Genomic DNA, 288,358 nt, shown 5'->3' with positions numbered 1-288,358 from the left:
GTCAAGCGTCTTTATATTTGTTCTGACCTGGAAATCACTTTAACAGGTGATGATAAACAAGAGAAATGGGCAAAAATGCAGATTAGAAAATAGCTGTAAACAGGGCCCACTACAATGAATCCATTTTACTTACTAGTCTTCCTGATTTGGGATGACAAAGTAGTTGCACCAGTAAGTGTTTCACCGGGAGATCAAAATTCCATTCCCAGGATGGATAGATGGATAGATCACATTAACTCTCAACATTTCCCATTGGGAGCAGGAGAATTTGTTTGATCAGACTGAGAAATCAGGCATGTCACCTATCTTAATGCCTCAAGTTTAAAATCCTTGTCTTAATTTTTAAAACCCTCCAACTCTATCTCCACAGTCTCCTCCAGCCCTACATCCTCCTCCAAACAACCCATTCCTCTGACTCTGACCTCTTATGCCTCCCCCTCTCCCTTAACCCCATCAGCTGCCTAGGTTTTACTCTCTGGAACTCCCTCTCTAAACCCCTCTTCCTCCCCATCTCTTAATTCTCCTTTAAAAAAAACTCCTCAAAACCCATCTCTTCAACCAAGCTTTTAGTCAACCCTTATAACCTCTCCTTCTCTAGCTACCATCTGTATTCCATATACCTATCTGTGAAGCACATTGGGGAGTTCTTTTTGTTAAATGCAAGTTGTTGTTGTGGTCTAGTTTAGGGAAAAAAAATTGATTCATGAAAGAGCCATTTTTAATCCTACCCATCCTTTTGGAAAACTGAATTATGGACTAAGTTGCTATTACTAAAAATACTGTGCATTAAGCAACAGATTCTCAAACATCAATGTGGGTGCTGAAGGATATGTCCAGTGGTGTTTATTCTGTTGATAGTACTAAATGTTACACGTTGAAAGAGCCACAGGCAAATAGTAGATTTGGAAATCTAAACGTTCTCATTAATATGCTCTCCTCAGTTAATCTTAAATAAAACCAATTACATGGGTTTGAGGGGCGAGTTGGCTAAGGTAGATTGGGAAATTAGATTAAAAGATATGACAGTAGATAAGCAATGGCAAACATGCAAAGAAATATTTCAATATTCTCAATGAATACACATTCCATTGAGAAATAAAAACTCCACGGGAAAAGTGATCCATCCGTGTTTAACTAACGAAGTTGAGGATTGTATTAGATTAAAAGAAGAGGCCTACAATGTTGCAAAGAAGACTAGTAAGCCTGAAGATTGGGAGAGTTTTAGAAACCAGCAAGTGATGACCAAAAAATTGATAAAAAGGGAGAAAATAGAATATGAAAGTAAACTAGCAAGAAATATAAAAATGGATTGTAAGAGCTTCTACAAGTAAGTAACATGGAAGAGAGTAGCAAAAGTAAACATTGGTTCCTTAGAGGCTGAGACAGGAGAAATTATAATGGGAAATAAAGAAATGGAAGAGATGGTAAACAAATATTTTGTATCTGTCTTCACAGTAGATGACACAAAAAGCATACCAGAAATAGTGGGGAACCAAGGGGCTAATGAAAGTGAGGAACTTAAAGTAATTAATATCAGTACAGAAAAAGTACTGGAGAAACGAATGGGACTAAAAGCCAATAAATCCCCTGGACCTGATGGCCTACATCCTAGGGTTCTAAAAGAGGTGGCTGCAGAAATAGTGAATGCATTGGTTATGATCTTCCAAAATTCCCTAGATTCTAAAATGGTCCCAGCGGATTGGAAGGTAGCAAATGTAACCCTGCTATTCAAGAAAGGAGAGAGAAAACAGGGAACTACAGGCCAATTAGCCTGACATCAGTCATCGGGAAAATGCTGGAATCCATTATTAAGGAAGTGTAAACAGGGCACTTAGAAAATCATAGTATGATTAGGTAGAGTCAACATGGTTTTATGAAAGGGAAATCGTGTTTGACAAATTTATTGGAATTTTTTGAGGATGTAACTAGCAGGGTAGATAAAGGGGAACCAGTGGATGTAGTATATTTGGATTTTCAAAAGGCATTCAATAAGGTTACCACATAAAAGGTTGTTACGCAAGGTAAAGGCTCATGGGGTTGGGGGTAATATATTAGCATGGATAGAGGATTGGTTAACGGACAGAAAAGAGAGTAGGGATAAACGGGTCATTTTCAGGTTGGCAGGCTGTAACTAGTGGGGTGCTGCAATGATCAGTGCTTGGGCCTCAGCTATTTACAATCTATACTACTGACTTAGGTGAAGGGACCAAGTGTAATGTATCCAAGTTTGCGGACGATACAAAGCTAGGTGGGAAAGTAAGCCATGAGGAGGACATAAAGAGTCTGCAAAGGGATATAGACAGGTTAGGTGAGTGGGCAAGAAGGTGGCAGATGAAGTATAATGTGGGGAAATGTGAGGTTATTCACTTTGGTAGGAAGAATAGAAAAGCAGAATATTTTTTAAATGGTGAGAACTATTAAATGATAGTGTTCAGAGGGATTTGGATGTCCTCGTACAAGAATCACAAAAAGTTAGCATGCAGATACAGTAAGCAATTAGGAAGGTAAATGACACGATGGCCTTTATTGCAAGGGGGTTGGAGTAGAAAAATAATTAAGTCTTACTACAATTGTACAGGGCTTTGGTGAGACCTCACCTGGAGTACTGTGGACAGTTTTGGTCTCCTTATCTAAGGAAGGATATATTTGCCTTAAAGGCGGTGCAACAAAGGTTCACTAGATTGAGTCCTGGGATGAGAGGGTTGTCCTATAAGGAGAGGTTGAGTAGAATGGTCTATACTCTCTGGAGTTTAGAAGAATGAGAGGTGATCTCATTGAAACATACAAGATTCTGAGGAGACTTGACAGGGTAGATGCTGAGCGGTTGTTTCCCCTGGCTGGAGAGTTTAGAAGTAGGGGGCATAGTCCCAGGATGAGGGGTCGGCCATTTAATACTGAGATGAGGAGGAATTTCTTCACTCAGAGGGTTGTGAATCTTTGTAATTCTCTACCCCAGAGGGTTGTGGATGCTGAGTCGTTGAATATGTTCAAGGCTGAGATCGATAGATTTTTGGACTCTAGAGCAATCAAGGGTTATGGGGATTGGGCGGGAAAGTAGAGTTGAGGTCGAAGATCAACCACGATCTTTTTGAATGGCAGAGCAGGCTCGAGGAGCTGTATGGCCTACTTCTGCTCCTATTTCTTATCTTCTCATGTAGTAAGCTGGTAGCCAGTGTAGATCCTCCTCCATCCAGGATGGCAGGGCTTTCTGGCATCTCCATTGTCAATGGTCAGTTTTTCCCTTCCCTCCTCCTAATTCCCCAAGTAGGTAACTGCACTGCATGGCATGATATTAACCATTGCAGGCCTGAAGCTCCCTCTCTCAAAATCTGTATTCAATGAGCTGATGTCATCTGGGGCAGGAGGTAATACAACTGGCCTCAGCGCCCCGAATCAGGAAAAGGAAAATCAGCCAGAATTCACACTTCTAATCACTGTCCAGTGATTCCTGTTGGAAAGTGTACATGTAGGTGACAGATGAGTGTATGATCAGGGTCAGTGGTGATGCCTTCTATGGTTGAGTAGCCTGCTAACACTCACTTTGTAGGTTCACATTTGAAGGACGGCCACTTGGTCGAGGTGCCAAATGGCTGCCAACGCCTGTGGAATGGTATGCCAGCAGAAGTCAGCAACTTCAGGAAAGAAGGAAAACAAAACTAGATGGAACATCTCATCTTTGCACTCGAAGCTCCACAAAGACCACCAACAAAATTCACCCTAAACCAAAGGTGAGCAGGTTTGACTGAGAGCCAGCCCTGGAACTTGGCCTCATGACCTTCAAGATCCGAGTCAAGTTCTCAGTGTGCCGCCTATATCCCAGAGACTGAAAAAAAAACCTAACTGGTTGAGATGGGGGTTACTCCGGGATAATTGCTTGACCTGTAAGACCGAGCTTAAACTACGATCAAGCCAGCAATCTAGCAAGAGTGCTGATCTCATAGAGACAGAGAGAAAAAGCTGGAATTTTTTTATTCCCCGTGCTTGCTGTTGCTTGCATTCTTCAGGGTTATTAAGTATGAAAATGTTAGTATTATTTGACATTGTTGTGACAGTGTGTGCTGAACACTCTGGGTTTCCAGGTGGGTGAAAGAATTTCAGCAATTTTACAATTTGTAGAATTAACAGCTTTCAGCAGCTATTTACTACAAGTACTTGTTGACAAGTGATACTCGCGAATAATACAGCGTGTCAGGATCTGCATGGGGGTTAGGTATTCTGCTACAGTCTCCAGTCAACTAGACACAAAACTGACAAAGTGATGCCAGAACTGCATAGTATCTCATAAACAAACTGTAAATCAAACCTACTTGGTCTACTGGATAAAGCACTGCCTAATGTAGTGATAAGCTATATAAGACTAGATAGTCCCGAGTTCCATTCCCAGTCTGTGCTGAGTTACCTGATTTCAGTCTTGGGAGGGGGGAGGGGAGCAATCGAGGTGTTACAGTTGGTATAAGCACCCCAGGGCTCAGGGGGTGGAAAAAAGGCAGACAGAATTCCAATCCTGATTGTTATCTGGTCATCCTTGCTATAAAATGCATGTCTGTGGACACTGGGTCAGAACAGGATCAGCCTTCTGTCTTGACTCACATAAGAATGGCCACTTGGTTCCCAAGGAGTTGTACTGCAGCTGGCTCAGTGCCTTCAGGAGGAGCAATTATGGGGGGGGGGGGGCTGTAAATTATCAGGGATCTATCACTAGCATTCGCAGGACTAAATAACTGCTGTAATTCTGCACTTGCATCATTGGCAGTAATAACCACCCGAGGTGGGGGGGGGAATGTCACAGCCTTACCTTCCTAATATTACATTTTCCATCAGTCTTTCTCCCTTAAGTACTTTGTTAAGTACCTTGGGATATTTTTCACGTTAAACGTGCTATCAATGCAAGTTGATTTTATTGTCGTATACTGTTCCGTCAATGTGAGCAGCCCTCCAGTATTTCACCCAAATGACCGATGTTCATGCTTAATTGTAGAAAAAATGCACATGAAGGGCATCACCCACACATGCACACCTTTCGGCTGGGCCTATTTAACTGCAATCAAGAGCAGGGACTCTGACTGAGATTACCCCTCCCGAGCCAAAGGGAACTGAGGCCATTTGTAGTTCCCTGGCTGAGATCAGCAAACACAGCACAGCTGGTGATAATTCCTGGTCTGTATAGCCTAGTACCACACTGTGCAGTACATTCACCCCACCAGGCCATTGGAGAAACTATATTTTGTTGAAAGTTTTCCATATTTCATCATCCAAAATAGTCCAGCATCCCGCCAGCTCCAAATCACAATCCATTATGCTTGAGAAGTCTTGTCATGATATTTTTTAAAACTCCAACTTGGTCATAAAATAAGGTGTGAACTAATTAACAGAAAGTATAAGCCATGGAATAATATTATAAAGAATGTGAATGCTGGCAAACAGATACTGGCCAGGAATCAAACTAAAGGGTTTTGATGGCATTGTAAACCTTGAGAGAGCCCCTTGATTCAATTGTATTTTACTGCTAGCTATTGAGGATACTCCAAGACTTATAATCATAACAAGTGAACCTGGCATTTTCATTGCAGTGTTTAGACAGCATGTGGTAACTGTAGAAATTTGTGAGATTTGTCGTGTGACTTCGCTCTACTTATAATACTCATAAAGTCACGGAGTGGAATCGAAAGCAGATTCAGATGATTTTCTTGTGTTGAAAAAACTCACTAACTTTTTTTCTTAAAACAAGGTTTTGCTGAGTTGTGCAATGTTTGTTGAGACATGGTACTGTACAGATCACATAGCACTTGGTCTTAGGGGAGACGAGAAGGGAAAACTGCAAATACTGGAAGTCTGAAATCATTCTCATTTTTCAGTTTTGACAGTCTCTATCTGAATTGTTAACCTGTCTTTTCCGATGCTCACAAACCTGCTGTGTATTTTGAAAGTTTTAAAAACAATTGTGTACATTTGAATAGCACTGTACATAGGGTCCAGTAGGCCTAAACTGAGTGGAGACAATGGGTGTTGGTGGGATTTGAGTGGTATCTGGTGAGTGGAAATGTTGGGGCAGGCAGTGAGTTTATTGATGCCTCAATGTTCTTCTCTTAATTCTGGCCCCTCAGCTGTGGAGTTGAGAGAGGGATTTGGATGCAATGGAGCTTTTTTTTATTCATTCATGGGATGTGGGCGTCGCTGGCAAGGCCAGCATTTATTGCCCATCCCTAATTGCCCTTGAGAAGGTGGTGGTGAGCCGCCTTCTTGAATCGCTGCAGTCCGTGTGGTGACGGTTCTCCTACAGTGTTGTTAGGAAGGGAGTTCCAGGATTTTGACCCAGCGACGATGAAGGAATGGCGATATATTTCCAAGTCGGGATGGTGTGTGACTTGGAGGGGAACGTGCAGGTGGTGTTGTTCCCATGTGCCTGCTGCTCTTGTCCTTCCAGGTGGTAGAGGTCGCGGGTTTGGGAGGTGCTGTCGAAGAAGCCTTGGCGAGTTGCTGCAGTGCATCCTGTGTATGGTACACACTGCAGCCACCGTGCGCCAGTGGTGAAGGGAGTGAATGTTTAGGGTGGTGGATGGCGTGCCAACACGCTTTGGATCTTCTCCAGCTGCAGGCGCATTCCATGCTTTACTCACTCAGACTGGCTTATGCCCCATAGGTGTGTAGTCCATGTTTGCCATGGGGGGAGGTGGGTTGTGCCACAATAGTGGGATGCACCTTCTCATGTGCAGAAGCAGAAACTGTGCCAGCTTCAAGCAGCAGGAATCACTTACCGTCATAGTAGAAGACCAAGCTTAGGGCTAGGACTACGGAGGTAGTAAAGCCATCCACAGTTCTTGTGACCTCTATAACAACAACTGGCATTTATACAGCACCTTTTATGTAGATAAATGTCCCAAGATGCTTCACAGAGGCTAATTAGACACAGTCTCTTTCCAGAAGGATTTTATTTGAGAACTATTATAAATAGGATATGTCCTAGGGTAGCAAGATGTTGTTCTGACTGTTCTAGGGTTTCCACATTTTGCCCAGTCCAAAACCAGAAAGGGGTCCAACCCACATGCATGCTCATCCCTGTTGTTATTTTACATACAGTGATCATAAAACAGCTTTTTACCAACTGGTTTTCAGATCCAAAAAATACTTGATGGCCACCCCCAAAAAGATTTTTTATTCCAAAGGTTTGCAGAAAATTGGTCCAAAAATCTGCAGGGGTTTAGGGTTGCCACCCTCCAGGATTGTCCTGGAGTCTCCAGGAATGAAAGATTAATTGCCACAAGCAACCTGGGAGAAAAAATCATGCGGGCATTGAAAAAATGTATTTTTTTTCACGTTCTTTGAACACTTTAATTTATTCGTTATAAAAGTATTGGCGGGGGGTGGGGGGGGGGAAAGGCTGTTTGACTGGGTGGGGAGGTTGGAGATGGGAAGTCATGTGATGAAACCTCCAAGAATACATCCAACCAGAGCTGGCAACCCTACGGGGTTCCCCAGGTCTCCCACCATTACTCCAACAGGAGACTGGCAGAACCAACTGGAAAATGGCACAGACTTGGTTGCGTTGAGTCTACCCCGTTTCTCAGAGTCTCCGGTGGGCCTCGGCAAAACCTTCTCCTGCCCCTTAGAAGGCAAATGTAAGTGCCAGGGGAGGGGACTCCGTATATCTGGAGCTTCCAGTAGCCTGGCACAGTAGGGACGTGGCATATCTCTGGAGCTCAGTATGCCAAGTGAATTCAAGCGTACTGGCCTTCAGATGGGTGAAAATGGGCCCCACTGGTGGGGTCCAGGCCAGGGAATTTACCTTGAAGATAGGCCTCAATTTTTTTGAAAACAATAGATGCCCCCCTTACGTAGGGTGCCAAGGGGGATATAGCCAGGGTTGGCGGGAAGGCACTGGATTTTCCGGCCACATGCAGAGGTGTGCCTGTAGTGACACTTGTGCCTGCCTGCCCTGTGCAAATTAGCAGCTCTCCCACTGACCCCACAAACCCCAGCAACTGGCTGCCCAGGGTAACACTGGGATGACGTCCCAAGGAATTTCTGCCCCAATATGTTTTGTACTTAGTATGTATTAAGGCAGGGCGAACAAGAAACTTTTATTCCTTTTTAAATCTGTGTAAGAATGGGGCCTATAACTGTGCCAAACTGTATCACAACTGGTTCATGGCACAACACTGCCACATGCTGTACCAAAGCAGTATTGCAACAACAAAATGCATCAGCTGAAAAAATATCAAGGTGAAATTCCATTGTCAATAAATTTAGCAAATAGGTCTTCGTGAGTATAAAGTTGTATTTTTTACCAACAGAAGAAATTTCACCCCCAAGAAATTAAAGATGAGTGGATAATTCAAGCTTTTTCTCACTCTTTCCCAACATGCTTGTATATAACAAAATCAAAATACTGGATGCTGGAAATCTGAAATAAAAACAGAAAATGCTGCAAACACTCAGCAGATCAGGCAGCATCTGTGGAGAGAAAAACAGAGTTAATGGGCATCATTAGCACCCGCTATCGGGTGCGTTCCTGGCGGGGGGGCTCCGAAAATCAGAGAATACCGGAATGGGTCGGGAGCCCGACTCCAACCCGGCCACTGACGCGCCGGCGTGAACGCGCAGCCCCCGCTGGTGGGAATCCCGCAGGCAATTAAAGCCAGCAGGATGCCACTTGAAGCTGTTTACTTTGCTTGTTCAGGTCATTAACTGACCTGATTAAGGGATTATGTGAGGAGGGGTGGGATTTTAAAGCAAACTGGGACTATTTCCCACACTGGGGGAAACACTCCCAGTTCAAATGGACGTGTTGCAGCTGTCAGCCTGTGGCAGCTGCAAAGGTCCATTTGACAGGTGGGGCTGGGAGACCCCCACTCATTGCAGGAGGCCACTCTGTCACTTGGGACAAAGTTTGGCCTCCACCACCCTCCTCCTGACAATCAAAGTCACCAACTTGCACACTTACCCCGGGGTCCAGAGACATGTACCTACTTTGTGGACCCCCTCAGATGTACATCTTCCGGATGGGGGCCGCCGTAGCTGCAGTCATGACCTCCTCGGAGGGCGAACAGCATCACCAGCCTCACCAGCCTCGCCAGCCTCGCCATCCACGCCGTCCACCTCTGACATGTGAAGCTCCACAACAGAGTGCTGTGACACATCCACCTGTACAGCAGGAGGGAGGGTTACCGCAGAGAGAGATGCATCGCAGAGGGCACTACCCTTGCCACAGGGTCCACAGACCGAGGCTCAGCTTCCTGGACCTCTCTGAGCAGCAGTGCACACGGAGGCTCAGAGTCACTCGACATGTAGTCATGGACATCTGCAGCCTCCTTCATGCCAAGCTGCTCCTGGCTGGCCCGAGCACCATCTTCTTACCTGTCGCTGTCAAAGTCACCAGTGCCCTCAACAACTTCTCCTCCGCATCCTTCCAGGATGCAACCGGGGACATCGCCGATATCTCTCAGCCGTCTGCACAAAAGAGCCCTGCAAATACACCTACACCCACTCTGCAGTGACACAATGGGTGGCATCAGTTGTGGGTCTTCATAGTGATCCTCAGGAAAGGGCATTATTGCACAAACCAGACAAGATTCGCGAAGACGTGGCAGTAATGGTGCCAATATAATATGTAATGTGAGTTGGTCAGAAATTCAATATAAGTAACAACCATGACAAACCCTCAAACACCCTTGTGCATCCCCTTCATGCTCACGACACGTTTGCCTTACGCTGCCTACTGCACATATGTGATGCATGCCCTGTGGCTGCAGCACAGGTAGTGGCAGGTTGAGTGAGGCTGACCGTGAAAGAGATGCACGAGAGGGTAAGTATGAGATACAGCCATGAGATTGTATGAGGATTGGGTTGAGTGGTAGTGGCGGGATGAGTACTGGCGAGGTGAGTAGGTGCAGGTAAGATGAGGATGAGGTTTGAGTGGGTATGAGGGGTGATGTGACAGAGTAGTGTTGGCAGTGCAGAAGGAGATGTGGGGTAGGGGCGGTGATGTGGCAGACGGAGTGCAGGGGAAAGAGTAAGTGTACTCACTTCGGCTGACCTACTGAGGTCATTGGGGCGCCTCCTGCATTGTATGCAGGTGGGCGATATGTTGGTGGTGCAGGTGACCTCCTCTGCCACCTCGAGCCAGGCCTTCCTGGTGGCAGAGGCAGGCCGCTTCCTCCCGCCCGCCGGGGGGAAGATCTCTGTCCTCCCCCTCCTCTTCACCCCGTGTATTGATACCTGGAATGAGGCATCATTAAACTGGGAGCAGCCTTCCCCCTGGGCTGCTCCATGCTGTAATTTTTTCTATTTGTTGCAGCATCTGTCAGTGGAGGACTGCCCCTTTAAATGGAGCTCCTCCAGCTGACAGATCTTACTGCGCATGCGCAGCCCGCCCGACACGCAGATCAGCAGTGGGGAACCCGGAGGACAAGGTAAGTGGATCCAATTGGGCTACGATCGCGCGGGTGGCTGACTGATTTTGCCGGGAGCGTTACCCATGCGCCCGATAGCCCCCCCGCCGAGAACCCGCAGCCCTGGTAACATCGGGCCCAATGTTTCAGGTTGATGCTCTTTCAACAGAAGTGGAAGATGTTCGAGATGAACAACTTTTAAGCAAGTACAGATCCAGGAAAAAGGGGGCAGGAAAAAACAAAAGGGAGAGATCAATGATAGGATGGAGGGCAGGAGTGACTACATGACAAAAATGATGATGGTGCAAGGCAAAAGGAGGTGATAATGAGACAGGTGTATCAGCGAGAGCAGTGGTTAGAGGAACGCTGAATATTATGGAGATATTTGTGATCATGGGTGGAACATGAAGGGTAGTCTGAAGCAATTGAACTTAGGTGTACCTAATAACAGCCCAGTTTTACCCTATGCATTACTGAAGAACATTCTACCCTGTATAGTTTTAGGAATTAAAAGCATTGCATAATTCAGGAAGATTTTGATGCAGTATTTACTACACAGCCATGTTTCAATATCTGCCAGCTTTACAACCAAGTAGCTCTAACTGTCTCTCGGTCTAGTTTGGAACCAGTTGGGACTGAAAATGTGAACAGTCTAATAGGGACTGGCAACATTTGAACTCCAGCAACGATCAATAATAATTACATACCTTGCACAGTACACTGCAGGTAGTGACAATACTGGATGTATATAGCTTTGTACAAACAGCAGTTATACAGTGAAATACAGCTGTGGTAAGCCCAGCAAATGCAACTTATAACCTGCTCATTTGTTCCCATAAAATACTTATTTTCAAAAGCCAACCAAACAAATCTTAATATGATTACATGGCCATTTTTATAAAAATTGCTATGGTTCCTAAATGTGAATAAAAATATTTTCCCAGCTTCCTTAATGATTTAGTTGGTAAATCCACCACCCCATATAAAACTGAGCCTTTCAGACAAGGAGGGTCTCACGTGCAATCCCCAATAGGTGATTATATAGAATTTATAGCACAGAAACAGGCCATTCGGCCCAAATGATCCATGCAGGTGTTTATGCTCCACACGAGCCTCCTTTCACCCTACTAACCTTATCAACATATCCTTCTATTCATTTTTCCCTCATGTACTTATCTAGCTTTCCCTTAAATGCATTTATGCTATTTGCCTCATCTGCTCCTTGTGGTAGCAAGTTCCGCATTCTAACCACTCTCTGGGCAAAGAAGTTTCTCCTGAATTCCATATTAGATTTATTAGTGACTATCTTATATTCATGACCCCAATTTTGGAATCCTCCACCTACAGAAACAGCTTCTCTTTCTACCCTATCAAACCCCTTCATAATTTTGAAGATCTCTAAAGATCTCACTGCTCAGCCTTCTCTTTTCTAGTGAAAAGAGCCCCAGCCTGTTCTGTTGGTGTTAACAACTCAAGATTTATACAGATTAATGTGAAAGTGTATTTATATGTTACATGTGGCCCCAAAGCTCCATAACACCTGTGCAGTTTAGGAGAATCAAGGATTCTGTGGTTCATCTCATATGATTCCAGTGTTCTTGCCTCCACTGTCTTTATCGGGAAATCAATTCCACATGTTGAAGAGTCCTGACGACACTCAGACATGAACTAGAGTTCATTTTATACAAGATGTGCAATCTGGCAACTGAGACAAATAAATCGTCACACACACACACACTTCACAGTGAGTGGTAGAATTAGAGCATTATAGTGTGCAGTGGGATGGCAAATACCTGCACATTCACTCAGCAGATCCCCCAAAACCCATTTGTGACTTACTCATGAGTGTCTGGTCAGCCTCACTAGACATTGCCTTTCCCTCTCATACTAGTAGAAGTGTTGCATCCTGTGGTTAGCTCCCAAGAGACAGAGACATGGGCTCAAGTTCCAGGCCAGTCTGTCACTTCCTGAGAATGAGTGCCATTGTCCCTCAGCCAGGACTATAGTTTATAAATATATATATTTTTTAAAGTAACAAAAAGTATGAACTTACTTCAATCCTGATTTAGTTGATCTCAGTCTGAGTAGTGGTAAGGGAGATAAATGTGCCTCAATGCCCTGGACTAAGGAAGGGAAAAGTCTGATTGACATGGTGTCCCAACATAAGTTAGCACTTTCAAGAAAGGAGGGGGAAATTGGATGGAAAGTATTTTCTTTTTAGATCTAAACTTACCTTCTACCAGTTTGAACCTATAGTTCCTGGTGATGCTTTCACAATTTAAAGTAATTTTTCAGATTTACATTTTCCATACTGTTTCCTTTCATTTCTTTGAAATGAAACCTCGATCAATCCCTATGTCACCTTAAAAGAGAATCTCACAGGATTACACCCTCCCTCCTGCAGTTACTGATGTGCAATCTCTTTCCCATTAACCTGAGCACTCATTGCCCGCCTGTCATTGTGCTGTGGCTCCGTCTCCATGGAAACCAGGCCGCCCGGAGCGGTTTGAGGGCCGGACCTGGAACCGTCCGTGCAGCAATTAGTTCCCGTGGCTGCAGACTGAAGAAAGCGGCGGCAACGGGTTCCGCTGGAATAATCGCTGCGGTTTAACTTGGCCTGTGGTGAGTAAAAGCGGTCACAGCTCCCTTTGAGGAAGCATCAGTAACGATATATTTTAGTACCAAAGCCCGTTAGCCGCCTAGCGGGCGATTTGATTCAGTTGCAAGCTGTGACTTTTCATTGCAGCTTCTGTCAATGTTAAATGGCCCCCGCCGTGACTTGAGTGAAGAAGATATACCTCCCAGTCTGGGTAGGTGGGCCAGATAGAGGAGAAGGGCCCGGCTTCCGTTCTTGATTCCTGACGAGTTCAGCAGTTCTCAGCCAGAGTGGCCTTACGATTGACCTCAGTGGCCCTGGGTTAGTGAGAGGAAAAATCAGCCAGGGTTCCCACTCCTCTTCACTATCCATTGAAATTGCCTATGTGTGGTCTTCGGAGCAGGGCAGGGTCAGGTTTGGCTACAATGCCAACAGTCAAATAACATTGTCTAGGCTCGCACATCAACAGAGGCTACTTGTGCGACGTTCACACAGGATGACAATCGCCCATGAAATTGTATCCCTGTAAGAAGCCATTGCCGTCAGGAGAGGAGTAGAACAATTTGGCATTTTATAAATGATTTGTAGTCCACTTGGGCCTCATACCCAAGTTTTATTGTATTTTTGGAGTGAAATACCTCTGAATGAGAACCAGATCTGTTTAAAAAGTGCACCTTAACCATGTGGTTGTAAAGCCTTCAGCTGCCTTGGCATCATTCAATGGAACTCCCTACCTAACTATCTCTGCCTTTTCACTTCTCAATCCTCTTTTAAAAGCTAATCAAAACCCAAATTTTGATCAGTCTTTCAGTTGCCACTCCTTATCTCTTCCTCCAAAGCTTGGTGTTCATTTCCCTGCCTATTTCCAGTTGGGAAGCACCTTACGATGATTTTTTTTATGTTAAAGGTGCTATCTAAATGCAAGTTGTTATTATATACGTTTAGCCCAATGATAAGCCATTTCAAACAGCGTTCAGACCAACTCGGTCTTTACCTTCAAATTGTTCATTTTGCAGAAGATGGAACCATCTTGTCGTAAGGAGAAACCAAAGCCAAAGGAGCCAGCCTACCGAGGGGACAAAGCCAAACAGAAATCTGCTTTACAAGAACTCAAACAGAGGCAGCGAGCTGAGGTATATGGTACAAGGACGATATGCTGATTAAGCGCTCTGTGAATTACAAATCAAGAGGCCAACTGAAGAGGATCTGGTGATGTCCAAACCAATGAGAGTAGAGATCAAGCAGTTTATGTTTGTCATCTGAACCCAAGATTGAATTAGTCTTTGACGGTGGTTATCCTGTATTATTGGTCCGCAACTGGTAGCTACTGTGTACCTGATTTATGCTGCCTGATTGAAATCATACTCTTCTCCCAGTCAGTAAATTTTGATGGGCTTGCCAGTGTGGGCAGGAGCATCTGCTTTCTCAGAATATTAAAGAAAAACTAACTGTTAGATTGCAAAGTTTACAGGTGGTCCAACAGACCACATAAACACCTCTTAAACCTGGATCGACACCACAGTGAATTCATATGCGATATCAAGCCCACGTGGAGTAAGACAACCTCTCTAAGGAGGAGTGTCTCAGACCCATTGCGCTTCAGATCCTGATCAGCGTTATATTGTGGTTTTTGTGTTGCTTTGGAAATCGCTTCACAACAACACATAAGCGTCAGTATAAATGCACAATTAAATCTGCTGAGAGGTGTAATAAATGATCATCTTGGAAAATTGCATTTTCTTACCCTTTTGAAGTGTGTGTGGTTTTTTTCCCATTGCCATTAATGAAGCTCCAAGCAATATTAGTTTTACCTCAGTCAAAATGAATCAAGCGAGCTCTTAAGGAATATCAGTGCTCGGACTAATGGGATGAAAGTCTCTCTTGTCTGCTGGCTGTAAGGGTCTTAATGTGAAATGAGTTTGGGAAGTCTCCATCCAATTCTTCCTAGTGATTAATAACTCCAGTTTGAAAACCTCTATTCATAAATCTACAAAAGATTTGTTTCTTCAGCAACCCTTTGCTCCCAATGGAGAGCCTTACGTGACAGGCGTGCAGGTCAAAGAATTGGCGCTGCAGTGGCCCTATCTCTGGTCTGAATTCCTGCCGAATTAAGATATTCACTAGGAGTGCAGGATTCCTGAATTTACTGTTATCTGTCCATGATTACATTGTTTACATCTTTTCATTGGTACGATGCTAATCTTTGTGCTGTCTCCGCCTCCCCCAACAGATCTACGCTTTGAACAAAGTGATGACGGAGCTGGAACAACAACAATTTGAGGCATTCTGCAAGCAGATGCAGTCGCAGAGCGAATGAGGACAGCACTGCCTACCTGACACTCCACGGCCCAGATCAGGCAGCCATTTTTAACACTAAATGCATACGAAGAATGACGCATTAAAAACAAAACGATCCTGTTCTTTGTTCATAAACATACCTCAGAGTTAGGCAAAAAAAACCTCGTCTCAGATTACAACCTTTTCGTCAGCAGAATAGGACCACATTGAATTATTTTGTTTCCCTCGAGTTAAAACATTTCTGGTTACTGTAAAGCAGGGACTGCAATCAGCCAGGGTTGCCGCTCCTGATTGAAGTCCAATGTCTCTTGCTGAAAAGTATGCACGTGTCGATGTTGGGTGAAGACCAGGAAAGCTTTGGCTGTAATGTCCTGCCTGCTGGAATAGCCTACTAGTGCTTACTGTCCAAGCAAAATGAAGAATGGTCAATGGAGTGAGGCACTGGGGGGCTGTCCATCCTCTCCTGAATCTAGATTTCAAACAGAGATTCATACTGGTCCAGCTTCTCTTGCTGTATGCAAAGGATGCCAATCGTCGACCATTTTATGAAGTGAGCTTACAAGAATATCCCTCACGCAATTCTTGTATTTAAATTTGGTCTTGTATAAGAAAGTCTGGAGCGAGTAAAGGCCATTTGAACCATCAAGCCTGCTGCACCCAGAATCCATGTTTTATTTTATCATCGACTCCACCCTAAACCACCAGCACCATTTCCGATGGATCCGCTCCAATAAGGAAGACTAAATTCCTTCTCCGACCTCCCCTGAAAAGTATCAAGCAGTGCTAATAATATCTCTGTAACCCACAAACCCTCTCCTCCTCCTCAACAGATATCAATCCAGTTCCCTCTTAAAGTTGACTCTTGAATCTGCTCCATTCTCCAGGAATCTGTTCTAAATGTGCACCACCTTATGGGGGAAAAATGGCTTTTCTGACCTTTGACCTTGCTCGAATCTTATGAAGTTTGTAGTTGTGTCCTCTTATTTTTCTACTTCTTTTAAATAAGCTTAACTTTCTTTCAAGCCACTATCGACTTGCTTTGCTTTGCTTTGCTTTCAGCCAGAGGAGTTAAGAAGCTTCCTAGCATTGAGTGCAAAGTGAATCTGCAGCTCAATTCTGGAGTCAGTACCTGATCAGACTCCAGACCGAAGCAGAGTGAGACTCCTTTCTCCAGCTTGACAATGCCGATACATTTGCAGTGTAAATGCACCTTATGGGTCATTGGTATCTTGGGTCAACTTCATTAAGTTTTAAAGAGCCCTTGGGACAATCTTACTTTCCCAAACATCACTGTTTGGCTATTTCCTTTTTTAGTAGATCTGTTTTGAAAATAGGAGTTTCTATCTAGCCTGAAATACCTATACGTAACAGGTCTCCAGGGATGATGTAAGATCATTCACTCTAGCTTAACCCCCAATTGAGAAGGCCAAATATGTCCTCCTTCCACCTCCCAACTGTTGCTGTAGACAGAGTATTGGAGCAATGCAGTCAGGAGACCCGTCTGTAATGTTAAGGGTTGGGGCCGGCATAGATGGTCCAGAATTTTCCTGGACAGATCAGGAGAAACGTAAGCTGTAAAGGTTCAGAATCCTCCTCCGAGAGTGCCGTTCAGAATTGGAGTGCAAAATGGAGCACAGCAATGAAAAAAGTTAGATTACCTAATTTGTGGAGTCTTCATCCTTCAAATGGAAGTACTTTCCCATCGAGTCTCCAGAGAAAATGTGTATCTATATACTTGTGTTTATATGTTTCAGTATTTATTGTCATTAAATACTGTAATTTGTACATTGTGTTATGTCAGCTTCCCTGGAGAAAGTCCAGGTAATGACCCAAGAGAGGCAAGATGGCTGCCATTGTAAATGACCATAAGGGTGGAATGTTAAAGCGGCATGAAAGTCTTTGGGAGAACTTTTTGTTCGAAATACTGCCCAATCTCAATGTAAAAATAAAGTTATGAAGATATTTTATATTTAAACCAGTCATATTTCTTGCTCCAATGGAGACCGGCCGCATCAGGCCTCCTTCATTCTGGAGCCATGCCAGTGATGTCACTGATGGGAAGGAGCCGTTTGTATCCCAGAGCAGCTTCATTCATTTTAATGGGAACTGAGACGCCCGACCCTGGGGAAACACATGACTGGCAAAGTCAACAGAGAAGTCGGGCAGCTGTGCATTGGCTCTCAAACTGAACTACTGCAGGGTGCCGCATGCTCTGCCTTGTCAGTGAGCATCAGCAGAGCTGTCCTAGTGCGGAGGAGGCTCGAAATGGTGATTGCCATCTTGTGCAGGAAGTCTGACTTTTTAAATATTGCAATTTTCATATTTTTTTAATAAATATGGGGAGAGGGATACTCTGAACAAAAATTACCCTCCCCCCCCCCATCTCTCCTTTTCCCCTTTAATTATTCCCTACATTATCAACAGTTCAAAAGTACTTTGTTGCTCTGTAAAGTGTTTTGGGACATCCTGAGGATGTGAAACGCACTATATAAATGCAAGTCCTTTCCTTTTGATGTCAGCACAAACGGGGTGAAGTTTGTGATGGTTACAAATTGAAATGTTTTGCCCTTATTTCAAAGAGCAAAAACAAATAAAGCAATGTGCCACTTTCAATCTTTAGCTTTAACTGAGGCAATGATGGCTTGAATTTTATTTTGTTGCCTAATGTTATAAAAAGATTTTTTTTTTAACATATGAAAATTTTGTAGAGGATCGACCTCTACTCTTCCTAGAGCCATGGCAGCCAATTTACGCACAGCAAGCTCCCACAAACAGCAGTGAAATAAATGACTAGATAATCTGTTTTTGTGATGTTGGTTGAGGGATAAATATTGGCCAGGAGACTGGGAAGAATTCGCCTGCTCGTTCAATAGTGCCATGGCATCTTTTACATCCACCTGAGGGGGCAGACGGGGCCTCGGTTTAACGTCTCATCTGATCACCTCCAACAGTGCAGTATTCCTTCATTACTGCACTGAAGTGTCAGCCTGGATTATGCGCTCAAGTCTCTGGAGTGGGACTTGAGCCCACAAGCCTCTGACCCAGAGGCGAGAGTACTACCACTGAGCCGAGGCTGACACCCATGCCTAGTCCAAGAAGCATTGAGTTCGATGTAACTTTTCTGAACATTTCTTTCCTCTAAAATGTCAGTCTTTTTGTTTTTTGTGTAATTCTGACTTCCATTTTTTCTGTTCCTTTCCCTCTTTTTTTAATGTTTCTTCAACACAAATCTCTGGTCTTGCCAGTGCAAAACCCTCAAGTTATTGCATCCACCCAAGGTACTGTGCAGGATCACAGAGCAGGAGCTGCACTACAGCAAAAACCTCACTGAGGCCACAGAGAGATTGGTTTCTCATTTTTGTATGAAACAAAACTGGTGTTTGTTGTATTTATGAATTAATTCACTGAAGAAGAAGTCTGACTGTTTACACATACTGATGGTGGGTACCCAGCTTGAACCTGGTATAATTCAATAACTTTTATAATAACCACATTAAGTAGCTTCACACAAAGCTCTGTAGCAGGTGTTGTCACGGATCTTTGTGGACCTCTACTAAATAAAAATTGCCTGGGAGTGTTCTTACAAAGTGTTTTGAGTTATTGGGCTCGAATTTGCCAGGCCTGCGGGTTTCCGGCGGGTTGGGTTTCGGGAGCATGGTCAACACGCTCGGCGAAATTAGTGGGTTGTCCGCGCGATCGTAGCAGGCAACCCACTAATAGGAATCAATTACCTGCTCCTCCGGGGTCCGCGGCGCTGGCCTGCGCGTCGGGCGGGCTGCGCATGCGCAGTACGATCTGTCAGCTGGAGGCTCTCTAGTTAAAGGGGCAGTCCTCCACTGACAGATGCTGCAACCAATGGAACACATTACAGCATGGAGCAGCCCAGGGGGAAGGCTGCTCCCAGTTTAATGATGCCTCACCCCAGGTATCACCAGATGGGGTGAGGAGGAGGGGGAGGACACAGATCTTCCCCCCGGCGGGCGGGAGTAAGCGGCCTGCCTCTGCCACCAAGAAGGCCTGGCTCGAGGTGGCAGAGGGGGTCACCTGCGCCACCAACATATCGCCCACCTGCATACAGTGCAGGAGGCGCTGCAATGACCGCAGTAGGTCAGCCACAGTGAGAACACGAAGTCTTTCCCCTACACTCCGTCTGCCACAACACTGCCCCCACCCCATATCTCCTTCGGCACCGCCAACACTACTCTGTCACATCACCCTTCATACCCACTCAAACCCCATCCTCATCTTACCTCCACCTACTCACCTCGCCAGTACTCATCCTGCCACTAACACGCAACCCAATCCTCATAGAATCTCATTGCTCCATCCCATACTCACCCTCTCGTGCATCTCCCTCACGGCCAGCCTCACTCAACCTGCCACCACCTGTGCTGCAGCCACAGGGCATGCATCACATATGTGCAGTAGGCAGCGTAAGGCAAACGTGTCATGAGCATGAAGGGGGTGCACAAGGGTGTCTGAGGGTTTGTCCTGGGTGTTACCTATATTGAATTTCAGAGCAACAAACAGCACACATTATATTGACACCACCACTGCCATGTCTCCGCGAATCCTGTCCGTTGTGTCCAATAATGCCCGCTCCTGGGTATCACTATGAGGACCCACCACTGATGCCACCCATCGTGTTACTGCAGAGTAGGTGCAGGTGTATTTGCAGGGCTCTTCCGCGCAGACGACTGAGAGACATCGGCGGTGTAGCCGGCTGCACCCTGGAAGGATGCAGAGGAGAAGTTGTGGAGGGCAGTGGTGACTTTGACAGCGACAGGTAAGCAGTTGGTGCTGGGGCCAGCCAGGAGCAGCTCGGCTTGAAAGAGCCTGCAGATCTCCACGACTACATGTCGAGCGAATCTGCGCCTCCCTGTGCACTGCTGCTCGGAGAGGTCCGGGGAGCTGCGCCTCGGTCTGTGGACCCTGTGGCAAGGGTAGTGCCCTCTGCGATGCGTCTCTCTCTGCGGTAGCCCTCCCTCCTGCTGTGCAGGTGGGCGTGCAACAACACCGTGTTGGGGGGCTCCACGTCTCTGCGGCAGACGGCGTGGACTGCGAGGCTGCTGGGGCTGGTCATGCTGTTCGTCCTCCGAGGGTGTCCACGCACCACCCATCTGGCAGGTGTTGGTCTGAGGGGTTGTGCAGGGTAGGTGGGTGGTTCCTCGGACTGGGGCTGCGGTTTCGTGTCGGTCTGTCCTCTGGCTTGGCGGGGGGTGGTGGAGGGCAGGGGTTGCCCTATGTGACGCGGTGGCCTCCTGCGTGGGTGAGGGCTCTCCCCCGTGGAGTGCACCTTGGCACCTGCCACAGGCTGCTGGCTGCAACACGCCTGGTTGGAGAGGGACTGTTTCCCCCAGTGTGTGAAACTCACTGCCTTGAACCTAAAATCCCACACTTCCTCTTTTGACAGCTGCTTCAGCTCATTAAATGACCTCAACAAGCAAGGTAAGTACACTCAAGTGGAACCCCGCTGGCTTTAATTGCCTGCGGGATTCCCACCAGCGGGGCTTGTGCACGCAGCCCCGCACATCAGCACGGTACCCGGAAGTGGCCGGGATTTCGGCGCGATCCGGTCACGTGACCGGATATCGGGATTTTTCGGGGCGCCCCCGCTGGAAACCCGCAGGAAACCCGACGCGAAAATCGAGCCCATTGTCTCTGCTAAACAGCCGCTAACATGCTGATGCCATTGTCTTTGGCTCCCGCCACAAACTCTGTTCCCTAGCCACTAACTCCATCCGCCTCCATGGTCACTGTCTGAGGCTGAACCAGAGTGTTTGCAACCTCGACATCCTTTTTGATCCTGAGCTGGGCTTCTGACCCCATACCCGCTCCACCACCAAGACTGCATACTTCCACCTCCGTAATATCATCCATCTCCACCCCTGCCTCTGCTCATCTGCTGCTGAAATCCTCATCCATGTCTTTGTTACCTCCAGACTCAACTATTCCAAAGCTCTCCTGGCTAGCATCCCACCTTCCACCCTCCATAAACTTGAGCTCATCCAAAACTCTGCTGCCCGTATCCTCGCAGCAAGTCCCGGTCGCCCATCACCTCTGTGCTCACTGACCTACACTGGCTCCTGGTCCACCAACACCTCGATTTTAAAATTCTCATCCTTGTGTTCAAATCCCTCCATGGCCTCGTCCCTCCCTATCTCTGTAACCTTGTCCAGCCCTACAACCCTCCGAGATCTCTGCACTCCTCCAATTCTGGCCTCTTGTGCATCCCCGATTTTCATTGCTTTATCGTTAACGGCCGTGCCTTCAGCTGCCTAGGCCCTAAACTCTGGGATTCCCTCTCTAAACCTTTCTGCCTCTCTACCTCTCTCTGCACCTTTAAGTCACTCCTTAAAACCTACCTCTTTGACCAAGCTTGTGGTCACCTGTCTTACTATCTCGTCATATGGCTCGGTGTCAAATTTTGTCTGATAACGATTCTGTGAAACGCCTTGGGATATTGTTACTACGTTAAAGGTGCTATATAAATGCAATTTGTTGTTATTCTTGATAGGGATTTAGTAGTGCTATCAGGCATTTTACTTGGTTTGCCTGAATCTTGTGATTATTCTATTGCCTATTAACACCCTCCTTGTTGGTTTATATGCCACTGTACTATGAACAAGTGCATTTGTAGCATTCACATTTGCATGCTTCAATGCGGGGCACTGGGATGTATAGCTTAATGGAACTTTAGGTCCTGTCAAGTTTTTTTCCCCTTTCTGCAGAGGATTTACTGGCATCCATTCAATAACTGCCCAAGGTAGCACAATTCAAATCCACAGCTTGCTGCGAGAGAAATTGGAGGCACAGACCTCATCGCTGGGTGGTGTAACTCTGGTCTTGTGAATGGGTTGTCAAATATGAGAAGGATGGGGGGAGGGGGGCAGGGGGAGTGGCAAAGGGAGGAACTACTAGGGAGAGAATTATCTATACGAAAGGTTACAGCACGGAAGGAGGCCATTCGGCCTATCAAGTCGAACCGGCTCTATGCAAGAGCACTCCAGCTAGTCCCACTCCCCCGCCCTATCCCCGTAGCCCTGCAAATTTTTTCGTTTCAAGTACTTATCCAGTTCCCTTTTGAAGGCCATGATTGAATCTGCCTCCACCACCCCATTACATTTCTGTTTACTTTTATTTAAAATGAAATACGTGTGCTTCAAGAGGGGGATTTTAGTGTTGAGGAATGGAGCACTTTCCATTTCAGGCATCCAGTACCATTATTAAACACTCCCAGGTCAGTTAAAACAGGGTTGAATCGCAGTGTAAAGCTCTCTCTACTTTGCTCTAAGGTGTCTCAGCACTCTCCTTAGAAGAGTGACCCTTCTGTGGAAATCTGATAGTTTACCATTTCCCACACAAACCATTCTGTGACTTCAATAAGTGATATTGCCAATGAATATTAGATTATGGGAGAGTTTTGCACGATGGACCCATGCACCCTAGGGACAGGGTTGAGACTGGCCAAACTCATTACAGGTAGGACCTTTACAACCAACAGATAGAAGGGTCATCCCATCAGACTAGGCTGAATTTAATCCTAGGTCCCTGAGGTGAAAGATTAGTATCTAACTCATCCCAGTACACAGACACCCCACAAAAGTTCTACCCCTTCACCCCATCTTTCTCACTGATTTGATAGTATCATTTGTACACTACGTCATTTGTAATACTGCAATTTTAGAAAGAGAGTGATCATATTACAATTATTAATACTGACGTGTTGATTTCAGCTGAAAGACAATGAATATTGGTGAAGCAATTTGTGGAAACAGATATACAGTAATCCACTTTACATCAAAGGGTTCTTTGAAGGCAAGAACCAACATCTTTCCTATTATTTTAGCTGTATTGGTATTTGTTTTTCTTCCCTTCTCTTCCAAATGTGCTGAATTGTGCTGGGAGTACAGTCCCACAGGTGCAGGTTACCCTCTTGGTATCTTGCCAAGTGGCCATTCTATGCGTGTGCCTAGACAGCTGAGTGTCAGCAAGCTATGTGACACTGGAGGGTATCATTGCCAAGCCTGTTCCTGCCCTCACCAGGCATTCACACACATTTTCCAGTAGAGGTCACTAGATAGCAATCTGCCTGATTTTTTTTATCCATTTCTGGGACCAGAGGCACAGAGACCAATTATTGCCCCATCTGAGGTCAGCTAACTCAGCAGAGACTGAACCTAGTCCTTCTGCTATTGGAGGCGGCGGGGGGGCGGGCAGGCGGGGGTTCGGTTACAAAAAATCTTAGTCAACAGAGCCTTGTCCTTTTATATGAATAGCTCCATGGCCTTGCTCCACCCTATCTCTGCAGCCATCTTCTCTAACCAGATATCCCCTCCTGAATCCCCTCTGAATCTGGCCTCTCTTTGCCCCACCATCGGTAAGAGTCTTCAGCTGCCTCAGTGCTACTCTCTGGAACTCCATCCTTGAAGCTCGCTGCCTCTTTCTCTCTCCACCTTTAAAAACCTTCCCAAAAGCCATCTCTTTGACAAATCTTTTGGTCATCCTTCCCAATCTCTCCCTTCCTGGCTCAGGATCTGTTTTCCTGTGAAGTGCCTTGGGACATTTCTTAATGTTAAAGGCAATATATGAATACAAGTTGTTGATGAGTCATTGGAGAAGCTGAATACTGGAACCTTAAGATCATGTTGCACTGTCAAAGTCATGAATATTAAAGTGCTGGTTTCAGCTCACCAGGTATTCAACTGTTACTAATTGGTGTCAGTGAAGCAATTTGTGGCAAACATACAGACAGTGCAATACACTTTGGGGCCTTGGGTTTTTTTTGAAGACAAGAACCGATCTCTGACCTTTCCAGAATTAATTTGAAATCCATCCTATTTCATTCTTTAGACTGTCTGTGTCCACTCCTTTTCTACCCTATCCAGAATGCACTGAATCACGCTGGGTATGGTTTCACAAGCGCCAGCAAACTCTCTTGGATTTCACCACTGTGAACATTCTTCACCAGATCATAAGTATTCAACTGTAAGGGGCATCACAGTTGAAGGCAAATGGTTGTCACCCTGTATCGATAAATACAAACATTCCCACAAGAGACTTCGGACAATGATCAGCAGCAATATATTGGCTGATTTATCTGGTCCTTTGGATAAGGGCACTGAGGCCAATTATAGCACTCCATAGAAATGTTATGGTCCTGTTGAGATCATGGCCAACATCATCTTTAGAATTTAACTTCTCAGAGTTGAATGATAGAGACTGGAGTGGTCTCTGGTGTTTTTACTTCATCACCAACAGAACTTAAGGAGAAATTGAGTTTTCTCAGTACATTTTTAATCGGCGGGGAGAGTTTGCAAAAGCAAGTTGGAAATATTAGGCAATTAAATGTACTTCACAATGTGGAACTGAGCTATACAGGGCAGAAAGATCCCAGGTTCGATCCTCATTTTATGCAGAGTTTGCAAGGCTGATGCTACGGGTGCAACATTTCACCTTGGCTCCCCTGGACTAGGCAGGGGTAGGGGAAATCCAGAGCTGCTATTCATCGTGTGTGTGTGTGTGTGTGTGTTTGAGAGACATGAACCAAGGTTAGCTGTGATGCCTCATGTGGCTGAATAAACAGACAGCATTCAGTTTAAACCCACACATTTTTGCTGAGGTACCAAAGCATTAGTAGCGCTCATGAACCTGCACCCCAGCAACAGTCAGCACCGTCAGTATAGGAAGAACATTGAAGAAGGAAAATAAAAGCAAGCTTGATCGGCTTAATGGTCTTTTCTCCTCCTATACAGACATTTTAAACCCAAACAGGCTCAGGTTTCATCAAAATAAAACATCTTTGACACGTCTCAAAAAAATAACATGTCAAAATGTAAGCAGCATCCCATAATTTTATTAAGGACATAATCAAGGAGGAAACAAACTATGAGTGTTACATTCTGGAGGTCTGAGACCAACATGGTTGGAATCCCATCATGCATCTCCCACCACCCAATAATCCCACCGGAACCAAATCAAACACCTTCGAAAAGGTACTACGGATGGTCCTTAACATTCTGTGGGCTTAATGAATATTCCAACCTTAAAGGAAATCTCTTACATAGGCTGGTTTTATAGGTTGAATTGATGGGAGGTAGTTTTCACCTTCATATCAATGTGAACCATATACCTTTAGGACGTACTCTCACACTGTGTGGGTTTCACAGGAGCTGCAGCCAGGCGCAAAACCACAGTTTTAAAAGTCCTTTGGACAGTCTGGGAATTTTTTAAAATGTTCACTTTTTAAAAAAAATGTCAGCAGAGAGCCCATCAGCTCGCGAATGACATTGAAATTTCCCCGGCATTAGAAGGGCGCACTCAGCTCTGTCCCTGGGCAGGAAGCGATGCAGCAGCCAGCAACATAGCCCAGGGCTGCCTGCCCCATGCCACTTATTACAGTTGACTAGCTGGGACCAGTACATACAGTTCAGCAACATCCATTAAGTCAAGATGCAACCTTCACAAACCAGTCAGGGCTAAAAAGGTAGAACACAGCAGAGAAGGCTCCAGTTGACAAAAGAAATATTAATTTTAGAAAAACTTGCATTCTAATTAAAAAGGAGCTTTTAAAAGGTGGCATAACCATCCAAGCAGCCATTTTGTTCAACATTGTATTACTTCAAATGGCTTCTGCTTGTGAAGGTCAATGAGAATGAATTTGCAGTGTACTCATCAATCTTTGATTGAATAACTCTCGGGCTTCAGCAGTCAGTATATTTTTACACTTTGATGAATGTAGATTGTTCCACTAATTAGTTTGGGGAGCTGCTCTGCTCAGATGAAGGACTAGAACATGAACTGTTTACCAGTGGTCCACTAAGCAAAGGCACCACCCATTGTAGCACTAAGCCATACAGATTAGAAGGTTCTGGATTCAATGCCTCGTCTGTGCCTAGCCCACTGTTAAGAGACTAAAACTCGCCTCAGCAACCTGAGGGGGAAAGAGAGCGGGGAGCTGAGAGAAATCACTCAGTCAGGGTTCCTAGTCCCGATCAGTAGACATCGTATTGTTTTGGAACATGTGCATATATGGATTTTGGGTGAGGACAGGACCAAGTTCAGTTGCGATGCCTCCTCCAGTCAAATAGCCTCCCAACACTCAGTCTAGGTTCAGACAACCAATGGTCACTTGGCTGAGGTACTGAGTTGTGGCAGGCACCCATGGGATCAGCAAGGAGTCAAAGCCGACAGGGGACGAGGAAACCAGTAAGAAAAGTATTGATAGACATTGCATACAAATGTGGCCAATTTTCCAGCGGACGTAAAGGTGAATTATAGGCAAGGGTCAAAATCAACAATAAAGAGGCTCTCAGATTCTATTTTTTCCCCTGAACTGCAGTCCAAACAAAGAGAATCAGGTGAAATCAGCGGAGAGTCATGCTTCGTCAGCTTGAAATTAGCAAACGTCCATCAGCAGAAAACTTCCCCTTGCATCAGCGGAAAAGCTTTGCAGGGAACAAATAAAATGCTTTAAATTAACGGTCCCGAACCGTCCTCAGAGTGTAATGCTCAAAGGAGCTGACACATCATTAGATGTACCTCCAGCTGTTCCTCTTCCACTGAACTTGGTTCTGCTGTCTTTATGTGGCACGGGTGACTGAAGGCAGGCTCTACATCGACACAGAGAACATGAATCACTGCCTGTGCCAAACAGGTGACTTGCATCACTGCAGAATGCCGAAACTGTCATTTCCAGGTCTTGGCCTCATTTTGGAAATCATCTTTGTGGGGGGAGGGGGGGGGGAAGGAGGGAAAGAGCAATTATCAAACGCAACCACAACAAGGATTAACAATGGAGTATTTAAATTGATTTTAACATCCAGAAAAATCAATTCAATGCCAAATAGCAGCCGTTGTTTAAGCTTTGGCTTAGTTTGAGCCAGTACGTACAAGTCAAAAGAAATAAAATGAAGAATTTTGCCTTCTAAAAATAAATACTCGAGAGGAAAAGGAAAGAAGGTGAACGATGGGCCCAATAACTCACAGTAGCCCCTGGCTACTATAACAAGTCAAACCGTTATATCGGAGAACCTCGGGAACAAGCTTCCTGCAGTGGTTCAGTCAGTTTATCCAATAAGTGGCTAAGCCACACAAGCCAGAAAGGTCTCGGATCTAATCTCTCATTGTGTTGAGCAGGGGGTTTACTATAATGGGTCTCAATGTCCCTGGGATAGTGAAGGAAACCCCAAAAAAAAAAATCAGCCAGGGTCCTCACATCGTGTTACTATCCAACAACCTCTGCTGCAAGTACTACATATGGGGATGTTGGGTGAGGACAGGATCGGGGATGGCTGTGATGGCTTCCACAGTCAAATGGTCTGATTCTCACTGCCAAAGCTCGTGCGTGAAGAATATGTCAGCTGGGACGAGAGTGGGCCCCGAGTCTGTGGAACTGCACCCCCACTCGGAGTCAGCCCCTTCAGGAGAGAAAGAATTGACAAGAAAAAGGGGAGTGGAGATATGGCTCCTTACTTTGAATATAAAGTGGGAAGAACTTCTCCAAGGCAGAAAATGTCCATTTTAGACCCTTTACATTGGAGGGATACATGCAGAAATATGGCTTGTCCTAAAAAGCACTATAGCAGGACTGAAAGGAGTCACTTGGATCGCAGATGTTTTGTGTGGGGAGCTACCTAATGAGCCTTGTTCTGTCCTAACCCAACTATACAGAGTTTGCCAAACCAACAGAAACGCATCCACTACTTTTTTTTTAATGCTCAAGGTGAGTGGTGGCAGTGCTGGGGGTCAAAGCCCTTTCTGTACCAAAGCATCAAGCACGCCCAGATCAGAGACTGCACACATTAGACAGTGATGTTACCTCTGCTCTGCCCCAACTTCAGACGAGCACCCCCTATTATATTTGTGTGACTGCTCATTTCCCCTTCCTGTAAGCTCTCCCCACCAAGGATGCCAATTTAGTGCCATTTCAGAACGGTTCTGTGTTTCTGACCACACCCACTTGAATGCGGGTTGAGACCGCCCCAAACTGTTCGCACAGAGAGGAGAGTGTCATCCCATCAAAGTCCGGGTTGAATTTAAACCCTGGTCTCGGGGTGCATGTACGCTACAACTTTAGCGTTGATGTGCAGCGGAAACTTCACATTGACACGATGGCTGTAGTGTAAATCCAGAGTCAGGGCCCAACCTGACCCCAAAGCAAAGCTGAGCAAGTCTTCCTCCCCAGGGAAGACCGCCTTGCATCAGGGCTAAAATTGTAGTGTAAATGTATCTTGACAGATAAAAGCAGTCTACATTCGCCACCCAATCCCTAACCATTCATAAATAATTTGAGTTTCATTAAAGACACACCGACAGAAGTAAAGCAGAGTCCCAAGGCCGATACGCGCACATGTGCCCGGCATCCACGCATGTACGCAAGTCACTTTCCTCCACTGCAACAACTCCACATAAAAAAAATCTTAAAGCAACATGAACGAAAAGGAGTTCCCAAATCATCGATCGATATAGGTCCAGCCCTAATACCAAAGCGCGCTGGTTATTGTGAAAGGGTCTTTAAGACATCTCAGGTTGTCAGTTGCTAACAACTATTTTGCAGTTCGGCTAAAAATTCTCAACTGGTTTGGAGTCAGTTTTCGCGTCAAATCTCATTCACGTCAATTTGTGTCAGTTTCAATCGCTTACTTACCCACCCTGACGGGTGGGAATTACAGACGACTGACCTGGAAAGAAGCACAAAGGCACACAGACAGGCATGCAAACAAAATTCTGGGCAAAAGCCATCTGCTGCGATTTCTGTTTAAACCTCCGACGTTTAACCTCATGCTGGTGATGGGTTGTAAGTCGGAATGTGTCAAGTTTCAGGCATTGGGCCAAATGGGAATGGGGGAGGGAAAGAGAGAGGGGGGAGAGAGAGAGAAAACATAAAACTACTAAAACATAAAACCAATGAGGTGGCAGAATGCAGCGGAGGGAGAAGGGCACGTCTGCCCATACCACTAAGTTCCTGATTGCCACCTTGTCATTGAGGGGAAACAAAGAGAGATAGGACTTGGTACTCCCAAATGAGGTGGAAGGAAAAGGGAAAATAAAATGGAGGAAGAGGCACCAGAAATCTATTTTGATGCACTTCCCAGGGGGCCAGTTTGGATTGGCACAGACAGAGACAGCAACCTGGCAGCAGGATACCCACCTGTGCCCTCTTAGCAATTAATGCCATGACCAGAGGGCCGGGAAGAAAAATAGATGAGCTTAATCTTAAATTAAAATAAGGGGGAGGGGGAGAAACAGAATCAAAAAGGGAACTTTGCCCCTACAGCTCTGATTTTATCCCAGCAGATTTTCCCATTTCTGTTTAGATCCGGACGGTGTTGATTCGCAGCGGCTGAACGTTTTTCCCATTAGCGTGGCTCTGACCGGGGCTAAAGTATGGAAAAAACTTCCCGTTGAACTTCTCCCGGAAGGTGTAAAGCCAAGACATGTCGTCAGCATTGTAGAAGGTCAGGAGGCCTTTCTCGTAGTCAAAATACACGCCGACCTTCTCCAGCTTAGACTTGACATTCAGCCGGGTCCAGGGCTCAGTGCAGGCGCTGTACTGGTTCCCATCATGCATTACAATGCAATGGAAGCCTCTAGAAGGTTGGATCTGGATGCTTCCTTTCCGGCTGACGGACTCCAGTGCCACGCCAATCATCCACTGCGTTTTCTCGGACACCATCACCTCCCAGTAATGGACGCCATTGTCAAAGCCGTCCGACCCCAAGACAGACACCTCCACGTCGAAGCGCTTAGGAGAGTCTTGCAAAGGCTGTGGGTGGAGGTTACCGTAAGCCACAATGGTGCAGTCGTCGGAGAGGATGAGGCGTTGGTGGGCTGTTATAGGGTCCAATGTCAGCGCTGCTGGGACTGTGGGAAACAAGAATTTAAAAATTGTGATCGTGCTTTCAAAATGACACGCACTAACTACAAAATCAATGGATTATGGGTGAAAACATTCATGACCTCAGGATGTCCCAAATCACTTTACAGCCAATAAAGTACTTTTGAACTGTTGTAATGTAGGCAGCCAATTTGCACACAGCAAAGTCCCACAAACAGCAACGTGATAATGACCAGATCATTTTTTTTTGTTAAGTGATGTTGGTTGAGGGATAAATATTGGACAGGACACTGGGGAGAATTCCCCTGCTCTTCTTCCAATAGTGTCATGGGATTTTTTACATCCACCTGAGAGGGCAGATGGGGGCTCGGTTTAACGTCTGAAAGATGGCACCTCCGACAGTGCAGCACTCCCTCTGTACTGCGCAGAAGTGTCAGCCAGGATTATGTTTCAAGTCTCTGGAGTGGAACTTGAACCCACAATCTTCTGACTCAGAGGCGAGAGTGCTATCAATGAGCCACAGTTAACAAGTCGCTAGCTTGTTGGGATTCAACATTACAGCTGCTAGCCTCCCTCCCGTGACCATTCTCCACTTGTGGGACGACAGACTGTTACTAGGCTGTGATGCCTCCCATGTTTTAACAGCCAAGTGCAATCCTGCCCTCATCCAACATCCAACATATGAGCACTTTCCAGCAGAGGTCACTGGACTGTGATCAGTCCACACCTCGTGGCACATTTACCCTTGAAGAGTTTTCCTCTCCCTAGGCCAGGGACGGTAATACTAACTATAAGACACCGTCCTGCCACCACCCCAGTATGGAGATCAATCCTGGGCACCCCCATCCGTTAGGCTGAGTTCACACTGGACAGTGTATTTACCTTCTGAACCATTGAGAGCGCTAATTAATATTCCCTTTTTTCACAAGATCACAAGATATTGTAGAGAGAAGCCATTTAGCTCATCCATCCCAACAAAAGACCTCATCACATTCCCTCATCATATCATCCAACCGACTCTTGAATGAGTTTAATGTTTCACCTCCAGTACTATGCCAGGAAGACCACCCCAAGTACTAATCACTCTGCGTGACGATGTTCTTCCTGACATCTGTCCTAAATTCTACTTTTAATTGATTGTAACCTTTGTCTCTTTGATCTTTTAAAATAACTTTAAAAAAATATTTTCTCCTGTTTTCCCTCGGTTGGATCTCCCCAGGCAAGCACCATTCACACCTGAAGGTCGCCAATATTCTGCCAATGCAATTCTGAGGTGCCAGTGGGTGGCCCATGGCGACTCTCCCTCCCTGTCTGTGGCTAAGTCCTGGCCCGGCAGGAAGTGCTTATTCACAGTGATGGAATGGAAATAGGGATCATTCCACAATACCATCATGATCAGTAGTTTAACCATCTTGAAAATCGCAATGAAGCACGTTCTGCTTGAAAAAAACGCGCGCGCACACACACACACACACACACACACACACACACACATAAATCTATCACCAGAGGGAGCTGCAAAGAGGCATTCATGTGGGCATCTGACCATCTGAACAGCAATGTCATCACTAGACAGTACTTCACCATAACTTCCATTACATCTATTATATATAAAGCCACATGAAACTACTGAGCCCCGTCAATCTGGCCCTTGGAACCCAGGTTACTCAGTCTTATTTGGACCAAGAGCTCTCATTCACTGATTTGTCTTGTTTGTATCTTGTAGTCCGGGAGGTTTGAAAAGGGCTGCGTTTAGTGATGGGTAAATCCTAAATCAAAACACCAAAATCTGTCAGTATCAGCAAACTTGAAACATACACACACCAAAAAAAAAAAAAATGGGAATGTGATTTTAAGCTTCATACATGGCCCTGAGACCTCATGGTGTACATACCTATGCACAAAGACAAATGATTGGACATCCCTATTATAGGTCACCTCAAATGGAGCTGTGATAAAAACAGAAAATGCTGGAGAAGCTCAGCAAATCAGGCAGCATCTGTGGAGAAAGAAACAGAGTTAACGTTTCAGATCGATGACCTTTCATCAGAAAGTTCTGACGAAAGCTCTTTGACCTAAAACATCAACTCTGTTTCTTTCTCTGCAGATGCTGCCTGACTTGCTGAGCTTCTCCAGCATTTTCTGTTTTCATTTCAGATTTCCAGCATCTGCAGTATTTTGCTTTTGAGTGAGTTTGGCTGGTTGTCCATTCCATTCAATTTAACCCCTGTGTATGTATACAGACGTACCACCAATACTTAGAATGGCTCCCCGGTGATTCGGTGGGTAAATGTACCACCTGGTATGGTACTGAGCCACACAGACCAGGAAGGCCCTAGGGTTGATCTGCCTTGAAGTGGCAGAACCTCAGCTGGGGAGGTCTCAATGAGCCTGTGTTTGGGGAGGGGGCGGGGGGTGTTACGGATGAGGCCTCAAAGGCCTATCCATGGATCCCAGCTTAAAAATGAACCATGGATAATACAGAACGTACTGAAGCTTTTTCAAGGTCTGCCATTGCCTGAAGTGATTTTAATGTTTCCAGAATCGCTCCCCACCCTCCCCTGCCCCTCTGTTTCTCATCAAATTCTTCAATCAGCCCCAGGCTACAGCACTGCCACGTCTAGGGACCCAGAGTTATTGACAGATTTTGTATTAATACTTATTAGGAATGACGGAAAGGGGGAGAAGGAGAAAAAAAACCTTGTATTCATATTAACGTAATAAATCTTGCAAATTAAAACTCAGAGTCCCACAGCAGCTGTGCGTTGCGATATTTTAGTCAGTTTAAAAAAAATTAAGTATAGTGATTTTTTTTTTAGTAAATTAGATTCAGCCACCAGCCAGTGAATTGACTAAACTATTATGAAGTAGAGTTGGTTAGACAGGTCATTGGCTGGTTAGTAATTAACTGCTCACTACTGGGAAAAGATTGGATGTGGAGTGTGTTTATTCAGTTCTGCCAGTATTTGAATGGAATCCACACAGGATGGCCTGAATTTACCTCCCTCCCCCCTCCAAACCCCACCACCAGCTAGGGACATCTCAAGAGCTTGACCTTCACCCGGCCCCCCCACTCAGCGGACAATCCTGGTTCAATTCACCTTAAAAGGTACTCAAACACAAGGGCCTTCATTAAATTAGCTTCAGTGCTCAAAATAACCCCAAACCCACCTATCCCATCAATGACTCAAATACGGAGAAACCAGGCAGACTTTTAAAGCATTAACCAAAGGTAAATAAAATATTGGCACAACTTTTTATCTACACAACATGATGTTTAACTTTGTTTATACAAGCTGCGTGCTGACTACTCGAATCCAGCAGTCACTGCACCATAGCCCTAGTTCTATCCTGCTCCCCAGCTACTCATTTATGCTGAACTAGACAATGTACACTCTTGGTATTCTGTTTGACCCTGAGCTGAGCTGATCACCCCATATGTTATCCACCTCCTTCACATCACCCACCTCCAGGCTTGACTTCTCCTGAGCTCTCCACCCTGTTTTTTTTAAACTGCACCCATCATAAACCCTAACTCATCCAAGACTCCACTGCACGCATCCTATCCAATACTAAGTCCTGCCCACCTATCGTCCCTATCCTCACTGACCTTCCCAATCTGCAGCACATTGATTTCTAAGACCTTCCATGGCCTCACCCAACCCTAACTCTGCAACTTCCACCAGCTCTACGTCTCAGCTCACACTGTCCACCCGTAACTCTGAGCTTCTCATCTTCTCTCTGTTCCATCATCAGCGACAGAGCCTTCAAACATCACTCCCCTGCTCCTAGAACTCTCTCCCTAAACCCCTCTGCTCTGCTACCTCTCTGTCAACCTTCAAAAACCTTCTCTTCAACCATGTCTCGGTCAACTCATTTAACTCTTCCAAGTCCTGCTTGGTATCTGTTCTCCCTTCCCCCTGTAAAACAGTGCGGGACATTTTGCTGCATTAAAAGGAACTATATAGCGGTGTGTTGTGGTTGCAGTTGATTAATGAACGTTGGTCGTGGTTGGTGACGCCTTAAGAGTATAGGCGATAGTGATTGTGGGTGGTTTGAGGTTGCTTAGTAGAGAAGTATAGAAACTAAACTCATGGTGGAATTTAGTTTGTGCAAAGCTGCATTAAAATATTTCCCAGTGGCTCAATTGGTGAATGCACTGCCGTACAGACCAAGAAAGTCTTTGGTGCAATCCTCGGTCTGTGCTGAATTAGCTGATCCCTGCCAGGGTAGCAGTAGGGATGTCACAATTGACCTCAGTACCACCGGGTGGTAAAAAAGGGGGTAAAAATCAGGAGGGGCTCCTGCTTCTAATTGCTGTCAAGTGGCCCTGGCTGGAAAGTTCATTTATGAGGAAGTTGGATGAGGACTGTGCCAGGCCGAGATAGTTCCCCTCCTTTGTTGACATTCATTTAGTTCATCTCCCTTTATTTAGAATGCTCTTGGTTAGCAGTACACTGTATTAATGTTAGAGTAAAAGAGCCATTAAGGCTGGAACATTGCATTACCGTTAATGTGGGTTTGTTTTGAGCTGAGGGTGCTCCATCAGGACAGGTCCCATCCCCATGGAGTTGAAGTGCTAATTTAAAAGGGCTCCAGATAACAGGCCCTGGATCCAGGCCAGTGGAGTTATCCCATAGACTCAGACCAGCAGTTGGCGAGGGATATGCTGAGTTGCAGAGATCTTTGCAGAAGTGGGGCAGAGGGATATAAAAAAACCTTCCCCAGGGTTTTTAGTTGGGAAATCAGCCTGCTTTGCTTGACCTACACACAGATAACTAGGCCACATGCCACAGGAGAAACTTTTCCCTCTCCCTCAGTGCTGCAGGATAAGTTACATTCGTGTCTTTACCTGCACTGATGTAAGGGACAAAGTTACCCAAGTTATTGTTATCAATAAACTTTAATCAGTTGTTTTTAAAAACATAATCTACTTCTAACTGCTGCTATTTGCCTTGGACTATTTTAATTCAGAACCCTGGGTGAAACTGGCCCTAACTGTATCCCTCTCTTCCTTTACAACAGCTCTGGGCACAGGTGCGCTATCCCCACATGGTCAAATAGCCTTGCTTTCCCGGGTGATGGATGAAGATTGGCCATTCGGGGAAGGTGCAAGCGGCTCCCATGGAATTCTCCCTCACAGATCATCTCCTTCAGAGGGAAAAGGCAAGAAACTTTTGCCTTAAAAGGATGTCCCAGTTCCTGCAAAAATGTCCAGCACAATGCAGACACAATAAACAAGACCCAGCAACTTTGGAGATTGGCTCTTGACAATTATTAATTGACTGGAGAAAAATCATCTTGTTTCCAGCAATTATTCCAAAGTCTGTCAGACAGGGTTGGTTACACTGCAGAAGATAGATAGCACAAGTATGTCTGCTATGTTGATAGGGTGAGATGAAGTAAGGTGAGATGAAGTAAGGTGAGAAGAGGCTCGTGTGGAGCATAAACACCAGCATAGGCTTGTTGGGCCGAATGGCCTATTCCTGTGCTGTAAAGTCAGGGCAGTAGCAGGGGAGCTACAGTCACCCTCAGTGCTCTGGGAGCTGAGGACCAAAAAAAGTCAACCAGAGTTCCTGCTCCTGATCACTACCCCCCCAGCCTGGAAAGTGGGTATTGGTGGATGTTGGGTAAGAACAAGATTGGACATGGCATTATAACACCCTGTCCCCAGTAAAAGAGCCCATGTAACATTCCATTGGCTTACACATGAAGAATGGACACTTGGCGAGAGGTACTGGACGACAGTCAGTACCCATCGAACTGTATCCATCCAAGGAGCTGGTGTCTTCACGAGAGCAGGAGAGAAAACAAGAGAAGAGGGTTCCACTCAGAGTCCCTCTAGCTGACCTGCCAGCAGCCAACAGTAGCATTGCCAATGGCTGGCAGTAGGCCTCCCTCTCAGACCTGGGAAACCCTATTTATCGGTGGCTCACCTGGCTGGATGTCCTGGAACAAGGATTTCCAGATGGTGTACTGCAGGGGGCCCATATACTTTGAGGTTGGAAAGTCTTCATACGTTAGATTGGTTTCGTGGATCTTTCCCTTTAACCTGGAAAAGAAAGTGCGTTTTAACATACAGAAAAATAATGCTATGACCCTCATTGGACCCAAGTTGCGCATAACCCAACAACGGTCAAAGAATTGCTTCTCAGCATCACTCTGTATCCATCAAACTGAGTGATGAACATTAGATGAGCACAGTACTGGGCTGTGAGGTCCTCCACAGTTGAATAGCTTGCCAAAATTCACTGTCCAAAACTCACATGAAAAATAGCTCACTTGAGCAAGGTATTGAAAGTTGAATCAGCACCTTGAGGGGAGGAGTGAGGGGAAGAGAATGGATGAAAGGAAAATTAATAAACTGAACTGGACAACGTCAAATCAGGTCACTTCAGACACTAGTTAACACCAATCAGAATAAACTCAGACCTCTGGCCGATGCTCCTGATGGGTATGAGAGGGTTCAATGAGGATCTAATGGAATACTGTCCCAGTGTCACCCAGCAGTCACAATCCCCTCCCTCGCCCTTAAAAAAAAACACACAAATGAAGGTACTAACCTTGCAGTATGCAACTCGAGAAAGCTGTGGATAAAACAGGGCAACTTAAGTACAATCGACTCCACCAAGAAGAAAAATCCTATCAACTAATACTTACTGAATCACAGCTCCCAAATTTAGTAAATAGTGGAGGGGCCAGTCCTGTTAAAAGAAACACCTAACTTTTCCGGCCCATACACATAGCAGAAGGGAATGAGACAGCCAAGATGAACGAATTTCAAATCACTCACTTCAAGGTAAGGGAAATGGTATCAGTACTGATCTGCACTTCTATTGCCACCAGCCAGGAGTGTCAGAAGACAATTCTTGAGATAGTGTAGAAAGCACTATGCACAGTCCCTCTGGTCTCCTGCTCCCCCAAGCCCCACTGGCTATAGTCTACTCCTTACAATCCAGTCTTTTTTTTTGCGCTAAAAAACAATTGAATCAACCAATAATTTGAATTAAGCAATGTACATAACACAGCAAAGTGGGAAATGTTCTACTACAATTTTTAATCAAGTGACTTTGAATTAAGAGTAGACTGCATTGGGTTTGAAAACCCACAACTGCTGACAGGGTTCAAAAAGGACTCAGCACAAGCCAATATGAACTGAGACAATTGGAGGAGTGTCTCTGTTAAAGATTAAGGAGTTAGATGGGGTACAGCGCCTCTGTGAACTGTGTCTGAAGGGGGGAGATTGCCTCTGAACTGGGATGGCGGGGTGAAAGTGGGTAAGTGACTTTTGGATAACTTTTGGGGAAGTGATGGTCTGTTGAAAATCAAAATATCACTGTTATCTTAAAAAAAGATTTAAAATCTTCCAGCGAAAGTGCTTAAAATTAACCAAGATGCACAATTTTTCATGGAAAATGTCAATATTTTCCAGGGAAGCAGGTCTTTGGATTCCCTTAGAAATGAACCACCAATTTTGTGTCTGGAACATTTGGATTTCTCCCTACAGGCTTTCATGTACTTATGTTTTTTTCCCTCAGGTACAAGTGAAGCTTAAGTCACAAAAACTCATGTAACTATTTCATGTCATAGGTTTATAATCAGGGCATTCTTCAGTTGTCAGTTTTTAGGGGACATTTTTGAAGCTGTTGGTCGACTTTTGCTCGTTTTCTGCGTTGGCCTGTATGGGATTTTCCCAGCATCCATAGGGGCTCTATTAAAATAGAACTACTTCAGAAAACTATTGGCCCTATAGTTGCTCTTCTGGTAGGGAAATTTGTGGCCTTCATTTAGCAACTGTCCACAGTAAAATTAGGAAGACACTGCATGGGGAATCACTGGCACAGGCCTGTGTCTGGAGGGCCGTGATTTCAAGTCCCACTCCAGAGACTTAAGCACAAAATCTTGGCAGACGCTCCAGTGCAGTACTGAGGGAGTTCTGCACTGTCGGTGGTGCCGTCTTTCGGATGAGATGTTAAACCGAGGCCCCTTCTGCCCTCTCAGGTGGATGTAAAAGATGCCACGGCACTATACGAAGAAGAGCAGGGAAATTCTCCCCGGTGTCCTGGCTAATATTTAACCCAAATTGGTAAGGATTGTGGTCCCCAACAAAAAGTTAGTGTAGCATCGAGATAAAGGAAATGGAAGGTTAAGACAAGAACAACATGCAAACTCTTTGATGGGCCAATTTAACAAATGACCCATGGAATGGGTGGTTAATGTATGCTCTACCTCTCCAAAGTAGTGTTGATTCCTTCTAGAAAGAGCAGCTTGTCCGCCTCGACGAGCTTCTCCTGCAGGATCTGCATCCCCTCCTGCACCTCACGCAGTTGGTGGCTGTAGCGTTGGATCTTCTGCTCAATGTCATTCAGGGTCCGGGCTGTATCAGTCTCCAACTCTTCCAGCATCGACTTCTGCTTCTCCTTCAGGAACCGGTGCAGGCGGTCAAAGGCTTCAGCGATGGTTGCTCGAAGACTCTTTGCCGAAGACTGAGCAAGATAACAAGCAGAAGAAAAATCTAAATCATAAGTCAACAAAGCTGCAGTCAAACTCTTTTGCAAAGGGCAGTCACCAGCCAAGAATACTCAGGCATAATTGGAATTGTCTGTTGTGGGGGAGGAGCCTCTGATTATCATTTCTGTTGACCGATTATTCCAAATGTTACCCCTCTAAAGCGTCCATCACATTGTGTGCCGCTGTAATCTAGCACAGTTAAAGATAAAGATGGATGCAACAATGAGATTAAAAGTGAATTCAAATGGCCCAAATTGCTAGTTCACTAACATTGTCATGAAATGGGGGCAAGTGCAGGTATGAGTCCTGCTCCGCACAGTTGCCAATCTGAACTGCAGGGAGACACAGAGTAGAGCCTGTCATTTCTCCCAGCTGGGGTGAGGGGAGGGAAACAAATCAGAAGGGGGTCCCTAGAATCTCCTAGCAACAGGTGGCAGGAGGCACCTGCAACAGCCTTGTGTAGGCCTCTCACTGTGTGGAGCCAGGAGAGTCAGGCAAAGAAACAATCATTTTGGGGCTACCCACGGTGAAGATATTGCACACACGCTGTGAACTGGAATAAGAACAGGCCCTGAAGATATTAAGCTGAGAGCACAATATATAGGAATCCAGCCTTCTGCTCCAAGTCACTGCCACCACACACACAGATCCACCCAGATAGAGGCAGACAGCAATGATGCAAACAACAGCTCAAATTTCATTTGGCTCATGTAAGAATCTGATACCTTGTTCCCCTGACGGTTCAGTAGTAAAGTCAGTGTATAAGTGAGTCATACACACCTGGAAGGACCCAACTATCACCCCTGCTCTGTACTGAGTTAGCTGATTTCAATTGGGGCACTATATCTGGCCTCGGTACCCCTAGGCTGGGGTTGGTGAAATCACACAGGGACCCTGCTTCTGATCACTAGGCGGTGATTCTTACTGGAAAGTATGTGTTGTGGACTTTGGTTGAGGATATGATTGGGCTCGGCTGCGATTAGCCTGCTGACAATCACTAATGAAGATTGGCCACTAGGGTGAGGTAACGGAGGGCATTGAGCACTCACGGAACTGTGTCCCAGCACCTTCAGGAGGGCAGCAAATTGGAAGGTCAAGAAAACACACAGAAAATTCGATTCTAGAATAATTAACCTGTTCCCACTACCCCACCTCTCCAGTGGAAACCATTAAATAAGTACACTGTATACTGACCCATGCTCTTCCAAATATTTACAGACCAACTCAACCCCTTCACTGACATAAATATTTAGAATTAAACATACTGCACTCTAGGTGGCACTACCTCAGATTTCTGTCTGTACGGTAACCATTACCCCATCCCTACCGTTTCTCTGCTCTTTTCATGAAAGCATAAAATCGTAAAAACATAGGAACATGGCAACAGGAGTGGGCCATTCAATCCCTCATTCTATTAAATCATGGCTGATCTGTAGCTCAATTCCATTTACCTGCCTTTGTCCATATCCCTTGATGCCCTTATCCAACAAAAATCTTAGCGAAACATGTTGGGGTGCAGTTCCATGGACTGTAGCAGCCTGATAGTACTTTATTCTTCATGTGAAAGATTGGTCACTGAATGTAGGCAGGCCCTTTTGACTATGTGGAGGGATTACATCCAAACCCATTGCTGTTTTCATCCAACATCCGCACATACATACTTTCCAGCCCTTCCACAGTTGGACAGCCTTTCTAAAAGTTGCTTGGGTGAGCAGCTTGCATCCTTTGGACCCAGAGTTGCCCACCCTCCAGGATTGTCCTGGAGTCTCCAGGAATTAAAGATTAATCTCCTGGACACTGCTGCGAGCAAACCCAGGAGAAAAATCATAGGACATTAAAATAAAATGGTGCATTTTCTCCCCCAATTTTCTTTGAACACTATTGTTTATTAGTTATAGAAAAAATAATGGAGATGGGAAACAAGTCTGTTTGACTGGATGGGGCGATTGGAGGTGGGAGGTCATGCGATGAATCTTCCAGAAATATGTCCAACCAGAATTAGCAACCCTATTTGGACTAGAACTCAAAATGAATCATTGCTTTCAGGGGACTACTGAGCAATACAGGCCAGGAGGCCCGGCTTCAATACCTGGTCTGAGCTGGTTAGCTGAGCGCTGTCAGGGCAGCAACTGACCTCAGTCCCCCCAAGATGAAGGGGGGGGGGGGGGGGGGAAGGGCGAAAAGACAGGGAATCAGCCAAAGGCGTCTGCTCCTGATAGTTATCCAAAGCACTTGAACATTTTTTTTGCTTGATTTTTTTTCCATTTTTTTTTTCTTTTGTGTTTTAGGCCCCCCTTTTATAAGAAGATGGGGTTAGGGTGTGTTCGTGTGCAGTAAACCAATAAACCCAAAATAAGTGTTCAAATTATAATTTTATTATCTCGGTCCAGGATGCACTCCAGCCGCTGCGGTGCCCACCCGGTTGCGGAAAGCCTCAAGCGTACCGGCAGACACCGCGTGCTCCCTCTCCAGGGCCACCCGGGCACCGAGAATTAGGCGGAAGAGAGGCAGACAGTCGGAGCGACCGCCCCCATGGGCCAAGTCTAACCTGGACCTGTGGATAGCCACCTTGGACAGGTCCAGGAGCAGGCCCACGAGGACGTCCACCGATCTGCCCGCCCCCCACCCCCTCACCGGGCGGCCAAAGGTCAGGAGCGTGGGACTGAAGTGCAGCCAGAACTTGAGGAGCAGCCCCCTTAAATAGTCAAACAGGGGCTGCAGCCTCCCACACCCTGTGAATAAATGAAACACAGACTCAGCACTTGAACATTGGTTTGTGAACACATCAGGTAATGTCATGTTGAGTGTGATTAACTAACGGTTAAGCAGCTCTCTGAATCCTACTATCATAAGGAATGGTGAGGTACTTAAAGGTAGCCAGCACCTGTAAAACCATATCCAACAAGAATCTGTACTTTCAGAGGAGGGGAGAAGAAATTAGAGGAGGGAAAATGTTTTATGCATGGGGCCAGAAATCGCGCAGAATGGCGAGGCAACACTCACAGCTGTTCCTACGAATTAAATTAACAAAAATACTTACTGCGGGCTCCGTGGCGTCGAATTGCTTGAATTTGAACTTTAAACAAAATGTGCGCTATCAACCCAGCCTCTGAGCAGCGGGAGTTGCTCAGAAAGTGTGTGAGGAGAAGTCATGCCCACAGATTCAGGCTGCATTGCTCAAGCAGACTGAATTCAATTAAAGTTTGTATTCTGTACGCCATTGCAAATAAAAATTATTTTTTTATATAAAAAGTAAAAGAAATTTTTTTTAAAATTAAAGCAAGCATGAGACGCCACATTTTTAAAAGTTAATGACTGCCAAACAACTAAAAATTAAGACTAACCGCACTGTTAAAACTTAGTATTTTTAAGCATATCTGTTTGGTGGCGTAATTAGTTACTTTCCAGATGGGCAGATAAGCAAGTTGACGCTTTTTCAATGATTTCTCTGATTGCAGCGTGCGATGGCCCTTTAATTCAAAGCTGTCATATCGCCGGCGAACCACTAGGAGCAAGTTCTGGTTTTCCTCGTTTCACTGAGCATGTGCGAACGCGGGAACTTGCTCCCTCAATTCACCATTAAAAAACCGAGCGCGCTGTTGAGCTCCTCCGTTACTTCGGGAGTGATTTCTGGCCCACGGCGTATTATTCAGCCTGATCCTGGAGCATTCCTTCAACTATCTTACCTCACAAGCCTCCTATAAACCTGGCTTCCAAGAGCTAAATATAGCCACCACTCAACAACCAGGATGCACCTTCACTTGGATGTCACCATGCAGGTTTGGACAGGTTTGCAGAAACTATGGTGCAATCAGTCTACATCAAACACACATCAGCTGTTTGCTGATGTTAAGGATTTATGCACAACAGCTGTTACTCATCAGGGCTTAAAGCCGCAGCGGCCTAGAAATACTTACAGGTTAGGATGAAAACCATAGCAGCTCAGTTGCCATGCAGATTAAGAAGATCCCAGATTTGCAAATGGCCTGTGCTGAGTTAGCTGATCTCAACAGGGGTGCCTGTAGGGGGCAGTACAGTCAGCTTCAGCATGCCTTGAGCTAACAAGGGAGCACGAGCCAAAGTTCCCACTCCTGATCGCTATCCAGTGACCCCTGCTGGACATGTTCAGACATTGAGTGACGAGGGGAGAGGATCGGGCTGGGTTGTGATCCTACTCCCCACAGTTGGGTGACCTGCCAACGCTCATTGTCTGGGCCCAGACATAAAGAATGGCCACTTGGGTGAGGTACCAGATGGGAGCCAGCATCTGTGGAACGGTACCCAAAGAAGAGGAGACAAGATAGCTTGCAGGAAGGTGCAGCTTATGTAGCACATTTTACAGAACGCACACAGTACAGTCCAGCACATACTGGCAGCATTTTGATTTGCACATAAAATACAGTGCAGGCACCAATCTGGCCCAAAGTCCAAACGTAGAGTTTTATATAAGAGATAAGGATAATTAAAATCCTGGCTCAAATAATTACTCTTTCACTGGAGTAACATTTACTGAAGAACCTTCTCAGTGTTTAAATATTTTTCTGAATGGTTTTATTCACCCATCCTTCCAATTTTCTCCCTGCTTCTCTAGAAGGCTCTGCCTCTTTCTGGTTTTTGGCTCTACAGACGCTGGTAGCTATCTGGTACCTCACCCAACTAAGCATTTGTCACGTGTGAGCCTAAAAAAGGGAGTTTTGGCAGGTTACTCGACTACATGAGGAATCACAGTGAAATTGTATTCTGTCCTCACCCAAAGTCCACACACATGAACTTTCCAGCAAGGGTCATTGGACCACAATCAAGTGCAGGAAGCCTGGTCGAATTTCTCCTCTTTAGTCCAGAATGCAAAGGTCATTTGTAGAACTGCAGCCATCATTCCAGGAACATAAGAACAGGAGTAGGCCATTCAGCCCCTCGTGCCTGCTCCGCCATTTGATAAGATCATGGCTGATCTGTGATCTAACCCCATATACCTGCCTTTGGCCCATATCCCTTAATACCTTTGGTTGCCAAAAAGCTATCTATTTCAGATTTAAATTTAGCAATTGAGCTAGTATCAATTGCCGTTTGCGGAAGAGAGTTCCAAACTTCTACCACCCTTTGTGTGTAGAAATGTTTTCTAATCTTGCTTCTGAAAGGTCTGGCTCTAATTTTTAAGACTGTGGCCCCTACTCCTAGAATCCCCAACCAGCGGAAATAGTTTCCCTCTATCCACCCTATCTGTTCCCCTTAATATCTTATAAGCTTCGAAACTCTAGAGAATACAACCCCAATTTGTGTAATCTCTCCTCGTAACTTAACCCTTGAAGTTCGGGTATCATTCTAGTAAACCTACGCTGCACTCCCTCCAAGGCCAATATGTCCTTCCGAAGGTGCGGTGCCCAGAACTGCTCACAGTACTCCAGGTGCGGTCTAACCAGGGTTTTGTATAGCTGCAGCATAACCTCTGCCCCCTTGTACTCTAGTCCTCTAGATATAAAAGCCAATATTCCATTAGCCTTATTGATTATTTTCTGCACCTGTTCATGACACTTCAATGATCTATGTACCTGTACCCTTAGGTCTCTTTGGACATCCACTGTTTTTAACTTTTTACCATTTTGAAAGTACCCTGTTCTATCCTTTTTTGATCCAAAATGGATGACCTCACATTTGTCTACATTGAATTCCATTTGCCACAGTTTTGCCCATTCACCTAATCTATCAATATCGCTTTGTAATTTTATGTTTTCATCTACACTGCTTACAATGCCACCAATCTTTGTGTCATCGGCAAACTTAGATATGAGACTTTCTATGCCTTCATCTAAGTCGTTAATAAATAGTGAATAATTGAGGCCCCAAGACAGATCTCTGCGGGACTCCACTAGTCACATCCTGCCAATGTGAGTAACTACCCATTATCCCTACTCTCTGTCACTTTTCGCTCAGCCAACTTCCCAACCAAGTCCGTACTTTTCCCTTGATTCCATGGGCTTCTATTTTAGCTAACAGTCTCTTTTGTGGGACCTTATCAAATGCCTTCTAGAAGTCCATATAAATAACATCCATTGACATTCCCCTGTCCACTACTTTAGTCACCTCTTCAAAAAATTCAATCAGGTTGGTCAGGCACGACCTACCTTTCACAAATCCATGCTGGCTCTCTCTGATTAACTGAAAATTCTCGAGGTGTTCAGTCACCCTATCCTTAATTATAGACGCCAGCATTTTCCCCACATTCTGACAGAGATAAACTAACCTAGCGTGGACCAGGAGTTGAATCCAGGATCTTCTCCTGGTCAGCTCCAAATTCATCAACTGAGCCATTGAGGAGCTGTGAATACTCTTTCAATTTAGAACTTTCTTTAAAGTGTAACTTAAAAAAAAAGCACAAGGGTAGTAAACTCTTGCAGTAGCCATTTTTGTTATCAATTTTGAAAATAGTTATGGCAGAATGCCAAAGCCACTTGATCCCTACTTCTTCCACCTGTCTCTGTATTTGGTATAAGAGTCTCTTGTGCCCATCCCCTAGCCCAGCCGCCGTGGTCCTGATAAGTAGAAGAGACCATTCATTATTTTTTTTAGCCATGATGTGGAGATGCCGGTGATGGACTGGGGTTGACAATTGTAAACAACTTGGTGTTGTAAAATTGTTTACAATTATTTTTTTTAAACAGTGGTTTAGACACTGTGTTTTCACCTCAGAGGTCCTAGGTTTCGCTCCAGCCCAGGCTGATGAGATGGAAGGCTCCTCCAAAAGATGTCTGCAAGTTCTACTGCCGGACTTGAGCACGTAATCTAGGTTAGCGCTCCAGTGCAATACTGAGGGATTGTTACATTGTCTTCCAGATGAGAAGTTAAACCAGATGGATGTTGAAAATACCATGATAATATTCAAAGAAGAACAAGAAGTTCTCCTGGTGTCCTGGCCAACATTCATCCAGCAATACAATAAAACAGATCAACTGGTCTGATCGATAGATTTTTGTTAGGTAAGGGTATCAAGGGATATGGGTCAAAGGTGGGTAAATGGAGTTGAGGTCCAGATCAGCCATGATCTAACTGAATGGTGGAACAGTGAGGGGCTGAATAGTCATCTCCTGGTCCTATCTCATTTGCTATTTGTGCGCACAATTTGACTGCCACGTTTGCCTACAAAACAACAATGACTATCCATCAAAAAGTAATTCATTGGGTGTAAAATGTCCTGAGTGCATAATAAGATGCTGTATAAATACAAGTTCTTTCTTTACATGAAGTGAATTTATGAGGTGGTTCATACTGAACTCTGTACTAAATTGGCAGCCATATTTAGAGAAGTTAGGATGGCTGTGGTTAGAATTGCCACGCTGGTTCAGTTGAGGCTTGGACCCTCGGGAGAGAGCAGGAGGAAATTGGAAGGGAAAATGCATTTCTTTAAGGTTTACCTTTGTCTCGGAGAGCTGACGTTTCAGTAGCTGTAGGGCCTTCTTATGTCCATGCTCACTGTCCTGCAAAGCTTCATATTGATCCTTCAACTCCCTCTGCAATTAAAAGGTAAATGAGTTTGATTGACAGGCAGACAATATAATCAGGGGAAGCTGGTTTGGGAGTATCTGATCCTGACATGTTATGATGCTAATTAATACAAACACAGTTAAAACAAACACAGCTGAAGTGACATGAGTCTATCCTCTCCCCACCACCTCCCCAAGTGAAACTTCAACCCTTAAGACTAAGAAACTGCTCTGGGTCTCCTATTCAGCAGTTAACTAACTTGTTAGACCTCAATTTTAACTCGGGGCGGGTTCGGTGTGTGCAGAGGGCCTGGGCGAGTGACAAACCCGCAGGCTGAGGCCTAGAGAGATTTTGACTCCCGGGCCTCGTTTAAATATTCAGGCTCGGACTTCCGCCAGAACTCAGCAGGAATCACTGCCTGGTCAGTGGGCGGGAGCGGGAATTCGAGAGTTGGGGGGAACGGGGTGGAGGTCCAGAGCTGATCGTGACTGGGGGCCGGGGGGTAGGGGAAAAAGAAAAATAAGATGCCCGGGAAAAGGGAGGCCCAAGATTTCCTTGTAGGGCCTGGAGGAGCACTCCTGCTGTTCCTGGCCCACAAGGAAACTTTAAAACTTACCTTACTTGGCCTTTTCTGGCCCTCGATCCAGCTGTCAACAGGTTTGACCAGGCGGGGAAGCCACCACTGCTCCCTTACTCAGGCCTCAGGTTAAAAAAAAAAAATCGCAGATCGGGCTGAGATGGCGTCATTGGAGCCCGATTGGTAAATTTAAAGGAGGGCCCCGTCAGCTTGGGACTGGTGTCCTTTCCAACTGCAATTTTAAGTGCCCCGCTCCATTTTAACTGCTCCCCCACCACCCTGTTGGCAGGAGGAGTTAAAAACGACCCCTTCATTTTGAAGGTCATAGAGAAAGATTTTTAACACAGAAATTCCTGATTTTAGTAGTTGTGCTGGAACCTCTGCTCTATCACATGCACAACGGGCCATCAAATGAAGCGGCAAAGTCAATAACCCAGGCAACCAGCTGTGAAATACAATTAGAAGCTATTTAAACAGCTGCAATTGCACTGGGGAGGACGGGACAGATGTTGACTAACCAAAAGCACTGAGGAATGGTGGGCAGCAGATTAAGGAATGCCAGGTTTACTGGCCGGATGTTGGATGCCTTGCTGGAAAGGGTCAGGCAGAGGAGGGGCACCAATATGAGCCTCCCTCTCCCAAAGTACCCTGCAAAGCAGAAATGGAAGGAGGTGCTGAAAGGTTGAACGCAGTGTCCTGCACCCAAAAGAGTGGCAAAGACATCAGGAAAAAGATGCCAGTCCTCAAGAAATCGGTTATGGTAAACCAACTTCACCTCTACATGACAAGCATCCGGCCTAAATCCAAATTCCAAAAACATCCTCTGTGCTAACAGTTTAACCATTTAATTCTGGATGATACTAACAATGAGATCAGGTTACCTAGATGCAGTTCTGCCACGGCAAGATACACTTTGTTTGACTGGGGATATGCAAATGTGTGCTTACAATTATAAAGTGCATATTGGCAACCTATGGACACAGCAACAATTCTTAAAAGCGCTTCACACAAAAGAAGAAGAAAGAACTTGCCTTTATATAGCGCCTTTCACAACCTCAATGTCCCAAAGTGCTTTACAGCCACTTAAGTACTTTTGAAGTCTAGTCACTGTTGTAATGTAGGAAAAGCAGCAGCCAATTTGCATTCGGCAAGGTCCCACAAACAGCATAGGAACATAGGAATAGGAGTAGGCCATTTAGCCCCTTGAGTCTGTTCCACCATTCAATGAGATCATGGCTGAACTCCATATACCCACCTTAACCAAAGGTATTAAGGGATATGGGGCTAACAAAAATCTATCAATCTCAGATTTAAAATTAACAATTAAAATTAACAGCATCAACTGCTGTTTGCGGGAGAGAGTTCCAAATTTCTACCACCCTTTGCGTGTAGAAGTGTTTCCTAACTTCACTCCTGAAAGTCCTGACTCTAATTTTTAGGCTATGTCCCCTAGTCCTAGACTCCCCAACCAGCGGAAATAGTTTCTCTCTATCTACCCTATCAGTTCCCCTTAATATCTTGAAAACTTCAATCAAATCACTCCTTAATCTTCTAAATTCCAGGGAATACAACCCAAGTTTGTGTAATCTCTCCTCATAATTTAACCCTTGGAGTCCAGGTATCATTCTAGTAAATGTACGCTGCACTCCCTCCAAGGCCAATATATCCTTCCCAAGGTGCTGTGCCCAGAACTGAACACAGTACTCCAGGTGTGGTCTAACCAGGGTTTTGTACAGCTGTAGCTGTAGAATGCGAATGACCAGATAATCTGTTTTAGTGATATTGGCTGAGGGATAAACATTGGCCAAGACACGAGAGAGAACTCCCCTGCTCGTCTTCAAAATAGCGGTGATGACTGCTCAAGGTTCCTGCCTTGGCTTCAGCCCCTGGGGGATTTCGACCTCACAGGGCCTGCTTAAAAATAGACTCTGCTCGCTGGAAAAAAAAAATCAGACATGAGTCACTCGTGTCTATGCAAAATACGCTGCAAGATCTGGCCAGGAGCATTGAGGAGTCCACTACCCAGATGTGCACAGTCATGGATAAACAGTTGTCTGCCCTGCAGTCTTCCATGGACCACATGGCAATTTCAGTCAGATCTGATTAAGAGCCCTCAGTTGTGTAGGTCATGGGCACAGTGTAAACATCTCTCATGAATGGTCACAGTGCTGCTATAGTAGCCTAGGGCTCCAATATTACTAATGCATTCTCAGTTGGCTTTAACATGCTGAAAAATCAGATAGAGACAAACTTGAGGTAGGAATTCACAGATCTCATATCTGCCCAAACTTCTGCTGTTAGACAGATCAATGGACTATTGGTGCCCAGGGACAGATCAGCACCCAGCAGCAAAGACATGCCTGGAGTAGGAACGGTTCGGGAGCTGCCTCTCAAGGTGATCCCACATCCAACCCCTTAAGCAAACCTCTGCACAAGTGGCACTAAGTGTGCCAGGTCACAAGACCTGACATGGCTGATTCAGGCACAGGGATATCGCAGTGCGCACCACACCGAGGTGGCGGTTACCAAAATCCCAGGAGACGGTCAACAAAACCGTGCAGCTATCCAGCGGACTTCCTCTTTCCAAAGCGGGATCACTTAGAAGGAGCAATAGGTTAGACGCCACATGTCAAGCACAAGCCACAAGCACAAAAGAGAAAGTGCTGTGACAAATTGCGCTAACAGAATTCACACACTACACAAAAGGTGCTGAAATTGGTTTGAACTTCATGCTGAGTATTTATTTATAGTTGTTTAGAATAAAGGCAGGTGCTCAAAAGATAGGAACAGATGGTATTTAGGCAATTGTACAGAAAACATAGAAAAAAATAGGAGCAGGAGTAAGCCATTCGGCCCTTCGAGCCTGCTCCGCCATTCAATATGATCATGGCTGGTCCTCTATCTCAAAGCCATATTCCCACGCTCTCTCCCCATACCCTTTGATGCCTTTTGTGTCTAGAAATCTATTTAGCTCTTTCTTAAATATATTCAGTGACTTGGCCTCCACAACCTTCTGTGGTAGAGAATTCCACAGGTTCACCAGCCTCTGAGTGAAGAATGAAAGGGGAGATGATGATGGGTTGGACGCTTACTTTGTAGATGTGATTCGTCAGGCTTCAGAAATGGTGTCGCTGTGGCACTTATTGGACTACATTTCGAGTCTGTGCCTGGTGCACCAGCCTTTCCGGTTGTATTGCTGGTTTGGTCACTCACTCTTCACCCTCACCCTCTTGCTCTGCCATGGCTTTGCCATCCCGTTCTTTGGGCCTGCCTGCTGAGATGTTAAGGAGCACACAGGTGCTGACAATTATTCATGAAGCCTTGGGGTGGGGGTGGTGTGTGTTGAACTCCAAGTCGCCCCCTAATCGGTCAAGACATAAGGAGCGTTGCTTTAAGATGTCTATATGGTTGCACCTGTACTTGCATTGTGAATGGAGCACTGAATCCAAACCCCATAACATGCAATAGAGTGTAGGTTTCAGCTGGAGTGCACAGCAGCTCACCTTTCAGTCCACAGTCAAGTTAACAACTGCAGTCTTTGCAGCAACACCAGCTGTATGAGGCCCAGAGATATCGGCCTTGGAACTCAGCATGCTTTCCACTTAACTTTCTAGTATCCCAGCAACAACAAGGAGAGTGCAAAGTTAACTAAACGGTAATGGGCAAGGGGGGGGGGGGAGGAAGAGCACTGGGGGGACTGGGAGGAGAGAGAAAGAAGAACGTTGTTTACTAGCAGATAGGCACAGCCCACAGTGCTACAGTGCGTGTTACATACTTTCCCTCCAGAGCGGTTTGGCAGCATGTGAGCAATGGGCAGGATGGGTGCTGTAGACACCAGTCCTAAAATTACTGCTCAGTGCAGGCGGTAGGACCTGTGTCTCTGTTCTTTTTCGTTAACAATTACAATAGATTTTTAACACATTCTTCTTTAACCCTTAAGCATATAGGGAAAAGACAAAGTTTTTTCCCTATCATGGCTCGTGTGGTAAATGCACCGCCCAGTGTGATATTGAACTATACAGACCACCGACACCAACAATGACCCTATACATTTGTATGGTACCTTTAATGCAATAAAACATCTCAAGGTGCTTCACATAGGGGAGACGGACTAAACGGTAAAGGACTTAGGATAGAGATGGACCAAGTGGTTGATGGTTTCGGAGAATTGGGTGAAGGCACAGTTAAAAAGGTAGGTTTTTAAAGAGGGGGTGGGGGAAGTAGCTCGAAGCAGAGGTTTAGGGAGGGAATGAGTCAGAGTATTGGTAAGGTTGCTACAATTTTGTCCCTGTGATATGGAGAGGACAAAAATAAAAACAGGATCTCTCCTGCTTTTCGTTAGCCAGCATCCCCTGCTGGAAAGTGCACGTGTGGATGTCAATAAGGACAGATTTGAATGTGATGCCTCCATCGATTGAATAGTCTGCTGCGACTCACTGTCTAGACTCGCACATGTAGAGTGGCTACTTAAGTAAAGAACTAGTGAGCAAAAACAATTGCACTGAAGATCATGGTGTTCAGGCATCTTGAAGACAGCCCTCTCTTTCCTCCCTTCGATAGTTCAGCCGGTAAATGTACTGTCAAGTGTGGGATTAAGCCATACAGACCTTGAATAGCCAAGGTTCAATCCTCAGTTTTCCCCCAGTTAAAGGCAGATCGGCAACCTTTTAGAAAAAAAACACAAGGGCCCCGCAGGTAATGCAGTGACATATTCTGAGATGAATCATGCGACTGGTGTCTCTCTCTGTTGCCGAACAGGTTCAATGCAATGTGCCCAGGATCTTTCGAACAGCAACAATCAGCAGGGCAGGTTAAAAAAATTATGAAAACAAGGCCTCGGCAGAGACAAAACGACACCTAAAAAAATAAAGTTACTATCCAATTCTTGGAATCTGGCACGCCCTTCCCCTGAACACTTTTTTTTAAAAAAAGTCACAGCTGAATGCCCACCCTGCTCATTGCTTATTTAAACAGTACATCACCACAAACAAACAAACAAACAAACAATGAGAAAATTATTCCAGCCCAACAAACACCTGCTTGTAGCATGCAAGTTGGGTTTAAGAGGAGGAATTTCAGTCACTCAGTACGGGGTAGGACATTTAGGACTGAGATGAGGAGAAATTTCTTCACTCAGAGGGTGGTGAACCTGTGGAATTCTCTACCACAGAAGGCCAAGTCACTAAATATATTTAAGAAGGAGCTAGATAGATTTCTAGACACAAATGGCATCAAGAGGAATGGGGAGAGAGCGGGAATATGGTATTGAGATAGAGGATCAGCCATGATCATATTGAATGGCGGAGCAGGCTCGAAGGGCCAAATGGCCTACTCCTGCTCCTAGTTTCTATATTTCAGTCATTTTCTCTGGGTCGGGAGTAAGGCACGACTGGAATTGCTTTCAATTAATTTTTTTTTTAAAAAAGCTTTCTTCCAATATTCTTCCCTCCACTTCCCGTGGTTTTCACTAATGCTCAGGTACAGTTGTGTAGGGCACCATCTGGTACTTCATCCAAGAGCTCATTCTTCACGTGAGCCTAGATAGTGTCAGCCGGCTGTTCGATTATGGGTTGGCCCAGATCTGATCCTCAACTGACATTTACAAATGCGCACATTCTAGCAGGGGACACTGGATAGCGGTCAGGAGCAGGAACAATAGTTGATTTTTCCTATTTCTAGCCTAGAAAAGTGCCAGAACCAATTTTAGCAGGCCAACTACCACCCAGTTGAGACCAATTATCAGCAATTGAACCTGGCGTCTTCCTTCCCGGTCTGTATGATTCAGCTGTTTTTGTTCCTTTCAAGTTCCAAATGCAGCTTCCCACTCATTTTTCCTCCTCCTGCCATCCCCACTCACTGTGGTGAAATAAAGATTGATTGTACCTCATTCTTTTCCAGCAACTCGAAACTGTGGAATTCCTTACCTCCCTCAGTCTTCCCTTCCTCCCACAGTCTACAGACTTTTAAACCCATGTACGGTGCCAAGAAGGGCAAACTTTGCCCTATCCACAGTACTAACTCGAGACTCCTACAATCTACCACAATCCTCTTCAAGTCAACTTTCTGGGAGTGTCTCAAGGCATGAACGTGAAAGCTTAGGCCAATTTTTTGCTGAATGTTTTTAAAATTTTCTTCTCTCTTGATGATTTCCTTACTGCAGTACGGTCCATAGACACAGTGGTGTCTCACCTAAACAGTCATCATTCATGTGTGTGTCATGATAGTAAGTGTCAGCATAGTATGGACCATGGGAAGATATCACAGCCAAACCCCATCCAGTCCTCCCCAAATGTTCACATCCGCAATTGCAGCATAGGGTCACTGTGTAACAATCAGGAACACAAAACATGTTTATGGTCCATGGTCCCCAACTCCCTCATTTGCTATAATGTAGTATATACCACTGTGAATGCACGGATTTACACGTTAAACACAAATGAAGGAGGGGAAAAAGGAGTTCTACAGGTACCTTTTTATTAATACTGGCAGATTTCCCATGGCGGTAAGCACAGTAAACCAGATGTTCCTTCTAAAAGATTGTAACGCAATGTATTATTCTGCTGCTGAGGTGGAGCGGTGTCTTTTTAAGGCTACAAAGTCAAACTGATGCTAAATAAACACTGGGTGAGTTTGATTGTGGGGACTTCAGTTAAGGGGCTGCAGATATTGTGGCTCTAGTATTTTCTGTTCCTGGAGAGCTATTCTGTACATCCAAAGTGACTGCTAGAAGCATTGCCTAGAATAGGTTAATCTGCATATAGTTAGACAGTGTCATGTATCAGTGTGTTGCCAGGGTGTGACATAAGTAGTTTGAAGTTCACATGACAGGAAGTCCACGTAGACACACTTTATAAATTACGAGATAGATGGATGGTCAGAGATAATATCCCCCCGTCCTGGTACATCAATTCAGTAATATGTCTGAGCGCACGTCAATATTTTGGTCTTACAAAGCATGATAAAATAACAACATCACAAGCTCTGTATTAATATAACTTACTGATGATTTTCAAATCGTAGATCTTTCTTCAATGCTAATATAACTGTTCCCAAATTCCACGGTGTTTCTATAGGCATCCTGCTGTAATACTGGCGGGAGGCTGAAGGGACTCCGCCATTTCTGCCAGTTTCTGATTTGACTTGCAAGGCAAGGAACTTCTGTCCGTCCCTCACGAATCAAAATGATGGACCAGAACCTGGAATGGGGTGGGGGGAGGGACTCCTAAACTGGAGTTCCTGCTACTATGCTTCAGTCAGGACCTGGTGTTTCAGTGATGACTAGTATGTTGAAACATGAGGTATACCAGCCTCCACAAGGGCAATTGTGAGCTCCGTCGATGAGCTCCATACCTAGTAAGGGGCCCGGACTCCCCAACAAGACGCTTTTTCAAGAGAATTACTTCCTGGATCAGCATTCACACTTGGGAGCCAATCAGAGCTGTGGTTGGGGTCAGGGGAGGGGCTTGGGCTTGGGCTTGGGCAACCACCCCCCCCCCCCCCCCCCCCCCACCAAAGTTTGGGCAACTGTCCTAGTTTCCTGGTGCATGGAGCAGGCGGGTGCCAAAGAAATGTCTCGAGTGGCACTTCCACCCGCTGACCCCAAGCAAATGAGGTGCCTTTCCACTGACCCTGCAAATTCACCACCTGTAGAATGTCAGGGCCAACATTACTAGGATCTGCCATTTCCTGTAAGATTATTTAAATTTTGGACCAGTTTCATACCTTTCTAAAAACAAGCACTGGAACGGAAAGCCCTGCACATACCTGAATCATACTTCTATAACCATAATCTATCTCCGAGCATATTGCAAATCCCATTGGGAGAATGGGAGTGGAAGCCAGGGCATGGGGCAGAGAGAAAGGAATGGGCCAGGCCTCTGTCACTCACTCTGCACCCACAACATCTGGCGATTTGGATTCACATAATGTCAATTTTGCACGAGTTTCTGTTTGCAAGTGTTGCACTTGGGGTCGATTAGGCTATCCTTCCTGTCCTGCCCTCGGCATATGGGCACGTCACCCATGAGTCCATTCAGTCATGTAACCATTACTTTGATGATCTACCTCATCTTCTCGCCTACTACCTTGCTGATGTCGTGCACAGTGAACCTTGACCTGTCACTTTGGTTTCTCAATAAAAGAGAAGCAGAAAGACTCAATTTATGTAAACACACAGCAGCTTGGTGTTATTTTAACACTCTGGGCTCAGTTTTAGGGGGCAATTGCGGGTGTGTTGGGGCCGGGGTGGGGGGGGTGGGGGGCTCCGAAAATCGTGGAAATCCTGTTTGGGTTCGGAAGCCGGCTCCAACCCGCTGACTTCCGAGTTTCCTAGGGACCCACGTGCGTGCGAGCGGGCGACCCGAAAACGGAAGTCCCACCGGCAATTAAAGCAGACAGGATGACAGTTAAAGAGCCAAATGTACCTCATTGAGGTACTTAAGGCACTTTACCTGTGACAGATGAAGTGATTAAAACGAGTTTTAAAAACTTACCTGGGCAGCTTGCCCACCGCTTCTGATTCACGTCTGGTGAAACCAGGCATGAAGGGCCGGATCAGGGAAAAAGGAACTAAATAAATCAAATAACAAAAAAACCATAGAAGGAAGTTAAAACACAAAATGAACCTACCTTTGCACCTTGCTCCGATGTCTAACGTCACCCTCTCCGATCTCCCCCTCTTCACCCCCCAAAGTCCTTCCGATTTTCTCCCTATCTTCCACTCTCCCCCCCCCGCCACCCCCGATCTTCCATTCCCGCGCCGGATGCATCTCGCTCTCTCTCTTTCTCGCGCCCCCCCCCCCCCCCGCGTTGCCACTCCTGACGGCAGCCAACCTGTCAATCAGGTTGGTTGCCAGGCGCGAAACCCGGAGAGGACATTAATCATCAGCAATCAACATCCGATCGCGTCGGAAACGGTAAATTTTGTTCATGCGGGTTTGCCACGCACACCTTCACCCCCCCCCGCTGCCAACCCGCCACCATTGCAAAATCGACCCCTCTGTATTCCTAGCAAAAGACATAACACGTACAAGATTAGACGCCAAAAGTCTGCAGCAAGAGTTACTTTGTCCCAGGCTGCCTTGCATATGCATTGCCTCCTCCCAGTGCCAGAACCCAACTTGGAATGAGTTCATGATCAAAATGGCATTAAAGTTGTTTGGAGACACAGATGCCCTCAAACACTTGCTGTGCACCAGAACTAAGACTTTTGGAATTAATTACAGGTCCTTTGAGCTTTTTCCCCCAATTTTAAATTGAAGGCCAGGAACAGCAGGATTTTAGAATGCATAAATCATTACGCTGCTCTCCAATAATAGCGAGAGAAATAACAAGAGAGAAAAAGAGCAGAAAGGTTAAAAAGGACAAAGGAGAGTAGGAATACATTAATAGACCAGAGTCTTTTAGACATGTGTGTGATCTTGGAGAGAATGGGATGAATTTGCTCAGAGCCTCCCCCCTTCCTCTGCCATAACTTCACTGAAAGTGCGATGGAAGCTCACCCAACAAAGGAGGCTTGCACGGATTCAAGGGAGGGAGCTGAGGGATTGTAACGAAATATAAATGTGTTAAATATTTACATCTGTGAACGAGTGGTGAGATTCATTTAAAATGAAGAGGAATGGCGTCCTCGATGGCTCAGTGAGTAACTGCACTGCCCAGTGTAAAGCCGAGCCACGCAGACCTGGGGAAGGGCCCAGGTTCAGTCTCGAAGCTATGGTGAACTAGCGGACCTTGACTAGGGTGGTAGCAGGACCACTACATTTGCCCATTGGGCCCCTGGGCAAGAAGAAAGAACAAAGTAGCAAGAGCCTTATTCCATATTGCTATCCAATGACCTCCCTGCACCCTGTCCCGCTGGAAAAGTGCATATATGTGGAAGTTTGGTGAGGGTAGAATTGGGCTTGACTGTGCTCAGTCAATGCTTGTAAAGTGTTAGGGGCTCACCATCTAGGCTCACACATGGAAGGTGCTGCAGGACATCCTCACCCATGGAACATTACTCCAGAAAGATTCAGTGGCCTTGGGAGAGGAAGAAAGAGGACAAAACAAACTGAAGAGCAATTTGCAAATGGCCTCAGAGACATAAGCAATGAGTTACCAGGTCATAGGGTTGGCACCGACTCCTTTTGTTCAATTGCTCTCAAAGCAAATCCTCAGGCCCGGTACACCACGTGCGTTTGGTTTTTTTTTATTCCTCCGATTTTCTCCCTTTCTCTCCTGAAGGCCTGACTCCTGCTGGGATAGGATTCAATTGACATTGGCACTGCTCTAGTACCTTGCCCAAGTGACCATTCTTCATGTGTCAGCAGACTATTCCACCATGGCAAATATGATAAGTGATCCTGCTTCTGTCATCACCAATCACTCGTACACATCCACTTTCCAGGATAGGTCGCTGAGCAGTGGGAATCCAGGCTGCTTTTTGTGACCTCCCTCCTTGGCCCAGAGGGTGCTGGATCCAAATGTAGACTGCTTAGCACCATCCTAGCCGAGATCAGCTAAGTCAGCACTGACTGGATTTGTATACATTTAACATACACCACAAGCATTGGGCCTAGAGTGACACACTTAATCCATGCCACACCCAGCATGGTCAGTGGGTGGCAATCTTGCAGTACACCACCTAAAGCCATACATTCTGGGCAGGTAAAAGGGCGAGCAACACAATGGCTGCACTTACATGACCAAAGTATTGATCAACATTTAGATAATTAGGTGGGTTTAATGATAGTGGTCTATTTCCTCAAAAACGTAAAGGATACAGAACCAATTATCTTTAAACGGCAATGTTTGTTTTGGGCTAGTGCTGCCTTCAGATCTTCAGATCAATATCCAAATGCCTCTGGCAAAAATCAGGTCCAAGACATGGCATAGGGAATGGGAGGGAAGAATGGGGCGGTGAGGGGGTTGAAAGGAAAGCAAAAAATTATTTCTTTGGCTTTGTATGTTTAGAGACTAAATTTTATTTGCCTCACATCTTTAGGAGCTATACCTTCAGTACTTAGTTAGTTCTGGTTTTTGTGGCTGCTTTGCTTGGGTTTCAAGCTCAGATTTATGACAGTCAATTACTCAAGGCTGGACAGATATTCTATGTTGCAGCAAGTCTCAAAGGCTCTTACATGATTAACTCTCCCTGGTTTCCAGAACAGAAGGCAAGCTCAGTGCAGCTCGATTGCTGCTAGTACCTGCCACAGTGAATGCATGGTCGAGGTCAATTCTTTCCCAGCAATAACACAGCTGTACTTTAACTATATACCAGAGCTGCCAACACTGGACAAGTCCTGTGGGTGAGATTTTCAGCTGCAAGCTGTATTCCTCACACCAAGCATGTATATACGGTTAAAAACAGCAAACTGTCTCTGTTACATGGGCTGCAGGGGACAGCAAAGTGGCCCTCTCTTTCACCTTGACTTTGTTTCTCTTTCCAACACGAGTAACTGGATAGAATCACAGGCCCCGATATTTCCGGGAAGGCGGGGAGGGTGCGGGGGGAAACCAGGCAAGGCCGGGGACGCTGAATTCAACAGCAAGGCCTCATTATAACTTTTTTCTTCTGTTTCCCGCCCGGCAACCTGGGACCCTTGGAGACGATCCCCGGCAATCGGGAGGGAGGGAGGGAGGGATCAGGGCTTGGGTGGGGGGGGGGGGGGGGGGGTGGTCGGCCTTCGCGGGAGGGAGGGAGCAGAGGAGGCCAAAGGCTTCCTTGAGGGTCCAGGGGGAGCACTCCTGCTCCTCTTAGCCCACAAGGAGTGCTGTAAAAGGCACATCTTCCTGATCCGGCAACTCCCACCTCAATTTCACTGCCAGGTTTTCCCGAGTCCTGGAAAACCCACGTGGCAACTGTTTGGGGACGTGTTCCCCATTTTTCAATTTTTATTCCCCCCACCCCCAAGACGCTCTCCTGCCCATCGGGGTGGGGGGGGGGGGGGGGGGGTGTTAATATTGAGGCCACAGAATCATACAGCATAGAAGGAGGCCATTCAGCCCATCGTGACTGTGCCGGCTCTTTGAAAGAGTTATCCAATTCGTCCCACTCCCCTGCTCTTTCCCCATAGCTCTGTGGGCTAAGAGGAGCAGGAGTGCTCCTCCCGGACCCTCAAGGAAGCCTTCGGCCTCCTCTCTGCCGATCGTGGCCTCTGGCTCGCTCCCCCCCCACCCCAAGCCCCAATCCCCAATCCCTCTCACCCCTCCCTCCGGATTGTTTCCTTTTCAAGCATATATCCAATTCCCTTTTGAAAGTTATTATTGAATCTGCTTCCACCACCCTTTCAGGCAGTGCATTCCAGATCATAACAACTCACTGCGTTAAAAAAAAAGTCTCATCTCCCCTCTGGTTCTTTTGCAAATTATCTTAATAGTAATCAGGAGTAGGAATCCTGGTTGATTTTGCCCTCTGTAGCCCAGGGACACTGAAGCTAACTGTACTGACCCAACCACTGCTCTAGCCGAGATCAGCTAACCTAGCAAATTTCGGACCTTATGTGGGACCTTCCAATCTGTGTGGCTCAGTGCTGCACCAGGCCGATCGGTGGAGCTCTCAATATACCTCTATTATCTCCTATTATTGAGGGGAGCGTGGCGGGGGAGCCTCCCATCCCCCCCCACTGAAGCCAAGACCAGCAAATTTTGGTATTGCAGGTACAGTACAGCAATACCCAGGGCACAGGACCAAAAAGAAACAGTACAAATAACATGATGCAGTTTTATTCACCAGAAAAAGGAATTTAAGTAACAAAAGAAGCCATGCAACGAAGTGATGTTTCTCACAAAGCTTCAACCTGTGAAAATTCTGCTGCATAATCAGAACATCCAATAATTGGAGTGCAGATGATGGAGGTGCCAATATATTATAAATCACTGAGCCAAGCAATTGTGCAATCACAGATTTTACTAATAACTGCCCTGAGATAGCTTTGAACTACAGAATAGTCTAGTTAATTATTGTCCCAGATTCTAAGAAAAAGCTCTTCATTATTTATATTCACTGAGCACATTCTCTGCCAACCCCTCCCCCACCTCAACCCTCATTTTGAGGATATCAACTGGCAGAGTAGCAAAGACAGTGCTGGAAGTGTGGGTTACTATTGATCTGAATTGATGCTTATGGGACAGCTTACTCTGAACTCTCCAGGACAGAGCTTGATTTACCTTGGCAGTCCCCCTCAGCCAATAACAACGACAAGGAAAAGGGAGGGGCGGGGTGAAAAATCACTAGTTTGCGATCAGCAGCAGGAACCCTGTCTGATACTCTCTCTCTCTGTCCAGTGGTCCTGAGCGCAACTGTAGCATCCCAACCACAAGGGGCCATTGACTGAGAATTATCACCAGCAGAGCAAAGGGGTCATAAAGAAGATTTTTTTTTGCACAGTTATTAGAATGTGGACTGGTTCACCACCAGTGGCTATTGAGGTAGAGAGTCTAATGTCATTTAAGCATGGACAAGTATTTGAAAAGGAAAAATATAAAAGGATTCAGGGAAAGAGCAGAGAAATGTGATTAGAGTAGATAGTGCCAGCTGAAGTATAAAATCATGGAAATTACAGCATAGAAGAAGGCCCTTCAACACATCATACCCATGCTCAGATGTTGTACTTTTGTCATTGAGTCTTATTTTTAAGCCCCCACTCCAGGGCTCGAGCACATAAACTAGGCCAACACTGCAGTGCAGCACTGACAAATAGCTATGTTGTTGGAGGTGCCGTCTTTTGGATAAGATGTCAAATTGGGGCCTCAACTGCCTGCACAGATGGACGTAAAAGATCTAATGGCACTATTCAAAGAAGAGCAGAGAGTTTTCCCAGTGTCCTGGCCAAAATTCTTCCCTGAACCAACATCGCCAAAACAGATTAACTGGTCATTTGCTTCAATTTGCTTATCTGAGGATCTTGCTGTGCAGAATTGGCAGCCACATTTGTCTATATAAAACAGTGGCTCCAGTTCCAAAATAATTCATTGGCTGCGAAGCGCTTTGGGACATCCTGCGGATGTGAAAGATGGTATATAAATGTAAATTCTTTCTCTGCTAACTAGCACTGGCACAATTTCCTCTTCCCATGCTGTAATTTCAATGAACTGCTACCCTTGCTTAGACGAACTAACTCAACACAGCCGGCAGCTGAGCCCGACACCATCCTGTTTGGCTCACAGCCAAGTGCACATGATACCCTTAAATATTCAAACAGTAGAAAGCTGATTAGACTTGGTAATTTTTTCTTTTGTAATGGAAGTTTTTCCTAAGGATGAAATCATGCGGCAGAAAGTTCCTACTAACCTTTCCACCGTGAATCGTTATTAGCTGATTGCCACATTGCCCCAGATGGGTTATTCATTTAACAGGGCTGGAATAATCTGGCTCCAAGAGAGGTTCACAGTTCCAACACAAACTTCTGACATTAACAAGAGAAAGTTAATTAACAAAAGTGATCCTTTATTCATTAATCCCATCAGATTATACATTTTCCTTAAAAGGGGTCATTCTAGTTCAGTGGGTTAATCTAGGTTGGAACTGAGCAGTAGAAAGGGCCCGGGTTCAATCCTGGCCTGTGCTGATTTGGCTGATCTCAGCCTGAGGACATTAAGAAGATAAGAACATAAGAAATAGGAGCAGGAGTAGGTCATACGGTCCCTCGAGCCTGCTCTACCATTCAATAAGATCACGGCTGATCTTTGGCCTCAACTCCACTTTCCCGTCGAATGCTTCGGCTGGCTTTAGCACCATTTGGCGAGGGAAGGAAAAAGTAAAATCAGCCAGGCTCCCACTCCCGCTCCCAATTTACTATCCAATGACTCCTGCTGGTAAGTCCATGTGTGTGGGCGATGGGAGAGGATGGATTCGTTCTCAGCTCTAAGCCTCTCCCCCATGATTGTCCTGACGGGCAATAATCCATGTCTAGACATAGGTGTGAAGAATAGCCACCCTCATTCAGGTACCTGACAGTGCTGGGATATGTGAAACCATTATCCCAATTGTGTCTCAGGGGAGGAGGAAAGAAAATTGAGGGAAAAAATTACAAACTCCAGACTCATGACTGCATTCCCACTTTAAAAAAAATTGCTTTGGTTCTGTAATGAAGTTTAACTTTAGTTTAAGGCATTTAGACTTTGGCAGATGCAAGACCTTCTTATATATTATATACTAACAAACCTCCTGTGGGGTTGCTCATGGCAAGACAGAAGATACGCTGCTTTATAAGGACAGGAATGTTATACCACATAACATACAATGTAGTAGTCTCCTGCTAAGATAAAGGTGCATCCCTTTAAAGTCACAAAGTTGAGCTGCTGTTAAGTAAACACAGGATGAAGTCAATCAGGATGAAAAGTTTGGTTCCCTTTTTTTTAAAAAAAGCTAAGGTCAATCAGTGGCTGCAGATATTCTGGGGCTAGCTTTCCTGTCCCTAAAGCCTCACATGTGCCAGTTCCTATGGCATTAAACCAAAAAAATGGGAGGAGACTTTTTATGCCAGTTCTCTGCCCCTATTGCGCATTTCCGGGGCCCAAACTAGCAGGCTTGGAAAGCTCCCATCTGAAACATGTAAATAATGCTGAAGTGATATCATAATGTCTTCCATGCCATTTTATGGCTCTAATGCCTGGATCAAGGAACACCCACAAAAACTGGGCATTAGGCATTGTTAGACAGTGCCTTAAAGGGGCGGCCAGCAACTTTGATTTAGCTTAGGCAGACCAATCCTACAAACTCGTTAGTGCAGCTGCACTGCACAGGTGAAGGTAATTTTGCTGCTGACCATCACCTGGGACAAATTCCATTTAGACTTTATAGTCTGCAACAGAACACAACTTTTTATGAAGGAGTGCCGAATCCAAGGCAGGTGCACTTCAGTACAATACTGAGCGAGTGCTGCACTGTCAGAGGTGCCGTCTTTCAGATGAGATGTTAAACCATGGCCCTGTCTACCCTCTCAGGTGGGCATAAAAGATCCCAAGGCACTATTTGAAGAACAGCAGGGGAGTTCATCCTGATGTCCTAGCCATTTTTAATCCCTCAACCAACATTGCTAAAACAGATTATCTGGTCATGATCTCATTACAGTTTGTGGGACCTTGCTGGGCGTAAGTTGACTGCCATGTTTCGTTGCATTACAACAGTGACTACACTTGAAAAGTACTTCATTGGTTGTAAAGTGCTTTGGGATGTCCTGAGATCATGAAAGGCGCTATATAAATGCAAGTCTTTCTTTCTAGGTGTGGTGCCTGGCACTTGCCCACCACATGTAAATTAGCTGAATGCAGGAAAAACTGGTTTTGAGCAGTGGTCAAGTCAGGCACATGCAAAACGCACACCACCTGCCTTACAGTAGGATTATCAAAGGGAGAAGAAAATTGTCCCCTCTGACTCTCGGTGCTGTTTCTCTGTACTTTACAAAATGACTGACTCTCTTTCACTTTAATACATTTTTTGAAGTGCAACAGAAATTTGAGTATGGACAAACATGTGCCAGACACTAACTTATATTTATATAGAACTGCACCTTTAACACAGAAAAATGTCTCAACATTTCACAGAAGCGCAAGTAAAAAATGGACACTGAGCCAAAGAAGATTGACAGAGGTAATTAAAAGCTTGGTCAAGGCGGCAGACTTTAAAGGAGGGTCTTGAAGGAGTAGAGGAACATGGAGAGGTGGAGGGAATTCCAGAGCATGGGATCAAGACATTTGAAGGCAGGCCGCCAATGGAAGGGCAAAGCGAAGAGGGGGATGCATAAGAGGCCAGTGTCAGAGAAACAGAGAAACAAAGAGTTGTAGCATTGGAGGAGGTTACAGAAATAGGGAGATCGCAAGGTCATAGAGGGATTTAAATACAAGGATGATCATTTTAAATTTGAGGCACTGGGGGACCAGGACCCAATGTAGGTCAGTGAGGACAGGTATGATAGGAGAGTGGTACTTGGTGCAGGATAGGACATGGCAGCTGAATTGTGAATGAGCTGAAGTTTACAGAAGGTGGAGGATAGGAGGCCGTCCAGGGGAGCATTTGGAATAGTCAAATCTGGCATGGATTAGGGTTTCAGTGGCAGGTGGGCTGAGGCATAGGTGGCGGCAGGTAATGTTGCCCTTTGCCACTCTCCTCCCCTCCTCTGCTGAAGGTGCTTACTTCATGCTGGGGTACAATTACACGGGCACCAAGGATCTCCAGTGCTTCATTCAAATCGCCGTGACAGTGAGGTCGGCAAATCGTTTGGCCGTGGATACGATCACAGCTGGGTCCAATTCTGTCCTCACCTGACATCCACACAAATGGAGGAGTCACTGGATAATGATCAGGAGCAGGAACTCTGGCCAATTTTACCCTTCCCAATCCAGGGGCACTGAGGCGAACTGTAGCATTCCTAACACCTCCCCTACTGAGATCAACTAACTCGGCACAGACTAGAAGGGAAACTTTGGACCTTCCTGGTCTGTATGGCTTAGCTACTCACCGAACCTATTAAGCCACTGGACGAGCTTTGAAATCAACAGAGAGCTGACTGTCCCGTCTTCTCTCTCATAAATTTTGAATGTTACCTGTACTGGGCAAGGTTCTACACATGTATTAAGCTCTATTGTCCCTGCATTGAGAGTGACAGGAGCCAACAGTGTAATTCCAGTCTGCCTGCCTCCTGCTCCTTTACACACAGTACGACTGGCCCCTTAATTTCCTTCCAACTGGACATAAAGAACACAAGTGTCTTTTCAGTACTGACTCTCGTCAGGAACACATTAGGGACTTGGCAATGAAAAATAATGGCCCTTGAAGCAGGAATGTGCTTATCTGATTTACAAATAGTTTGAGTTGGAAAGGACTGCAGTACTGTAGGTGATGTCTGCCTCTCTTCATCTCAGCTCGTCTGCAGTAAACTGTATTTCAGGTTATCTAAGTGGAGGGTGCTATACTCTATCAACCTGTGGCCACACTCATGAACACAAGGCACATTTCATCACATCATCTACAAAACACTTCCCTCAAGGCAAGAAGCACCACGCCTTCTTGTTTTGGTTCTGCTGGTCTTCAAAACAGAACAAACAGCTCAGGCTTCCCCTTTGATGACAAAGTCATGGGATCTTCTCAAATCAACACTGCTGTTTGGGGCCTGCAGGGATCTTGTGGTAGTAATCATGGATTACTACAAGAGGGGGTAGGGTTTGCCAGCTCTGGTTGGATGTATTCCTGGAGGTTTCATCACATGACCTCTGCCTTCCACATCGTTCACCTGAGGAAGGAGGTAGCCTCCGAAAGCTTGTGAATTTAAAATAAAATTGCTGGACTATAACTTGGTGTTGTAAAATTGTTTACAATCCATAAAGAACATAAGAAATAGGAGCAGGAGTAGGCCATACGGCCCCTCGAGCCTGCTCCGCCATTCAATAAGATTATGGCCGATCTTCAACCTCAACTCCACTTTCCCGCCTGATCCCCATATCCCTTAATTCACCTAGAGTCCAAAAATCTACCTATCTCAGTCTTGAATATATTCAACGACTCAGCATCCACAGCCCTCTGGGGTAGAGAATTCCAAAGATTCACAGAGTGAAGAAATTCCTCCTCATCTCAGTCTTAAATGGCTGACCCCTTATCCTGAGACTATGCCCCCTAGTTCTAGACTCTCCTGCCAGGGGAAACATCCTCTCAGCATCTACCCTGTCAAGCCCCCTCCACCGCCTCGCCCCCACACTCCCACATTGGTCGCCCGTAACATCCAACTCCGCGGGGGCTATGCCTTCCCACCAACTGGAAGGCGAACAGGCTCATAATTACCAGATTGGATGATGCTTGACTGTCAGTCAAACAGCCTTTTTATCCCGTCTTCAATATTTTTTATAACTAATAAATGTGCAAAGAAAATGTTTTTAAAAAAAAATCAAACAATTTTTCTTATTGCTGCTATGATTTTTCTCCTGGGTTTGCTCTTGGCCGCGTTCTGGACAATCCTGGAGAGTTGGCAACCCCAGGTTGGGGGAAGGGGAAGTCAAAAGTATTAATAATTTACTTCTAGTGGTGTAGAGATACATACTGCAACACAGATTACCAAACTAGGATCCATAGTAATCCTGGAGGAACCCGAGGAGATCTTAGGGGGTCCATGAGGTTATCAGATTTTGCTCTACCCGAGATTGGCACATTGCATGCCGGGATCACAATGTCTCAAAACAAAATTGGTATTTTATATTTTTTGTACTTGTTGGGTTAACTTGCATGTTATTTCTGTTGCTGTAAAACAATAAACCGCAATGACATCAGTGCAGGGTAAATATTCTGCTTGTACACTCCAGGTATGTAGCTTCACATATTAGGCAACCTCACGCATGCAGATCATGAACAGAAAATCACGGGCCGCGCCTGCACACTTTCCTGATACGCACTCCCGGCGAGTAAAGACCCGTGCTGGAAAACTTACCTTTATTTTCCTTTGAGTAGTTGAGACCAATATTTGCTGGGAGTTCCCCGGGAGGATGCAGATATCTGCATGGGGCCCTCGGAGTGCACTATTGATTGCATAAGGTCACCTGGCAATGTGTTAATACTTGCAGGGGGTTTCTAGGATTATGCCAATGGCTACAGGGGGACCCCCCCCCACACACATAAAATTTGAAAACCACTGTTCTGCAGTGTTCTGTAAAGCTGCTTCAAGGTTTAGGCATTACTGCTGTCTAAAATAACAGTAGTGAACACAAACTATCAGAGTTTTGGTGAGTGAAGATCAGAGATCCCACTTCAGACAGTCCCAGTGTGTGCAGACCAGAACTCTGAATTCTGGTTTGAAATCCAGAGGGATACTCATGTACGGTGGGTGTAGGTGCCCCCTCCTCATCTTATGGATTGTTGGAGCCCATAAAGCCCTCCTGCCATATAGGACTAACCACCCTATTAGCTGGTATAATGATGGTTACGGCCATGGAAGAAGCAGCCTGTCTGGCTGTTAATCAGCCTGCGAATCCTTCCACTACTTCACACTATACTCTAAGGGAAGAGTGCGAAGATGCGAAAACAACAATATCTAAAGAGCTGGGAACCTGGCACACAGACAGAGATAAAGAAACACACACACACACACACACACACACACACACAAAGGGACAGACAGATCGCGAGAAATACATGCATACAGATGCAGAGAGGGCGAGACAGTGACAGGCAGAGAAACAAAGTGAGAGAGAGAGAGACATGCACACAGAGACGGAGAAATGGAGACAAAGAGAAAATGAAAGAGAGAGAGCATTGAAATAAATGTGCCCCTACACCAGTTGAATGTTGCCCTACACCAGTTCAATAATTTAACTTAAGAAAACATTTTTAAAAATTGTATTAATCTATTCCCCTAGCACCTCCTTCTGTCAGGTTTTGTGCTTGGCAGAAGGTTGTGACCATGTAATTCCAATCCAGTTTACAACACTTCATCATTTTGTAAGAAAAAGGCTTGCCCCATTTTTTCTGACATGGTGTTCCTTTAAGTAACTGCAAGATAGAAGTAGTAGAAGTGATAGTATCTGGTTTCTTCCCAGCTACAGCCAAGGACAAAAAGAAATTGAGCAAAATAATTGGTTTCAATGGATGGTTAAAGATAGTGGGCGGGGAAGAATGCTGCGAGAGCTCAGGTATAACAGGTCAGTTTCGGAGCTGAAAGGGGTGGTTCAGAAAGGGCAAACGTTATTCAAAATAAACAAGGCTTGGATACCGGGCCACAATACCTTTAAATATTTGCAAAGAGCAGCAGGCTGGTTTGGGATGGATCGGAAGAGAAACAGAGGAACTGGAGCAAGTCAATACATGAAGGTAAAGGAAGATCAGTCAGAGATGACAAGTAATGATCACCAACATTAACAACAAGCACTTACATCATAAAATTACAAGATAAACACAGCTGAGGAAGGCCATTTAGCCCATCTTAACTCATCCATCTGGAATGAAAAACCTCCTCCCTCCATTACATAGCATTCCTCATCTAAAAAAAGTCACAGAATGTGGGAAAAAAGCTGGGACAGAGGAAAAAAAAGTTAAGTACAATCAAAGAAGATGGTTTTTAGCAGGCTTTTGAATGCAGGGAGGGAGCTATGAAGGCAAAATTGTTTGGGAAAGAGTTCTAGAGGCCAGGAGAGTAAGATTTTCCCTGCCCTCTATTTGTAGTGAAATTGTAAACGCAATCTTTATAAACTGCAAGCCAGTTTAGGAAACTAGCAAAACCTGACGAACAGTATCAAAAAGACTGACACAACCCCACCTCCCTAAAATAAGACAACCAAACAGACCTGAATGTGATCCTGTTGACACATAAAAAAGATTGTTAAAAATAAAGTCCAGTGGGTCACAGACTGGTAACTTAAGCAGTAGGTATTCCCAATCTTCCAATCTTCTATTAATTGTATTATGGGGGAAAAGTGCACAAAGTCACAGTCCAACTACAGTAGCAAAATTAGAAATTTCTTAAAGGGGGCTAAATGCTCAACATTCTGGGGTCTGGGAGGGCCTGCTCTGGCCCCCTAAAACTTTTGATTTTTGGCAAATTATTTGGCACATTTTCCAGCGATTTCGAATCTGGTGTAATTCCGCTTTTGAAGTAAAAAAAAATATTCACCCTGGAAGGATCTCCACCAGTTCGCCAATCCTATCCCGCCAAACACAGAAGCCACATGATGCAGCAGTGAACCACATTAGAGCTGAAATGCAGTGAGCAACAGGGTGGCTTTAGTGCAGTGCGGGCAACTTGAATGGGAAGTTGGTAGCTCTGCAAATGCGGGCAAGCGGACACCGACTCTAAAGCGTAGACTCTGTAAAACGCAAGTGTTGCAGACATGAGCTTTTGTAGGACAGGTGGGATAGAAAGAGACTATAGCCCAGGAGACAGGGTGGAGAGTAGGTATGAAATTAGCATTTTAGCAGCAAACTATCTGGAATTTTATATTAGAGAATCTGTAAGCCTGCAGCTGCGTAGCTTGTGAGGTGATGTGTGTTTCCTGGTTAGTACCTTCAAGACCTGCCAGCTTCTCCAGTTAACACTTTATTCACTCGCTCAGCCGTGCTCAGGCTCTTCCTTGCCCTTACTTTTCCATTAGGGTCTGTTGCTCTCAGCTTGCACTCCTCCCTTCCCTTCCCTCCATCCACCACAGCTCAAACGGCCTGCACTTCGCTGCAGCTCTTCTGTGGGGACTGCACCCATTGCCTCGAAAAGATGCCGCTGAAAATTGAACAGGCCTTCCTCCCCCCATTTGAGGCGGGGAAGCAGCGCCTCTCCCACAGGCCAAGGACAGGCCTTAGAAAAAGAAACAGCATCTCTCAGGTGCCTGAGGAAAATGTGTAAAAGGTGAATTTCCAATACATTTCTACTTGGGAAAGTTTATTTTTCCGTCTCTATGCAAAAAAAAATTGATCTGTCGGGCAGCCCTGACACTTTGGCTTGATCTTGACTTTGTGTGATAGTGAGTCTGCAGTCCGTTTCACTCTATCGCCCTTTTTACACTATCGCTCAAAGTCAAGGTCTACCCTTTTACCCGAGAATGAGATTGGGGCAGTTTTTTTTTAAGTGTCATTATCCTCAGGAAAGCAAGGTGTTATTCTAACAGCAGTAGCCGACTGACATCATCTTTCTTCCAGAGAAAATGGAACCACCATGTAGAGCCCAAGAAACAGCAAAGGAGATGCTGGTTTGGAACTCAAAAAGCTGCCTGAGACTTTGGAGCACCACTTGTTAGAGTCAGTCACCATCCATCAGCTCATATACAGTTTTCATAAGCACAGGAGGCCTGCAGGGCAGCAGCAAATGCACAGAACTGACTCACTGAGTCATGGGGAGACGTCCATGGAGTGCAGAAGGATGTTCCTTTGATGAGGAATTTAAGTATTTCACATTGAAAAGTAGTCAGTAAGCAGCAGTGTAGGGAGGGGCATACTGTAATCCCAGGTGGTTTACACTAAAGTCGTCTGTTACTGTACCAGCACTTTACAATGATTCAGCCTGTAAAAAGGACTGCTTTGCACGTTGTAACATGTCAGGATTTCAGACTATGCCAAAAACGAAGGGACCTTTGTGTAATATATGCTAAAAATACCGCTACTGAGCTAAACTTAACTTTCAAGGGGTTAAATTCACACGACAGCAAGGCTGGCAAGGGGAGATTAGGTTTCAAACAGGGCAAATGAACCAGCATGCTGTAGACAATGAAAGATAGCTTGACATTGCGGTGATCATTCACACATTTTGCTGCTGAACTCAGCAGGGATCATTGCCAAGTTAGGCTAATGGCTTCCATTCTGGGGAGGGGGGTTGGGTAGTCAGCTTCAGTAAAAGCCGACATTGCAAAGATATTTTGGAATGTGGGAAAACCTACTGACTGGCGTGTTGTTTGTTTGTAAGCACAGGAGGCTGGTGGGATGGCAGCACCTATACAGAAGAGGTGAGTCATTCTGGCTCATGGAAGAGCGCAGGGAGACTAAATCCTGCGGACTTTTAGTTACAAACACACAAGGAAACACTCTGAAATGTTAACCGTCCGTGTAAAACATATTTACAATTTTATTACTAACAGCAAAGAGAGGAAATCATCCCTCAGGAAAGCGATGGCTGAGTGGGTAAAGGCAGAAGGCCAAGCGAATCTCGAGGGTGGCAATCTGCGAAATACCAGAATGAGCTGGTAACGGAGTGAGCTGGGAACTTCTAAAACGGGTATTTGGAGAGAGTGGGAATTTGGTGCAGAGGAGGAAGGAGGCGCTGAGTGAATTAGTCGAGGAACAAAAGCTCAGTTATTTATTCACACTTTAATAATTAACTAAATAGTAGATTAAGGGGCTACTAAACTTAACAAAATAGGAATTAATAAATAAGAGGCTAGGGAAAAAACCCAACTAGCAGCTTTAAATAAGTAATAAAAATTAAATAAATACAAACTGACGTCAACAAGAGATGACATAGGGTAAATAAACTGAGCAATAAAAGTAACTAAAAGAAATCAAATTAAATCCATCTGATGATCATAATTTAGTATTAAAGGCGAATCAGTCATACATACATGGGCAGTGTGCCAGGACTGCCGAATGTGGGAATTTGCAGACAGTGAGACTGTCCTGGATGACCACACCTGTGGAAAACGTCTATATCTTGAATCACTCCGGCTCAGAGTGGTTGAGCTGGATCTCGAGTTAGAGACACTCCAGCACCATAAGGGAGAGGGTTGAATAGCTGGGAATTTTACTCCAGAACGCAGTCAGACCACACAGAGCGATACAGGTACAGGAAGAGGCATGTGTGGCTGACACTCAACAAGGTAGAGGGAATATAATGGAGGCAGGGAAAGGAGGAACCGCAGAAGCTGGCCCTGTCCAACAGGTACGATGTACTTACTATCTGTGGGGATAAGGAAGGCGGCTGCAGGCAGAATGGCCAGAATGCCAATCAAGGCACAATACAGCAGAAGGCAGTCCAAGGATAGGATCAGCAGAATAGAAATGTTTTAGTTATAGGGGATTTGATAAGTAGGGGGATAGAGTGCATCCTCAGCAGTCGGGGTAGGGAGTCCAGGAGGTTGTGTTGCTTACCCGTTGCCAGAGTAAGGGATATCTCAATGCAGCTAAAAAGGAACTTGGAAAGGGAGGAGAATGAACCAGTTGTCATGATCCATGTCAGAACCAACAACATAGGAAAGAACAGGGAGGAGGTCCTGCTGAGGGAGCATCAGCCGCTGGGGGGTAAATTAAAAAGCAGAACCTCGAGGGTGGCAATCTCCAAAATACCAAATGAGTCACATGCTAATTGGCCTTGGGATAAACAGGTCAGGAAAGTAAATGCGCGACTGAACAACTGGAGTGGAAAGGAGGGGTTCCGTTTTATGAGACGCTGACACCAGTGCTGGGACAGGAAGAACCTGTACCGCAGGGACTGGCTGCACCAAGGTCCTAGCAGAAGCGATAAATAGGTTTGTAGAAAGGACTTTAAACCAATAAAGTTGGGGGGTGGGGGGAAACCAAGTGGAAATCATAACCTAAAGATAAGAAAAATAGGGGATAAGAGCAAAGGTCAGAGTACTAAAAGTGATAAAGATAATGTAAATACTCGGGGTACAGAAAAGGCTATAGGAAGTAATAATAAAATAACTGTTAAAAATAAAGCAGAAGTGATGAAAACTAAGAACATTTTAAATTGCCTGTATTGCAATGTGCAAAGCATCAGCAACAAAAAGTGCGATAGGTCAAAAAGTGCGAGAGAAACACAGTCAGGGCAAATGGGCAGGGTGGGGACAGTTACCCAAATAAGAGTTCTGTACACGAATGCACGTAGCATAAGAAATAAAACAAATGAGTTAAAAGCATAAATACAGCTTAAAGGGTATGATGTAGTAGCCATTACAGAGTCCTGGCTACAAGCTGGGCATGACCGGGAGCTAAATGTTCCAGGCTATAGGATCTTCAGAAAGGACAGTGAAATTGGGAAAGAAGGATAAGTAGCAATATTGATAAAAAACACAATCACAGAATTGGAGGTAACCTTGTGACATGGGTTGGTAATTGGTTGGGAATGATCTTTGATTGGTGGGAATTGACAAGTGGTGTACCCCAGGGATCTGTACGGGGGCCTCAGCTTATCATCAATAACTTGGATGAAGGAATAGAGTTGTGTATTTAAGTTTGCAGATGGCATTAAGTTAGGAGGCACAGTAAATGGCGTAGCTGGGGGCAGGAAGTTACAAAGGGACATGGATAGATTAAGTGTGTAGGCAGAACTGTGGCAGATGGAGTTCAATGTGGGGAAGTGTGAGGTCATCCACTTTGGATCCAAGAAAGACATATTGAAATAATTTCTTAATGGCAAGAGACTAGGAACTGTGGAGGAGCAAAGAGATTTGGGTGTCCACGTACACAAATCACTAAAAGTTAGTGCACAGGTACAAAAAGTAATCAAAAAGGCTAATGGAATGTTTGCCTTTATCTCAAGGGAGCTAGAATACAAAAGGGAGGAAGTTATGCTTCAGTTGTACTGATCTTTCATCATCTGGAATACTGCAATCAGTTTTGGGCCCCACATCTCAGGATGGATAGATTGGCCTTGGAGGGGGAGCAGATTTGCCAGAATGATACTGAGGTTTAAAGGGTTAAATCATGAGGCCAGGTTGCATAAACTTGGCTTGTATTCCCTTGATCTTAGAACGTTGAGGGGTAATCTAATTGAGATATTTAAAATGATAAAAGATAGATAGAGAGAAACTATTTCCTCTGGTGGGGGAGTCCAGAACAAGGGGCCACAATCTTAAAATAAGAGCTCGGCCATTCAAGAGAGAAAATAGGAAGCATTTTTTCCACACAAAGGGTGGTGGAAATCTGGAACTCCCTCCTGAAAAGTTTGTAGATGCTGGGTCAATTGAAGCTTTCAAGTCTGAGATTGATGGATTTTTGTTAGGTAAGGGCATCAAGGGATATGGAGCAAACACAGATAAATGGAGTTGAGGTACAGATCAGCCACGATCAGGCTTCAGGAGCTGAATGGCCTACTCCTGTTCCGTTGTACTAACCAGTGTAGTCCTGAACCATGTAGGTCAGGAAAGTTCCTGGTTCTACATTTGGTCTGTACTATGTTACCTGATCTTAGTGATGGGGACATTGCAGTTGGCTTCAATGACCTGGGTGAGAAAGGAGGGGGCGGGAGGGTGGGGGTGGAAAGAGGGAAATAAATTAGTTATGGATCCTAAACCTGATCACTATATAATGACCCCCACCCTCAGAAAATACATGTATTGTAGATGTCAGCTAGGGACAGGTTTGGGCTCACCCTCAAACACAAATTGGGGATCAAAAAGAGGGTGACTTTTCATCAGAAACCCCACCCACAGCCATAAGTTTCAGTCCCCAAAAATAGAATAAGCCAAGGAGGGACTGCTCCAATTTCCTCATTTTATTCATTCCCCTCTTCAATACACTGAAGCAGCCTGCATTCCTGCCATCCATTATAAAATTATATGTTTATTTATTTATACATTGTGGCAAACAATGCCTTTCAGTTCTGGAATGTTTGTCATACATTAACTTGCAGCACCAAACACCAACATAATTGGCATTTTCTCCCGAATAGAGAAATATTTTAAAAACCACATAAATGAACCATCTGAACAACACACCCTTTCCGTACTCTAAAATGCAAATAGACAACAAACCCTGGACCAGGCCCAAAATTGTGATGGGATTGGTTTCATCCACTTTACAAACCCCCACTTTCTCCATTTAAAAAAAAACTTTTGGAAAAGTATATGTAAATAATTGTCCTTTATTTTGGTTTTCTATTTCCTTCTATGATGACAGCCAGCTAATCAGATCGAAGGCCTCTGCCAACGGTGTTGCTGATCCAATTTTCTACCCTCCTGTAATGAAGGTGCTGACCCTTGCTGGAATGTGGTGCTATAGTCAATGGCAGCATGCAGTACCTCCCCCAAGTCCCCATTCTTCATGTGTGCGCCTAGGCAGTGAGCGTTGGCAATCCACTTCAATCACGGGGTGGGGGTGGGGGTGGGGGTGGGGGTGGCCTTCATGACTGAGCCAGATCATGTCTGTGGCAGGGTCGAGTGGGGAGGGCGAATAGAACAGGAAACGTCTAACTGAGACATGCTGGGAGAGTGCAGCCTTCGGTGAAGATGAGGAAGAGCTCAGCAATTACAGCATTGAGTGACAGAAACCAGAATGAGAGCACAGGGTGGAATGTGAAACCTCCCCCAAGGCACTATTTGTGTTACAGAGATTGGCTCTTAGACAGAACACCATCACAGAAATGAAGCAGTGCTCCACAGACACAGGAACTGCAACAGCTTTATTCCTCACAAGCAGTGATCTTCATTGCAATAAGGCTTCTGGACGGTTTACTGCACCAGATGGTGACTTGATGCAGCTGATTAAAGGCGTATGGCCTCTGTGGAAGAGAAAGCATTTAGGCAAACACTTCTTTTCCCTCCTCAGTGGATAAGGCCCTTGTATCATTTTTGCCATGGCCATGCACACAAGTGATGCAGTGATGTATTCTGGTACGATTTACAGTGTTACACTGTTTATTGGCACATCTTTATTTATAGAAACAAATTCTCATTAAGGTAATGGCCTATTTAGCAAAAGGTATAACATTGAATATACAACTGATGCAGCCATACTTGGTACTTCTTAAGTACATACAACATCAGGGGGGACATGTGGCAAGGGAGAAGGCAGTAAACAATACTATATTGTCCAACACTATAGATAGACAATACTTCAATATGATTCTAGGTTTTTTTTTCCTGGTTCCCACCTTTCCCGAAAGCTCTAATTCATGCTTGGGTACCTTGGGCAGCTCTCTTATAACTCACACAAGTGGCCGTTCTTCATCTGCAAATCTGTTCAACGATGGGGAGCTCTGCAGCCAAACCTGTCCACATGTGCGTACTTTCCAGCAAGGAATCACTGGATGACAATCAGGAGTAGGAATGGCTGATTCTCTCCCCCTTCCCCCTTCCCCGTCTCCTTTGCCCAGGCACACAAAAGCTAGTTGTAGCATCTCTGCTGTTGCCCTGAAATTAGTTCATCCAACACAGACTGGGGATTGAATGCAGGACCGACCTGCTCTGTATGGCTCAGCTGCATGCTGGAAACTGTTTTGAATGGATTGTGTTTCAATTTTTTTTTAAATTCGTTCATGGGATGTGGGAGTCACTGGCGTGGCCAGCATTTATTGCCCATCCCTAATTGCCCTCGAGAAGGTGGTAGTGAGCCGCCTTCTTGAACCACTGCAGTCCGTGTGGTGAAGGTTCACCCACAGTGCTGTTAGGAAGGGAGTTCCAGGATTTTGACCCAACGCCAATGAAGGAACGGTGATATATTTCCAAGTCGGGATGGTGTGTGACTTGGAGGGGGAACATGCAAGTGGTGTTGTTCCCATGTGCCTGCTGCTCTTGTCCTCCTAGGTGGTAGAGGTCGCGGGTTCGGGAGGTGCTGTCGAAGAAGTCTTGGTGAGTTGCTGCAGTGCATCCTGTGGATGGTACACACTGCATCCATTGTGCGCCGGTGGTGAAGGGAGTGAATGTTTAGGGTAGTGGATGGGGTGCCAATCAAGCGGGCTGCTTTGTCCTGGATGGTGTCGAGCTTCTTGAGTGTTGTTGGAGCTGCACTCATCCAGGCAAGTGGAGAGTATTCCATCACACTCCTGACTTGTGCCTTGTAGATGGTGGAAAGGCTTTGGGGAGTCAGGAAGTGAGTCACTCGCTGCAGAATACCCAGCCTCTGACCTGCTCTTGTAGCCACAGTATTTATATGGCTGGTCCAGTTAAGTTTCTGGTCAATGGTGACCCCCAGGATGTTGATGGTGGGGGATTCGGCGATGGTAATGCCATTGAATGTCAAGGGGAGGTGGTTAGACTCTCTCTCTTGTTGGAGATGGTCATTGTCTGGCGTGAATGTTACTTGCCACTTATCAGCCCAAGCCTGGATGTTGTCCAGGTCTTGCTGCATGCGGGCTCGGACTGCTTCATTATTTGAGGGGCTGCGAATGGAACTGAACACCATGCAATCATCAGCGAACATCCCCATTTCTGACCTTATGATGGAGGGAAGGTCATTGATGAAGTAGCTGAAGATGGTTGGGCCGAGGACACTTCCCTGAGGAACTCCTGCAGCAATGCCCTGGGGCTGAGATGATTGGCCTCCAACAACCACTACCATCTTCCTTTGTGCTAGGTATGACTCCAGCCACTGGAGAGTTTTCCCCGATTCCCATTGACTTCAATTTTATTAGGGCTCCTTGGTGCCACATTCGGTCAAATGCTGCCTTAATGTCAAGGGCAGTCACTCTCACCTCACCTCTGGAATTCAGCTCTTTTGTCCATGTTTGGGCCATGGCTGTAATGAGGTCTGGAGCTGAGTGGTCCTGGCGGAACCCAAACTGAGCATCGGTGAGCAGGTTATTGGTGAGTAAGTGCCGCTTGATAGCACTGTCGACGACACCTTCCATCATTTTGCTGATGATTGAGAGTAGACTGATGGGGCAGTAATTGGCCGGATTGGATTTGTCCTGCTTTTTGTGAACAGGACATACCTGAGCAATTTTCCACATTGTCGGGTAGATGCCAGTGTTGTAGCTGTACTGGAACAGCTTGGCTAGAGGCGCAGCTAGTTCTGGAGCACAAGTCTCCAGCATTACAGCCGGGATGTTGTCGGGGTCCATAGCCTTTGCTGTATCCAGTGCACTCAGCCATTTCTTGATCTCACATGGAGTGAATCGAATTGGCTGAAGACTGGCTTCTGTGTTGGTGGGGATATCGGGAGGAGGCCGAGATGGATCATCCACTCGGCACTTCTGGCTGAAGTTGGTTGCAAACGCTTCAGCCTTGTCTTTTGCACCCAGGTGCTAGACTCCGCCATCATTGAGGATGGGGATGTTTACAGAGCCTCCTCCTCCCGTTAGTTGTTTAATTGTCCACCGCCATTCACGACTGGATGTAGGAGGACTGCAGAGCTTTGATCTGATCCGTTGGTTGCGGAATCGCTTAGCTCTGCCTACAGCATGTTGCTTCCGCTGTTTAGCATGCATGTAGTCCTGAGTTGTAGCTTCACCATTTTTAGGTACGCCTGGTGCTTCTCCAAGCATGCTCTTCTACACTCCTCATTGAACCAGGGTTGATCCCCTGGCTTGTTGGTAATGGTAGAGTGAGGAATATGCTGGGCCATGAGGTTACAGATTGTGCTGGAATACAATTCTGCTGCTGCTGATGGCCCACAGCACCTCATGGATGCCTAGTTTTGAGCTGCTAGATCTGTTCTGAATCTATCCCATTTAGCATGGGATAGATTCATAAATACATAAAGGGCAAAAGGGTAACTAGGGAGAGAGTAGGGCCTCTTAAGGATCAACAAGGTCATCTATGTGCGGAACCACAAGAGATGGGTGAGATCCTGAATGAATATTTCACATCGGTATTTACGGTTGAGAAAGGCATGGATGTTAGGGAACTTGGGGAAATAAATAGTGATGTCTTGAGGAGTGTACATATTACAGAGAGGGAGGTGTTGGAAGTCTTAACGCGCATCAAGGTAGATAAATCTCCGGGACCTGATGAAATGTATCCCAGGACGTTATGGGAGGTTAGGGAGGAAATTGCGGGTCCCCTAGCAGAGATATTTGAATCATCCACCGCTACAGGTGAGGTGCCTGAAGATTGGAGGGTAGCAAATGTTGTGCCTTTGTTTAAGAAGGGCGGCAGGGAAAAGCCTGGGAACTACAGACCAGTGAGCCTGACATCTGTAGTGGGAAAGTTGTTAGAGGGTATTCTGAGGGACAGGATCTACAGGCATTTGGAGAGGCAGGGACTAATTAGGAACAGTCAGCATGGTTTTGTGAGAGGAAAATCATGTCTCACGAATTTGATTGAGTTTTTTGAAGGGGTAAGCAAGAAGATAGATGAGGGCTGTGCAGTAGACGTGGTCGACATGGACTTCAGCAAAGCATTTGACAAGGTACCGCATGGTAGGTTGTTACATAAGGTTAAATCTCATGGGATCCAAGGTGAGGTAGCCAATTGGATACAAAATTGGCTTGACGACAGAAGACAGAGGGTGGTTGTAGAGGGTTGTTTTTCAAACTGGATGCCTGTGTCCAGCGGTGTGCCTCAGGGATCGGTGCTGGGTCCGCTGTTATTTGTTATTTATATTAATGATTTGGATGAGAATTTAGGAGGCATGGTTAGTAAGTTTGCAGATGACACCAAGATTGGTGGCATTGTGGACAGTGAAGAAGGTTATCTGGGATTGCAACGGGATCTTGATAAATTGGGCCAGTGGGCCAATGGAGTTTAATTTAGATAAATGTGAGGTGATGCATTTTGGTAGATCGAATCGGGCCAGGACCTACTCCGTTAATGGTAGGGCGTTGGGGAGAGTTATAGAACAAAGAGATCTGGGAGTACAGATTCATAGCTCCTTGAAAGTGGAGTCACAGGTGGATAGGGTGGTGAAGAAGGCATTCAGCATGCTTGGTTTCATTGGTCAGAACATTGAATGCAGGAGTTGGGATGTCTTGTTGAAGTTGTACAGGGCATTGGTGAGGCCACACTTGGAGTACTGTGTACAGTTCTGGTCACCCTATTATAGAAAGGATATTATTAAACTAGAAAGAGTGCAGAAAAGATTTACTAGGATGCTACCGGGACTTGATGGTTTGACTTACAGGGAGAGGTTAGACAGACTGGGACTTTTTTCCCTGGAGAGTAGGAGGTTAAGGGGTGATCTTATAGAAGTCTATAAAATAATGAGGGGCATAGATAAGGTCGATAGTCAAAATCTTTTCCCAAAGGTAGGGGAGTCTATAACGAGGGGGCACAGATTTAAGGTGAGAGGGGAGAGATACAAAAGGGTCCAGAGGGGCAATTTTTTCACTCAAAGGGTGGTGAGTGTCTGGAACGAGCTGCCAGAGGCAGTAGTAGAGGCGGGTACAATTTTGTCTTTTAAAAAGCATTTGGACAGTTACATGGGTAAGATGGGTATAGAGGGATATGGGCCAAGTGCAGGCAATTGGGACTAGCTTAGTGGTATAAACTGGGCGACATGGACATGTTGAGCCGAAGGGCCTGTTTCCATGTTGTAACTTCTATGATTCTATGATTCTATGGTGATAGTGCCACACAACACATTGGATGGTATCCTCAATGCGAAGACGAGACTTTGTCTCCACGAGGACTATGCGGTGGTCACTCCTACCAATACTGTCATGGACAGATGCATTTGCGACAGGTAGATTGGTGAGGACGAGGTCAAGTAAGTTTTTCCCTCGTGTTGGTTCGCTCACCACCTGCCGCAGGCCCAGTCTGGCAGTTATGTCCTTCAGGACTCGGCCAGCTCGGTCAGTAGTGGTGCTACCGAGCCACTCTTGGTGATAGACATTGAAGTCCCCCACCCAGGGTACATTCTGTGCCCTTGCTACCCTCAGTGCTTCCTCCAAGTGGTGTTCAACATGGAGGAGGACTGATTCATCAGCTGAGGGAGGGCGGTAGGTGGTAATCAGCAGGAGGTTTCCTTGCCCATGTTTGACCTGATGCCATGAGATTTCATGGGGTCCAGAGTCAATGTTAAGGACTCCCAGGGCCACTTCCTCCTGACTGTATATCACTGTACCGCCACCTCTGGTCGGTCTGTCCTGCCGGTGGGACAGGACACCTAGGGACGGTGATGGAAGAGTCTGGGACGTTGGCTGAAAGGTATGATTCTGTGAGTATGGCTATGTCAGGCTGTTGCTTGACTAATCTGTGGGACAGCTCTCCCAATTTTGGCACAAGTCCCCAGATGTTAGTGAGGAGGACTTTGAAGGGTCGACTGGGCTTGGTTTACCTTTGTTGTGTCCGGTGCCTAGTGGTCCGATGCCGGGTGCTCCGTCCAGTTTTATTCTTATGATGACATTTTTTAAGGGAGATTTTACAACTGAGTGGCTTGCTAGGCCATTTCAGAGGTTTCCTTCCCTAAAAGGACATTAGTGAATTAGATGGGTTTTTACAACAATCTGGTAGTTTCATGGCCACCATTACTGATACTAGTATTTTAATTCCAGATTTTTAAAAACATTTTAATGCAGAAGTGGGATTTGAATGCAGCTGTACTGCTTGTGTTTTGTCAAGTTGAGAAAGCAGAAATGTAGGAGAGGACGATCCTAAGCTTTAGGTTGTAAAATGCGAGTTGTTGTGAGGAATGGGTGTATAAATATTGGTTTCACTGTAGGGCTGGTGAACTTCATGACTGGCACTGCCTGATAAGCCACGCAAGAAGAGTGAATGGTGTGTGTTTTGTGTTTGCGTAGGAGGAATCAGTGCGAGGCAGCTAAGTAAATGTACAGATGTGGGAGGTCACTTTTGGAGCGTTGCGCGGCCTGGTTGTCAGGATGGTGGAGTGGTCTAAGGCGCCAGACTCGAGGACAGCTAATCCTTACCTTACCAAAGGTAGGTCAATTCTGGTCCCTTTCTAGGGGCGGCGGTCTGAATCCCGCTTCTGACATCAGCTTTTTAATCCACCAAAATGCCGTCAGCATCAAAGAGCCTGCTCAACTCTGCTTCAATTTACGTGTGGCCGTTTGAAGTACCTCAGCGGTATTGCCGTTTGCCGACAAAAGCGAATTAGATCGATACTTGAAGGGAAAAAATTTGCAGGGCTATGTGGAAAGAGCAAGGGAATGGGATTAATTGGACAGCTCTTTCAAAGAGCCGGCACAGGCACGATGGGCTGAATGGCCTCCTCTTGTACAGTACCTACTATGATACAGTGCAAAAGAAAATACTGTTGATTAATGCAACAGCCCTGAAGCAATTAAGGGTCTTCATTTTTGATTGTAGATTGTGGTTGGCCCACTTGATTTGCCAAAAAAAATAGCACACGATGGCAATTGGGATAAATCTTCCTTTCTGTGTGCTTTCAGCAGAAGAAAATTTAATTAAGCCATTCAACTTAAAGCTGATAAAGGATGAATTCCCCCCTCCCCCTACTTCAAACACCGTCCAATAAAAGCAGCGTGCTCTTCACGCCAAACTGATCAACTTAATGAGCAGGAAAATGGCACAGGGAAGATAGCTGATGCAACATCAAAACTTCTTCCCTGATGCACAGAAGTGACTAAAAGTTTATAGCTGGAGTTGGCAATATTCATAGAGGCCAGGCTATTGATCATCTGAATCCATTATAATGACTACAAACCAAGGGATTTGATTGATTACTGCAGGCCAAGGCCAGGGAGAAAGTTACAAGAAGCTCAACACAAGCAAGGTTATAACTAACTCTTCCAAAACTTACTGGTTAAAGGCACTGCCCAATGTGCTCCTACAGATCTGAAGGTCTCAGGTCTGATTCTCAGTCTGTACAGGATTATCTGATCTCAGCCAAGAGAATGGTTGAGCATTATAATTGGCCTCAGCCCTCTGAACTAAGGAGGGAACAAATCAGCCGGGGTTTTTTTATTGCTGGAAAGCGCACAGATGTGGACACTGGGTGAGAACAGGATTGGGCTCGGCTGTGATACTCTTTATGACAGAATAGCCTGCTGACGTTCACTATCTAGGATCAGACATGAAGAATAGCCTTTTCATGCAGCATGAGCTGGAGGAGGAGCATGTCTGTAAACTGGAGTGAGGGGGTTCAATGTGGGGGAGTGACAGAGAGATAACTTTTGGGGAAGTGATGCTGTACTGAAAATCCAAATGCCACTCAGATTTTTATAATTGTTTTTTTGTTTTCAAGATTAAAGTATAACCAGAATGCACCATTTTTAAAGTAAAAATTGAACATTTTCTGGGCGGTCAGAGAGAAAGACAAAAAAAAATCAAAGCTCATTGTCCTATTAAGAGCAGTTTCATGTTGAACCTTTCAACACCTGATTAACTATACATGCTGAACATGATTGTACGCATTATGTACTTAGGCATTTCCTTTATGTAGTATGTAGGCTTCTACATGTGTTTTAATGTATTTTAAAATTAATGATTGATTGCATGCTGATCAGGCCAACCACACTTCAAAAATAAAGACACACACCGGAGTTATTTTGGGGTTTCTAGCAGGATGGGTTTCGTAAGGTCACAATGACGGAATCCTAATTTATAATTGGTACCTTGATTCTTTTCTCACCATACAATCTACCCGCACCACCATGACTTACAATTAATGATGAATCAATCTCATCACTGGAGCTATTTATTATGTTGGTACCAATATTCTATAGGAAAACATCACACTTCAGCCACTTGTATAATATTCTTAATTCATCACCTCAAGTTGTTCCTGCCACCAGTATCAGACCCATATTCACCAGTACTACACCCTAGTACTATACAGCTCAAAATGCTCTCTCCAGATACAACCACGATTTGAAAGGACAAGAGTTATAATCTACCTGCCTTTTCCTTCTGCCATGACTCCTGGACCAATGAAACCTTCTCCGCTGTAAAATGTGCTGAAAATATTGGATGAGCACGTGATCAGGCTGGGCCGCAATTCCTCACACTACCAATAGCCTGCCAACACCCACCGTCTAGACTCATGCATGAAGAATGGCCACGTGGGCAAGGTACCAGAGAGCGCTTCTCACCCATGAACCTGTACCCCCATCACGAGCATGCGCCATCAGGAAAGGAAGGGGAGGGAAAAAAAACCAACAGAACCAAACACTCCCTTCACAAAATAATATTTTAACAGCAATTCGTTTAGTCATTCTTCCATACTGGTGAATGCTTCTCATTTAGTAATTTAATACTAGGAGCACTGTGTCTGACACAGAACACACTGGGGAATGTCTGCCTGAGTGCTGGAGACAAGGCCCTAATTTAATCGCTGGGTCGCAAAGAAGCCATTATATCATTCAAGCTGCACTCTCGTAGTTTATGGATGGCAGCTGGCTCGCTCAATTTTAATTACTGTTTTTTTCTAAAGCACATTCTTTAGAAAATATGATAACAGACAGTGGCAGTTGTTCTCAGCATCGCAGCTGGGTTTTGCAATTCAATTTTAATTTATATAACAAAGACGTTACATTAAAAAAAGCCATTTTCACCAGAAAAAACATAAGAATGTTCCAGAGTAGAAATAGGGCATTAGGCTTAACACACTGCTCCCATTTTCAGAGATCAACTCCTGCTACGGACTTGAACGCATGGCTTAGGCTGACACTTCAGTACTGAGGGAGTGTTGCATCGTCAGACGTCCCATCTTTCGGATGAGACATTAAACTGAGGTCCAATCTGCCTGTTCGGGTGGATGTAAAAGACTCTTATGAACCAGATCAGGGAGTTCTCCCAATGTCCTGGCCAACATTCGTCCCTCAACCACCACCAAAACACAGGTTAACTAATCATTTGTTCATCTCTTGTTTTGGGTAGTTTGTGAACAAATTGGCTGCTACATTTGCCTACATAACAAAAGTGACTGTACTTCAAAAGTAGCCCATCGACGAAGTGTGTGACAAGGTGCTATGCAAGTTCTTTCTTTACTCATGTCCCCCCATATCCCTCAATCTCATCGCTGTGCAGAGAAGCAACACATTCATGTTGGCAGCCAGGGCTCTCACTGCTAGAAAATAAGACTATGTGGTCTTTTGGTGAGAACAGGATCGTGCTTGGCTGTGGTGCCCTACACAGTTGAATAGTCAACATTCATTGCCACGGTTCACATATGGCCATCTGGCTGAGGTAACAAAGGGCTGTGGGTGCCTGTGGAACAGTACCCAAGCAAGAGTCAGTACCTTCAGGAGAGGAGCAGAGAAAATTGGAAATAAATAATTAGAGGCAAAGTTGCTGAGCAAACAAGTGTACACACGCACACACCTACCTCTGCTTCATCCAGATCCTGTTGCCTCCCTGCAGAGTTTTGGCAGGGCAGCCTCAGCATATTCTGCATCAAAACCTCCACCATTAAGCATCAGCACAAAAAGCCTTTTTTCATTACTTTCAGCCATTTTAATTAAATAAGTTGCTCCATGTCGTCATGAGCCATGCAGTCTCCATTATCCTTCCTGTACAGCCCAGCAGTGCACAGCAAGATTCCACTAACAGCAATGAAAATAAATGATTAGTTAACCTGTTTTCAGTGATGTTGGTTGAGGGAGGAATGTTGGCCAGGGCATCAGGAAAATCTCCCTGCTCTTCAAATAGTGCTAGTGGATCTTTAACATTCACTTTAACAAACAGACATGGCCTCAGTTTAACGTCTCATGCGAAGGACCGGATCGCCAACAATCTAACACTCCCTCAGTTTGGCACAGTAAGCCAGACTATGTGCTCAAGTCCTGGAGTGGAGCTGGAGCCCACAATCTTCCAACTATGTGTTGCCTACAAAACAGTCAACTGAGCTGCACAGTACTTCATATGTAAAGCATTTTGAGCTGTTCGAGAGTCATGATAAGGCAGCAAGTCTTTCTTTTCTTATCTATAGATGGGCAAGCCACAATTGTTTTTGTGTTGCACTTTTTTTGCAAGTGTTGAGCAATTAAAAAAGAACAAATAGAAGTGTCAGTTTATGGCTCTCTCAGAGAAATTATGAATCTTCAACCTCCATCCCAAATAAATGTAGCAGAAGACATTAAACTAGCAGTGAAGTACTGACAGTAAAAGTACATCTAGAATTTTTTTTTTTTAAAAAGGGTGACTTGAAGGAGAGAGGACTGAGTTATCAGGAAGGTCACACAGGAGCACCTTCCAGTACTACTGACAGCAGGAATCAATCCACACACAGACCGACAGGTACAACAAAATGCCAACACTATTCTGCCCTCAAAACATGCAGTTCTTCTGGAATGTAATAAACCCAAAACTGTTCCTGTAGACCTTTATTTAAAGAAAATGTATGAAACAACCTGCTAAACCAGAGAAAGTGTCTTAATTTGTAGTGTTCTGGAACACATGGATCTAAGTAGAGTTCTAGTTTTTTTGTACTAATTTTCTCTCCTTTTATCCCCGTTCTCCTCTCCTAGAGGTGTTGAAACTTGCTGGGTTACTGTTCCACCAGCACTGAGCTGGTACTTTGCCCAAACGATATTGTCCACATGACTCTAGACAGTGAATGGTGATCACTGGGGGGTGGGGGGGGGGGCAGGATGGGGGCATCACAGCCAGTGCCCTGGCCCAACATCCACATAGGCAAACTGTCCAACAGAGGTTACTGGACAGTGATCTGGAGCTGGAGCTGCTACCCCCTTACTGTTGCTCCAGCTGAGATCAGCTAAATGAGCACAGACCGAACTTCGGTCCTTCCTGGTCTGTATGGCTCAGCTGCACTTTGGTGTTCCCAACTGAACTAGTATCCACATTTCCTGACACTTGTACTCAGCCTTTCTGCAGTGTGCAAGTAGGCCGGTCTCATCATATCACAAACTTTAGATATCATACAGAACAAGAAGGAAGCTCATCCACCTAAACTGGGGAGGAATGGTGCCAAAGGTTACACTGTGTAATGGTAGGGTAAGCATCGATGAGCCTGATGGTCTTTTCTTCCCTAGTATGAAGGGTTTTTGTAGAGCAGATAGCGAGAAACGGTTTCCATTGGCAGGAAGGTTGGTAACCAGAGGACACAGATTTAAGATAATTGGCAAAAGAACCAGGGGGGAGACGAGTAGAATTTTTTTTAATGCAGCGAGTTGTTATGATCTGGAATGCACTGCCTGAAAGGGTGGTGGAAGCAAATTCACTTGTAACTTTCAAAAAAGGGAATTGGATAAATACTTGAAAAGGAAAAAAATTGCAGGGCTATGGGGAAAGAGCAGGGGAGTGGGACTAATTCGATAGCTCTTTCAAAGTGCCAACACAAGCAGAATGGCCTCCTTCTGTGCTGTACGATTCTATTCTTTGTTTGATTATCTTGTAAATCCAAGGTATCTGATAATGCTTTGCTCATATTTGCAATGAAATATGATGGGGGAGTGAAATTCTACATTGGATTTTTTTTGGTGCCATCCAGTTCAGGTACTGACAGGCAGTACATTCCACCTCGCTGACACACAATGGCATCTACAGAGAATTAACAACTTCGATGGAATCAGTGCAAATATATTAGCTGATAATATTGGCAGCTGATAACCAATCCATCAGCTCATTAATTAAACTGGAAAAAAAATAAAGGATCAGGAACTGGGAGTGAATGGGGAAAGAGGCAGTGTGTAACGGAGCCAGAAAGCTCAGAACTTTCCAGGCTTCATCCATCCCCAGTCTATGCTCAGTTAGCTGATGTGTCAGTCGTGGCTTAGTGTCCTCTGAGTCAGAAGGTTGTGAGTTCAAGTCCCACTCCGGAGACTTGAGCAAAAATCTTGGCTGACACTGAGGGAGTGCTGCACTGTCGGAGGTGCCGTCTTTCGGATGAGACGTTGAACCGAGGCCCCGTCTGCCTACTCAGGTAGAAGATCCTGTGGCACTAGTTCGAAGAACAGCAGGGTAGTTCTCCCCAGTGTCCTGGCCAATATTTATCCCTCAACCAACAACTAAAAACAGATTATCTGGTCATTATCACATTGCTGTTAGTGGGACCTTGCTATGCACAAATTGGCTTCCACATTTCCTACATTACAACAGTGACTAAACTTCAAAATAAAAAGCACTTAATTGGCTGTAAAGCGCTCTGGGACGTCCTAATGTCGTGAAAGGCACTATATACACAAACAAGTCTTTCTTTCTTTTCAGCCGGGTGGCAGCAGAGGTGCCACAATTAGCTCAGCATCCCTCGAATAGGGAAAGAAAAATCATTCAAAGTCAGAATCCAGTGATCCCTGCTGGAAATACGTGAATACGGATGTGAGACGAGAACAAGTATAGGCTCAGTTGTGATGCCCCCCACCCCACCTCTTCAAATAGCTTCCTGATACTCACAATCTAGATACAGTCATAAAGATGGCCACCAGGCCAACGTACCAGAAGATGATTCCACCTCCCCTCACAACCAGCACCCCAGCACGTTACCAGCGCCTTCTGGAGAGCAGGGAGAATTTTTTTTAAATGTAAAGATCCTAATTCTGAAAAATGTGGTCAGGAATTCTACAGAAAACAAACCAGAAACTGTTCCTAACATTTAAAAGGAACACACTTCATGAAAAAAAAATGTCTCAAAGTTGGTTTAGTGTGGCTTAATGTCAACTGATCATGGTGCTACTGACATTTCATATTTTAACTGGCCTGATTCACACCTCTTCTCCCTCCCCCCCCCCCCCCCCAAAAGGGAAGGAAGGTTTGACAAATACTTTTCATGAAGACATTGCCTCTTTAAATATGGAGTTAGCTGGATTCTATGATGCTCAGTTAGACTTTTTTTTAAAAACCTAGTTGTAAAACATTTGCCTCACAAGATATCTTTGGATTATGGTCGAGTTCTTTTTGCCCCCAATTCAGTGCATCACATTACCAGGGATGACTGGGCAAAGACTCCCACTTTCACCCACCAAACTCAGACTTTTAAAAAAGTACCCCTACAGTTTGGTTGGCCGGGATTTCTGATTAATAAACATTGTACAATGAGGTGATATTTTTTTACCATGTAATTTGTATCACTCGCATGTAACATATTGGCCTTCCTTAAGAAGAATGTCCCTTTAAGGCAGTGCTCTTTTAATTTTAAGAAAAACACGGAGTCAGTATCGAGATTTACCTGGATTTCTTCAAAGGACTCCTCTATGTTGGTGACATGGTGCTGTTCGTGCAGCGCAGGCTCATCGCAAAAGAAACACACCAGGCATTTGTCGTTCAGGCAGAACAGCTTGACTTTGTCATGGTCTTTGCAGGGGAAGGAGTTCCTTTGGGCTTGTAGAATGGCGTCCAAGGGGAAAGCGCTGTACCTCTCCACGATATTAGACAGCTTGAGGCTGGGGGAGAGCAGAGGGTCCCTGAAGGTCCTCCTGCACTCGGGACAGTCCCTGGTGCTGTGATCCTGCCTGATCCAATGTTCAGTGATGCACTTCCTACAGAAATAATGTTCGCAGCCAAAGCTCACGGGATCCTGGTAGATACTCAGGCAGATAGAGCACAGCAGCTCGTCTTTAAGGCTGCAAGCCATAAGAGCTAAGGGGTGGTGGGTCGTCGTGTTGATCAGATCCGCCTGCAAATGATGATCTCCTCTCCCTCTGTCCCGGTCTTATGTCAATTTCTCTCTGCGATCGCCCTTATTGCTGATCAATTTCATTCCAGGAAGTGTTCCTGCGGAAAGCACCAAACTGACACCTGAGACAGAGAGAGGGGAAGCTAACATAGACCTCTTGAGTCTTAGCACCATCGGAACATCCTCTTGCAACATCTGTTGCTCATATTGTAAATTCTGTCCGGCCAAATAAAATTATCCTTTCCAGCCGATTAAAATCTGCTTAAAGGTGAAACTGTGAATATTTTTTTTTGGTGGGGTTCCCCTTCCCGAGGAAGTGGTTGCGCCTCGATTGTGTTATTGTGTTACATTCATGTTGCGATCGGATTCGCTACTTCAAAAAGAAAAATAGACATTTTTAAACGGGGTCCGCGTAAAGGCTGTGAATATGTGGGAGACTCGACCCCACATTACTAGAGTCCTCTCCCCATTGGAAGCCCTAAGAACAACACACAGGGTTTCCTTTAAAAAAAACTCTTCCCCAATTTTCTCCCCGTGTCTCTTGGGACCGTTGACTCTTATTGGAGTATAGCTCCACAGGGGCCGGCCAGCCTCTGCTTCCTAGCCCAAAGGGCTATTCTTCCTGATGATCCTAGATAGTGCGTAGGGGCTTGCTATACAACAACTTGCATTTATATAGCACCTTTAACGTAGTACAACATCCCAATGCCCTTCACAGGAGCGTGATCAAACAAAATTTGACACGGAGCCACATAAGGAGAAATTAGTGCAGGTGACCAAAAGCTTGGCCAAAGAGGTAGGTTTTAAGAAGCATCTTAAAAGGAGGAGGTAGAGAGGTGGTGAGGTTTAGGGAGGGAATTCCAGAGCTTAGGAACTAGGCAGCTGAATGCGCGGCCGCCAATGGTGGAATGATTAAAATCAGGGATGCGCAAGAAGCCAGAATTGGAGGAGCGCAGAGATCTTGGAGGGTTGTAGGAGGTCACAGAGATAAGGAGGGGCGAGGCAACAGATGGATTTGAAAACAAGGATGAAAATTACAACTGTGAGGGCATCATAGCTCAGCACAACCGTGCTCTAGTTTGATATGCACGTTCCAGTCTGTGTCCCTGAGGCCAATTATAGCACCCAACTTCTGACCTGACTTTTATTTAAAGATTTTTATACCATCAAAATAGATTTAAAAACATACAGCTGGAAACAATCGAGTAAGGTAAGGAAGGGGAAGGGGGAACAACAGATTGTTCGTTCTTTGTTTGAAGAAGAATTTCCTGATACCAGTTCTAAATGTATCTTTTACTAGTTTGAACCTGTGTCCCCTTATTCTACTCTGGCAATTTAATTTTAGATAATAGTCTGGATTTATTTTTTCCATTCCCTTAACAATCTACAATATATCCTCTCAGGAGTTTCCTTTCTAGGCTGAACAGCCCAAGTTTTTTCAGTCTTTCATTATAACTCAGAGCCTGGCTGTAGAGATCAACTTCGTAGTACTTGAATATCTCCCTTGTTCCTTGATGATCAGAACTGGTCACAGTATTCAACATGCAGTCTGACCAGAGCACTATAAAGTTTGATCACTAACTCACCTGACTTGTATTCTCTTTAAATTGGCTCGTCCTAAATTTCTGGGTGGAGACGCTGCTGATAATCCACAAGAGGAGAACAAGTTTAGACAACGGGATTTTGTTATGGGACTGCATGATCCTTCTTATTTAAAAGTCACATTTTACAAACTGTATACCTTAATTAGTTTGCCTAACAGAATTTCCTGCCTTATAAAGTGATTAATGTTTTTCTATATATAAAAGCAGATAATAAGCTGTACCTTGGTGTCAGCCATGGCTCAATGGTAGCACCCCTGCCTCTGTGTCAGAAAGTTGTGAGTTCATAGTCCCACTCCACAGAGTGAGCACAAAATCTAGGCTGATACTCCAGTGCAGTACTGAGGGAGTGCTGCACTGTCAGAGGTGTCGTCTTTCAGGTGAGATGTTAAACCGAGGCCCCGTCTGCCCTCTCAGGGGGACATAAAAGATCCCATGGCACTATTTCAAAGAGAGCACGGGAGTTCTTCCTGGTATCCTGGACAATAATTATCCCTCAACCAATATCACTAAAACAAATTATCTGGTCATTAACTCATTGCTGTTTGTGGGACCTTGCTGTGTGCAAATTGGCTGCCACGTTTCCTACATTACAACAGTGACTACTCTTCGAAAGTACTCCATTGGCTGTAAAGCACTTTGGGATGTCCTGAGGTTGTGAAAGGTGCTATATAAATGCAAGTTATATCTTTAAAGGCAATTAGTAGCTGAGGCATAGAAACAATGAAGGTCCTTGGTTCAATTCCTAGCCTGTGCTGCGTTAACTGGTTTCAGCCAGAGTGGCAGAAAATGTGCTGTGATTGGCCTCAGTGTCCTTGGACGAGGGATTGGAAAGGTTGACCAGGGTTCCCATTCCTGTCAACTAATGACTGACTCTAGAGGGAATTGTTTGAGTAGAGGATAGAGCTCAGCTGTGATGTACCCCTATAATTGTAAAGGATGCTTTCTACGCTCAGGGGTAGTTATATAGTTAATATTAATCAGTGGTCACTAGTCATTGAAAGCTTCCAGTGGTCCAGTAGCCACCATATACTGGCACTTCAATGTTACCCAGACACTCACCAGAGACAAATGGGCAAATTGTTGGAGAGACCCTGCTCCCCAAACCTTTTTTTTTGATGCTGAGGAAAATGAAGGAACAAGGTTGGAACAACTAGATGAGAAAACAAGATAAATCGGCAAATAATGGTTAGGTATCGGCCTTGGCCCGGTGCTAACACGCTCATCTCTGACTCAGAAGATTGTGGGTTCAAGACCCACTCTAGAGATTTGAGTATATAATCCAGGCTGGCACTTCTGTACAATACTGAGGGAATGCTGCACTGTCGGAGGTGCCGTCTTTTGGATGAGATGTTAAACTATCTGCCTTTTAGGTGGACGTAAAACATCCCACGGCACTATTCGAGGAAGAGGAATCCTCCGTGTACTGGCCAATATTTATCCCTCAACCAATATCACTAAAACAGATTATCTGGTCATTTATCGCGTTGCCATTTGTGGGAGCTTGCTGTGCGCAAATTGGTTGGTGCATTTCCTACATTACAACAGCGGTAACACTTCAAAAATATTTAATTGGCTGTGAAGTTCTTTGGGACATCCTGAGGTCATGAAAGATGCTACATAAATGCAAGTTTTCTCTTTCTTTAACATCCTGGCCACTGTGGTACTGCACCCCAGCAATAGTCAGTGCCTTCAAGGAAAGATGAGCAAGAAAATTGGAGCAGATAAAATATTACAGGATCTGCCTCTGATGCTGACTGATCTGCTATACATTACTACTATTTTCTGGTTTTATTTCAGATTTTGAGCATATGCATTTTCCTTTTTACCAGTGTGTTCCTTTTTGTGCCCAGTAATGTTTGTCCAGGGGACATGGAAACTCTTCTGATTGTGCATGCAATGCTGGTACCCTTTGGGCTAGACGCAGAAATACATTTACGGGATCTTTAGCTGCAAATGCATTGTCCAACTCAAATTCTCTTCACTCTGCAACCTCACCATGTTGAAATTAAGGGGGAGAATTTCCACGCCAGCGCTCCCGATGCATATTAGGACACCGCACATCTCCAGACTATTAATTTTAATAGATGGAAAATCACAGGCTGTGGTGTGCAGTTTCTTGACATGCACTCCTGGCATGTGCCAGTAGCGCCAATGTGGAAAAATCTACAACTAAGACTCTTGCAGTATCTCTTACTCATTCTTTCCCTGGACCCAGAAACTATAGAACACCTCACGTCCCTCAGTCTTTCCTTCCTCCTGAAAGCTTAAGGCTTAACCTAACAATTGTAATTTCATTGATTGATATATGGTGATTCCAAATTTCAGTTTGGATGAACTCTTCCCCCTTCCTAAAAAAACTCCTCATTGTCCTCCTTGTAAAGTGTGAGGTGGGTGGGGGAGCACTTCTTGACTTTTCTGCCCAATCCTACCTATTGCTGTATTATTCAAAATAGAACATCGTCCCATCAAGCACACTTAGAGCAGATATAGCGTAGGTTGGATGCAGAATAAAGCTCCCCCCAATACCATTCCATCAAACAATCAAGACAGGTATAGCACAGGGTAAAACTCCTTCTAAAGTGTCTCATCAAGCATTTCCAACGTGCAACGTGAGTTCGATGCAGAGTAATGTTCCCTCTACTCTTCTCTCATCAAGCATTTTCAAGCTAATACAGTTTAGAAGCAAAGAAATGCTCCTTCACAGTACCCATCAAACATGATTGGGGGAGTGTGGGGTGGGGAGTGTATTTATTGGGAGGCACAAGACATCACAGTTGTATGAGACAGGTTGAATGGATCAATAGGTCTTTTCCTGTTTGTCATTTTTCGTATATTCATATGTAACATTCCCAAGTCAAATACTGCATAATCTGGAAGTAAAATTAAGCCCCCTCAGGTCTGCCTCAACAATCTTCCGAAACCCCCTACCCCACTGCACCAATTTCCACACTAATCATTCTTGCAATGTTGCTGAATAAGAACTTGAGTTTAGCATCAATTTTTGCCAAATTATGGCCTTTTTTTTGCTGTAGACCTGTAGCCACTAGAAACTGGACTGAGATGCTCAAAGTGCACCCTGTATGGGTCCCTGCTGGTTTATGTAGGGAATAATGGATACCCCTTGCTCTTCCAAATATCTCTTATTTTTTACATAAACCATCACAACTCCTCAATTAGATTTCAGACATATTCACTCCTGAGTATCCATTATTTTATAAATAAACCATCTGAAACCTCCCCCCCCCCACCCCGTGCCCCCTCCCCAATTAGATTCTGGTCTCTAACTCACTCCTAGGTATCCATTATTCTACATATAAACCATTGAAATGCCTAGTTTAGATTACAGTCTGTAACTCTCTCCTAGGTGCCATTATTTGATATATCTAAACTCCTCAATTAGATTCCAACCTGTCACTCATTGCTGGAGTTTAAACAAAGAGTTCAGATTCAATTATTAGGTCCGAGATTAAATGGCAAACATTCTAAGATAAATTCATTACATGATCAGATCCTGTAGAATACCTTTAAGGATTTATGGCTTATAAATAAAACACATTTTTTGTAATGAGCTGATGGATGAGGCCTATTCTCGAGACACATGAGATAACATATCTGTCCATGTAGTGCATAGATAAGAGTGCTGATTGAGTAACCCCAGGGCTTGTGTGTTCTACAATCTCACTTTAGTGTTAATACTTTGTCCCTTTGTGAATATCCTTCATCCAGGCAATCCTGTTTCAGTGCCATGGGGGCTAGAAAATTTCACACAAGTAACTTAGCAATTTGATTAAACCAGTAAATTGGCGTTCCGCTGATTGCTCAGTTGGCAAATACACTGTCCAATGTTGAACTGAGCCATACACACCACAAAGGACGCCTGCTTCACTCTCCCAGGCCTGGGGCACTGCTTGGGCGATATAGTTGGTCTCAATATCGCAGCACTAGGGAGGATAAATATCAACCAGCGCTCTTGCTCCTGGTCATCGTCCAGTGATTCCTGCTGAAAAGTGCAAATGTGTAGACATTGGCGAGGGCAACAGTGAGTTTGGCTGTGGTGCCTCCTGATCCACAACGGTTGAACAACCTGCCAGCACTCACCATCATAGGCTGAAACATAAAGAATGGAAACTTGGGTGAGGTAGAAATTGGTGCTTATCAGGAGAAAAGGGGAGGCAACTGGGGCAAAAAGAGTGTGCAGTCTACAACTCCATTGAAAATGCTTCAGGTTCCCCGCCCCTGTCCCAGATCACAGTTTTTAAAGTACAAATTCAAAAGTACAAATTCTGTGATCACACATTTTTCATTTATCTTTTATATCCAATTGCCATGCAGTTTCCCGTGGCAACACCAGTGCCATTCTATAACCGGGTACTGGGAGCTACGTTACTCTGAGGTAGTGAGGGTCAGGACTGGGCTGTACATCATTTCGTGCCCTCCTGATGAATAACTCCGTGACAGTGGAGTGTGCCCTCCAGTGGTCCAGTTAAACACTACTGGACTTTTCCCAATTGAGAGGAATGCAGATGTGATGCGATCCACTAATACATGGCATTTATGGCATTGTGAGACACAGGGCCGATTGGCCACATCACTGAGTTCCATCCCCTGGAACCACCAAGTCAAAGCCAGGAGCCTGGCTTGGGAGTGAAAGGAATGTGGCAAAGTCCCTAAGCCACTGTTACACACCACTGAACAAACAACTCAGACCACCACTGGAGGTGGCCTGGGAGCCAGCATCTCGGCTGGTCCTCTCAGCTGCATGACTTTGCCCAGGGAGGCTGGGGGACAAAGGGTAAAACAAGAATGTTCTAGCATTATTGATACCCCACCACCACCTGCCTCACAAAGGAAAAAACATCCCTAGCCATAGCTCAAGTTCAGAAAGGAAGGCTGAGCGGTGTAATTAGTTTACACAGAGGGTGTTGAACTTATAGAATGAACTCCCTCAAGAGCAGCGGAGACGGATTATGGGAAAATGAGAAGTAGCATGGCATATGATATTTTCTGGACTTTAGGAATGGCCTGATGGATCTCAAAAGCCTTATCCAGTTCTATACATTCCTATATTCCTGTGTTCACTGTTTGTTATTCGGCAGTGCGGCAAATTCACCACCAGTTTTATAATTCAGGAGTCAGCAGTTCAACTGCTAGCTAATTCTGTACAGACAGGCTCTATCCAGAAAGTTCCAGCTTCAAACCCTGAGTTAGCGAATCTCTGCCAGAATAGCAGTAATGATGCTACAATTTACCTCAGTGCCCCTGTGCTAGCGAGAGGGGAAATCAGCCATTGTTGCTGCTTCTGATCAATATTCAGTGACTCGTGCTGGAAAGAGCAATTGTGAGCACCAGGTAAGATCAGAATCAGGCTAGGCTGTGATGCCCTCCATGCTGTAATGGGCTGACGACGCTAATTAGGTTCACACATGACGAAAGGCTAATTGGATGTGGTACGAGAGAGCTTCCAGTGCCAATTAAGCTGTACACGAGCAAAAGTCATTGCCTTCAGGAAAGGAGGGGAAAATTGGGGGAGAAAGGGCAGGCACTATAAAATTAATGGCCTAAAAAGGAGTTTTGAATATCTCAAAGGCAAAGTGCTGTGAAAGGACTTAATGGGGAGTGATTTAACTGAACAGGCTATTGTGAATTGGATGCCACATTTGCACTGGGATTAATGGCCTTTCAGTTCTTTGCAAGGACTTACATCGAAACTACGGCACAGGAACAGGCCATTCGGTCCAACTGGTCTATACCGTCGTTTACGTTCCACAAGAGCCTCCCCCTTCACTACTTCATCGAACCCTATCAGGATACCCTTCTATTCCTTTCTCCCTCTTGTGCTTATCTAGCTTCCCCTTAAATGCATTTAAGCGATTTGCCTTGACTGCTCCTTGTGATAGCGCGTTCCACATTCTTACCACTCTTTGGGTAAAGAAGATTTTCTTGAATTCCCTATTGGATTTATTAGCGATTATTTTATATTTATGATCTCTAGTTTTGGACTCCCCCACAAGTGGAAGTATTTTCTGTTGCACTTTCGATTAATTCGATTGCTTCATTAATTCATAAATGCTTGTGGATCGAGCAACAAATCACTCACCAGCCTCAGTATACAGTAATAGGAGAGATGTTATGTGCTGTACAAAGATCCCAACACAAAATAAAACTATAAAAGAACTGGACATCCTGTTGTTGTCATATCTTCACACTCTTCTCTTGGAAGGATTCGCTGGCTGATTAACAGTCTGATAGGCCGCAACGTGAACACTCCTTCCATGTCAGTAACCATCTTTATACCAGCCGATAGGGTAGTTAGTCCTATACGGCGGGAGGGTTTTATGGGCCTGGTGAGACTACAGTACAGGTGTGAAAAATAATTAACCTACAGGAAAAGACTGGCGAAGGCAAATGTGGGTCCCTTACAGACAGAGACGGGAGAATTTAAAATGGGGAATAAGGAAATGGCAGAGAAATTAAACAAATACTTTGTGTCTGTCTTCATGGAAGAAGACACAAAAGACTTCCCAGAAATACTACAGAACCAAGGGTCTGGCGAGAATGAGGAACTGAAAGAAATTAGTATTAGTAAAAAAATAGTACTAGAGAAATTAATGGAACTGAAAGTTGATAAATCCCAAGGACCACATCCCAGGGTTTTGAAAGAGGTGACTATAGCATTGATTGTCATCTTCCAAAATTCATTAGATTCTGGAATGGTTCCTGCAGATTGGAGGGTAGCAAATGTAACCCCACTATTTAAAAAAGGAGGGAGAGAGAAAACAGGGAACTACAAACCTGTTAGCCTGACATCAGTAGTAGGGAAAATGCTAGAATCTATTATAAAGGATGTGATAACAGGACACTTAGAAAATAATAATGGGATTTGGCAGAGTCAACATGGATTTATGAAATGGAAATCACGTTTGACAATCTATTGGAGTTCTTTGAGGATGTAAGTAATAGAATAAATAAGGGGAACCAGTGGATGTGGTGTATTTGGATTTTCAGAAGGCTTTCGATAAGGTCCCACACAGGAGGTAGGTGAACAAAGTTAGAGTACATGGAATTGGGGGTAATGTACTAGCCTGGATTGAGAATTGGTTAACAGACAGAAAACAGAGATTTGGAATAAACGGGTCTTTTTCAGGTTGGCAGACTGTAACTTGTGGGGTACCGCAGGGATCGGTGCTTGGGCCCCAGCTATTCACAATCTATATTAATGATTGGGATGAGGGGACCAAATGTAATATTTCCAAGTTTGCTGATGACACAAAACTAGGTGGGAATGTGAGTTGTGAGGAGGATGCAAAGAGGCTTCAAAGAGATATAGACAGGCTAAGTGAGTGGGCAAGAACATGGCAGATGGAATATAATGTCGAAAAATGTGAAGTTATCTACTTTGGTAGGAAAAACAGAAATGCAGAGTATTTTTTGAATGGTGAGAGATTGGGAAATGTTGATGTTCAAAGGGACCTGGGTACCCTTGCACATGAGTCACTGAAAGCTAACATGCAGGTGCAGCAAGCAATTAGGAAGGCAAATGGTATGTTGGCCTTTATTATAAGAGAATTTGAGTAAAGCTGTCTTACTGCAATTATAAAGGGCCTTGGTGAGACCGCACCTGGAGTATTGTGTACAATTTTGGTCTCCTTACCTAAGAAAGGATCTACTTACCATAAAGGGAGTGCAACAAAGGTTCACCAGACTGATTCCTGGGATGGCGGGATTGTCGTATGAGGAGAGATTGAGTAGACTAGCCCTGTATTCTCTAGAGTTTAGAAGAATGAGAGGTGATCTCATTGAAACATACAAAATTCTTACAGGGCTCGACAGGGTAGATGTAAAGAGGATGTTTCCCCTGGCTGGAGAGTCTAGAACCAGGAGTCACAGTCTCAGAATAAGGGGTAGGCCATATAGGACTGAGATGAGGAGAAATTTCTTCATTCACAGGGTGGTGAATCTTTGGAGTTCTTTACCCCAGGGGGCTGTGGAGGCTCAGTCATTGAGTTCATTCAAAACAGAGATCGATAGATTTCTAGATATTAAAGGCATCAATGGATATGGGGATAGTGCAGGAAAATGGTGTTGAGGTAGAAGATCAGCCATGATCTTGTTGAATGGCAGAGCAGGCTCGAGGGGCCGGATGGCCTACTCCTGCTCCTATTTCTTATGTTCTTATGTTCTAATACTTAGAATATCATTGTAGTTGGTCATGGGATGTCACCATCTACTGAAGGTGCAGAAGCATTGCTTTCATCAACTGTGTGTTTATTTGGAGCAGTAAATTCACGTTTACAAAAGCAACTTATAACACATTTGCAAGATTGCTCCACAAGCAATAACAATCCTATGCACTACATCTAGTAGGTCAATATGCCCATAATCTAGTGCAGTAAATGTGTCATCATAATCAATGCATTCAATCATTTTGCTTCTTAAGAGAGTATTTCTTCAATAGTTATGGAACCTCCTGATCCAAATATCCAGCACTTCTCTTATGCATTTGGGGCTTTTTATCGTTCTTATTGTAGACATATTTTTGGCTTCTGTGTCTCTGACTATGTGTACAAGTGTGTTCTTGCTCCTTACATCCTGAAGAGTGTTCACACTTGTCCCAGTATTTAGGTAAGTTTGATAATGAATCCAGGATAATGAACAGTAAACCCTCTTTAGATTTGCTTCAGGTCCTGGCTCTGCCACATGCCTCCACAGGATCCTCCTTGTGTCTTCAAGAAGCAGCAGAAAGACACAACACGAGACCTTGTTTTTTTGGTTTTAATTGCCAACCAAATTTATTGACCATAACTGAATAAGCAAGTAAATAATATAACACATATTTACAGCAGTAAACTACGCTAACTCCTCGTATAAAAATAATAAGTGGTTCAAACTCTATACTGAACTATTTTTTACACTTAATTTTTAAATATGTAGCTTTGTTTTATATTCTCACAAACTATGGAAGTGTATGATTAGCTGATTCTCATCAGAGGTGCTATATTGCTTTCCTCTGTTCACAGACTTCAGATCAAAACTAAAGATTGTGAACAGCTTCAGGCTAATAATTAACTCCCAAACCGTTATTGGAGCTTTATGCAATTTGCATATCTATTACCTAAATTCAAAGGAGCTGCCAACCAGAGACATAGGCCATGATATTTACGGGGAGGCGGGGAGGGAGCGGGGGCGACTGTCAGCGGCCGAATTTAACGGCAGGACCTCATTAGGATTTTTTTACTTAGTTTGCCGCACGGCAGCCGGCCAGATTGAGAGGCTGGCTGGCTGGCTGGCTGCCGTGCGGGAAAGCCTGCTGTACAAGGCCGCAGACGGGGAATGGAGAGGAGGGAGGGAGGGAGAGATAGCGGGGGGTGAAGAGATTGAGGAGGGGAGGAGGTCGCGGGGAGGGAGAGATCGTGGGGGAGAGATCGCGTGGGGGAGATTGGATCGCGGGGTTCTAGAGATCACGGGGAGGGTGTCGGCTGATCGTGGGGAGGGGGAGAGAATGTGACAGGTTTGCTTTGGGGCTAGGGGTAACACTCCTGCTCCTCCTGGCCCACAAGCAGAGCTGGAAAAGCATTTACTTGCTGGGGATCCAGCAGTTCCCGCCTCACTTTAGCCACCGGGTTTCCTGAGCCCTGGGAAACCCAATCTGCAGATGTTAAATCCAAATGGCTGATAAAATCTAAGGCACGGAGTCTTACTAACATATTACAATTACCGACCCGCCTCTTAAGAGCAGGTTACTCACCCAACCCCCAACCCGCCGCGGTTAAACCAGAAGTAGGTGCGTTCACGGCGGGTTGGGATCGGGTTTCCCATTTTTAACAATTTAACCCTCCACACTCCCAACCCTTTCCTGCCCATCCTGAGGGGGTTAAAATTCCCCCCAAAATCTGAAATCATCAGACAGCATGTTTATGCTTGAATTGTGTAGCTTGGTTCCTTTCTCAAGCATGCTGCCAAGAGATACTTGGATCCAAACAAAACATTGTATCAATTTATGCTGGGCATACTTTCTGGTTTTTAAATCCTTATGTGCTGAATTAAAGGAGCCAATACCAATGTCTCATTTTTGTCATAGCTGCCACATTGGCAGCAACCATCTCTCTTAAGAATCTTCTTTAACACTATATTATTCTGTGGTTTCCAATACCTAAGCCAGGCTTCTATTAAAGTGAGATCGGATTCACTTCAATAGTTGTTGCCAAATTGTTTGCTTTCTGTAGAAGCTGTGGGGTATCTGGAAGCATACCAAGTCACAGGGCATGCTGTGTCTACTGTAAGACTGTGTTCTCAACATTTGGGTATTTATCATGACATCTGCATTAGCGATCTGGGTTCTGGTTTGTCAACTAATCATTCACGATTTTATCCTTGCGCGTTATCAGATTAGACAGTGTGGACTATAGGATTTTAAGGTGTTTCCCCAGATCTCTTTGTCTAGTTTCGGGCACTGTCTCAATACCCGACAAAACCTCCTCAAGAGCAGCACATACTGAGCTCTTCCAGGCTTTTCAAATCGCCAAAGGCTGGCATTTAGAGAGAAGACCAATAAAGCAGAGGCTGCTTTTATATGCGAGGCAGGTCAATTTAGTTCCTATTGCCTTTAATAGGCACTCCCTCCGAGCTGTAAAATTCACTCCTGGCTGTGAAACGTCAAAGGAAATCATTTCAAAATTTATCTGTACAGCTGAACACCCATTTATCAATACAACTGAGCCCAAACACACTAGCATAAATGGGAAATGGTTTTGGAAAGTAAGATTTGATGCGTAAAAGCCCACCTGATTAATATAACCAGTTGTTAAAAGGAGATTCCACTGTACCTTAATTAATATTTTTATATTAATTTTTTGTCACAGTTTAGAAAGAAAAAAAATTGCATTTATATACCACCTTTCATGTCCTCAGGATTCCCAAAGCTCTTCACGACTAATTAAATACTTTTGACGTGTAGTCACTGTTGTAGTGTAAGCAAAAACGGCAGCCAATTTGCAAAAGAGCAAGTTCCCACAAAAAGCAATGAGATAAATGACCAGAAAATCTGTTTAATGGTGATGTTGGTTGAGGAATAAATGTTGGCCAGGACACCTCACATACTCTTTCTAGATTGTCCTATAGGATCTTTTACATCCACATGAGAGGGCAGACAGCCTTGGTTTTGAGATCTCATCCAAAAGACAGCACCCCCTCAGTATTGCACTCAAGTGTTAGCCTAAATTATGTGCTCAAGTCTCTGAAATGGGGCTAGAATCCATAACCTTATGATTTAGAGGTAAGAGTGCTACCACTGAGCCAAGGCTGAACTGAAACAATCCAACAGACGTTTTAGTTCCTCTGTTTTGTACAAGTTGGAAGATCTTAACCTCTGTAGTATATCCAGTTGTGGTCACCAGGACACAAGAAAACATTTAGGGTATGAAGACAGTACAGAGAAGAATCAAAAGGCTGCCCCTGTATCAGACAACTGAGTTCTGTGGACCGATTTGAGAAACTAGGCTATTTTGCCTTGACAGGAGGTTGCTGAGAAGAGAACTTAAAAAGAACACATAAGATATTAAGTGATATGGATAAGCTGATTTTGGAGCAGTATTTGAAGGTAAGCCAAGATGGTCAGATGCCTATACGCATTGACAATGGGTGTACAGTTTAGGGCTGATGTCAAGAAATTCTTCATACAGAGAGTGATCAACATTTGCAATGGTCATTATGATAGGTTAGTGGAAGTTAAAATTTTAGATTTGTTCAAGATCCAGTTTTTCCTGGACGGATGAACTATGATGGGCCAAATAGCCTCCATCATCTGTATTTACCTTGTGAACTCTAACCTTTCCTGTTTGTATGGGAAGATAAAAGAAAAGCTCCCCTGATGGATCAGTTGGTAAGGCCAGTGTCAGGAGTTGCAGTGCTTTTACCTACCAAGCTTTCAGGGAAATCTCGGAAAATAATATGTCTAATATGAAGAGAAAAACGGAATTTTACCGGGAATAAAATACTGTAGTACTCCCTGTTTGAGTTAGAATACTGAGCTATGCATTATGCAAGATTCATAGGTTGGCTGGTTTCAAACTAATGGAACTGACCTGAAATTGACAAGCACATCATTGGTGAAAGGAACGATGCAGCTTTCACTTAAGCTGTTGTCACCCAGCTCTTATACACAGATGTTGACATGCAGTAGTGTGTTGAGGGGGAAGATGACAAACTCGCTCTGCCTCTTAGTATTAGTAGGGCCAGCAGCTATGCTTGGATCACTGGATGTTGACTGAACTGAGGAAAGATTTCTACATTGAATCTGAAGGAATCCTTTGACAACAGAATTTCATATAAAGCTTTCAAAGTCACTTGCCTTTTATCACTGCATATCAACTGTGAAAGGAACTTTGGTGTAGAATAATATTAAAGTAATTCCCAAACTAACACTATATTTTTTTATATTCTGGAAACCAATAGCATACTTTTTGTTTTATTTTGGCCTGCATTTTGTTTTCTCTCCCCCCCACTCCCCCCCCCCCCCCACCCCAGTCTTATTCCTTTATCTCCTGAAGGCTTGAACTCTTTGCTGGGGAATGGTTCCAACGTTCTCCCCAGTACCATACCCAAGAAGCCATTCTTCATGTGTGAGCCTAGAATGAATGTCAGCAGGCTATTCCTGCAGGTAAGGCATTACATCATTTTCTCACCTGACCTCCACACAGCGCAAGGGCCACTGGATAGCAAGTGGAAGTGGGGACCCTAATTGATTTTTCTCCCCTCTGTTCCTGGGGGTGCTAAGGCCAATTATAGAACCTCAGCTTCTGCTGCAACAGAGATTAGCTAATTCCGCACAAGACAAGAATCAAACCTGCAACCTTCTGATCTGTAAGTCTCAGTAGTACCTTTTATATCATAACAGTTAAAGGAACCATTAATAAAAATCCAATGTTCAAAGTTAATAATCTTAACCTAAGTTTTATATTTTCTTGTTAAAATTATGTGTTAAATAATATTTTTTCTCCACCTCTTTTGGGTGTGTCATTGTCTAGGTTGGAGTACAGCACTGCTACTTCCCAACTGTACGCCTAAGGTCACAAAGCCAGCTAATGTCTTGCTGGAGACCCACTCCCAGAAATGCTACAACATGGGGTGCTAGGATGCCTGCCCACATCTGAGAGTCCCCACGCAGCAAGCTGTTGATCTCAATCATACCACTGTGGAAACCAGGCACATCTGCAAAGTAAGAAAAAAGAAACAGTGGGACTATTAAACAGTTCAATTTTAATAGGACCCTACCACATGCTGTATGGAAACTGGGATAACCCTGCTTCCTAATATCATTCATTTGTCTTCTTTTGTTAGAGAGCAAGAAAAGGGGAGGGAACAGCATTGAATTCCAGTTCAGGCAGCATCCCACAGTAAGGTAGGCTGGAGACTCAGAGGTACATGGAACAGCAGGTTTGCAGAGGACTACAGACAAAGGTTATTGGGCTGCAAATGGCCTGAGGCCACAATATGAGTATTGCTGTCACCACGTATGTATGTTTGGCAATCACCTGTGGTTGGTAAATAGACAGAATTGAATTCTGATGACATATGCAGTACTACAAAGGGGCAGAATTGGGGGGTCCTCGGAGTACAATCCAATGGCAAAATGTCTGGCAGCAGGAAAAGTGGGAGTGTGGGTTTTGGCAGGAGAAAGGCTTCCTCTTTGCTCATCACTGAAGAAAAATGTTTTGATGCTGCTGGCAAGAGATAGGGGGAAAAAACTCAACATGCTCGTAATGTGATGCTGAGGCAAACTGACCATAATGACCACAATGTCCCAGATTTGATCCCCAGTCTGTCCTGAGTTACCTGATCTCAGGGAGAGGGTTGAGGCTCTCCAATTGCCAATTGTGTCACTGGGTTAGAGGAGGGAAAAATTGCTAAGGGTTCTTGATCCTGATCAATTCTCACTGACTCCTCCTGGAAGGTGGACATCAGATCAGAGCTGAATCAGGCTCACTTGTGATGCCCTGTAAATTGAACATAGGAACAGGAGTAGGCCATTCAGCCCCTCGAGCCTGTTCTGCCATTCAACTAGATCATGGCTGATTTGTACCTCAACCCCATCTACCCACCTTTGCTCCATATCCCTTCATACCCTTACCTAATAAAAATCTATCAATCTCAGTCTTGAAAGCTTGAATTGACCCAACATCCACATCCTTTTGGGGGAGAGAGTTCCAGATTTCCACTACCCTTTGTCTGAAGAAGTGCTTCCTGACTTTACTCCTGGCTCTAATTTTCAGATTATGTCTTCTTGTTCTAGATTCCCCCACCAGAGGAAATAGATTCTCTTTATCTACCCTGTCGAACCCTTTAATCATTTTAAAAGCCTGCTGAACCTCCCTATCTTTGGTGAAGCACCGCTCATAAAGAGTGGCTACTTGGGTGAAGATTCGGAGGACTGCCTGTAACCATGGATATATACCCAGCACGACTCAGTACTTTCAGCAAAGGATAAGAAGGGGGAAAATTGGCAAAATTACTTGAGGGTACATTCTCCATGAAAGAAAAAGAGATATCTATTCTAGTTCTGGAACAGATAAAAATAAATGAGTGCTGCAAGAATAAAAAAATGAAGAAGGACTTGTTTCTATTCAAAACATCTTCAATTATCATACTGTTGATTACAACAGCTGCCTTAGCCATGTGCTCCAAGTTAATCAATTTATGTGTGTATATCACAAAATGTGGCGTGGATCTATCTCGAACCATGGAATGGAATGCATCCAACAACACTACAATGGCTTTGACATTCTGCAGAGGCAGAGAACGCCATCTCAATTATTGCCACTCCACCTCCAACCCTGCTGCTCCAGCCAAGACACTGTTAGCCAATGTGACAGCCATGGCAAGGCAGGGGAATGTAGCACGGAATCCTAGAATGCCCAACACCAAGGCCTGTCCCACCTCTGATAAATGGGAGAAGATGGATTTAGGTGGATACATATTTTTGCTTTTCTGTACTTTTGCTAATATAGTAATCAACAGTAATATACAGTATGGTCAAGTTGTGCCAAATGCAACAGGCAAAATAGAATTTGTAGATATTCTTATAGTTGTGATCTAATCTGCCCTCTGTGACTGAAGATTTTGAATCTAATTTTTTTCCCTCCCAATTTCCTTCATCGTCGCTGGGTCAAAATCCTGGAATTCCCTATTCAACAGCATTGTGGGAATACCTTCACCACACGGACTGCAGCGGTTCAAGAAGGCGGCTCACCACCACCTTCTCAAGGGCAACTAGGGATGGGCAATAAATGCTGGCTTTGCCAGTGACGTCCACATCCCGAAAATTCATTATATAAAAAATGGCATTTCTAACTAAGATTGCCATCTTTTGCCAAGCTGATGCCAGATAGGAATGGAAGCAGAGAGATCAGGTCATGGCTTGAAAACTGATGTTTGCTTCACTGCTGATGAAAGTTCATTGTAAACTGTAATGCTTCAACATCATAAGGCATCGAGTTAAGGTAAAATAGACTTTTGATGTCCAGTTTGTATTTAAATAAATTTCAGGCTGCTTGGTCAAAAGTTGAGCTGACTGATCCAAAACTGGACAGACAGCAACCAAATTACTTCCTGTTAGAAACTAAGCTTGCTTGAAACAGTCCTAATCAAAATCACAATGACATCCTATGTGACTGTGACCATGGTGCACTATCCCTCCTCATCCTTCTCGATCTGTCTGCAGTCTCTGGCACAAATGACCACACCATCCTCCTCCAATGCCTCATCTTCATCGTAGCCAGAGAATCTCCCGCAGTGGCTTCTCTTCCTGCCCCCCCCACTGTTATCTCTGGAGTCCCCCAAGGATCTATCCTTGGGCCCCCTCCTATTTCTCATCTACATGCCGCCCCTCGGCGAAATCATCCGAAAACACGACATCAGATTCCGCAGGTATGCTGTCAATACCCAGCTCTACCTCACCACCACCTCCTCTCTCGACCCCCCCACTGCCTCTGTGTTGTCAGACTGCTAGTCCGACATCCAATCCTGGGTGAGCCGGAATTTCCAATTAGATATCGGGAAGATCGACATTGTCTTCGGCCCCCACCACAAACTCCGTTCCCTAGCCACGCTGTCTCAGGCTGAATCAGAGTGTTCGCAATCTCTGTGTCCCATTTGACCTGAGCTGAGCTTCTGACCCCATATCCTCCCCATTACCTAGACCGCCGCCAACAACAACAACAACAACTTGCATTTATATTGCATCTTTAATGTAGTAAAACATCCCAAGCCTTTTTCCACCTCTGTAATATTGGCCTTCTCCCCTCCGCCTCAGCCCCGCTGCTGCGGAAATCCTCATCCCTGCTTTTGTTACCTCCAGACTCAACTATTCCAGTGCTTCCTTCACTGGCCTCCCTTCTTCCAACTCCATAAACTTCAGCTCATTCAAAACTCTGCAGCCCGTATCCTAACTCGCACCAAGTCCCGTTCACCCATCACCCCTGTGCTCACTGACCTACAGTGGCTCCTGATCCGGCAATGCCTCGATTTTAAAATTCTCATCCTTGTGTTCAAATCCCTCTATGGTCTTGCCCCCTCCCTATCCGTGAAATCCCCTCCGGCCCTCTGAGAGCTTTGTGTTCCTCCAACTCTGGCTTCTTGTCCACCCCTCACTTCCTTCACCCCACCATTGGCGGCCGTGCCTTCAGTTGCCTGGGCCCTAAGCTCTGGAACCCCCCCTAAACCACTCAGCTTCTCTCTCCTACATTAAGACCCTCCTTAAAACCTACCTCTTTGACCAAGCTTTTGGTCACCTATTCTAGTGTCTCCTTCTTTGGCTTGGTATCAATTTCTGTCTGATTACACTCCTGTCAAGTGCCTTGGGACATTTTACTACGTTAAAGGTGCAAGTTGTTGTTAAAAGCTTCCCCTGACCCAGCACACTGTAAACTTAATTACTGCAGAGCATATTTTTGATGGCATATTTGTCTTGAAGTCTTGAGATGAAAGGTGTTAATAACCAAGGAATGAGTTTAGATGGGAAGTGCTGCACTAAATAAAATCATGGTTTATGAAACAAAACTAGTTTTAAAGAGAAACACTGGAAGATGATATTTCAAAAGGTATGGAGTCACTTTGTAGGTTACAGCCCAGTGCACTTATTTAAGTTCTATCTCTCTATATATAAGATCAATGTAATGTTCAAATAATAGTAACAATTATATAGTAAGGAATGTTGCTTTGAATGTGAGTGATTAAAATTTGGTGATACAAAGCTACTTTTCGTGTGCTGATTTCCCAGCCCCAGACCCCCTCACTGCCTGCAGTAACCAGAAGTGAATAGCAGGCGACCCGGAAGATGAGATCTGCCTGAAACAAGCCCGAAGATCATCGCAACCCTTTTATTTTTTTTAAAAAAAAGACCCTTTGCAAGCAAGGTCTGTATGCAATGCTCTGATTTCAAAACTTCGTTTGCTGCATTCATTGCAAACGACGCTTGTCGTGCAATGGCGAGATTAAAGGGGAGACGAAGCTTTGCTCTATGCAAAGTGTTACAGTATTTTCAGATCTTTGGCTTTTGCATTCAAATGCAATGCAAGGCATGCGTGTTCTAGGAAGTGTTCAAGCGTCTGAATTTTTTTTTGTGTGTGTGCCGGGCGATTCAAACCCTTGGCAATTCTTAAATCGCACGTAAACAATGAATCATCAGACATGCAAATGTTGTAGCAGATCTCGGCAGATCGCTTTTTTTTTGTTTCATTACTTTGGGACCTGCAAAATATGGCGACTCTATGTCCTTTTTTAAACACTGGCTGCCATTTTTGTTTTTTCTTTTGTCGCTTTTTTTATTAAAAACTCCAGACAGTCTGAGAATGTGGGAGAGGCAGAACAGGAGGGCAGCTGGGGCAATCTGTGGAATATAATAATAATGGTAGATTTTTTTGTTGCAAAGTTGCTAACAATTTCAAAACATTTAATTTTTTTTTTGTTAATTGCAAATGTTTTTGGAGGGTGAAACTGACTTACTGCATTTTAGCGCCTTTACATAATTAAAGGATAATCCTTTAGAATGGTGATTAAGAACTGTTACTAATAGGTTTTGCGTTAAGTTTTTTTCAGTTTTGAATTTTAAATCGTAGCTTTGGTTTGAAAGATTTAAGTTTCTTGATTTTTTTTTGTTTAAATATATGTTCAAAAGTTTTGCATTAATTGAATGAAAAAATATTTTTATTTGATTCAACTCTTGTAAATGCATCTGTTTTATAAAGAGAAAATATAACTTTTAAATCCACTATGTTCATCCTAATTGAATAATTAATGTCAAGCGAAAAAGCGAGGATTAATTTGCATAAAATAACAAGTCATTGGGAATATGCAAAATGCACCTCCAGATGGGAATACTGCCTTAAGTTATTTTGAGGGGGTGAGGAGAACAGCGTATGTCAGAAATTTTTTAAAAAGAAAATTGTGTTTTTTTTTGCTGATTCTGAAACGCCACTGGCAGAGAGTGGCGGTAGTTGTGTTGATGTTGGCTGCTGCGGTGATTGATTGATTGATGGATTGATGGAAGGGCTCTGCCTGAGCTGGACCAGGCGCTCCCAGGTTGTCCTCCTGCTGCGTCCCCACTCACTGTGAGAGAATAGCGGGGAACAGCGCAGGGGAGGAGGGCGGCTGAAAGAGCCCACACTATATGAGCTGTCTGGCTGAGGAGGCTGTCTCTGTACAGGTGCTCACTCCTGATTGATGGTCATTCTGAATAGATGATCTGCAGGACGGTAGTCAGTTTGGACAGGTGGTCAGTTTCTAGTCCGGACAGATGACCTCTCAGGGCAGGTGTCTAGTCTGGACAGGTGATGGTTGTGCAGGTGGTCAATTTCTTGTCTAGACAGGTGATGGTTGTGCAGGTGGTCAATTTCTTGTCTAGACAGGTGATGGTTGTGCAGGTGGTCAATTTCTTGTCTGGACAGGTGATGGAGGTGCAGGTGGTCAGTGTCTAGTCTGGACAGGTGATCTGGTTAGACAGATGAGGTGACCTATCAGAATACCCAGTTTTGTTGGCCCTAATTCCTCTTTTCTGGAGACATCCTGTGCAGTGTGGTGTAGTTGGGCCAATAATGTGGAACTTTTCACAGCAAGTGCTGTAGATTTTCAGCATTGTCAGATTATCAGCTCCTCAGAGAGGGAGAAATACTCTTAGATTTCTTGAGTGTTTGCAGTCATTCTGTATAGAACTGTCAAAATTCACTGCTGGCCTGTGATCAGACTAAATTGGAGATTTCAGCAAATATTTAAATATTTTCCATAACAATTAGTATAATATATGGAATTAAAAATGTTTGCCTTATTTCCTGCTTTTTTTTATCTTTTATGTTTTATCCATCCCCCCTCCAATTTTCTCGTCTCCTGACCTGAAGGTCCAGCTCGCACTGGTTCACGGTTTCATGGATGCTAACTCCGGTAATTAACACAATTGGTCATTCTTTGTGTGTGAACCTTTATAGTCTGTTACGTGCACAGTTGAATCAGTTATTTTAAACAATTAATGAGTGCATTAAAATAATGCACGATGGAATTTTACAAAAACATATTAACCAGTGTACTACCAGCAGAAATGTGATCTCTGGGTGTTAGCAGGATATTCCACCTCGGGGGGTATCACTGCCGAGCCTGATCCTCTCCCCACCCAACATCCGACCCTGCACATTTTTCCAGCAGTATTCACTGGGTAGCAATCAGAAGACAGGAATTCTCAACGGCTGTCTTTCCACCCCCCCCCCAACCCCCATATGCACTTTTAAGCTCAGTTGAATGGCTTGCCAATACTCACTGCCGAGGCTCACACATGAGGAATGGCTTCTTGGGTGAGCTGCCAGGGACTGGTGATGCCAGTAGAACTGTACCCCAGCAAAGACGGGCACTTTCAGACGAGGAGGGGGGGAGAAAAAGGGAAATTAAAAAAAAAAATTCAAAAAATATTCCCAAGTATTTTTTTTGTAAAAACAGTTCTCTTTATGAAATGTTATTGGGTGAAGGTGAAGGATGTTTGCACTGGGAAAAGGAACACGCTTACCAATTTCATCATCTAGTGTCGGCTGCTCAGCTGTATCTCAGTCAGCTGCACAGTAAAGCTTCCTATACTCTGTGCCAACAACATCCCTCAGCCTCAACCGTAGAAAGGAATCCCTGACTGGACCCATGTGACATTTTTCCATTTCCTGCATCAGCTGTCCATGTGACCTTTCTCAGTGTGTATGCCAGTTCAGTGTCAAATTTAGGGGCAGTATTGTGCCCACTAGGCAACACGGTTGACACAATCCACTCATTTCACGCAGCACTGTTAACAATCAACAGAGAGGTGACTTGCATCCCATTCATCTGGGCTGGATTTGAATGTAGGCCTCAGGTGAGCATGCTAAACCTTTGCACCAACCCGGCTTCGTTTTGGTGAAACCTTGTTTAAGTTTGGGGGGGGTGGTGGGGGAAGAATGAAAGTTTCACCTTGGATCGTCTCAAACACACCTACCTTGTCTCCGAGCTCCTTATCTCCTGTGCTAAAACCACTGATGTTGTATTGCTTTAAACAGAGCAACTAGGTAGTGAGTGGGGGGCTGCGGGAGAACCCAAGGCTGAGCACTGAGCCACCAGGCATCAATGATCAAACATTGAGTCAGCAGGAAAATGGCCTTAATTGGGAGGCTAACCATAGTGAGGCAAAAGCTTTTAATTATTAAGTATTGAAAAACATCGGGGGATTTATTTTTTCAACACGTAGTCAAGTCTTGTCCTGGAATTTTTTTTAATGCTTCAACTGCAACAGTAGGAGAGCAGACATGGATTAGGAGAAACAAAAGATAAATTTAGAACTGATGTCTGTCAGTTCTTCTTCAGAAAAAGAATGATCAACATGTGAACTAGACTTCCAGGTTGGGTAGTGGCGGCAAAGACCCTGTAATCATTTAAGAAAGAGTCGGCTGCTGTGATGTGGACTATAGGTTCCGTCTGGATGGATGAGCTGAATGGCCGTCCTCATTTGCATAAGCCTTGTTCTACTGGATTAAAATTTATGGACCGGTACTAAGAGGTTGATTGGTTGAGCATCTTTCTTACTTTTAGCTCTGAGGTAAATGTTCCAGGACTTCATTTTGAAGGATGACAATATTCCTTCCGTTCAATTTTCTTCTCCAACTTATTCCTTGGCGTTGAGGCCAGCAGATGACCACCTGTTTTTTCTGCTTTTCAGACAGCTAATAGAAAATGCACATGACCAACATGGGTGGCATCGCTGAATTTTCCCTACCTTGCTTTTCAACATTTCAAAATCAGGAACTTGTCAACCAGGGAATAAACTTTGTGTTCTTTCATTTTCTGTGAGATGTTGCATTGGGGCCTGAACCTGTCTGTTATGCCACTGTTGAAATGCTTTGGCACTGCACTTTCAAAGCACTTTCCTCATTCAACATGCTAACCAGACAGTCTTCCTATTTGGTCACGGGGGCGAGACTTAACCTGGCTTTTCTGTCTCAGTGTAATTCAGATAAGATTATATCTGTGAGGTCCACAGCCTGTGACACTTAAAGGCCATTTAAAAAATATATATATTTAAGTTTCTCCCTTCTTCTCACTTATGCTGGGTTATGGTTTCCCAAAATGTGATTACAATTCTATACCTCACCCTAGGGGCCGTTCTTCAGGTGTAAGTCTAGGTGTTGATTGGCTGAGTATTCAATAATGCGGTAGTGGGGAAATCACAACCTAGCCCAGTGCTGGGCTCACCCGACACCCACACGTTCTAAACCCCCCGTCCCCGTCCCCGTCCCCATTTCCATTATTCCTTTATTTCTGTTTTTATGATTAGTTATTAAAACCTTACAAATACCCAACAGGGCCTGAAATAATTGAAACTCATCCTGCAGCCTACTGAGTGAGCCAACCAACAATTGTATTCTAGAGCAGCCTTTCTTTGGGGCAAATTGAGAATCCCCTCTCCCTAATATCACCCAGGACATCTTCTCTACCTCTCCACAATCCAACCAGCTACCACGGCAAAGGTGCCCAAATTGGATAATCCATGAAGTCTTGAGTCAAGCAAAGACCTGCCCCACAGCAAACATCACCAGATGTTATATTTTGACAGACGCAAACCAATTTTTAAAAAGAGTAAGCCAGCCATCGACCGAGAACCTGAAAGTTACAAGCAATTTCTTGACTTCTAATTGACCTGATCAATTTACAAACCACGAGTATTTGAGTAGTGATCTTTATAGGGACAGGTCAGGTTGACAGCGAAATATCACAATCTTGCTGCAGATCACAGACTCCCTTGAGCAGCATCTCAGCCAATGTGCTATTGATAAAAAGACTGGCTTGTATGGTATTACCTCTTGCCACTAGGTGCCAGTAGTACATTTAGTAAGTACTGTCATATTTTCAAAGTTCTTTAAAGACACCTAGGGAGGAATGCACCAACTATTTCTCTATTTTGACTCGTTAGCTCTGAACTTGAACTCTGAATTTGAGTCTGAATGGACTTCTAGTTAATCTTAAATGTAACAGCAGGCTCACGTTATTTGTGGAAATGTTTTTGATTTCGGATGAGTTTTTCCACTTCTCTACATTTTGTGAATTGTTAAGAAAATCTAGAAAATTAGATTGGGACGATGATGAGAGTCTTGACTAGGTAGAAGTTGGACTGTAGCAGGTTGTGATGATTTGTGTAGCGGTATGTTGCATTGTGTTGAAGGAAATGAAGAGTTTGTGTGAGTTAAATTTGAATGTGATGCTGTGTATTTGATGGAATAGCACATCACAACATAAGAATGTACAGGGCCAGAGTTTACCACTGCGGTCCATGCGGTCAGTCAAAAAGTTTGACACAGATAGAAGCTTCTAATATAAAATTTATCTGATTATACATCATGAATAGTAAATAGTTCAATCTTCCAGCATATATTACATCCAACTAATATGCTGACACTTCATTGCAGTACTGAAGGAGTGCTGTATTGTTGGAGGGTCCATCTTTTGGCTGAAATGTTAAACTGAGGCCTTGTCTGCCTGCTCAGGTGGGCGTAAATGCTCCAGTTGCCTCTCTTAAAGAAGAACGAGGTTTTACTCTGGTGTCCTGACCAACGTTCCTCCCTCAAACAATACCACCAAAAACAGATCAACTGGTCATCCATCGCACCTTGCTGTGCACAGATTGGCTGCTGCATTTGCCTACATAGCACTTCATAACTAATTCATTGGATGTGAAGTGATTCGGGACATCCTGAGTATGACGCTATATAAATGCAAGATTTTTTTTTCCTTTCTTTCTGCTTTGCTACCTTGCTGCTTTATTTTTCTGGAAAAATTCAGCTGAGAAGGTGAGGCTCTTGGATGAGCAGAATTAATAAATGGCTTGAGCCCTAAGTTTTCGGGGTTGTTTTTTGCTCTTAGAGGTGACGGGTCTTAGAGCTGGGCAATGGAACACTTTACCTTTCCAGTCATTGTCCAAGGTTCTGCTGCCAGTGTGAAGCCTTGCTAGATGGGAGAGCAAGTTGCAGATTTGGCCCAATTGAGTCATAGCCTTTTCTCCAATACGTGCCCTTGTCTAGCAATGCTTCACGCTGGGAGCAGAGTGTCGCACAATTAACCCTCGAAGCCCTCTTAGGTTTGACGCAGAGTAAAGTTTCTTCTGTTTTGCTGCATTGATGCGTCTCAGTCCCAACGTCAGAAGAGCAACTGACTGTGTTGGTGTGACACTTCCCACACCCGCCATTCATCTGGCCTCAGAGTGAGATTGCACATTTGTGTTGGGGTCCCACTAGGAACTGGGTTGAGGTTGCCCAAACTCATTTAATGTAGGACCCTTAAAACCAGCTTTGGCAGGGGTGGGGAGGTGTTGAGGGGACTTGTATCCCATCAATCTGTGCTGGGTTTGAACCCCAGTCCCAGTAATTGAAGGTCAGTATCAACCACTGTGCCACCCGGACCCTCCCTCCACCCTTGAATTGACAAACTTTCTGTTAGTGGGCCATTTTATTTGGGAAACCCAACTGAGACGACAACAGTACTCCAGCCTTAAAGCACCTGAGAGCTTTCAAGTACCGTCAAGCAGTGGCAGGGAGAAGTGGAACTGATATATATTTTCTGAATTTGTGCCAGGTTAGCTGATTGTGATTTGCTGGTGGAAATGGATATTTTAACAATGTCTAAAAGAGCCCACTGTCGTGAGCAGGAGGCTTGAGCTCACGTGAAGAAGATGACAATTAAAATAACTACCGTATTAATTCAAGTCCAAAATAAAAGGAGAGTTTACCCTTCTGGTTATAATGTAACCCTCCCAATATTGGTGATCATTAAAATTCACACAAGCTCCCCAGCAATGGCTCAGTGAGTAAATCTGATCTGCAACTGAGCCTTTCAGACCATGAAATTCCGAGGTAGAATCCCTGCTCTATACTGGATTAGCCAATCTCAGCCAGTGTAGCAGTAAAGTGTCTGCAATTGGTGCCTGTCTAGCCCCTGGGATAGGGAAGGGAAATGTCGCTATCCAGAGATTCCTGCCTGAACATAAGAAATAGGAGCAGGAGTAGTCCTTATGGCCCCTTGAGCCTGCTCCACCATTCAATCAGATCATGGCTGATCTTCGACCTCAACTCCATTTTCCCACCCAATCCCCATATCACTTGATTCCACTAGAGTCCTAAAATCAGCCTTGAATGTGTTCAATGACTCAGCATCCACAGCCCTCCGGGATAGAGAATTCCAAAGATTCACAACCCTCTAAGTGAAGAAATTCCTCCTTATCTCAGTCTTGAATAGCCGACCCCTTATCCTGCGACTACTAGTTCTAGACTCTAGCCAGGGGAAACAATCTCTCAGCATCTACCCTGTCAACCCCCCTCATAATCTTATATGTTTCAATGAGATCATTTCTCATTCTTCTAAACTCCAGAGAGTATAGGCCTATTCTACTCAATCTCTCTTCATAGGACAACCCTCTCATCCCAGGAATTAATCTAGTGAACCTTCACTGCAACGCCTCCAAGGCAAGTATATCCTTCCTTAGGTAAGGAGGACAAAACTGTACACAGTACTCCAGGTGAGGTCTCACTAAAGCCCTGTACAACTATAGTAAGACTTCCTTACTCTTGTACTCCAACCCCCTTGCAATAAAGGCCAACATGCCATTTGCTTTCCTAATTGCCTGCTGTATCTGCATATTATTTGTGTTTCTTGTATGAGGACACCCAAGTCTCCCTGAATACCAACATTTAATAGTTTCTCACCATTTAAAAAATATTCTGTTTTTCTATTCTTCCTACCAATGTGAATAACTTCACATTTCCCCACATTATACTCCATCTGCCACCTTCTTGCCCACTCACTTAATCTGTCTATATCCCTTTGCAGACTCATTGTATCCTTCTCACAGCTTACTTTCCCACCTAGCTTTGTATCATCAGCAAGCTTGGATACATTACACTCGATCCCTTTATCTAAGTCATTAATATAGATTGCAAATAGCTGAGGCCCAAGCACTGATCTCTGCGGCACCCCACTAGTTACAGCCTAAGAATGACCCATTTATCCCTACTCTGTGCTTTCTGTCCTTTAACCAATCCTCTATCCATGCTAATATATTACCCCCAACCCCATGAGTCCTTACCTTGTGTAACAACCTTTTACGTGGCACCTTATCAAATGCCTTTTGAAAATCTAAATATACTACATCCACTGGTTCCCCTTTATCTACCCTTCTAGTTACATCCTCAAAAAACTCTAATAAATTTCTCAAACACAATCCCCCTTTCATAAAACCATGTTGACTCTGCCTAATCATATTATGATTTTCTAAGTGCCCTGTTACCACTTCCTTAATAATGGATTCCAGCATTTTCCCGACGATCGATGTCAGGCTAACTGGCCTATGGTTCCCTGTTTTCTCTCTCCCTCCCTTCTTGAATAGCAATGTTACATTTGCTACCTTCCAGTCCACTGGGACCGTTCCAGAATCTAGAGAATTTTGGAAGATCATAACCAATGCATCCACTATCTCTGCAGCCACCTCTTTTAGAACCCTAGGATGTAGGCCATCAGGTCCAGGGGATTTGTCGGCTTTTAGTCCCATTAGTTTGTCCAGTACTTTTTCTCTAGTGATATTAATTGTTTTAAGTTCCTCACTCTCATTTGCCCCTTGGTTCCCCGCTATTGCTGGTATGCTTTTTGTGTCTTCTACTGTGAAGACAGATAAACAAATATTTGTTTAACACATCTGTCATTTCCCCATTATAATTTCTTCTGTCTCAACCTCTAAGGGACCAACGTTTACTTTTGCTGCTCTCTTCCTTTTTACATACTTGCAGAAGCTCTTACAATCCGTTTTTATAGTGCATGTGTGCAGATGTCGGGTGGAGGTAGGATTAGGCTCAGTGATGAAGTCCTCACAATCCTTTAGCCTACAACACTTGCTGTTTAAATTCACACATAACACCAACAACACTTGTATTTATATAGTGCCTTTAATGTAGAAAAATGTCCCAAGGTGCTTCACAGTGTAGTGAGGAACAATAGACACCGAGTCAAAAAGGGAGAGATTAGGAGGGGTGACCAAAAGCAGGTCAGTGGTGGGTTTTAAGGAGGTTTTTGAAGAAGAGGGAGGTGGAAGGGTTTAGGGAATAGTGGGTGCTTTTAGTCACTGCTTTTAAGGAGACAGCGATGGGTTCCATAAAAGGCCCATCGGAGGATGCTGAGAGGGACACGGAGGATAGCCATTGAGTTGTTCATGGGAGATTCAAGCTTAGGACAATGGCAGTAAAGAAAGAAGGCTGAGGAGTAGTGATGGGTTGGGGTAGGGATGGGCGGGGGTTGGGGGAATATCTGAGAGGAGAGTGTGAAGCAGTGGGTGTGAATCTCAAGAGCAATGAAGACCAGATAGAAAATGGGATAAAGGAAAGGCTAAGATGGTGATAGTCTGCCAGAGACAATGGAACTGTGCCCCAGTGATAGTCAATGCCTTTTGTGCCAGGGGTTTCTATCTTATGGAGGAGGATAAATCATTTGAACACTGTTATATTGGTCTCATGGACTGTAAAGGAGATACCAAGTGAAAATGACTGGTACATTCCCTCATCTCCAACTTCTCCCACCATCACAATCTTTTTTGTCTTTATTTTATCAACACCAGAGTACTGGGGGATTGCAAATATTACACCCATATTCAAAAAAAAGGGAGAGGGATAAACCTGGTAACTACAGGCCAATCATTCTAATGCAGTGGTGGGAAAATTACTAGAGACCTTTGTCAAGGTCAAAATTAATTCTCACTTGAAGAAGCATGGGTTAATGAGGGACAGCCAGCACGGATTTGTTAAAGGCAGGTCATGCCTGACTAACCTGATTGAGTTCTTTGATGAAGTATTAGAGAGGGTTGATGAAGGTAATGCAGTAGATGTATATATGAACTTTCAAAAGGCACTTGATAAAGTAACACGTAACAGACTTATTCGGAAAATAGAAGCACATGGGATTAAAGGACCAGTGGTAACTTGGGTCGTAATTGGCTAAGGGATAGGAGGCGGAGAGTAGTGGTGAACGGATGTTTTTCTGACTGGAGAGAAGTATGCAGTGGGATCCCCCAGGGCTCAGTGTTAGGACTATTGCTTTTCTTTATATATACATTTATTTATATATATATATATATATATATATATGAACTGGACTTGGGTATAGAGAGTACAATTTTGAAGTTTGCGGATGATACAAAACTTGGCAACGTAGTAAATAGTGAGGAGGGTAGTAACAGACTTCAGGAGGACATAGACAGACTGGTGAAATGGGCAGACACATGGCAGATGCAATTTAATGTGGATAAATGTGAAGTGATACACTTTGGGAGGAACAACATGGAGAGGCAGAATAATTTAAATGGTACTATTTTGAGGGCAGAGCAGGAGCAGAGGGACCTGAGAGTGGATATTCACAAATCTTTGAAGGTGGCAAGGAAAGTTGATGAGGCTGTTAGGAAAGCATATAGGATACTTGGCTTTGTAAATAGGGGCATTGAATACAAAAACAATTCCAATCCTCACTAGATACAGGAGAGGTACCAGAGGACTGGAAAACTGCAAACGTAGTACCATTGTTTAAAAAGGGTATGAGGGAAAGGCCAAACAATTATAGGCCGGTCAGTCTTACCTCGGTGGTGGGCAAACTATTAGAATCAATACTGAGAGATAGAATAAACTGTCACTTGGAAAGGCATGGTTTAATCAGGGATAGTCAGCATGAATTTGTTCAGGGAAGGTCATGCCTTACAAATCTGATTGAATTCTTTGAGGAACTGACAAGGAGGATTGATGAGGGTAGTGCAGTGGATGTTGTCTACATGGATTTTAGTAAGGCATTTGACAAGATCCCACATGGCAGACTGGTCAGAAAGGTAAAAGCCCATGGGATACAGGGAAATGTGGCGAATTGGATCCAAAATTGGCTCAGTAACAGGAAACAAAGGGTAAAAGTCGATGGATGTCTTTGCAAATGGAAATCCATTTCCAATGGTGTGCCACAGGGCTCAGTGTTGTGTCCCTTGCTGTTTGTGGTATATATTAATGATTTGGACTTGAATGTAGAGGACATGTTTGGCAAATTTGCAGACAGTGCAAAAATTGGCCGTGTAGTTGATAGTGAAGAGGATAGCTGTAGACTCCAAGAAGATATCAATGGGTTGGTGGAGTGGGCGGAAAAGTGGCAAATGGAGTTCAACCCGGAGAAGTGTGAGGTAATGCACTTAGGGAGGGCAAACAGTAAAAAGGAATATGCAGTAAACGGGAATATATTGAGAGGGATAGAGGAAGTGAGAGACCTTGGAGTGCATGTGTACAGGTCCCTGAAGGTGGCAGTACAGGTAGATAAGGTTGTGAAGAAGGCATACGGAATGCTCTCCGTTATTAGCCGAGGTATAGAATACAAAAGGAGGGATGTAGTGATGGAACTGTATAAAACGCTGGTAAGGCCACAGCTGGAGTATTGTGCGCAGTTCTGGTCACCACATTACAGGAAGGACGTAATTGCTCTGGAGAGAGTGCAGAGAAGATTTACAAGAATGTTGCCAGGGCTTGAAAATTGCAGCTACGAGGAGAGATTGGATCGGCTGGGGTTGTTTTCCTTGGAGCAGAGGAGGCTGAGGGGAGACTTGATTGAGGTGTACAAAATTATGAGGGGCCTAGATAGAGTAGACAGGAAGTACCTGTTTCCCCTAGCGGAGAGTTCAAGAACTGGAGGACATAGATTTAAGCTGATTGGAGGAAGGATTAGAGGGGACATGGGGAAAAACTTTTTTACCCAGAGGGTGGTGGGTGTATGGAATTTGCTGCCCGAATTGGTGGTAGAGGCAGGGACCCTCAACTCTTTAAAAAAGTACCTGGACCTGCACCTAAAGTGCTGTAAGATGCAGGGCTACGGACCGGATGCTGGAAGGTGGGATTAGAATGGGCACCTGGTTGTTCTTCGAGCCGGCATGGACACGACGGGCCAAATGGCCCCCTTCTGTGCTGTATCTTTTCTATGGTTCTATGGTTCTTAGGAAGCCGTGCAAAACATCTATAAATCACTGGTTAGGCCTCAGCTGGAGTACTGTGTACAGTTCTGGGCACCACACTTAAGGAAGGATGTCAAGGCCTGCGAGAGGGTACAGAGGAGGTTTACCAGAATGATACCAGGGATGAGAGACTTCAGTTATTTGGAGAGTTTGGAGAAGCTGGGATTGTTCTCCTTCGAGCAGAGAAGGTTAAGGGGAGACCTGATAGAGATATTCAAAATAATGAGAGGTTTTGATGGAGCAAATTGGGAGAAACTTTCCTCTGGCAAGTGGGTCGATAACCAGAGGTCATAGATTTAAAATAGTTGGCAAAAGAATTGGCGGGGAAATGAGGAGAAATTTTTACACACAGAGGATTGTTAAAATCTGGAATGGACTACCTGAAAGGGTGATGGAAGCAGATTCCATAGGAATTTTCAAAAGGCAATTGGACATGTACTGGAAGAGAACTAATTTGCAGGGTTATGGGGAGAAAGCTGGGGTGTGGGACTAAATTGGACAGCTCTTTCAAAGAGCTGGCACGGGCGCGACAGGCCGAATGGCCTTCTCCTGTGCTGTAAGATTCTATGGCTCTATGATTCTATGACTATTTTGATCTTTGCTCCTCTGAGTTTTAATCTCTTGTCCTTCCAGTGCCCCATTGTCCTACACTCTATCCCAGAACCGTGCATCTTTGCTGTGTTGAAATCAAATCTCATTGCACCTTCTCTTGCCCTAACACATCCCTTCCTAGGACCTCAAATCTCCTTACCTCCACCAATCTTCCCTTCCTCCGACAATCTACAGGGTTTTTTTTTTAAACTGGAGCTTGGTGTCACTAAATCTTTGCATCTTATCTTGCTTTCTCTCCTTGATGGTGTGCTGCACAATGGCCCTGCCCTTCACCTTGCTCTCTCAATAGATACAAGCTCTACCATCTTCATTCCTGACAGGCCTGTGTTCGGATTACAATGATTTTATCCCAGTAGAATGTCAGGCAGGTCAGTGCTATCCCCGTGACACCTCGGTGATCTTTCCTGGCACTTAAAGTGCTTGTTTCTAACATTTGAGAACTCATTGAAGGTTTACTGATCTGTTGTGCTGACACTTCAGCAGGGGTCACATTATAGTAATGTGGACTGTGTTGAGCCTGTGGGGTTTCCCTGCAATCTCCTCCATCATGTTATATAGATTTGTTTTCTTAAAAAAAAAATCACTGTGAGGAATCGCAGATGGTTCAGACCGAGTCGAAAACTCAGCCGCTCGGAGCAGGAAGGTGCCAGGTTCGATTCCCGGCCTATACTGAAATAGGTGTTCTCAGGCAGAGCGTGATAGAAGGCCACAGTTGGCCCTAGAGAAGAGAGGCGGGAGATCGTCCAGGGTTCCTGCTCATGATCGCTGCGCAGTGACTCCTTTGGAAAGTGTTTGTGTGTCTACGGAGGGTTCAGGCTCGTTTGTGATTCAACCTTCCCCCCCCCACTCACACACAGCCATATACCCTGCCCACTCTTACTGTCACATACTTGATGTACGGCTGCTGGTGATAGTGTACAGCAGGAGGAGGTGGGAAAATTGGATGGATGCCAAAAACCCAGTAACTTTTCAGTGTCCTTGACTGTGGCTCCAATCAGTGTGAAATTGAATTCCTTGAAGGCCTTGAAATAAAACTGACTTTAACCGAGGAATACCAGAGTAATAAATATAATGGGAATGCAATCTAAATGTATCACTCTCACTTGGCTGTGATTTAAAAAAGGCTTTTCGAGTGTATGTTTTCCCCCTGTTTTCTTCCTCTCTGCTCTATTTCTGAGCCTCTGCAGGCAAAGAGAAGGGCGAGCAACCCGCTCTCAGGTCTCTTCTGAGCTAGGCATCGAGAGGTACTTGGAGAATTTCTCCTGACGATCCTCCCCTCTGATTTTTCTTCCGCTGTGTCTGTTGTCCTTTCAGTGCCTCCCCAGAGCAGCACAGCTGAGATTGGGAACTCAGATGAGTTGTGGGGAGACAATGAGAAGCTGAGCTGTACAAACAAGGAAGGCCACTGGTTCAATTTCCCCATTCTGTACCGAGCTAGCTGATCTCAGCTGGGAAGCCTCACTCACCATAATGGGGACTTGAGTTTTGTATCGAATGCCAACACAGGAGGCACAACAACTTGCATTTATATAGCACCTTTAACATACTAAAACGTCCCAAGGCACTTTACAGGAGCATTATCAGACAAAATTTGACACCGAGTCACATAAGGAGATATTAGGACAGGTGACCAAAAGCTTGGTCAGAGTGGTGGGTTTTAAGGAATGTCTTAAAGGAGGAGAGAGCGATAGAGAGGTGGAGAGGATAAGGGAGAGAATTCCAGAGCTTAGGGTCTAGACAGCTGAAGGCACGGCCGCCAGTGTTTTTTTTATTCGTTCATGGGATGTGGGCATCGCTGGCGAGGCCAGCATTTATTGCCCATCCCTAATTGCCCTTGAGAAGGTGGTGGTGAGCCGCCTTCTTGAACCGCTGCAGTCCGTGTGGTGAAGGTTCTCCCACGGTGCTGTTAGGTAGGGAGTTCCAGGATTTTGACCCAGCGACGATGAAGGAACGGCGATATATTTCCAAATCGGGATGGTGTGTGACTTGGAGGGGAACGTGCAGGTGGTGTTGTTCCCATGTGCCTGCTGCCCTTATCCTTCTAGGTGGTAGAGGTCGTGGGTTTGGGAGATGCTGTCGAAGAAGCCTTGGCGAGTTGTTGCAGTGCATCCTGTAGATGGTACACACTGCAGCCACGGTGCGCCGGTGGTGAAGGGAGTGAATGTTTAGGGTGGTGGATGGGGTGCCAATCAAGCGGGATGCTTTGTCCTGGATGGTGTCGAGCTTCTTGAGTGTTGTTGGAGCTGCACTCATCCAGGCAAGTGGAGAGTATTCCATCACACTCCTGACTTGTGCCTTGTAGATAGTGGAAAGGCCTTGGGGAGTGGTGGGGCGAAGGAAATCGGGGATTGAGAAGAGGCCAGAATTGGAGGAACGCAGATTTCCCAAAGGGTTGTAGGACTGGAGGAGGTCACAGAGATATACCGGAAGGCACCATTTGTGGATGGGATATGAAAGATCACATAGGAACTGATAAAACCATGGTCCTCCCCTCTGATTTTTCCTCCCACAGTGCCTGTTCTCCATTCAATGCCTCCCCAGAGCAGTACAGCTGAGATTGGGAACTCAGGAGAGTTGTGATCAGGTTCACCCAATGATTCAGCTGGTTGTAAGACAGTGAGTAGTTGAAGTGCTTTAGTTGCTCGCACTCTTTATTGGCATGAAGGCCTGAGGCATACCATGCACTCTGTGTGTCCCAATGTGGGCCTGAAGGACCATCATCGCTCAGAGCACGCCAGGCTCATTTAGGCCCTAAAGATTATGCAAATGAGGGGCACTCTACATCGAGTGCCTGAGCAGCAGGGCAGTCCCACAGTGCCCATTGGGAACAAGCAAGCCCGCCCCCTCTCCTTCCTATAGAGCCACCCCTTCTTATCTGCCCCTTTTTTTTGGTGTTCAGCAGCTAAATACCTGCACGGGGATCGAAGTCAACAAAAAGATGTCAGTGCTTCACAGGCAGCCAGTAGCCCTTCACCAACATTCCAGCCCCCTACGCCTGTGCCCTCCCAGTGCATCGTACTACACGCACCGAGCTTTATGGCGTGAGCTGAACCCATTTGGATGCAAGTGCGAGCAGCACCTGATCAGTGGCAATCTTCATCGGCCCAACAGATTAAAGGCAACCATGTTTCTCTGGCTCGAAGAGTCACTCTGCTCAAAAGAGGCAATGACATGAGCTGAGGGGAGGTTCTTATCTCCTCTTTATGTTTCTCTAGGCCATGGTTATTAATTAACCCCTAAAGCTCCTAAGCATTGTCTAGTAGCTGTTTACATAGCAGCATCATTAGAGGACATGGAATTGAGGGAGAGAGACAAAGAGAGAGGCTTGCATTTATATAGCGTCTTTCATGACCTCAGGATGTCCCAAAGCGCATAATAGTTAATTAAGCTTTTTTAAGTCACTGTTGTAATGTAGGAAACCCGGCAGCCAATTTGCACACAGCAAGGTCCCACAAACAGCAATGAGATACTGACCGGATAATCTGTTTTAATGATGTTGATTGAGGGATAAATATTGCCCAGGATACTGGGAGAAAACCTTTCTCTTCTGTCATCAGCCGTGGCTCAGTGGGTAGCACTCTCGCCTCTGGGTCAGAAGGTCTGCGTTCAAGTCCCACTCCAGAGACTTGAGTGTAAAATCTAGGCTGACACTCCAGTGCAGTACTGAGGGAGTGCTGCACTGTCGGAGGTGCCGTCTTTCGGATGAGACGTTAAATCTGCCCTCTCGTGGATGTAAAAAATCCCATGGCACTATTTTGAAGAAGAGCAGGGGAGTTCTTCCTAGTGTCCTGGATAATATTTATCACTTAACCAACATCAGTGAAACAGATTATCTGGTCATATTTGATTGCTGATGGTGAGACCTTGCTGTGAGTAAATTGGCTGCCGCGTTTCCTACATTACAACAGTGACTACACTTCAAAAGCTGTGAAGCACTTTGATACGTCCTGAGGTCATGAAAGGTGCTATATAAACGCAAGTCTTTTTTTCTTCAAAATAGTGCCATGGGATCTTTTACGTCCAGCTGAGAGGGCAGACGGGACCTCGGTTTAACATCTCACCCGAAAGACGGCACCTCTGACAATGCAGCACTCCCTCAGTACTGCACTGGTTGCCTGGACAGGATTTAAACAAGGGATTTAAATAGTTTATATATAGAAAATAGATATATGGGAGTGGGTTGCAGGCTAGAATCTAATGGAGGAGCTCAGATCTTACCCGATTAGCTATTGTTTATGTGTGAGTCTAGATAGTTAGTGTCAGCAGGTTATTTGACTGTGGAAGGAACCAGATCCTGGCATTCGGTGGCAGAAGCCCCTGAATCGTGATCAGGAGCAGAAACCACTGCTTGGTTTTTCTCCTCCATAGTCCTGGGGATTGTGAGGCCAATTGTAGCATCGCAACTGCTGCCCTGGCAGGCACCAGGCAGCTTAATGCATGTCTGGTGTTTTAAAAGGTCTTTGGAGTTAATTAGTCCTCGGTCGGTGGATGTGGGCGTAAAGGAGAATCATCTCCCGCAGATTAAAACTGCAAATGCACAGCCCAGTGAAGAGTGGAGCCTAACAGAGACAATTCGTCTAATCGTTCTTCTGTAGAGTGACAGCCCATTATGTCGCCAACCCCAACATCCCCCTCCCCCAACAATTATCATCATTCCACGTGACTTTATGTGTATCAGAAACTTTTGAAAAACTATTGCTAGGTTTGTAGATTTTGGATAATGCCCACAACTAGAATGGTGTTAGACAGGAACAATTCAGGGGCTGGAGCTAGAGCTGGCTATTAATCTTTTCTTTTTATTCGTTCTTGGGATGTGGGCGTCGCTGGCGAGGCCGGCATTTATCGCCCATCCCTAGTTGCCCTTGAGAAGGTGGTGGGTGAGCCGCCTTCCTGAACTGCGTCAATCCAGTTTGAAGGTTCTCGCACAGTGCTGTTAGGTAGGGAGTCCGTGTCCTGATTCGATGCCTGGGGCACAGCCAAGTGGTCCGTCCAGTTTTATTCTTTTGTTCCTTTCTAGCGGTTTGACACAACTGGGTGGTTTGCTAGGCCGCTTCAGAAGGCAGAATCACATTAGTGTGGGACTGGACTCACATATAGGCTAGACCGGGTAAGGACAGTAGGTTTCCTTCTCCAATAGTGAAGGATAAGAAGCTTACCAGCGATCTATCGGATATAGAGCTAACCAGCGATCTATTGGGGGGTGCTGGTTTCAGTTTTATTCAGAAATTGGTTGGTTAGTTTGTTGTGGGCTGTGCAGGACCAGTGACCTTTTTGAGGGAATATTGGTGCTTCAGGTCACCCGTGCTGATGGAGGTGCTCTGGTTACAGTTGGTGCTCATGGAATGAATATCCCACATGTGAGATATAACAGGTAGGCATTACTTGCTGCTCCGATCTGCACGAGAAATAACATACTGCCGCTGGGCTATAGTCAGGAATAAATCAGCCAGGGCTTCTTCCAATTCTCATCACTCATCAATGAACCCTGCTGGAAGTGAGCATGTGTGGACATCATCTGAGGACAGGATGGGGCTTGACGATGATGACCTCCATGGCCCTGCTGACAGTCATTGGATAATGGTAACGTGAAAGAGGTGTCAGAGGAGAACCAGTGAGTCAACGCCTGCAGGAGGGGTGAGGGAAGTAGAGAAAAACTGACAAGGGATATCTGTCTGTCTTTCTGTCTGTCTGTCTGTCTGTCTCATTATAAGAATGGAACTTTCGGCCTTCCACTTGGGGAGATCTTTAGTCAGGGCAGGACTTCCACCTGCCATGGAGATGGCCCTGACCTGAACGGACTTTCTGGCCCTCAGTGTGGTTTACATGCAAGGTGAGCTCCCCGGCCTGTGTCAGGGCATCATGCCAGGCCCGAGGTGGAGCCTTGCTGCGGCGGGTGCCCGGGAGCCCCACAGTGGGAGGAATAAGGCAGCGTGGAGATTACAGTCATTTTTTTTTTAGAAGTTTCTCCTGCCGTTGCCGGAGCCTGTGCATGGCCATGCTCTGAGAGTGCTTGCTCAGGCTCCGCCAACGATTATACCTCAAGGCCCCATCTGCCAAGCACTGAACGCTGGACACTTGGACCTTACAGGTGGGCCCTGCATCCAGCGTTCGAACTGGGCAGATGGTGGGGAACATGGCAGAGGTGGTGCTAGCCTCATTGATTTACCCACATGTATGGGTAGGCACCAGTCCTGATCTCTGTAAAAGGGGGGAGTCGGGAGTGTGGCAGAGAGTTCCTTTCAGCACATTTCTGACCCTGTCCACCCTAGCTTCGCTCAAATTTCATATTCACAAAATGGCAACAAATCACAATTCAAGAGCTTTGCAAACCGCCAATCAACATATCGCAAAGAAAATAGCCAATTAAGAACCAAAAATTAATGAACACCGGTCTGTAAAGTCTACCAATGGAATGGAGCAGAAGTACAACCAATCAAATTGCTCAACACACTGTTTTGTAAACAAATGTCTCCCACTGCTGGGTGGTTCTCCCTCCCCCCACCTCCCCCCCAATAACGATGAGCAATGCCACGGGAGATCCGCTAGTTTATATGTTAAAAAAAAATCTCACGTCTAGCACAAGTCTGTCACTCTCCAGACGTCACATTTCAAATTGAAGACGCCAAACAATCTTAGAGAAGGGAAAGGAAATCTGTCACTTCATGATGGCTTCTCCAACCCAGGAGCCAGAAATTTAGAAGGAGTTGCCCTGTGATTGACATCAACGGTTTAGAAGCAGTTAGCTAAATTTGCCCCGTTTATACCACTTCCTCGCAGTGAATACTTGAACAGTGGCCATAAAGGGACAGGCCAGGCTATCAATGAACTATCACAACAGCACTCCAGACTAACCCCTGCCATGGGGGGGGGGATCTGCTGGAACATAGAACTATTCTGGTCCCTGAAACGTCAACTGACTGACTTCTGTTTCTCCACAGAGGCTGGCTGGCCTGCTGAATATTTTCATCTGTTTCTGTCTTTGTTTTCACTCCTCTGGTCCGGTTAGATTTGGCATTTCCAATGACCCTTTAACACTGCTGCATGCCTCCCTGGCACCACTGTTTAAAAAACCATTCTACTCTCAACAGCGACACAGACAGGCTGGGTGTGGTACTGCAGCACTCCTGCACCAACTCTGCAATATATTACTCATAGTGAATGTTATATAGTTCTCCCGTGTGCAATCCAAAACTTTTTTTCAGTTGTATGTGGTTAGTCTGAGAGGTAAAGTGTTCCACATTATTATTGTAACTGATAGATAATTGTGGCTGCAAACCTGGGCACTTGCTCCCCCCAGTGGCTCAATTGGTAAGTGCACAGTGCTGATCCATGGTCTGTGCTGTATTGACTGAATTCAGTCGAGTCTGCATAAGGGGACACTATAGTTTGCTTCATTATTTCCTGAGCTGAGAGAGGGAAAAATCGGCCAGGATTCCTGTTCCTGACTGTTATCCAGTAGTTGCTGCTAGAAAGTATGGACTTGGAGTGGGGCAGGGTCAGGCTTGGTCAAATAAGTCACTGTGTAGACTCACACATGAAGAATGGCCATGTGAAAGAGGCAATGAAGGGCCATTGATGTCCGTCAGTTAGGAGAAGGGGGAAGAACATTGATGAGGAGGGGGAGACTATTTTTTGTGTATGGTTCCAATGTGTACAGTACACTGTTGTTGTACTATAACACACATATCATTAAAGACTAATAGCTGAAAAGAGAGATGCAATAAATCCATAACACCATCCTCTATTGTGTGTAACCTGCTGAAAACATCACATCCATTTGATCTCACATGAAGGCACTGACAGCGAGGCAGGTTATCAGTGGGGGTTTTTTTAAGGTAGAGGGAAAGATGTCAAAGTAAAGTGGCTTTAGAAGAGTTCCACAGGGTAGGGGCACATGGCATCGACGGACAGTGCTAACTTTAAAAGAGAGATGAGGTAGATGTAGAAATCTGGTAATTAGTTGATGCTACACTTGAATTTTAAAAACCTCTAGATTGTAGGGGGAAGGAAGGACTGAGGGAGGTGAAGAGGGTCCACAGTTTTGAGATCCTAGGAATGAGATAGAGGAGGGGATGGAGCAATGAGCCTTGATTTTAATGCACTGAAAATGCAGAGAGTGGGGGAGAATGAGTAGGACAGGGTCTCTGCAACTTGGGAGGAATAAGAGAGAAAATTTGGGTGGAATAAGAGAAAAGTCCAGAGGAGAAATGAGCTTAGAAGTGTTGATAAAATAAAGACAAGAAATGATTGCAGCAGTGGGGGCGAGGAATGGTTGGACATTAGAGGTGGATGAGAAGGGCTTCCTATCAGCAAACAAGCTTTTTGTTGTGTCCTATGCAGGAAGAGGCTTGAGGGGCTGAATGGCCTACTCCTGTTCCTATGTTCCTGTGAATGGGATTAGAAGAGCCTCCCTGATATGGGAGCAGGATTCCAGTCTTGGACGGAGTTGGGGGGGTGGGGTGGACGTGGGGAAGAATTGTTTGGTGCAAAACTACTGTAACTTGAGGTTTTTGTTTCTCTTCCACAGCTGCCATGGCTGAGCCGCGGTTCAACAATCCATACTTCTGGCCTCCACCGCCCACGATGTCGAGTCAGGTACGAGTGTGTAGCTACCGCGTTAAAGAACTTAACAGCGTCAGACATTCACGAACAGGGTGACATTTTGAGCTCATGATCGTTTTATATATGAGGAAAAAACATGGAGAGGGAATGCACCCAAATATCTCCCAGAAAAAGTTGCTGGACTTTTGGTGTCGGTGGTTCATTGCATTGCTTGCATCAGCCCCCATCCCCCACCCCCCCACCATCTTGAAAATAAATTGGGAGACCTGTGTGCCCCAGTTGGGTTAGACACTGGCTTTTCACCCATGGGAACTGGGTTCAAATCCAGCCCAGATTGATGGGATGAAAGTCACCTCCGTGTGGGCTGTAAAGGCCCAATGTAATATGGGCAGTCTCAACCCAGATCCTAGCGAACTCAGCAGAAAGCTGCCCTACCTCAGCACTAATTGGCACTAAATTGCCATTTGCACTCAGATGGCACAGGCCGGCTGGTGCGGGAAATCACGAATGGCAGACCGGTACGGTGAGCGGCAATCTTCCGAGGGTGGGGCTAAAGTTTGGACGGAACAGAGGGAACTTTACTCTGCATCTACCTGATCTGGCACTGCGTGATCTGACACTGGGTGATCTGGCACTGCGTGATCTGGCACTGCGTGATCTGGCACTGCGTGATCTGGCACTGGGTGATCTGGCACTGGGTGATCTGGCACTGCGTGATCTGACACTGGGTGATCTGACACTGGGTGATCTGACACTGGGTGCCTGAAATGGAAAGTGGTCCATCCCCCAGTACTGACATGTTCATGTTACCTCACGTTGATGAACACAAAATTCATACAACAAAAAGAAATTCATTGTGCTCCCTGTTCTTTTAGGTTCCAGTGTTGGGCAAGAAGGCCCTCTGTCAATGGCCCCCTCTAATGGTACATTAAGAGGTTCGGACTAGCCTCTTGGGTATCTCCATCCATGTGGGCAATGCCATGGAGAGCACAGCATGTCCCACCCATCTGGTGCCACCATGCCATGCCAAAGCATGGTTGTCCACAGGAGAGGCAGAAAGATAGAGCGGGGCCGAACGTCATTTCCGGGACACTCTAGTGCCTCCTAGTGGTCAACTTCATTGGCAGAAGGCGGTCACCTTCCCGTCTGTGGGGAGCAGGGAGATGCGCAAGAGGAAAAAAAAAAAGCACAAATAAAACTCAAAAGTATTTCATTAAAACTGCTCAGAGACAGGAAGTTCTTGCATTCCATGGAACATTCCCTTCCAGTTGTGGAATGTTCTGGCAAACCCGGATCTGAAAGAACTTTACTGCCCATTATAATCCAAGTCACTAAATTACGAGATGAAAATTGTGATGAAAGAAAGATTTGCATTTATATAGTGCCTTTCATGACCTCAGGACGTCCCAAAGCGCTTTACAGCCAATGAAGTCCAATTAAAGGTGCAGCTTCCCTTGTGGCTCATTTGATAACTGCACCAACCATGTGGTACTGAGTCATAGAGACTCCCAAGTTCTGTCTGTGTTGAGTTAGCTGATTCTGCTTGGGGCAATTATTGAGGCGCTACAATTGGCTGCAGTACCTCTAGGCTTGGGGGGGAATCAGCTAGGGTACTTGCTCCTGATCGCTGTCCAGTAACCCCTGCTGCAAAGTGCATGCTAGGGCTAGGATTGGGGTTAGGGCTAGTGTTAGGGTTAGGATTGGGGTTAGGGTTAGGATTGGGGTTAGGGTTAGGGCTAGGATTGGGGTTAGGGATAGGATTGGAGTTAGGGATAGGATTGGAGTTAGGGTTAGGGTTAGGGCTAGGATTGGGGTTAGGGTTAGGATTGGGGTTAGGGTTAGGGCTAGGATTGGAGTTAGGGATAGGATTGGAGTTAGGGATAGGATTGGAGTTAGGGTTAGGGTTAGGGCTAGGATTGGGGTTAGGGTTAGGATTGGAGTTAGGGTTAGGGCTAGGATTGGAGTTAGGGATAGGATTGGAGTTAGGGTTAGGGTTAGGGCTAGGATTGGGGTTAGGGTTAGGATTGGAGTTAGGGATAGGATTGGAGTTAGGGTTAGGGTTAGGATTGGGGTTGGGGTTAAGGCTAGGATTGGAGTTAGGGTGGATGTCAGGTGGGAGCAGGATTGTGCTTGGCTGTGATAACCTCCCACTGTCAAATATCCTGCCGACACTCCCCGTCTAGAGTCACATGGCCACTTGAGCAAGTAACCGCAGGATGTTGGGCACCCAAGGACCTGTATCCCAGCACGACCCAGTTACCTTCCAGACAGGAGGGGAGAAAGAACGGGAATTTTAACTTTCATGTTGGGACAATGCGCTTCACTGTACTGACCAATACAGGTCTGGTATCAATCCCGCGGTATTTATACAGGCCAATCAGCTGGTGTATTCTGTGCTCGCGGGCACCAAGTGTACAGTTATTAATATTAAAATGTCTTATTTCTTCGGTGTTTTGTCCCCCTCCTCCCAGCTCGATAACCTGATGCTGATTAACAAGATCAAGGAGCAGCTAATGGCGGAAAAGATCCGCCCTCCGCACATGCCCCCTTCGACCGTGCAATCCCAGCAGCCTTTGCTGCTGCCGTCGACCTCGCAGAGCGGCCACTCGCCCCTGTCCATCCTGAAGCCGCAGCAGCTGTCGGAGGTGCATGCGCAGGTCCCTCAGCCAGACGTAGCCCTCCACGCCAGGCCTGCTACTAGTTCAGTAACAGGGATTTTAAACTGTAAGGACAAAAATTTTTTTTTCTCACACGCTAATTGACAGCTGTTGAACGTTAATTTATATCTGACCTGTTTCCTCAGGGGGGCGAAGCAGTGTTTTGAGTCACATGCTAACCTTGGCAGCTCCTGGTTTCGATTGCGTCACTGTAGGAACTTGGGCAAATGGTATCCGGGCACTTTCTTACAGGAGTGAAACCATAGCAGCAATACGTCTATTATAACAGGGCCCTTCTCGCTGTCTGTCTGGAAGCTGGGGTAGGCCCTCTCCCCTGACAGCATTATCTTCCTTTACTGGAGGGCGACAAAAGGGGAAGGAACAACATGGATCCCAACTCAGTCAACGTCCCTCAGCCGGGAAAGAGGCCCGGAAGCACATGGAGCAGGAAGTGTGCCAACAGATGCCGGTGGGGGGGGGGAGGAGGATGCAATTACCCTGCAGGCCTCATAACAAGTACCACTGAGATAGGAAACAAAGAGAGCAATTGCTGGAAACACTCAGCAGGTCAGTCAGCACCTGTGGAGAGAGAAACTGATAGGTTAATGATTCAGGCGAAGGGTTATACCTGAGACGTTATCTTTTCCCCTTTCTCCCCAGTGCTGACTGACTTGCTGTGGTAGTTTGATTTTTTTCTTTGTACCACTGAGATTAGCATTGGTTGCCTTGGAATTGTTCCACTGGCAGTTGTCGGCCAAATGACCATTCTCCATATGTGAACCCAGACAGCGAGCCTCGCCAAGCTGTTTGATCCCAGTTCATGTCCTCATCTGATATCCAGATCTGCACATTTGCAGCAGGAGTCAGTTTAAGAGATTAGGAATGCAATCTCTGACTGATTTTATCAGGGATGCTAAGAAAGAAAGACTTGCATTTATATAGCACCTTTCATGACCCCAGGACGTCCCAGAGTGTTTCACAGCCAATAAAGTACTTCTGAAGCGTGGTCACTGTTATAATGTAGGAAACACAGCAGTTTACACACAGCAAGGTCCCACAAATAGCAATGTGATAATGACCAGATAATCTGTTTTAATGATGTTGGTTGAGGGACAAATATCAGCCAGAACACCAGGACAAACTCCCCTGCTCTTTTTTGAAATAGTACCATGGGATCTTTTACATTCACACATCTCGCAGCACCTCACTCCCGCACTGGAGTGTCAGCCTAGATTTTTGTGCTTAAGCTTCTGGAGTGGGACTTGAACCCATGGGCCTTGTCTAATACAGAGGCAGTGAGTGCTACCATTGAGCCATGGCTGACATCTGGACCAACTATAGCATCCTAATCACCAGGCCAGCACTGTTGTAGTGTCTGACATCAGCCACTGTGTGGCACTCCAGAACACCCTGCTCTGTGTCTGAATCAGAGATTGTACAAACATTACAGTCTTTCCCCCAAGACACTAACTAGAGGCCATTCTTCATGCGCTGTGTGATGCGTTAGTAAGCCGTACAGATCAGAAGATACCTGGTGTGTGCTGAATTAGCTGATCTCGGCTGGGACAGCAGTAAGTGGCGCTACAATTGGCCCTGGCACCCTAGGCTGCAGAGAGCAAAAGACAGCCACTGTCCAATGCTCCTGATCATAGAAACATAGAAAATAGGAGCAGGAGTAGGCCATTCGGCCCTTCGAGCCTGCTCTGCCATTCAGTGTGATCATGGCTGATCCTCTAACTCAATACCATATTCCCGCTCTCTCCCCATGCCCCTTGATGCCTTTTGTGTCTAGAAATCTATCTAGCTCCTTCTTAAAAATATTCAGTGACTTGGCCTCCACAGCATTCTGTGGTAGAGAATTCCACAGGTTCACCACCCTCTGAGTGAAGAAATTTCTCCTCATCTCAGTCTTAAATGTCCTACCCTGTATCCTGAGACTGTGACCCCCTTGTTCTAGACCCCCCAGCCAGGGGAAACATCCTCCCTGTATCCAGTCTATGTAGCCCTGTCGGAATTTTATATGTTTCAATGAGATCCCCTCTCATTCTTCTAAACTCGACTGAATACAGGCCGAGTCGATCCAATCTCTCCTCATACGACAGTCCTGCCATCCCAGCAATTAGTCTGGTGAACCTTCGCTGCACTCCCTCTATGGCAAGTATATCCTTTGTATTTAGTGACCCTACTGGAAAGCGCCTGTGTGTGAATTCACCCCTTCCCCCACCAAGTTGAATACCCCGCAGACATTCACTAGACTCACACATGAATAATAATCACTTCAGTGAGGGTGCCTGTGGAACTGTACCTCAGCGTACCAACATACGGGCAGGAAAAGACCCACTGGTCTGTCCTACACAACTGCAATGCCTTGTGTATCACAATATATACACTCCCCATCCCACCCAAAAGCCATGTGATCTCCCGGGAGAGATGAAGAAACAAATAAAGCTCAGGCCAATTAGGGAGGAAAAAAAATCCGGAAAATTCCTCTCCGACCCCTTCAGGCGACCACTCTGGCCCTGATAATTCTATGCAGTACCTACCTTTTGTACGAGGTGATCTCTGCCTCAATCCAGAAACAGGTCCAGCTCTCGCTTGAAGGAATTCAGCAAATCAGCGTTCACTGCACGAGCCGGCAGCTTGTTCCAGAGATTCACTATTCTCTGGGAAAAGAACCACCTCCCGACGTTCTGGCCTTGTATAACTTGAGATCGCGACCCTTGGTCCTTCCTAACCTATTTAGTTGAAACAAACTGTCTATATAAACACAATCTATTCCCTTCATCATCTTATAAACCTCGATCAAATCCCCTCTGTCTATACTTCTCTAAAGTGTAGAGTCCCAGACCTGTGAGCCTACCTGAGTAACTAAGATAATTTATACTGGGAATTAATCTTGTGGCCCTCCTCTGCACCCTTTCCAAAGCCTCAATATGATGGGTCAGGAGAGGTGGGTAGAAACAGGGAAAATAAAAGTCACACTTTTTTTGCTGTAGTTTCTTGTTTGGGACACCCAGTGTCACTGTAAGTTATTTCTAGGGTAAAATAGACATTGTTGTAGTGCCTGATGTTTGCCACGGTGTGGCGATCTACTACACTTCTGCTCAGTAAGGTGCTGCACAAATACAAATTAAATATACCTACCAGATTATAATAAAACGTCAGGTTTGGAAAGGATGATGATCAGTGACTAGTTACTGTTTTCCCAGCTTTCTCCCCTCTTTTCCTGTCGGTGTTGAATCCTGCTGGTTGCTCTCTGACACCTCAGTGGCCACTATTCATGCGACGGCCAATCCTGATTGTATTTCCACCCAGAGTCCACACACATGCACTCTCCGACAGTTGAGAAGGAAGGGGTGCCCTGCTTGATATTTCCCCCCCACTATCCTGGCCTTAACTACGTTAAAGGCGCTATATAAATGCAAGTTGTTGATGTTGAAATCAGCTAACCCACACGGAAGGGGCATTCGACGGGGCCTTCCTGATCTGGAACAGGTCCAGTTCATATATTTACCAACTGATCTTTTGGGGCTCTCCCGATCATGTACTTTTATCCAGTGTGAGGGTATGAATCCCTCCCCCACTTGGGCTCAGTAACTCCTCCAAGCTGTTGTCTTCAGTATTCACCATTTAAATAATTTTGTTGCTTGAAAATTTACAATAATAAAGGGTCATTTTTATTTTAAATCAAATTATTTTCTCGTAATAACTGTTTAAGTATTTTTATGTATAACACTGGTATAGACTTAAAGCAAGAAAAGCATGTTGGAGAAGTGCTATCATGAAAGAAGAGATCTTTCTGGCCTGTTTAAATGTCTCACACTATCTCCTTCCTCCTTTATCCTGTTTGTCTCCTCTCTTTCTCTCCCTCCCATTCTCTTTCCCCACGTTTCCTCTTCTCTCTGTTTGGATATTGTCTCCACTCACTCTTTCCCTCTTCCCTGTCACACGCTCGCCCCTCTCTTTTTTTCTCCCTGTTCCCCATATCCCCGTTCCCTGTGTCTTCCTGCTCCGCCTTTCTTTCCCTTTCCCTCCCTTTCCCTCTTCCTTGTCTCTCCCTGTCCCCCCCCCCACCTTTTTTCCCTCGCTCTTTCTGTCCCCCCTTACCCATTTTGCCCCCTGACCCTCTATCTGCCTTGCTGTCTGTCTCCTCTCTCATCCTGTACCCTCTCTCACTATTCTCTCTCTTTTTTATTGCAACCCTGCTCTCCCGGTTCCCTTTCTCCACCCGGAACCCCTCATTCTCTCTGTTTCCCCTCTTTCTCTCTCTCTGTAAACCCTTTCTCTCTGTTCCCTCTCTCTCACTTCCTTTCCCTGCTCCCCTTTCTTTCTCTGACTCTGTTCCTTCTCTCTCCCTGTAGCCTCTCTTTCTCCATGTTCCCCCTTCTCTCCCTGTTCCCTCTCTCTCTACCCCTTTCTCTCCCCTGTACCCTTCTCTCTCCCTGGCCCCCCTCTCTGTTCCCCCTAGATGACTGTAGTTCTATATTCTCATCAGTGTTAGATAAACGAAATGGCCATTCCCATTAAGCTGCTTTCACGCTGGTGCTTGTTCCAGTTCTGATTCTGGGAGCCCAGCATCCATGTGCCAGGTAACATTGTTTACAATAGCAACTTGCATTTATATAGCTCCTTTAACGCAGTAAAATAACCCAAGACGCTTCACAGGGGCGATCTCAAACAAAAATTGACACCAAGCCAAATGCGGAGAAATTAGGACAGGTGACCACACCCTTGGTCAAAGAGGAAGGTTTTAAGCGGTGTCTTAAAGGAAAGAGAGGTGGTGAGGCGAAGCAGTTTGGGGAGGGAATTCCAGAGCTTGGGGCCTAGACAGCTGAAGGCATGGCCGCCAATGGTGAGATGAAGGAAGTGGAGGATGCGCAAGAGGGCAGGGTTGGAGCCAGTTCCTTTATCCTAACGGCAGACTTTTGGACTTAGTTTTGGTTGATTTACAATTCTGCTGTGATACGGGAGCCAGATTTAGCAGTGTAAATGTTGGGACCTGGCTCACCGATACTCATGTCCCAAAATCTGAACAAGTGCCACTATGAAAGTAACCAGACAGACAGATGGGGTGAAAATGGGATTGATCCCCATGTTGGTATAAGCGAGCTTGCTGACCTGTTGATGATCCTCATGTTTAGTAAACATCGTCTCACGTTGCATTTTCAGAGCACGTTAGCCATGATCCCAATTCTCAATTCTGCTGCCACATGAATTTTTAAAACAATAAATATTATTCGCCGAATCTCAGTGATGCTCTGACATTTCATAAACTGACCGAGCTTTGTCCTTGTTGCTTATCGTGCTGGCAGAATTGATTGATTGAATTGCCTACTGTGCGCCTCACTCCTGTTATCTGATATTTGCTACTTGCTGTTATTGTCCTTTTGAATTTATGGCTTGCAAGGCTGGCGTATACATGTGTAACTGAGAAAAGGGGACAAGGCAACCATGGGCAACCAAAATGGCGGTCAGTGCTCTCTGTACCATTGGATAATATGCTTGGGAGGGAGGGGGAGATGACTCATCATGAGCAACTCCCATAAGAGAACCATTCATAAATATATATTTATAAAGGTACATTTTCAGTTCCTCTTATCATAGTAGGTACAGCATTGGCAGAGGCCATTCAGCCCATTGTGCCTGTCCCGGCACTTTGAATGGGCTGTCCAATTAGTCCCATTCCCCTGCTCTTTCCCATAGCCCTGTAAATTTTTTCCCTTCAAGTATTTATTCAATTGCCTTTTGAAAGTTATTATTGAATCTGCTTCCACCGCCCTTTCAGGCAGCGCATTCCAGATCATTACAACTCGCTGCGTAAAAAAATGTTTCCTCATGTCGCCTCTGGCTCTTTTGCCGATCTGTCCATTGTAAAGATGGGACATCACGGGCCGAGAGTGCCCAGTTTCCCGATATGTGCTCCCAGTGTGCACTAGCAGTGCAGTAGCTGACAGTTCACCCTATGTTTAGCAGTAGCCTGTGGATGTGTTTACTTAGACTACTTCTCCACAGGAAGTACCCGAACAGGCCAGGTCAAGCACAGCTCCGTCATAGCAGCTAAACATTAGAACTGTGCTTCAGACTATCTACGAGCAACACCAGGGAAACCAGCTAGTTTATCTGTACATGTGCATCAATTTCTCATTGCCAAGAAATTTTTTCATCTGACGAAGGAGATAATCTCCGAAAGCTTGTGATTTTAAAATAAATTTGTTGGACTATAACCTGGTGTTGTAAGATTCCTTACATTTGTCCACCCCAGTCCATCACCGGCATCTCCACATCAAGAAATTTTCAGAGATAGATTTTGGATTCAAACTGTGTAAGTTTGGTAGATGAAATTCTAGAGTTAACAAAAGTTCTACATCCAATTTTCTAAAATACCATAGTGTTTGTTTCCTCCCCAGGGCTCAGCTTATCTTCACCCACTGCCACTTGCGACTCCATCAGTGTGACAACCCCCACCTCAGCGAGCCAGGGTCGCGTCGAGGTCTCCTCTCCCACCCTGATCTCCGGGCTGATCACCCATCACAGCATGGACCCCGCGCACTCCAGCAAGAACGGCATAGCCAGCACCCTGAAGACCGAACGAGGGAGGAAGAAGATAAAAGGCGAAAACAGCCTCGGGCCGCCTGTTCTGGTAGTGCCGTACCCCATACTGGCTTCGGGCAATGAACCCACCAAGGACGGGAAAACGTACAGGTTGGAAAATAAGTGGTAGGGTACCAATTAAAACAAAAAATGGGAGTCCTTGAAAACCCCAGATCAGGAGCAGTGAGGCTGGGGTCGCACTCACTCAGAGGCCGCACCAGCAGATCATTGTCCATGATGTAGTTTCTGGGACCAAGGGCACAGAATGGGCATAAGGTCGGAGGGTAGCAAGCTCCGTCTGCGCCCGCCAAAGATACAAAAACCATATCTCGGCTGGTAATGAGTTTAGGGCCAGGGCCTGTTCAAAGTCTTGAACAGGTAAGTGGTTTGCAAATATTTAAATTATTCTGAATGTCTCTTTAGACACATTTGGCCAAAAACTGGCTTATTCTCCAGATGGTTGGGTTGCACATCATGCTACTTTTTCCCACTGAAGCAATGGGGTTGCAACAGCACATGAGACGAATTTGTCCTGTACAGAGCAAGGCGTGTATTTTCCTGCAATCTGGCATTTCCATTGATGACCAACAGGATTTATAGAATCATACAGCAGAGAAGAAGGCCATTCGGCCCATTGTGCCTGTGCCAGCTCTTTGAAAGAGCTATCCAATTAGTCCCATTCCCCTGCTCCTTCACCATAGCCCTGCAAATGTTTCCTTTTCAAGTATATATCCCATTCCATTTTGAAAGTTACTATTGAATCTGATTCCACCACTCTTTCAGGCAGCGTATTCCAGATCATAACAACTCGCTGCGTAAAAAAAATTCTTCTCAGCTCCCCCCTGGAATCTATTGACAATTATTTTAAATCTGTACCCTCTGGTTACCGATCCTCCTGCCAGTAGCTACGTGTAGAATCAGCTCCCTCTTCCAGAGTGGAGCTCATCCTCCAAGAACAAAACTCCCTGTTCCAGAGTGAACACTCTAGAACAGGGAACACCACCCCAGTACAGTTCTCAGTATTCCAGAATGGAGTCCCCTGTTCTAGAGTGGGGCTTTCCATTCAAGAATGGAGTTCCCTATTCTGGGGAGGGAGTCCATTTTAGAACAAGCCCCCCCGCCCCTTACTCCAGAGTGAAGCTTGCCATTCTAGAACAGCTCACCATTGTAGAGCATCGCTCCCCGTCCCAAAGTTGAGTCCACTTTTCTAGAACAAAAAGTTCTTTATCCTGGAGCAGAAACTTCCATTCCAGTAGAGCTGTCCACACCAGAACTGAGCTCCCCTGTTCTAGAGCTGAGTTCACCACTCTAGATGAGAACGCTCTTTCTCAGAGTGCTTTCCCTTTTTGGAACCTTGCAACATTCCCCAGCTGGTAGAGAGTTGACATATGACCTATGACCTATGGCTTCTACTGGCCCTGCTACATGACAGAGAATAGCATAGTAGGGCCTTGGGCACCCATTGCAATTCAGTGCCTCACTCAAATGGTCATTCTTTATGTACGAGTCTAGACAGTGAGTATTCCACTGCGGAAGATATCAGAGTTGGGCACGATCCTGTCCTGGTGTAGTGTGGACAAATTCCTACTTTTCAGAAGGGGTCACTGGATAACAGTCAGGAGGTGGAACCTTGGCTGATTTTGTTCTCAGTAGACTGGGGGCATTGAGGCCAATTGTAGTTTCATTACTGTCACCTAGACTGCAGTCAAGTAACACACAGACCAGGGATCAAACCTGAGCCCTTCCTTGTTTGTATGTCTCAATCCCAACCGAGCTATTCATATGTCCCCAATTGTCCCGGACGGACACTCTGATTCCAGGACCAAAGCACCACTTGTATTGTCGACACCGACTGTGAAGGCAGTGCCCAGTTTGGCCACTCATTGAAATTTTGGTGCCTTTCTCTCACTCTCAGGCAACAATAGAGAATGCTACAGTTGGCCTCAGTGGCCCTGTGCTAGTGAGGTTCAAAATCAGCCAGGGTGTTTTGCACTTCAGAGACTTGAGCGCAAAATTTATGCTGACACTTCAGTGCAGTGGTGAGGGAGTGCTGCACTGTCGGAGGTGCCGTCTTTCGGATGAGATGTTAAACCGAGGCCCAGTCTGCCCTCGAAGGTGGATATAAAAAATCCCATGGCACTATTTCAAGGAAGAGCAGGGGAGTTCTGCCCGGTGTCCTGGCCAATATTTATCCCACTACCAACATCACTAAAAACAGATTATCTGGTCATTATCGCATTGCTGTTTGTGGGATCTTGCTGTGCACTAATTGGCTGCCCCGTTTCCTACATTACAATAGTGACTACACTTCAAAAGCACATCATTGGCTGTAAAGTGCTTTGGGATGTCCTGTGGTCATGAAAGGCGCTATATAAATGCAGATTCTTTATTTCTGTACACTATACAGTGACCTCTGCTGGAAGGGGCACATGGGCAGATGTGAGGACAGGATTAAGCTTATCTGTGATGGTCCACATGGTTGAGTAGCCCGCTAACACTCAATGTCAGGGCACAGACGTGAAGGAAGACCGTTTGGGTGAAGCACTAGAGGGCGGCTGGCATTTGTGGAACCCGCCGCCAAACTAAAACCAACACCTTCAAGAGAATAATCATAGTCTAGGAAGCTAGTTGGGGTATTTTGGTTTGGAAGATTTGTTTCTAATGGAATCATGTTTCTGCCTCTCCCCCCCCAGGTGTAAGATCTGCCCTCTCACCTTTTTCTCCAAGTCCGAAATGCAAATTCATTCGAAGTCGCACACGGAAGCGAAACCTCACAAGTGTCCGCACTGCTCCAAATCGTTTGCCAATGCTTCGTACCTGGCTCAGCATCTACGTATCCACTTAGGAATTAAACCCTATCACTGCTCCTACTGCGAGAAATCCTTCCGCCAGCTCTCTCACTTGCAGCAGCACACGAGGTGGGGACTACGCTCTTTGTGGAACTGCGATTCTGTCTTGATGAATTTGTCAGCATGGCTACGTTTTCATTTCATGTATGTTCCCCCCTTTATTTAGTTGCCTGTGGCCACCTCCCCACTGCCGGCTGTGACCATTCCCCCTCATTCGGGGGAGTGGGGAGGGGATAGTCTAACTGTAGATTTCGTGACTACAATGGTTCAAGTTAATTAGCAGGATAAATGCTTCTATGAGAAAGATGGAAGATGAGGGTGGGGGGAAGAAGGGGTGATTATTTGGAATAAGGGTTCTTTGTGGCCCAATTAAAATGGTCTTGTAGCTTTTTTTGCTCTTCCTGTATGGAAATGCCTGGGTTCCACTTGGCAAATACCTGCAGTGGGATATCAGGAGCTCAGTGTGTGGGGAATCGCAGTTGCAGACTCACTCCCATCATTCCATGTTTGAACATTCCTGAGAACAAATCTCAAGCAAGACATGAGTTGAGCTCGGTCTCCATCACTAGATAGTGAGTGGCCCTGGTCTCTATCACCAGATAGTGAGTGTCCCTGGTCTCTATCACCAGATAGTGAGTGGCCCTGGTCTCCATCACCAGATAGTGAGTGTCCCTGGTCTCTATCACCAGATAGTGAGTGGCCCTGGTCTCCATCACCAGATAGTGAGTGGCCCTGGTCTCTATCACCAGATAGTGAGTGGCCCTGGTTTCCATCACCAGATAGTGAGTGGCCCTGGTCTCTATCACCAGATAGTGAGTGGCCCTGGTCTCCATCACCAGATAGTGAGTGGCCCTGGTTTCTATCACTAGATAGTGAGTGGCCCTGGTCTCCATCACCAGATAGTGAGTGGCCCTGGTCTCTATCACTAGATGGTGAGTGGCCCTGGTCTCTATCACTAGATAGTGAGTGTCCCTGGTCTCTATCAACAGATAGTGAGTGGCCCTGGTCTCCATCACCGGATAGTGAGTGGCACTGGTCTCTATCACTAGATAGTGAGTGGCCCTGGTCTCTATCACTAGATAGTGAGTGGCCCTGGTCTCTATCAACAGATAGTGAGTGGCACTGGTCTCTATCACCAGATAGTGAGTGCCCTGGTCTCTATCACCAGATAGTGAGTGGCACTGGTCTCTATCACCAGATAGTGAGTGGCCCTGGTCTCTATCAACAGATAGTGAGTGGCACTGGTCTCCATCACCGGATAGTGAGTGGCCCTGGTCTCTATCACCAGATAGTGAGTGGCCCTGGTCTCTATCAACAGATAGTGAGTGGCACTGGTCTCTATCACTAGATAGTGAGTGGCACTGGTCTCTATCACCAGATAGTGAGTGGCCCTGGTCTCTATCAACAGATAGTGAGTGGCACTGGTCTCTATCAACAGATAGTGAGTGGCACTGGTCTCTATCACCAGATAGTGAGTGGCCCTGGTCTCTATCAACAGATAGTGAGTGGCACTGGTCTCTATCACCAGATAGTGAGTGGCCCTGGTCTCTATCAACAGATAGTGAGTGGCCCTGGTCTCTATCACCAGATAGTGAGTGGCACTGGTCTCTATCACCAGATAGTGAGTGGCCCTGGTCTCTATCACCAGATAGTGAGTGGCACTGGTCTCTATCAACAGCACAATATGCAGCGCAGATATTCTTATAAAAACAACTGAATTGTACTTTTTCTAATGCAGGATCCACACTGGGGACAGACCGTACAAATGTGCACACCCAGGTTGTGAGAAGGCATTTACCCAGTTATCGAACCTGCAGGTCAGTGAACAAGTACATGCTTGTTTTAGATGCTGCTGGTGGATATCGCTAACTCATTTGAATTTTAATTGATATACGAGGCAGAATGTCAGAAATCTACTCCGCTGCTCTGGTGGGCAGTTGTTAAATGGATCACCTGGCCAAACAGACCAGGTTTCGGCTGAGTTAGTAGATTGCAGTTCGAGCGGGAATGGGAATGCGACAGTTGGCTTCGTTGCTCCTTGTAGACTAGATGGGAAAATAACCCTGAGTAGGAGAAGGTGCAATGAGTCTCGATTACAACACAGGGAGGAGGAAGAGGGAATAGGATTTTCCATTTGAAGTTTAAGAAGAATAAGAGAGGAGGAAAGTTCAGAAGAGCGATGATCATAATAGTATCAATAGAACAGAGAGAGAGGAGAAAGGTTGTAATGGGAAGCAAGAGTTTTGGGGTTAGAGGTGAGAGAGGGATCACTTATCAGACAAGCTTCTTTCCTGTTGAAATCAAAACTCATCGCACTATCTCTCACTCTAATTCATTCTCTTCCAGGACCTGAAAACTATGGAACTCCTCTGCCTTCCCTTCCTTCTACAGCCTACAGGCATTTACAACCCAAGCTTGGCAAAACCTGACCACTACTTCTTGATTTACCTCAACTTCTTTCCTACTCTTTGAACCTTGCTGGTGTTCTTCACCATGGGCCTTCTCCTCGGCTTCACAATAATAAAATAAACTCTGGAAGAGTCTCAGTTTAAATAGAAATCCCAGGAACCAGGCTTCATGCAGTGGCCAGGTGCTTCCCCACAAGGTGGGAGGAACATGGGCAGAAAGTAACTATAGGCCACGCTCTCTTGACCTTGGTCATGGCCAATTATACCATGACATTAGTAGATGTCCTCCTACCCTCTGACCTGATGAATAACGAGTAGCAACGGTGAAGGACAACAACAAAAGGGGCGAAGGGACAGGATAGATTTGCGCCAATGGAACGACCTAAATGTACCCAGAGGAAGTGAGGTCATATTATCCTGGTACTGGCCTCACTAAGATCTGAGGTTCAGGTGTTTCATTTGTGTGAAGTGCTAAACAGGTAGGCAGAGCGACCGATTAACTCATTTTCTAGCTAGCAACAGATTGACTCATTCTCTGGACCAGTAACATATTAAATCATTCTCTGGACCAGTAGCAGATCAGATCATTCTTTGGTTTAGCCAAACGACTCAAATTCTCCCTGGAAGATTAACAAGCCTCAAGTGAGTCTGCAGATCAGAAGAAATATCTTCCTCCAGAGAACAATAGATCTGGGACATTTTCTGAGCCAAAGCATTCAGGCAGAGTCACGTAATTCTGATGAAAAGAGGCTTGATAAATATCTAGTTGGGAACGGGGATGGAGATTGTGGGGTTAGGTATAGACAGATACAGTCACATAGATCATGGGACTCAATGGTTCCAGTACTGATGGGGGGAGGAGGGTGAAAGTTGTCTGTGGAAGTGCCAGGCCAGATCCGAGAGTGGGTGAATATTCTGGAGTTTTCCTTTATTAACTTTGTCGATCGGGGAGTATTTATATACAGAAATAAAAACAAAAATGCTGGATATGCATGGCAGGTCAGTCAGCATCTGAAAGAGAAAAGACAGGTTAATGTTTCAGGTGGGAATCAATCATCAGAACTTTCCCGTAGGAAATTAAACAGGTTAAGTAGAAACTATGATGAGATGACCTGTGGAAGGAGGGGGGTTGATGGGCCGATCGGCCTTTTCTCAGATGTCAACTTGGCTCAGTTGGTAGCACTCTCGCCTTGGAGTCAGTTGAGTTCAAGCCTCACTCCAGGACTTGAGTGCTTAATCTAGGATGACACTTCAGTGCACTAGTGTGGAAGTGCTGCATGAGAAGTTAGGGGAGATTTTCCCAAGTCTGAACCTTGGATCACCTGGATCAAGTGAATATTGGAGAATCGGGCGGGTCGAAGTGCACACCTCTGAAGGAACCTGCCGGATTTTACAATAATCGTTGAGCCCACAAGATCCAGTGCACCTGGAGACAGGCCCAGAAAAACCTTCCACGTTGAACCAAAGCCTGTTCAGGTGAATGTAAAAGGTCCCCCGGCACTTTTTTGAAGAAGAGCAGGGAGTTCTCCCAGTGTCCTGGTCAACGCTCCTCCCTAAACCAACACCATCAAAACATGTTCATTCATTTCATTTGCCTTTAGTGGGATCTTGCTGTTCACAAATTGTCTGCCAAGTTTCACCACAAAAGTAACTACACTTTGAAAATAGCTCACTGTCAGTGAAGCACTTCAGGATGTCCTGAGGAAGTGAAATATAAGTTCTTCCTTTTATTGTGCTTACTGTTTTTCTCAGTCTCATCAACGACAGCACAACAAAGACAAGCCGTACAAATGTCCGAACTGCTACAGAGCGTACTCAGACTCCGCCTCGCTGCAGATCCACCTCTCCACACACACGGTGAAACACGCTAAAGCCTACTGCTGCAGCATGTGTGGACGAGCCTACACCTCAGTACGTATCAGCAACTCTCTTCCTAATGAAAACCCCTCCATCAGCCACTAGAGATGGAGGAGTTCTCCTTTGAAATTATATGTACTTTTTTTCAAATTTTTCTCTTAAAAACGCTGACTTGTGTTTGGGAATGGGGCACTGACTGATACGGGGGGTATGGGACATTGACTCGCGGTGGGGTATGGGACATTGACTAGTGCTGGGGTATGGGAAATTGACTAGTGCTGGGGTATGGGACATTGACTCGCGGTGGGGTATGGGACATTGACTAGTGCTGGGGTATGGGACATTGACTTGGGCTGGGGTATGGGACATTGACTTGGGCTGGGGTATGGGACATTGACTCGCGGTGGGGTATGGGACATTGACTAGTGCTGGGGTATGGGACATTGACTTGCGGTGGGGTATGGGACATTGACTTGCGGTGGGGTATGGGACATTGACGTGCGGTGGGGTATGGGACATTGACTTGTGGTGGGGTATGTGCCAAATCTGGGACCTTCTGATATGCTTGCCTTTACTCATGAGGCCATTGGGAGTGCAACAGACTACTTCTTGTTCTGTATTGACATCTTCTTGCTCTGCTTGCCTGATTTCAATCTGATGTTGATGGAGAGGTGGGAAAGGGAGAGTCCATCTCCATATGAGAGATTCCCCAGCCTCCGCTTGTAGCAACCGAGATTGAGAATTCAATTTGTTTGAGATCGCAGGGCACAGTTGGCATCTGCTTGTTCCTTGATTTGGCATATTGGGGGGGAGGGAGGAGAGGTGGCACCTGAGTAACTAGCATGCATTTCAAGAAGGCTGTTTTAATTCAACTTCACATCTGTGTTCACTGACTACATTGTACGAGGGTCACGGCGTTGAAATTATTGACTTTTGACCTTTTACAGGAGACATACCTCATCAAGCATATGGCAAAGCATACGGCAGTGGAGCACACAATCGACGCCCACTCCCCTCAGAGAACGGAATCCCCTAGTTGTCCTGTTCGGATTTCCCTCATTTAAATCAACCCCTGTGTTCGGAATTCCAGAAAATGGACGGCCTGGGTCAAAGGTCAGGCGCATTCTGCAAATGGAATGAGGAGCTTTCCTTTCTCATTTGTCCCCTGTCGGTATTTATTCAGTCTCTGAGAAAAGAGACCCAACCACACCAGTAACATTAGCACCAAGTTCTTGCGAGTGCAGAGACTCCCAAAGACTACAACAATGCACTTTGAGCCCGTGTGTAGTCCGTTGCCGAGGAGGTGAGTGCCTATAATCCCTCGGATGAACGGCTTCCGTTGCTGGGCAACGGCACTGGAAGCAACGACGTAACCTACAGACTGGTAACTTCCTCAGTAAGGGCAATGGATCCGTACTATCTGAGACTTAATAAGCTGTGTCTGAGAGCACCACTTTTATTAATGTTTAATATGTCTTACTATTACACAGGAAGACTAAAGAGGAAAAAGGATAAGAGAATCAACTAGATATAGAATTATTAAACAGTATCTCATTTTGTTGTTCTGTGATAGTGCGACAATTCTAGTTTTCAATTATCAGCTATTAGCTAATATGAATTATTATACTAAATGTATGATCAATTTTCATGTGTTTAATTGACGTCTTTGCCCTACTTTTTACAGGCTCTATATACAGGCCCAGTCACAAATCATTTTTAATATACACCCTAACCAATTCAATACAAAATACCCACGTCCACCCTCACAGAACATGTCTATGGTAATACAGACTGCTTTAACGACAGCTAAACTGCCTCTGGAAGATAAATTGGCATGAATATCAGGAAAAGATTTTGAGCGCGACTTCTGTTGCAGTATAAAAGTGCCATTAGCAAAGAGAAAGGATTCATACTAATTTTACTCCAGTCGGTGGCGTTAATCTGCTCAAAAGGTTGCAGGACGGAAATTGAGGCACATTGAAATCAAACTGATTTTGATTTCAGGCAGACGCCCCTGCAGTGTTCAAAGATTACCACCGTCATTCGGGCAGTGATCCAGTCTGGCATTGCATGACTGCCCGCTGTTTACCACAGTTTAGGAACAGCCATTTACACGTCCTGTCATATTGCAACCCTGCCACTTGTGCATCCGTTTTTGCGAGTCTTTCTCTGCTGGAGTCAATTAGTCATCTACGTCCAACATGGGTTGAAACTTGCAAAAATATTTGGCAAACCTTTTTGTTTACAAACACATGACATAAATTATGTTAAAATACATCTCAGAGATGCCTTTGTGACAAAGGCTCTTCACACTCCTGGGAACAAACTGGTTTGTCAAATACTCTGACATGAATTTAGCCCCGTTTAATTTGGCTGGGAGATATAAATTGATCTGAGTTACAGACTGGAATCAAGTCAAGGGGTTTAGATGGTTTCTATACAGAATGGATATATAATAGATACCCAAGAGTGAGTTCTAGGCCGGAATTTAATCAAGGGACTAAGGCAGTTTATACATAAACTAATGAAAACATAGGAGTGAGTTCAAGACTGGAATCTAATCAAGGTCACATCGTAGATGAGAAAAGTGAAGTCGCCTGGAGCAGTCCTCTGAACCTTGAGGTTCGGCGCTCTTCTTTCACCTCTGGAAAACCCAGAGTTCAAAAGCAGCCCGGACTGATGGGATGAAAGTGTCCAATCTCTCTGAGCTGTAAGGGGCCGCCTGCATGAAATGAGTTTGGGCCGTCTCAACCCATTTTCCAGTTGGCAATTCAGCACTAAACTGGCAGCCTCACTCACGAGAGGCCGCAAAGATAATTTGTGTGGGACAAGAGAAAATACCACACTGGTGCAATAGGAGGTGCTCTTCTGGGATTGGGACTGAGGCACATTGTTGGGCCAGAGTAGACGGTGCTGTACTGTATCTAGCTGAGCTGTCCTTGGCCTGGGAGCGCTTGATGGTAACAATGGACGATAGCTGAAGATGGAAAGAAGTACTGGTGGTTGTGGACTCCAGCAGAGAGGGGCTCATCAACGTATTGTTGGCCGGATGTACAATAGTTGGTCCATAATGAATGGTATAGCACAGCACAGGACACTACACTCTTAGGGTTTGCTGAACAATTGTAAACATTCAACGTCCAATTCTGCTGCTCCTGGTATTACATGCCTCTTGTTTTTATACCACGTACACTTTTCATACTGTTATTGCAAAGAGATTTATACAATAGAGTCAATGATAGTAATCTTTTCTTTAATTTTTTTATATATTATATATATTATATATATATAAATATGTATAGTTCAGTTATGCCCGAGGGAGTGTCCCTCTCAGCCTGCAGATTTAGAATAGACTTGGCCTGCACTGTCACTAATCTGATGTTCTTGTGGAACAGTATATATGTTAAAACGTTTGAATTTTTTCTTTTCTGGGGTGGGTGGGGTTTGTAAAATAAATTGTTCAAGGTTACTTTCACTTAAGGGTCCTTACTAGGGTGGATTAGACACTGGCCTTTCACCGCTGGCAACTGGGTTTGAATGCAGCCCGGACTGTTGGGTGGAAACTTTCCTCTGTTAGTTGGGTTTGAGGGTGCTATGTGATACCAACTTCTCAAGTCGCATTGTAGTTCCATCAACCCACAACACCAAACTGCCCATAATTCGGCACTAAGTTAGCAATCTCATTCAGAGGGAAGTTGAAAAATATCACACTGGTGTCATAGTAGCTTCTGTCCTGAGGCCAAAGCATTTGGGGAATTACTCCCTCTGGGCACGATGTGTTAGCAGCATAGTAAACTTAGCTGGAAGATTTCCTTTATTTGCTATCCCAATCAAAATCATAACAATGTTTTAAAAAAAGGTGATTATGATTGTTTTGGAAATAATGATCAGAGAGAATCTTTCTGCCATCTTTACGATGTTGCTAATATATAATGACCAGAGGAAATCTTTTTTGCTGCATTTACAGTGTCGTTAACACATAGCAACCAAAGATGGCCTCTGTTCACTATATGTTAGCAACATCGTAGATGCAACGGGAGTGTATCTTTGCTCTGTAGCTGGCTCTGCTGTGTCTCGCCTGAGAGCACCTGATGCTGACAATGATTGGTAAAAGTTAAAAAAATATTTCTATATAAAAATGTAGACAGAAAAAAATGTTTCGAACGTCTTTTGCTTTTCATGGACAAGGAGGCACATCGGTCGGCCTGCTGAACAGGGACCCTTGCATTGTGCTACGTATAGAGACCAGGTACAATTCTGAGAAAGGAAGTGACTTTTCTTCTTGGTTTGGGAAGGACTGGGGGAGGGAATTGATGAATCTTTTTCATTGGTGCTTAAGTTGCTCCCCAATAGGACCAGTGTAAGAAATATTAAGATGACTCCTATGGGTCCAGTTTTGTATTCACACTATCCCATAGACTGTACGTATTCCCTAGTGACACAGTTGCTGTGTTAGATGGTTGCTGTAGATTCCAGTACTGTAGAGAAGATGCTGGAGGAATATTTATCTGCACGGGACCAGGGAAGGTTCCTCCTCCTCCATCTTTACATTTTTTGTAACTTCTTTTTCCCCATTTCTCCCTTCCTCTCCTGAAGCTGCTAGGACGCTTGCTAAGATACATCTCCAGTACCTCATCCAAGTGGCCATTCTTTCTGTGTGAGCCCAGGCAGACAGTGTCAGTCTGCTATTTGAGCTTGGGGAGCATCGGAGCCAAGCCCAGCCCTGTCCTCACCTGACTTCAACACGGGCACTTTCCAGCAGGGGGTCTTTGGGTAGTGATCAGCAGCAGGAACTCTGGATGGTTTTTCCCCCCTCCCTAGCCCAGGAGCACTAAGGCCAGTTGGAGCAAACACTTCTGTTATACTGAAAACCACTTGTACAAAATGAAAACCAGGGTCCATTTTCTATTGCTCAGTGTGTAAGAGGCAGTGGGTTGAATTACTTAGATGCCTCGAGCCATGAAAATTAATCTATCGGCACACCTTTTTAAAAGCATTTGTTCCAGTTCAAATACAGGAAACTGCCTTGGGATTGTTATCAATCAGCTTCAAGTCAGTTCCTGTAGAAGAACTGAGATTGCTAAATTTTTGTTAGGCAAGAGTATTAAAGGTTATGGAACCAAGGCGGGTGGATGGAGTTAAGATACAGATCAGCCATGATCTAATTGAATAGCGGAACACTCTCGAGGAGCTGAATGGCCTACTCCTGTTCCTATATGTTCCTAAGACAATAGAGCACTTTCTACAGATTGGGGAGTCATTGCATCAACGAATCTGTCTTTGCATCAGTGTCGAACGACAACAGTTTGAAGCTGAGTTGAACCTGCAGCTTCCCGCAGCTCATCAAACTACTGATCAGTAGCACTCAGTCAGACGACCACTGACACCACATTATTATCTCACAGCAGATGAGATAGTGTGAAGGGGCTTTGATAACATTATTAACCATAATGAAGCTTGAGAGGTTTATGCTTGTCATCTAAACCCAGAGATAGGATTCCTGTATCAGACTCAACCACAGGTAGCTATCACTGCGTATAAAATAATAATTTGCTTTACCATTGTTACACTTGCCATTCTGGAACTTGAAAATTACGAATAGTCTAGGACCTAACCATGTGCTGGTTTTATGACATAGGATCTGGAACAATCTTAGATTTGTGGTGTATGACTTTATAGGAACCAAATAAAGAAGGGCTTTAATGGAGGTAAGTAGGGTGCAGTCTGTCCTCTTAGTTTAATAGTGGATTTTGGGGAAGGAGTGTTGAGGAAACCAGATACTACATTCCTGTCCTTGCCCAGTGTCCATACATTTGCACCTTCCAGCAGGGGGTCAACAGATAGTGATCAGGAGCCCTAGCTGATTTTATGTCAGGGGCAGAAAGGTCCCAGATTCAGTCTTTGGTCTGTGCTGAGTTGGTTAATCACAGTGCTGGGAGTGGGGGGAACACAATTGACTTCCATATCCCTAGGCTAGAGTTCCTGCTCTTAACTTGAGGCCAGGATCAGGCTGATTTATGATGCCCACCATGGTCATATAGCCTGCTGACATTCATAGTCTAGGTTCACACATGAAGAATGGTCACTTGGACAAGTTACCAGAGCACTGTGCCCAGCATCATTCACTGTCTTCAGGAGAGGAGTGAAGAAAATTGGTGGGGGAATAAGTAATATTTTTGATTGGGTGATATGGAGATAACAAGGGTGAGGTCATATTGTCTGTCATGTGACCCTTGACCCATGCAGGATATGTGCCTGACAACAGCACACTGAATTACCATGGATTTTTCTTGGGATGCTGTACCATGTCAGTCAAATAAATAGTATTGTGGTAGTTAGAGATAACAGGCACAATATGTGGAATGTGGAAATGTTCACTTAACGGTTTGCAAGCCACAACTAGCACTCTAGAATCACAATTACATTTTATTCTTTTGTCGTCTTAAAGTTACCTCTTCCCCGCTTTTTGGACCTTCCACGACGTGTGCCAATACTTGGCTAAGCTGCAGGGCAGGCGAATAGTTTTCATGCCTTGGCCAAACCTTTGTCCGCTTAGTCACTAAAACATTCCTGAGGATAGGCTGCATTAGAGTTTCCATCCCCCTAACGGAGCAGGGCCTAGGCTTCATCTGGCTGGATGAAATTGGAAACTCAACCTGTGAGGAATTGTAGGTATGAACACAAGATCCAGTGGCTTGTTTGAGACACCAACTCATGGTACAACCAGAACACATGGAGAATTATTTGAAAGTGAACTTCAATATGGTTAATTAGTTATTATAGTTAATGGCTAAACAGTAGGACAAATTTATGTGGTTTCAAAAACATAACGGCATATGCTGTAGTTAATCAAAAATGTGGAATCACTGACAGAACTAAAACCTTAGGACTCCTATACTCAGTGTTCAAGGAACTCCAGTATTGGAATCGAAGTATCAAAATGGAACCAGAATTGGTGCAGTAATCATGTTCCTCCCCTAGGTGTCTTTAGCAAATCTTGTAAATATGATAGGATACAGCAGTTACTATATATTGCTAGCGGCGCTTTGTGGTAAGACAGCAGTATTGCACTATTGTTTATTGTATTGATCGGCTTTCAATTCGGACATCTTGCACCTGTTCCATGATGTCTTATTGGGAAGTCAGCCATCGTTTGAGATACGGCTGGATGGAACACTGTACAATACTTGTGTATTTCTCTACACTAACATAGCAACACTATTTACAGCCAATCCAGCCCTCACTGCCATGAAATACACAGACTATGCCAAATGAAAGTTACCCTGCGAGTGTCTCATGGGATCACAATCTTAGGAATGTGCCATAGAAACATTACCACTCTCATTATAATACAGACTCAACTCCATGTAGATTTGTGTCCTGTAACTGAAAGGTCAGATCAACACGATGTACTCTCTCCTGCCCTACAACCAACATTAACTGAACAACGTAACAGCTGATCCCATCTTCTGATGTGTTCTATATGTAGCCCTGTCAGTGTATTTTTGGCAAGAATTGTATTCTAAATGTGTCATTTTTCTGAGGAGTTCCAAAAGAGGATTTTTTTTTTATCCTCCCTCTTGAATTTCACCCTCTAACCTCTTGAAGATACTCTCTCATGCTGGGTACAATGGCCACCCTCTGGTAACTCACCCAAGAGAGATGTTCTTTATGTAGGAGTTCAATCAGTGACTATTCAACTGTAGAGGCTTTGCAGTTAAGTACGATTCTAGCCTCAGCTGACAAGTATGAACTTTCCAGCAGGTGTCGTGGTATAAGCAATTAGGAGCGGGAATCATTTAAGGGGCAGTTTGTTTCATCTTAACAGGTTACCAACTTGTGAAAATGTTACCTAAATACCCTTTTCATCTCTTGAGCACGTTACAAACATCTTTTGCACAGTTTAAAAAGTAAAAACATCATGGGCACAAGGCTGTGTCCTGCCCCTCTGCGACACAGCTGGAAAGAAAGAAAGAAAGACTTGCATTTCTATAGCGCTTTTCATGACCTCAGGACGTCCCAATGAAGCTGGCCGAAGCATCACCACCCTGTGGCTACCAAAGTCTGAGGTTCCACCAGGGAGCCTGCTGATTTGGTTTTATTAGTGAGAGCAGCTTTGAGAACAAAACATAAGGAAAGATTTGGGCACCTTGGTAGTTGCAACACTGAAGTGCCAGTCAGGAGGCAGTGGTCACATTGGCAAGTCCTTATTAAACGCCACCTCTTCTAAGCTAGGGTGTTACAGAGGTGCGACAGTTAGCTTTAGTACCCTCAGGCTGGATGGAGAGAGGAGAAACCAGCTTGGGTTCCTGCTCCTTTCAGTATTCCATGTATCCCTGCTGGAAAATGTATGTGTGTGTGTCTCAGGCTGATCAAGCACAGTTGTGATGCCCCTCATGGTCAAATGACCTACCAACGCTCTAGTGTCTAGGCTTACACATGAGGAATGGGTACTTGGGAGACACATTCGATGGCTTTGGGACCATACTCCAGCTTGCGTGAGGTCTTTAAAAAGTGTGTGCACGGAGGAACAGGTCCTTTTCTCACTGAATAACGATGGGTTAATGTGAACATATATTACCAGCACAGCTCTCCTCATTCACAAGACCAGATACCATACTGACTGGCATATAAGCTGCAATTTTTAAAGCAAAATAAAAATCAATTTGAGTTTGGGTTGCAGTCTATATATGAGTTAATAATGTTTTTCTCCTGGGGAGAGATCAAGTTCAGATTGCGGCCTATATATGTGTCAGTACAGTATTTCAGGGCCAGGCTTTGAATTGGATATTAAGGCCCACAAACAAACAGTACATGTGGAAACATTAATATAACAGTGCGACTGGGCCAGTAAGGGTGTTTATTGTAAGGCAATTGGACACATCAGTCTGATAGCTATTACTGAATTCTTATTTTGTTGCATAGATTAATACTGTAATTTCAATCTAAGAAATGCCATTAGTTTTACAATGCTGTTTTGTGACGTTGGGAACCTTTGTGTCATCAGGAATTCCTGGCTTGCAAGCAACTTATTCCCATTGAGAAACATTCACATTGGTAGGTCCCAGTATGAGCCAACACCCTCATGAGAAAATTATAGGGTGAGGTGGAAAGGAAGTACAGTCTTTCCACCACAGTCTTTATAGCAGACTCTTCCATAATCAACCTTACGCTGCCAGCACAAATTTATTGTTTGCAAGCAATAAATTGTTAATGACGCACTGGGCAACTGAGGTCGTAGTTTATTTTTAAAGGTACTGTCCTGACATTTGAACGTTTTGGCAAACCTGCCGAAAATATCTTTCATGTTATCTTTTTATAATAGTTTTAAAACTGTACAATTATCGCAGGAGAGATTTTTAAGACAACCTCAAGCCTTCTGCAGTGAATCCAGTCCAGTGTACTGTAAAGGGTAGATTTTGTGATTGCCTGCTCCTAGCATGGAGCCTTTCCAACTGGGAGTGTAGATTTGGAACTCACCCGCACAACCCACGATTCACAACCTAATGGACAGAAAATCATGGGCTGCCCGCACGTCATTTCCAGATATGTGCTCCCATTGGATTGGTCCTTAAATGTCAGAACACCGAAGGCAAGTCATGGGAAGGTATGGCATTTACTGGCTATTGAAGGTGGCCCATTAAAACTCCTGGAGAGATGTAATAGAAGTAGGCAGCTACTCTTTGCCAAGATGAGGGCATCACAGGAACATGACAGGAGGGGTGGAATCGTGGTCTGAGTTCTGATGTTTTCCATCGATGAAAATTCACTAAAAACAAACTGTCCTCATACTCCACTGAGCTATTTTGAAAGCCAATCTTCAGAAGTTAGAGAAGCTGATTGGCGAAGTTCAGGTACAAATGCTTAACACACTCGGACTCCCATTCCCATGTGCACTTTTTTTAATGCAGATGTTAACAGCTGCATAGAAACAGCACACACAGGGATGTAGTATGTGCATTCAGTGTTCAGCATCTGCGAACTATTGCCAACCAGAATTTCTACCCTTTGACATCTGCAATACATTTATGAAAATTTCCATTCCAAAATTAGTCAGGATTTCTGCTCCTGTTCACTCTGCAATGCCTTTCCTGTTCCCTGTTGGAAAGTGTGTTTATGCAGATACTTGACAAGACGGATTTCTATGTGTACTTGTTGAATCAACATTGTAAACCTGTTTATAATGTGTTATAAACATGAGGCAATAGCCTGTGGACACTGACTGCCTAGGCTCCGAAACCAGCTGAGTGGCAACCCCATGCATATTTGCCACAGAACCCACACTCTTCAATCTGACACCCAAAAAATCAGTCAACTACAGGATAAAACTGTAACCAAAGTACTGATACACTGAAACCGTGGGATATTTGCTGTTTAACCAAAGATTTAACTGTAGCAGCGAGCAATTCTGCATTCACCATTCTGAATTGGCTGAGCAAAAAGCAAAATCTTAAATAAATTGATAAAATATGATAACTGTCACGTACTGGCATCACTATGTTCCAGATACCTTTTTGAGATTGGTGCCTATGGAGAGTGACAAATGACTGGCAGATGTAAGATGTCAGCCCCACAACATTCACAGGTCAGGGAAAACAGAAGTCTGCGTTTGTGTATTCATCCAACGGCTAGCTAAATTTTATTTTAATGTTAGCCGATATTCATTCTCGGCTAACATTAAGAAGATTCAAAATTAAGTTTAAATAGCTGCCAGGAGAGCTGATGCAAGCCAATTCGATGTGCAAGGTGATCTTGCTTAATTGGAGTTGGGTGACTTTAGGCCTGAATTACACTACAGTTTGTAAAAATGAAATCACTTTACATCAATTTGGCTTGTGTCATACATTTGGCCTTTTAATGTCTAATTTATTTTTTAAATGTATGTGCTTTTTGGCCAGCCATCAATTGTGAAGGTACTTTGGTATTGGGGATCAAGGTTGACTCTGGTCAAGAGTCCTCAAAGCAGTCGTCTGAGAGAGGAGAACTCCATCGCCTCTCTGGGCTGAATTCTACACCAGCTACTAGTCTGGTGGTCCCCTCTTGTAAAAACTGAACAGGGGCAGCACAGGGATGGGTGGGATCATGGCGAGTTCTGATGTTGCTTTGCAGCCGACGAAAATTCACTGAAACCCGTAATAGCTAACGCCCCTACATCCTAAGACAGAGAAATGTGAAGAAACATGGATTTCTAGTTTAAAAAAAAAGACTGGTTCAAATTTTAGAAATTTCTGAAAAGCCCACTCAAGAACTGGACTGTGCTGTCCTACCTGGTGGTGAATATGATCAGACATTCATATTCACAGTAGACCCATCCTTCCTTTTCTTCTTAATAAGTTTTAAAAGATATCGCCTGTACGCCAGTAAATCGAGCCGCCTTCTTTCAGACTAAAGGGTACATTTTCCGACTGCACTCTTGCACCTTGGCCACTAGGAGTACATATGGTGGAATCATAGGCTGCACATGCAAAAAGTTCCCTGTACGTGCTCTGACGGACAGAGAATCGTGGGTTGGGGCCCCGTGATTTCCCAATGTGCTCTTCAGGAGGGCAAGGCTCCTCACTGGGAGCGTGCAATCGGACAAACCACCCGTAAACATGATCACAATGAACGCAGTTCAGCAGCTAAGGAGACAGAACTTAATTTTAGTGTTACTCCCTACCCCTGTGTATATATGAATAAATGTTTTAAATTTTTTCTATGTCGATGACTACATCTACCATGTACTAATTTCATTTGAAACTTTTGAGATAAAATGTCTGTTATTTTTATACACATTTAAAAGCCTTAAAATATATAAAATTCTTTTTTTTCCTCCAGTTTATTTTTTAAATATGTATTGTACTCATTACTTTCTATGGGTTTTGAAACTACCGTTTTTTTTAAAGTGAGTGATGTATTTAATACTTCTCCCCTCTTTGTTAGCATGAGGTTAATGTGGATGAAATAATACGAAATGAAAAAAAATGTTTCGTCTGGTGCAGCGTTAAGTACGAACCAATCGTGACCCCAGTATATTGTAGTTTTAAAAAAATGGGAAAAAAAGAGTCTTTTTTTTTCTTTTTTTTTGCATCTGTCTTGGAGTGTGGTATCTAAACATTGCCTGGAATGGTTGTGTACTTCATGGGCCAATACAGTTTAAAAGAAAAGTTTGCTTTGTATTATAATAAAAAATTTGTATCTTTCCGTTATTGAATAAAATATAAACATATGCAGCATCGTGTGCTGATTTGTGAATAACGACTTGCATTTATATGGCGCCTTTAACATAGTAAAAATGTCCCACAAGAGCATAATCGGACAAAGAAGGAGACAGTAGGACAATTGACCAAAAACATGGTCAAAGAGGTAGGCTTTAAGCAGCATTTTAAAGGAGTTGGAGAGGCAAAGAGGTTTGAGGAAGGAATTCCAGAGCTTAGGGCCCAAACGGCTGAAGGCGCGGCCGCCAATGGAGCGAAGGAAGTAGGGGACGCACAAGAGGCCGGATTTGGAGGAACGCAGAGTTCTTGGAGGGTTGTAGGGCTGGAAGAGGTTACCAAGATAGAGGGGTGAGGCTATGGAGAGATTTGAGCACGAGGATAAGAATTTTAAATTTGAGGCGTTAGTGGACCGGGAGCCTTTGCTGTGTATGTTGCAATAGTTTGTCTTCTGTAATAATAATGATAGAGCTTCCCTGATAGATGGTAAATGCACTGCACACTGTACAACAATTGCACTTGTATAGTTCCTTTAACATAAATAGATAGAGGAAAGAACATCGAGACATGAAGGGTGAGATTAGGAGGGATGGCCAGAACGGTGGGTGTTGACATAAGAAACAGGAGCAGGAGTAGGCCCCTCGAGCCTGCTCCGCTATTCAATAAGATCATGGCAGATCTTTAACCTCAACTCTATTTCCCTGCCTGATCCCCATATCCCTTGATTCACCTAGAGTCCAAAAATCTATCGATCTCAGCCTTGAATATACTCAATGACTTAGCATCCACAGCCCTTTGGGGTAGAGAACTCCAAAGATTCAGAATCCTCTGAAGAAATTCCTCCTCATCTCAGTCATAAAAGGTCGACCCCTTATCCTGAGACTATGCCCCCCAGTTCTAGACTCTCCAGCCAGGGGAAACAATCTCTCAGCATCTACCCTGTCAAGCCCTCTCAGAATTTTATATGTTTCAATGAGATAACTAGGTTTTTTGAAAGTGGAGAGAGAAATGAAGCCATTAAGGAAGGGAGTTCCAGAGTGTTAGGACCAAAATGGCTGGAAACTCTGCTCCTAATGGTGGGACAAAGGAAGAGGAATGCTCAAAAGGTTTGTGATTGGATGGGAATTTATGACATTGCTGCTTTTGTCCTTCTCGGTGGTAGAGGTTGCTGGAAAGGGAGATACATGTGAAGTAACCTTGGTGAGTTGCTCCAATACATACTGCAGCCACAGTGCACTGGTGGTGGAACAGGTAGGTATTGAGTCTGGTGACAGGGGCATCGATCAAGCATACTGCTCTGTCCTGGATGGTGTTGAGCTTCTTGAGTCTTGTCACTTGTGCATTGTGGGTAAAACGTGGTCCTCAACTACTCCCTTCCCATCCCCCATCACTCCTGTTTCCCCGAACCTCTTTCAACTGCCCCTTCCCCTTGCTACAACCCCGACTCCCATAACTACTTCTATCTCTTCTCCCTTGAACTATTCACTTAGCTCCTGTACCCTTTCCTCCCCTTTGCTCTGTTGTCACTCACCTGACCTTTAATCCTCCATCCACTCCCCTCACACTTCCACTTGCTCCCTCAAGGACAGGTGGCGAGAAGCCACCTTTTTGCTTTTCTCTGTCCTCTTCTGCATTTTGTGCTGTGTTTTTCTTTTATTCTTTCCTTTTGGGCAGAGGTGGTGGGTGGTATGGCATGGTGGGCGGGGGAAGGAGCCGCCAACAGCTATAGGCTGCATGTGGGAATGACAATATATGACCAAGGTTTGTGACTTGGATGGGAATTTTGAGGTGATGGTATTCCCATGACAATGCTGCTTTTGTCCCTCGACCTATTTCCCTCCTCGCCTTTGACTCGTCACCCTCCCTTGCTATCTGTTTTCCTCAAAAAGGCTTTATAAAGAAAGAAAGACTTGCTTTTATAAAGCACCTTTCACGACCTCAGGACATCCCAAAGTGCTTTACAGCCAACTAAGTACTTTTGAAACGTAATCACTGTTGTAAGAAATTTACTTTTAAAATTGAACTTGTCTTTTTCTTAAAAAAAATCAAATTAGAATCAAGAAAGAAACTGTCTGTCTTTGCCTCTATTTGTGTGTCTCTCTGGTGTTAGAAATTGGAATTTCTATCTCACAGGCCAAAGTGGTTAGCATTGACCTTTTCTAATTGTCAACAAAACACAGGTAAGATAATTAGTTGGCTTCAAAATTCAACTGCTTTTTTTTTATGATTAAAGTAACATTAAATGAAGAAAGACACACAGGCCTTCAAGTTCCTTGGGATGAAGAGAGCAGAAAGCCTGATTTCCACTCAGACACATCCTCACTAATAACTGGATTGAGACTTTCTAAACTCATTGGGCCGGATTTTGCTGTGAAAATAATGACAAGGCTAACAGCACTCATCATTATTTCTGCAAATCGTACAGCAACTTCTGGTGACCGCACATGCGCAGTTAAACGTGGAAATTCAAAAGTTGCTGTACCAGATGCCCTGCTCCTCCGTAAGCTCCGCGAAGATGGTATCTCACCGGCTGGTTCCCCATTCAAATGAATGAAACAGTGTGAAGTTCCTGCAATGACATTGTAGATAAGAACTAATCGTGCCAGAAAAAGTTAGGGCTTGTCCATTCTGATGTAAGTATCCTCTTAACAGCGTGGTAAGTCTTAATGACTGCCAAACAACTATCTGGCACTGAAAATTAATTTTAACAAGCGTGGAGTCTCATTCCTTCAGATTTTAATTGTTGTTGAACATTTAAAAAAAAAATGTAAATAAGCTTTTATTTTTTCTTTGTATCTTAATTCAATCCTTCTTACCCTCTCTTCATTTTGCTTTCCGTACCTGATTTGATATTGAATTCACTATTCTAACATACACTTCTTGGTTCAGTCTCTGCCTGGCTTATTATCATGCTTCAATCTGATTGGTATGGGGATAGACAGTTGCTTGGCCTGTTCACAGGTCCCAGACCTGTTCTTTTTGGCTCTCATTTAGAGAGTGCTTATACACTTCTCGTCTTAAATAACCCACAGAATGTGGTTCTGCCAATTCGGTAAATACTTGGGTAGTAGCATACATGATAGGTAATAATAGGGTAAAAATCGAGGTTTATTCTTATCTCTAACTTGGCCCATTGGGTGAATAGGAGTGTACCCCAGATTGCAGATTGTTGATCAGGTGGAACTTCAACCCTCATATTTGTTTCACCATTTCCCTTAGAATGCTTTCTATAAAGCATTTGGACAGTTACATGGGGAAGATGGGTATCGAGGGATATGGGCCAAGTGCAGGCAATTGGGACTAGCTTAGTGGTATAAACTGGGCGACATGGACATGTTGGGCCGAAGGGCCTGTTTCCATGTTGTAACTTCTATGATTCTAATGCCAACAGACAAGGTCGTAGACCCTTAACATATCTGGGACTTCACCTCGCATCAAAAATCTCAGTGTTTGATCAATAAACAAAAGCACATATGTTCCATTTGCCATACAAATGGTTGCCCATCCTGTTCCCTTTGCTCGCTTGTATATCATCTCATTTATTTTACCCTGCGTCTGAATGAAAAACATGGCAATGTTGTGCATGTTATAGACGGTATATTGTTCTTCCTGTGCTAGCTCACTGATTGCGTTTAGGATTAGTGCATTGGCCAGTTTGGCCTGCGCGTGTTCATAATGACATGCATGTTTCTTTATGGTCTCAACAACTACCAGATTCCAAATTGACATTCCTGTTCCGAAAACCCTTGTTATCGGACCTCTCCATCCCAGTGTCCGACTGTAATTGACTTATCCTGAAGATGACCTCCTCTGGTCTAGTTTCTACCCCCGTTATGTTATCTATCACTCTCTACTGCTTGTTCCCATTTTATCTGCACAGCTCTTGTGGGCATTTACCACAGTACCTTAAATTGGACATTATTCACTTATGGCACATTTTACAGTTTCTAAGCCCCTGTCATATACTCCCCAATAATAAATGTAATTAATTAATATCACATTGTCCATTTTGCTTCAGCTGTGGAGAAAGCACAAAGAGTTATTTCTTCGGAGACTTGGAGTAGAACGCACTACACAAACTTGACCTGATGTCTCAACTTCCTGTCGTCTTGGACGCTTTGTACTTTGCTATGGACAAACTACCCCCGCTGGACTGCTGTAGAGCTACAGGGTCAAAGTTCTCCCAAATGTGGGACAAAGGACAAAGATAGAACAGGAGTAAAAATTCTAAATTGGGGAAAGGCCAATTTTACTAAGCTGAGAAGTGATTTAGCAAAAGTGGACTGGAAACAGCTACTTGAAGGTAAATCAGTGTCACAGCAGTGAGAGGCATTCAAGGGGTTCAGAGTAAACATGCTCCCACAAAAAAAGGGTGGGACTGCCAAATCTAGAGCCCCCTGGATGACAAGGAGTATACAGGGTAAGATAAGGCAAAAAAGGGAAGCTTATGCCAGACACCCGAGAACTCAATACTGCAGAAAGCCTAGAGGAGTATAGAAAGTGCGGGGTAAAATTAAAAAGGAAATTAGGAAAGCAAAGAGGGCATGAAAAATACTGACAAGTAAAAGTAAGGAAAACCCAAAAATGTTTTATAAATACATAAGGAGCAAGAGGATAACTAAGGAAAGAATAGGGCCTATTAGAGACCAAAAAGGTAACCTATGTGTGGAGGCGCAAGATGTGGGTATGGTCTTAATGAATACTTTGTGTCCGTCTTCACAAAAGAGGGGGACGATGCAGAGATTGTAGTTAAGGAGGAGAAGGAGTGTGAAATATTGGATGACATAAACAGTGAGAGGGGAAATATTAAGGGGTTTAGCATCTTTGAAAGTAGATAAATTGCCAGGCCCGGATGAAATGTATCCCAAGCTGTTAAGAGAAGCAAGGGTGGAAATAGCAGAGGTTCTGACCATCATTTTCCGATCCTCCCGGGCTACAGGCATGGTGCCGGAGGATTGGAGGACTGCTAATGTTGTACCGTTGTTTAAAAAAGGGAGAAAGCAATAGACAGAGTGGTTATAGGCCAGTCAGTCTAACCTCGGTGCTGGGTAAATTATTGGAATCAATTCTGAGGGACAGCATAAATCGTCATTTAAAAAGGCACGGGTTAATCAAGGACAGTCAGCATGGATTTGTTAAGGGAAGGTCGTGTCTGACTAACTTGATTGAATTTTTTGATGAGGTAACAAGGAGGGTCAATGAGGGTAACATGTTTGATGTAGTCTACATGGATGTTAAGCAAGGCTTTTGACAAAGTCCCACATGGCAGACTGGTCAAAAAAGCAAAAGCCCATGGGATCCAAAATTGGCTCAGTGGCAGGAAGCAAACAGTAATGGTTGACGGGTGTTTTTGCGACTGGAAGGCTGTTTCCAATGGGATTCCGCAAAGCTCAGTACTAGGTCCCCTACTTTTTGTGGTATATAGTAATGATTTGGACTTAAATGTGGGGGGCTTGATGAAGTGTGAGGTAATGCATTTGGGGAGGGCAAACAAGGCAAGGGAGTACACAATAAATGGGAGGCTATTCAAAGGTGTAGAGGAACAAAGGGGCCTTAGAGTGCATGTCCACAGATCCCTGAAGGTAGCACAACAGGTAGATAAGGTGGTTAAAAAGGCATACAGGATACTTTCCTTTATTAGCCGAGGCATTGACTATAAAAGCAGGGAGGTTATGCTAGAACTGTATAAAACATTGGTTAGGCCACAGCTAGAGTACTGCGTACAGTTCTGGTCACCACATTACAGGAAAGACGTGATTGCACTGGAGAGGGTACAGAGGAGATTTACGAGCATGTTGCCAGGGCTGGAGAACTTTAGCTATGAGAAAAGATTGGATAGGTTGGGGTTGTTTCCTTTGGAATAAAAGGAGGCTGAGGGGAGATTTAATTGAGATATATAAAATTATGACAGGACTAGAGAGTGGATAAGGAGGACCCTTTCTCCTTAGCAGAGGGGTCAGTGACCAGGGGGCATAGATTTAAATTAATTGGTAGAAGGATTAGAGGGGAGCCAAGGAGAAATATTTTCACCTAGAGGGTGATGGGGATCTGGAACTCACTGCCTAAAAGGGTGGTAGAGGCAGAAACCTTACTCATTTAAAAAGTACTTGAATGTATACTTGAAGTGCTGTAACCTACAGGGCTACGGACCAAGTGCTGGAAAGTGGGATTAAGCCGGATAGCTCTTTTCAGGTCAGCATGGACACGATGGGCCGAATGGCCTCCTTCTGTGCCATAACTTTCTATGATTCAATGTGAATGAACTGCATAAGACTATGTGATTTTAAAACTTCTTTGCAGTACTGAGTGAAAAGAAGGCGGAGCCAGCTTCATCACAGCAGCTCCATACTCAGGCAGATTTCAACTAAATTTAAAGAAACTCTGCCGAATTGAAAAGAAAACAGTCGATTTAGATCTCAAATCTCAGACATAAAATAGGATATAGTCCCGTAACCGTATAATAATCCTCCAAACTCGACGTGTTCTTGTACATTTAAGAGTGGTACTATGGCTTGGAAAACAATGATCGGAAATGCTTACATTAAACGGCGGGGACTACAAAGGGTGAACGGTACTTCAGTTGTATGAGAAAGAGGAAATGGAGCCTGCTGCAGCAGGCAACACACTTAGAGACAGTACACTAAAACCAAAAAAAATCCAGTAGCTTGTAACAGTGGGAGACACGGAATTTCACCCCCCCCCCCCCGCCGCCCTTTATCTCTGAACTCCGTTTTCAGTCTCCAATGTTCACTACCGATTTAAAATCTCATGTGGGAAAGACCATCAGGATGTATTGGCTCTCCTGCTTAAAAGTTTTCTCCTTCCCCTCCGTTGCTGGAAAGATGGGGTATAGTGAATGGAAAGGGGGAACTAGTCGGGTGTTCTAGTCTCTTTCTAGAACCTCTACAACTTCCTCTCCCTTTTGGTCTTTTACTCTAGCATGCTTTGGGTTTGCTTAAAATGATTCTTTGACTTCTGCCACTTCCATTTCACAGTCCTCATCTAAGCCGGCACAGTCTACTTTATTCTCATCATTGGCTCTGTGGAAAACCATAAAGAAATGCCTGACCAAATTAACTTTCTAATACACCTAAACCATAAAGCTGAAAAGCATGATGGATAAGTTGACCATGTTAGCTGACCAGCTGAATATAATAGAAAGCTTATGTTTTAAGTTCTCACCAAAGACACACAGAAGAGCTATTGCCTGCTTATGAGATAACTGTCTGACTAACAGAAATGAATGACCATATAGCCTTGAGACTAGGTACAGAACCACTGATAAGAAACAGTGTTACTAAGGATACGTGTTTTCCAGACTTTGTTAAAGAATCACGAGGCAGTCATGAGAAACTAGAGGGTGGGTTCCCTATTTTTGATTGACTAACCACTTGAACCAATAAGAATGTACATGTACGCCCATATTCTATGATAGACAGACATTACTGAATTAACTGTATAAAAGTTAACTGCTTCCTATGTACAGGGAAGAGGTGGTTCTAACCATTGTATTAGACACTCTTCCCTTGAGCTCAAGTTTCTTTTAATTAAAATTCTTACTTGTCTGAAAATAAGTGTTTGGAGTTAATGCATTGTGTATAATAGGTAATTAAGTTTTCGACAACTCCTTGTGTCATCTGGGGAGCAATAGTTAGCAGCCTCCTCTGCCAACTTACAGAAGTGAACAAGACAATGATTGGTACTACTTTCCAACCTACCACATATTGCTCTCCGTTCCTTCACCTCCAAACTCCCCTCGAGTTCCTTTCTCTCCAAACTCAATCATAGAATCACAGAACAGTTACAGCACAGAAGGAGGCCAATCGACCCATGCGCCATTTTGTAAGAGCACTCCAGTTAATCTCATTCCCCTGCCCTTTGCCCGTAGCACTGTAAATTTTTCCCCCTTCAAGTATTTATCCAATTCCTTCTTGAAAGCAATGATTGAATCTGCTTCCACCACCCTTTCAGGCAACGCATTCCAAATCATAACTACTTGCTATGTAAAAAAGTTTTTCCTCATATGGCCTTTGGCTCTTTTGCCAATCACCTTAAATCTGTGTCCTCTGCTTCTCAACCATTCTGCCAATGGGAGTAGTTTCTCTTTATTTACTTTATTTCAACCCTTCATGATTTTGAACACTTCTATCAAATCTCCTCTCAACCTTCTCTGCTCTAAGGAGAGCAACCCCAGATACTCCAGTCTATCCAACCGAAGTCCCTCATCCCTGGAACCATTCTAGAAAATCTTTTCTGCACCCTCTTTAAGGCCTTCACATCCTTTCTAAGGTTCAGTGCCCAGAATTGGACATAATACTCCAGCTGTGGTCGAACCAGTGTTTTATAAAGGTTCAACATAACTTCCTTGCTTTTGTACTCGCTGCCTCTATTTATAAAGCCCAGGATCCCATATGCTTTTTTAACCGCTTGCTCAACCTGTCCTGCCATCTTCAAAGATTTGTGCACTTATACCCCCAGGTCTCTCTGTTCCTGTACCCCCGTTAGAATTGTACCATTTAGTCAACCCTGCAAAGTCCTCCTCACTGACATCTGGGGACTATGCCAAAATTGGGAGAGCTGTCCCACAGACTAGTCAAGCAACAGTCTGACATAGCCAAACTCAGAATCATACCCTTACTCTCCACTTGCCTGGATGAGTGGAGCTCCAATAACACTCAAGAAGCTCGACACCATCCAGAACAAAGCAGCCCGTTTGATTGGCCCCATCCACCACCTTAAACATTCACTCACTCCACTACTGGTGCACTGTGGCTGCAGTGTGTATTATACACACAATGCACTGCAGCAGCTCACCAAGGTTTCTTCAACACCACGTCCTCTACCACCTAAAAGGACAAGGGCATCAGGCGCATGGGAACACCACCACCTCCAGGAACCCCTCCAAGTCACACACCATCCTGACTTGGAAATACATCGCTGTTCCTTCATCATTGCTGGGTCAAAATCCTGGAACTCCCTGCCTAACAGCACCTGCACCAGATGGACTGCAGCAGTTCAAGGCGATAGCTCACCACCACCTTTCAAGGGCAATTAGGGATGGCCAATAAATACTGGCTTTGCCAGTGATGCCCACATCCCATGAATGAATAAAAAAAGTTTATATTGCCTCTCCTCATTCTTCCTGCCAAAATGTATCACTTTGCACTTCTCTGCGATAAATTTCATCTGTCATGTGTCTGCCCATTCCACCAGCCTGTCTATATCCTCTTGAAGTCGCTCACTATCCTCCTCACTGTTTACTACATTTCCAAGTTTCGTGTCATCTGCAAATTTTGAAATTGTGCCCTGTACACCCAAGCCAAAGTCATTAATTATATATATATAAAAAAGCTGTGGTCCTAGCACTGATCCCTGGGGAATACTACTCTATATCTTTCTCCAGTCCGAAAAACAACCGGTCACCACTACTCCGTTTCCTGTCACTGAGCCAATTTTGTATCCATGCTGCGACTGCCCCTTTTATTCCATGGGCTTCATTTTTGCTGACAAGCCTATTATGTGGCACTTTATCAATCACTTTTTGAAAGCCCATATATACAACATCAACCACATTACCCTTATCAACCCTCCCTGTTACCTCATCAAAAACCTCAATCAAGTTAGTTAAACATGATTTGCCTTTAACAAATCCTTTATTAATCCACACTTGTCCAAGTGACTAAATTTAGTCCTGGATTATCATTTCTAAAAGCTTCCCCACCAATGAGGTTAAACTGACTGGCCTGTAGTTGCTAGGTTTATCTTTACACCCTTTTTTGAACAAGGGTATTACATTTGCAATTCTCCAGTCCTCTGGCACCACCCCTGTATCTAAGGAGGATTGGAAGATTATGGCCAGTACCTCTGCAATTTCCACCCTCACTTCCCTCAGCAACCTAGGATGCACCCCATCCAGACCAGGTGGCATATCTACTTTAAGTACATCCAGCCTTTCTAGTACCTCCTCTATCAATTTTTAGCCCATCCAGTATCTCAACTACCTCCTCTTTTACTGTGACTATGGCAGCATCTTCCTCCCTGGTAAAGACAGATGCAAAGTATTCATTTAGTACCTCAGCCATGCCCTCTGCCTCCATGCGTAGATCCCCTTATTGGTCACTAATTGGCCCCACTCCTCCTCCTGCTACCCATTTATTATTTGTATGCTTATAGAAGACTTTTGGTTTCCCTTTTATGTTAGCTGCTGGTCTACTTTCATATACTCATTTCCTTTTTTCACTCCCCCTCTGTACTTTCTAAATTCAGCCTGGCAATCACTTGTATTATCAACCTGACATCTGTCATATACCCTCTTTTTCTGCTTCATCTTATTTTCTATCTCTTTCATCATCCATGGAGCCCTGACTTTGGTTGCCCTACCTTCCCCCCTCGTGGGAATGCACCTAGATTGTACCAGAACCATCTCCTCTTTAAAGGCCGTCCATTGTTTAGTTACAGTTTTGCTTGCCGATCTTTGATTCCAATTTACCCGGGCCAGATCCGTTCTCAACTCACTGAAATTGGCCCTTCTCCAATTAAGTATTTTTACTCTAGATTACCGCTTGTTCTTTTCCATAATTAATCTAAACCTTATGATACATTGATCACTGGTCTCTAAATGTTCCCCCACTGACACTTGCTCCTCTTTATTCCCCAGAATCAGAGCCAGCAATGCTTCCTTCCTCATTGGGTCAGAAACATAATGATCAAGAAAGTTCTCCTGAACACACATCAGAAAGAAGTCCCCCATTATCACTACTCTATGGTTCTTGCACCTCTAATTTTCCAGCAAATCTGCTCCTCTATATCCTTCCCACTCGTTGGTGGCCTATAGAATACACCCAGTGGTGTAATGGCACCTCTTGTTTCTTAACTCTGACCAAATAGATTCTGTCTTTGACCCCTCAAAGACATCCTCTCTCTCCAGCACTGCAATATTCTCCTTAATCAATACTGCCACCGCACCCCTTCCTTTTTTCCATCCCTATCTTTCCTGAACACCTTGTATCCAGGAATATTTAGTACCCAATCCTGCCCTTTTGAGCCAGGTCTCCATTATCGCTGTTACATCATATTCCCAAGTGGCTATTTGCGCCCACAGCTCACCAACCTTATTTACCATGCTTTGTGCGTTCACACACATGACCTTCTCATATTCTCAGTCTGATCCACCTAATACTGTACTATTTCTTACTCTAGTGCTATCGGTCTCTCCCAATCTTTTGTGCACCTTGTTTCTCCTTTCCAATGCTACATCCTGGTGCCCATCCCCCTGCCACATTAGTTTAAACCCTCCCCCACAACACTAGTGAACCTCCCCACGAGGACATTAGTCCCAGGGCTGTTGAGATGCAATCCATCCATCTTGATCAGGTCCCTCCTGCCCCAGAACTGGTCCCAACGCCCAAAGAATCTCAAGCCCTCCCTGTTGCACCATGTCTTTAGCCATATCCTACTGCTATACTCACTAGCACGTGGCACTGGGAGTAGTCCAGAGATTACTACCATTGGAGGTCCAGCTTTTTAACTTCTTCCCTAGCTCCTGAAACTCTGACCGCAGGACCTCATCCCTTTTCTTTCCAATGTCGTTGGTACCCATGTGAACCACGACTTCTGACTGTTCCCCTTCCCCCCGCAGAATGTTCTGCACCCTTTCCATGATGTCCTTTACCCTGGCACCAGGGAGGCAACACAGCATGCAGGACTCACGTTGGCAGTCACAGAAATGCCCATCTATCCCCCTGACTATTGAAACCCTATGACTACTGTATTTCTACACTTCACTGTGTCCCTCTATGCAGTCCTTTGTCCCATGGTCCATGCTCAGGACTGCACTCCTTTGAGGTGTCATTACCCTCACCTGCATTCAATGCTGATACCGGTTTGAGTGTGCCACATACCCAGAAGATTCCTGCACTGCCTGCTTCTTCCTACCCTTTCAGATGGCCACCCACTTGAACTCTCTGTGACTGCAGGTGACCACCTCCTGGAACATATAATCCAGGAAACCTTCAGCCTCCCTTATGCTCTGCAGTGACTCCAGGCACCCCTCAAGCTCAGAAACCCTCAGCTTGAGCTCAGGCAACTGGAGACATTTCCGCACATGTGGCCCTCCAGGAAACATGAAGCATCCTGAAGTTACCACATAGCACAGGAATTGCAGGCAACAGGTCCCAGCTGCCCTTCCATTATATTTAGAAACCTTTTATTTTCTAAACTCCCTTTAGATACTCAATTATTATTAATTTACTTACTGTTTACTTGCCCCAATGAGACTACCCTTTTATTCCAGATCAATCAGAGCTCCTCCTCTCTGTTCACTGTGCCATCACGCTCTCTGTTCTTAGTGAATGACTTGTTGTCCGCCGTCCGCCCTCCGCCCTCCGCCTCACTGCCACTCCACTCTCTAACTGAACCATTTCCCAGCCTTTTATTCTTTCACACTGGGAGTCATTAAAGGCAATTAAGGTCAATTAAGATTTCTTAAAGCTATACTACCTTTTATATAACTTCTTAAAGTGATATCCCTATCTCGATTACAGAGCTCTCAACATCCTATGCTTTACATACCGACCCTCTCTCACTGTTACATACATTATGATGTTATTGAAACACCCCAAAAAGCCTCACACAATGAATTACCAGTGGAGTGCAGTAACTGTTGCTATGTAGACAAATGTGACAGCAATTTTGTGCCAGCAACTTCCCACAAGCAGAAATGAGATAGATGAATCTCCGGGTAATCTGTTTTTTGGTGATGTTGGTTGAGGGTTGAATGCTGGCAAGTGCCCTGAGACCTTTAACATCCTCCTGGGCAGGTAGACAGGGCCTTTGTTTAATTTCTTATCTGAAAGGACCTGACAAGATCAGACTTAAGTTGGACAGACTGCGCAAACAGTAAAAGTGCATTAGCAGAGTGCCCGAGTATTGGTTTTCTGTTTCAAACCATAATACAATAAATAGGTTCATTTTGTACAGTATAGAAGCCAAACTTCAATTAGGGAGCTCAGCCCACAGACATGTGACTTCCAGCAAGCTAAATTTAATTATTGATGACAAGAGAATGGGCGGAAAGAAGCATATAGAATAACTGCTCTGCTTTACCTCCAAGGACCTTCGGGATTAATAATGAAATCGATACAGTAGGGCCGATAATATGATGCCAGGTGCCCAATGCAATGAAGTATAGCAGACACTCACTCCCCGCAAAATGTAGATGGTGAGCTCGGTGGGAGGGAGGGTGGCCAGAAGCCAGTGTACAAGCTCATTAAGTTCCTAACTTTCATTATGCTGTTGGAATGTCTGAGTGTTTGTATCAGCTGCTGAAGGAGATGGTGCCTTTAAATATTAAAAATAAATAAGGCACTTCTGTCCTTTGCCCTCTCTCTGCCCTGACACTGTGCCTCCCATGCGTTGGTACTTCCCATTTACTCCCAGGTCGGGTGTCCTTTCTCCTATGCCAGTAAAATGTCCAGCCAACAGCCCTTCACTGGCTGCTTGCATCTGATAATGTCTCTGCACTCCTTCGATTCTGGCCTCTTGCGCATCCCCGATTTTCATTGCTCCACCATTGGCGGCCGTGCCTTCAGCTGCCTAGGCCCTAAGCTCTGGAATTCCCTCCCTAAACCTCTCCATGTCTCTACCTCTCTCTCCTCCTTTAAGATGCTCCTTAAAGCCTACCTCTTTGACCAAGCTTTTAGTCACCTGTCCTAATATCTCTTTATGTGACTCAGTGTCAAATTTTGTCTGATAACTCTCCTGTGGAACACCTTGGGATGTTTTACTACATTAAAGGCGCTATATGAATGCAAATTGTTGTTGTTGAGAGATCCACGCGCAATGCCAGTAAATTATGCAAATGGCCTGGCGATGCATTATTTGGCGAGGACAGCCCATTGAAGCACAGACGCCCGTAGTGCCAACGTAGTGTTGCCACGTCAACACCTGGGCCACATTATCGGCCCCAATAAGTTCAGGATTCCTGGGACTTGTATTTATCATTCCTAGAATTTGGTTTCCATGAAACTGAGTCCTGGGGAATGATTTTGACCTGGAGTGGGGAACTCAGCGGGTGAGTAGATATTTGCCTGGGAAACCCGGAAGTGAGTTGAGTGCATCGGAATCTGCGATCGCAACTCAATTGAAGGTCATTATTTTTGTTTCCGGCTTTTCCACGCGACTGCCAGCCAGATTGACAGGCTGGCTGCCTGTCGGGAGGGAAAGCGGCCGGGAATCAGAGGAGAGGGAGGCGGGGGAGAGATCGTGGGCTATGGAGGACATGGGAGAGGGGTCTGATGCTTTGGAGGTCAGCGGGGGGGGCATCTCCCATCGGGGGGGGTCTCCCATCAGTGGGGGGTCTCTCAGCCATCGGGAGGGGGGGTCTCCCATCGGGGGGGGGGGGGGGGGGGGGGTTGTCAGTCTTCGGGAGGGGGGTATCTCAGCCATCGGTGGGTGGGTTTCCCAAAGGGGGGAGGTCTCCCATCGGTGGGGGGTTATCTCCCATCAGGGGGGATGTCTCAGCCATCGGGGTGGCGGTCTCCCATTGGGGGGAGGGGGTCTCCCATTGGGAGAGATCTCAGCCATCGGGGGGTATCCCGTCGGGGAGGGTGTCTCCCATATGTGGGGGTGTATCTCAGCCATCAGGGAATCTCCCATCGGTGGGGGTTGGGGTCTTGGCCATCGGGGGGGGGGGGGCCTCCCATCGGGGGAAGGGATCTCAGCCATCAAGAGGGGGTCGCCTGCCCAAAGCCAGCACCAGGAGAGCTGAACATTAGAATTACTGACCCCCCCCCCCCCCACCCCAGCCCCGAGATTTTCTGGGCCTTTTCTAGAATTGTGTTTCAGCCTAAGCAGCGTATTAATGAAAGGATGTTTGCAAAAACTCACCATGAACTGCAGCAAAGTGAGATACTGAGTGGTAGATTTTCGACTCAAACTCCTGGGCCGAAAACCTTCCGTTGCGGAATGGCCGCCCGTTTCCATGACGGTGGCCAAACCGCAACGCCAGTTGAAAATCTACCCCCGAGTCTCTAACTCCCCACACTGCCCGTTCCTGGGGTGTGGTCTCGTAGGCAGCACCAGCCCCCTCCAATACCTCACACAAGTGGCAATTCAACCATGGGGGGCATGGTAATCTGGTCCACGACTTCACACTTTCCAGTACAGGTCACGGGATCGTTTTCAGGAGCCCATCCACTTTTTCTGTTGTACTTCGTGAAGCTGTTATTTTAGGATCGGTTTTGTATGTTTCTTGTGTGTCAGTTCTTGCCTCTGCCAGAAGATCAGAACCCATTAGAGATTTTTCTTTTGTACTTTTCCAGCATTTTCTATTTCTGTTTCAGACAGCAAGTGTTTGCTTTTTATTCCCTTGGGAGATCAACTCGTTTTTAAAAAAAAATAAAGCAAGTTTTCTCCTCTGCTTCCCTCCCTTCAATTTTAAATGAGCCAAGACGTCAGATTTTAAGTCATCTTGCGGCCACACAATATTCCATGGGTCAACATGGCACCTGGCAACCTGGTCCTTGGTTTTGCCAACACAGTCTGCGAGAGACGATCACTGGATTTGAATCTTTTCTCAATAGTCATGACCAAGACTTTAGATACAGCATGCAGAATTTTTGAGATCCTAAAGCATAACATGGAAAAATTTTCTCTGTTCACTGGCATGCTTGATCCTCGATCTGAACTCAAAGGCGGTACTGATGAAGGGTCTCAGCCAAAACCTTTCTCTTCAGGCACCAGTCAGCCTGTACTTCCAGGTTATATTTTAGATTTCCAACACTTGTAGTTTTTATTGTGATACTAGCCTAAGTGGATCAGAACAGTCTCAGGTTTGACCCCTGGCTAGCGCCAAGGGCAATCATAGAGGCACTGCAATTGGCTTTCTTGCTCCTCAACAGTGACGGGGAAACAAATCAGGCTTCCTTCACCTGATCACCATCGTGTGTTGTTGGCAGGAAGTTCTTCACATAAAGATTGACTAACACACAGAATGGACTTCTGGGTAGGGTGGTGGAGGTCAAAACCCTCGACTTCTTTAAGAAACAATTGGATGACATCATGGCGGACAGTAGGGTTTTCTGGAACAATGAGCTAAGGTGGGTCAAATAGCCTTCCTCTTCCAGATTTTTCTGTTGATCTTGTGATTCCTGCTGGAATGTGCTCGGATGCAGGTTGAAGACAAAATTGGGCTCAGCTCTGGTGTGAGGTAATCTGCTGGTATTTGCTGTCTGGGAGCACACAAGAAGACTGGCACTTGAGCAAGGTGCTAAAGGCAACCAGTGCCCTTGGAATCATACCCCAGTGAGGGAGTCAATACCTTCAAGAGAGGACGAGAGAAAATTGGGGGAAAAACTGCTTCCTGATCCCAAAGACAATTGAGTAAAGTTCCATCATATTGAACTACACTTACACCCCCACTAATTAGACCTGGCTGCATCCTTTCGACAGATGGTCCCAGGAGCAGAGGTACTGCCACTTCTTACAAAGTATTTGATCATCTCTGTCATGGTCCAGTCTTGCCTCTGAGTCAGAAGATTGTGGGTTCATGTCCCACACTAGAGACTTGAGCACAAAATCAAAGCACTCCAGTGCAGTACTGAGGAGGTGCTGTACTATCGGAGGTGCCAACTTTAAACCAACATTAAACCGAGGCCCCATCAGCCCTCTCAGGTGGACGTAAAAGATCCCATGGTACTATTTCGAAGAAGAGCAGGGGAGTTGTCCTGGCCAATATTTATCCCTCAACCAACATCACTAAAAAAGATTATCTGGTCATCACATTGCTAGTTTGTGGGAGCTTGCTGTGAGCAAATTGGCTGCCGCATTTCTTACATTACAACCGTGACCACACTTTAAATGCACTTCATTGGCTATAAAGTGCTTTGGGACGTCCTGAGGTCGTGAAAGGCGCTATATAAATGCAAATCTTTCTTTCTCCACGAAAAATGAAAGCTAGCAGCCTTACCTACAACCTCTGACTCTAACCAAATAGTTAACTGTTTTGCTGGGAGCCTGTCTATGTGGGAAAAAAAAATCCTTCCCGTTACTTTTATTTTTATTTGACCTTTAATTGGAATCACCAGCCAGATGTGAATGCTGTTGATTCAACAAACAAGCGAAAAAAAATAGAAACCCCATTTAGACTGGAATTCTGAAATAAAAACAGAAAATGCTGGAAATACACAGCGGGTCCATCAGTGCTGGAGAGAGAAGACCGGTTAACACTATACAGCAACAACAACAACTTGCTTTTATATAGCTCCTTTAACGTAATAAAAACGTCCCAAGATGCTTTCATCAGAACTGTTTTACAAGAATAGCAGATCTCCTCTGGGCTGCTTTTGATATGTCGGATGGCACACTGATTAATAACAACAGGATCATTATATAATAACAAAAGCTTTCATTTATGTAACATCGTTAATTCAGAAAAACATTTCAAAGCTGATTTTTTTCCCTCCTCCTTAGCCCTGGGACAATAATATCAATTGTAGCATCCCTATCCTGAGGTAGAGATCAGCCAGTTCAGCACAGAGCAGGAATTATACATTGGTAGTTTCAAGCCTTAATGCACTAACTGATAGTTCTCGTGGCCTTGTGATGTTAATGTTGTGCTTGGAACTCCACATCCTTCTCCATCTTTAAAAACCTTCCCAAAACCTATCTGTTCAAGCTTTGGTCACCTGTTTCTAATCTCTCCCTTCTTGGCTCGGTATCTGTTTCCTTACGCCTATTTGTGAATTGCCCTAAGATGTTTCTTTACATTAAAGGCACTATATAAATGCAAGTTGTTGTTCTCTGTATCCAAAGAAACTAAGCTTCACATAATGGGCCATCAGGGAAACGCTGAGCCTAACGCATGAGAGATGCCCAGTGCATCTAGCAAAAATTGAATCATTCGTTGTACAAAGTCTCTTGGATTGTAATTATAAGAACAGGGACCAATTAACTCCATAACTATTGAAGAATAAGCTTTCCTGGATGTGCCAAATATAAGCATTGTGAAAAGCTGCTTGAAACCTTTTGTGAAATGAGCTTTAGACTAGTATGGACCTATTTGTGATCCAATAAATAAATTATGAAATGACTATGACCCTTTAGCCATTTTTCAAACAGGCCAGCTACGCTACACATTTTGGAGTTGATTTTATGAATGAGGGCTCCTGGGGAAGAGTTTTGTGCAACGGAAGCGCAGGTCAGGATTTCAGGAGTGGAGATCAGCGCATGTCACACAGTTGTGAAGTCCAACATAAGCACCAATAACAGTTCAACTTCTTCTAGACAAAGAAATACTTGTATTTATATAGCGACTTTCACGACCTTAGGATGTCCCGTAGGGAGTACTTTTGAAGTTTAGTCACTGTTGTAATGTCTGACAAAAGGTCATCGACCTGAAACGTTAACTCTGTTTCTCTCTCCACAGATGCTGCCCGACCTGATGAGTATTTCCAGCATTTTCTGTTTTTATTTCACACAATTGTGCCTGAATTCTTGGCGTGGGCTCCTGTCAATCAAAGCTCTCAGAATATTGAGCACTGGCCTCCGTGGCCTGATTACGCACAAAGCTCTGTGCTAATGTGTCAAATCGACCGGTTAATGTCGATGTGCATCAGTTTTATTTACACAAAATATGTAGAATTATTCTGGAACCAACAGTGCTTTTCATTCTGACAAGGAGGTGAGGTTACCACCAACAGTCTTTCTTACACTGACTTGGCCTCGCGATCGCTGCAGTGTCTCTGCAAGCAGTGTAAAGCAAAGTGTAATACCATCCAACGCCAGCTCTCTAATGTTAAGATTTTAATTGGCATCGGAATGCTAGTGAGTGGAGCTCTGTGAATTTATGCTTGAATCCATGCTCTGCTTTCCCTGACCTGACAGCAAGGAGCAGCAAGCAATATAACACAATTCTGAGATCCCTGCTCAGCTCTAAGGACCAGTATCAAGCCTGTAGTGCAATGACCACAATATAATGTAATCAATTAGGCAAACTGGGCTCTGGGACAGGGGAGTTGTGGCTTCTCCCACCTTGGGGAAAGGGAGGGGGGAGTTGGGTGCATTAAGCAGAATCCAGAATTTTCTGTAGACACAGAGAGATAAAAAGAGAGGGAAGGTAGGTGAAGTGCTGTTATAGTTGTAGACATACATCATTGTTGCTAGTTATTATTAGGTATACTCTATTCTTTATACATGACCATGGGTGGAACTGGTAGCACTCTTGCCTCTGAGTCAGAAGGCTATGAGTTCAAGTCCCATTCCATAGACTTCAGCACAAAATCTAGGCTGGCACTCCAGTGCTGCACTGTCCGAGGTGCCATCTTTCAGATGAGACGTTTAACTGAGACCCTGTCTGCCCTCTCAGGTGGATGTAAAAGATCCCATGGCACTATTTTGAAGATGAGCAGGGGAGTTCTCCCTGGTGTCCTGGCCAATATTTATCCCTCAACCAACATCACTAAAACAGATTATCTGGTCATTATCACATTGCTGTTTGTGGGGCCTTGCGTTTCCTACATCACAATAGTGACTACACTTCAAAAGTGCTTCTTTTGGGATGCCCTGAGGTCGTGAAAGGTGCTATATAAATGCAAGTATTTCTTTTTTCTTTCTTTGTGTAGAAGAAGTTGAAAATTGTTATCGGTGCTGATGCGGGACTTCACGATAAGAAATTTAAAAATTACATCATGCAGTTTGTATTCTTGGCGGTTCAGTGAATAAATGCACCAGCCAGTGTGATACTGCACCGAGCAAATCAGGAAGATCGCAGGTTCCATCTCAGGTCTCAGTTAGCTTATGTCAGAGAGGGAAGCATTTGGTGCACTACAATTAGGCATCAGGGAAAAATTAGGCAGGTGCGTGCGTATGTGTGTGTGTGGCTTCCTGGCGCAAACTGTCTGGACTCACACACGTGGAATAGTTGCTTGAGTGAGAAGCTATAAGGCTGCCATGCCATGGCTTGAGTCAGCACCTTCAAGAGGAGGGACGAAAACTGGGGGGGAAAAAGAATTGCCTCGTGCAACAGGAAACACTGGACTCCATTAATGCACGGGTGGCGAATGATCTAAGGAAAATCATTTATGTTGCATGTGGCAATTAACCAGCTGCAGGCATAACTTGCCTTTGCAAATTATGGTGTAGGATGATAATGTCCAGAATAAGAACTGGTGGTTGGCTGCTTGGCCCTGGGATTATCTATATGAATGTGTCTTGTGTGTCGTCAACCATATTATCTACATTACAGGTTAACAAGGGATGCAGTCCGAAGCCATGGCTCAATATTTCACAGCAGAATCATGTTACCCAAGCACAGGGTGACTGTATTAGGAAACACCCATCTGGACAAATGAGTTTTTGTTACTTAAATCTTGCTGGGAGACCTAGGAAGGTTGGTGAACACAGTGCTGCTTGTTCCATTTTACATAACATAGCAACACTACAGGGCATTGCTACGACATGTCAAAACACATCGCTGATGGAGGCCAAAGGCATTTGCAGCCACATTAGGTTGGCATTGGCTGTGCCAATGCAACAAGGTCATCCTGTGAGATTCATTAAGGAATTATTCAGGTGGAGATGTGGCACTTTAGGATATTCTTGGGAACAAATAGTGAAGGACTCTTTTCTGCTTGTGTTTCAGTAACCTAGGAATGACATCAAATAGAAACATTAGAGTGTAGATTTTGATCAAGGAAAAATCCTGGGTGGATTCAAATGTACAAAATTGCCGACAGCAAATCCTGGGTGCAGTTGTTGGCGTAACATTCAAGGTAGGTAGAATCCATTTGTTTCCGAGTTAGCCAAGGTTTAAGGTTTGAGATTTTTTTTAAATGGTATTTTTTTCCTCTTCCCCTTTCTTGATCTCCCCATGCTAAAGTCGGTCCATGCCAGAGAGGACAGGCAATTGTTCCCTTGCCAGTCCACCACAGATGTTGCTAATACTTGGCCACTGGGCACTGTGTAAGACTGTGAAAGATAGTCATTGCCTCTTTGATTTTGCCTCTTTCTCTGTGGGAAGAGGCCGTTCTCCGATTGGCATCAGTTAAGATCGGGAATTTGGGCACATTAACAATGCAAACCTGTGACCTGCAACTCTGTGCTGAAGCCGACTGATGATCTTATGACTGTGTGATCCTGGCATTAACCAACTCCCATCATAATTATGGTGTTCCCAACAACCATCCCACCACTCTTTCAATCTGACACTCTAATCACCATCCTGGCTATGCCTACTTAAACTGCTTCTTTAACCAGGCTTCCTGAAACTCCCATTCTAACCACATTCATCTCAATCTGCCATTGTAACCGCCATGCTCCCAGAGCCCTTCCACAAATTATATTCTCACAACCATCCCCTCTGAGCTACCTTCAAACTTTCAACCACAAGTGGTAAAAACTAGCCAAAACATCTCAAACATTAAGCTCTCGCCCAAAGCCATTTTTTTCCCCGCATGGTTAAAAAAAAAGCGGAATTATGCGTTAACCTGCCCAATCTAACAACACTGGTGTGAGGGGAGCAGTATCTGGTGAGTGTGCGATTGTAATGAGAAGGGCGGTTGGTGCAGTGTACAGTTGTGTTTGGAGGAAAGGCATGTGGAGCGGGGGTGGGAATACTTGGTGTGCTGTGAGACGGAGGGGGACAAAGTGCTGTGGTGAGATCTGATGCAGAGAATGAGACAGAGCAGGAACTGATTCCCATTTGGCTGACCAGGCAAGGTCGTTGAGCTTCTTTCGACATTGCACCCACTGCAGCATTCACATTTTCCACCACTTCCACCCAGGCCTGCTGTAACGTCTGCCTCAAGACGCCCCTGTCACGTGAGGGGAACGAGATGCGTCTCAGAGCCCTGACCTGCTCCACTGATGCATGCGAAAACCTGGGTACCCTTGTCATCTGCCATTGCTTGCTGGATGTTCGGCAGCAACAACCATAGAAACTCACCAAAAAGAAAAAGACACCTCGCTTTAAATAGGCACCAGCCCGCCGGAAATCCTTCCATCCTAATAAGCAGGACCATATGTGTGCAGCTTGCCGATAAGGTTCAAATGAGGCCTGTCCATCAAAATGGTTCAGGCCTCTCACTGAATCCATCGAGTGAGTGACCCACTCACCCTCACCCACCGAATGCCCAAACATTGCCAGAAGTGAAATTCGATTCCCTATAATTCTAATTCCATCTTCCTTTTCAGAATGTGTCGTACACAAAGCCATTTGCAATGTCGCTGTGTGTTTGAACAAACCCAACAGGACCTACAGCCACCCCTGCCAGTAGGAGGCTTTCCGTGTGAAGAGAATCCTAAATCACCTTCAGATGTACCAATGCTCCCAAGTCTTTATTTCCTCAAATATTTTAATTTTGTTATTGATTTGCATGGAGCTTTACTCACATTCTTAAGTCATGGCAGGACACCGAGTAGCAAAATTGTACAGCTTTGTAGGTTACAAGATACTTGCAGATGCATACAATACAGATCCAGGCCAATTTTTTTCCTCTAACTTTAACTCAACATAATGAAACCTTCCATTTTGCATTCACTTCACACTCTTATCAAAAAAACCACCACGCAGACAAAAACTAAGGATTTATTTAGCAATGAGCACAAAATCACGCACTACTCAACTCTCTTGCCAGACTGAACTAATAAATTGTTACTTTGATTCAGCAAACAACAACTATCTTGAACAGACATAACGGAGCTTCAAAATCTGTAAATTGAAAATTCAGAAGAGTCCGTGCCGAGCATTCAATTTGGGCTATTTTTGGATATATTTCAAATGAATTATTGTTTTGTTGAATATTTGGCTGTACTCCCTGCTAGTTATCCCTGCAATTGCAACTGCTGAATTCAAGTCTTGTTAGATATTCCAGTATACCTCCAATTTGTTTACAAACAAGATCACACTTGGGTAGAATAGCTCTGGTCGTTGTATGTAGGACAGTTGTAAGTGTGTTCATGAGGAGCTCCTCAGGTTGGTGTTTCTACAAGAATGGTCATCAAGAGGACCATCCGATCTTAAAGGGGAGTTTTCATTGCCTAGGAGGTTAGGAGGGGCTGTGCAGTATGCTTCAACTATATGTGTCACATATAGTTGCAATGTGCTGTGCCTTGCATAACTTCTCCATACAAAAAGACCTGAACATGGACTACACAGAATTTTACAGCACAGAAGCAGGCCATTCGGCCCAACAGGTCCTTGCCGGTTACGCTCAATACAAGCCTCCTTACACCTTACTTCATCTCACCCTATCGACATATCCTTCTGTTCCTTTCTCCGTCATGTACTTGTCTAGCATCCCCTTAAATGCATCTATGCCATTAGCCTTAACCATTCCATGAGGTAGCAAGTACCACATTCTCACCATTCTCTGAGTAAAGATGTTTCTCCTGAATTCCCTATTGGATTTATTAGTGACTATCTTGTATTTATAGCCCCTAGTTTTGGGTTCACCTACAAGTGGAAACATCCTGTCTACGTCTTCCCTATCAAACCCCTTCATAATTTTAAAGGCCTCTATTAGATCACCTCTCAGTCTTCTCTTTTCTACATAAAAGAGCCCCAGTCTGTAAAGTTTTTCATGATAGTTGTACCCTCTTAGTTCTGGTATCATCCTTGTAAATATTTTTGCACTTTCTCCAGTTTTTCTATATCCTTTCTGTAATATGGAGACCAGAAATGTTCCTCATACCCTAAGTGTGATCTAACCAAGGTTCTATATAAATTTAATGTAACTTCTCTGCTTTTGAATTCTGTTCCTCTAGAAATGAACCCCAGTGCCTTGTTTGCACTTTCTATGGCTTTGTTAACCTGCGTTGCTACTTTTAATGATTTGTGAATCTGTACTCCTAGATCCCTTTGCGCCTTCACCCCACTTAGACTCTTATGTTCCAAGGATTATGTGGCCTCCTTATTCCTCCTACCAAAATGCAACACCTCACACTTATCTATATTGAAATTAATTTGCCTATTACACGCTCATTCTGCAAGTTTGTTAATGTCTTCTTGTATTTTGACGCAGCCCTTCTCAATATTAATTATACCCCCAATTTGGTGTCATCTGCAAATTTTGATATTGTACTTCCGATTCTCGAGTCCAAATCATTTATGTAAATGGTGAACAACAGTGGTCCCAGCACCGATCCTTGTGGAACATCATTTTCCACCTTCCGCCAATCTGAGTAACCACCTTTAACTCCTATTCTCTGTTTTCTGTTCTGTAGCCAGTTTACTAACCATTCTGCTACTTGTTCCCTGACTCCACATGCTTTGACCTTAGTAATGAGTCTACAATGTGGTATCTCATGATGACCCTGGCCTCATCATCTCACATGGCAAGAGCCTAGTGCCTCCCCATAAACTCCATGTCCTATTCCTCGTAGTGGGCGTGGTCCTTCAGGTTGACCTGCCACTCATGGACATTGTGCACCAATTACTCCTGAGAAAATGAAGGGAAGGCTGGACACTGAGGAATGTGTGCCAAGTGACGTGGGACAGCAGAAGTAAGAGATATGGTGGTCCAACCCTGTTAAAATGAAGGAAGGGATTTTAGGGATGCACATGCAAGTAATTGTTGTTATGGGAGATAGGTAGCCATCCTGTAAGGTCCTGACTTCATGCCCCTCTTGACTAAAGTGCATTGTGAAGAATTAGTTGTACAGCTGCTAATTTTATAGAATAAAGAGTACGATAATGCCCAAGGAAACCAAAGAGGAAAAGGGAGAGTGGCCACTATGTTGCTTTGCCTGCCCTGGTGGGGTCATTGAACTTAGAATCATAGAAAGGTTACAGCATGGAAGGAGGCCATTTGGCCCATCGAGTCCGCACTGGCTCTATGCAAGAGCAATCCAGCTAGACCCACTCCCCCGCCCTTATCCAGTTCTCTTTTGAAGACCATGATTGAATCTGTCTCCACCACCCCTTCGGGCTGTGCATTCCAGATCCTAACCACTTGATGTGTAAAAAAGTTTTTCCTTGTGTCACCTTTGGTTCTTTTGCCAATCACTTTAAATCTATGCCCTCTGGTTCTTGACCCTTCCGCCAATGGGAAAAGTTTCTCTCTATCTACTCTGTCTAGACCCTTCATGGTTTTGAATACCTCTATCAAATCTCCTCGTAACCATCTCTGTTCCAAGGAGAACAACCCCAGCTTCTCCAGTCTATCCACGTAACTAAAGTCCCTCATCCCTGGAATCATTCGAGTAAATCTCTTCTGCACCCTTTCTAAGGCCTTCACATCTTCCCTGAAGTGCAGTGCCCAGAACTAGACACAATACTCCAGTTGTGGCTGAACCAGTATTTTATAAAGGTTCATCATGACTTCCTTACTTTTGTCTTCTATCTTCTTGCGGCTCTGGTTTGCAGTTCTGGGGGTGACAGAGTTAGCACTCAGTGCCGCTGCCATCTCCCTCCACATGGTTTGAGTGACATCTTTGGCAGGTTTCCTGTCACGGATACCCAGCAGTCTGTGACTCCTGAGCTCAATTTCATCCACGAGGATCTGTATGTCCGTCTACGTGAAATTGTGGCATCTTCTTCCCTACCTCTGTGCTATGTCATTTTCATTCATTGGCTGTCTCTGCTCCTGTGGAAAATGGCACAAAAACACTCATGAGACATCCAGTCAAGCTGGTTGATAGTCAGCTCACTGAGCCAAACACTTGGGTACTTACCCATTGTTCCTCCAGCTTGCTGCTGCAAACTTCAGCCAGAATTGTCTCTCTAAAGGCTGCACTCTAATTTCCGTGCAACCGAGCACATTGCTCCCATCTTACAAGGGATTTACACCAATGAATCCTCCAGTGGATATGGAAATAAACTGACCCACAAAACTCTGGGGCAAAAACCTCTTCAGATCATCCACCGGTGCAATGCATATCGCAATGGTGAAAATTGGGTTTAACTTAGTGCACTGGAATTCAGGGTCACTATGCACTGCTCATCTGTAGTTAGGGCTGACAACTCTGGTTGGACGTATTCCTGGACGTCTCATTACATGCCCTTCTACCTCCAACCGCCCCTCCCAGTCAAACAGCCTTTTTCCCCAATCTCCAATATCTTTTATAACAAAAAAGAGGAGAAAGAAAACGAAAAAAACTCACAATTGTTTTTAATTCCCCTATGACTTTTCTCTCGGATTGCTCGCAGCAGTGTCCAGGAGATTGATTGTTAATTCCTGGAGACTCCAGGACAATCCTGGAGGGTTGGCAGCCCTACCAATTAAGCTATTTTTATGGGGTTGCCAGGGAAACCAGTTGCTTAAGCAAAATGAACAGAGCTAAGATCCCTAGAACAAGTTAACCAGCATTGTCAGGTTCAGTTAGGCCTCTAGGGTGTGGGGGAAAGAAAGTCACAAGCTGTCTCATATTTAGTAGTGAGGCTATGTTTATACAAAACTTCAGTTATTGACAGTCGTTGCAGAGCGACGTTCTGATGATGTCTATGATAACTATTTATAACTGGAGGCTAATAACTCTCTGGAGTAAACAGTTCACTTCATGTTATTACGAAACTAAAAAAAATCTGGGTTTCTTTCCCTTTGCAAATTGATCCCCCAGAGCTGCTCGTAGCAACGCGATGTTACTAAGCCAAGGTGAACACATATAACATCTGCCACCACTTCCCCTAACTTTGTTGCTAATCAGGATACGGTTGTAACTAATTAACAATGTCTTCTTAAGGTTTCCCAGGGAGGACCTTGTGGTTCTCATCATTGCAAAGACCTTTACTATTTGTCTCTCTGAGTGGGAGAACAGCTGGAACATGTCATCAACAACCATGTAATCTGGCCAACATCAATGTAAGGAATTGCATTTAGATTTTGAAGATAAATTTCAATGCCTGCCACACTTTGTTTTCCCTTTGCCATTCTCTGGCTAAGAGGGAGGGCAAACAAGCTGGTGCCAGAGGGCTGCTCGTGTTGGAGAACTGGCCGGTGTGTTGGGATCCTTTCACCTCCGGCTTCAAACCTAGCTCGGGCAAAGCGAGTTAATGCTATTTTTATATTGCGTATGATCCACGCCAGAGCCGGCTAGACCTGATTTGCCAGTTTTGCACAGCCAGCGGCAACACCATGTAAATTTTCTGTACTCACTGAGGCCAGCCATTGAAACGACCCAGTTAAGAACCCAGTATAAAAACAGCTAAAGTCAGCTCTCTCTGCTGGCTCTCAGGATTTCAAGTGAAGTGAGTTTGGGTCGTCTCAAGTCAGTTCCTAATGGATGTGAGGCAACAACACAAAACTAGCACTAAACTGACAATCTCATTCAGAGACCAAAGATGGCCAGTGTAGTAAATATGTCATTTTGTTTCAGCAGGACTGCTTTTCTGAGGTTGATGCTGAGGCCCATTATTGGGGCAGAATAGAGGGAGAGGGAAGAGGGAAATGTTCGAGGAACTTCTCCATTTGGCATAGAGCTTCGCTAGACAGGAGCGTGGATCACAGAATCAATCCTATAGTGTTATAGCTCTACCTCCGACTCATACTCCCGTCTAACAAGGCTCCAGACCAGGAGAATTACTCCTGTTGTCTAGAAGAAAGTAGATCAGATTTACAGAGAATGTACGGCACAGAAACAGGCCATTCGGCCCAACAGGTCCATGCTGGTATCTATACACCACACGAGGCACCTCCCTCCCTACTTCATCTAACCCTATCAGAATATCCTTCTATTCCTTGCCCCTCATGTGTTTATCCAGCTTATCCTTAAATGCATCTTTGCTAGATGTCTCAACTACTCCTTGTGGTAGCAGGTTCCACATTCTAACCACTCTCTGGGTAAAGATGTGTCTCCTGAATTCCCTACTAGATTTATTAGTGACTATCTTATACTGATGGCCCCTACTTCTGGTCTCCCCCGCAAGTGGAAACATCTTTCTACGTCTATCCTATCAAATCCTTTCATAATCTTAAAGACCTATATCAGGTCACCCCTCGGTCTACTCTTTTCTAGAGAAAAAAGCCCCAGCCTGCTCAATCTTTCCTGATAGGTATAACCTCTCAGTTCTGGTATCATCCTAGTAAATCTTTTTTGTACCTTCTCCAGTGCCTCTGTATCCTTTTTATAATATGGAGACCAGAACTGTTCACAGTACTCCAAGTGTGGTCTAACCAAGGTTCCCTACAAGTTTAACATAACCTCTCTGCTTTTCAATTCTATCCCTCTAGAAATGTATGTGGAGATGCCGGTGATGGACTGGGGTGGACAAATGTAAGGAATCTTACAACACCAGGTTATAGTCCAACAAATTTATTTTAAAATCACAAGCTTTCGGAGATTATCCCCTTCATCAGGTGAATGAGTGAAAGGTTCTCCTGAAAAGGTTCTCGAGAACCTTTCACTCATTCACCTGACGAAGGGGATAATCTTCGAAAGCTTGTGATTTTAAAATAAATTTGTTGGACTATAACCTGGTGTTGTAAGATTCCTTACATCTAGAAATGTACCCAGCGCTTTGTTTGCCTTTTTTTATGGCCTTATTAACCTGCTCGCTACTTTTAATGATTTGTGTATCTGTACCCCCAGATCCCTCTGCTCCTTTACCCCATTTAGACTTATTTTCCAAGGAGTATGCAGCCTCCTTATTCTTCCTACCAAAATGTACCACCTCACACTTACCTATATTGAAATTCATTTGCCAATTACATGCCTATTCTGCATGTTTATTAACGTCTTCCTGTATTTTGTCACCGTCCTCCTTGGTATTAACTATACCCCTCAATTTGGTGTCGTCCGCAGATTTTGAAATTGTACTTCCGATTCCTGAGTCCAAATCATTTATATACATGGTGACCAACAGTGGTCCCAGCACCGATCCTTACGGAACACCACTTTCCACCCTTTGCCAGTTTGAGTAACTACCTTTAACCCCTACTCTCTGTTTTCTGTTCTGTAGACAGCTTGCTATCCATTCTGCTACATGTCCCCTGACTCCACATGCTCGGACCTTAGTCATGAGTCTACTATGCGGTACTATATCGAAGGCCTTTTGAAAATCCAAATATATTGCTGCATTATCCCTCTCTACTCTTTCTGTTACTTCTTCAAAGAACTCAATAAGGTTGGTCAAGCATGGTTTTCCCTTTTGAAATCCATGCTGACTATTCTTTATTATATTTTCGGTTTCTAGATGTTTTTCTATTACATCTTTAAGTAAAGACTGGAGATGTGGATATGGATGAGTTTTACTTTGTGACCTTTGAGATCAGGGAGTGTTTAAGCAGATCTTTCACTTTGGAGATTAAATAGGTTGGGTATAGTCCATGATCGGGAACATTGTACACTGCCTCTGGAAGGCTGGGGTGTGAAGGTGCCAACTGTCCCTTTCTTGCATGCTTTCATATGCTCTTTGTCATTCAGCAATCTTTTAACTGGACTGGGACCACACGTCATCCGAAAGGTCGGTGAATTGTTGCTGCTTAAGTGAAGTCACCTCATGTTCATGTTTCAACAACTCAAGGTGGACTGCCTGGGTCTCTGCCACATGGCCATTGTTACATTCATGGGTTCCTTTTACTTTTTTTTATTCTCCTCATCAGAAGGTCGGGGCTTCAAGCCCAACTACAGGACGTGAGCACATAACTTAAGCTGAGACCTGAGGACATCGAGTTACATCAAAACTACAGCACAGAAACAGGCTGTTCGGCCCATGCCGGCGTTTATGCTCCACAGAGGCTCCTCCCTCCCTACTCCATCTAACCCCATCAGCATACCCTTCTATTCCTTTCTCCCTTGTGTGCTTATCTGGCTTCCACTTAAATGCACCTTTGCTATTTGCCTCAACTACTCCTCGTGGTAGCGTGTTCCACATTCTTACCACTCTTTGGGTAAAGAAGTTTCTCCTGAATTGCCTATTGGATTTATTAGTGACTATCTTATATTCATAACCTTTAGTTTTGGACTCCCCCACAGTACTGAGGGAATGTCGCATTGTCAGAGGTGACGTCTTTCAGATGAGATATTAAACCAAGGCCTGTGAAGGTGGATGTAAAAGATCCCATGGCACCATTTGATGGAAAAGCAGGGAGTTCTCCTGGTGAACTGGCCAACATTTATCCCTCAACTAACACCAGAAAAAAACAAATTAACTGGTCATTCATCTCATTTGATGTTTGTGGAACTTTGCTGATTGCAAATTGGCTGCCGAGTTTGTCTACATGAAAACAGTGACCACACTTCAAAAGTAACCAGTTGGTTGTGAAGTGCTTTGGGATATCTTGAGGATGTGAAAGGTGCTATATAAGGGAAAGTTCTTTTTCTCTTTAAATATTTTTGGATTCTGTGTTTCAGACTTCTCTTGTAGCCAGCTAGCTCATTCTGTCCCAAAAAGTGTTTACGCATACCCTGGTATATAAATTAAAGTTACAGCATGTCCAGGGTTTCAAACAGAGAACCCTTTTTCAGATAATTTCAGTGACTGGTTAACCTGTGCCTTCCTACGGCAATGGAATAAAACAATACTAGACCTTGTTTATGGCTTAATTGCCAAATAAAATTTATAAAACAACAATATAATTAGTAGTAATAACAGAAGGTATTTGTAACATGATGTATTTTACAGTAGTTGTTAAGCTGAGCTAGTTTCTTGTATAATAACAAATAGTTTGCAATTCTATCCTAAACTATGATATACGTAATTTTCTTCTATTGTGGTTCTTCTTTCACCAACTACAGAAATTATCTGGTTTGACTCTCTTCAGAGGCAGCAGTCAGACTCATTGGTTTGACAAAGACTGGCTGTTAAATACTTTTGGAAAAAGTGACCGGGACCAAGCAAAATTCAAATAACTGTTGATTTCTAAAAGAGTTGCCAATCTATCACATAATTAAATGAATCACACAGAATGTTTGTATTTGAATTGAGAGACTTCCCCTCTCCCCCCACATCTGTTTTCAATCAAACCAATTGTTGCAACAATGTATTGACACAGGCTGGGATATGATGTCAGTGAGTGAAGCTGGGTTTTATTAGAATGAAACAAGCCAACATCATGCTGGACAAAATTCCTTCATTTTTGTCACAGCCAACAGCACAGCTAGATGGGAACAACGGTGGCACCTTTTCGCTCCCACCCCATAACCTCTAGAGTTATTCCTTATCCACTATTTTTGAAAGGATAACATGAAGAATTAAAGGCACCCTGAAGATTAGAGGATCAGTAGCTCAATAGACCTCAGCAGAGAACAAGGCCTGGAAAGCAAGATAAGTGGGGGCTGGAATGGAGAGAATGGAGGCCACTCCAGGGCCTCCTCCTTCCACAGGGGGTCCTCTGGGCCATTCAACGCTGCTTCTCTGGGTCTACTGCCATCTTCCCCCAAGGCGAACCCAGGAAATGGTGTTCTTGCCGGAGGCGGAGAAAGGGAAATGCAGGTCAGGTGTTGAAGTGGCAGTAGACTGCACCGCATACAAGAGGTTGGATATAGAGGAATAGAGATCATAAGAGTGGGGCAGGGGTTGTAGCACTGGATGAGGTAACAGAGATAGGGAAGGGTGAGGCCATGGATGAGAATTTTAAATTTGTGGCACTGGGGATCCTGGAGATAACATAGGTCAGCAAGGATGGGTGTGATGGGCGAATAGAACTTGGTGCAGGATAGGACATGGCAAGCAGAGTTTTGGATGAGCTGAAGTTTATGGAGAGTGGAAGATGGGAGAGGCTGGCTTGGAGACTATTAGAGTAATCATGTCAGGAGGTGACAAAGGCATGGATCAGGGTTACAGAGGTGGATGGGTTGAGGTAGCAGCAGAGGCAGGCAATGTAGGCTGTTTTTATGATGGAGCAGATATGAGATTTGGAAGCTCAGTTCAGTGTTGAACAAGATGTTGAGGTTGAAAATTGTCCAATGCAGTCTGAGACGGGGGTTAGCGAGCAAACGGAATTAGTGGTGATGCTTTCAGGTTTGTGGTGAGAACTGAAAGGTAATAGAGACCCATTTAAGACCAGATGTCAGAACAGCAGTTTGACAGCACAGAGAAAGTGGAGACGTCAAGAGAGGTGGTGGAAATGTAGAGCTGAGTGTCATCGGTGTCATCAGCCTAACGTTGGTGGTGGGCAAACATTTGGAGACAATAATCACATTAATTGTCACTTGGAAAAATATGGGTAAATAAATGACAGACAGCATGGATTTGTTAAAGGCAAATCGGGGGTTAAATTGGATAATCCCTGAAAACGGGCACGGGGATCGCGGTTTGCGATTAACCCGCGCCCGTTTGTAGCAATGTAGGCACAGCCCGTTACATTGGTGCTGCCTGCTGTTTTAAATGATTGCTGTGTGCAGCCAGCACTACCTGCGCTGTTGATTAGCTGGGTGCATCAGCAGGGCCCCGATATCGCGAGTGGCTCGCGCTTCTTAAGGGCAGCCTGCACCTCTTAAAGGGAAGGTGCATTGTGGCTGCAAGAAGGGGTGGGAGTCGTTTCAAAACTGAATCTGTGCTGTGATACTTTGAAGAATGGTTGTGCCTGGGAGAAAGCATGCACCAAGGTTCTCTGATGATGCACTGGAGGCCTTGGTGCAAGAGGTGGGGAGAAGGAGGGGCACCTTGTATCCACATAAGAAACAGAAGAAATGGGAGCAAGAGTAGGCCATACGGCCCCTTGAGCCTGCTCTGCCATTCAATAAGATTATGGCTAATCTTCGACCTCAATTCTACTTTCCTGCCCGATCCCCATTTCCCTTGATTCCCCTCGATTCCAAAAATCTATCTATCTCAGCCTTGAATATTTTTTTAATATATTCGTTCATGGGATGTGGGCATCACTGGCATGGCCAGCATTTATTGCCCTTCCCTAATTGCCGTTGAGAAGGTGGTGGTGAGTTGCCTTCTTGAACCGCTGCAGCTGTTAGGTAGGGAGTTCCAGGGTTTTGACCCAGCGACGATGAAGGAACAGTGATGTATTTCCAAGTCGGGATGGTGTGTGACTTGGAGGGGAAAGTGCAGGTGGTGTTGTTCCCACGTGCCTGCTGCCCTTGTCCTTCTAGTTGGTAGAGGTTGCGGGTTTGGGAGGTGCTGTTGAAGAAGCCTTGGCGAGTTGCTGCAGTGCATCCTGTGGATGGTACACACTGCAGCCACGGTGCGCCGGTGGTGGAGGGAGTGAATGTTTAAGGTGGTGGATGGGGTGCCAATCAAGCAGGCTGCTTTGTCCTGGATGGTGTCGAGCTTCTTGAATGTTGTTGGAGCTGCACTCATCCAGGCAAGTGGAGAGTATTCTATCACACTCCTGATTTGTGCCTTGTAGATGGTGGAAAGGCTTTGGGGAGTTAGGAGGTGAGTCACTTGCCGCAGAATACCCAGCCTCTGACCTGCTCTTGTAGCCACAGTATTTATGTGGCTGGTCCAGTTAAGTTTCTGGTCGATGGTGACCCCCAGGATGTTGATGGTGGGGGATTTGGTAATGGTAATGCCACTGAATGTCAAGGGGAGGTAGTTAGACTCTCTCTTGTTGGAGAATATACTTAACGACTCAGCATCCACAGCCCTCTGGGGTAGAGAATTCCAAAGATTCACAACCCTCTGAGTGAAGAAATTCCTCCCCATCTCAGTCTTAAATGGCTGATCCTTTATCCTGAGACTCTGCCCCCTAGTTCTAAACTCTCCAGCCAGGGGAAATGACCTCTCAGCATCTACCCTGATAAGCCCTCTAAGAATTCTACACGTTTTAATGAGATCACCTCTCATTCTTCTAAACTCCAGAGAATATAGGCCAATTGTACTGAATCTCTCCTCATAGGACAACCCTCTCATCCCAGGAATCAATCTAGTGAACCTTCGTTGCACCACCTCTAAGGCAAGTATAGCCTTCCTTAGATAAGGAGGCCAAAAATGTACAAAGTACTCCAGGTGAGGTCTCACCAAAGCCCTGTACAATTGTAGTAAGACTTCCTTCCTCTTGTACTCCAACCCCCTTGCAATAAAGGCCAACATGCCATTTGCCTTCCTAATTGCTTGTTGTACCTGCATGCTACCTTTTTGTGTTTCTTGTACAATACACCCAAACCTCTCTGAATACCATCATTTAATAATTTCACACCATTTAAAAAATATTCTATTTTTTAAATCTTCCTACCGAAGTGAATAACCTCACATTTCCCCATACTATACTCCATCTGCCACCTTCTTGCCGACTCACCTAACCTATCTATATCCCTTTGCAGATTCTTTGTGTCCTCCTCACAGTTTACTTTCCCGCCTAGCTTTGTATCATCAGCAAACTTGGATACATTACACTCGGTCCCTTCATCTAAGGCATTAATATCGATTCTAAGTAACTGAGGCCCAAGTACTGATCCTTGCGCCACTCCGTTAGTTACAGCCTGCCAACCTGAGAATGACCCGTTTATCCCTACTCTCTGTTTTCTGTCCATTAACCAATCCTCTATCCATGCTAATATATTACCCCCAACCCTATGAGCCCTTATCTCCTCAAAAAACTCTAATAAATTTGTCAAACATGATTTCCCTTTCATAAAACCATGTTGACTCTGCCTAATCCATTATGACATTCTAAATGCCCTGTTAACACTTCCTTAATAATGGATTCCAGCATTTTCCCAACGACTGATGTTAGGCTAACTGGCCGGTAGTTCCCTCTTTTCTCTCTCCCTCCTTTCTTGAATAGCAGGGTTACATTTGCAACCTTCCACTCCGCTGGAACGTTTGAGAATCTAGGGAATTTTGGAAGATCACAACCAATGCATCCACTATCTCTGCAGCCACCTCTTTTAGAACCCTAGGATGTAGTCCATCAGGTCCAGGAGATTTGTTGGCTTTTAGTCCCATTAGTTTCTCCAGTACTTTTTCTCTACTAATATTAATTACTTTAAGTTCCTCACTTTCATTTTCCCCTTGGTTCCCCACTATTTTTGGTATGCTTTTTGTGTCTTCTACTGTGAAGACAGATACAAAATATTTGTGTAATGTCACTGCCATTTCCTTATTCCCCATTATAATTTCTCCTGTCTCAGCCTCTAAGGGACCAACATTTACTTTTGCTACTCTCTTCCTTTTTACATACTTGTAGAAGCTCTTACAATCTGTTTATATATTTCTTACTCGTTTACTTTCATATTCTAATTTCTCCCTCTTTATCAATTTTTTGGTCATCCTTTGCTGGTTTCTAAAACTCCCCCAATCCTCAGGCTTACTACTCTTCTTGGCAACATTACAGGCCTCTTCTTTTAATCTAATACTATCCTTAACTTCTTTAGTTAGCCAGGGTGGATCACTTTTCCCGTGGAGTTTTTATTTCTCAATGGAATGTACATTCGTTGAGAATATTGAAACATTTCTTTAAATGTTTGCCATTGCTTATCTACTGTCATACCTTTTAATCTAATTTCCCAATCTACCTTAGCCAACTCGCCTCTCATACCTATATAATTGGCTTTATTTAATTTTAAGACTCTAGTTTCGGGCTTAAGTGTGTCGCTCTCAAACTGAATGTAAAATTCTATCATATTATGATCACTCTTCCCCAGAGGATCCCTTACTATGAGATTACTAATTAACCCTGTCTCATTATGTAAGACAAGATCTAAAATGGCTTGTCCCCTGATTGGTTCCATGATGTATTTTTCTAGGAAACTCTCTTGAATGCATTCCATGAACTTGTCCTCCAGACTACCTTTGCCAATTTGATTTGTCCAGTCTTAATGAAGATTGAAGTCACCCACGATTATTGCATTACCTTTGTTACAAGCTCCTATTCTTTTTTGATTAATACTCTGTCCAACCGTATAGCTACTGTTAGGGGGCCTATAATCTACTCCCACCAGTGTTTTCTTCCCCTTGTTATTTCTTATTTCCACCCATACTGATTCTACTTCCTGATCTTTCAAGCCAAGATCCTTTCTCACCACTGTCCTTATGTCATCCTTTATTATCAGGGCTACACCTGCCCCCTTCCCGCCCCCTACTCCTTTTCCATTCTGCCTGTCTTTTCGAAACGTCAAGTATCCTGGAATATTTAGTGCCCAAACTTGGTCACATTGCAACCATGTCTCTGTAATGGCTATTAGATCAAACCCATTTATCTCTATTTGTGCCATTAATTCATCTATTTTGTTACGAATGCTGCATGCATTCAGATAAAGAGCCTTTAATTTTAATTTTTTACCATTTTTCGCTGATGCACTATTACTGTTAAACTCACTGTCCCTTCCTGCCACACTCTGCTTATCTTTACCCAAATCACTACACTGCTCTGTTGCCTTGACTTTTCTCATTAGATTTCTAAATTTCCCCTCACTTGACCCATCCCCCCTCCCCCTTTTTAGTTTAACGCCCTATCTACACCACTAGTTATTCGATTCGCCAGGACACTGGTCCCAGCCTGGTTTAAATGGAGCCAGTCCCAACGGAACAGCTCCCTCTTTCCCCAGTACTGGTGCCAGTGACCCATGACTCGAAACCACTGTCTCCCACACCAGCCTTTCAGCCACGCATTTAAACTCTCTGATCTGTTTGTCCCTATGCCAATTTGCGCGGGGGGCAGGAGGCCCTCCAGACATATGCTGAAGATGCAGTGGGAGGAAGTAGTGGAGGAGGTAAATACCAGGAGCATAGCTCCAAGAGCATGAATGCAGTGCAGAGAGAAGTTCAATGATTTAAAACGAGTTGTCATCGTGAGTGAGTTCAAGCTTCAGATGGCATATCGTATCAACTACACCACTAGCCTCATCCACTGCTCAATTCACTACACCCCATCACCCACCCACCAACAATCTCTTTCAGTCAGTACTCAACCGTTCAAATCATAGGCTTTATCTCACCCTCATGCACTTAGCACTGTTGCAAGCCCCACACCCACAATTCACAGGTCACACACACTGGTAGCTATTCAACCATGACAGCCACATCACCCAAACATCTTGCAGGACACTCACTGATACACTTCCCTCTTTCTTGCAGGAGAAGGCGGAGGATAACAAGGCAGCAAGTGGCAGTGGCTCCATGGAACACGATCCTGCTGTCCTCTCTCAGGATGACAGCATTCCTGCTCTCACCCCTGCAACTGCGCTAATGCCCTTGTTGTTGCCTGTTAGCCAGCCAGCCCACTCCCTGTAGAGTATTGAAACTTTATCCAAGTATAGGGAACCTCCAAAAACGCGTACAAATGCACCAGCAGCCAGAAGAAATAATCCAGCAAATAACCTGTAACTCCTGCATGAACCCATTAAATATCGCTGGTGGAGGGTCTTTCATGCCCTTTAAGTCATGTTCAGCCATGCGAGGTTTAGACAGTGCATTGGATGGAATGTGGAATTCCAAAATAGCAGCGGTCCCTTTAAATCAGTATTGGACACTGATTCGTGTCATAATCTCCCTACTCTGCATGCTGCCGGCGGTCGTTAGGCCCGTACGTGCAAATCCCTTTACCAAGATGGCGTTCTGCTCGCATCTCGGACCCCATTTTCGAGGCTTAGTTGGCCGCCTAGCGCTTAAAATATGGGCGATAAATGGCCCAACTTCATCCCCATCATGTTTGACTAACTTGATTGTGTTCTTTGATGAAGAAACAGAGAGGGTTGGTGAAGGTAGTGCGGTTGATATTGTGTATTTGGACTTTCAAAGGGCGTTTGATAAAGTATCACATAATGGACATTAGCAAAATTGAAACCCATGAGATTAAAGGGACAGTGCCATTGTGGATATGAAATTGGCTGTGAGACAAAAAGCAGAAACTAGTGGTGAATGGTTGTTTTTCAGACTGTTGGGAAGTTTACAGTGGTTTCCCCCAGGGGTTGGTAGTAGGACCACTGCTCTTTTTGATGTATATTAATGATCTCAACTATGTTATACAGGGCATAGTTTCAAAGTTTGCTGATGACACAAAACTTGGAAATGTAGTAAACGGTGAGGAGGATAATAATAGACTCCAAGAGGACATAGACAGACTGGTGAAATGGGCAGACACGTGGCAAATGAAATTTAACACAGAGAAGTGGGAAATGATGCATTTTGGTCGGAAGAATGAGGAGAGGCAATATAAACGAAATGGTACCATTTTAAAGGGGGTGCAGGAACAGAGAGACCTGAGGGTGCACATACACAAATCTTTGAAGGTGACAGGAAAAGTTGAGAAGGCTGTTAAAAAAGCATATGGGATCCTTGGCTTTATAAACAGAGGCATAGAGTACAAAAGCAAGGAAGTTATGCTAAACCTTTATAAATCACTGGTTAGGCCCCAGCTGGAGTATTGTGTTCAATTCTGGGCACCACACTTTTGGAAGGGTTTCAGGGCCTTAGAGAGGGTGCAGAAGAAATTTACTAGAATGGTACCAGGGATGAGGGACTTCAGTTATGTGGAGAGACTGGAGAAGCTGGGGTTGTTCTCCTTAGAGCAGAGAAGGTTAACAGGAGATTTAATAGAGGTGTTCAAAATCATGAACGGATTTGATAGAGTAAATAAGGTGAAACTGCTTCCAGTGGCAGAAGTGTCAGTAATCAGAGGACACAGATTTAAGGTAATTGGCAAAAGAACCAGAGGCGAGATGAGGAGAATTTTTTTTATGCGACGAGCTGTTATGATCTGGAATGCGCTGCCTGAAAGGGTGGTGGAAGCAGATTCAATAGTAACTTTCAAAAGGTAATTGGATAAATACTTGAAGGGGAAAAATTTGCAGGGCTTTGGGGAAAAGGACTAATTGGATAGCTCTTTCAAAAAGCCGGCACAGACATGATGGGCCAAATGGCCTCCTTCTGTGTTGTATCATTCTATGATTCTGTCTGCTGATGAAGTCACCAAGGGCCAGCATGTAGATGAGGGAGAGGAAGGTTAACTCAGTTCCAGTTTTCCGTTGCCAGGCATGTCACGTTGGAGTCAACTGTACTCCACAGAGACCCTGCTTATACAATACCCTCAATGAATATAACTCACGATGTCATGTACAAGCAACATAATTAATTTCTGCAGTTTAAGAATGATTTTCAAGAAGAATTGGTACGTCATATATCATGTTTATACAATGCAAAAGTAAGCCTTGCTCCTGACGTTTAATGAGCAATGATGCCAGTTTAACATGAAAACAAGGTCCAGCAGCTAATTTGTTTCTCCTCATACAATTTTATTCTCCAGGCAATTGCCTTTTACTCAGTGCTACACAGACCTTAACAGAATACTGATACTATTCTCAGGCCTTTGGCTCACCATGCTACCACAGAGAATGCGGTTTTCTACATTTAGTTAGTCTTAAAATATGTTGCTCATTAGACATAGGGAGAAAGTTACAAGGCCAAGGCCATGCCCTGCCTAAGAACTATAAGCCAACTTTGCAACTGGGAAATCAAGTAATTTCATCCCTGCTTCTGTTTCCATAGTAACCACAACCCTGGTTAATTGTGGTAATGAAATAAATCAATCCCAGAACAATGGAGGTAATTTTCTTCCCCTACAGTAGGCTCCTACCACTGCTGCTCTACATAACTGTGAACAAAGCTCACTCACTAAAAATGTTGTATTGATACTGTGGATCCAATTCCACTACAATCTGTTATGAGATTGCGGTGCTCTGGAATTCAAACCACTTACATTGCAGACCAGATGAGGGCAACGGCAACAGCAGAGGAGCAACAGTATAGACGTAAGATTGTAAATATTCAAAAGTTGCAATTGTGACTTCCAAGAGCATGCACATAAGTGATTTTGCACGTGCCATTTTCATTAAACTGCCAACCAACCCACTTCCCTTCCTGGGACCCCATGCTAGCTGACATTGTAAATGATGCCCTTGCCTCAGATACTGTCCCACTCCCTTTCAAAATCACCAACGTCACCCTCGTCCTCAAAACAACACATCCTCGACTCCCCTGTTCTTGCAAATTACCACCCCATCTCTAACCTCCCTTTCCTCTCCAAAGTCCTTGAATGTATTGTCTCCTCCAAAATCCTTGCCCATCTTTCTCGCAACTCCATGTATGAATTTGTCCAATCAGATTTCCGCCCCTGCCATAGCACTGAATCACATTTGTCTGATTATGTCTCTGTGAAATTTAGTTGGACATTGTTCTACTCTAAAGGTGCTAAATTATGCTGCAAAAACCTCCCTCGACAATTACATAGAATTTACAGCACAGAAAGAGGCCATTCAGCCCACCTGGTCCATGCCATTGTTTATGATCCACACGAGCCTCCTCCCACCCTACTTCATCTAACCTTATCAGTATACCCTTCTATTCCTTTTTCCCTCATATACTTATCTAATTTCCCCTTAAATGCATATGATGAACCAATCAGCCTTTAATTGGCCTGCGAATGTGCCGAATTAGACCATTTCTCCACAGGGAGTACCTGAGCAGGTCAGATCAAGCACAGCTGGATATTAACTGCGAAATATCATAACCATGCTCCAGACCCCAGCCTATCCATGAGCTACACCAGGGAGATCAGCTAGTTTATATGTATGTGTTACAAGTTTGGATCTGCCACAGGTAACTACTCAGGTTCGGTGGTGTCAATCGCTCCCTTAATTGCCTGTTGTTTTACGAAGTTGACTCCCACTGCCCTGCATCGGCTCGGCGGTAGTGCGACCTAGGAGGGTAGCGAAAGAAAGAACCTCTATTTATGCAACACCTTTCACAACCTAAAGTAGTCCCAAAGTGTTTCACTGCCAATGATGTATTTTGAAGTGTAGTCACTTCAAAATATATCATTGTTGTAATGTAGGGAAATGCTGCAGCCAATTTGTGCACAGCAAGGTCCCCTAAACAGCAATGAGGCAAATGACCAGATAATATTTTTAGTGGTGTTGGTTGAGGGGTAAATATTGGCCAGGACACCAGGAGAACTCCCCGCATTTCTTTGAAAGCACCTTGGGATCTTTTACATCCACCTGAGAGGACAGATGGGGCCTGAAAGACGTCATCTGAAAGATGGCACCTCTGACAGTGCAGCACTCCTTCAGTATTGCACCGAAATGTCAGCCTAAATTATGTGCTGAAGTCTCCAAGGTGGGTCTTGAACTCACAACTTTCTGACTTAGGAAAGGTAACAATGAAAACGGACTGGATCCCCATGTTTTTTACTCCTTTAATCTATCTGAAGACAGATTGAATTAATAGTAGATGATGAGTAGTTTGTAAGCTGCTTTATTCCACAGTAGCTAAAACACACAGAATACTGAGTATGATGAACGTCACTTGGCACAGTTAGTTCAACTTCCGTCCGTGTACCATAAAAAACATAAAGATCATGCATGCGTTGGTGGCCTACTTTGATCAGGCCTTTACTTAGAGTAAAAACATGAACTCTTCATGACCAGGACAGAGGTTCCACGCTTGCAGCCTGCTGCTGCCAGACTGACTCTCTGGTGTCTGAGTCTTCATTTTTGTAAAAGCCTCTCTCTCCTGACCCACAGAGATGAAAAGAGTTTGTCAACACCAAGGTGCTAGACTGTCTTCCTGAATGGCCAGATATAGCTAACAGATTGGTCACTGTTTGGTATCTGTGCAAAACCACGGTCTATCCTGCATTTAAATCACCTCTCATCGGCCTATGGATGGCCAACCCAGCACGGGAGATTTGCAGTCTGACAGTATGTATGCATGGATTTCTTGCTGGCAGGCCATAAATTTGCACCTATAGCTGCAACTGGTGGCCCTCAGCCTACGCTACCTCACCCTTCTTTCCAGGACCTCTTACAGCAGCACCTTGAAAGCCATGTCGTTGAAAGGAGCAGTTTGACTTTGGTGACTTGCTTGGCTATTTCTCCCCTGGAACAGCTTTAATGGCAAGAAGCGGGCCTTTAAAGCCTGCTTGGTGAACCTGGTGCATGGCCTGCGCACTGTACCTGACTGTATTATTACTCAGTTAAAAAAAAAACAATTGTCAACTATTATCTTCCAGATTAAGACTCAGTATGATGTACAGCTCCTTGGAAAAGATATAAGAGCAAACAAACTGGGTGAAATCCCCAAAACGCACGTCATGTGAGTGTGTTAATCATTGGTGCTGAGCTGAAGTGCAGATACCTGGTTCTGACACTCCTGAACATAAATGACCTGATCTCTGTAGAGCTGATGGCAGCAGAGACCCATTTTTTGACATCATTCTCCCAGGACCTGAGCTGTGACGTGAAGCTGAACACTTGCATCTCTTTGTCAGGTACAATCTTTGTTTTTCCCAGCTCTTGTAAGGTTGGCCAACCCTGGTGTAATATGACAGCGCTCACATATCAATTAGAAAACAAGTATAATCCTGGGCTAGATTTCACACACATTGATGGAAATCCAGCCTAACGCTTTTTGAAACCCCAACTTATACAGAAGCTGTGTCTTAAAACTCAATGATGTGGAGATGCCGGTGATGGACTGGGGTTGACAATTGTAAACAATTTTACAACACCAAGTTATAGTCCAACAATTTTATTTTAAAATTCATAAGCTTTCGGAGGCTTCCTCCTTCCTCAGGTGAATGTCAAGAAATCCTCGAACCTCTCGCATTTATAAATCACAGAACAATACCTGGTGATTACAGATAGTCTTTTCAACTGCCCGTTGCCAAGGCAACCAAAGCATTCAGACAGAAAGGTGTTACCTACAGGGCCACCGAATATACAAACGGCCAGAACAAAAAAAAACAGAGCGAGAGAGGCAGAAACATAGAAACATCCGGAAGGAAAAGACAGCAATTGACCCGTTATATTAAAAACAGTTAACTTTTGTTCGCTGGTGGGGTTACATGTAGCGTGACATGAACCCAAGATCCCGGTTGAGGCCGTCCTCATGGGTGCGGAACTTGGCTATCAATTTCTGCTCGACGATTTTGCGTTGTCGTGTGTCTCGAAGGCCGCCTTGAAGTACGCTTACCCGAAGGTCGGTGGCTGAATGTCCTTGACTGCTGAAGTGTTCCCCGACTGGGAGGGAACCCTCCTGTCTGGCGATTGTTGCGTGGTGTCCGTTCATCCGTTGTTGCAGCGTCTGCATGGTCTCGCCAATGTACCATGCTTTGGGGCATCCTTTCCTGCAACGTATGAGGTAGACAACGTTGGCCGAGTCACAGGAGTATGAACCATGCACCTGGTGGGTGGTGTCCTCTCGTGTGATGGTGGTATCTGTGTCGATGATCTGGCATGTCTTGCAGAGGTTGCCGTGGCAGGGTTGTGTGGTGTCATGGACGCTGTTCTCCTGAAAGCTGGGTAATTTGTTGCGAACGATGGTCTGTTTGAAGTTGGGTGGCTGTTTAAGGGCAAGTAGTGGAGGTGTGGGGATGGCCATAGCGAGGTGTTCATCGTCATTGATGACATGTTGAAGGCTGCGGAGAACATGGCGTAGTTTCTCCGCTCCGGGGAAGTACTGGACGACGAAGGGTACTCTGTTGGTTGCGTCCCGTGTTAGTCTTCTGAGGAGGTCTATGCGATTTTTCGCTGTGGCCCGTCGGAACTGTCAATCGATGAGTCGAGCATCATATCCCGTTCTTACTAGGAACAGCGTCCACGACGCCACACAACCCTGCCACGGTAACCTCTGCAAGACATGCCAGATCATCGACACAGATACCACCATCACACGAGAGGACACCACCCACCAGGTGCATGGTTCAGACTCCTGTGACTCGGCCAACGTTGTCTACCTCATACGTTGCAGGAAAGGATGCCCCAAAGCATGGTACATTGGCGAGACCATGCAGACGCTGCGACAACGGATGAACGGACACCGCGCAACAATCGCCAGACAGGAGGGTTCCCTCCCAGTCGGGGAACACTTCAGCAGTCAAGGACATTCAGCCACCGACCTTCGGGTAAGCGTACTCCAAGGCGGCCTTCGAGACACACGACAACGCAAAATCGTCGAGCAGAAATTGATAGCCAAGTTCCGCACTCATGAGGACGGCCTCAACCGGGATCTTGGGTTCATGTCACGCTACACGTAACCCCACCAGCGAACAAAAGTTAACTGTTTTTAATATAACGGGTCAATTGCTGTCTTTTCCTTCCGGATGTTTCTATGTTTCTGCCTCTCTCTCTCTGTTTTTTTTTGTTCTGGCCGTTTGTATATTCAGTGGCCCTGTAGGTAACACCTATCTGTCTGAACACTTTGGATGCCTTGGCAACGGGCAGTTGAAAAGACTCTCTGTAATCACCAGGTATTGTTCTGTGATTTATAAATGCGAGAGGTTCGAGGATTTCTTGACATTCACCTGAGGAAGGAGGAAGCCTCCGAAAGCTTGTGAATTTTAAAATAAAATTGTTGGACTATAACTTGGTGTTGTAAAATAATTTAAAACTCAATGACATTGTTTGCTTGATCTCCATCCTAAAAGTGCCACACAGAAATTCTTGTACACACCCTGGTTCATTTTCCACAAAACAGACAACTATTGCATATGAGTGTCAGTTTATATTATGTGCTGAAGTCCTGGGAGGTAATGTTGAGTTTGTGCGATTGGCTTCAATGGAAATAAAAATTGGGAGAGATGTAAAATGGTCTGCCGACTCACTATCACCCGTTGTGCACTATCGCACAAAGTTATGATCTACCCCCCTGGAGTGGAGCATGAATTCATTTTCTGATTGTGCTCCTGCGATGCGCATTTTACTACGTTAAAAGTGCTACATAAGTGTAAGTTGTTGTTGTTGTTCTGAACCAGAGCTGAAAGTGCTGCCAACTGAGCCAAGATAGCAAACCTTGGACCTTTCTCACCTGCCAGCCTCATTTCTGCACAAATCAGCCGCTGTTATGTATGTTATGTAAATTGATATTCAATGGTTTTCGTTTAATATCGACTAGGGTGCTACAGTTCTATGCTCAACAGTCTGAGATTTTCTGCCCATTCATTTTGATGAGCACAGAGGTTGGTAAAGGCAGAAAGAGTGAACCTCTAACGGAGTGAATTGCTAACAGAGTGAGGACTTTCAACTGGGAATTTGGTGAGTGTGGGAATTAGGTGCAGAGGGGGAAGGAGGTGCTAAGTGATTTAAACTAAGGGAATATAAACTAATTTATCAACTTGTAAAACATAAATTAAAAAAATTTAAAATACATAAATTTTTTTTAAAAGTTTAAGACTAAGACTGAAAAGGTGAACAGCCAGAAGTCGTGGTCTATGTGGGAACCAATGACATAGGAAGGAAAGGGGTCGAGGTCCTGCAGTCAGAGTTTCAGAAGCTAGGGAGGAAGTTAAAAAGCAAGACCTCAAAGGTAGTAATCTCTGGATTACTCCCCGCACCCTGCATTAGTGAGCATTGGAATAGTAGCATAAGACAGGTTAATGGGCGGCTGGAAAAATGGTGCAAGAGGGATGGCTTCAGATTCCTGGGGCATTGGGAACAGTTCTTGGGCAGAAGGGATCTGTACAAGATGGACGAGATGCACCTCAACAGAGCTGGGACCAATGTCCTTGCAGGGAGGTTAACTAGTGCCGTGGGGGAGGGTTTAAACTAATTTGGCAGGAGGATGGACACCAGGATGAAACATTAGAGAGGAGAAACAAGGTGCACAGAGGACTGGAATGACAAGTAGCACTAGAGTAAAGAATAGTTCAGAAATAGGAGGGATCAGACTGGGGGGCAAATGTGAGGCGATTTAAGATGAGTTTAGAGTGCATGGTAAATAAGGTTGGCGAGCTGCAGGCTCAAGTCGACACATGGGAATATGATATATAGGAACATAGGAACAGGCGTAGGCCATTCAGACCCTCGTGCCTGCTCCGCCATTTGATAAGATCATGGCTAATCTGTGATCTAACTCCATATACCCGCCTTTGGCCCATATCCCTTAATACCTTTGGTTGCCAAAAAGCTATCTATCTCAGATTTAAATTTAGCAATTGAGCTAGTATCAATTGCCATTTGCGGAAGAGAGTTCCAAACTTCTACCACTCTTTGTGTGTAGAAATGTTTTCTAATCTCACTCCTGAAAGGTCAGGCTCTAATTTTTAGACTGTGCCCCCTACTCCTAGAATCCCCAACCAGCGGAAATAGTTTCTCTCTATCCACCCTATCTGTTCCCCTTAATATCTTATAAACTTCGATCAGATCACCCCTTAACCTTCGAAACTCTGGAGAATACAACCCCAATTTGTGTAATCTCTCCTCGTAATTTAACCCTTGAAGTCCAGGTATCATTCTAACAATAACAGAAACCTGGCTCAAAGAAGGGGAGGATTGGGTACTTAATATTTCTGGCTACAAGGTATTCAGGAAAGCTAGGGAAGGAAAGAAAGGAGGGAGGGTGGCAGTATTGATCAAAGAAACTATTGTAGCACTGGAAAGGGATGATGCAGTTGAGGGGTCAAAGACGGAATCTATCTGGTTAGAATTAAGGAACAATAGAGGAGCTATGACACTTCTGGGTGTATAATATAGGCCACCAAATAGTGGGAAGGAGATAGAGGAACAAATTTGCAGGCAAATTACAGAAAGATGCAAAAATTTAAGAATTATGTGAAGGCCTTAGAGAGGGTGCAAAAGAGATTTACTAGAATGATTCCAGGGATGAGGGACTTTAGTTACGTGGATAGACTGGAGAAGCTGGGGTTGTTCACTTTGGAACAGAAACGGTTGCGAGGAGATTTGATAGAGATATTCAAAATCATGAAGGGTCCAGACAGACTAGATAGAAACTGTTCCCATTAGCAGAAGGGTCAAGAACCAGAGGACATAGATTTAAGGTGATGGGCAAAAGAACCAAAGGTGACGAGTTAAAACTTTTTTGCACAGCGAGTGGTTAGGATCTGGAATACACTGCCTGAGGGGATGGTGGAAGCAGATTCAATTATGGCTTTCAAAAGGGAACTGGATTGGTACTTGAAAGGAAAAAAATTGCAGGGCTACAGGGATAGGGCAGGGGAGTGGGACTAGCTGCATTGCTCTTGCATAGAGCTGGCATGGACTCGATAGGCTGAATGGCCTCCTTCCATGCTGTAACCTTTATGTTAATCTATGTTAATTATAGAGTAGTGGTAATGGGGGACTTAGGAACACAGGAACACAGGAACAGGAGTAGGCCGTTCAGCCCCTCATGCCTGCTCCGCCATTTGATAAGATCATGGCTGATCTGTGATCTAACTCCATATACCTGCCTTTGGCCCATATCCCTTAATACCTTTGGTTGCCAAAAAGCTATCTATCTCAGATTTAAATTTAGCAATTGAGCTAGTATCAATTGCCATTTGCGGAAGAGAGTTCCAAACCTCTACCACCCTTTGTGTGTAGAAATGTTTTCTAATCTCGCTCCTGAAAGGTCTGACTCTAATTTTTAGACTGTGCCCCCTACTCCTAAAATCCCCAACCAGCGGAAATAGTTTCTCTCTATCCACCCTATCCGTTCCCCTTAATATCTTATGAACTTCGATCAGATCACCCCATAACCTTCGAAACTCTAGAGAATACAACCCCAATTTGTGTAATCTCTCCTCGTAACTTAACCCTTGAAGTCCGGGTATCATTCTAGTAAACCTACACTGCACTCCCTCCAAGGCCAGTATGTCCTTCCGAAGGTGCGGTGCCCAGAACTGCTCACAGTACTCCAGATGCGGTCTAACCAGGGTTTTGTATAGCTGCAGCATAACTTCTGCCCCCTTGTACTCTAGTCCTCTAGATATAAAGGCCAGCATTCCATTAGCCTTATTGATTATGTTCTACACCTGTTCATGAAACTTCAATGATCTATGTACCTGTACCCCTAGGTCCCTTTGGACATCCACTGTTTGTACCCTGCTCTAACATTTTTTGATCCAAAGTGGATGACCTCACATTTGTCTACATTGAATTCCATTTGCCACAGTTTTGCCCATTCACCTAATCTATCAATATCGCTTTGTAATTTTATGTTTTCATCTACACTGTTTACAATGCCACCAATCTTTGTGTCATCGGCAAACTTAGATATGAGACTTTCTATGCCTTCATCTAAGTCGTTAATAAATATTGTGAATAATTGAGGCCCCAAGACAGATCCCTGTGGGACTCCACTAGTCACATCCTGCCAATGTGAGTACCTACCCATTATCCCTACTCTCTATCACCTTTCACTCAGCCAACTTCCTAACCAAGTCCGTACTTTTCCCGCGATTCCATGGGCTTCTATCTTAGCTAACAGTCTCTTATGTGGGACCTTATCAAATGCCTTCTGGAAGTTCATATAAATAACATCCATTGACCTTCCCCTGTCCACTACTTTAGTCACCTCTTCAAAAAATTCAATTATCCCAATATAGACTGGAACAGTAACAGTGTAAGGGGCAAAGAGGGGGAAGAAATCCTAAAATGTGTTCAAGAGAACTTTCTGGAACCATGTGTTTCCAGCCCAACCAGCAAGGAGAGCTAGATCTAGTTGTGGGGAATGGAGTGGGGCAGGTGGAGCATGTATCAGTGGGGGAGCATTTGGGGAACAGTGATCATAATCCCATTAGATTTGCAATACTTATGGAAAAGTACAAGGAGCAATCAAATGTGAAAAGCTTAACTGGAGGAGGGCTAATTTCAGTGAGTTAAAAAGAGATTTTGCCCTGGTCGATTGGAATCAAAAATTGGTAGGCAAAACAGTAATTGAACAATGGGAGGCCTTCAAGAAGGAATTGGTTCAGGTACAGAGTAGAAACATTCCTACAAGGGGCAAAGGAAAGGCATCCAAAGCTAGAGCTCCCTGGATGATTAAAGATATAGAAATTAAAATGAAACACAAAAAGGAGGCTTATGATGTACGTAAGGTTCATAATACAGTTGAGAACTAGGCTGAATACAGAAAGTACAGAGGAGATCTAAAAAAAGGGAGAAGAGGGACAAAGAGAGAGTATGAGAATAGATTAGTGGCTAACATAAAAGGGAACCCAAAAGTCTTTTATAAACATATAAATAGTAAAGGGTAGTCAAAGGAAGGGTGGGATCGATTAGAAACAAAAAAGGAGATCTTCTTGTGGAGGCAGAGGTACTAAATGAATACTTCGCATCGGTCTTCACTAGAGAAGAGGATGCTGCCATTGTAGTAGTAAAGGAGGAGGTAGTAGCGATATTGAATTGGATAAAAATAGATAAAGAGGAGGTACTTAAAAGATTGACAATACTCAAAGTAGAAAAGTCACCTGGTCCAGATGGGATGCATCTTAGGTTACTGAGGGAAGTAAGGGTGGAAATTGCAGAGGCTCCAGCCACAATCTTCCAATCCTCCTTCGATATGGGGGATGGTGTCGGAGGACTGGAGGATTGCAAATGTCACACCCCTGTTCAAAAAGGGGAGAGGGATAAACCTGACAATTACAGGCCAGTCGGTGGTGAGGAAACTTTTAGAGACAATAATCCGGGACAAAATTAATTGGCACTTGGAAAAGTATGGGCGAATAAATGAAAATCAGCACAGATTTGTTGAAGGAAAATCCTGTTTGACTAACTTGATTGAGTTTTTTGATGAACTATCGGAAAGGGTTGATGAGGGTAGTGCGGTTAATGCTGTGTATATGGACTTTCAAAAGGCATTTGATAAAGTAGCACATAATAGACTTGTTAGCAAAATAAAGTTTATGGTAATAGACTTGTTAGCAAAATTAGGCCACAGCTGGAGTATTGTGTCCAATTCTGGGCACCACACTTTAGGAAGGATGTCAAGGCCTTAGAGAGGTTGCAGATGAGATTTACTAGAATGGTACCAGGGATGAGGGACTTCAGTTATGTGGAGAGACTGGAGAAGCTGGGGTTGTTCTCCTTAGAACAGAGAAGGTTAAGGGGAGATTTGACAGAGGTGTTCAAAATTATGAATGGTTTTGATAAGAGTAAATAAGGAGAAATTGTTTCCAGTGGCAGAAGAGTCGGTAACCAGAGGACACAGATTTAAGGTGATCGGCAAAAGAGCCAGAGGCGACATGAGGAAACATTTTTTATGCAGCAATTTGTTATGATCTGGGATGCACTGCCTGAAAGGGTGGTGGAAGCAGATTCAATAGTAACTTTCAAAAGGGAAATTGTATAAATAATTGAAGGGAAAAAATTTACAGGGCTATGGGGAAAGAACAGGGGAGTGGGACTAATTGGATAGCTCTTTCAGTAGTTATATAGATCAGTAGTTATGTACACAATCGAATGGACTCCTCCTGTGCTGTACCCACTATGATACTATGAGTAAAAAATATGAAGTGCAGAAGCGGGAAATCCCAACCATCGTATTTCAAGATGAATGATTCTCTCAAACCGTCCAGGTTGTCCGAAAATGCTTTTTAACCAGAAGAGTGGTTTATCCTCTCTGTCAGTGGCGCATCATAAATAGGCTGTCCTGCAGTAAACCAACGGCATCACCGGCACATGGAGATTTGTGTTTACAAATCTGCTGTCAGGTTAATGCTGCCTGTTCCATGAACATAAATACTGGGAACAGGCCCCACACATTCCAAATTGCACATTCCTATGCAGCAAAAATAGCACAGGCCTTTGTCCTCATTGGGACATTCGGTATGTTACAGGGGGTGCTGTATAAATACATGTTCTTTTCTGTTGCAAGAAATAGTTTTCATGTTTGGGAAAATGATTACAATCATGAACCATTTAATCATTGTAAGTTTGTTCAGATTGTGTAAGTAACGACTGATCGAATTGATTTTATTTCGGGGTGGGCAAGTTTCTTTTGCTGATATGGAGGGGGGAGGATTTCTTCTGGTCGTTGTGTGTTAATGGCATTCAAACTCCTTCTTTCGTACAATTAATTTACAATTTCATTACAATTTATTACTTATGTTTTATCTGAGCTTTGCTGTCAGTTCTTGGTGACCTGTCCCCCCCCCTTTTCATTATAGCTCTTTCTGTGCCACCAAGCCCTGGAACCATGTAACGAGGCAATGGATGCCCATGAAAAACAGAGTCAGGAGATAGGTAAGCTCAAGCAGAGGCAGGTCTCGTCACAATTTGAATGGGGGCAACTACGTGCTAACATCAGGCCCAAACACTGGCAGTTCGCACAAAATGGCCCGTATGAAAGAGCCCTTCATTTTCTGGTGAGCCCAAGCTGGAAAGTGCATTTGTGTGGATGCTGGGCTGTGGCACCCTCTCCCCTTGTGGTTGAATAGTCTGTAAGCACCCACTGTCTAGGGTTACACATGAAGAAGGACCATTTGGCTAAGGGAGCAGAGGTGATGGTACCTGCGGAAATGCACCGCAGTGTGAGTCAGTGTAGTTAGGAGACGTGGGGCGGCGGGCGATATAAAACAGAAAGAGATGTGTGCCTATCTCGTCACGACACTGAGTCACATGATGGGTGCATTTTCATACAATTTATGTCAAACGCTTTCTCATGACGATCATAGTCCTTTTAATGAAAGACATTTTTAATTGCTGCAAGCTATGCCAGCTTTCCCTCAGGAAGTTTACTATCATTTCCTGTAATACTGGAAAGTAAATCATTGTATATAATTACAGAAACAGCAACTAAAATTGAAGGAGTCACAGCTGAGTTTTATTTTCTTAACCGTTTCAATTTATTCCAATCGCTTAAAACTCTTTTGAAGGAGGTGACCCTTGGGTAATCGGCTATTCCCTGGTACCTCATCCAAATGGCTGTTCTACACGTGTGAGCCTAGACTGCTATAGTGCTGGCAGTGCTCCTATACCCTGCCTAAGTGGCCATTCTTCTTGTGTGAGCCAAGCCCCCAGTTACGTGACAGCTATGGTATAGTTTAATGTCACTCAATTACTTTTTTTTAATCCATTCATGGGATGTGGGCGTCGCTGGCCAGGCCAGCATTTATTGCCCATCCCTAATTGCCCTTGAGAAGGTGGTGGTGAGCCGCCTTCTTGAATCGCTGCAGTTCCGAGTGGTGAAGGTTCTCCCACAGTGCTGTTAGGAAGGGAGTTTCAGGATTTTGACCCAGCGACGATGAAGGAACGGCGATATACTACCATGTCAGGATGGTGTGTGACTTGGAGGGGAATGTGCAGGTGGTGTTGTTCCCATGCGCCTGCTGCCCTTATCCTTCCAGGTGGTAGAGGTCGCGGGTTTGGGAGGTGCTGTCAAAGAAGCCTTGGCGAGTTGCTGCATTGCATCTTGTAAATGGTACACACTGCAGCCATGGTGCAGTGGTAGCGCAGTGGTTTGGATGGAGATCCACTTGTTAAAAATAACGAGCCTGTAGTCTAGATTAACAAGCCTTAATTATTCATCCTTGACTAGTAAACAAAGACAGATAAAATAAGCCTGTAATAATCTGTTTTAAGCGAGGTTCAAAGGTCACAATTGCTAGATTTTGAATGGGATATCATTGTAAAAATGGCAGTCATTACAACTAATACCATGGTAGAGAGTTCATAAACTTAAAATAAAAACTTTTACAAATTTATCATGCACTATGCATTCCTCAGTGTCTAGCAATCCTAAACATCCATTTGTACTTCAAAGTGATGAAGACCTGGAATGAAGGATGTGCCAAAATGGTACTCGTGCATAATTAGTATATCTCAATGAAGCTCCCACCTGTTTCAGGTGGGAGCTTCCTTCGCTCACCCTTCTGCCCACTGAAAATGCCATCAAGTCCAAAAAGGAGTGGAGACCTGGCGCTATGGATCTTCAGCCTTTTTCAGCTCCGTTCTACCCACTGAGCTGGTACACACAGGGTATCAAGGACAGGAACATTTTCACCCCCTCCTCACAAGGTGAATTGGAAGTCTTACAAGTAACTGGGGAAGGTTTAAGCAGCAATTTGAAATGCTTGTAGCAGCTGATGAAAAAGAAAAGATGAAAGCATCCAGCTTCCAATGTGTCATGGGGGAGAAGCACTAGAAATTTATAAAAATTTCAGCTTTGAAGAAGATCTGGTACTGGATGTAACAACGAATAAGTTTGAAGCCCTAAAGAAACGATTTTTCATGGGAGAAATCACTGGTAAATCTATAACTGAATTACAACTTGCATTTATATAGCGCCTTTAACATAGTAAAACATCCGAAGGCGCTTCACAGGAGCGTCATCAAGCAAAATTTGACACCGAGCCACATAAGGAGATATTAGGACAGGTGACCAAAAACTTGGTCAAAGGGGTAGGTTTTAAGGAGCATCTTAAAGGACGAGAGAGAGGTAGAGAGACAGAGCTGTTTAGCAAGAGAATTTCAGAGCTTAGGGCCTAGGCAGCTAAAGGCATGGCCACCAATGTGGAGCAATTAAAATCGGGGATGTGCAAGAGGGAATTGGAGGAGCACAGCGATCTCGGAGCGATGTAGGGCTGGAGGAGGTTACAGAGATAGGGTGACTGCCATAAGACGCTTAACTAGCGCACAAAGGACAACAACCCCCCACCGAATTTTTTTATCATGAAAAACTACCGGATCTCCTGTGACGTGGCACATGGTACGTCACAGAATATATAGTCTGTTTTACCTCTCTCTGTTGTCTTTGAGTTGTGCTCTCTCATTTCGTCTGTTCTCTGCAGTGACCATGTGATTTGCAGCCCTTGGCAGTTCCCTCCCATCCCCTTCCTCAAATGTGCTTCTTCCACCCCTTGCTCCCACCATGACCTTTACCCGTTGATTTCCAAATACCCACTCCACTTCATTCCATCCCTCACTCCCATCACTATCCCTGCCTCTTCTCCTGCTCAATCCCTGCATGTTCCCCTCCCCCTCATTTCGCTGTCGCTAACTGCACCCATTATCCTCCATTCACTCTGTCCTCACTCCCACTTTCTCCCATCAGGGCAGGTGACAAGAAGCCAGAGGCTTCCTCCTCCCCTCCCATCTCCTTCTATCCATTTCCCTCAAAGAAGTTCTATTGGCTTTCAAAGTTTAATTTACTTGTGTTTTTTTTTTAAATAATTCAAATTAGGATAAGGAAAGATACTCTTTCTACCTCTTTCTACCTGCCACTCTCTTCTATGTGCCTCTTTCTTAGTCTCACAGGTATCAATAATTAGAATGTTTACTTTTTCTAACTGTCAACAAATCACAAGTAACAAAGGCTTTTGGTTTCCGTGAAAATTCCACAGATTTTTTTTGAATGAACTCAAATTAGTATGAGGAAAGACTTTTTTCTCTCTCAGCTAATTATGCTTTCTTAGGTTTATAGAACATGAAGCAAAAGCTGTGCACAAATTTCAGCTACTGTAAAAATGGCAGACAACATTTTTTTAGAAAGCATTTTGAATGATTTGTGGGAAAAGATAATACAGCATCATGTGATGGTGTTACAGGGAGTCTGAACAGGTAAGTATAGCCGGTAAGTGTGGACATTTTAGATTGGAATTCCCATAGGAAATGTTTATGTAATAGTTTTCAAAGGAATGCATGACCCACATAAGAATTTTAATATATTATATAGGTATCTTTAAAATATATTAAAATTCTTACATGGTCCGTAAGCTCTAGTGAAGAACGCTAAATAAACATTTTCTACAGGAATTCCAATGTAAAAATGTGCACACATCTTTTCCATTTCCATGTGCAGTTTGAGCATGTGCAACAAGCCAATTTTCCAAGATGCATCAGTACTGTTCAGTCAGCTGACCTGCTCCAATATTTTTCATTAGCTTCTAGCATTTTATGATAAGTTATTTATCACAATTATTTGAGGAAATGCCAGAAGATAAATTTCAAAAATTTAATTCAGGTAATGTTTACGTTGAGTGTTTTTTTGAACAGAGAAGTTGTGTATGTGTGAAAATGTGAATGTCCTGATTACTGATTCTTCTGCATAGAGAGAGACAAACAGGAGAGAGAGAGAGAGGCAAAGTGTCTTTCCTCATCTTAATTTGACTTTAAAAAAAGATGTATGTTGAATTCTAAAAACAAATGAAGCCTCTTTGAGGGAAATTGATAGTAGGGAAAGGGGAGGGAAGGAGGAAAACAAGTTGAGGGTAAGAGTGATGGGGCGAGGTCAGTAGCAGTAGAACGAGTGGAGGAAGGATACAATGGCTGGGCATATCGTTCAAAGGGGAAAGGATAGGGTAGCAATAGGAATATGTAAGGCTAGCGATGGGAGTGAGTAGAGTTAAAAATAGGAGTGAGGGATAGTAGAGAAGGGAGCGTTGGGGAGATTAAGGAGTATGAGACATGATGGGAGTGACGGGATGGGGGAAAGTTGAGGTGATGGGGGAAGAGGATGAGAAGAGAGTTGGTTGCGACTACGTTTTCCTCGCAACCCCCCACTAGAAGATGTAGCCTGCAGCCATCGGTGGGTCTTTTTCCCCACCACAATGCACAAAGCTATGCCACTGTGAGGATAGACAGAGGCTGCAGTCCTAGTCTATGTACCAGGAATGAGAGTTCTAGATTCAGGAGTCAAATACTTACAGGTTGATTAAGGGTTCGTGAATATATTCACAGAAAACGCCCCACAACACATGGCGATGCTTTGCTGCACAAGATCACACGTTTCAGTCGTTGAGCTCAACTTTCTAGATCTCTTCCTTCCTTCTCATCTTCTAACTTCGGGTTACAATCTCGCCCTTTTTATATCTTTCCAACTATATTACTTCACATATATTCCAGGAGCTTTATACACACTGCACCAGCTTGTACCAGTCATTATCAAGAAGTTCCAGGGCCTACCAGGAGCTGCTTGTTTTTAGGTTTTAAGCAAAGCATAGAAATTGTATGTTGGATAATTCCTCCCTTATCCTTTTAACAGATTTGAAAAGCTAGAGAGAGTAATATGTCTGATGATTAACTTCATTTATTGTTGTTACAAAACATTCATCTCAAAACATTTCATACAGAATAGTACACATCTAGCATCACATCTGAAACTATCTGTGCAGGGAACTTCTAGGGGGAAATCGCGAGAATGGCATTTCCAAGCCTATTCACGTACCTGGTCTTGAAGGTCAACAAAGCCAAGTTCCTACTGAGTCAAATGTTGTATATCTTTTTATACCATTTTCTTTTATGGACTACTTCCTGCTGGATGCAACACTATCAGGTGTTTTATAACCCCCAGTTCTTTGAACAGATTGCTGGACAGGAAGAGGGGCCTCGTGTCTTTTCATATCATAGCGTTACTTCCTATCATTGCTTTTCCACAGCCGTAGTTTTGTTGTACAAACCTTTGGGGGCCGACTTTCGGATGGCGGAGTGGGTGCGTTGCCCGGCTCCGACCCGCTGACTTCCGGGTTCCCCAGTGACACGTTCGAGTGCGCGGGTGCCTCCCGAATACAGGAGTCCCACCGGCAATTAAAGCTGGCGGGATGATAATTTACATACTTGTACACATAGTTAAAGTACTTGAGATACCTAATTGAGTAGACATTTTGGCAGGGGTGCAATTTTGAAGGATCCTCAGCGTGTTTCCCGTGCTTTGGGAAACACTCCCTGTTGCAACAGACGTGTTTCAGTCAGCAGCCAGTGGGAGACGCAAAGGATTATTTGACAGGTGGAGAGAAAACCTCATTTATTGCAGCAGGGCACTCTGTCACTTCAGACAAAGTTTCTGCTGCAAGACCTTTGTGTTTCCACTCAAAATTCTTTCTTTCCACCCAAAACTCTGCTGTGCAAACATATTTACCTACTTTGCGGACCCCCTCAAACTCACACCGTCAGGATGGGAGTGGGGATGCGCCATGGCTGCATTCATCACTTCATCCGAGGACGAGCAACATCGCCAGCCTTGCCAGGCACGGCGTCCACTTCCGCCACGTGGAGCTCCACAACACAATGCTGCGCCACAGGCATCTACACAAGAGCACGGAGGGCGAACAACAGAGAGAGCGACGTTGCAGGGTCCTCGCAACAGGGCCCTACAGGCCGAGGCTCAGCTTCCTGGACCTCTCTGATTAGCAGTGCATACGGAGGCTCAGTGTCAGTCACCAGATAGTCGCAGATATCTGCAGCCTCCTTCATGCCGAGCTCCTCCCGGCTGGGCCGAGCAGCATCTCATTACCTGTTGCTGTCAAAGTCACCACTGCCCTCAACTTCTTCGCCTCCGGATCATTCCAGGGTGCCACCGGGGACATCGCCGGGGTCTCTCAGTCGTCTTCACACAAGTACATCAGGCAGGTCACCGAAGGCTTGTTTCGCAGGGCCTCGCCCTGTAAGAGATCAGAAGGCAATATTAAGCATGAGGACAGATGTTGAGGTGCTGAAGATGGCAAGACATGTTAACATCAATTGATATTGTGTGTGCTGAATGTTAAAGTTCTGTCACCAGACATTTGTCGGGTGCAAGTCTCGGCGTCCCTGATGGACAGGCACTTGAGGGTGCGGCTCAGCTCCAGCGCCTCTTGCTCCGTGTCTGTGAGCACGACTTGCTGCTGCGGCCCCCCTCCGGCCCTCGTCCTCACCCTCTCCCATGCATTCTGGGCTCTCTTCTCCTATAAGGAGAGAAAGTAGAGACACATGACACATGCCTTTTTAGTATATGTCTGGAGGGCCTCTTGCACCCCCCCCCAGACCCCCACACCCCTGCATATATAAGATGCCCCTCCTTCTGTCGACCTCTTGCATCCAAGATCGCTATTGCATCAGCAAAGAACCTCGGTGCATGCACTCTCACAGGCCTGGTACCAACTCAGATCGGCAGATTGGTGAGGTCTGGTGGGCAGATTGGAGGATGTGAGATTTAGTAGTGCGCAACCTTTATTCAATGTTTTAACATAACTCATTAGTGTGTAAACATAGGGATGGGACCTGCATCTGTGTTTTACGTGTGCGATGTCTGATCTTCGTTCAGACTCCGTTCAGACAGTAGACTGTTATTTTCAGCAAATAACAGGTACCAGCTACCTTGAAGAAACATCCTCCCTTTAAGAGATTGAGCTCCCTTTGGTGGTGGAAAGTGCTAATTGCATTGATTCCACGTGCATGGCCTGGTAAGGAAGGCTGATTGCAGGTAAGTCCTCGGGTGGGTCCAAACTTGCGTCCTGCCTGCGTAGGGTCCGTCGGGCGCGGGGTAGTAGCACATTGCGCTTCCCCTGCCCGAAACGGATCCTTATCCAATTTTTCCCCCTTATGTGTTTTAATCATAAGAACCCTTTGACTCAATATTATTCAACTAGCTTATTTACTTAATAATCTATATGTGCCTATCCTTACAGTTCAATGTCTTCGGCCCTGAAACTCATCCTCTCCAATGTTATTAGCGTCATTGAGGGGAAAATACAGGATTTATTTAAACCAATTCTGTCTTTGTTCTGTATTAGAATAATGTAAAAACATATCTGTATTCTTACATTGTACCCAATTATGGCTATACTACAGATAATTTAGTCTCTAAGCATGCATGAATTGTGAGAAAGTTCAGATCTAAACGTAATCAGTGTTGTTTAACCATGTGACCTCTGTGAAGACTGCATTGTCAGCAAAGTTCTGCAAGCTTTTAACCTTAGGGACTTAATACAAAAGGGATTCATCTCTTACAAAATGGATTGCTCACTTACACACAGATTTAAGGTGATCGGCCAAAGAGCCAGAGATGACATGAGGAAACATTTTTTTATGCAGCGAGTTGTAATGATCTGGAATGCACTGCCTGAAAGGGCGGTGGAAGCAGATTCAATAGTAACTTTCAAAAAGGAATTGGATAAATACTTGAAGGAAAAAAATTGCACGGCTATGGGGAAAGAGCTGGGGAATGGGACTAATTGAATAGCTCTTTCAAAGAGTCGGCACAGGCACGATGGGCCAAATGGCCTCCCCCTGTAGTGTACCTACTATGATACTACGATGCTTGCTCTCGATCCCTTAACACCACCTCCCACCTGAAAGGAAAGGAGAAAAAAGCAAAGAGAGAAGTAAAAACAGTTTTGGAGTGAGAAGCAAAAGGGATGAGAGAGTGGAAAGACAAAAGCAGAAGACATGAGACTGCGGGAAACCATATTATCTGCCTTACCATGGGAGTTTCACTTGCATACACAAAAACATCTTGCATGTGTCAATCACAATCCAGACATCACACTTTGATACAGAGGGAAAACAATCTTTAAAAAAAAGCCAGTCTTTGAATTGGAGCCTAAGATTTACAAGCAGTTACAACTACCCTCTGATTGAGCACAGCAGTTTCTAAGTTGCTACAATCACATTGTTTGACCTTAAAGGCACAAGCAGGTTATCAGCTAAACATCACAACTTTGCTCTAGATCTGACTCTATCTGTGAGCAATGCCACAGGAGATCCAATTACTTTTATCTCACCATGTATTGGTGGAATGCTGGCTGTTTTTTCCACTTCCCAGCACAGGACTATTGTGGCCAATTGTAACATCTATAATGCCATTGCAACTGAGATCAGCTAATTCAGTAGAGATCAAATGTGAGATCTTCAGGGCCTGATTGCCCCAGTTTCACACTGGGTGAAGCGTTTGCTTACTAAGTGGGGAATCCCATTTGTTATGTTCCAGTGCCAGTTCAAAGTGGCATTGAAAAATGCCTGAAAGTAGGTTCCCTGCCCACTGTCTCAGATCAAAAATATTCCCAAGTGCATTATTACTGATGGAAGTTGTTCTGAGTTCATTAATACCAACATAGCCTTTCCTAAGGGCATTATTATAAACGTAAATTCTGCTAAGTGCATAAGACCTGATTCCATTGAGCGCATCATTACTGATATTGGCTGTGGTGCGATTTGCTGGTGTTGAATTAAAAGTGGCCACATGTCCAATTTAATTGCTCCAGTTCCAACTTCGACTAAAATCTTGCTGTCCAGTCAAACCTTGTTAGAACCATTTCATGATTTCCTTCCTTTTCTGTATGTTCAAATCTTTTGAGCTGTTAGCAGGTCAGGGATGCATTATTAAATTTTAAAGACATACTTCCAACACATAATAGGCTATTTAATCTTTAAATATCTGTGGCATGTCTCCCAAATCTGCTGGTCTTAAAAAGATATCAGCCTGCACGGAAACATGGTGATTACATTGTAATAATCCATAGACTGGAGTGTGAAACACTCGCTATTTCAGGTCTTCGGCAAAGAACTAGTTGCTCTGTACTTGATGGACTGATTCCTATAAGGAATCTGAGTTTTAATCTCTCAATGGAGCAGTTAATAAGTGCACTGTCCTGTGTGGAACTGAGCTTTGTAGACCAGAAAGGCCCCAGGTTCGATCCCTGGTTTGTGCTGATTAGTTGATCTCAGCTGGGATAATGGTGAAAAAAATAAAATCAGCAAGTGTTCCTATCTCAGATCACATGAGCGCTGATGGAGAGTACATGAAGATTAGATGAGGTCAGGATCAAGATTGGCTGTGATGCCTTCCACTGTCAAATAACCTGCTGGCAATGAATGTCTAGGCTTGACACATGAGGAATAGCCACTTCAGCGATATACCAGGCAGCACCCACAAACATAGAATGGAGGTACCACACTGGGAATTTCAGTAGGTAGAAGAAAATTATAGAAAAGGACTCCCAGGGTAGTAATCTCAGAAATAGTCCCATTGCGCTGAACCTGGTAGAGAGACAGATTAGACAAGTACATGTATAACACATGGTGTTGAGGGATTGATTCAAATTCTTGTCTCTTGGGACCGCATCATGGAGAGGATTGTACCATTGGGATGGATATACGATCCAGGCAACTTTCACCTAAAGAGAGGAGGCACATTCATTGTGGCTGATAGTTGGGAGGGGGTGGGGGGGGTTGTGAAATGGGGAGGTGTTAACACTGTAGATCAGCTATTGAGAAAGAGTCAGGTTGATACAGCAAGGAAGACAAAGAAAGATCTAAGATACATATATGAATGCCAGGAGCATAAGAAATAGAATGGATGGGTTGGAAGTGATGGTAAGTGGGGAGCAAATAGATATCATAGGGGTCATGGCAACCTAGATAAAGGAAGACAATGAATGGGGAACACATCTGCAGAGCTATGTGTGTTTCAGGAAGGAAAGATAGAGAAGAAAAAGGTTGGGAGGCACAGTCAGAAAGGCTGAACCTCATATCCTCTCCATCACATCGCCTACTTCCACCTCTGTAATATTGCTTGTCTCCACCCCTGCCTATTTGTGGCTGAAACCTTCATCCATACTTTTGTTGCCTCCAGACTCAAGTATTCCAATGCTCTCCTGGCCGGCCTCCCATCTTCCTCCCCTCCATAAACTTGAGCTCATCCAAAAACTCTGCTGCCCATATCCTAACTTGCACCAAGTCCTGTTCACCCATCACCCCTGTGCTCAATGACTTACATTGGCTCAGTGTTTTTCGACTGTTACATTTTTTAAAAAGGCGATATGAAAAGATCTATTTTTAGACCGTGATCAAACCTATTTTGTAAGTGTGAATGAATCCATTCTGCACCTACATGACTGCACCCATTCTGAACCCACTTTTCATTAAATTAATGAAAATCTAACAATTATAGTTCCTAACGGTCTGTTCAGTTGAATGACACGTTTGGGAGGAATCAGTTGAATTGGCCATCTCAGTTGGTCACAGTTTGTTACATCCCTTAAATAGACTTCCTCTGTGATATTTTAAGGGTCATGATGTGGAGATGCTGGTGATGGACTGGGGTGGACAAATGTATGGAATCTTACAACACCAGGTTATAGTCCAACAATTTTATTTTAAAATCACAAGCAAAAGCTTGTGATTTTAAAATAAAATTGTTGGACTATAACCTGGTGTTGTAAGATTCCTTATATTTTAAGGGTATTTAAGATCCTATATCGTTCATCTCATTTAGAACATTTTCAGAAGTGTTAGAAGGTCTTGAGAAATTGCAGAGATTCTGAAGCAAGTCTTCAAAAACTGCATCTACAGAAACTTCATTTAACAACAAAAATTAAATGCCATGAACTGGCTCACAGAAGCTGAGCTTTCAGAATCAATTTGAAAGGAGACTGTCTGTCTGAGATTGCCACCATGATAAGGGAACTTGATTTATAAGTTAAACAGAGGAAATCAACCCACAGACATTGGTCTGCTGGAAATTGATATTAAAAAAAGCAGCTAAATGCCTGCAACCATCACCACCCCACCATGCACTCACCCTGTAAGGTGCTCCAATGCATCTTTTTATACATAATGAACATATTGGAAATATTCATTGTTGTTCTTAAAACTTCAAAGTAATTTGAAGAGCTTTCTTGAAAAAACTAGGATTATTTTGTTGTTTAGGAAGAGAAAAGTTGATTGGTACAGTTCATATAAATTCAAGCATAAGCCTTTTGTCAGAGAAACAGCTTTAAGAAGCTTCATATGCAATAAATTAGTTCTGCAGTGGAGTCAGTGTTGTTACACGTGCATCAAATAAAACAGCCATTTTGTGCATAACACCGCTCAGCAATGAGATACTGCTTAATCAGTTTTTGGTATTGATTGAATGTTGGTTCTAGGCACCAACTCTTTTTCCAAAGAGTGCCATAGGATCACAAGATACCTATGGATGAGGAAGACCATTTGCCTTAGCTCAATTCATTCATCCAGAACAACCGCAAGTTTCTCCATAGCTGCATCCAATTGTTTCTTAAATAATTCTAGTGTTTCCACCAGCAGCACTCCGTCCGTAAGTCAGCTACAAGTGGTGATAACTCTGTGTGAAGGACTTCCTGGCATCGGAATCAAAAGGTACTACTTTGACTCTATATCTGTTTGTCTTACTCCCAATGTTTAATCTATAGTATTCGGGATAAACTTTTTCCATACCACTTGCTATCTTATATACTCTATATCGCCTTTCAGATGCCTCCTTCCAGGCTAAAAAGGCCAGGTCTTTTCTCACAACTCAAATCACAGACGGATCTTTAACATTCACCTGAAACAGGTTCTTGACCTAACACCTCATCCCTAAGGGCAGCTGTTTAAGCACTTCTTTAGTCCTGGGCTAGCGAGTGGAAATTATGTGCCCAAGCCCTGGAATGAAACTTAAACCTACAACTTTGAGTCAGAAAGAAATGTGCTACAAACTGAGCCAGTTCGTACCGGTAAAACTTGAAATATGCGAGGATGGCATTTCAATGGAGCGCACTGCTTTATATAATTGTAAAGAAAGGGAGGGAGGTGGGGGGGGAAGGTTTGCCAAACTTTTATTTTAATCATGAGGACGGCGCTCTTTTTAAAAAAAAAACCTCCCCCATAACTCCTTAAAAGGTTATTCTTGGAGAAACAAACACTTACTGGTTTTGTCATCCCCTGATATCAGTGTCAGGTCTGTCCATCAAAAGCAAAATACTGCGGTGGGTTCCCGCAGTACGTTGTACATGGCTCACCCTGATGGTGCGATTCCTCGTCATGCTCTGCTTGGGATTCAAGATAGCAGTAGTGCGTCCAACAAGTCTGGTTGGTTTTACTTCTTAAAGACGTGAATTTGCGTTGGAACGTCTGGTCTATGGGCACGCCTCACTGCAGGCTGCTGTGTAACAGGTCAGAAAGTGAAGCAACAAGCAAGCAAGCAAGCGAGGCTTTTCCTATTTCAATAAGAATCTTATCAATTTATTATTTTTTTAGATCTCCCTTGAAATGGCATTAAGGTGGATTTCCTATGTGAAGTGAGTAGCCGTTCCTTTTTACTTTCATCTTTTGAGTTGCATAACTAGTAGGATCTTTGAATAAAATTACCATGAGGGGCGATCAAGTTTCACATTTTCCGTTCGATTTTTTTTGCTATTTCTCTGTCACTGTTTTAACGATTATTCCAAAATGTGGCTTTAAGACGGGTGGGGAAAAAAAAACTCTGAACACATTTTAATTGATCCATTATTGTAGGCGAAATTATTTGAAATATGTTTTGCTCTGAATTTTCTGCAGGGTTTAAATCACATTTCCCTTTTAATGTCTTGAAGCAAAAATACAAGCTGCTTAAGAGAACGGGAGCAACACAAAAGAAACGGTGGACAGATCTATTAGAGCATATTAGACATCTATTAAACCCGAGAGCATAGGTGAGGCTTGAAGGTCCGGCTAAGTGGCGGAAGCGGGAGGTGATCTCGATTCGGGTGGGGGATTCAGCGACAGCTTTAGTCACCCAGAAACGATAGGTTTGTCCTAACACCCTTCATTTATTCTGTTGGTTTTTTGGGGGGTGCGGTTTAAAAAAAGCCTAGCAGACTAAGCAATGAGATCAATTGTTAATGTGTGAACTGGAGAGTTGTATTCCCAGTAGAAGGACACCTTCCACACTTGTTGCATTTTATTTTAAGAACACAATGATATAAATCGCGCCACTTGTCATGTAATGTCAATCGAATTTATCAAGCCCTTTCTGCCGGGAAAAAAATCCTTTTTGAAGAACGGTTCTGGTTAATTTATGATGTGGAGATGCCGGTAATGGACTGGGGTGGACAAATGTAAGGGATCTTACAACACCAGGTTATAGTCCAAAGCTTGTGATTTTTCAAATAAAACTGTTTGACTATAACCTGGTGTTGTAAGATTCCTTACACTGGTTAATTTAGATCACAGTCTGTTTTGAAAATATGAGCTGTTTGCTTATGTTATCGCCCCATTGACACAGCAGCTTCTAGTACCACACCCAAGTATTCAGTCTTCATTTGCCCATCCCAACGTTGGCTGTGAGCAGACTGGGACAACACCGTGAATCAGCATCTAATCTCGTCCTCACCTAATAGCCAAGCATCTATTACTGTACAGTAAACAGGAATAAGAGCTTGTTTTCACCTCCCACCCCAGAGACACTGGGGTTTAGTCATAGTGCCCCTCCCCCAGCTAACTTAGTATGGACCAAATATCAAACCTGGGATCTTCCTGATCCCTATGGCTTAGTACTACACTTAAGTATTGCATTTTCTCACTTACGCTTTTAGGATGTTGCATTTTTGAGTCATTGCTACCCTTATTCTAGATTCAATTTAGCATTTGGATCAGTTCCATAGGCGTGACCCAACATCATGTGTCTTTGAAAGGGTCTTCATTAGTCTTTACATCCAGATAGGTTTTTGTGATCGTTCTCCTACTAAAAACTTTTCAGTTAAATATTTTTAGCTACCAGTAGAATCCTACACCTTCACAGGATCGCTCGCTTTCGATGAACAAATAAAGCATCAGACCTCATTTTAAACTTAAAAGTCATTAAGCAAACTTATTTAGCAAAAGATGAACAAGCAAACAAGTTACGGTCATATAACTTAGTAGAAATTGTCTTGCCTAACTCGGCAAGAAAATAATAAAAGGATTGTACTTAATATTCTAACTGACTTTTATATGATGTGATGTTTCTTTTCATATAATTATCACTGCAGAAGCATGTACTGACATAGGCTATCTCTCGAAAGCTTTAAATTGCCCTCTTTCTCTCTCCCTCTTGAGTTTGTGAATTGGTTCCTTCTCTCAGAAACAAATTGAACAGATGTTTTAAATATTCCAGAAAGGATTTACCAGCAAACCCTGGATTTTGATTATCTGACCATTCAAATTAAAAACATTACTGAAAGTCATGTAGAAACCGAACCAATTACACAACTTTGTTCCAGTTTGGATTATTTCCTCTCGTATCTATAACTGATGAAACTTGCAGTATTGTGTTGAGTTAAACTTGGCCCAAGAATTTAAACTGCAGTTGGCTTTTAAACTGCTTATATACATGAATAAATTTAAAGGAACTGTCACCAAACAAACATATAGGGGCTGAAATTCCTTGAGCTCTGCTCCACTGCGATCGAAGAGTCAGATCCTTTTTAGAAAGAAACATGCCCAATTCTTCTGCAGCTGCTTTCCTAAAGGTAGTCAATCATTCTGTGATTGATAGCTGCTGGTAAATTGGCATTAGACCCCCCCCCACTTCCGCTGCCATGTTGGTGGAGTAAGCATGCCCTCTACCCCACTGGAATTTCAGAACTTAAAAAAAATAAAGGTGGGGGGCCATGGTCTGGCCCCAAATTCTGGCTGTCCCTCCTGACTTGTGTCCTCATTTAACCTTAAGACATTTCAGGGTTGCTTTATTGTTACATGGGGGCACCTGCAATGCACAATTCAATAGAATTACTAATTTAGCGCACTGTGTGACATTCATTCTTTTAAATTTTTGGTGGCTGCGCAGAAAATCCAGTCTCTCTGGACCAGCTTTTTAAAAATAAATCTGCTCATTTACTGTGAGGGTAAACACTAGGGGGTAGAGTTACCGCTAGATTGCGCTGGTTTTAAGTGCAATCTGCTCAAATCAGCGCAAAAGATCGAGGGGAAAATAGCGGGACATCAAGCGTAAATCGAATTTCTGCGATCTTTAACCCTGCCTCAAAAACCATTATGCCCAAAGCCAGCCGTGCCCCAGATCAAAATAAGGAGAATGGCAAGTTTCCACTGATTGCGGCCATTTGAGGACGGTCCTTAAATTAAGCTTGTTTTCTTAGGCGCATAGACACTAGTAGGCATGTTTCAAATGTTTTTACATGTTAAATACTTAATTGCCCAAGAAACTGACTACTGTACATCAATGAAACTAGTAAATGGTTCAGTATAGCTTTGTCATTTTCAGTGATTTAAAATCAGGTTACTCACAGGTGGAGGACTAGACATTCCGATTAAAAAATGTTTTTTTTGTGATCAACCCATTTTCAGCTGTATTGACAAAACTGCAGCAGGTTACCACTCTTAAATATATCAATGAATATTTTTTGATGCAAAGAAGAAAAAAAACTAAGCAATTACGTTCTATTACGCTGACCGGTTGTGTTGGTTCATGGAAGATTTGATGTTTGTGATTATGCAAATACATTTTTGTGGAAACTTAACCGTAACCTAACCAGTGCAATTTCAAGCCCAATTTGCACCCAATTTGCTGATTGCACCCAAAGTGGAAACTCTACTCCCAGTACTGTAATAATACTAAACTCCACGGGGAAGCCTTATTACTGTAATATTAATCCAATGCAACTGAAATAAACATTTTTTTTGACAATGCTGCTCGGCCTGTTTACTCCTTTTCCCATACCTTTTGATTTTCTTTCTATCACATATAATCAAATCCATTTTATAGTTTTGTTTAAAAAAGAACCATTCCATTGAAAATTTTTTTTGTTTTCTCCAAAACATTATATTTATGTTTTCTTTTCCCCCAGTGACTGCCAAATCTATCCTGGATTTTGAAGGTGGGATTCATATTGAAAAAAGTGATCTTTGGTTGAAACCAGCTCCAATTATTTGCCATTTTGGTTTCAGCTAATTTTTTAGAAAATTGTCCTTGGGATGTGTGTGAAAATGGCACGGCTGCATTTCCACCCCTGTTTGCCCTGAGAAGGCGGTGGTGGGCTTTCTTCTTGAACTGTTGCTGTTCTTATGGTGGTGATGGTGCGCCAACAGTGGTGTTAGGCAGGGAATTCCAAGATTCATCCATGCCTTTGTCACCTCCAGCCTCAACTTCTGCAGTATTCTCCTTGGTGACCTCCCAAGCTCCAGGCTGAATAAACTCCAATTCCTCCAGAGCTTTCCACGTCCTATCTCACACTAGGTACAGATCACTTATTACCTCTGTCCTTGCTGACTTGTTGTCCCCAAGGGCATTGATTTCAAAATTCTCATTTACAAATCCCTCCACTCCCTCCCTCACTCTACCCTATCTCTACCATTTCCTTCATCTCTCAAACTGCTCGCATCTGACTCTGGTGTATTGGCCACCCCTCTGCTCCTCCATTGGTGGTAGAACCTTCAACCTCACCTTGCCTCCCGCACTTTGGAATTCTCTTCCCAAACTCCTCTCCCTTGCTAAATGTCTGCCCATCTTTAAAAATGTCTTAAAACCTACCTCTTTGCCTGTACTCTCACTCATGCTCGGATCTTAAGCTGACTTTGTTTTCACTAAGTTTATAGGTACTGGATAGGTGCAAGCTGCTGCTGTTAATCTTTTTTTGGATGGCTTTGGTGGCAGTGGAATGTTGCTCAGGAGAACAGTCTGATATCCATGGCACCATCTTATCCAGATTAATAGCCTGCAGACAAGCAGTTAATGGTGGATGAGAAATAGATCAGACACTTAGCTTCTGAAATATATTCCATTGGGAAATATACACAAGGAACCATTTTACATAAATGCATCAGTCTTCTGAAGCACAATTCTATTTCAAATAGATTGCTCAAATTGGAAAAAAAAGACAGACAATAATACATTTTTCATAACCAAGGCACTACTTGCAACGCATTAAGGCAGTGGGGTAAATGGGATGTAGTTTAGCATTTAAAACATCAGTTGGGGTTTCATGTGAAATTATGCGAGAGTTCTGCAGTTATTTTTTGGAACATGGTTGAACATTTTTTAAATGATTTTGGGTGAACAGAATGACAATTTCCTGTAATCAAATCATGTATTTAATCAATGCCAATTTTGAGATTTATATCCCTGCATGTTTTACAGGAGAATAGTGTTTACATCACACTGGGACCAACACCTTGCAGGCAGTGCTGACTAGGCTGCTATTTCAGTAAAGCCACCTACGTACCCCCTAACCATTCTTGGGCAGCCTGCCATACTCCTGACAGATTTTCTATCTGCTTGCTGTTGTGTTTGACCATACAGTTGACTTGGAGGGAGGCAGGGCCAGCTATGTTTGAAGGGAGTACAAAGAAGGGCAGCTACATTGGTAAATGGGGATTAGACACCTCAGCTATGAGGAAGGAATAAGTGTACTAGGGATGTTTACATTGGAAATAAAGGCATCTTGGAGGTGGCTTTATTGAGGGATTTAAGATCTTCAAGAGAATATATAAACTGGATCCCAGAGTGAGGTTCAATATTGATACAAGTTGTAGGAAAAGGTGACATGTATTCAAAAGTGAATGCACCATTGAGATATAACTTCTTCGTGCAGAGGATGGTAAAACATAGATAGGTGTATCTAAACATCCACTCCCTCCACCACCATGGCTGCAGTGTGTACCACCTACAGGACGCACTGCAGCAACTCACCAAGGCTTCTTCGATAGCACCTCCCAAACCCGCGACCTCCACCACCTAGAAGGACAAAGACAAGGGCAGCAGGCAAATGGGAACACCATCACCTACCAAGTTCCTCTCCAAGTCACACACCATCTCGACTTAGACATATTTCACTGTTCCTTCATCGTCACTGGGTCAAAATCCTGGAACTCCCTACCTAATAGCACTATGGGAGAAACTTCAGCACAGATTGCAGTGGATCAAGAAGACGACTCACCACCACCTTCTCCAGGGCAGCTGGTGATGGGCACTAAATGCTGGCCTTGCTGGTGATGCCCATAGAAAGGTTACAGCACGGAAGGAAGCCATTCGGCCCATCGAGTCCATGCTGACTCTATGCAAGAGCAATCCAGCTGGTCCCACTCCCCTGCCTTATCCCCGTAGCCCTGTGAATTTTTTTCCTTTCAAGTACTTATCCAGTTCCCTTTTGAAAGCCATGATTGAATCTGCCTCTACCTTCCCCTCTGGCAGTGCATTCCAGATCCTAACCATTCGCTGTGTAAAAAAAGTTTTTCCACATGTCACCTTTGGTTCTTTTGCCTGTCACCTTTAAATCTATGTCCTCTGGTTCTTGACCATTCTGCCAATGGGAACAGTTTCTCTCTATCTACTCTGTCTAGACCCTTCATGGTTTTGAATACCTCTATCAAATCTCCTCTCAGCTTTCTCTGTTCCAAGGAGAACAACCCCAGCTTCTCCAGTCTATCCGCATAACTAAAGTCCCTCATCCCTAGAATCATTCTAGTAAATCTCTTCTGCACCCTCTCTAAGGCCTGCACACCTTTCCTAAAGTGCAGTGCCCAGAACTGGACACAATACTCCAGTTGTGGCTGAACCAGTGTTTTATAAAGGTTCATCAGGACTTCCTTGCTTTTGTACTATTTGCCTCTCTTTATAAAGCCTAGGATCCCGTATGCTTTTTCAACTGCTTTCTCAACCTGCCCTGCCACCTTCAATGATTTGTGTGCATATACCCCCAGATCGCTCTGTTCCTGTACCCCTTTTAGAGTTGTACCCTTTAGTTTATATTGGCTGTCTTCATTCTTCCTACCGAAATGTATCCCCTCGCATTTTTCTGCATTAAATTTCATCTGCCACATGTCCGCCCACGCCACCAGCCTGTCTATATCCTCTTGAAGTCTATCACTATCTTCCTCGCTGTTCACTACGCTTCCAAATTTTGTGTCATCTGCAATTTTGGAAATTGTGCTCTGTACACCCAAGTCCAAGCCATTAATATATATCAAGAAAAGCAGTGGTCCTAGTACCGACCCCTGGGGAACACTGTTTATAAACTAGGTAATCAGTGACAGGTCCTGATTATAAACCAGGTAATCAGGACCTGCCACCTCCCTCCAGTCCGAAAAATAACTTCACCACTACGCTCTGTTGCCTGTTACTTAGCCAATTCTGTATCCATGCTGCTACTGCCCCTTTTATTCCATGGGCTTCAATCTTGATGACAAACCTATTATGTGGCACTTTATCAAACACCTTTTGAAAGTCCATATACATCACATCAACTGCATTGCCCTCATCTACCCTCTCTGTTACCTCATCAAAAAACTCTTATCAAGTTAGTTAAACACTATTTACCTTTAACAAATCCGTGCTGGCTTTCCCTAATCAATCCACACCTCTCCAAGTGACTGCTAATTCTGTCCCGGATTATCATATCTAAAAGTTCCCCCACCACCGAGGTTAAACTGGCCAGCCTGTAGTTGCTGGGTTTATTCTTACACCCTTTTTTGAACAAGGGTGTAATATTCGCAATTCTCCAGGCCTCTGGCACCACCCCCATATCAAAGGATTTTTTGGAAGATTATGGCCAGAACCTTCAATTTCCACCCTTCCCTCAGAAACCTAGGATGCATCCCAACCGGACTGGGTGACTTATCTACTTTAAGTACAGCTAGCCTTTCCAGTGCCTCCATTTTATCAGTTTTTAACCCATCCAGTATCTCAACTACGTCTTCCTTTACTGAGACTCTGTCAGCATCATCTTCCTTTGTAAAGACAAATGCAAAGTACTCACTTAGTACTGCAGCCATCCCCCCTGCCTTCGTGAGTAGATCTCCTCCTTTTTGGTCCCTAATTGGCCGCACCCCTCCTCTTACTACCCGTTTACTGTTTACATGCCTATAGAAGACTTTTGGATTCCCTTTTATGTTGGCCACCAGTCTATTCTCATACTTTGCCACTCTTATTTCCTTTTTCACTTCCGCTCTGAAATTTCTACATTCACCCTGGTTCTCACTTGTATTATCAATCTGACATCTGTCATACGCCCCTTTTTTCTGCTTCATCTTGCTCTCTCTTTTGTCATCCAGGGAGCTCCGGCTTTAGTTGCCCTACCTTACTCCCTCGTGGGAATGTGCCTAGACTGTACCCGAATCACCTCCTCCTTAAGGGCCGCCCATTGTTCAATTACTGTTTTGCCTGCCAATCTTTGATTCCGATTTCCTCGGGCCAGATCTGTTCTCATCCCACTGAAATTGGCCCTCCTCCAATTGAGTACTTTTACTTTAGAGTGGTCCATGTCCTTTTCCATAGCTAATCTAAACCTTATGCTACTATGATCACTGTTCCTTAAATGTTCCCCCACTTGGCCCGCCTCATTCCCCCGAACCAAATCCGGCAATGCATCCTTCCTCGTTGGGCTGGAAACGTACTGGTCAAGAAAGTTCTCCTGAACGCACTTTGAAAATTCCTCCCCCTCTTTGCCCCTCATTTTATTGCTATCCCAGTCTATATTAGGATAGTTGAAGTCCCCTGTTATCACTACTCTATTGCTTTTGCACCTCTCTGTAATTTCCCTGCAAATTTGCTGCTCTATATCCTTCCCACTCGTCGGTGGCCTATAGAATATACCCTGTAGTATAATGGCACCTCTTTTGTTTCTTAACTCTAACCAAATAGATTCTGTCCTTGACCCTTCCAGGACATCATTTCTGTCCAGCACTGCAATATTCTCCTTAATCAATACTGTCACCCCCCACCCCCCTCCTTTCTTACCTTCCCTGAACACTTTATCCAGGAATATTTAGTACCCAATCCTGCCCTTTTTTGAGGCAGGTCTCGGTTATCGCCACTACATCATATTACCATGTGGCTATTTGCGCCTGCAGCTCACCAACCTTGTTTACCGTGCTTCGTGCATTTACAAATGCACTGTAAAGCAACCTTAGACTTTCTTCTACTCTCTTAGTCTGATCCCACCTAATACTGTCCTATTTCTTACTCTAGTGCTATCTTTCTCTCCCAATCCTTTGTGCACCTTGTTTTTCCTTTCCAATGCTACGTCCTGGTGCCCATCCCCCAACCAAATTAGTTTTAAACCCCCCCCTCCACAGGACTAGCGAACCTCCCCGCAAGGACATTGGTCCCAGTTCCGTTGAGGTGCAACCCACCTGGCCTGTACAGGTCCCACCTTCCCCAGAACTGGTCCCAATGCCCAGGAATCAAAAGCCCTCCCTCCTGCACCATCTCTCCAGCCATGCATTCATCTGCTCTATCCTCCTATTTCTATACTCAATAGCGTGTGGCACCGTGAGATTATTACCTTTGAGGTCCTGCTTCCAAACTCCTTAAAATCTACCTCCAAGACCAAATCCCTCTTTCTACCTATGTCGTTGGTACCGATATGGACCATGACCTCTGGCTGTTCACCCTCCCCCTGCAGCCGCTCAGTGACATCCTTGACCCTGGCACCAGGGGTCAACATACCATCCTGGAATCATGTCTGTGGCTGCAGAAATGCCTGTCTACTCTCCTAACTATAGAATCCCCTATCACTATTGCTCTCCTGACCTTTCTCCTCCAGCTCAGTACAGTTGAGCCACCCATGGTGCCATGGTCTTGGCTCGGACTGCACTACCTGCCTGGTCCTCCTTTTCTATCTGGCGGTCACCCAGTCCCTCTCTGCCTGCACTCTCTTAAGCTGTGGGGTGACCACCTCCTGAAACGTGCTATCCATGTAGCTCTCTGTCTCGCGGATGCACTGCAGTGACGCCAGCTGCTGCTCAAGCTCCGAAACCTGGAGCTCGAGCTCCTCCAGCTGACAACACTTCCTGCACCTGTGGTTATTCCAGGACATGGGAAGCATCCTGCAGTTCCCACATGGCACAAGATGTGCACTCAATGGGTCTGAGGTTCCTTGCCATGCCTCCATTTATTGTATTATTAACTAAACATAACAAATAAACTTAAAGATTTAACATTCACCAGCTAACTAGGGTGGTAAGTGAACTGGCACCATTTTCAGGCTGCTACCATCACATTTATGTTGGGCAAAGGCAGTTAAAATTGGCCTGATGAGTATTGATACTCAAGTAGTGTGAGTGTCCTGAAATCGTACAGAATTACTTATAGTAAGTGACCCATACTCCTGTCTACCATCTTTCATCCAGCCAAGATATTCCATATAATGCAGGCTCCACAAGAAATACATTCTCTGTTCTCCTGCTAATCAGGCAGGTTGTCCACTGTCCCCTACACTTTTAACCTTCCCCACCTCCAAACAGGATTGAAACATCAAACAAAGGGAAAATTAATATAATTTTATTTCAATGCTTATACATACCTAGCAGAAAGGAGAGGTGGGGTAGTGCATAAGGCTTTAAACAAACAAGATGGGGGGAGGGATCTGGTAGCAATAACAAAAGCCTAAAGATAAAAGAAACAGGGGTGAGTGTAAAGGCAACATAAACGGTCATAAAACAAGTAGTCGTAAAGCAGAAGCAGTAAAAGGACCGTTAAAAAGAATGGCAACTATTCAAGATGAATTCAACTGCCTGTACAGCAATGTACTTAGCGTCCAAAATAAAACGAGGGAACTGGAGGCAATAATCTGTAGCAAGGAACCAGATGTAGTAGGAATAACTGAAAAATGGCTACATAAAGAACAAGATTGACAACTAAATATTGCAGGTTATAACATAATCAGAAAGGATAAGGAAGGAAGAAGGGGGTGGAGTTGCTGTACTAATTAGAAATAATATAATGGCAATAGAAAATAACAAGGACAGAAACAATCCATATGGATTGAAATAAAAGTTAAGAAGTGATTGGTTACATTAATAGGGTATATTACAGACTATCTAATAGTGGAAAGGAGGTGGAGGAAGAAATATGTGAAATGCGTAAAGGACATAGAATAATCATGGGAGATTTAAACTACCCCCAAATAAACTGGCAAGAAGAGGTAGGTAAAGGGAGTTATTATAATGTATGCAAGAATCCTTTCTTACCCAGAATGTAAAAAGCCCAACAAGAGAGGAAGCACTGCTGGATCTTGTAATGGAAAATGAACCAGAACAGATGATAGAAGTAAGCATTGGGGAACATCTAGGCAATAGCGATCACTACATAATAAGGTTTAAGATAAAGATTGAGAAGGACATAAGTAAGACTAAGACCAAAGTAATAGATTTTAAGGGGATGAGAACGGAGCTAGGAAAAATAAACTGGAAAAATTTACTGATAAACAAAGAAATAGAACAACAGAGGGAAACATTTAAAACGGTGATCAATAGAGTCCAGGAGAAATATGTCCCACTAAAAAGCAAGAAATAACTAACCAGTAATAATACACCAAAGAAATAAGGGCAAAATTGAAACCAAAGAAAAAGGCATTATTGGGAATATATTTACGGTCTAGGGAGCCCCTGCTCTGCTACTCACTTCCCGGTTCTAAAAGATTCGAGTCGATCCAAATTGGTTACGGTGGCACGTAGTTTATTACGAAGAACAGTTTAGTACACTGTATTTAAGCATCAGTTTACAGAACGGAAACTGGAGATACATCACCTGCTTCCACTCTGGGTGGAGCTCTCACGGTCCCACCCTCTTGGATCCCGCGGATCCTGCCTTCTGCAGGCTACTTTCCTTTTTCCAACATGGGCGTTTGGCTCCAGCCAGCATGTCCACCACAACAAACCTAGCCTGCTGGCTCTGGAGGGATCCTGTACGCTGAGCCTTTGTTTGAGCTGTGTATTATACACTGTTAGCAGGAAGTCCTGTGGTGAGCTGACTAAATATCCCCAGCACAGGTAGCAAGGCCAGATGTAGTCCATCAGCTTGACAAAAGGGATCCCGTCGGTCCAGCACCTGGCCTGCCAGTGATGAACTCGATTCTTTCCCCTCAGTCTGGTTCAGCAAATTCTGAGTCGAATACACCGTTGGAGTTCAACACAATTTTATTAGAGTAGAACTTGGTCTACAGCATTGATCTGGACTCCCGATAGAGTCCCACCTATGCTGGCAGAACAAGACAAAGAACATACAGAAAATACACACGTTTATACAGCTCAATAGGGGTTGGAACATTGTTAGCATGAGGGTCAATACCAATCATAAGCCTGGCATAGGTTGGCCATGATGGGTTACCTCACTACAGGCCAATCATGGACAATACAGTTAGCTGATCACGCCGCAGTGACAGACATAGATGAATGTCTCTTCATCTCCTAGCTTGGAATGTTTTCCCCCAATCATCCCACATCCTTATCAGTCAACCTGTAATGTCTCTGGCTTCGCTAAGCTCATTATTTCTATTGATCACCCAGCCATACAAAGACACCTACACCAAACTCCCTACTCCCTAATGGCAACATGAGTTACTCATCTCACTATTAGCCTTGAAGGGGCCCATTGTTCTAACCTAGGCAGCTTCTAATTAACCCTTGCTTGTCCTATTACTACTTTTCTACTTTGCCACTTAGACATTCTCATTCTCATTCTTTGCCACTTATACATTCTCATTCTTTGCCACTTAGACATTCTCATTTGTTAGACATTCTCATTTCCCCCCTTTTATCATTTTATGATAACTAATCTTTGCCCACTCAGCAATTCTGCCTGAGCAGGGGTTTATACTAGATCACATTTATTTTATTCAATCTATTAAATTCTTTGTCCACATCATTTTTTACTACATCCTCTGTTTCCTTCTTGTCACATACTTCGGCCTGTCTTACAATTAGCATCTTTGGGGAACCTGTGTTCTCCAATGCAGTCTGCATTCTTCCTAACACACATTTCAGAATGGCCAGTCCCACGAAAATACACATAATTGCAATGACTAGACAATGGCAAGACTCATCAATATGGATGGCGTAGTGATGCAAACGACATGGGACAATGGCATGGTACTTAATCTCGTCAATGTGGATGACCTCTTATCTGTCTGGGAGAAGGCGGCCCGCCCGTTCCCAGTCCTCTCAAACAGTCATGATGTGGAGATGCCGGGGATGGACTGGGGTTGACGATTGTAAACAATTTTACAACACCAAGTTATAGTCCAGCAATTTTATTTTAAATTCACAAGCTTTCGGAGGCTTCCCCCTTCGTCAGGTGAACGATGTGTATTGTAGACCCACAGCTCACTCACTCAAACAGTGAGTGAGCTGTGGGTCTACAATACACATCTTCCCAGCTAATCACCATAACATACTGAGTGTCTATGGCTATCCCCAGTAAAAGACCCCGGTACAGACTTATAATTTGTACAAATTATGTACAACATTGCATAAAGACAATTCTTTGATGTTACACTTTTAGCACACACTAATCTAACAGTTGCCACCATGAGCCTGAGAGACTATAGTCTCGAGTTCTCACCTCTTGATTAATGTTGTTACTTCATGATTATACATGTACCATGACAGCCATCGCATTACACTCGAGCCAACATACCATAATAACTAAAACAATTAATACAACTATTTAACACTCAAGAAAGCGTGCAGAATTGAATGGGCAAAATTTACAACTGCTTATAAGGCTTCTGTCTGAAGGATAACGTTCTTTGTTACATTGTGGCACCTAATAGGCACCAATATTTTATCCCCAATTTAGTCATTTTTGGTTGGTGTGAGGCAAAATGTTGATTGAAACCAGATATGTGGTGTAATGCCATGTCGTCCTCTCTTGGAATATGCCATGTTAGTTCTCAGAGTTCCATCAATTGACCTGTAGAGAGCAGTTAGGGGATTCTTCATCCAGGGTGAAGCCAACTGCTAACAATGATCTCTGCAGCACATCACAACCGAATAGCCACTCCTGGACCAGCAAAAGGTATCTGGGGCTTTTCAGGCTCCCTCATTCCCACTAACCAATGTCCTTAGATAGTTCACGACCTCCTCATGTATATCCTCCAAAAGTCTAAGTGACAGCGAAATGGCAGAAATATTAAATAATTACTTTGCCTTGGTATTTACCAGGGAGACTAGCATGACAATAGAAGAAGAGATTTTTAAAAAAGGCATTAAGACATTTAAACTTAGAGGATTAAACCCCAGGTCTGGTTGGATTGCATATTAAAAGAAGTTAGGGAAGAGATAGCAGAGGCACTATTACATATGTACAAAAATTAATTACAAAAGGAGATAGTGCCAGAGGACTGGCAGACACCTAATGTTGTTCCTATATTTAAAAAGGGAGATGGAACAAGTCCAGGGAACTATAGACCAGTTAGCTTAACGTTTTTTTTCTCACTCTCTCTCTCTCTCTCCATGCACACTCCAGGCTGGCATGCAAATAGCCTCTAAGAGAAAATTATTTTGAACATTAGTTATTGCATAGAATACTGGCAGAGGTGTGTATTTATTTTTATGGTAGAAAATAGCTAAGTCTTGCTGTGAAAACCATATTCTGTACTGATGTAGTTTATGTAAAATAAACCAGTTTGTTAGAAGAAACAAAGACTTGCATTTGTTTAATGCCTTTCAGGACGTCCTAAAACACTTTACAGCCGATTAAGTACTTTTAAAGTGTAGTCACTGCTGTAATGTAGGAAACGCGGCAGCCTATTTGCACACAGCAAGATCCCACAAACAGCAATGTGATAAAGACCAGATAATCTCTTTTTTTTTAGATGTTGATTGAGGGATAAATATTGGCCAGGGCACCGGGGAGCACTCCCCTGCTCTTCAAAATAGTCATGATGTGGAGATGCTGGTGATGGACTGGGGTGTACACTTCAAAATAGTGCCATGGGATCTTTTACATCCACCTGAGAGGGCAGATGGGGCCTCGGTTTAACGTCTCATCCAAAAGACAACACTCCCTAGATTTTGTGTTCAAGTCTCTGGAGTGGGACCTGAACCCATAATAACCTTCTGACTCAGAGGCGAGAGTAGGTTTGTGTTACATTTTGGGCTTTCTCCCAACACACTCTCTATTTAAGCTCACTACAAAAAGCACACTTGGTCCTACTCTAATCTGAGACTTGACCTGCTAAATGAATGAAGTGGGAAGAGCATTCCCCTTGTATATTGTTTAAAACTGATGTGGTTTTTTTTGGGTTGAAACAACAGCATTAAGCTGTAAATGCTGAGCTTTTAAAAAATAATCAACAATAAAATCATTTATTATATCAAGGTTAACAATCCACCTTAGTACCTGACAATAATGTGGGATGCCAACCGTACATTCCTGACCTGTCCAGTAGGTAGAAAAGCACCATGCTGACAGACCATATAGCTTAGGCTAAACTAATCACAATCATTGAGAAAGTAATATAGATGGTGCAAGTTAAATCAGCAGATGAAATACTTTCAACTGCTTTCTGAAACCAAAATATTCTTGAGTTTGAGTCCTTTTAAAGTAAATCTTTGGATCTTTCTCTGTAAACTCACGTCGCTGCACTCGTGCTACGATGATCTAGAAGTACAGTTGAAGATGGAGAAATTATGCCTGGTCTGAGCAGCTTCTCTCATCTCAGATCAAAAGAGACCTTTCCTCACTCAGCAAGTTGCTTTGAAGAGTCACTGGATTCCTTCTTAATTAAGGCAGATTAACATGTTTTCAATCAATTATATCTTCTAAACAGATAGAGCTTGACACCTGATTGGGTTTGGACTCTCCTAAGATTTGATATGATGTGGAGATGCCGGTGATGGACTGGGGTGGACAAATGTACGGAGTCGAACAACACCAGGTTATAGTCCAACAGCTTTATTTGAAATCACAAGCTTTCGGAGCTTTGCTCCTTCGTCAGGTGAGTGAGAGGTTCCATAATATGCGGTGCCTTTATGGAACCCCTCACTCACCTGATGAAGGAGCAAAGCTCCGAAAGCTTGTGATTTCAAATAAAGCTGTTGGACTATAACCTGGTGTTGTTCGACTCCGTACATAAAATTTGATAGGCATTATAAATAGCTTTGTCTGGAGCGACCATCTTGCGTCTCCTCGCTCGGTGGCAACTTTGCATATCAGAATATTTCACATCCCTAAAGTGTTGAACCAATTAACCTTGACTGATGAAGGGCAGATTACAGACAAATACCTAAATAAAGGTGGGCCAACATGTTTTGCTCTTCAATGTCAAACCTAAATGATGTGTACATTCGATCACCCCCCAGACCCTCCATCAAGACAAAGGTGGGGAAAAATTCGATAAGTGTCCGTGATCCAGCACAGGCAGGACACAAGTTTGGACCCATGGGAGCACTTGCCTGCAATCAGCGTTCTGTTCCAGGCCTTGCACGTGGAATCAATGCAATTTGAGCTCCCTATGGTGGTGGAAAGTGCAATCTCTTAAATGGAGGATGTTTCTTAGACATCTCTTAAAGGTAGCTGGTACCTGTTATTTGCTGAAAATAACAGTCTACTGTCTGCATGGAGTATGAACAGAGATCAGACATCGCACATGTAAAACACAGATGCAGATGCCATCCCTGTGTTTACACACTAATGAGTTATGTTAAAACATTGAATAAAGGTTGTGCACTACTAAATCCCACATCCTCCAATCTGCACACCAGGCCTTACCAATCTGCCGATTTGAGTTGGTACCAGGCCTGCGAGAGTGCATGCACCGAGGTTCTTTGCTGATGCACTAGAGGAGGACAGGAGGGACATCCTATATCCACAGGGGGGACAAGAAGCCCTCCAGATATATACTCAAAAGGCAGTGGGGGACGAAGTCAATGCCAGGCGCACAGCATCATGAACATGGATGCAGTGCAGGAAGAAGTTCAATGCTTTGACATGAGTGGTCAAGGTGAGTGAGTTCAACTGTCAAGTGGTGTCTCCTACCAACTGCTCCACGCACTACACCCCACATACCAATAAACTCTTTCCATCAGTACTCAACTCTTCCAATCAGATGCTTCCTCTCACCCTTACACATTACCACTGTTTCAAGCCGCCCATCCACAACTCACAGGCCACACACACTGGCAGCTATTCAACCATGACAGGCACATCACCTAGACACACGTCCCACTTTCTTGCAGGAGAAGGTGGTGCATATCAAGAGGCAGCAAGTAGCAGTGGCATTTAGCCCCTCGAGCCTGTTCCACCATTCAGTGAGATTATGGAGGACTTGTGACCTAGCTCCATATACCTGCCTTAGCCCCATATCCCTTAATACTCTTGGTTCACAGAAATCTATCAATCTCAGGTCTAACATTCACAAGTGAGCTAACATCAACTGCCGTCTGCAGAAGAGCATTCCAAACGTCTCCCACCCTTTGCGTGTAGAAGCATTTCCTAACTTCACTCCTGCACGTCCTGGCTCTAAATGTTAGGCTATGACCTTGCATCCTTGTATTGAAGTCTAGGAGACCTCCAAAAACAGTTATAAATGCATCGGCGGCCAGAAGCAATAATCCAGCCACTAACCTGTAAATCCTGCATCCCTTTTAAATAGTGCTGATTGGGGGTCCTCCAGGCACTTTAAGACACGTTCAGATGGTCAAGGTTAAGACTGTGTGTTGAGTTGAGCGTTAAGTCCCAACATGGTGTCTATCACTTTAAATCAGCGTTGCACACTGATTGAAGCCATTTTCTCCTTACTTAACATGATTCCAGCGTTCGTTATCTGTGCCTGCGCAAACTCCTATACCAAGATGGCGTCTGGCGCACGTCATGTCGGAAACGTGCATGCGCATCCAAGACGCCATCTTGGATGTCGGAGAGGCAGTGTAGCGCCGAAACAACGGGCGCTACACGGCCCAATTTAGCGCGCAGCATATCTTATCAGAAACAGTGACCATGGCTTACATTTTAAATATACCAATGCCCAGGTCTGTAATCCAAATTAACAGCAATAATATGAAAGAAAGACTTGCATTTGTATAGCACCTGGCAAACCTCATGGCGTCCCAAAGTGCTTTACAACCAATGAAATTTTTTTTTTTAAGTATAGATAGTCACTGTTGTAATGTAGGAAATGTGGCAGCGGATTTAAATAGTTTATGCTGTAGTAGCCAGCTTGACATGCTGTTCATAACTCAAGATGCGAGAGATCCAATTTGTGGCTCATCATAACCACCTCTCACAGCTTGACTGTCTCAGTGACCAGAGCTGGACAGTATCTGACCAGAGCACTTATACAGTTTAAACATAATCTGCTCAGACTTGCACTTTGCTCTTTTGACTAAATAGATCAGGTTTGATTGGCTTTTTTGACTGCTGCACTGTTTGCTAGGTATCAGCTGTGGCTCAGTGGGTCACACTCTAACCTCTGAATCAGCATGTTGTGAGATTGAGTCCCACTCCAGGGACTTGAGTATAAAATCCAGGCTGAGACTCCAGTGCAGTACTGAGGGAATGCTGCACTGTTGGAGGTGCTGTATTTTGGATGAGACGTTAAGACCGAGGCCCCGTCCGCTCTCTCAGATGGACATTAAAAGATCCCATGGCACCATTTTGAAGAAGAGCAGGGGAATTTTCCCCCATGTTGTGGCCAACATTTATCCCTCAACCAACATCGCTAAAACAGATTATCTGGTCGCTATCACATTGCTGTTTCTGGGAGCTTGCTGTGCGCAAAATGGCTGTCACGTTTCCTACTTTACAACAATGACGACACTGCAAAAAAGTACTTCATTGGCTGTAAAGCGCTTTGGGATGTCCTAAGGTCATGAAAAATGCGTTATAAATCTTCTTTGCGCTAATTCAAATTGTTGAGTATCGAGTCTACTAAAACCTCTAGATCTCTTCCCACTCCACTTTTGGCTAATGCAACATCATTCTAGTCATATGCTCCTATGTTTAAACTTATGGCAGCTGCAGATTTCCTTATTTTACTGAATGGCTGCAAGCCAAATTCCACAACAAAGTGTAACTCAGGAAAAAGTTATTATCCGGAAAAGAAGTGTGGAAATTCTTGTGGAAGGTCTATGTTTGTATTGCATAACATTCAGAGGATGCTGGAATACATTGTCAACAACTGTTTTTAAAAAAAAAAAATGTAATGGAACTTGAGACTGTAAGAATCTTTTTAAAATTTTAAATAAGGGTTAATCAACATTAGACTCCCACAATCACCAAGTCATGGAAGGATAAAGCAACATAGACTTCGATTTTAACTCCCCCGGCTGGCGGAAACCAGGTCAGTGGGCAGTAAAAATGGAGCTGGGGACTTATCCACTCCTTTCCGCCCCGAACTGACCGACTGCAAGTTTAAATTGCAGGTAACAAGGACACCCACCCCAAGCTGGTGCGGTGCTCTTTAAATATGCAAATCGAGCTCTGATGTCATCGTGTCCAGATCTGTTCACCTGAGGCCTGAGTGGGGGAGCAACGCCAGGCCAAACCTGCTGGGAGCCAGATCCAGGGCCGAGAGAGGCCCAGCAAGGTAAGTTTTGAAACTCCTGGCCCCACAAGGAAACCATGGGCCTCCCCTGCCCAGGCTTTACAACACCACCACCACCCCCCACCCCATTCACCAGTTACCTGACTGCCGGGGGACCACTGCCACAAGTCCTTGGTGGCTGCCTCTTGCTGCCCGAATTCCCACTGCCGCCCAAGCAGAGATTCCTGCCGGGTTAGGGCGGGTATCAGAGCCTGAATATGGAAATAAAGCCCGGGAGATAAAATCGATTAACATTTATGTAGTTCTCTCAGGAATGCCTCATAGCACTTCTCACACATCATATTACTTTGAAGTGCAGTCACTGTTGTTATGTCAGCAAATGAGGCAGCCATCTTGGTGGTGTTGGTTAAAGGAGGAATGTTGGCCAGGCCACCGGGAGAATTCTTTGCTGCTCTTCGAGTAATGCCGTGGGCTCATGAACCACCAGAACAGGCAGATGGGGCTCAGTTTAACATCTGATCTAAAGAGCAGCATCTTCAACAACTTAGCAGCATTCCTTTAGTACTGCTCTGAAAGTGTTAGCCTAGATCATGAGTTCAAATGGCTTGCAACTGAGAGGTTCAGAAGGAGACCAAACCAATATGATGTGTAGCGAGTATATTTTATTAATAGCAGATTTAAAAGAATATATAGCAGTCACAGAGTTAACAAGCTGATTCACTAGCAAAGCACAATTCTTGCACTCAAGAAAGGCCCAGTAATTTCAATGAGTTAAAGCAATTAATACAACAGAAACGATGTTACCCGATCCTTTTGGGAGGAGCACTGACCTCAGGACTTTTCCTTCTCTGTCTCAACATTTGGACCTTCTCATACTATTTTATACCTTGCCTTATCTTGTTCATATTCTTTTCAGTTTCATTATTATGGGAGATTGATAGCTGCTAGATCTAATCCAAGAGGTTTGATAACTGCCAGATCCAACCGAGGACTTCCCTCACATCCTTGTCTTGTTGTTCGCAGCCCGTCAGTCTAGTTATTGTGGGGGATTGATAGCTGCTAGATCTAATGAAGGACTTATTGGCCTGTTGGAAAAGCATGCCAGGATACTTTGCCTCCAATAACGTAAAATCTCTAAATAAGCATGAATGGGCATTCTAGGCTATATCTTACCGACCGCACCTTGAGTGTGAAGAAATCCAATTTCTGATACCTCATTATATCGTTGTTATTAATTTAGCAAGTTCCAAGTGATTTGCTTTCTTCATTACTTTCTGAATTGAGTTAAGCGTTTAAGAATCCTAATGCTAATGCGGCCAAAATTTGTAACCCACCCATTAGGCTTCCTCTCGAGGTTAATGCTTACTTGTGGGCCCTAACGGACCAATGTCTTATCCTCAATTTAGTCATTCTGGTTGGTGTGAGGTGAAATGTTAACCACGGAGCTGGACTTATGGGGGGTGATTTTAGGAGGCAAATACGGGTGGGGGGGCTCCGAAAATTGCGCGAATCCGATTCGGGTTCGGAAACTGGCTCCAACTCACCGACTTCCAAGTTTCCCAGGGACCCAACTGTGGGCGACCCGAAATTGGAAGTCCCGCTGGCAATTCAAGCTGGCGGGATGACAGTTAAAGAGCCAAATGTACCTCATTGAGGTACTTAAGGCACTTTACCTGTGACAGATGAAAGGATTAGAAAGATTTTTAACTTAGCTGGGCGGCTTGCCCACCGCTTCCGAGTCACGAAACCAGGCATGAAGGGCCGGATCTGAGAAAAAGAAACAAAATAAATTAAATTTAAAAATCCTCCCCCCCCGATCTTCTCCTCCTCTCTCTTCTTTCCTCCCCCCCGATCTTCTCCTCCTCTCTTCTTTCCCCCCCCCCCGATCTTCTCCTCTCTCTTCTTTCCCCCCCCCCCGATCTTCTCCTCTCTCTTCTTTCCCCCCCCCCGATCTTCTCCTCCTCTCTCTTCTTTCCTCCCCCCCCCCCCCCGCCCGATCTTCTACACCTCTCTCTTCTTTCCTCCCCCCCGATCTTCTCCTCCTCTCTTCTTTCCTCCCCCCGATCTTCTCCTCCTCTCTCTTCTTTCCTCCCCCCCCGATCTTCTCCTCCTCTCTCTTCTTTCCTCCCCCCCCGATCTTCTCCTCCTCTCTCTTCTTTCCTCCCCCCCCGATCTTCTCCTCCTCTCTCTTCTTTCCTCCCCCCCCCGATCTTCTCCTCCTCTCTCTTCTTTCCTCCCCCCCCCCGATCTTCTCCTCCTCTCTCTTCTTTCCTCCCCCCCCCGATCTTCTCCTCCTCTCTCTTCTTTCCTCCCCCCCGATCTTCTCCTCCTCTCTCTTCTTTCCTCCCCCCCGATCTTCTCCTCCTCTCTCTTCTTTCCTCCCCCCGATCTTCTCCTCCTCTCTCTTCTTTCCTCCCCCCCCCGATCTTCTCCTCCTCTCTCTTCTTTCCTCCCCCCGATCTTCTTCTCCTCTCTCTTCTTTCCCCCCCCCCCGATCTTCTCCTCCTCTCTCTTCTTTCCCCCCCCCCGATCTTCTCCTCCTCTCTCTTCTTTCCTCCCCCCCCCCCCGCCCGATCTTCTACACCTCTCTCTTCTTTCCTCCCCCCCGATCTTCTCCTCCTCTCTCTTCTTTCCTCCCCCCCCGATCTTCTCCTCCTCTCTCTTCTTTCCTCCCCCCCCGATCTTCTCCTCCTCTCTCTTCTTTCCTCCCCCCCCGATCTTCTCCTCCTCTCTCTTCTTTCCTCCCCCCCCGATCTTCTCCTCCTCTCTCTTCTTTCCTCCCCCCCGATCTTCTCCTCCTCTCTCTTCTTTCCTCCCCCCCGATCTTCTCCTCCTCTCTCTTCTTTCCTCCCCCCCGATCTTCTCCTCCTCTCTCTTCTTTCCTCCCCCCCGATCTTCTCCTCCTCTCTCTTCTTTCCTCCCCCCCGATCTTCTCCTCCTCTCTCTTCTTTCCTCCCCCCCGATCTTCTCCTCCTCTCTCTTCTTTCCTCCCCCCCGATCTTCTCCTCCTCTCTCTTCTTTCCTCCCCCCCGATCTTCTCCTCCTCTCTCTTCTTTCCTCCCCCCCGATCTTCTCCTCCTCTCTCTTCTTTCCTCCCCCCCGATCTTCTCCTCCTCTCTCTTCTTTCCTCCCCCCCGATCTTCTCCTCCTCTCTCTTCTTTCCTCCCCCCCGATCTTCTCCTCCTCTCTCTTCTTTCCTCCCCCCCGATCTTCTCCTCCTCTCTCTTCTTTCCTCCCCCCCGATCTTCTCCTCCTCTCTCTTCTTTCCTCCCCCCCGATCTTCTCCTCCTCTCTCTTCTTTCCTCCCCCCCGATCTTCTCCTCCTCTCTCTTCTTTCCTCCCCCCCGATCTTCTCCTCCTCTCTCTTCTTTCCTCCCCCCCGATCTTCTCCTCCTCTCTCTTCTTTCCTCCCCCCCGATCTTCTCCTCCTCTCTCTTCTTTCCTCCCCCCCGATCTTCTCCTCCTCTCTCTTCTTTCCTCCCCCCCGATCTTCTCCTCCTCTCTCTTCTTTCCTCCCCCCCGATCTTCTCCTCCTCTCTCTTCTTTCCTCCCCCCCGATCTTCTCCTCCTCTCTCTTCTTTCCCCCCCCCCGATCTTCTCCTCTCTCTTCTTTCCCCCCCCCCGATCTTCTCCTCCTCTCTCTTCTTTCCTCCCCCCCCGATCTTCTCCTCCTCTCTCTTCTTTCCTCCCCCCCCCCCCCGCCCGATCTTCTACACCTCTCTCTTCTTTCCTCCCCCCGATCTTCTCCTCCTCTCTCTTCTTTCCTCCCCCCCCCGATCTTCTCCTCCTCTCTCTTCTTTCCTCCCCCCCCCGATCTTCTCCTCCTCTCTCTTCTTTCCTCCCCCCCCCGATCTTCTCCTCCTCTCTCTTCTTTCCTCCCCCCCCCCCCCGCCCGATCTTCTACACCTCTCTCTTCTTTCCTCCCCCTGATCTTCTCCTCCTCTCTCTTCTTTCCTCCCCCCCGATCTTCTCCTCCTCTCTTCTTTCCCCCCCCCCGATCTTCTCCTCTCTCTTCTTTCCCCCCCCCGATCTTCTCCTCCTCTCTCTTCTTTCCTCCCCCCCCCCCCCCCCCGCCCGATCTTCTACACCTCTCTCTTCTTTCCTCCCCCTGATCTTCTCCTCCTCTCTCTTCTTTCCTCCCCCCCCGATCTTCTCCTCTCTTCTTTCCTCCCCCCCGATCTTCTCCTCTCTTCTTTCCTCCCCCCCGATCTTCTCCTCTCTTCTTTCCTCCCCCCCGATCTTCTCCTCTCTTCTTTCCTCCCCCCCGATCTTCTCCTCTCTTCTTTCCTCCCCCCCGATCTTCTCCTCTCTTCTTTCCTCCCCCCCCGATCTTCTCCTCTCTTCTTTCCTCCCCCCCCGATCTTCTCCTCTCTTCTTTCCTCCCCCCCGATCTTCTCCTCTCTTCTTTCCTCCCCCCCCGATCTTCTCCTCTCTTCTTTCCTCCCCCCCCGATCTTCTCCTCTCTTCTTTCCTCCCCCCCCGATCTTCTCCTCTCTTCTTTCCTCCCCCCCCGATCTTCTCCTCTCTTCTTTCCTCCCCCCCCCGATCTTCTCCTCTCTTCTTTCCTCCCCCCCCGATCTTCTCCTCTCTTCTTTCCTCCCCCCCCCGATCTTCTCCTCCTCTCTCTTCTTTCCTCCCCCCCCCCCCCGATCTTCTCCTCCTCTCTCTTCTTTCCTCCCCCCCCCCCCCCCCCCGATCTTCTCCTCCTCTCTCTTCTTTCCTCCCCCCCCCCCGATCTTCTCCTCCTCTCTCTTCTTTCCTCCCCCCCCCCCCCCCGATCTTCTCCTCCTCTCTCTTCTTTCCTCCCCCCCCCGATCTTCTCCTCCTCTCTCTTCTTTCCTCCCCCCCCCGATCTTCTCCTCCTCTCTCTTCTTTCCTCCCCCCCCCGATCTTCTCCTCCTCTCTCTTCTTTCCTCCCCCCCCGATCTTCTCCTCCTCTCTCTTCTTTCCTACCCCCCCCGATCTTCTCCTCTCTCTCTTCTTTCCTCCCCCCCCCGATCTTCTCCTCTCTCTCTCTCTCTCTCTCTCTCTCTCTCTCCCTCTCTCTCTCGCACCTCACGTTGCTGCTGCTGTTGGCAACCAGCCTGTCAGTCAGGCTAGCTGCTGGGCATGAAACCCGGAGAGGACATTAACCACTATCAATCAACATGCAATCGCGCCGGAAACAGTAAGTTTGGTTCATGCTGGTTTGCCAATCGGGGCCATGGTGTCACCTTGTAGGTACTTTTTCTTATTTGTTGTAATGCAAAACCTTCCTCTCTCCGAATAAACGACGTTCTTTTTTAATTCAATAGTAGAATTAGGGTGTAACTGTAAGCTAATGATGGGCTCTGCAGCACACCACATCCACATAGCCAGGTGCCATTTTTCCTGGAACTGTGCAAGATGTGTTCGGTGCAATCCTGAACCCTTTTTCCTTCACTATTATCTTCCGATAATTCACAAGGACCTTGTGTATACCATCCTCCAACAAGCATATCGATTCCACTTTAAAGACTTCCATCAGTTTATCATCAGATAGCAGTGATATTGCGACTATCATAGGAATCAGTCGTGTAACAATGTCACTTTGCTTGCACGGCTTCTTGGCATAACACACCAATCCAAATCTTCGCACCTTAGACCAAACCATATTCCCATCTGATTTTCAGATTTTCATTTGTTTGTCCAATATAAAATTGTTTTCTAATACCATTTAACCCCTTTTTGAATCTGATTGATTTAAGTAGAAACCTTCCATACATAATCGCCTTTGAGATCAGTTGTTCCTAATAGTCTTTGTTGTTCTGAAAGATTGCTGTTATCCCTAACCTGTCCTAATCTTTGTGCCTTTTATTTTATTGAAACCAGGGACTCGCCTTGTTCTGATATAACATCCCCCTTCTGCCTATTCATTCCTTTTTAAGTAATCCCTCTAATGGCATGTGCACTGTTTTATCATGTTCCCATTGTCTCTGCACATTCACCTAAATATCTTGCTGAATTTTGCTTAGTGAAAGTGTACCATCTATCTCAGCACTGTATAATAAAACTCTACATACATTCCATTATATAATTCAGATGACAAAAGATACAGAAGGAAAAAATTAACAGCATAGGAATAATTTCTAATCGTTATAAAAAGCTTCATGTGTTCTCATCACTAAATTTGGTTTGCATCTTTTCCTGCACCTCCCATTTTAAACTGTTAATTGCGTTACATTGTCTGCACTCAGGCACATGTGCAGGGAAGCATCTTTTGTACTCTCATGTCTGTGCAGAAAAATGGCAAGTTCAAAAGCTCTTAAACCCCATTATTCCGTAAGCGTATCCTCGTACGGAATCCCCACTTTGTCAATGTTTTGCCATCCAAGGTGTTAGTAGTATTGTTTCCTGCTGTTTTCATAGCCTTTCTTTAAAGAATGCCACATCCAGATCTGCCTGCAGGCCTTGACCAGAGATGACGCAAGAACCACAAGTTTCCACTCATTACATTGTAAACAATGCTGCAAACCTCCTCGTCCTTAATAGCTGCACCCACTTCAAGGTTTAGAAGTATGACAGCTGTGAAAACAGAATGATACCATCGGCAGTTCTAGGAGCTCCTAAAGAATTAGTCAAGAATAGCTTTAAATGCTGTAAATCACTAAGGGATATTTATCAGTGCCCAACTTGCCGTTGTCTAATAATATCATGGACTGTCTAAGTGAGTTCATGGTGCAAGACTGTAGGAACCACAAAAATTAGAGGGCCATCGTGAATGTCATTGTTTTTATTGATGTGGAGATGCCGGTGATGGACTGGGGTTGACAATTGTAAACAATTTTACAACACCAAGTTATAGTCCAGCAATTTTATTTTAAATTCACAAGCTTTCGGAGGCTACCTCCTTCCTCAGGTGAACGATGTGGAGGTTTGCAGCATTGTTTACAATGTAATGAGTGGAAACTTGTGGTTCTTGCGTCATCTCTGGTCAAGGCCTGCAGGCAGATCTGGATGTGGCATTCTTTAAAGAAAGGCTATGAAAACAGCAGGAAACAATACTACTAACACCTTGGATGGCAAAACATTGACAAAGTGGGGATTCCGTACACATCGTTCACCTGAGGAAGGAGGTAGCCTCCGAAAGCTTGTGAATTTAAAATAAAATTGCTGGACTATAACTTGGTGTTGTAAAATTGTTTACAATTGTTTTTATTAAGGGACAATGGAACTGTTTGTACAGTCACTGCTCTTTCCAATCAGATAGCTGTGGCTCAGCAGATTGAAGTGCTGGAAACTCAAAAGGCGTGAGACCAACTTTATAAAAGAAACTAGTACAGCAATTAATTAACTTCAGCAATGCAATTTGGCAACCAGAAGTAAGGGTTAATTACTTCTTGTGAAAACCATGGGGAGTAGGGGCAAAGTGAATCACACAATAGCAGTTTCCAGACTTGATTCTCCAAAGCTGCTTTTTACTTTTTTTTAAAAAGCTCTGTATTTAACAGTGGTATTTCAGTCGAATCAAGATTGAAAACAAAATCTAGCAGCCTATTCCTTTTCAAATAAAAACAGAAAATGTTGGAAACTCTTACCCTATATCTTTCTCACAACAATTTTAATTTTTGCTGCGTGGCTTTTAACTTCTTTCTCTTTTCCCTAACCCTTTTGTTACACCTCAAGTGTCCAACCCAGGGTTTTTTATCGAACTCTTTTACACTTGTCTGCTGTGAAAGGCTTGATATTAACTCTGCTCATATTAACTCCGCGTCCTCCTACACAATCTCTTTTCTAAAATTGTCAAAGGCTTTTGTCGCCTCCATGGTCAACTTAATTGGAGGATCAGAACCCTCACCACCTGTGGTTGTATCACAGTCCTCCCATCCCTGGTTGACCCGTGGTACTGACAGATCACCCTGGGACCCCTGTACTTCCGTGCGTCTTTTTCAATCCTTAACCCACTACACAGTCTCCTCCTGCCTTTGCTTTCCAATTTGTAAAAGATTCAGAAGGAGACCGAACCAATATGGTGTGTAGTGATTATATTTTATGAATAGCAGATTTAAAAGAACACCTAGCAGTCACAGAGGTAACAAACTGACTCACGAGCAAAGCACAATTCTTGCACACAAGAATGGCCCAGTAATTTCAACAAGTTAAAGCAATTAATACAACGCCATTGACCATTGATCAGAAACTTAACTGGACCAGCCACATAAATATTGCGGCTACAAGAACAGGTCAGAGGTTGGATATTCTGCGGCGAGTGACTCACCTCCTGACTCCCCAAAGCCTTTCCACCATCTACAAGGCACAAGTCAGGTGTGTGATGGAATATTCTCCACTTGCCTGGATGAGTGCAGCTCCAACAACACTCAAGAAGCTCGACACCATCCAGGACAAAGCGGCCCACTTGATTGGCACCCCATCCACCACCCTAAACATTCACTCCCTTCACCACTGGTGCACTGTGGCTGCAGTGTGTTCCATCCACAGGATGCACTGCAGCAACTCGCCAAGGCTTCTTCGACAGCACCTCGTAAACCCGCGACCTCTACCGCCTAGAAGGACAAGGGCAGCAGGCACATGGGAACAACACCATCTGCAAGTCACACACCATCCCGACTTGGAAATATATCGCTGTTCCTTCATCGTCGCTGGGTCAAAATCCTGGAACTCCCCACCTAACAGCACTGTGGGAGAACCTTCACCACACGGATTGCAGCGGTTCAAGGCGGTGGCTCACCGCCACCTTCTCAAGGGCAATTAGGGATGGGCAATAAATGCCGGCCTCACTAGCGATGCCCACGTCCCATGAACGAATAAAAAAAAACAGAAACAATGTTATCTGATCCTGTTGGGAGGAGCATTGACCTCAGGACTCTTCCTTCTCTGTCTCAACATTTGGAACTTCTCGTACTATTTTATATCTCACCTTATCTTGTTCGTATTCTTTTCAGTCTCGCTATTGTGGGAGATTGATAGCTGCTAGATCTAATCAAGGGCTTTGATAACTGCCAGATCTAATCAAGGACTCCTCCCTTGGGCCATGTTGAAATGGTCCAAACATATTTTATGCAAGACCCTAAGAGCTAACAGAAAGAGAAGTCTTTCATCCCATCAATGTGGACTCGATTTGAACCCAGATCTTGGGAGGTAAAAGATAAGCATCTAACCCTCTTCACCACATGAAACTTTGAAAAAGCAGGCATGATTTCAACGTATTTACTGAATGGCGCCCTGCTATCCTCTTGCAGGAGTCCCTATAAACTGGTAATGATTGTAATCGAGACTGGCAACCATAGCTATCTTCTTCTTCTTGGCAGGTGACAACATCCCCAAGCCAGTTGTAGCACCCCAGCTGAGCACAGATGTAGCGAGGAAAGGGATTTTCTGACCTACATAGCTTAGTAATGCACCAGTGGTCCTTATACCCGCTGGGCCACAGGGGTGCTGATTAGTAGTTTTAAATTATTGAAGGTCAACTTCCCTTCAGATATCCTGTACTATGAGTTAATTAAAATTGCATTTAAACATTATAATATAGTAACAACAAAATTATTTGCCTTGCCAAACACTGAGCTGCTAGATAGAGGAAGTGACCAGGAGGATTGATGAGGGTAGTGCAGTGAATGTTGTTTACATGGATTTTAGTAAGGCATTTGACAAGGTCCCACATGGCAGACTGGTCAGAAAGGTAAAAGCCCATGGGACACAGGGAAATGAGGCGAATTGGATCCAAAATTGGCTCAGTAACAGGAAACAGAGGGTAAAAGTCGAAGGATGTCTTTGTGAATGAAAATCCGTTTCCAGTGGTGTGCCACAGGGCTCAGAGTTGGGTCCCTTGCTGTTTGTGGTTTATATTAATGATTTGGACTTGAATTTAGGGGCATGATTGGCAAATTTGCAGACAATACAAAAATTGCAATAGAAACTACTTGATACTTGTGTTCTGAAGGCAAAGTGTTCACACTTGGAGAAGGCGAATGGCTGCCTCTGATACAATCTGACCGTTTTAGAAGGTGGAGATGCCGGTGATGGACTGGGGTTGACAATTGTAAACAATTTTACAACACCAAGTTATAGTCCAGCAATTTTATTTTAAATTCACAAGCTTTCGGAGGCTTCCTCCTTCCTCAGGTAAATGTTCAGGAGCTCCTCGAAGCCGACGCATTTATACATATAGAACAATACATGGTGTTTACAGAATGCCCCTGCAACTGCCCGTTGCCAAGGCAATCACCGTGTTCAGACAGAGAGGTGTCACCTGCAGAACCCCCGAATACACATTCAACAAAAAAACAAACAGGAAAAAAAACAGAGAGGCAGAAACATCCGGAAGGCAGAGAAAGCCAGCAAATGACCCATTATATTAAAAACAGATAACATTTGTTCGCTGGTGGGGTAACGTGTAGCGTGACATGAACCCAAGATCCCGGTTGAGGCCGTCCTCATGGGTGCGGAACTTGGCTATCAATTTCTGCTCGACGATTTTGCGTTGTCGTGTGTCTCGAAGGCCGCCTTGGAGTACGCTTACCCGAAGGTCGGTGGATGAATGTCCATGACTGCTGAAGTGTTCCCCAACTGGGAGGGAACCCTCCTGTTTGGCGATTGTTGCGCGGTGTCCGTTCATCCGTTGTCGCAGCGTCTGCATGGTCCAAACAGGAGGGTTCAAACAGGAGGGTTCCCTCCCAGTCGGGGAACACTTCAGCAGTCATGGACATTCATCCACCGACCTTCGGGTAAGCGTACTCCAAGGCGGCCTTCGAGACACACGACAACGCAAAATCGTCGAGCAGAAATTGATCGCCAAGTTCCGCACCCATGAGGACGGCCTCAACCGGGATCTTGGGTTCATGTCACGCTACACGTTACCCCACCAGCGAACAAATGTTATCTGTTTTTAATATAATGGGTCATTTGCTGGCTTTCTCTGCCTTCCGGATGTTTCTGCCTCTCTGTTTTTTTTCCTGTTTGTTTTTTTGTTGAATGTGTATTCGGGGGTTCTGCAGGTGACACCTCTCTGTCTGAACACGGTGATTGCCTTGGCAACGGGCAGTTGCAGGGGCATTCTGTAAACACCATGTATTGTTCTATATGTATAAATGCGTAGGCTTCGAGGAGCTCCTGAACATTTACCTGAGGAAGGAGGAAGCCTCAAAGCTTGTGAATTTAAAATAAAATTGCTGGACTATAACTTGGTGTTGTAAAATTGTTTACATTTTAGAAGGTGTCACCTAGAGCGGCCAACATTGTTGTTTCACATTACCATCTGTACAGTTCCTGCTCATCACACTCACACCTCCCCCCCCCCCCCCCCCCAATTCAGAGCAGATCAGAAACTTAAAGCTGCAATTTCAGTTTTGAGCAACTGCCCATGTGTGAACCTTGAGTGTGTGCAGCTGTTGTCAGTTCTCTAAACTTTTGAACCTTCCCTGCTTTGTAAAGAGTTTGAATGCAAAGTAACTGAAGCTCAAAACTGTCTCTTTGGATGTTTATTAACATCAAATTTAGTAGCGATATCCCCTGACAATGGCTCGGCAAGTTTATCCAACCAGTGAGTACTTGACCTATAGAGACGGCTGATCTGTATCTTAACTCTATTTACCCACCTTGATTCCATATCCTTTGATAACCTTACCTCACAAAAATCTCAGTTTTGACATTTTCAATTGACCCCCAGCCTCAACAGCTTTTTGGGGGAAGAGAGTTCCAGATTTCCACTACCCTTTGTGTGAAGAGGTGCTTCCTGGTCACCTGCCATTGCTTGCTGTTAGGGTTCACACATGAAGACTAGGTACAGTAGCCTGGTAGTTATGGTACTGGTGAATCATCGATGCGGCTGGACGATCCGGCAGAGCCGACAGTAAACTGGACACCACGTCCAAACTCCTGATGGAAGCGGTGAAAGACGCCAAGCTCTGCGACGATCTTCAGCAACCCTGCAGACGGAGCGGCGCGTCAATACACCTGGTCCAGACCAGACGGGTCCGTCCGTTCCAGGATAGACTTCCTGTTTGTGTCCCCGAAGCTCAAGGTCAGATCCACCAAGGTCACACCGGTGTTCTTCTCTGACCACTGCCTCTTCCTGGCCGACTGTCACCTACAGGACGATCAGAGAGTGGGCAGGGGGACATAGAAGCTGAACGTGAAACTGTTGACCCCGGGAAACATTGAGGAACTGACGAGGGATTACAAAGGTTGGAGAACAGTAAAGCCCCTCTTTGATTCCCCAGTGCACTGGTGGGAAGCCATAAAGGCGAACATCAAGAGGTTCTTCATCCTCAAAGGTGTTCAGAAGGCGAGAGAGGCGCAGAGGGAAACGTCCCGACTCCAGAAAAGCATGTAGGACCTGCTCCTGCTGCAGTCAATGGGGATAGATGTCGGGGAGGAACTCAGAGGTGAAGGACCAGCAAGCCTCGCTCTTTGCCTCCGAGGCCTCAAAGATCATTTTCCGGTCCAGAGTCCGCTCCGTGGAGCAGGACGAGACTTGCTCACATTTCTTCTTCCAAAAGGTGCACAGAGAAAGCTCTGTGATCAGCAGCCTGAAGGAAGAGGACGGCTCGGTCACTTCCTCGCAGCCCGACATACTGAGGATCTGCAAATCCTTTTATGCCGGACTGTACGACACGAAGCCCACAGACAGCGCGGCCTCCCAGTCCTTCTTGTCTATCACGGAGGTTCTAGACGACAGCAAGCGGGAGAGTCTGGATCACCCGCTAACTCTGGACGAACTGACAAAGGCCGTCCGTTCCTTTGAGAAGAGTAAGGCTCCCAGAAGCAACGGCTTACCGGTGGAGTTGTACTCGGCTCTGTGGGACTGGATAGGCCCAGACCTGCTGGAAGTGTACGGGAGTATGCTTCTGACAGGCAGCATGTCAGACTCCATGCGGAAAGGCATCATCACCCTCATCTACAAGCGGAAGGGGGGAAGAGGGAAGAAATCAAAAATTGGCGACCCATCTCACTACTTAACGTGGACTACAAAATTCTGTCTGAGGTCATCGCCAATCGGGTCAAGTCAGCCCTACAGGTGGTGATTCACCCCGATCAGACCTGCGCCGTACCCGGCAGGAAGATCTCTGATAGTCTAGTGCTACTCAGGGATACGATCGCCTACCTACAGGACAGGGGGATGAATACCTGCCTGATCAGCCTGGACCAGGAGAAGGCCTTTGACAGATTATCCCACACGTACATGATGGACGTGCTCTCCAAAATGGGGTTTGGGGAGGGAATCCGCAATTGGATCCAACTGCTCTACACAGACATCAGTAGCGCCATTTCAATCAACGGGTGGGAATCAGAAAGCTTTCCGATCAAATCTGGAGTCAGGCAGGGCTGTCCTGCATCTTGCTCGTGTGTTGCATCGAACCCTTTGCCAAGTCCATCAGGAGGGATGCGGGCATAAGAGGGGTGACGATTCCAGGCAGCAGAGGCACTCAGGTCAAGGCCTCCCTGTACATGGACGACGTCACCGTCTTTTGCTCGGATCAGCTGTTGGTCCGCAGATTGATGAGCATCTGCGACCAGTTCGAACTGGCCTCGGGGGCCAGGGTAAATCGTAGCAAGAGCGAGGCCATGTTCTTTGGGAACTGGACCGACCGATCCTTTGTCCCCTTCACCATCAGGTCGGATTACCTGAAGGTGCTGGGGATCTGGTTCGGGGGGGCCGGGGCGTGCACCAAAAACTGGGAGGAGCGTATTGCCAAGGTTAAGCAGAAACTGGGACTGTGGGATCGATGATCCCTCTCGATCGTGGGCAAGAACCTGGTCATCAGGTGCGAGGTGCTCTCGGTGTTGCTGTACGTGGCGCAGGTCTGGCCCATACCTCGCTCCTGCGACGCGACAGTCACCCGAGCCATCTTCCGCTTTGTCTGGAGATCAAAAATGGACCGTGTCCGCAGGGTCACAATGTACAAATCTGTGGAGAAAGGGGGGAAAGGCGTGCCCAATGTGGCCCTCATCCTGATGGCCACCTTTGTGTGCGGCTGCATCATGCTGTGCGTAGACCCTCGGTACGCAAACACAAAGTGTCACTACGTGCTGAGGTTCTACCTGTCCCCGGTGTTGAGAAGGATGGGCCTGGCCACACTGCCACGGAACACTCCGTCCAGTTGGACCGTTCCGCCCCACCTGTCCTGCGTGGAAAAGTTTGTGCAGAAAAACACCTTTGACCACAAGGCGATCAGTAAGTGGTCCGCACGTAACGTCCTCGAGACCCTGCGGGAAAAGGAGATGGTGGATCCTGTCGGTTGGTTCCCCGAGCAGACTGTCAATGTCATTTGGCAGAACGCCTCATCGCCAGAGCTCTCAAACAAGCACCAAGACCTAGCTTGGCTGGTGGTGAGAAGGGCCCTTCCCGTCAGATCCTTCGTGCACTCCCGGACTCTCAGCGCCACCGCGCGCTGTCCCAGAGGAGGATGCGATGGAGACGAGACCGTCAGCCATCTCCTTCTGGAATGTGCCTTTGCAAAGAAGGTCTGGAGAGAGATGCAGTGGTATCTGTCCTGGTTCGTCCCGAGCAGTTCCGTAACACAGGACTCTGTGCTCTACGGGCTGTTCCCGGGGACGCACACTGAGACGGACATCAACTGCTGCTGGAAGACCATCAACTCGGTGAAAGACGCCCTTTGGTCTGCCCAAAACTTGCTGGTCTTCCAGTGCAAGGAGCTGTCCTCGACCGAGTGTTGCAGACTGGCACATTCCAAGGTCCAGGACTACGTGCTCAGGGACACACTGAGGATGGGTGCGGCCGCCGCAAAGGCTCTGTGGGGAAAGGCAACCGTTTAGAGCCTTCCTGCCATTGTATACCGAGGGGCTGCAATCAGGGAAAAACCCCCTCGGGCAGAATGTAAAATTCTCATTGATGTAATGTAACTGTAATGAATCTGTAATGAACCTGTAAAGAATCTGTAACGTACCTGTTATCAATCTGTATTGAGTGTAATGCAATGAGGCACCCTAGAGTGTCATGAACTGTAATTATGTCCAATGTGTTCATTGAACTGTACTTGATGTAACCTGCAAATTGTATAATCTGTATTGTGTACGTTTGGAATGTGATATGACAACTGTATTGTCTGTACTGCTGCAAATTTTATGAATAAAGTATATTTTTTGAAAAAAAAACTGGTGCTTTAAAACTTTCTGATAGAGGCCTTCAATATTATGAGGGGTCATCATTGGATAAACAGCAATGGATTGTTTCCAGTGGTCAGATGGTAATGAAAGGGGGGAAAAAATTAAGATAATCACAAAAGATATTAAAGGGGAGGTTAGAAAAAATGTCTTTACATGGAGAATGGTTAGAAATTGGAATTTTCTACCACAAAAGTGTTGAAGCAGAATCTGTAAATTCTTTTAAAAGGGAATTAGGTAGTTGTTTGCAAAGGAGGAATATTAAAGGGTATGTGGAGTGAGTAGAAGAGTGGGATTAGACTGGATGGGCTAAACGACTCGTTTCATCGTTCTATGATTCATCTAGATGTCTGACTCTGGTTGTTTGATTTTTATTCAGGTACCTGGTGATGAAACAGAAATGCTTCACGTTCCTCCTCGTGTTCATCATCTATTCAGTGCTGAACCAAAGTCTCTTCAGGTAGGGCCTTCCTCTTTCTGTGCCCTTGGGGTGGCTGTGAATTGTTTCTCTGTTGTAGAAGGTAATAATTGCTTTTCAGCCAGGACGGCAGTAGGTACGGGTGCTGCATTTAAGCCTTTGCATTCCTGGGTTACGATGAAAATCAGTGGGAGTTCCCTCTCCTAATCACTATTCAGTGACGCCTCCTGCAAAGTGCTTGTGTGTGGATGCCACGTGACGAGCTACCCATTAACTTGGCGGTTAAATACACCACATGACGTGGTGCCAAGCCTTTGCAGACCAGAAAGTTTCAGATTGGTCTCAGCTGTGACACTCTCCACAGCCTACTAGGCTGCTGATACTCCCAGTGTATGAATAATGGTCAGTTAGGTAAGGGGGCAAATGGTTGTTGGGGCTTGTGGAAGTGTACCTCAGCAAGAGGGCAGTAAATTCGAGTGGAGTGGAGACAAGAATAAAAAATATCTTTGAATAGCCCAGATGTCAGCTCTGCTGCTTTCAATTGTTCTTTGATGTTGGTGCTGTGCCGCCATTTTAATATACAAACCACTTCCAATAGAAGCGGTTGTGTTTGTGTTGGTTGTCGGTGCAGTTGAATCTGCTCTGATTATATTGCCGGGTAAATCCTAGAGTTCTAGCAGCCACAGATAGAAAACTCCATTCCTTTTTCCCAACATGTGGACTGGAGCTAAACACTCAGCCCAACTGTGACCAGCTTAGCACTGTTGAATTAGCACCGCGGGTATCTAGTGGTCACCAAGCTGTAACATCACCATGCTGATGTCACAACTGGAGCTGTTGGCAGCAGGAGTGTTGTGACAAAGAAGTGGCATTGATTCAGGGTTTTTTTTTTCAGAAGGTAAAAGCAGTGCAAAGGCAAGTTGGATAACATTTATCCTGTGGATTAACATTAAGTAGTTGGCTGCCTCGCTAAAGAATAGCCTGGGCTTGACTTCAGACAGCATACCCTATACGTGTCATAGACCATTTCCAATGGAAGCAATTATGTAATATTACCAGATTCTTTTGCTGCTGATTCTGCCTGTATATACTGCAGGGTGGATTCCACAGCACATGCGTGAGAGCACATGTTTAAGAATCATGCATGCACATTAGTGTATTTAGGGTAAATATACGTCCACTGTCTAAAATATACATTAACAGCAGCTTAGGCCTGGATATTAACTCAGAGCCAGGAAGAGAGCGGGGTGGGGAGGGGAGGATTTTAGGATGTGAAACCCATCGTGACAATTTAGATGTCTTTAAAATTTTTTGAACAGGTTGCGCACCTGACAGCTGGCCAGATTGACAGGCTGACTGCCTGTCAGGCGGCAAAGCAGCCAGGGGGAGATCGGCTCTTTGGGGTTTGGACGGTAGGGTGGGGGGGTTGCTGGGGGAACTCGGACATCGTGGGAGGTGGGGTGTCGACCGATCGCGGGGTGTTTTAAAGGTAAGATTGGTGAGCCGCGGGGAAGCACTCCTGTTCCTCCTGGCCCACAAGCAGTGCAATAAAAACACATACCTCGTGGATCCAACCCTTCTTGCCTCCATTTACCTGTGTGATTCCCGCGGCCTGGGAAATCTTTGGAGGTGTTAAATTCTAATATCTGTTAAACTCAATTTAAAATCGCCTCATTAACGTGATAATGAAGAGAATTGCTCTGATAAGTACCCACCCGCCTGTACTAATTATCAAACTACCTCGGGCAAGTAGGTTACTCATAAGCAGCCAAACGGACTCTCATAAACCTGGAAATGGGAGTCGGGTTCCGGTCAAAATTCTAATACTTTAACTTCCCACCTGCCCCCAACTCTCCCGTTCTTGAGGGTTAAAATTTCCTCCTTAGAGCCCACACAATTACCTTTCCTGACCTTGTGAGATCATTAAACCTCATCCCGCATTTGAGAGGGATCTTACGGGTTAGAGAGTTGCCACTCATTGGTTGCATCACTTCTTTCCACATAACCCTGGCTGGTTGACGGGTTGCTGGCCACCCACTCCCATTGGATCTTCCTGTGCCTAATCTCAGTAAGAAACATATTTATATCGTTCTCTGAAGAAATCTGCTGCTTGTGCGTGTTGGAGCCATTTCTATCGCCTCATTTTCCAGACCTGCCAGCGCAGTACATTAATGGGTGGCAGGACTTGAACCTTTGTCCCACCCAGCCATATTCCAATGTGCTGAGCCCACAATTTTGGGATCATAGGGCTGGCAAAAGCCCTGTCCCATCCCGCCACACTTCTAGCACCGGATCAGGGGAGCGTCTCAAGGCCTCAATCTCTGACATTTCCCCTCTGTTTAAGGGATTTTTCTCATTCATTTATTTATTTTTTTATTTAACATTATCTGCCAAAATAATGGAAGAAGTTTCTATAACAGTAGGGTATGATACCCTTCAGTCACATTGATGGAGAGGATGCCTTGATCAATTTGATAGCAATCAAAAAGCTTACTTCGATGGTATGTCATTGCAAATGCCAGTGGTTGGTTAGTGGAGCAGGATGGCATTCATATAATTCCATGAGGTTACAAGTGCCATAAACTTCAGTATTGTGTTCATATCATAGTCCAAATGGGCCCTCCCTCAATTCTTATAAAATTCTCCTTTGAATTGGAATACTGGGGGTTTTGAGCAAATAGTTGTGAAAGCATTTTATTTTATTTGATACCATAAAATGCCAGAATGGCCTGTACAGCGTCTAATTATGACAATCAGATAGGGGATTGGGATGGAGATGAATGTCAAAATTTGTACCAGGTTTTTGAGTCAGATAGTAAACGGATTATTTATTTTCACTTCTACCTTCTCACTGCTCAACTCCAATACCCGACAGCCCCACCTGCCAAATGCTTGGATTGCATTTGTAAAGAATAACAACTGAACATGTGGGCAATTTTTTTTTTTTTGCCAGTGTTTTCCCGTTTTTTCCTGAGAGTGCTGACTCTTGCTGGGGTACAGTCCCAATTGGAGTTGGTAGCACGGTCGAGTGACCATTCTTCATTGAATCTAAGACTTTCCGGTCTGCAAAGGATTGGCACCACATCACTTGGTGTATTTAACCGCCAAGTTATTGGGTAGCTCTTAGCAACTTCACGTGACATCAGTAACCTACTTGAGCTCCACTCTCAGGTTTTTATGTCATCGTAACCCCCTCAATATTTAACTGCCATGCACAGGTATCTATTATCATATAATTTATTCTGAAACATGGCTTGTATCGGCACTTGTGTGGTACAAAGGTTCTGTGCTTGTTTTGTGGGTGGGATGGGAGTGCTTGTTTTATGGTGGGTGGCATTCTAAGCGATAACAATGTTTCAGATATTTTGTTTACTCTGTTGACAATTTTTTCACTCAAAGGGTGGTGAGTGTCTGGAACGAGCTGCCAGAGGCAGTAGTAGAGGCGGGTACAATTTTGTCTTTTAAAAAGCATTTGGACAGTTACATGGGTAAGATGGGTATAGAGGGATATGGGCCAAGTGCAGGCAACTGGGACTAGCTTAGTGGTATAAACTGGGCAACATGGACATGTTAGGCCGAAGGGCCTGTTTCCATGTAAACTTCTATGATTCTATGACTACAGTCTGGCTGACTGCTATCTGTTGTAATCTAGCTGGCTGGTTATTATCACAATGGATACTGCCAAATTCTGTCGTAAGGATAAGTCAGTCACTCTTTCCTTTTTAGCCTGTTCTGATGTTGTCATTGGGGTAGATCTTGACTTTGTGCACTAGTGTAAATCAATGGAAATAAAAATCGGTAGAGATGTAAAACGGGCTGCCGACTCACTATCACCCGTGTTATACTATCGCACAAAGTCAAAATCTACCCCACTGAGTATTGTAAACCCAATGCTTTCCTTCAATTCAGTCCTGCAGATGTAAACTAACCCTTCTAAAGTCTTTGCAAAAGCACATGGAGCTGAACACACAGACAATGAATGAGAACTCATTAAACAGGAAATTAGAGATGCATGCAAGAAGGGTCCAACTATAATCATGGGTGACTTTAATCTACATATAGATTGGTCAAACCAAATTAGCAATAATACTGTGGGGGAGGAATTCCTGGTGTGTGTATGTGATGGTTTTCTAGACCAATACGTTGAGGAGCCATCTAGCGAACAGGCGATCCTAGACTGGGTATTGTGCAATGAGAAAGGATTAATTAACAATCTTGTGCGGGGTCCCTTAGGGAAGAGCGACCATAACATGATAGTATTCCGGATTAAGATGGAGAGTGAAGTAGTTGCATCCGAAACTAGGGTCCTGAATCTAAATAAGGGAAATTACGAAAGTATGAGGTGCGAGTTGGCTATGACAGATTGGGGAACTTTACTAAAAGGGATGACTGTGGATAGGCAATGGCTAATATTAAAAGAACGCGTGCAGGAATTACAACAATTATTCATTCCTGTCTGGCACAAAAATAAAACAGGAAAGGTGGCTCAACCGTGGCTTACAAAAGTAATTAGGGATAATATTAGATCCAAAGAGGAGACATATAAAATTGCCAGAAAAAGCGGCAAGCCTGAGGATTGGGAGCAGTTTAGAATTCAGCAAAGGAGGACAAAGAGATTGATTAAGAGGGAAAAAATAGAGTATGAAAGTAAACTAGCAGGGCATGTAAAAACTGACAGTAAAAGCTTCTATAAATATGTCAAGAGAAAAAGATTAGTGAAGATAAATGTAGGTCCCTTACAGTCAGAAATGGGGGAAATTATAATGGGGAACAAAGAAATTGCAGAACAATTAAACACATACTTTGGTTCTGTCTTCACAAAGGAGGACACAAATAACCTCCCAGAAATGTTAGGGAACCAAGGGTCTAGTGAGAGGGAGGAACTGAAGGAAACCAGTATTAGTAAAAAAAAATAGTGCTAGGGAAATTAATGGGGCTAAAAGCTAACAAATCCCCAGGGCCTGATAATCTACATCCCAGAGTACTAAAAGAAGTGGCCCTGGAAATAGTGGATGCATTGGTGATCATCTTCCAAAATTCTATAGACTCTGGAACAGTTCCTACAGATTGGAGGGTGGCAAATGTAACCCCACTATTTGAAAAAGGAGGGAGAGAAAAAACAGGGAATTATAGACCAGTTAGCCTAACATCAGTAGTAGGGAAAATGCTAGAGTCTATTATAAAAGATGTGATAACAGAACACTTGGAGGGCATTAGCGGGATTGGACAAAGTCAGTATGGGTTTATGAAAGGGAAATCATGCTTAACAAATCTACTGGAGTTTTTTGAGGATGTAACTAGTAGAATAGATAAGGGAGAACCAGTGGATGTGGTATACTTGGATTTTCAGAAGGCTTTTGATAAGGTCCCACACAAGAGGTTAGTGTGCAAAATGAAAGTACATGGGATTGGGGGGAATATACTGGCATGGATTGGGAATCGGTTGATAGACAGGAAACAGAGAGTAGGAATAAACGGGTCTTTTTCCAGGTGGCAGGCAGTGACTAGTGGGGTACCGCAGGGACCAGTGCTTGGGCCCCAGCTATTCACAATATATTTCAATGATTTGGATGAGGGAACTAAATGTAATATTTCCAAGTTTGCAGACGACACAAAGCTGGGGTGGAATGTGAGCTGTGAGGAGGATGCAAAGAGGCTCCAATGTGATTTAGACAAGTTGGGTGAGTGGGCAAGAACATGGCAGATGCAGTATAACGTGGATAAATGTGAGGTTATCTACTTTGGTTGTAAAAACCAAATCTGAATGGTGATAGATTGGGAAAAGGGGAGGTACAATGAGACCTGGGTGTCCTTGTACACCAGTTGCTGAAAGCGAGCATTCAGGTGCAGCAAGCAGTTAGGAAGGCGAATGGTATGTTGGCCTTCATTGCAAGAGGATTTGAGTACAGGAGCAAGGATGTCTTACTGCAGTTATACAAGGCCTTGGTGAGACCACATCTGGAGTATTGTGTACAGTTTTGGTCTCCTTATCTGAGGAAGGGTGTCCTTGCCATGGAGGGAGTGCAACGAAGGTTTACCAGACTGATTCCTGGGATGGCAGGACTGACATATGAGGAGCGATTGGGTTCGACTAGGCCTATATTCACTAGAGTTTAGAAGAATGAGAGGTGATCTCATCGAAACATATAAAATTCTAATGGGACTAGACAGTCTAGATGCAGGGAGGATGTTCCCGATGGCTGGGGAGTCCAGAACCAGGGGTCACAGTCTCAGGTATGCCATTTAGAACCGAGATGAGGAGAAATTTCTTCACTGAGGGTGGTGAACCTGTGGAATTCTCTACCACAGAAGGCAGCGGAGGCCAAGTCATTAGATGTATTCAAGAAGGAGATAGATATATTTCTTAATGCTAAAGGGATCAAGGGATATGGGGAAAAAAGCGAGAACAGGGTAGTGAGTTAGATGATCAGCCATGATCATTTTGAATGGCGGAGCAGGGCCGAATGGCCTACTCTTGCTCCTATTTGTTTGTTTCTATATTTCTAACACCTAGGGACTGTGTAAAAGCTTCTTTTGTGAACTGTAGTCATAACACAAAACTTGGATTATTTTGACTTGAGTTGCAGATTTGCTGCCACTGCACTCTGATTTGCACAACTGTACTTAGGTGATGTACAACTTGGACACTGGTAATGTGAGAACACACAGTGCAGACTCCAGAGAATTAAGCGTACAGCTTAGACTCCAGGAACATGAGGACACACCAAACGGGATCCATTGACACTCTTTGGTGTCATTGGGCCCTCTCTGATTTTCCCTCTTCTCAGCGTCACTGAGCTCCATCTTGGACTCCCTTTCCTTAATGTTGAATCACAGTACGCTTGAAAATGTGCTGAGAACCCCATTGGAAATTAATTTTGCACCATCAGAGCTCACTTTCCCCACCCCCTCAAAAGTTTCTAAATCCAGCACTGCAAAAACTTTGCTTTTCTCTGCTTTCATTTTCCCCTCTGGAATACTGGATAAAGCAGCACTTAGGTTATGACAATTCATTATCCCACTGCGCTCCCATTATAACTATTACTTTTTGTGTGTCATGATGTTTCAGTTTTAATAGAAAATCAAGCTGAATTGTGGAATTCTCGAAACGCTAAGAAAAACCTTCAAATCTAGTCTAATAAAAAGAAATTTAACTTATACAGTTGTCTTGAAGCAGTGGCCTTGAACATAGGTCATAATTCAATTGTATGTTTTTGTATTACCAATTTCTCTGGGGCTATGTCAGTTTTGTTTGAAACTGTTCGCCAGCTTTTCCCAGTTTTGTAGGTCTTTATTAGACATTGATTGGATGGCTTGCACTAGAGCCTACATCGTAGAATCGTTGGGTAATCCTTATGGAATCATGGAACAATAATACTGTTATCAGCCCTACAATTGCAAACAGATGTCTGGTTATATTGTGATTTAAAGTACTTCCTTCTGGTACTGTAGTGCTGAAGAATAATCTCCCACGGTCTAAATCTTGCCTCCGTTTTTCATTTGATTATATAAGTAATTTAAAAATGTTTCTTTTAAGTGAATGAGGGGAGGGCACTTCACTGGGTTCTTCGATTCTACATCAAGTTTGAGTCCTCTGCCTTTCCTGCCAGTAGAAACTGCTGATCTGCTTGGGAAATTTTTTTTTTAAATCACTGGCAACATTACCGGTCTTCCTGGAGCGATAAGTGGTTTGACTGGCACCTTCCCCTGCTAGCAGCATTGCTGTCCCCTTTCAATCAAGTTCAGTTGGTAGCACTCTCACCTCTGAGTCAGAAGATTGTGGATTCAAGTCCCACTCCAGAGACTTGAGCACAAAATCTAGACTGACACTCCAGTGCAGTACTGAGGGAGTGCTGCACAGTCAGAGGTGCCGTCTTTCGGATGAGCAAACTCACAACAACAACTCGTACTTATATACTCATCCTCCCACAGAAACCTACAATGCTCCCCAACACAGCATCTACAACAACAACAACTTGCATTTATATAGTGCCTTTAACGTAGAAAGCGACCCCAGGTGCTTCACAGGAGCGTTATCAAACAGAATTTGACACCAAGCCACATAAGGAGATATTAGGACAAGCAACCAAAAGCTTGGTCAACGAGGTAGGTTTTAAGGAACGTCTTAAAGGAGGAGAGAGGGGGAGAGGTTTAGGGAGGGAATTCCAGAGCTTAGGACCAAGGCAGCTAAAGGCACGGCTGCCAATGGTGGAGCGATTAAAATCGGGGATGCGCAAGAGGCCAGAATTGGAGGAGCACCGAGATCTCGGAGGGTTGTAGGGCTGGTGGAGGTTACAGAGATAGGGAGGAGTGAGGCAATGGAGGGATTTGAAAACAAGGATGAGAATTTTAAAATCGAGGTATTGCCGGACCAGGAGCCAATGTAGGTCAGCGAGCAAAAGCTGAACCTGAAGATGCCAACACCCCTGCCTTCCCAAAAGACCATGCACGCGGGCAGCTCCCAACCAAGGGACTTTCAAAACCCCACCAACAGTAAAAGGCAGCACCGTTAACATCCCTTGCCACTGTGCTCCAGATGCAGTGGCCACCTGTGCTGCTGTTTCTACCTGCAAACTGAGCCCTTGACTGCTGTTGCTTCTAATTTGACAACTTGCCTGATTCCCGAGGTTGATGCCTCTCAGTGCCCTCAGTTGCAGAGGCAAAGAGAAAGTGGGAGACAGAGAGGTCAAAACAAAGTAATGATGTGGAGATGCCGGTGATGGACTGGGGTGGACAAATGTAAGGAATCTTACAACACCAGGTTATAGTCCAACAAATTTATTTTAAAATCACAAGCTTTCGGAGATTATCTCCTTGGACAGAGAAGAAAAGTGAAAGAGCAGAAAGAGAGAGGAGAGACAAATAAATGTAGAGAGCAATGGAATTGAAGGAGGAAAGAGGGGAGGATACAAATGAAGAGGATACACTTTAGAAAGAGTCTGAAGTGAAGGAGAGACAGACATCTAAGTATGGGAGTGAGAGAGAGATCTTGAAATGGAGAGCAATTTATGGTGCATTAGTAGTACAACTTTGGCATTGATGTGAAGCTGCTGTGCTATCATGCTAAAGCTATAGTATAGTTCGGAAGCAACTCACTAATTGCATCCCAAGGATCCAGCCCACTGCCCCAAAAGCTTGGACTCTCCCATTTAAAGTGCTTTCATCAGCTGCCTCATGAGAGGTCTGTTGGACTGAAATACATTCTCTAATGTATTGAAAGTACATGTCGGAAAAAATTGCCTAATTTAATTATTGTCCCGGAAATTCCGGGAACCATTTTGCAGATGATTAAGAAGCTAATAGAGAGGTAATTGGCCTGGTTAGATTTGTCCTACATTTTGTGAATAGGACATACTTGGTCAAGTTTCCACATTGTCAGATTGATGCCAGTGTTATTAGCTGCACTGCAACACCTTAGCTAGGTGAACGGCAAGTCTGCCACTTTTGGCTGTAGATGCTTTCAAACATTTCAGCCTTGTCTAATCAGTTACAGTAATTCATTCCTAACTGTGTATTCAACAATCTGCTTTCAGGTTTATGGAAGGGTTTCTTCCAATGGATGTATGCCATTTACCAAAAGGATTTCAATTAAAACCTGGAAACCATGTGGATAATTCCCTGGATTTGTGGTACATACTCTTCTCAAACTCTTGTTAATCGTCAACAAATGTAATGTTGTTTGCTGTTTCACAAGATTGAACCCATTCTATTAAATAAAAACAAAAGCAAAATACTGCAGATGCTGGAAATCTGAAATAAAAACAGAGTTCCGATGAAAGGTCTTTGACCTGAAACATTAACTCTGTTTCTTTCTCCACAGATGCTGCCTCACTTGCTGAGCTTTTCCAGCATTTTTTTTTATTCGTTCATGGGATGTGGGTGTCGCTGGCGAGGCCAGCATTTATTGCCCATCCCTAATTGCCCTTGAGAAGGTGGTGGTGAGCCGCCTTCTTGAACCGCTGCAGTCCGTGTGGTGAAGGTTTTCCCACAGTGCTGTTAGGAAGGGAGTTCCAAGATTTTGACCAAGCGTTTCTATTAAATAAAAACGTTCTCGTATAACCACTTTTCTCCGCTCCTCTCTTGAAGGCGTCGACTCTTTCTGTGGTATAGCTCAATAGGTGCAGGCAGCTCCTCACCTAATTGTACTTTATTCAGGTTGCTGCCTAGTCAGTGAGCATTAGTAGCATATTCCACTATATGGCGGGGAGGGGGTAGATTCTTGATCGAGATTGATCTTGTTCTCACCTGATATTCTAACACGCCGCTGGATAGGAGAAGGAGCCCTAGTAGATTTTTTCCCACTCTCCACTCCAATGGGTTGTTCAGTCTTGATAGCTTTGTAGAGCCTTTCAACTAACAGTTAGTAAAACGTAATTTAATCATTTTAACTTCCCTCTGCTGAAATCGCGATTCTTTGTGAATAAAGTATACACCATCAGAATGGCACCCATTCTCCATTATCACTGATCAGGCCAACTTAATGCCAAGTCCTTTGAAACAATCATTAATCAGCATACCTGTATCCCTGATCATCCCAGTAATTTAGTTAATCTCTTGGGATTGGAGATGAAGGTAACTGTATCTGTCTCCTCGCCAATGGGCTTTTGTGACCATTGTCAAATTGGTACTGTCTAAGGTTTTTGAAATTACTGTTAACCCTCAAATTATTCATCACTTTGAAAGTTCAGGCCTAATTCATGATCACTGGGGTATGATTTTCAATGTGGCCATTCCTCTGGTAATACTGTTGCCTATAATAACTCTAACTGTTTTTTTTAACACTTTGATGAATTACCTATCATTGCTTTGCAGATCTTCAAAGCCTTTGAAAGGGTCTGGTGCATTTCTAAACCAGTTTATTGTCGTATGGCCTCCCACAAAAGCTATTTTGATGGCACTCTAGTTTTCATCTCAAATCGCTGTATGTTGTTCATCCCCTGACCCTTTTCCCCCTTAACTCAAGGGTACCCCAGAACTCTGTCCTCTCTCCCTCTCTGTTCCTTGATTTCAGTGACCTCTCTTGCTGATGATCTTATTCTACCTTCATCAACTTCGTTCAAATCTACAAACCAGACCTCTGAGTGACAGATTCTGTAAATCTTGATCTCCTCTGTGCCTTTCAACGGGGCAGAGAAAATCTTGTTTCAATTCTTCAAAGGCTGTTTCTTTATGTCTCTTCCAAGTCTAACCTATAGCTCTCACCTCTTATCTTTTAATGGCTTCACCCTTGACCCTTTTTTATCTATTGGTATTCTTGATCTCACTATCTTCTCCTATATCCAATGGAACGCCCATATCTCCATTGCTAAAGCTGCCTCTAGGAAGCTTAATGTCCTCTTTAATGCTAAGCACCCCCCCCTCCCCCCACCCTTCAAAAACTCTTATCTCTATAAAGGCCAAATCTGCCCAATACTTAAATCACATTTGAATAGCTACTGAGGCTCTTCCAATATCTCTCGCACACTCTTGGACAAGAGAGCAGAAAAGGCATCTACAATATTTTGCTTTTTACTAGTAAGTGCTGGGTTGATAGGTGATTCTTCTCTCACCTCCTGGCCTACAGCCACTCACTCTCCGCCACAACCTTTCTTATTTTTCAATGTTTTATCAATACATCTATGCCCATTGCTCCTCTGAACTTTCTTCTCATTCATCATAAGCCCCCAAATAGAGCATTTTACATGAGGCATATTGCACCATCTCTTGTTCTAACTCATCCTTTCCAAGTGTTAAATCCTTTGCCTCCTTTACTCCCACAATCTACAAGATTTCAAAATTCATATCCTCTTTCAATTAATCACTCTTTCCTGATTTTACTTTGTGCTGCATTTTATCCCTTTTGATCCCCTGGGTCCCTCACTTTAGGCCTTGGTTTCTCTGAATAATAAGAAAAATTAACTGATGCCAATTGTAGCACTTGGACTGTCACCACAGCTGAGCTGAAGTCAGCTATCTCAGACCAGAACTCAAAACTAGGAACTTGCATTTAGATGACAAAGGCACACACTGTCTTTTAATAACTCGGCCGTCTCTTGAGCTTTGTAAACTTTTTCTTTATTTACTTCAGAAAATAATTGGAATGTAGGAACATGATTCCCACAGATGAGATTGTGCCTCAGAAATTGGGATGGTTTCTGCTCCACTTAACCCTGCCAGAAAGTGCTGATCTGTGGATATTGGGCCTGGCTCTGATATCTTTCACAGTCAAATACCTTGCCAACACTCATTGACTGGGATGAATATGGGACAATTGGGGGAGGTACCCAAGGGCATCCAAACTCCAGCATACATCAGTGCCTGCAAGAGAAGAGGGGAGAACATTGGAGGCAAGAAATTGGAGAAGGAGAATGTTCTTTCTCATGGTTATTTTTTTTCCTTTAGGACCAGGACTGATGTGCAGACTTGTACACAATGGAAAGCTCCAATCATTTGGGATGGAATCTTCAACCCCATTTATTATGATGAGATGTACAAGAAACAGAACATTGTTATTGGTCTCACAGTTTTTGCAGTTGGCAAGTATGTTACAGTACTTTGTGCTGTGTAAAGTGTCATTGTCAAACTCTCAAAGCTCCCTATTGTGAGATATTATGCAGTTATACCCCCTTTATATTACAGAACCACTGTGATATACTGGAGCTTCTGCTGTAACAGAACCAAATGCTTAGCCTGCCCATGAGGAGGTTGGAAGCTCCCCAAGCAGTGATGTTGTCCCACAGTCTGTGTTGACAGTTGTTCTTAGCTGGAGCAGCAGCTAAGGCTCGAATTCAGCTTCAGCCTCAGCTCAGTGGTAGCATTCCTCATTTTATCTGTCATACCCCTTTTTCTATCTTTGCCTAAATCTGGAAAAGGAAATTGGATGAGCATTTGAAAATGAAGACTATGAAAGGATATGGGGGAAGGGAGACAAATGGGATTAGAGTAGATAGATTCAGAATCAAATTTGGGGCCTTACTGGTCAGTATGATTCAGTATCACTCCACAAGATGGATTGCTTACTGACCTATTAATTGAAGACCCAGCACCGGCACAGATGTGATGTGGCAAATAGCAGCCTGCTGTGTTGTAATTTCTATAGTTCTCATTCTTAACTTGGTCATAAGGTAAGGTTTAGGCCCATTGGTCATAAGGTAAGGTTTAGGCCCATTTTGCATTCCTAGCAAAACACATTCACAGGACATTAAAGGCAGCACCTCAAGTTGATAAGACCTACAATTCCAAGAAGTATAGAATATAAAAGCTAAGAGGTAATGATGAGCCGATATAAAACCTTAATGATACCTCAGTTCGAGTACTGTGTGCAATATTGGGCTCCACAACATAGGAAGACTATTGAGGCTTTAGAGAGGGTACAGCACATTCAGAAGGATGCTGCCTTGGACAAGGAAATACAGATTCAAAGAAAGACTTGAGAGGCTCCCATGTAAGTTCCCAGTGCAGGCGCCAACTTGCTTGAAATATTGGGAGAGCAAGGCCGAACTGCAATCTGCATGTCACACATTTCCTAAATCACGTCTTAGAGTAATAGGGCAGAACTGTAACCTCAAGATAGTAAGCTAAAGACAGCAACAACTTGCATTTACATAGTGCCTTTCACGTTCCTCAAGATGAATCACAGTCCCTCTAAGCTAACAAATTTCTTTCTTGTTGAAGTGTAGTCATTGCTGTTTGTAGGCAAACAGGACACTCAATTTGCACGTGGCAAAGTCCCAAAAAGAGGAAATGAAACAAATGACCAGTTTATCTGTTTTTGGTGATTTTGGTTGAGAATAATAAAAGTGGAATACGGCAATGGTACTTAATTTGTATATTCCTTTAAAGCATTGTTCTTTACTTGCTTATCTCTGAAATACCAGGTTCAATGCCATTACCTTGGGCAGCAGGGGCAGCAGCGGTGAGAATGGAGCTCTCATCTTGGAGACGCTTAACAAGTCTTGAGCGACATTAGGCATGTTAAGCATGAAGTTCAGTTATTAATCAGAAAACCAAGCTTACCCCTGAAAATCTGCCCTGGGCTTTCAAATCTACAAGATTCATCTTTCAGCAGCAATTAAGTATGTTGAGTTTCTGCGTAACACATGTTTTTCAGAACTCCCTTTGTGCGAGAATGAATTTAAAGAGAGTTCAGTTATAAATCTGCCTGATCTTTTGCCAAGAGCCTGAAGTATTATGAAAAGAGTCTCTCAGGGAAACATTATTAAAAGAAAAGGTTTCCAAGTATATTGGTAGTTCCAGAAATGTAAACCATTTGTAGGCGAGGGGGAGTAAAGTCCATGTTCCCATCAATTTACATGTAACTCAAGTTGCTGATGACAATATATCTTGATTTTCTGATTTAGGCTTTATCCATCAATGAGGTAACAGCGCTAAGAAAAGTCCTTTCCAAAACTCTGCTCTAGGTGGCTAATAAATGGGCTCCCTAGAACATGGAAAACTTGCCTATACAAGTGCACTTCTCGCTGGCAACTCAGATCTCAGATAGGGGTTCTTTGCACTCCCAATATTAAAATTTCCATTGGCGGTGGGGGGCTGAGGTGTTGACCATTGCATTGCACCCCCAGTGTTAACACTGGTAGAACAGTGGATTATCACTGGATTGGGGGTAATATTCTGGCATGGGTGGAGGATTGGTTATCTAACAGGAAGCAAAGAGTTGGGATAAATGGTTTATTCTCGGACTGGCAACCAGTAGCCAGTGGTGTTCCACAGGGGTCGGTGCTGGGTCCCCAACTCTTTACAATCAATATTAACGATTTGGAGGAGGGGACCGAGTGTAACATATCAAAGTTTGCAGATGATACAAAGATGGGAGGGAAAGTAGAGAGTGAGGAGGACATAAAAAACCTACAAGGGGATATAGACAGGCTGGGCGAGTGGGCGGATATTTGGCAGATGCAATACGATATTGGAAAATGTGAGGTTATGCACTTTGGCAGGAAAAATCAGAGAGCAAGTTATTTTAATGGCAAGAAACTGGAAAGTACTGCAGTACAAAGGGATCTGGGGGTCCTAGTGCAAGAAAATCAAAAGGTTAGTGTGCAGGTGCAGCAGGTGATCAAGAAGGCCAACGGAATGTTGGCTTTTATGGCTAGGGGGATAGAATATAAAAACAGGGAGGTATTGCTGCAGTTATATAAGGTATTGGTGAGACCGCACCTGGAATACTGCATACAGTTTTGGTCTCCATACTTAAGAAAAGACATACTTGCTCTCGAGGCAGTACAAAGAAGGTTCACTCGGTTAATCCCGGGGATGAGGGGGCGGACATATGAGGAGAGGTTGAGTAGATTGGAACTCTACTCATAGGAGTTCAGAAGAATGAGAGGCGATCTTATTGAAACATATAAGATTGTGAAGGGTGGATGCGGTAAGGATGTTCCCAAGGATGGGTGAAACTAGAACGAGGGTGCATAATCTTAGAATAAGGGGCTGCTCTTTCAAAACTGAGATGAGGAGAAACTTCTTCACTCAGAGGGTAGTAGGTCTGTGGAATTTGCTGCCCCAGGAAGCTGTGGAAGCTACATAGAATCATAGAAGTTTACAACATGGAAACAGGCCCTTCGGCCCAACATGTCCATGTCGCCCAGTTTATACCACTAAGCTAGTCCCAATTGCCTGCACTTGGCCCATATCCCTCTATACCCATCTTACCCATGTAACTGTCCAAATGCTTTTTAAAAGACAAAATTGTACCTGCCTCTACTACTGCCTCTGGCAGCTTGTTCCAGACACTCACCACCCTTTGAGTGAAAAAATTGCCCCTCTGGACCCTTTTGTATCTCCCCTCTCACCTTAAATCTATGCCCCCTCGTTATAGACTCCCCTACCTTTGGGAAAAGATTTTGACTATCTACCTTATCTATGCCCCTCATTATTTTAAAGACTTCTAGAAGATCACCCCTAAACCTCCTACTCTCCAGGGAAAAAAGTCTCAGTCTATTCAACCTCTCCCTATAAGTCAAACCATCAAGTCCCGGTAGCATCCTAGTAAATCTTTTCTGCACTCTTTCTAGTTTAATAATATCCTTTCTATAATAGGGTGACCAGAACTGTACACAGTATTCCAAGTGTGGCCTTACTAATGTCTTGTACAATTTCAACAAGACATCCCAACTCCTGTATTCAATGTTCTGACCAATGAAACCAAGCATGCCGAATGCCTTCTTCACCACCCTATCCACCTATGACTCCACTTTCAAGGAGCTATGAACCTGTACTCCTAGATCTCTTTGTTCTATAACTCTCCCCAACGCCCTACCATTAACGGAGTAGGTCCTGGCCCGATTCGATCTACCAAAATGCATCACCTCACATTTATCTAAATTAAACTCCATCTGCCATTCATCGGCCCACTGGCCCAATTTATCAAGATCCTGTTGCAATCCTAGATAACCTTCTTCACTGTCCACAATGCCACCAATCTTGGTGTCATCTGCAAACTTACTAACCATGCTTCCTAAATTCTCATCCAAATCATTAATATAAATAACAAATAACAGCGGACCCAGCACCGATCCCTGAGGCACACCGCTGGTCACAGGCCTCCAGTTTGAAAAACAACCCTCTACAACCACCCTCTGTCTTCTGTCGTCAATCCAATTTTGTATCCAATTGGCTACCTCACCTTGGATCCCGTGAGATTTAACCTTATGTAACAACCTACCATGCGGTACCTTGTCAAAGGCTTTGCTAAAGTCTACTGCACAGCCCTCATCTATCTTCTTGCTTACCCCTTCAAAAAACTCAATCAAATTCGTGAGACATGATTTTCCACTCACAAAACCATGCTGACTGTTCCTAATCAGTCCCTGCCTCTCCAAATGCCTGTAGATCCTGTCTCTCAGAATACCCTCTAACAACTTACCCACTACAGATGTCAGGCTCACCGGTCTGTAGTTCCCAGGCTTTTCCCTGCCGCCCTTAAACAAAGGCACAACATTTGCTACCCTCCAATCTTCAGGCACCTCACCTGTAGCTGTCGATGATTCAAATATCTCTGCTAGGGGACCCGCAATTTCCTCCCTAACCTCCCATAACGTCCTGGGATACATTTCATCAGGTCCCGGAGATTTATCTACCTTGATGCGCGTTAAGACTTCCAGCACCTCCCTCTCTGTAATATGTACACTCCTCAAGATATCACTCTTTATTTCTCCAAGTTCCATAACATCCATGCCTTTCTCAACCGTAAATACCGATGTGAAATATTCATTCAGGATCTCACCCATTTCTTGTGGTTCCGCACATAGATGACCTTGTTGATCCTTAAGAGGCCCTACTTTCTCCCAAGTTACTCTTTTGCCCTTTATGTATTTGTAGAAGCTCTTTGGATTCTCCTTTGCCTTATCTGCCAAAGCAATCTCATGTCCCCTTTTTGCCCTCCTGATTTCTCTCTCAACTCTACTCCGGCAATCTCTATACTCTTCAAGGGATCCACTTGATCCCAGCTGCCTATGCATGTCATATGCCTCCTTCTTCTTTTTGACTTGGGCCACAATCTCCCGAGTCATCCAAGGTTCCCTACTTCTACCAGCCTTGCCCTTCACTATAAGGAATGTGCTTACCCTGAACCCTGGTTAACACACTTTTGAAAGCCTCCCACTTACCAGACGTCCCTTTGCCTGCCAACAGACTCTCCCAATCAACTTCTGAAAGTTCCTGTCTAATACCATCAAAATTGGCCTTTCCCCAATTTAGAATTTTAACTTTTGGGCCAGACTGATCATTCTCCATAGGTATCTTAAAACTAATGGAATTATGATCACTGGTCCCAAAGTGATCCCTCACTAACACTTCTGACACCTGCCCTTCCTTATTTCCCAAGAGGAGGTCAAGTTTTGCCCCCTCTCTAGTTGGGCCATCCACATACTGAATGAGAAATTCCATCATTAAATAAATTAAAAACAGAAATAGACAGTTTCCTAGAAGTAAAGGGAATTAGGGGTTACGGGGAGCGGGCAGGAAATTGGACATGAATTTAGATTTGAGGTTAGGATCAGATCAGCCATGATCTTATTGAATGGCGGAGCAGGCTCGAGGGGCCGATTGGCCTACTCCTGCTCCTATTTTTTATGTTCTTATGTAACAGCTCGTATACCATGGTCAGGGGCCATATCTTCCAGAATGAGTCAACAGCTTCAGGAAAGAATGGGGGAAAAACTGTGGGGGAGTATATGGGTGTGTTTGTGTGCATGTAACTCAGAGATGGTTCACTCTTTTCTAATTTTCAGGTATCTGGACTTGTTCTTGGAGGGGTTCTTGGTGTCGGCTGATGAACATTTCATGCCAGGCTTCTCTGTCATCTACTATGTGTTTGTAGATGATCTACCGAAGCTTGAAGAGATGAAGCTGGGTGGAAGACGGAAGATCAAGAGCTTTGAAATTGAAAAGCACAAGCGATGGCAAGACATTTCCATGTTCCGCATGAAGGCGATCAGCAAGTTAATTGAGAACCATATCAAGCATGAGGCCAACTACGTGTTCTGTTTCGATGTTGATCAAAGATTTGAAGGCCGCTTCGGCACGGAGGCGCTGAGCGAGTCGGTGGCTCTCCTGCACGCTTGGTACTACAGAAGGCCGAAGTACTGGTACACCTATGACAGTAACCCACACTCAGCAGCTTACATGAGCACCAAGGGAGATTTCTACTATCACGCAGCTGTGTTCGGTGGGACTTGGCAGAGCGTCAAGAACCTGACGGAGAGCTGCTCCCAGGGGATCATGCAGGACAAACAGAAAAACGTGGAGGCTGTTTGGCACGACGAGAGCCATCTCAACAAATACTTCTGGTTACACAAACCCACCAAAGTTCTTTCACCAGAATACTGCTGGGATCAAAAGATCGGATGGCGAAGAGACATTCATGTGTTCAGACTGTTGTGGGCTAAGAAACAGTACAGCCTCAGTCGACAAATTGACTAAGCATTTAGAAAGAATTTCTATTAATTTTAATACTGTGCTCCTCGAGGTGAGGCTATTTCCCTTCTCCTTCCTCCCAGTTTAGTATTGAGCACTCTCCTGACAGGCATAACATGGATTAGGTGCATAGTAAAGCTGTCTCTGCTCTGCCCCGACAATGTGCCTTAATCCCCCAAACTCAGAAGGCATCCCTTATTGCACCAGTATAACACCTTCCATTTCCCCTACCAGCTGTTCTTACCTAGGAGATGGGTAATTTAGTGCCAATTAATCGTGCACTTTATAACTCAACCGAGGCTGCCTAAACTCTCCACGTACAACCCTTACAGCTGGCAGAGTCAGGAGACTTTCACGCATTATGGGCTGTATTTGATGTTAGGCCCCAAAGGTGAAAAGACAATGTGCTAACCCACCACACCAATCAGTGCCATTGGGAAGAACTTTTTTTAAACTCAGGATTTAATCAAGCAGATTAATATAAATGAACTGTACATATTAAAAGTGCAGGCCTTTAATGAAATACTGTTTTTAAACTTAGCTCATGAATTATGTTTACACAGGCCCGTAGAGGCCAGCACTGATCTTAGATTATAAACTGCCTATATCTATTTCAATATCATTAACAGTGATAACCTTTTTATTATTTACAAATAACCTTTAATAACCTTTATATTTTGGATGGAGAGAAGAACTGTATATTTGATTTGAGAGATGAATAAATTTATAATTTTGTCCCAAAATGTTTGTATTTGAATAATATAGATTTTCTTAAGTTGTCTCTGCTTTTTTTTCCTCTTCTCTTCAGCTGTCCAGTGGCTCAGTTGATGAAACTGTTGAGTAGCTGAGTCTCATAGACCAGAAGCTGCCCAGAGCTTCTCCAAGTTTCCCACACCTGATTGCTACTCAGCAACCCCTGCTGGACTTGCATGTGCGCACACATCAGATGAGGATCGGGTTTGGCTGTGGAGCCCTCCACAGTTGAATAGCATTAAAGGATTTGATCGGGTGGATAGAGAGAAACTATTTCCTCTGGTGGGGAGTCCAGAAGAAGGGGGCATAACCTTACAATTAGGGCTAGGCTGTCAGGGATGATGTAACACAAAGGGTAGTGGAAATCTGGAACTCTCTCTCTCTCACATAAGTTGTCAATTGAAAATTTCAAAACTGAGATTGATAGATTTTCATTAGGTAAGGTTGTTAAGGGTAACTGACCCAAGGTGAATAAATGGAGCTAAGATATAGATCAGCCATGATCTGATTGAATGGTGGAACAGGCTCGAGGGGCTGAATGGCCTATACTTGTTTCTATGTCAACACTTGTTATCTAGACTCCATGTGGAGAAATGCCACTTTGGTGAGGGTTGTTGATATCTGTGGAAACATACCCTAGCAGGAGTGAGCATTTGCAGGGAAGGGATGACAAATGGTGGGGGAAAATCTAGCTCACTCAAATCTGTTCCTGCTGCAGTTTAGTTGATAGACAATAGGTAAGACTGAATGGAAGCTGGATATGGAGTGTTGTCGCAGCCTCAGTAAATTGTATTGTTTCATTTTCTCGAACAATAGAGATTCAATTATTTGAAATGTAATGTTCCTTTTGGGAGAACTGGGGTATTAGTGATTCCATCAACAATTTTGCAATACTAAGCCATATGGGTCTGCCATGAGTACTATGTGCAGTTATGGTCACCAGGATTAAAGAGAGATATTCAACCCCTGGAAGCAGCGCAAACAAGAGCCACAAGACTAATCCTAGTGTACAAGAACTGAGTTTTGAGGAAAGAATTGGTGAAAGGCAAGCTAGAAACGATGGCAGGAGGTTCTTCAAGCAAAGAACGAACACATGGAATAGACCTGTAGGTGGGGCAAAATTCCTGCAATTGTTTAGGAAACAGTTGGATGCTGGATGTCGGCATCACTGGCAAGGCTGGCATTTATTGCCTACCCGGGGCCCTGCAAAGGTGCTGATAGCTGTTTCATACAACAGAATGGCTTACTAGGCCATTTCAAGAGGGTAGTTAAGAGTCAACCATGTTGGTGTGTGACTGGAGTCACATGTAGGCCAGTCCAGCAGGTTTCCTTCCCTAAAGGGGATTAGTGAACTAGTTGGGTTTTTATGATAATCCGACAGCTGAATCTGATACCAGAATTTTTAAACTGAATTCAAATTCTCAAACTGCCATGGTAGGATTTGAACTCATGTTCTCTGGGCCTTTGCTAATCCAGTAACATAACCACTATACTACCACAACCCAGTTGTGATGGGGACATTGTAAGGTCTTTCTGGATGAATGAACTTAAGTGGGTGGAATGGCCTTTCTCGTCCATATCTTGTGAAGTCCATGAACGTCAAAGGTTTCAGTAGCACCTGAGGGTCATTGATTAGAAAGGCAGACTTTCAATAAAGAATTTCACCATTAAAAGCCGCAAGACAATATTTTTTTTAGGAATACATTTATTTTATTTTGTGAATTGCGTGTGTTTGCAATCCTCTGAATCTTCAAAGTGGGTCATTTTAGTTGTTCATCATTTTCTGTAAAGTAATAGAATTGTCATTAGAATAGCATTTTTAGAATAAATTGTCTGCTAAAAGATTGACCCTAATTTACTATAGTTAATGTAATTTCATTCTTGGATTAGAGGTTGGAAGACATTCCTTGGCAGAGTCGTGGATGCCAGCAGAATCTCCAGGCTGAATAAACTATCTCCTTCAAAAAGGTCGGGAACAGGACTGGAGGCTGTAGTGGTAGTTATTGACTGAGGTGATCTAATACTCCATGAGTAACGGTGGTTCCTGTGCTGAGGCTGAGGGGACTGGGAAGGAGAAGGAATGATGTCTATGGAAAGCAACAGGCCAGAATTGGACAGGTTGGGGCATTTTTCTAATTGTTTCACTTTCAGAAATAGATTACATTTTTGTGAGATTATGCAAACGCTGCGATCCCCAAGAAGATAGATGATCCCTACCTCCCCTGTGCCAAAGTGCAACCCTCCCCACAACAAACATAGGCGAAATACATGTTGATTGTAGTAGGTAATTTAGACTCTATCTCTGGATATACAAAATAGTCTGAAGCCCTTTTCCTGGAAGCTTACATGATCCAGACATCCTCAGAGCACCCAAAATATCCCCTAAAAGGCAAGAAAGGGCCAACTTGGAATGGGTCCATGAGCTAGCCTTTTTAAGCCTTCAATGGCAATGACTTAATCCTGCAGGATCTCCCTCTGTACAGCTGGGACCCTTGATATCTTCCTGTCCTAACCAAACCTCAGGGGCTGTTGGCAAATCATCTTGTGCCCCAACACCACGTGGTTGCTGTCACGTGCACACATGCACAGATTGCCTCTACATGCAATGTACTCTAAATACTATTTGACAAATCCATTCCACTTGTGATTCAGCTCCAGACTGAGAGGATATATTACATACAGCCCTCTCGCACTCCTGCTGCTAGTGAATGGAAGCCCACGTTGGGGCAATCAATATCTGAATGGAATCTGAGAAAGGAATCCAGTACCTTTATCCAGCATGCTTTGGGAAAATAGGCTAACTAAGGGCAGTGAAGGCTCATGGGGAAGTTTATAACTTAAAGGTGCAAGCACAGCTTTTGAAAAACTGCAAACTTGCAATTGCCAAGGGAAGCTTCATATGTTATCAGCTTCAAGGTTTGCTATAAGACGGCCTTGTGTGTTGCGAAGCATCCCTTGTCTGGTGGGTGAGATCATAATACACGGAATATCCAAGATAAGAATTAGGAACAATGGCCGCTAAATTGGGCCACGCACTGCCCGTTGTTTTGGCGCTAAGCGGCCTCTCGAACATCCAAGATGGCGTCTTGGCTGCGCATGTACGTTTCCAGCATGATGTGCGCTGGACGCCATCTTGGTGTAGGAATTAATGCATGCACAAATACCGAAAGCCGGCTGCATGTAAAGTAAGGAGAAAATGGATACAATCAGTGTGCAATGCTGATTTAAAGTGATAGAGACCATTTTGGCACTCATCTCTCAACTCAACGCACAGTCTTAACCACGACCATCTGAACATGTCTTTGAGTGCCTGGAGGACCCCGACCAGTGCTATTTAAAGGGACCATGCAGGATTTACAGGTTAGTTGCTAGGTTACTGCTTCTGGCTGCTGGTGCATTTGTAACTGTTTTTGGAAGTCTCCTATACTTGAATACTAGGACACGGGGACATAGCTTAACATTTAGAGCCAGTGTTCGAAGACCAAGACCTCAAATCCAGCACCAAGCTCATGGTCTACAGAGCAGCCGTGATCCCCGCCCGCCTGTACGCATCAGAAACATGGACAATGTACAGCAGACACCTCAAATCCCTGGAGAGATATCACCAACGTTGCCTCCGCAAAATCCTGCAAATCCTCTGGAAGGTTAGGCGTACCAACATGAGCGTTCTCTCCCAAGCTAACATCCCCAGCATCGAGGCACTGGTCACGCTCAACCAGCTGCGATGGGCGGGCCACATTGTCCGCATGCCCGACACAAGATTCCCTAAACAAGTGCTCAACTCCGAGCTCCGCAATGGCAGGCGATTACTAGGAGGGCAGAGGAAATGCTATAAGGACAATCTCAAAACCTCCCTAAAAAAATGCAACATCCCCACCGACACGTAGGAATCGCCTGCCCTTGAACGCCCAAACTGGAGACGAAGCATCCGCGAAGGCGCCAATCACCTCGAGCGTCACCGAGTAGAGCACATGGAGGACAAGCGTAAGCAGCGGAAAGAGCGGGCAGAATCCAGAGCGTCTCACCCACCCACCTTATTAAACACTACCTGCCCCACCTGTGGCAGAGCCTGCGGCTCCAGGATTGGACTATTCAGCCACTGCAGAACCCACCCTCCCGGAGTGGAAGCAAGTCATCCTCGACTCTGAGGGACTGCCAAAGAAGAAAGAAGAGCCAGGACATGCAGGAGTGAAGTTAGGAAATGCTGCTACATGCAAAGGGTGGTAGAAATTTGGAACTCTTCTACAAATGGCAGTTGATGCTAGCTCACTTGTGAATTCGCCAAGCACTCAACAATAACCTACTCACCGATGCTCAGTTTGGGTTCCGCCAGGACCACTCGGCTCCAGACCTCATTACAGCCTTGGTCCAAACATGGACAAAAGAGCTGATTCCAGAGGTCAGGTGAAAGTGACTGTCCTTGACATCAAGGCAGCATTTGACAGAGTGTGGCACTAAAGAGCCCTAGTAAAATTGAAGTCAATGGGAATCAGGGGGAAAACTCTCCAGTGGCTGGAGTCATACCTGGCACAAAGGAAGATGGTAGTGGTTGTTGGTGGCCAATCATCTCAGCCCCAGGACATTGCTGCAGGAGTTCTTCAAGGCAGTGTCCTAGGCCCAACCATCTTCAGTTGCTTCACCAATGACCTTCCCTCCATCATAAGGTCAGAAATGGGGATGTTCGCTGATGATTGCACAGTGTTCAGTTCCATTCGCAACCCCTCAGATAATGAAGCAGTCCAAGCCCGCATGCAGCAGGACCTGGACAACATCCAGGCTTAGGCTCATAAGTGGCAAGTAACATTCGCGCCAGAAAAGTGCCAGGCAATGACTATCTTCAACAAAAGAGAGTCTAACCACCTCCCCTTGACATTCAATGGCATTACCATCACCAAAGCCTCCACCATCAACATCCTGGGGGTCACCATTGACCAGAAACTTAACTGGACCAGCCATAAATACTGAGGCCAGAGGCTGGGTATTCTGCGGTGAGTGACTCATCTCTGACTCCCCAAAGCCTTTCCACCATCTACAAGGCACAAGTTAGGAGTGTGATGGAATACTCTCCACTTGCCTGGATGAGTGCAGCTCCAACAACACTCAAGAAGCTCGACACCATCCAGGACAAAGCAGCCCGCTTGATTGGCATCCCATCCACCACCCTAAACATTCACTCCCTTCACCACCGGCGCACAGTGGCTGCAGTGTGTACCATCCACAGGATGCACTGCAGCAACTCGCCAAGGCTTCTTCAATAGCACCTCCCAAACCCACGACCTCTACCACCTAGAAGGACAAGAGCAGCAGGTACATGGGAACAACACCACCTGCACGTTCCCCTCCAAGTCACACACCATCCCGACTTGGAAATATATCGCCGTTCCTTCATTGTCACTGGGTCAAAATCCTGGAACTCCCTTCCTAACAGCACTGTGGGAGAACCTTCACCACACGGACTGCAGCGGTTCAAGAAGGCGGCTCACCACCACCTTCTCAAGGGCAATTAGGGATGGGCAATAAATGCCGGCCTCGAATGAACGAATTAAAAAAAAAACATCTTGAATGTTCAAGAGGCCACGTAGCACCAAAGCAACGGGCACCACATGGCCCAATTTAGCGGCCATTGTGTGGCACAGGCGCACTAAAGAAGATGAAAGCGAGTGGGGAACTGTCCAAGACATTCACACAAACCCAATATAGGGACAGCCAGAGACCTCAGTGAGACAGGATTCTCGAGATGACTAGTGATGTCGGTGCTGATACGAGGAGGAAGACTGATCAACAACTTCTCCTGGAACAGCTATTGAGGTTGTACTTGTTAAAACCTATGAATGTCTTAAGTTATTGCTTGTGATTGGCAGTATGTCTCATATTATTGCTTGAAATTGATAGTAACATTTATGTTTCAGTCAGTTAATAAAAACTATCTCGAGTTCAGTGGCCCGAACTATTGGGACAGGTGACCAAAAGCTTGGTCAAAGAGGTAGGTTTTAAGGAGCGACTTAAAGGAAGTGAGAGTGGTAGAGAGGCGGAGAGGTTTAGTGAGGGAATTCCAGAGCTTAGAGCTTAGGCAGCTGAAGGCACGACCGCCAATGGTGGGGCAAAGGAAATTGGAGATGGGCGAGAGGCAAGAATTGGAGACAGAGATCGCGGAGGGTTGCAGGGCTGGGAGAGGTCACAGAGGTAGGATGGGGCGAGGCCATGGAGGGATTTGAACACAAGAATTTTAAAATTGAGGCGTTGCCATACTCTCAAACATGCCAGCAGTGTAAAACGGACGGATTTCATGGGAGCCACAGAAGAGTGGGAGCGATTCTGCAATGTAAAGAGACGTAAATATCCATTAATACTGTAGTAACCGTGAATATTTCTGGCCACGTACCTCAGTAATCCAGTCGTTGTAGGCGGACACACGGGTGAAGACTGTTGGCTTCTTCTTGTGGCTGCAGTTAGAGGACCCAAAGCTGACGATACCGTGCACTTCCCAGATGCCACCAGCATTTTGGCAGTTCAACGGACCGCCAGAATCCCCCTGAGTGGAGTACATAAACACAGTTTAGTTGTGACGGAGGTATAAAAAGCCTCAAATGGCACAATTTGTTGGCAGTTTCCTTTGGTCAACTAACGTTGCATCCTGAGACGAGTCCGTCACCACCGGCACACACCATAGAGTGCTTCACTATCCTCCCCCACCAATCGGGCAGAGAACAAGTGTCATAATCCACGACAGGTAGAAGTGCTTGCTGCAGGATGTCGGAGACGGTACCGCCAGCTGAAAGGGAACAAATTCAATCATTATTGGCACATGTACGTGTGAATTTTACAATAATTTTCACGGTTGCACTTAGAGGCACTAATGTGTTCAGACTGCCTGCTGCCAGATCCCACTCGCACTCTCCAAGCTGTCCTGCTGATTTGGGCGCATGCGCTCTCAAAATGGAGAGGAGTGCCTCGTAATTCTGTCGGAGCGTTGTTTTGTTAAAGCTACCTCGGGGAGCTCCTACGATTGGTCACATATCTGTACTGAGTTAGCTGATCTCAGCTCGGGTCGGGGAAGATGCTTCAACCAATCTCTGTGTTCCCAAGTTAGGGATGAGGAAAATCAGACAAAGGTCCTGCCTCTGACCACTGTCCAGTGCCATCTGCTGGAAAATGCACATGTCTGGACACTACGTGAAGACCGGAACAGACTTGGCCATGATCCACCACCGCACTCAAGGAATCTACCGACATTCACTGTCTAGGCTCGCGCATGGCTTGGGTGAGTTTCTGGAGGGCGACCAGCACCCATGGAACTGTATCCCAGCAAGAGTCATGGCTTTCAGGGAGGAGGGGAACAGGAGAAATTGGAGAAAGCAAAAAAATGGAAGTAATTGGAACTAATAGAATGAGGGACGTCGATGGAATGAAAATCAGACGGGTTCTTTAAAGGGTAGGCAATCTGCTCGGCCAGATTACCGGCCAGACAGTGAAGATGACAATCTATCCGCTTGTCTCACCAGGGTGTTTATCAGTACCACCTACTGGAAAGGTTGAAGAAGTGCCTGTGAGCGCACATGCGAAAGACGTGGCATCCAATTTTTTGACAAGGTGCACTCATTGTCACATTCCCCGGATTCTGCTATCGTATAAGTAGATATTGAGCAGTGTGAGATAACTCTGAATGTCAGAGACACAGGGTCGGCTAACTGGACTGAGCAGCACCACTGAACCCAAGAAAATATCTACGCCAGATCTGAAATCTGTAACACTTCTCAAATGTGCAAAATCTATTAAGCCTAAGTCCCATTAATGTTCAGATGACATAGTAAGGATTATTGTCCAGGATGACATGGCATGAGTGGGCTGTAACAAGGGTAGGCTTAAAAAGTTCCTAAAAACAAAATCTTATTTTGCTTCAGAACTTCAAGATTTCACTCCAACAAAATTGGTTGTGTCCAACCCTCAGTGTCTTGATGAACTGGCTGACCACTTGTCCCCACCAGTCAGAACCGCCCAATCACTGGCCAGTCACTCTCGGACCACAAACTGGATGCCTCAACATGAGACTCTCAGTATTGGGCCAAATGGTGTAAGTCCTAGGCAGTTGCATCCGGTTGTGTAAACACCTTACCTGACCTTGCAATATCAGACTCATGTTTCAGTGTTGAAAGTGCGGTGCCCTAACCCAGAAGTGTCAAGCTTTCCATCTTCATAGGCCTGTTGGGTGCCTTGTCGGCCATAAATTTTAAGTCATTGCTCCCATTAATTTGCATTTATCTCAAGTTGCTGATACTAACAAATCTTGCTGTCTGATTTAGGATTTATTCACCAATAAGGCAACAGCACTCAGAACAGCCCTTTTGAAACTCCAGTTCCACAAAATTCAAACGGGACAAACCAGTGAGTAGGAAATATAAGTGCAAATAGAACTGTGTTGCCTGGGCTTTGCAGATTGCCAAGACTCCTAAGACATGTATGGCCCAAAGGCTTTAGTTTGGATAGTCCTGCCCAAATGCTGTGAAGCACTGAATCATTAAATAGTTCTTTGTTTAAATATGCCTCCAGGCATGTACACTTCATACCTTGACTGATCTACTCACCCTTCAGGAGGCCCCATCCAGTGATATAACAACTGTAGTTATTGGGAAGAACAGCGCCTGGGGCAGGGATGCATCCCAACTCAATTTTGTCATTTAAGACCACTGATTCCGTGAGTTTGACAAGAGCAATATCATAACTGGGAAAAGAAAGAAGAAAGAGTGTTGAGTTGTGCTCTCTGGAATGCAATTATCAGCAGTTCGGGAGGTGAGTGTACAAGGTGGCAGTGTCTAGTGAGCTCTGATGGGCTTGACTGACTTTTCTTATCCTTCTTTGTTTGCAATGAATGTGGTAATGCGTTTTCCTAGATCTTATCTTGAAACAAAAACACTGTGCGCTGCAAAGCTGCTGAAAAATGCTACAGCACCAGTTCGGACCACATGGGGCCTGCTTCCCTTTCATCTATATTTCTTGAAGGATTTCTTGTTCTTTTTGCCTCCATTTATGTCCTGCCCCATTTATGGGATGTTGCCACACCTGGAATTTAGAGCCGATCCTTCTACTGTTCTTTCAAAAGGAATGTCAATAAGATGCAGGGCTATCCCAGCATCCTTAGAGCAAAGGGAAAGGTTCCGTTCAAAATATAGGACCTCCCATTTTCATACAATAACAGGTCATATGGAATATTTGTGTCTCATTCCTGTGGGAAAGGGACCGATCTGAACTTGACATTTGGTCATAGTAGTGCAATCAGAATCCCACAGTGCAAGGAGTCATGATTACAGACCGGGGTCCCCTCACATGTGCAGCATGTGGGAATGTTATTACAAGGAAATTATTGTAATTATTGGAATTATGGCCCTTAACAAAATGTTTGTGAAAAACTCTGTGCTAAAGTTAACCACTAATATATTTATGGGCTAAAGCAACACAAATGAGGCCCTCAAATTGATTAGCAGATACAGCCTCGCAAGTAAAAAGCACAATCATGTGTTGTACTAAGCTAAGCAGGCACAAGTTTGATTATTGGCCCCTGTTGAGTTAGTTGACTTCTTCAGAGTAGCAGTTGGAGTATGACAATTGACCTCAGTGACCCTCAGCTAGAGGGATAGAAGTTCAGCCAAGATTCCCACTCCTGATCACTATCCAATGACTCCTGCTGGAAAGTGTACATTGGGAACAATGGGTGAGGACAGTACCTGCCTTAGTTGTGGTGCCTTCTGAGGTCAAGGAGCATGCAAATTTATTCATTGTCTCGGCGCAAATATGAAGTATAGTCACTTCAAATATGCGGTGAGGTAATGGCAGCGCTTTGGGAACTGAACCCTAGCAAGGGCGAGCAGCTTCAGAGAAGGAGGGAAGAACTTTTTGTTTATCAAAGTCTCTTTCTTATACTGACCCATTTGCAGCAAAGATCATGCTGAACTTTTCATGGCGGAAGGTCTTCTCAACTGCAACAAATTCGGACCCTGCTTCATTGGCTGAAAGGACCTGTTTGCCAAGAGCCACTCTGTAGGTATTCTTTTTGCTGTGAATAGAAACCAGAACTTGTTAAAATAATGAAAGGCTTCAGAACATGATTGCAACATGTTAATCAGTGAAAGAGAAACTCACTTACACTGTTAATTGACTTGAAATGGGGACTGAATGGGACTGTGGGCGAGAGAGCACCTTCAGTTCAGACTGATGGGATGAGAGTCTCGTTTGGAACCTGGAATTGTGACTGGGGCCTGGAAAAGGATGGGGACTGGATCCTTGACTGGGACTGAGAGTGGGGACTGGGAATGGGACATGGGCTGGACCATCCAGCCATGAAGGGTGGTGGACAATTAAACAACTAACGGGAGGAGGAGGCTCTGCAAACATCTCCATCCTCAATGATGGCAGAGTCCAGCATGTGAGTGCAAAAGACAAGGCTGAAGCGTTTGCGTCCATCTTCTGCCAGAAGTGCTGAGTGGATGATCCATCTCGGCCTCCTCCCGATATCCCCACCATCACAGAAGCCAGTCTTCAGCCAATTCAATTCACTCCACGTGATATCAAGAAACGGCTGAGTGCACTCGATACAGCAAAGGCTATGGGCCCCGACAACATCCCGGCTGTAGTGCTGAAGACTTGTGCTCCAGAACTAGCTGCGCCTCTAGCCAAGCTGTTCCAGTACAGCTACAACACTGGCATCTACCCGACAATGTGGAAAATTGCCAAGGTATGTCCTGTCCACAAAAAGCAGGACAAATCCAATCTGGCCAATTACCACCCCATCAGTCTACTCTCAATCATCAGCAAAGTGATGGAAGATGTCGTCGACAAGCGGCACTTACTCACCGATAACTTGCTCACCGATGCTCAGTTTGGGTTCCGCCAGGACCACTCGGCTCCAGACCTCATTACAGCCTTGGTCCAAACATGGACAAAAGAGCTGAATTCCGGAGGTCAGGTGAGAGTGACTGCCCTTGACATCAAGACAGCATTTGACTGAGTGTGGCACCAAGGAGCCCTAGTAAAATTGAAGTCAATGGGAATCAGGGGGAAAACTCTCCAGTGGCTAGAGTCATACCTAGCACAAAGGAAGATGGTAGTGGTTGTTGGAGGCCAAACATCTCAGCCCCAGGACATTGCTGCAGGAGTTCCTCAGGGCAGTGTCCTAGGCCCAACCATCTTCAGCTGCTTCATCAATGACCTTCCCTTCATCATAAGGTCAGAAATGGGGATATTCGCTGATGATAGCACAGTGTTCAATTCGATTTGCAACCCCTCAGATAATGAAGCAGTCTGAGCCCGCATGCCCCACCATCAACATCCTGGGGGTCACCATTGACCAGAAACTTAACTGGACCAGCCATATAAATACTGTGGCTACAAGAGCAGGTCAGAGGCTGGGTATTCTGCGGTGAGTGTCTCACCTCCTGACTCCCCAAAGCCTTTCCACCATCTACAAGGCACAAGTTAGGAGTGTGATGGAATACTCTCCACTTGCCTGGATGAGTGCAGCTCCAACAACACTCAAGAAGCATCCAGGACAATTCAGTCCGCTTGATTGGCACCCCATCTACCACCCTAAACATTCACTCCCTTCACCACCGGCGCACTGTGGCTGCAGTTTGTACAGGATGCACTGCAGCAACTCGCCAAGGCTTCTTCGACAGCACCTCCCAAACCCGCGACCTCTACCACCTAGAAGGACAAGAGCAGCAGGTACATGGGAACAACACCACCTGCACGTTCCCCTCCAAGTCACACACCATCCTGACTTGGAAATATGTCGCCATTCCTTCATCGTCGCTGGGTCAAAATCCTGGAACTCCCTTCCTAACAGCACTGTGGGAGAACCTTCACCACACGGACTGCAGCCGTTCAAGAAGGCGGCTCACCACCACCTTCTCAAGGGCAATTAGGGATGGGCAATAAATGCCAGCCTCACCAGCGACGCCCACATCCCATGAACGAATAAAAAAAAACTGGAACTGTGTGACTGGGGCTTGTGACAGGGACTGGACATAATGGTCCTAATGTGAAGTGAATTTAGGCCAGTCTCAACCAGTTGCTCGTGGGCATGTGCCCACCGTAAAAAATGGCTAATGATCTGGCAGCCTTGCTCAGGCAGGATGGCTACTGCAGAAAATGGAAAAAGTCACACTGATGCAACAGAATGGAGTTGGGTCACATTTTTGGAACAGGCTAAGGAAAGCTTTATTCTGTACGTGCTATAACTGACTTGGGAGTGCTTAATGATGACACTGGGTAGCCTAAATGAGACAATGTTCCAACAATCCCATCCCTCACTTTAAACAGCACTAACTTCACCAAAGAATAAAATCAGCTTGAAATGTATAGTATTAACATTCATTTTTAAGTAAACCAGTAACTTACTTAATGCAGTGTGCAGCGGTCATAACCCATCTCTGATCAATGAACGTGCCCCCACAAGTGTGAAACCAGTTATCTCCCCTAGCAACTTGGAGAGAGATCTGCAAGAAATTCAAATATTTCGTATCAAAAAATGTTTTATCAGAGAAATGCTGCTTCAGGTTCATCGTCTTCACTTAAATGTTTTTCCAGAAAACGCTTTTCCCAATTTTCTCCCATTTTTTTCTTGGAATCATGCTGGAGTGTGGTTCACCGATGCTGGTAGACCTCCGGTACCTCACTAAAGTGTCAGCGTGGGGACACCCCAGCTGACCCTGATCCTGTTCTCAGATCAATGGACACTCTGTAATAAGCCAGCAATAAAAACTTGCATTTATATAGTGCCTTTAACGTAGTAAAACGTCCTAAGGCGTTTCACAGGAGCGATTATCAGACAAAATTTGACACTGAGCCACATAAGGAGATATTAGGACAGGTGACCGAAAGTTTGGTCAAAGAGGTAAATTTTAAGGAGCGTTCTTTCCAGCAGTGGTCACTGAAGAACGATCGGTACCAATGGAGTGGCTGGACATGAATTCATGTTGACAACTCCCTCGGGAACAGGAAGTAGAAATGGACTGGATCACATCCATTTGAATGGCACTTTCCTCATTGATCAGATAACTAGAGTTATATTGATGGGAATTATGCAGAAGCCCATGGAGCATGCTGTGCTGGAGAGGATGAGAAAATGGAAAGAAACAAAAATAATTCTTCCCTCCTCATGCTTGCTGGGGTACAATTCCACAGGTGCTGGCCATTCTCCTAGAAGTGACCATCCTCCGTGTGTACGTCAAGACTCTCTGTTGGAAAGCTGTTTGACTATGGAATGCACATCAGGGCCGAGCCCATTGCTGTTCTTATCCAACATTAACACATGTGCTCTTCCAGCAGTGATCACTGGATAACAATCAGGAGTGGGAACTCTGGCTGGTAATTCCCAACCCTAGCTCCATGTGGATGAGGCCTAGCTGAGATCAGCCAACTCACAACAGGGGACATTCCTGGTAGGATGAAGTTCCACAAAACATGGTATATGTATTGAATGAGGCACCAGGGGAGCTCAAAAGTTTAAACACATATTGCTCACTGTTTGGAATATTAAAGCGTTTTGAATGTGAATACAATTCAGGTTGAGAGTTGACCTACCTGCCATGGCCAGCTGTTGGGTCTTGCATCTACACCTCCTACTACCCTGGAGAGTACAGGTCTGTAGGTAGGCGTCCCACAACCGTAGACTGGAAATCAAAACATGGTATCAGGCTCAAAGTTTCTGCGTTTCTCATTTTCGTCCTCCTGATTCTTCCCCCTGCCCCCCCACCTAGCTCAGAGATAGTGAGGTCAATTTGTAGCATCGTTATCATTGCTCAGCTAGT

General features: G+C 44.7%; 5 protein-coding genes and 1 long non-coding RNA gene across 12 annotated transcripts in view; 3 read left to right on the top strand and 3 right to left on the bottom strand.

Annotated features, from left to right (window-relative positions):
* The first annotated feature begins 12,947 nt into the window (after window positions 1–12,947).
* On the top strand, window positions 12,948–18,869 carry svbp (small vasohibin binding protein). The gene is made up of 3 exons (XM_067970618.1): window positions 12,948–13,010; window positions 14,001–14,117; window positions 15,215–18,869. The coding sequence occupies exons 2-3, from the start codon at window positions 14,004–14,006 to the stop codon at window positions 15,299–15,301; spliced, it is 201 nt and encodes a 66-aa protein (XP_067826719.1). The 5' UTR covers window positions 12,948–13,010; window positions 14,001–14,003; the 3' UTR covers window positions 15,302–18,869.
* A 6,249-nt stretch (window positions 18,870–25,118) lies between these two features.
* On the bottom strand, window positions 25,119–88,301 carry trim62.1 (tripartite motif containing 62, tandem duplicate 1). Of its 4 annotated transcripts, none has more exons than XR_010958239.1 (7): window positions 87,772–88,301; window positions 46,042–46,137; window positions 38,351–38,607; window positions 36,685–36,708; window positions 36,058–36,173; window positions 26,824–30,147; window positions 25,119–26,729 (listed from the first exon to the last, which is right to left on the bottom strand). XR_010958239.1 is itself a non-coding variant. In XM_067970616.1 (7 exons), the coding sequence occupies exons 1-6, from the start codon at window positions 88,174–88,176 to the stop codon at window positions 29,597–29,599; spliced, it is 1,449 nt and encodes a 482-aa protein (XP_067826717.1). In that variant the 5' UTR covers window positions 88,177–88,301; the 3' UTR covers window positions 25,119–27,005; window positions 29,559–29,596. The 4 variants fall into 4 exon arrangements, 3 of the variants coding, with proteins under 3 accessions (XP_067826717.1, XP_067826716.1, XP_067826718.1); XM_067970616.1 differs by having other exon boundaries at window positions 25,119–27,005; window positions 29,559–30,147; XM_067970615.1 differs by having other exon boundaries at window positions 25,119–30,147.
* Window positions 88,302–107,148: 18,847 nt separating this feature from the next.
* On the top strand, window positions 107,149–157,124 carry LOC137301163 (zinc finger protein 362-like). The gene is made up of 8 exons (XM_067970611.1): window positions 107,149–107,230; window positions 128,516–128,583; window positions 131,022–131,274; window positions 137,615–137,909; window positions 140,492–140,716; window positions 142,386–142,464; window positions 144,808–144,966; window positions 145,860–157,124. The coding sequence occupies exons 2-8, from the start codon at window positions 128,521–128,523 to the stop codon at window positions 145,974–145,976; spliced, it is 1,191 nt and encodes a 396-aa protein (XP_067826712.1). The 5' UTR covers window positions 107,149–107,230; window positions 128,516–128,520; the 3' UTR covers window positions 145,977–157,124.
* On the bottom strand, window positions 143,964–220,224 carry LOC137301165 (uncharacterized). 2 transcript variants are annotated; one of them, XR_010958237.1, is made up of 3 exons: window positions 220,056–220,224; window positions 213,883–214,030; window positions 143,964–144,066 (listed from the first exon to the last, which is right to left on the bottom strand). It is a non-coding gene; the product is annotated as an uncharacterized lncRNA (long non-coding RNA). The 2 variants fall into 2 exon arrangements; XR_010958238.1 differs by lacking the exon at window positions 143,964–144,066 and adding an exon at window positions 182,328–182,686.
* Window positions 219,360–274,546, top strand: LOC137301164 (alpha-1,3-galactosyltransferase 2-like). 3 transcript variants are annotated; one of them, XM_067970613.1, is made up of 6 exons: window positions 219,360–219,506; window positions 220,386–220,426; window positions 254,850–254,930; window positions 264,422–264,517; window positions 267,270–267,407; window positions 273,119–274,546. In XM_067970613.1, the coding sequence occupies exons 2-6, from the start codon at window positions 220,398–220,400 to the stop codon at window positions 273,807–273,809; spliced, it is 1,035 nt and encodes a 344-aa protein (XP_067826714.1). In that variant the 5' UTR covers window positions 219,360–219,506; window positions 220,386–220,397; the 3' UTR covers window positions 273,810–274,546. The 3 variants fall into 3 exon arrangements, with proteins under 3 accessions (XP_067826714.1, XP_067826713.1, XP_067826715.1); XM_067970612.1 differs by lacking the exon at window positions 219,360–219,506 and adding an exon at window positions 220,181–220,301; XM_067970614.1 differs by lacking the exons at window positions 219,360–219,506; window positions 220,386–220,426 and adding an exon at window positions 262,821–262,994.
* Window positions 274,547–278,017: 3,471 nt separating this feature from the next.
* LOC137300797 (chymotrypsin-like elastase family member 2A) overlaps window positions 278,018–288,358 on the bottom strand; it is an 11,256-nt gene continuing 915 nt past the window's right edge. Inside the window, exons 2-8 of the mRNA XM_067970056.1 lie at window positions 288,132–288,220; window positions 286,947–287,044; window positions 284,476–284,604; window positions 283,139–283,275; window positions 281,183–281,328; window positions 280,939–281,088; window positions 278,018–278,098 (exon numbers count right to left, since the gene is read on the bottom strand). Of these exons, the coding sequence (XP_067826157.1) occupies window positions 278,018–278,098; window positions 280,939–281,088; window positions 281,183–281,328; window positions 283,139–283,275; window positions 284,476–284,604; window positions 286,947–287,044; window positions 288,132–288,220 (830 nt within the window). The remainder of the gene's footprint in view (window positions 278,099–280,938; window positions 281,089–281,182; window positions 281,329–283,138; window positions 283,276–284,475; window positions 284,605–286,946; window positions 287,045–288,131; window positions 288,221–288,358) is intronic.

Source organism: Heptranchias perlo, chromosome 32 (genome assembly GCF_035084215.1).
Source record: "Heptranchias perlo isolate sHepPer1 chromosome 32, sHepPer1.hap1, whole genome shotgun sequence".
NCBI classification, from domain to species: domain Eukaryota; kingdom Metazoa; phylum Chordata; class Chondrichthyes; order Hexanchiformes; family Hexanchidae; genus Heptranchias; species Heptranchias perlo.
Note: the sequence above shows the minus strand (reverse complement) of the source record. Positions and strands in the feature narration are given on the sequence as shown.

Bases quoted from the DNA above. Each gene is read 5' to 3' on its own strand.
- svbp (XM_067970618.1), top strand. From the start codon at position 14,004: ATGGAACCATCTTGTCGTAAGGAGAAACCAAAGCCAAAGGAGCCAGCC. The intron at 14,118-15,214 runs GTATATGGTACA...CTCCCCCAACAG, and splicing joins AACAGAGGCAGCGAGCTGAG to ATCTACGCTTTGAACAAAGT.
- trim62.1 (XM_067970615.1), bottom strand. From the start codon at position 88,176: ATGGCTTGCAGCCTTAAAGACGAGCTGCTGTGCTCTATCTGCCTGAGT. The intron at 36,174-36,684 runs GTTAGTACCTTC...TTTCTTTTCCAG, and splicing joins CTCGAGTTGCATACTGCAAG to GTTAAAGGGAAAGATCCACG. The intron at 30,148-36,057 runs GTGAGCCACCGA...TGTTTCCCACAG, and splicing joins GTTCCAGGACATCCAGCCAG to TCCCAGCAGCGCTGACATTG.
- LOC137301163 (XM_067970611.1), top strand. From the start codon at position 128,521: ATGGCTGAGCCGCGGTTCAACAATCCATACTTCTGGCCTCCACCGCCC. The intron at 137,910-140,491 runs GTTGGAAAATAA...CTCCCCCCCCAG, and splicing joins AAGGACGGGAAAACGTACAG to GTGTAAGATCTGCCCTCTCA. The intron at 140,717-142,385 runs GTGGGGACTACG...TTTCTAATGCAG, and splicing joins CACTTGCAGCAGCACACGAG to GATCCACACTGGGGACAGAC.
- LOC137301164 (XM_067970613.1), top strand. From the start codon at position 220,398: ATGGCATTAAGGTGGATTTCCTATGTGAA. The intron at 254,931-264,421 runs GTAGGGCCTTCC...ATCTGCTTTCAG, and splicing joins CTGAACCAAAGTCTCTTCAG to GTTTATGGAAGGGTTTCTTC. The intron at 267,408-273,118 runs GTATGTTACAGT...TCTAATTTTCAG, and splicing joins ACAGTTTTTGCAGTTGGCAA to GTATCTGGACTTGTTCTTGG.